At 38.3% G+C, this 288,358-nt stretch overlaps 2 protein-coding genes and 3 pseudogenes across 12 annotated transcripts; 3 read left to right on the top strand and 2 right to left on the bottom strand.

Annotated features, from left to right (window-relative positions):
* The window catches only part of LOC124082502 (dual specificity protein phosphatase 4-like), a 1,181-nt pseudogene extending 355 nt beyond the window's left edge, over positions 1-826 (top strand).
* Positions 827-36,027: 35,201 nt separating this feature from the next.
* LOC124082501 (egl nine homolog 1-like) lies at positions 36,028-74,560 on the top strand (annotated as a pseudogene).
* A 16,370-nt stretch (positions 74,561-90,930) lies between these two features.
* On the top strand, positions 90,931-91,902 carry LOC124082500 (methionine adenosyltransferase 2 subunit beta-like; annotated as a pseudogene).
* A 1,432-nt stretch (positions 91,903-93,334) lies between these two features.
* Hsd17b7 (hydroxysteroid 17-beta dehydrogenase 7) lies at positions 93,335-119,007 on the bottom strand. Of its 3 annotated transcripts, none has more exons than XM_046429033.2 (9): positions 118,896-119,007; positions 116,963-117,166; positions 113,225-113,317; positions 111,282-111,396; positions 109,272-109,466; positions 102,954-103,058; positions 102,103-102,159; positions 98,122-98,220; positions 93,335-93,994 (listed from the first exon to the last, which is right to left on the bottom strand). In XM_046429033.2, exons 1-9 carry the CDS (start codon positions 118,928-118,930, stop codon positions 93,890-93,892), a joined length of 1,008 nt encoding a protein of 335 aa, XP_046284989.1. In that variant the 5' UTR covers positions 118,931-119,007; the 3' UTR covers positions 93,335-93,889. The 3 variants fall into 3 exon arrangements, with proteins under 3 accessions (XP_046284989.1, XP_046284990.1, XP_058430090.1); XM_046429034.2 differs by having other exon boundaries at positions 116,963-117,094; positions 118,896-118,986; XM_058574107.1 differs by lacking the exon at positions 113,225-113,317.
* Positions 119,008-123,028: 4,021 nt separating this feature from the next.
* Positions 123,029-276,802, bottom strand: Ddr2 (discoidin domain receptor tyrosine kinase 2). Of its 9 annotated transcripts, none has more exons than XM_046428975.2 (19): positions 275,543-275,741; positions 250,776-250,893; positions 199,829-199,897; positions 175,593-175,695; positions 156,284-156,386; positions 154,580-154,811; positions 154,126-154,273; positions 153,647-153,752; positions 148,896-149,079; positions 144,658-144,901; positions 142,303-142,365; positions 141,317-141,447; positions 137,838-138,048; positions 135,987-136,210; positions 134,568-134,695; positions 132,455-132,646; positions 131,926-132,160; positions 129,916-130,065; positions 123,029-129,111 (listed from the first exon to the last, which is right to left on the bottom strand). In XM_046428975.2, the coding sequence occupies exons 4-19, from the start codon at positions 175,672-175,674 to the stop codon at positions 128,977-128,979; spliced, it is 2,568 nt and encodes an 855-aa protein (XP_046284931.1). In that variant the 5' UTR covers positions 175,675-175,695; positions 199,829-199,897; positions 250,776-250,893; positions 275,543-275,741; the 3' UTR covers positions 123,029-128,976. The 9 variants fall into 9 exon arrangements, with proteins under 9 accessions (XP_046284931.1, XP_046284932.1, XP_046284930.1 ...); XM_046428976.2 differs by lacking the exon at positions 199,829-199,897 and adding an exon at positions 181,374-181,432; XM_046428974.2 differs by lacking the exons at positions 199,829-199,897; positions 275,543-275,741 and adding an exon at positions 276,681-276,802.
* Positions 276,803-288,358: the final 11,556 nt, after the last annotated feature.

Here is a 288,358-nt window from a genome sequence, read left to right as displayed (position 1 = left end):
GCTGTCATCCTCTACTTTGAGTGGAGCCCAGGTGCCAGGGGCTCAGGGAGGACCTCACCTTGACTCTAGTAGTGCAGACACTCCATCCTAAGCCCCAGTGAAGCGACATCCGCTTGCTGAAACGTGGCTGTGAGAAGTTTTTCTTTGCTTACCCAGAATTCTGTTCCAAAACCAGTGCCCCGGCAGACTTCTCCCCAGTGCCATGGAGTCCTTTCACCTGCATTGCAGCTCCACTGGAGCCGCTCTGCACAGGCGGCGGGGTCCCTTGGAGATTCTTCAGTTCCTCTACTTCCATGGTGCCTTCCACGCTGCCTGGAGAGACATGCTGAACGCCCTAGGGATCACAGCCCTGTTGAATGTCTCCTCCAAATGCCCAAACCACATGGAAGGATGCTACCAGTACAAACACATCTGGTGGAAGACAACCACAATTCCGACATGGGCTCCTGGTTCATGGAAGCCATGGAGTAGGACTGTGCGGTGAAGGACTGCCGTGGTCCAGGGATGGCGCACTGCTAGGAGGGCATCGTGTGCTCTGCTACCATCTGCTTGGCTTAGCAGATGACAAAGGAGCAGCTGAGGCTGGAGAAGGCCTTGAGCTGCATGGAGCAGCTGTCCCAGGTGCTGGCCACATCCTGCCCCTCCAGGCCCACCAGCCCTTCAGGCCCCTTAGGGGAGCTGCAAGCCCACTCCCACCCTTACCTCACAATTTGTCTTCAGCTTCCCTATCTCCCTGGGTGTGCAATTAGCCCCCAGCAGACTGCAAGACCAGCACAACCCCAACCTTACCTCCCCCAGCACTCAGAGCCACTCACCTAACCCCTGAAACTAAGGTTGCTGCCATGGATGCCTCCGTGGGACTGAACAATATATAAATTTGTATCAAGAGTATATAATGAGTCTAATGTCTACTATGGTAGATGTCTTTTTCTCCATTTATCATACCTTCTACTACTGCATAGACTGATAATATATAAGTGCAGTTTCCCAGTCTCATCTGGAGTAAGGATTGCAGTTGGCATTGATTCTTCAATGAGATGAATTCATGTGAGACAAACCTACATGTGCATATGGACGATTCAGGGTAGGAGTGGCATGTAGGGAATTTATATTCTTGTGAAGACAGTGAGTATCCTGATCAAGCTCTGGAGTTGGGTTCCGGGCAGCAAGGTGTTAAGTGGCACAAGTTGGGGAGTAGTGTCCACTGGAATATTTCTGTGGTGTATTTGGACCTTTATTCTCACTCCATTTTTTTTTCTAGCTCTGCAGCATCCAAACAGAGGTCTCTATCCTTCCTAGAAATTTTATAAATTATGGAAATATCTTGAATATATCCCTTAATGTAATATAATTACATTAGATTATATAATTATATGTAATTAATTATGTAATATAATTACTAGAGTGAATTCTCCTCTCTACGTATAATACCTGACTGATGCCTTATTTGTGAAGATTGAGTTGATTGACCTAAAACACAACATTGCTATGTTAATGAGCTTTGATGAAAAATACCTGAAAGAATAACTTTCAGAGGAGAGATTTATTTTGGTTCACAATTTCAGAGTGTTCAGATCATCATTGGATGGCTCCAAGGCAGAAATATTATGGTGGAAGGATGTGATGGAGGAAAGCTGCTCAGCACATGGGAGCTGGGGAGCAGAGAGAGGGGAAGGGACCAGGACTTATAGAGCCCAAGGTCATGCTCCCTCTGACCTTCTTCCTCCCATCATGACTCACCTGCTTACAGTTACCAACCAATAGTTCATTCAAATTTTTAATTCATCAAATGGATCAATCCAGTTGTTGTAATCCAACTGTTTCACCTCTGAACATGGTTGCTTTGTTTAATACTTGAGTTCTTTAGGGGATACTTCTAGGTCCTTAATATAACAATTGACTTGCCCATGGTTAATATTCAGTATATTTTTTCTATTATTATCACTACTGCTACACATACAGCAACTACCACAAGATGTGAAGGAAGAAAGAATCCATTCGTAATAGCAACAACAAACCAAATACTTAGACAAAAAACATTAGAAAGCTGTGCAAGATCTATTGAAAGGATAATTTAAAATGCTGTTATGCACAAAAGAGACTTGAATTGATTTTTCTTAGAAAGACTCAGTATCATTCATTTTCGCTTCTGCCTACAAGATTCATAAGGGACTATAATTTCAACAGAAATAACATGATTTCTTCAATTGTAAAACAAGACAAGCTGATTTTAAAAAGTCAGATTGACAAAGATTTGAAGAAAAAGCAAATTTACTTACTAATGAAATTGTAAGACAAATTCATATTTAAAAGAATTGATACACAAAAGTGAATGAGAATGACAACCACACAATCAAGACCTTTGGTGGACTACCAATTTATAGGATGAAACCTAAAATACGGTTTCATCAAGGACAATTGTGTTTTTTTCCCTTTTTTAAACAGCTTTTTAGTAGTAGATGGACACAATACCTTTATTTTACTTATTTATTTTTATGTGTTGCTGAGGATCAAACCAGGGCCTCACACATGTCAGGCAAGCTCTCCACCACAGAGTCACAACACCAGCCCCAAAGGACAATTACTTTTAGTTTAGTCAGTATAGAGTGATATTCTTGATAGCGACTGTCACAATTGATTTATTTAGAACTATACATATATATATATATATGTGTGTGTGTGTGTGTGTGTGTGTGTGTGTTTAAAATTTTCTAAGTAGATTACACTATTCTTTCCCTAAAGAAAATAGTAGTCACTAATATTGTCAAGAGTAAAGCAAAGGTAACTATCCTAAAGACACACTGTTTAGAATAGAACCTGATGTTACAGAATACATAGGGGTAGCTTTTTTATTTTTACATCTCTTTGATTAGGTTTTACTTTCACCTTGGGTGTCTTTTTTACTTTCAGCATGGGGTGTCTTTTTTGGTTTTCTGATCTTTACATATTGAAGATATTTTTCTATCCTTACCCTGAAAAATACAAGGATTGCAGACAACAGCAAGAGAAAGAAACCAATAAAAGGATGGGCTGGGCACTGCTCTTTCTTGGACAGGTCCTCTCATCTCTCCTGCAGGTCCACTGTGGACACTTCCTGAAAATGCCTGCTTCCCACAGAAAGTAGGACCCAGTCAATAGAACAGTGGCAGTTTTTTCTTATTGCAAATGCCTTGGCAGTTGCCCTTCTCAGGCCGACTGTTAATTTACAGCTCTGACTTCAACTCATTCCCCAACACAGATCAAGTCTACTACAAGAAGCACCACTCCCCACATGCCCAAATCTGGAAATCCACAGGCTGTCAAGGACTCATAATACTCTGCCCCAGCACAGAACAGTTTTCTGCTTTCCAGTAACATGACCAGGCATGTCAGGATTGACCTAGACATTGACACACTACATACTTCCATCTAAAGTATTTTCAGTTTTACTCATAGGAATGCAATACCGCATGATTTCAATGAACATTCAGGTAGTGGAACATGGGGAGGTTCCTGGAGAGTGGCATTCCTGGAGAGGGCACGGAAGCTCTGCCCCTCTTCTCCCTTACCTGTGCTCTCTTTCATCTGGCTTCATGTCAATCTATTCTGTAATATCTTTTGTTGATAGACCAATAAATTTACAAACACAAGTGTATACCTGAGCTGCTCTAGAAAATTAAAGAAACCTAAGGAGGGGATTAGAAACCCCAATTTATAGCCTACCAGCTATATGTGTGTATAATAAAATATTGATTTATATTATATTATATATGTTTCTTTTATAAAATGTTTATTTATTTATTCATATAAATAAACATTTTATAAAATAAAATGTAAATATACATAAATACACACACACACACATACACACACCACATATATAGAAGCACAGGTCCTCTTTGGTGAACTATAAATTTATAGGAGTACCCCCTAAAATAAGGTTTTATGCTTGCATTTGGCATCCAAAGTGGACTTCAGCCTCATAAGATTCACCCTCAAACTGTGGAATCTAACCCTATTCTCTAGGAAGTGTCAGGATACCCCCAGAGGTATCTACTAGAGAACTGACTGACTGTTAGAGGATCAAATATCCACACACATTTTGGTAAAAAAAAATGTAATTCTGTGTTTACTATAAGAAAAGAGAAAATACACTTTTCTTCTATATTTTAGAGAAGTTGGTCTGTATACATAGAGCCTCTGCCTCTGCCATCTCAGATCTTAGGGACCAGCCATGAAAATAGTAACATAAATAAACAGCAACAGTGAAATGTGTAGTTGGTGATTTCTCAATTTGACACATGGGAAAAAGAACAGTTGGAGCCTTGGCCAGTTCATATTTCCCTTTTACATGGTTTGAAATGCTTTCTGGGGTAGTAAAAATTGCCTTGGGTAATACAGTTTTCCTACACAATAATTTGTTACTATTTTCTCCAATATCTTGCAATTTTGTCAGCATCAAGTGAAACTTTTTTAAGAGATTAGTAATAACATACATTATCTCATGCTTCTATTTTATGCACCTCTTTTAAAAATTGCTGTCAAATCCACAGTTATATTATTAGTAATTTTATAACATAATAAGATCTTACTTTGTATTTTTCATTATGTACTACTATTGTGAATTCCTCTGTAATTTTGTGCAGAATCTGCACTTTCTGTTTTTACTCTGGTTATGGAACACTTTAAATTTAAACACTTTAAATTTCCATTGGGGTATGCCTTAGTGTGTGTGTGTATGTGTGTGCATGTATGTGTGGTTAAACTTTAATGTATTGTATGTCTTTGGATCTGAAGACAAGCCAGGACATTTTTCTTATGTTTATGTTATTTTTTCATATCTGTGCTCCTCCAATGTGTTCTTTGTTTTTTGTTTGTTTGTTTTTGTTCTAGAAATCAGATTGGGACTCATTTACCTTAGCTTCTCTTTATACTTCTTTATCTTCTTGTTATAGATGCTGTTACCCCCTTGTTCTCTCTTTAGAGAAAGACTTCAGCTTGGTCTCTCAGTGTGCTAATTCATTGTTTCTGCATTAGAAATAAAAGCTGCTCTAACCTTGGAGAAGAAAACTAAGATGAAAAAATTTCTGGCCTTGAATTTTTATGTTGGCAGTGATTTCTTATATTTGAGACAAAGAGGACAAACTATTAATGTAAAAAAGAGATAAATTAAACATCCTTGGTATCTTAAACTTCTGCTGTTGAAAGATTCCATCAAGAAAAAGAAAATGAAAAGATAAGTCACATATAATATTTATAATATTAATAATAATAATATATTTTATAGATTAACAGTATTCAGGTATCTTACAAGATTTATGGTCATTGGAAATCTTCAAACTTGGGAATAGTCAGACAAACAACTTAAAGAAGGATCAAATATTTCACAAGATACTACACAAAGGAGAATGTAAACATCAATGAACAACTGAAAATTTGCTCAAGAGCACGAGTCATCAGGAAAACAAAAAGGAAGAGCAACTCACATCCATCATAATGTCTAAAATTCAAATGACAATGCCAAGTGTTGGCAAAGATTTAGAACAACTGCAGCTCCATCCTCTGTTGTTGGGAGGCATTCATGTTACAATCACTTTGAAAAACAGTTTGGTGGCTGCTTATGAAGATAAGAATACATTTATCATATGACCTGTCAATGCTGCCACCAGATATAAAAAAAAGCACAAAACTAGAAAAGTACATGTTCCCATGAACTTCAGAACTGCTATGCTCAGAGAAGTGCCCAAATGGAAGCAATCAAAATGTCCATGAACAAGTGCCTGGATAAAACAAGTTATCATAATCCTTGAAATGGAATAGTACTCAGCAATAAAAACATAAACTAGTGATACAAGTAACAGCATGAAACAATCTCAGAAGTATTATGCTGAGCAAAAGGAGTCATATAGCAAAGAATGTATGACAAACTATTCCATTTATATTTGGCTGCACAGGCACTTTCCTTCCTCTAAGGTGTTCTTGCTAAGTATTTTGGTCACAGTGACACAAAGCTGACTAAACAATTCTATTCCTTGAATTTGAAAAATATGGTGATATTGGCATATAAACAAATAACTAATGATATATCAAGTCATTGGAGAAAATGGTGACTTTAAAAAAAATAATCTCTTCTGGCCCAATTAGGTGTCCACCTAGAAAGAAATAATGCTGGAGCACTGACTCATCAGACAAAAAAAAAAAAAAAAAAAAAAAAAATTCTAAATGAATGTAAGCCCAAAATGTAAAATAATAATAATAATAATAATAACTTAAACACTAATTTCATGATAATTTTAAAAAGCATTTGTATAGCATTGGCATTGGAGAGAAGTTTTCAACTAACACTGGAAACTTAGCAGATGTAAAGAGAAGAATAACTTATTTGATAACATCAAAGTCTTCCGATTCTTCTCTGTGCAGGGTCTCTTCCTTTGTCAACACTTTTGTGTGTTTGTTCATTAACTTTTAATCCTATGACCCTGTCAATATCACAATATTGACCCTGTCAATAACAATTTGAAGCAGATTTTTTAGGTTTTTTTTTTCAAATGAAAGCAGTTTCTTATTTTCATTTCCACGCTTATTGCTCTCAGATTGTCCTTATTTTTCCTTATTTTGGGGACTAAGATGTCCAGCATTGGAGTAAGTGAACATGGAGAGAAATCCTCGCCTTGTTCCTGAAGTTAGGTGGGAAACATTCAGCATTTCACTACTAAATATATCAGTTGTTTGTTCTTCATAGACACATTGTGTCAGGTGAGAAAAATTTATTCTCATTCCTAGTTTACCAAAAAAAAATTAGGAATGAGTTTTGATTTTGTCAAATACTTTTTAAAAATTTATTGAAATTATTGTATATACTCCTTGTTCTGTTAGTGAAGTAAATTACATTCATTAATTTTCAAATGTTGAGCAAACTTTACATTCCCAAACTACACTTGGGATGTATTATTCCTTTACATATATCTGGATTTGGCTTGCTTTTGTAGAGGCTTTTTTTTGCACATATGTTTATTAGAAATAGTTGTGCATATTTTTTGTTGTTGTTATCAGATCTTTTGGTATCAGATATGTTCCATTTGGTTTTGGTATCAGGGTTATGTCTACCTAAGAAATGAGTTGGGAGATTTTTTTTTTCTCCTTTTATTTTCTAACTTGTGAATATTTGTATCACTTTTTCCTTAAATAAATGAAAGAATTCAATCTGTGAAATCTCTGAGAGTTAGAATTTTATTTGTGTCAAATTTTCAAATTATGGGTTGGGGTTGTGGCTCAGCGGGAGAGTACTCACCTATCACATGTGAGGTGCTAGGGACAATCCTCAGCACCACATAAAATAAACAAATAAAATAAAAGTACAACTAAAAAAACCAAAGTATTTAATTTTCTTTTCAAATTATAAATGCAATTTTTCATATAGGGATAATCTTGCTGTCTTCAGAAATCTATTTTTCAAGAGATTTGTCTACTTCACCTAAGTTATTGTATTTTTTGACATAATGTTGTTCACTATAGTCCATGATTATCTTACTTTTAATGTTTATAGAATCTATGGATATCACCTAAAGATAATCTGTATTTTCTGTCATTTTTTTCTCAATTACTCTTGCTTGGTATTTATCAGTTTTATTAATCTTTTCAAAATCTTGGTTTTTTTCTGTAGTTTATCTGTTTTCTAATGGATTGTTTTCTACTCTTTATGATTTCTTTGTCCTATTTGAATTTTATTTGCTTGTCTTTTTTTAGATTCTTAAGATAGAAATTAAGATCATTGGTTTTATACTGTCTTCTCTGACATTGACATGAAGTTTTATATTTTCCTGTCAGTACCACTTTGGGTGCAACTTTTAGCATACAATCCTTTCATTGTCATGAAGTCTGAAGAATTTCCACTTTCTTTTGTGATTTTTTTTCTTTGATTTGTATTATTTAAGAAGATATTATTTGTCTTTCTCTTATATGGGAATTTAATAGATATGTTATTAATTATAACTTAATTTTGTGGTCAGTAATCACAATTAGTGTTTCAAAAATTTGTTGAGTTTATTAGGGGATGGAAATGGTAACAGCCCTGATTTTGATCATTACACATTTTATAAATTATCATTTTGTGCCCCATGAATAACCATAAAATATTATGTTTAACTTAAAAAATGCAAAGTTGGTGAATCTTCCCTGCTTGTTTGGTTGGATTCTTAACCTTTCTCCCTGATTATACACCAAGGGGAGGAAATCTAGGTTCAAGTGTTATAACAATCTGACACTTGCAAGACAAAGGCTGTAGAACAGTGTATGACAGTTGTACCACATTCCATGAACAAAATGTGCATGTGCATATGCAGATTCAAGGCTATTTCTCAAAGCACCAGATGTGGGTTTTCTGGGCATATCCTTCTTTGTCCATCCTGGTAGTATTTCAGGGCCATTTGTTTCTTTTCCTCACAGCACAGATTATAAGAAATGAAAATTCAGGAAAAAAAGATGCTGGCTAACATAAGGAATAGGAAGATGAGGATTTTACTATTTGAATCAAAGAAAAAGTTGTTCATATTAAAATTTTAAATAGTTATTTGACCAGCATTGATTCACAAATTAATACTTCAGTTGGCAGGAGATCAGGGCTCAACGGGTGGCAGGGAAATAAATTTTAAGGTGCTACTGAAATAAGACAAAATATTTGATTGGTTCAACTGTAAAGCTCTTAGTTGTAAGTTAATTGTTGGTGTCTAGTGAGTAATCTTGAGTTTCCTTTTTCTGTTTTCATTGAGTTGTGGTTTGTTTTACTTCAATAGGATGCCACAGTACTGGAGGGGTTTCAGTCTAATAACCTCCAAATTTATTTTTTAAAACAGTTTGAAGCGTGAGTTTTTTTCCCCTAAGTTCAGAATTAGATTAGAAGACTTGTTGGTGAAGGAGCCAGTGATAGAGAAAAATGCAGAATTGTAATTTCAGGGCAGAGAGCATGGATGGTTGGACTTAGTTCTGGAAGGGCTGCCATTGTATTGAGTGGGGAGATGACTATATTTATTAGAATCATTGAGAAGTTTGGAAGGCAATAGAGCCCCTGGAAGATTTCCAAGGACACAGCACACTGTCCTTTCTTCATTCTTTATCTTTTTCTCTCCTTTCTCTTCCTTCTTTTTCTCTCTCCTTCTCCTCCTCCTTCTCCATGTTCTTCTACTTCACTATTAGAGTATTGTTTCATAACCTTAACCCTATGATGAATTCTCTGTAAATTCTGAAGGTCTTAGGTCAGCAGGTCAAGAGATACTATTATGCATTTTAAGTGCCACAATAGGTACCTGTCCTCTTTTCTTTTCTGTCTCCCTTTATGGACTTTCACTCTATTTTTCTCATAGGATTCTCCATGGATTTTATTTGAATTAGAAAAAATTGGAAGACAGTGGTAGTCATATATGACTGAGGTTTTCCCCTTTCCTTTCCTTTTTCTTTTTCCCTTTTAATTTCCTGGTGCTGGGGATTGAACCCAGGGCTTGTGTTTGCAAGGTAAGCACTCCATGAACTGAACTATATGAACTGCACCAACAGTTATTCTTACAGAATAAGAAACAGCTCTGTTTCTCCCACACACAGGGAAATAATATACTTATATAAAAAATTATATACTGGAGAATGTGCCTCAAGGATATTTTGCTGTCACCTTTTATTTAATTATTTCAGTTGTATATGGACTCAATGCCTTTGTTTTTATGTGGTACAAGGATCAATCCCAGTGCCTCACACTTGCAAGGCAAATGCTCTACCACTGAGCTACAACTCCAGCTTTTGCTGTCACCTTTTAAAAAAATTATTAATTCAAACAGATATTTTGAATTATTTCTATAATCATAAAAGGGGAAATATAATAGCTTTCAAAAGTTTTCTCCAAAAGTAGCTGGGGAAATATATCCACCAGTCTCAGACTTACAAGAGGTAATATGTTGTTCTCATCGTCAAGTTGCTTCCTAGGAAGCTGACTTACTAAGTAGAAATATTTGAATTGTCCTGTGACCATTGATTATTTTATCAAGGCTACCAGCCCTTGAAGATCAGAAGTAAAGGAAGAAAATTTTCAGGCTCCTGCAATAAACTCAGGGCCAGAAAAGAAGACATGTACCTATTGTAGCACTTAAAATACATAATAGTATCTCTTGACCAGCAAAATATGTCCTTTCCTGTGAAATTGTATAGGTACATCCATACCATTGGCTGCTGTATCTTTAGATTTAGTAATGGGTCTGTGGAGTTTCCAAACATTCAGCTAAATCTGCCAGCAGATTTCTCTGTATTTCAAAGCCAAAATCACTCATGCAAATACTTAAAACACTCAATTGTAAAGCACAGGTTGATTTCATCTCTCTCCAAGGGAGTGGCCATGTCTCTACTAAGGGAGGTCTATTGAAGGTATTTTGTTGTTGCTGCTGGTAATGGTGGTAGTTTTGTTGATAATGATTACAGTTTTTGTTCTGTCATTGTTTGTGTTCATTTTAACTATTTCTAGGAAATAACTGTAGACTAATAGCTTCATTTTAATTCTGCAAGGAGAAAGGACACAAGAATTTTCTGAAGGATTGTTTTAATACATTTTTATAAATTTATGAAATGATAATTATCAATTATGGTTCTTAAATAAATTCATTGTGACTCAATGACATGCACAATGTGTGTTAAACTGTAGTCTACAGCCCACCTGTATCAGAATCATCAATGTGTTAAACTATGTCTGCATCAGCATCACCTGGGATACTTACATATAGAGGCAGATCCTTGATTAGAGTCCCACACCCACTAGAGCGCTTGATATGGAGCCCAGGGAGTCGCTCCCACAGTCCCCATAGCTGAATGTGAAACAGACCCCCTTTGAAAGGAAAATCTTCAAATATGTTTTAATTTTGATCTTCTTTAAACTGATGATGGAGGCTGATGGACTGCTTGGCTCTGATGGGCACTGCAAAGGGAAACATGTACTGGGAAGGGTTCCTGATTAACACAGCCTAGCTAAATACACACTTGGGCATTTCTTGCCTTTCCCCCCACTGTGACCTGTTTTTATAAAAGCTTTCCATGCCTCACAGTCATCAAAGATGAAGACAGGTCAAAGAAAATGTTCTTCTCTATTTTGCTCAAACCCAGGATGGAAAGAAACCAATTCTCCATTGCCATCCTGACTCCTGAGTTTTAATGCTGCAGAACAAACAGCAAAATATATCCTTCCCTGTGAAATTGTAAAGGCACATCAGGTTTAAGAATCACTTGTCTTAGAGATTTTTGAAAAATGGCAAAGAGGAAAAATTCTCATTTTTTTAAACTTAAACCTCAGAATTAGCCAATAAATTTCTTCATGACAGTCTTGTTTTCTTTTCTTTTAAAAATTTTTATCTTGTTTTAATATTTTTAATTTTTAAATTTATTCTAATTACTTATACATGACAGTATCGTACACAATTGGAGCACTTGCTCTGGCTGAACGTGGTGCAGAGTCAACACCAGTAGTGTAGTCATAAATGTATATAGGGTATTAAAGTCCCTCTCATTCCACAATCCTTCATACCTCCACACCCCTCCCTTTACCTCCGTCCCCTCTGTCCAATCCAAAGTTCTTTCATTCCCCCCTCCACCTCACTTTATGGATCAGCATCTGCTTATCAAAGAAAACATTCAGTCTTTGGTTTTTTGGGTTTGGCTTATTTTATTTTCTATTTCTAACACTGTTTTAGTCTGGTGTAGAAATGGGAAACAAAGACAAAAAAAAGAAAGAAAAGAAACTATTTATACAAACTTTGCTTTAAAAAAAAATAAGCCACAGAAAGCCAGAAAGACATTACTATTTTACCCTGCCTGCAATGAGTGATGTTGGCCTTCAACATATGGCTACAGCAACATAAATGAACCTCTATCTTACATTTATACCCACCTACTCACATCCTAGGAGCACTCTAAAGACACATAGGAGGCTTCAGTACAATTGGGGCCTGGCCCACACCACTAAGAAACAAGTAGAGGCTGCCATATGCAAGACTTTGCATAGGCTTGGTGTGGACATCAGTCTCATATTCCCCCGAAGGATGTTAAGTTAGCAAAATGGCACAGCATACTTAATGGGGAGGAGGGGGCAGTAAAATTTGGAGAACATGTTAATAAAGGAAGCAGATTGTGCTAGGCTATGAATGAGAGGTCACCAATTTCCTTCCTCACATGGACTCAAAGAGGTCAGACCTCATGGTGCCGTGCAAAGTCCAGCCTGGCTTATCCCAGAGGAGCTACCTGGTCAGGTGTGGATCTGTGAAAGGTGCTAGCTGAGTTTCACTGACACTGTCCAGCAGTGCCTGCTTCTCACTAGGGTGCTTCTAGAACTGTCAACAAGCTCCACATTGGAACCACATGACCATGTGTAGAAGGCAACCATTTCCCCAGAGTTGATCATCAGAGGAGATCTGCTAAGGTGAGAACAGTGCTGAGCAGGTGCTGTGTCACTAAGGCTGTTCAGAAGGAGTGTCACAAGTTTACCATGCAATCTTAGGTGAACTCTGCCTAGTGGGGGGCCTGGTGGTATTTGACTACTGGTATTCCATCACTGCCAGGAAGTCATTCTGCCTTTCTGCCTACCCTAGTAGTAGACATTTCTGATCACCTCTTCAGACCTGCACCAGCTTTGAAGGAATAGGACTCAGATGCTCCTTAGCAGATAGGCAGTTGTTCAGATGTGGGGAGGGGGGTAGGCCTAGGCTTCTTCATGCATTAAGGACCGGTGGTTGCTTTGCTTCTTGTGTGGCTCCTGGAAGGCAAGGGTGTCAATGCTGGAGCACACAGCAGGGCCCTTACGGATGTCACCTGCAAGCAAACAAAAGAATCCTGTTCAGATGGAACTATTAGACACCATTTATGATGCCCAGAGCCTGGAATAAGGGCAAAGCATGCAGGAAGGCAGAAACATGGTGGGATTTGGTTAAAAGAATGAGACAAGGAGATGCACTGGGTCTGGAGGGTTCCAGTTTAGAGGATAAGCTTCCCTGTGCACCCAAATCCCTGGTGCCCCAGCCACAGCCCTACTGCATGCCATATGGCCAGATCCTACTACTTTCCTTTTATTACTTAGTTCATGCTACAAGTTATGTGGTCTGAAGGGAAATAAAGGCCTTTGACATATTCCGGGAACAGAAGGATGGAGCATGAAACATGCACATGTAAAAACAGCCTGTACTGAAGAGGACATGTTGGGGAAAGTTCCCCTGTTAAGTGTGTGTGTCTCATTTTTCTTAAGAAGAAGTCAAATTGACGGGAACCTCAGAGATTCTCTAAGTCTAGGTCCACCTTTAACAGATGAGGGGCAGTAGGTCACAGAGCCAAAGGCATACAACCAGTTAATATTAAGCCTGGAGTTAGAGACCAGAAATCAGGAACAAAAGAGGGTGGGCTGCACACTGGAGGGAGCCAGCAGGAACTGGAGGATGTGGGTTAACTTTCCAGGGATAGGAGGTGGCTGTTCAGAGGCAATCCTCTAAGTGTTGTGATAAGAGGCTCAGGAAAGAAAGCAATCCTCAGAGAAGATCCAAAGGGAATTAGAAAACAAGAGCTAGTTAAAACATGGCCCATCCTTGATCACACTATGGGTGTCAAGGCTCTCAGGGTGCAACTTAGGAACATTCCTAGAAGGCTCAACTGCTCTGATGTTTACCATATAAGTTTAAAGGTTTAAATTCTTATGTTTAAAACAATCAGTTACACATCAAGTTTCTCTTCATAGGATTTCTAGGGAATTATTAGCACAGCATTTAAGTAAATGTAGAGAATCTCTCTCTCTCTCTCTCTCTCTCTCTCTCTCTCTATATATATATATATATATATATATATATATATATTTTTTTTTTTTAAACTTGTCCCTTAAAGTTCAGTCTTTTTTATTATCAGTTTTTCTTTTATATCAAGGAGACTGAGTGGATCTTCCTTCATGTTTTTTAAAGAAAATGAGGTGCCAAAATAAAATTACTATCCTTAACTTACTTTTCTGCGCTTAAGCCAATTTATAAGATTATGCCTTATTTAGTTTTTCATTAAGTAGTTCAGGAAAGTCCAGAATGCACAAATGGCCTCAAGATCTCTTGGTAGACAACTAATTCACAGACAGAATTTGAAAGTTTCTTCCCTCAAGGACCAACTGAACTGCATTTCTCCTGGCTCCTTGCTTGACTGACATCAAGGGGAAAAAATTGGGGTAAAGAGGAGAGATGGTGACTAGGGGAGAGCAAGAACAGGGGAGGGAGCTGAGGGGGCAGGAGCGTGAAGAGAGGAGGCTCTCCAGGAGCTAAGACCTATATAGTGGGCCAGATACCTCCTAGAATTTAAAGGAGGTCAGGGTCACTCACAGATCTGATGACAGACAGTGATGTTTTTGAATTGGCTCTGTGACTGTGTAAGGTGCAACCGGTTCCTTAGCTCCAAGTTAGTCCTTGCCTTCTTCAAAACATCATGTGTCCTGGTCACTGAAAAAAGAAAAGAGTCCCACCAAAGAAGGAATTTATAGCTGGGCCCTACTTGCTGGGCATGCATTTCTAGACCACTTTCCTCTCACCCCTCAATCATGGCCTATTGCTGACCCCTTCCTCCCTTACCTCTGCATCCACACAATTCCTCATGGCACAGGAAGGTTGGGTCTAGTGCATCAGACTCTCCTTTCCCAACATTCCAGTGCCTCTGTGGTCACTGTTCTTCTGCAGCATAAGTGGGGAATCTACAAGACCACCCCTTTCCTCTGCTGCTCCACAACGCAGGGGCACCTAGGCTGGCTGACAATGAACTGCTCCATGTTCTCCTTCTGCTGCTTGGCAGTCTTCAGACGCTCAGCTGTGCTCTGAAGGAGCTTCTCCTGTTTGGATACTTGGGCTCGCAGATCCAGGAGCTCCCTTTCCATTGATTCATCCTGGGGAAGAAGAACAAGCTCTCAGACAACAGTTTGGAGACCGAATGTATCCAGTTCTTTGTGGTTCCTACCAATCAGAAGCAGAACTCTATAATCTTCTCAGCACTTGCAGACTGAGTTCCCTCCATTATAGCTTCTCAATCCCTCAGTTCAGAACAGTTGAGAAAAAGACCACAGGTAGGAATGTTGAGAACCTGAAAGCCCCCAATCAGACCAGCACAGGCCTACATTCCTTTGATCAAGGAGAACCTGACTCCAGACCCACAGCAACTCACAACTGTGAACAAGACCTCCAACTCAGTCCTTGAAGAAGTTTTGTCTCCCCCTTCTCCCATCCATGAAGGACTTGGAATTTCAGAGATACTATGTCTGGGACACAGGACTGCACTGATGACAGTGTTCACATTTCAAAATGTCTGTACAAAACTGAAGATAGTAAAGTACCCCATTGGAATTAGCATTTTTTGATCTGAAAACATACCAGTAACATTAATATGGAGCTAAAAACTAGGTGGGGGGGGGGGGGGTTCCAGAAACTAGTCCACCCAAAGCAGAACAATTCCTTAGGGACTCTACCTTTTCCCAAGAATGGAACAGAGATAAAAGGTGTGTTGGGATTCTAGGAGCATGACTGAAAGAAGCTGAAGGATCACAGTGACTTCCTTTGATCTTTTGACCAAGAAGCACTGAGGGGTGGAAAAGTTTCAAAGGCCCATGAATTTCAGCTCAAACTTCAGAATTATTGGAAGTAGATACTTATGGATTACCAGGATGTCTATGTCTGTGCTTCTCCATTTTATTTTCTTCTCTTTGAATTATTATCTTGGGGGTTGGGGTGTGAGGATGAAGTAAGGTAATCAGAACTTCAATGAAAGCACCCACCAAGGACCAGGAGTCTCCCTCCAGGATGCTGCACTAAAGTCCAGCACATTCTAACAACCTATGTAGCTCCTGACCATCAGAAAGTCCTGGAACTGAGAATACAGAATCTCATGGGGCAGAAGAGCAGGTCTTATACCAAAAGACAACACTGGCCTCTTACCACTTTGCCAGGCAGCCCAGGGCCATGGAAGCTTGGTAAAGCTGCTCGCCAGAACATGGTCAGGAGGGAGGCTGACTCCTCCAGGGTGTGCCTCAGGGAACAGGTGCTGCTCCTTAGCTCATGGAAACATTTGTTGCCTGGTGCCTGTTGAGAGGCGGGAGGTAGCCATGGATATCACTGAAGCTGAGACATCTCAGGGCTCAGGACATTGAAGGCTACATAAGACTAAAGCTTCCTTTATTGATGAGGCACAAAGCATGGGCTGCTTGAACCTGGAAAACCCTGGCTCATCCCTTTGAGGTCCCAGGACTGAAGTGTGGCTCCTTTTACCTTGAATGACTCCTCACCTGGACACCCTATATAAGGCTGTCAAAGCTCATTCCCATGTCATGTCCTCTACAGACATTTTACCTTCCTCGGATACAATAAAAGACCCCTCTGCACCAGTGAACTTGAGACACAAGGGGTGACTTCTCACATTAGGCCTGTGGCCCCTTAGTTGGTTTATAAATAGGGGTCTGTGTCTTGCCCTGAAGTGGGGGTTCCCTGGAGGAAAGGCTCTGTCTACACATCCATGGGTCTCTGGGGGGCTCAGACAGCACAGCCATTGGCCCTTGTTGTCTTTCAACAGAGAGGTACTCTGAGAGACATTGCAGATTGCCTCCCTCCTGTTGCTCCATGGGAAAAAAGAAATGCTGTGGTGGCCAGGTTCTTACTCTTCCCACACACAAGGCCTTTATGGATGCAAATCCCTCACTACCTGTCCATCTGATTGATTTTAATCTATCCACATGGGCCAGCATGACTGTAACAAATAATAAACTATCAGAGGGTGCCAATTCCAACATCGTATGGACATCATCTCATAACAAATGTTTTACTGAGGTTGGTGGCAATGCTGCACGGACTTCTCTGTGGCTCTGAGGGAGAATATCTGGTTGACCTTCTCTACTGCAGGGTAGAATTTAGAATTAATCAGGAGATAGGGAAGCAAGGGCCTGGCTAGAATAATTGGAAGATTCTTTCTCTGTCATTGGGAAATGCAGGCCACAAAAATAAATAGTGGAGAAGAAAGTAGATTTAAGGATAAAGGGCACAAAGAAAGGGTGAACCCAGGAGCTGCAGGTGTGACTACCTCTGAGCTCTGAGCTTCAAGGCCTGGGAAGTTGCATGTGGGCCTCAGGAGAGACTGGATCTTTTGAACCAGCTGTTTCCCCTCCCCAATCTGCTCTCTGAGAGCAGTATAGTCATCAATGTGACAGTATAGTATAGTCATCAATGGCCTATAATGTGACAGCCATGCTTGTTGGTGAAGGAGCCATCCAAAGTATCACTCTCTAGGGTCAGAGAGTTCTTCATTCCTGGAGCATCATCCGAATCTAGCACTGAAAAAAAAAACTCACAATAATAAAGGATCTGATAATATATTCATGATAATATCCTCAGTTTCCACCAGTGCAAAAAAGTGAAACAGCCTATGATCAAGAAAGGCAGCCTTCAAAAATGCAGGGTGGGTCAAGTCCATAGAGACTTTGGTTTCTTTATTTTTATAATCTTTCTTACATCATTACATAATGATAAACTTTCCAGAAGAAAAATGTTGTTTTCATTGACAAGTGGGCTATTCAGGACAAATAGCATAAACATGAAAGTTTTCTGGATAGAATAGGCACAGACAATTGAATAAGAACGTGTACAGGGCAATGACCCAAACAGAGCAATAGGACAACCTTGGCAAGAAGAATGAGAAGAAAGGCAGCCACAGAAGATTCAAGGAACAGCACTGAAGGCTTTGTTGCACACAGAAAATTTTCTAAATTCACATGACACACTTACAGAGGACCAACTGTTATTTGCATTAATAATTTTCCTTCATTGTGTCCAAGCCCTTTAGTTGTCATATTTATACCATTTGTCCTGATGACAATGACAGTATCTGAGCCAGGAGAAGAGACAGAAGAGCTGTGGAGGACCAGAGTTAGAAAATCTATGCCAACACCCCAAACTACAGAGGAAATAACTGAATCTAGGGAGTAAAAACAACCAGGATTTAGGTCACCACAAACACCCTGCACCCCAAATCATGCACACTCTAGCCTTCAGCACACAAAATCTTAGATCCAAGGTACCAGGACTTCTCTCTCATATCATTAGCATACATATGCCACATGGAAAATCAAAAGTCAACAGATTGATATGTTTCTATTATTTAGAACAAAAAATGTTTGATGGATGGGTATTCCAAATGAATGTAACATCCAGTAAAAACTTGTTAGGGACAATTTTATAAACCAACTTTGAGTATAATTTCCTGTGTGCTTTCTAGTACAATGCCTTGCAGCGAAACTTAAATTTGCACAAAATCACATACATATAAAAAATACACACACATATGCATATATGTGAAATATGTATATGTTAAAATATTTATCAAGGGCTGGGGTGCAGTTCAGTGGTAGAGTGTTTGCTTGGCACACAGAAGGACTTGGGTTCAAATACCCTGTATTACAAAGTTGATCAAAATGTAAACTATCAATAAAAGGAGTTCCTGGTAAGAGGAGAGTGGGTCAGAGCCAGGTTCCAGTTCAGGCCTCTGGGGGCTGGGAACAAGAGGAAGAGCAGGGACTGAGCCATGCTGCTGCATCTCAGCTGGCACATGGGAAAACAGTGACAGGGAAGCCCTGTTAGAAGGAAGTGAAGAGGAGACTCAATACCGCACCCACCATGGCAGCTCCAAAAGGGAAAGGCAGCAACCTAATGTATGCTGAGCAGTTCCTGCCAGCTGGGTACTGTGCTTAGCACTTCACAGATGGTTCTTACTTAAAGGCCACAATAAAAATTGAAAGAAATTGTCCATTTTTATTTGAAAATTGAGGTCATTATCTGAAAAATGAGTATTCAGTGCAACCAGGGATTAATGTGACCCAAGAATATCTGGCATGAGAATGTCAAGGCTCAGACTTAGAGAAACCTGAGCAGAAGTGATTGAGGATATGGCCATGCAGGTGATGGGAGAAGGTGAATTAATTGGTGCCCCAAAAAGGCAAAACAGAAGACACAGAGTGGAATGATATGTCAAGAGGCTGGGGAGTGGGGCCTCTGTTAACATTTAAATTAAAACTAGGGAGGCAAGATAGAGGCTGGATATTGAAGACAGCCAGAGAAATCTGGTGAACATGCTTATCTGAACAGGCAGGCAAGAGATTGGGGCACAAGTGGATGTCTACCACGTGGAATAAATGTGCCTGCCACCCAGCACTTTCCCACAGCCCTGGTTTCCTTAGGGACATGAGCATTTTGCCACATACTGAGTTCCCCCTAGGTGAAGGAAAGGAAGCCACTCTAGAGAGTGTGGAATTTCTGTGATACTGAGACAGAGCCTAATGAGGTGGAAGGAAGACCAACTAAAAAGCCAAGTACCTGATTAGGTGTCTAAGCCCTGTAAACCCAGCTTGTCTATTAATGTCTCAGTGTCCCCCTTTGTCAGTTGGATCATGTAAAATATAAAAATATAGTAAAACCTGTCCTACTATAAATGACATTGGAAAACACAGGCTCCAGGCCAGTATGTGTCTCCCACCTATAGCCAAACTTCCATAGAATTTTTGTTTTTGCCTTTTAGGTTTAATAATGTTTTTCTTACATATATTTATTTTTTAAAATTAGAAGTGTCTAGTTATACATAGTAGTGGGTTCATCTGGACAAAATCATACACACATGCAACTTGACTTCCATCCATGATTTGCCCCTTTCCTTCTCTCTTTTTCTTCCCATCCTGCCTAATGTCTCCCAAATCTCCTTCATCTACTCTACTAGACTTCCTTTTGATCATCTATTAATTTATATCAATTTATATTTGATTGCTTCTTTCTACCTATGCATAAAGGTGGAGTTCCCTGTGGTATATTTATATGTGCACATAACAACTTTTTAAGAATTCATTCTAGGGCTGGGGTTCTCTGGACACATCATTCCACTCTGTGTCTTCTGTTTTGCCTTTTGAGGCACCAATTAATTCACCCTCTCCAGTCACCTGCATGACCTCAATCACCTGCATGATCTCAATCACTTCTGCTCAGGTTTCTCTAAGTCTGAGCCGGTGGAGATCACTTGCCTCACACATCTGAGTCCCTGTGCTAAATCCTCAGCACCAGGTAAAAATAAATAAAAATAAAGATATTTCTGGAGTTGTACTAGGCTGCAGTCCCACTAACAATGTACAAGTGTTCCTTTTCCTCACAACCTTCCCCACATATTGTTTATGTGTATTCCTGAACATTGCAATTCTGGAGTGAGATGAAATTTTAGTGTTTTCATTTGCTTTTCCCTGATTGCTAGAGAGGTTGAACCTTTTCTCATCTATTTGGCTATTTGTGTTTTTTGTTGTTGTTGTTTATAAAGAAGTTTCTATTTAGTTTTTTCTATTAACTATTTAGTGATTGGGTTATTTGAGATATTTTTATATTTTATATTTATATATTTTATATTATGAGTTATTTATATATTCTGGGTATTAAATTCCTTATCAGATGAGTTCTGGCCAAATTTTTTTTCCCATTCTGTAGGCTCTCTCTTCACACTCTTCCTTATTTCCTTTGCTGGGAAGAAGTTTTGTAGTTTGATGGCATCCCACTTATTTATTCATAGTTTCAGTTTATGTACTTTTGAGTGTCCTGTTAAGGAAGCTGGTGCCAGCCATTTTATGATGGAGTGTTGGCCTTATGTTCTTTTCTAGCAGTTGTAAGATTTCTGCTTTAATTCCTAAGTGTTTGATCCATTTTCATTTGAGTTTTGTGCAGGGTGCAAAATAGGGTTTTAGTGTGATTTTTCTACATATACTTATCCAGTAGTCCCAGCACCATTTATTAAAAAGGCTCTTTCCTCTAGTGTATATTTTTTGCACCTTTGTTAAGTATCAGAGGGCTCTAAGTATGTGGATTTGTCTCTGTCTTCTCTTCTGTCCTATTGGACTTTGGGCATCTTTTGGTGCCAATATCATGCTGTTTTTGTTACTACAACTCTGCAGCATGACTTATAGTCTGGAGTTTTATATTTAACAATGGTACCAATAATAAAAAACCAACTGAAATAGAAAACTAGTTCAAGAATTAGATAGTAGGAGTCAAATATGTGGGCTAATATATGAACTTCCCAACTTGAAGTAGTGGGAATCAAATAAATAAATTAAATAAATAAATAAATAAATCACACACACAAATATATATATATATATATATATATATATATATATATATATATATATAGTATTTTTCTTTTGGTAGAGCTATTTTTGTTTAATACCTTTACTTAAATTCTCTTTTATGTGGTGCTGAGGATCCAACCCAGTGCCTCACACATGCTAGGAAAGTGCTCCACCAGTGAGCTACAACCTCAGATCTAGGAATACAATATTTTTTGCAACTTCTTTTAAAAAATATTATTATTTTGACATTATAGTATCTTTTGAAATATTATACATACATAGAATAATCTAACTTTTTGAAAATAGGTTCCCCCTATTATTGTAGTTTTACATGATGAGAAGCTACATTGGTCATGTATTTATAGATGAAGATAGGAAAGATGTGTCCTATTCATTCTCCTGTATTTCCTATTACCATGCTCCCTCCCTTCTCTTCATTCCCCTTTGTCTAGTCCACTGAACCTCTAATCTTTCACTCCCTTGTTGTGAGTTAGCATCCACATTCTGCCTTTGGATTTGGGGACTGGCTTATTTCACAAAGCATGATAGTCTCCACTGCCATCCATTTACTGGCAAATAATATAATTTCAGTCTTCTTTATGGCTGAGTAGTATTCCATTGTGTATGTATACCAAATTCTTTATCTATTCATCTGATGTATGGCACTTAGGTTGGCTCCATAGCTTGACTATTGTAAATTGAGCAGCTATTAAATATTGAAGTGGCTGTGTCACTGTAGTATGCTGATTATAAGTCATTTGGGAATAAAGTGAGGAGTGTGATGATGGGGTCCAATAGTGGTTCTATTCCAAGTTTTATGGGGAATCTCCCCACTGCTTTCTGGAGTGGTTTCACCAATTTGCAGTTCCTCCAGCAATGTATTAAGTGAATCTCTTTCCCCACATCCTTGCCATCATTCATTGTTGCTTTGATTTTTAATGTCTACCATTCTGAGTGGGGTGAGTGGTTTTCCAGCACCATTTGTTGAAGAGGCTATCCTCTGCACACTACAGTGACACAGTCACAACAATGTTTTTAGCAGAACAATTCACAATAGCTAAGCTGTGGAGTCAAATATATATATATATATATATATATATATATATATATATATATACATACATATATATACACATATATATATAAATATATATATATATATATACACATATATATGTATATATATATACATATATATACACACACACACACACTCAGCCATAAAGAATGATTTTACGACATTTGCCAGTAAATGGATAGATCTGGAGACTACCATGCTAAGTGAAATACGTCAATCCCCCAAAACACAAAGATCAAACCTTTTCCCTGACATTTCGAAGCTAACCTACACTAAGGAGGGAAGAGGGGAAGAATACAAATTCCAGGCATTAGACAAAGAGAAATGAAAGAAAAAGAGGAACTGGTAAGGAAAGGAAATGAATGGTAAGAAAAGGAATGAATGTGACATAATTTTGCTATGTACATATAGGAACACAACACAGAAAATGTCACCATTGAGTACATCCACAAACCTGGGGTCCTAATTAGAATAAGATATATTCCAAGCTTGTATATGATATCAAAATGGGCTCTACTCTCATGTATAACTAAAAAGAACTAATAAAATAAACATAATAAAAAATGACACTTTCATTTGCATGTCTAAGATAACAATCCAGGCTTGAGTTAGACTTGTTCCCCATGAAAACCCCCAGAAAAAAAAAAATCCATGTGCTAGTAACTTAGGAAGGCCATATTCCCAGCAGGAAGAGGTAATGCTGTCAAGGAAGTCAGGTACAGAAGGCAAAAAATTCTAGAAAGTATGGAATTTAAGGGAAGGTAGCATGTGTCTGAAAGATGCTCTTCATAGGGTTGAGACCCTAATCTGACTGGGGTTCCCTGTGGCAGTTATCAGGAATATCAGGAGAGCAGGTGTGAGAACAGAGCAGAGTTCAGAATGAAAACAGGAAATGTAGATGGAAGGGCAGGTCAGGGCTACAAGGCTGTGGAAAATACAGATAATACTAAACAGAGGCTCAGTCTACTGTTGGAGACAAGCACAGGTGAAGAGAAATCACTGCAGAAGTAGGAGCTACAATCTTCTACAGAGTTAAAAGGAGTCAAGTGCATCCCAGAGCCAACATACCTGAAGCCTGAAGGCCAGGGAATCTGCATGCTAGTTTCCTCTTGCTCATCAGAATTTTTCTTGTAATTATCTTCTGTTTGCAGACACCTGTGGCATCATTGAGGACATGCTCTGTAAGTATGTACAAGTAAGATAGCAATTGTAAAATCCAATAACTCCTAGATATATTTGACAAATACTAGGAAATCACAGTGGAGGTAGGTTGTGCTTTAGGGAAGGAAGAGATAATAAAAATCAAGCGAAATCAAAGGAGAAACAAACACATTATTAAGAAAAGGAAAACTTATCCTAAGGAATTAAAAAATATGAATAATAATGATATACTGCATGTATACCAATTATATATGATAAAGCACATATATAAACAATATGTAATACACACAAGAGGGGTCTCTATATTTATCTGATGGACAACTGCTCCTTGGGGCTCTTGACTCCACCTGTGCATGGGAAACTTGCATCTATGATATGTATGGGCTCATATGTCCACTCAAAGGCCCTTGAGCCTTCTCTGAGGAAGCTGAAAGGAGAAGAGGGTTCAGTAACAATCCCAGTTCTGCCTTTGCTAACCACTCCTGAAAAACCCATTTCTTATGTCCCTGCCGATTGACCCAACCTAGTGACCCAGGCACAGTGACAGAAATCATGTGTCTGATGGACATGTCATCTTTTGTACATGTGCCTAGGTATTCTTGGATGGGTGGTGCCCATACAAAAGACCCTAAAGTAAAGTCATCCAATTGATAAAGAGGACTTTGAAGTAAGAAGGATTTCATATTTATTACCACAATATGATTAATCTTAGTTACGTTTTCTGGAGAGAATATTCTACAAAGACACCATGTCATGAGACAAAAAAAGGGGATTTGTTTATCTTGATCCACAGGCAGAAAAGATCATGGATAGAAATTGTGGACATCATTTTTTTTTTAGGTGGGGGTAGGGGGATTGAACTCAGAGTCACTCAACCACTGAGCCACATCCCCAGCCCTATTTTGTGTTTCATTTACAAATTGGGTTTCACTGAGTTTCTCAGCACCCTGCTGTTGCTGAGACTGGCTTTGAATTCATGATTTTCCTGTCTCAGCCTCCTAAGCCACTCAGATTATAGGCCTGACCCACCATGCCCAGCACAGTGGACATACTTTAAAGACAGAATCAGTCAGAGTCTATGAAGTGCTCTTGATGCCCTCCCTCTTACTGCAACCTACATGCAAATATATGGCTGGGACAGCAAAGGCAACAATGAAATAAACCTGACCAGACCATAGGAAAATAGCAAAGCTGAAGATCCACCTGACCTCTGTACCTACTCTGAAACAAAATGAGTCTCCTGCCTCTGCATACATATATCTCAACCTAGACAGTGGAGTTGAGTGCAGAGAATTTGTGCTTTCCAGGGAGTCAAGTTGGATTCATCTGAAGTATGATAGGAGTACTCACTGGCTTCATCCGCAGCAGAGCTGACTGTAGGCTCATCAGATGGGAAGACAGAGCTTTTGACAAGTTCTTGTGAGTCAAATTTTGAGTCAGGACTTTTTGTCCAGCAGGAGGTCATTCTCTTTCTCCTCCTGCAGGTCACCATTGAGAGTGCTGAGACAAGGAAGAATAACAGATAAAATCAAGGTGGTTTAGAATCTACAGCCTCCCAGTTGGTCCTGATTCAGAGTTGAAGAGTGGAGTCCCCAAACAGGTGCCTCCCTTCAAAAATGATCCAGAAAACCATTTTCAACTCATGGTCATAGTTTAGGTGCCCTGGTATGAGAGAGAGAGGGAGAGTCACCATGTCCAGTGTACTGGCCAGATAACAAACTGATGAGAAAGGAGGCTTAACTCCTTCTATAAGGTACAGTCACAGAAAGGAGCACACAATGAGAAGCAAAGCTGTGCCTGAACCTAGAGCATGACTGACACTGACACTTATATAAAGATGGCCAGTAAATACAGCCTGGTACATGATAGAGTGCCAGAGAATATGTGCCTTCTAGAACTTTTTCTATCTATTTTTCTAACATATTTTTTGGGGGGGACTGTTGGGAGTCGCCCAGGCTCCAAAGACTAACTTCCCCATCCCCCAAGAAGAGCTGTCCAATGGTGAGCCCTGCTGGCTCACCTGATCCTACCCACCAATCAGACTAGTCCTGTTGGCTCACCTGATCCTTACCCTCTAATCAAAAAGCACCCCATGCCAACTGTCAAACCACCCCTGGCTCTATAAATATGCAGAGCTGTTCCTCAATAAACGGGCATTTGCTCCGATGACAAGCCTTGTTCATTCTTTCATTGGTGCCGAAACCTGGGATGGGGAATGCCTTGCTGCTCAAGGGCCCCCTCTCTCAAGGCTTGCCATCCTGGTCCACTCTTTCGAGTGCTGTTTACAACACCAGATCTTCAGTATTTGAGTTCCCCTATTGTGTATCCAACTTCAGATGGGCTACGCAGGGGCTTTGACCATGATCGTCTGGCAAACCTCTGATACCCAATCTGGAGAAGAGAACGCACCCCACCACGACCTTCATGGTCACGGTGGACTCTCTGGAAGCTGGTTCATGAGTTGGAGGTACTGAGGGGTGGAAGAACAGCCACTCCCCCTCTCCTGTTCTCTCAACCACCCTTGTCCCTCTCCTGACCTATGGGGGGGCCTCTTCTTCCCTCCCTGCAGACTCCCCCTTATTAAATTCTGCACACAAGATTGGCCTTACTATCAATTAGACAATCAAAGTCAATGGCCCCCAGGAGGATCCCTAGATCCTGCAGTTCTTAGAGATCTGTTTAACTCCTGCAAGCACTTGAAAAAGTGGAATGAGTTCCGCTATGTTGAGGCTTTTTCTCTTCTTCCTTCTCACCCCTACCTATCCAGCAGATGAAACCCCTCTCTACTGACCTCCCCCGTCCGCTCCGTCTAGCCCCTAAGGTGCTCCCCCTGACTCAGCCGACACTTTTAGTTCTCCCCAAACTAGGTCCCGCCCCCAGTCCCACAAACCATGGCCCCTTTAAGAGAGGTTGCTGGACCTGAGGGCATTATCCAGGTTCATGTCCCATTCTCTATGAATGACCTCATGCAACTCGAGAGAAGGTTGGGCTCATTCACCACAGAAGAGAGTTTCAGTGGGTCCTCCAGGCTTATAGCCTCACTTATATGTTATTGGCTAATACTCTCCTTCTTGAGGAATGTACCAGAGTCTGGGAACTTGCCAGAGCCCATGCGGATGAAACTCACTGAGTTAATCCCAATCACCCTCCAGGGCCACTTGCTGCCCTAAATCAAACTCCCAAAACCCCAGATGGCCGTCATGTCCTTATGACATATTTCCTCTCACAGAACTACCCCGACATCTGGGCCAAACTAAAAAAGCTCAAACAAGGCCCTGCCACCCCACAGACTGAGAAATTTCAGATGCTCACCCAGGTCCTGCAGGGTGCTTCCTTGGGTTGCCGCCCATCACCAAAAACCCCCCTGGGCGCCTGCTTCAAATGTGGCAAGAAGGGACATTGGGCCAGGGCATGTCCTGCACCATGCACTCCACGTACCCCATGCCCTAAATGTCAACAACAATGTCACTGGGGCTCTGACTGTCCTAGATCTTGTAGGAGGCCTATGGCCAGGGAACCCTCCGACCTTCTAGGCATGGCAATCAATTGACTGTGCCTTGGGTCCTTGTCCCTGGCTGTAATGATCAATAGACAGAAACCCAGGATGCAGATTCAGGTGGATAGGTGCAAGGTTGACTTTCTCCTTGACACCAGAGCTACCTTCTCAGTCCTGACCGAATTATGGGGGCAAACAGTGCCGTCCACCTCTCCTATTGTCAGGGTAGGAGGAAAGACCATCTATCCAAGAAAGACTCCCCTATTACTCTGTTCCATAGACAACTTCCCAACCTCTCAGATGTTCCTAGTTATGCCCCAAATGTAAAGTTCCTTTGCTCGGCTGAGATATTCTCTCTAAATTCAAATACAACAATCAACATACGGGCTACAGTCAGGCCCCAGAATTGGCCTGTTCATCTTTTTTGGCCCTTTTGGCAGAAAACTGGCCATTCTGCTCCACTTGTGAGGCTGACATGAAACACCACACTAACCTGGTTGACCCGATTTTATGGGATACCCACACCCCCTCCACCATTTCCTGATTATTCAGGACCTTCTTAGCAAGGGGTACGTCCATCCTGCTCATTCCTCTTACTCCCATACTATCAGTAAAAAAGCCCAATGGGTCCTACCTACAACTCATCAACACTTCCGTTAGGCCCATAAAGTTCTTCTGGGCCTACGACATACATCCTTTGGTTCCCAACCCATACACCCTGCTGTCTCAGATCCCCCACACTGCCACCCACTTATCAGTCATAGATTTAAAGGATATCTTTTTTCCTTTAACCTGGACTGTTTTTCCTCAGGGATTTCGAGATAGTCTACACCTCTTTGGACAAACCTTGGCCTCCGACCTCCAATCTTTTCACCCCCAGTGCCCCAAATCCACCCTCTTGCAATATATTGACTATCGTCTGGCAAATCTCTTTGCCCACCTGTGGGGAGGAAAGCACTCCACCACAGCCTTTAAGGCTACGGTGGCCCTCAGGGACTCCTTCCTTGTGCAGATTCAAAAGTCCTAGTCCTCTCACCTTAAGACTCGGCCGCTAGAGAGACATTTACCCTCCCCTTCCTCTCCCCTCTTTCTGGCCCTGGGAGTATCCAGCCTCTCCAGGAGGGGTCCCAAAAAGCCTTGGCCAAGGTCTCCCATGGCTCTGGCTCCGGCCAGGACGAGAGCTTCAACTGTCAGGATTCGGTGACGACCAATCTCTGCAGCTCGAACCTGCCACTAAGGCACTCCTGATTTTTGGCTCTAGCGGGGATGCCCTTTTGCCAATAAATCAGTTTCCTCCTTCTCTGCGTCCTCTTCCCTCCTCCTTACATGGGTAACGTGTCCTCTCTGTTGGTCAACTCTCCCCTACAATGCCTCTTGGATCAAATATAGCACCCAGGCCTGGCCCACTTATCCCTTAGACAACCAAAGCAGATGGCCCCTTTTTGGGTCCCTGGATCCCTCCATTCTAAGGGATCTCTTCCAGACTTTCTTCTTGCTCCGATCCAATCCTGCTCTCTGCACCCCTTGCAAACCTCTACAAACTCTTCTAGCCCATCCAAAGGGCACTCAACAGATGACACAGTTCTCCTATTTAATTTTTTGGCCTTAAAGGGATATGAGGAGAGCATACACCGAGCACGGAGCGGCCGAGTTCCGGCTCCCAGAACTGCTCTGGCCCAGGGCTAAGGAGCCCCCGGAAACTGCTTCTCGTACCGGGTCCTGCTGAGTACTGTGGAGGTAAATACCAACCGAGCCTTCGTGGGCAGTGGCAACAGGACTGAGACGGGGCCTGTGAGGGCCGGTCAGGACTCACCCGTTGCTTTGATCACCCGGCAAAGGGAACGAAATGCTGCCATTCACGTAGGATACCAACATGGCAGAGATCTGATGTCATCAGAAAGCGGCGGAGGAGAGAACTTCATCAATACCAGCGGCGACAGAAACAGTTGGTCTCCTGGTAGGGAGGGTGAGTCACAGACACCCGAGTCTCTCGCTTTGTCGTCAAGCCAGAAGGGAGGAGCCGGGCCGAGGCCCGCGCCCAGAGCAAGCCCAGCAGCTCGCTGGCGTGGTGGTCCCGTGACCCCAATTGGAGAGGGGGCGGAGCAGAGCCGCCACCCACGCCCGCAAGGTGGGCAGACCTGTGACCCAGTGGTACGCGGGTGTGGTAGGAGGGGCAGGGCAGAGCCGCCGCCCGCACCTGCAAGGTAAGCAGACTTGCGACACACTGGCAGGTCAGGCCCAGCGGCCTGCCAGAGTGGTACACACGTCACCCCAACTGGAGTAGGGGCAGAGCAGAGCCTTTGCCCGCGCCCGGATCAGGCCCCGCCGGTATGGTGATCACGTGACCCCAATTGGAGTGGGGGCAGAGCAGAACCACCACCCGTGCCTGCAGGGTGGGCAGACCTGTGACCAACCTGCAGTTCAGGCCCAGCGGTCCGCGGGCATGTTAGGAGGGGCAGGGCAGAGCCGCCACCCAGGCCTGCAAGGTAGGCAGACCTGCGACAGACCAGCGGATCAGGCCCAGCGGCCTGCCGGCATGGTACACACGTCACCCCAATTGGAGTAGGGGCAGAGCAGAGTCGCCGCCCGCACCAGGAACAGGCCCAGCGACCTGCCGGCATGGTAGTCACAACACCCCAATTGGAGTAGGGGCAGAGCAGAGCCGCCACCCGTGCCCGAAAGGTGGGCAGACCTGCGACAGACCAGCGGGACAGACCCAGTGGCCTGCCGGTGCGACAGACATGTAACCCCATTTGGAGTAGGGGCAGAGCAGAGCCACCGCCCATGCCCGCAAGGTAGGCAGACCTGCGACCGACCGGTGGAACAGGCCCAGTGGCCAGCTGGGGTGGTAGGCATGTCACCCCAATTGGAGTAGGAGAAGAGCAAAGCCTTCGCCTGCGCCCGGAACAGGCCCAGCGGACTGCGGGTGCGGTAGACAAGTCACACCAATTGGAGGGGGGACAGAGCAGAGCCGCCGCCCGCGCCTGCAGGGTAGGCAGACCTGCAACTGACCGGCGGATCAGGCCCGGTGGCCTGCCGGCGTGGTACACTCATCACCCCAATTGGAGTAGGGGCAGAGCAGAGCCGCATCCCGCACCCGGAATAAGCCCAGCGACCCGCCGGTGTGGTAGACACGTCACCCCAATTGGAGTAAGGGCAGAGCAGAGCCACCGCCCGCGCCTGCAAGGTAGGCAGACCTGCGACCGACCGGCAGTACAGGCCCAGGGGTCCGCGGGTGTGGTAGACACCTCACACTAATTGGAGGAGGGGCAGAGCAGAGCCACTGCCCACGCCTCCAACTTAGGCAGACCGCTGCCCGACCCTGCAAGGGAGACTTTTCAACTATACAAGAGCAATATAAATATATAGGGGAAAAAACATTTCAAAAACACAACAGTTTCACCAAGCAGAAAGAAACACAAGCAGTATGAAAAGACAAGGAAAGAAAGGACCACAAGCAATGCAGTTCAACTCAACTTTAGAAGAGGTAACAGCTGCAGCAGATGGAATGTCAGATAAAGAATTCAGGATATACATGCTTCAGATGATCTGGAGTATCAAGGAAGACATTAAACAGCAAAATCAGACAATGAAAGATCACCTCGACAATGAATTACGCAAACAAATCCAGGAAGCAAAGGATCAACTATACAGGGAGATAGAGGTTATAAAAAACAAACAAACAGAAATCCTAGAAATGCAGGAAGCAATAAACCAACTTAAAAACTCAATGGAGAATACTACCAGCAGAGTAGAACACTTAGAAGATAGAACATCAGACAATGAAGACAAAGTATTTCAACTGGAAAAGAACATAGACAGCTCAGCAAGACTGTTAAGAAACCATGAGCAGAACATCCAAGAAATATGGGATAACATTAAGAGACCAAACTTAAGAGTCATTGGGATACAGGAAGGTACAGAGGTCCAAACCAAAGGAATGAGAACTCTGTTCAATGAAATAATACGAGAAAACTTCCCAGACTTGAAGAATGAGACAGAATCCCAAATCCTAGAAGCCTACAGGATGCCGAATGTGCAAAATCATAAGAGATCCACACCTAGACACATTATAATGAAGATGCCCAACATACAGAATAAGGAGAGAATTTTAAAAGCTACAAGAGAAAGGAAGCAGATTACATTTAGGGGTAAGCCAATCAGGATAACAGCTGATCTTTCAACACAGACTCTGAAAGCTAGAAGATCCTGGAATAACATATTTCAAACACTGAAAGAAAATGGGTTCCAACCAAGAATTGTGTATCCAGCGAAATTAAGCTTCAGGATGGAAGATGAAATTAAAACCTTCCACGATAAACAAAAGTTTAAAGAATTCGCAGCTAGAAAACCATCTCTTCAAAACATCCTCGCCAAAGCATTACAGGAAGAGGAAATGGAAAATAACAATGAAAACCAACAGTGGGAGGTAGGACAGTAAAGGGGGGGAAATAATCAAAGAGGAAAACAAACCATGTTTAGTAACAGAAATAAACAAATATGGCTGGAAGAACAACCCATATCTCAATAATAACCCTAAATGTTAATGGCTTAAACTCACCAATTAATAGACACAGGCTAGTAGAATGGATCACAAAACAAGACCCAACAATATGCTGCCTACAGGAGACGCATTTGATAGGAAAAGATATACATAGGCTGAAGGTGAAAGGTTGGGAAAAATCATATCACTCATATGGACTTCGGAAACAAGCAGGAGTGTCCATACTCATATCAAATAAAATAGATTTCAAGCCCAAGTTAATCAAAAGGGATAAAGAGGGACACTACATACTGCTTAAGGGAACCATACACCATCAAGACATAACAATCATAAATATTTATGCCCCAAACAATGGTGCAGCTATGTTCATCAAACAAACTCTTCTCAAGTTCAAGAGTCTAATAGACCACCATACCATAATCATGGGAGACTTCAACACACCTCTCTCGCCACTGGACAGATCTTCCAAACAAAAGTTGAATAAGGAAACTATAGAACTCAATAACACTAATAATAACCTAGACCTAATTGACATATATAGAGTATACCACCCAACATCAAGCAGTTACACTTTTTTCTCAGCAGCACATGGATCCTTCTCAAAAATAGATCATATATTATGTCACAGGGCAACTCTTAGACAATATAAAGGAGTAGAGATAATACCATGCATCTTATCTGATCATAATGGAATGAAACTGAAAATCAACGATAAAAGAAGGAAGGAAAAGGCATACATCACTTGGAGAATGAACAATAGGTTACTGAATGATCAATGGGTTATAGAAGACATCAAGGAGGAAATTAAAAAATTCTTAGAGATAAATGAAAACACAGACACAACATATCGGAATCTATGGGACACATTGAAAGCAGTATTAAGAGGAAAATTCATTGCTTGGAGTTCATTCCTTAAAATAATAAAAAACCAACAAATAAATGATCTCATACTTCATCTCAAAATCCTTGAAAAAGAAGAGCAAAACAATAGCAAAAGAAGTAGAAGGCAAGAAATAATTAAAATCAGAGCTGAAATTAATGAAATCGAAACAAAAGAAACAATTGAAAAAATTGACAAAACTAAAAGTTGGTTCTTTGAAAAAATAAACAAAATTGACAGACCCTTAGCGATGCTTGCGAAGAGAAGAAGAGAGAGAACTCAAATTACTAGCATACGGGATGAAAAAGGCAATATCACAACAGACACTTCAGAAATACAGAAGATAATCAAAAACTATTTTGAATCCTTATACTCCAATAAATTAGAAGATAGTGAAGGCATCGATAAATTTCTTAAGTCATATGATCTGCCCAGATTGAGTCAGGAGGATATAGACAACCTAAACAGACCAATATCAATTGAGGAAATAGAAGAAACCATCAAAAGACTACCAACTAAGAAAAGCCCAGGACCGGATGGGTATACAGCAGAATTTTACAAAACCTTTAAAGAAGAACTAATACCAATACTTTTCAAGCTACTTCAGGAAATAGAAAAGGAGGGAGAACTTCCAAATTCATTCTATGAGGCCAACATCACCCTGATACCTAAACCAGACAAAGACACTTCAAAGAAAGAAAACTACAGACCAATATCTCTAATGAACCTAGATGCAAAAATCCTCAATAAAATTCTGGCGAATCGGATACAAAATCATATCAAAAAAATTGTACACCATGATCAAGTAGGATTCATCCCTGGGATGCAAGGCTGGTTCAATATACGGAAATCAATAAATGTTATTCACCACATCAATAGACTTAAAAATAAGAACCATATGATCATCTCGATAGATGCGGAAAAAGCATTCGACAAAGTACAGCATCCCTTTATGTTCAAAACTCTAGAAAAACTAGGGATAACAGGAACATACCTCAATATTGTAAAAGCAATCTATGCTAAGCCTCAGGCTAGCATCATTCTGAATGGAGAAAAACTGAAGGCATTCCCTCTAAAATCTGGAACAAGACAGGGATGCCCTCTCTCTCCACTTCTGTTCAACATAGTTCTCGAAACACTGGCCAGAGCAATTACACAGACGAAAGAAATTAAAGGCATAAAAATAGGAAAAGAAGGACTTAAATTATCACTATTTGCAGATGATATGATTCTATACCTAGCAGACCCAAAAGGCTCTACAAAGAAACTATTAGAGCTAATAAATGAATTCAGCAAAGTGGCAGGATATAAAATCAACACACATAAATCAAAGGCATTCCTGTATATCAGCGACAAATCCCCTGAAATGGAAGTGAGGACAACCACTCCATTCAAAATATCTTCAAAAAACAATAAAATACTTGGGAATCAACCTAACAAAAGAGGTGAAAGACTTATACAATGAAAACTACATAACCCTAAAGAGAGAAATAGAAGAAGATCTTAGAAGATGGAAAAATATACCCTGTTCATGGATAGGCAGAACTAACATCATCAAAATGGTGATATTACCAAAAGTTCTCTATAGGTTTAATGCAATGCCAATCAAAATCCCAACAGCATTTCTTGTAGAAATAGAGAAAGCAATCATGAAATTCATATGGAAAAATAAAAGACCCAGAATAGCAAAAACAATGCTAAGCAGGAAGTGTGAATCAGGCGGTATAGCGATACCAGACTTCAAACTATACTACAGAGCAATAGTAACAAAAACAGCATGGTACTGGTACCAAAACAGGCGGGTGGACCAATGGTACAGAATAGAGGACACAAAAACCAATCCACAAAACTACAACTATCTTATATTTGATAAAGGGGCTAAAAGCATGCAATGGAGGAAGGATAGCATCTTCAACAAATGGTGCTGGGAAAACTGGAAATCCATATGCAACAAAATGAAACTGAATCCCTTTCTCTCGCCATGCACAAAAGTTAACTCAAAATGGATCAAGGAGCTTGATATCAAATCAGAGACACGCCGTCTGATAGAAGAAAAAGTTGGCTACGATCTACAGTCGGTGGGGTCGGGCTCCAAATTCCTCAATAGGACACCCATAGCACAAAAGTTAATAACTAGAATCAACAAATTGGACTTACTCAAACTAAAAAGTTTTTTCTCAGCAAAAGAAACAATAAGAGAGGTAAATAGGGAGCCTACACCCTGGGAACAAATCTTTACTCCTCACACTTCAGATAGAGCCCTAATATCCAGAGTATACAAAGAACTCAAAAAATTAAACAACAAGAAAACAAATAACCCAATCAACAAATGGGCCAAAGACCTGAACAGACACTTCTCAGAGGAGGACATACAGTCAATCAACAAGTACATGAAAAAATGCTCACCATCTCTAGCTGTCAGAGAAATGCAAATCAAAACCACCCTAAGATACCATCTCACTCCAGTAAGATTGGCAGCCATTATGAAGTCAAACAACAACAAGTGCTGGCGAGGATGTGGGGAAAAGGGTACACTTGTTCATTGCTGGTGGGACTGCAAATTGGTGCAGCCAATTTGGAAAGCAGTATGGAGATTTCTTGGAAATCTGGGAATGGAGCCACCATTTGACCCAGCTATTCCCCTTCTCGGTCTATTCCCTAAAGACCTAAAAAGAGCATGCTACAGGGACACTGCTACATCGATATTCATAGCAGCACAGTTCACAATAGCAAGATTGTGGAACCAACCTAGATGCCCTTCAATAGACAAATGGATAAAAAAAAATGTGGCATTTATACACAATGGAGTATTACTCTGCATTAAAAAATGACAAAATCATAGAATTTGCAGGGAAATGGATGGCATTAGAGCAGATTATGCTAAGTGAAGCTAGCCAATCCCTAAAAAACAAATGCCAAATGTCTTCTTTGATATAAGGAGAGTAACCAAGAACAGAGTAGGGACGAAGAGCATGAGAAGAAGATTAACATTAAACTGGGATGAGAGGTGGGAGGGAAAGGGAGTGAGAAGGGAAATTGCATGGAAATGGAAGGAGACCCTCAGGGTTATACAAAAGTACATACAAGAGGAAGTGAGGGGAAAGGGAAAAATAATACAAGGGGGAGAAATGAATGACAGTAGAGGGGGTAGAGAGAGAGGAGGGGAGGGGAGGGGAGGGGAGGGGAGGGGAGGGGGGATAGTAGAGGATAGGAAAGGCAGCAGAACACAACAGACACTAGTATGGCAATATGTAAATCAGTGGATGTGTAACTGATGTGATTCTGCAATCTGTGTATGGGGTGAAGGTGGGAGTTCATAACCCACTTGAATCAAAGTGTGCAATATGATATGTCAAGAAATTTGTAATGTTTTGAACAACCCACAATAAAAAATTAAAAATAAAAAAAAAAAAAGAGACAGGGTCTCACTGAGTGGCTTATTGCCTCACCGTTGCTCAAGCTGACTTCTAACTCCATATCCTCCTGTCTCACTCTCCGAACCTCTGGGATTACAGGCATGTGCCACTGCAGCCAGCTCTTGGGTTCACTTGTTTTTAACCATAACATGTTTGGGTTTCTTCTTTGCAGGCCCCAGCTGTATGTGTACTGTACAAACACCACCATGGCAGTATCCTTCAGCCCTTCCCCTAATGGAGGGGCTGAAATGAACCTTGAAGAAATCATGTGGGGATTACAATCTGAATCATCAGAACACAAACAGAATTTCTGAGATCTGGAAAAAAAATTCATCTTATGTCAATCTACCATGTATGCCCTGGCCAACCAGTTCCAGAAATATCGTAAGTTGCAGATAGGTTTATGGTCACTAAATGGAAGTATGATCGTCTGTTTCCCCTCTGAGAAAAAGATTTTCTCCAAAATTTATTCTCCTCTTTTCTTTCATCAAAATGAAATCCATCATTAGCACCTTTCCAGAAGCAAAAATATTGATATTTTGCCATCAGTTTACTGACAAGGGGGAATAATGAAACACAAAGACTTCAGCAACTTCTAGTTTTCAGGGAAGTGTAGGGTGGGAATAGGGTTAATTCCCAGTTACTGATTTCTACTGTAGGCATGGAAATGCCTTTTCATCCTCAAGAATAGCTCAAATCTTTTTTATTAGGATCCAGTCTGTACCATGTCAGATCCAAAGACATATAACAGCCTTGTTGGTAAAGGTCTGGGACTAATGACTCTCCATTCAGTTCAGGCTTCCCCTGTGTTTGTAGTGAGTGATGTAGAAACTACTCATTGACTGACTGGACATTTCTGAATTTGATTTCATAGAGTAGTGCAGAGGAGGAGAGTGGAAAAGAACAGAAATTACTGGCTCCCAGGTATCAATGAGTGTTAAGAGCCTGGAAGAGGATGGGTTAAATATAAGGAGGGTTCCCAGATGAGCAAACCAAGAGGTACAGTGTCCACACAATTCACATGCAAAGGCAAACACAAGCTGGAAGAAGTCCATCTTTTCACAAAGTGTCTTTTTTCTCTGTGGTTCCTGTCTGTATCCAACTAGAAGTAATCAGACTAAAGTTTATTTTATTTTTTTTAACTCACAGAATCTACATCTCCTGTCTTGTATGGGTCCATTGAGTATGAGATATAAAACTGGTTTCTTTCTGGTTGATATGACTTTTTGGCAGGAATGTCATAGCCTTGGGTGGGGGGAATACACATACATACACATACACAAACACATGCACACACACAACACACATGTAAAATCCATTCTCTATGTATGCTGTGGGTCCTGGTTGTACCACACAGGGAGAGTGGTCTCTGTCCTCAGCTCTTTTCTAGTCAGTAGACTGAGCCTCTCCTCCTATCTCCTGTCATGAAGACATCTGCAACCTGCCTACATCCTAGGAGGATCATTTTCTTTCGCTTTCAAAGGAGTACCTACTAGCCCTTCTGTGACCATTCCCTTAGGCCTCTATTTAGACCACCCGGGACTCATATTTAATACTTCTGGTTTACTTGTACTCAGTATGAGACAAGCCACAGAGGAGAAGAAAGAAATCCTGCTGGACATATTGGATGAAGGCTGTAACACTTGCCCCAGTCACTCTGAATCATCAGATAGCCACCAGCCCCCCTGCTTCAGTGCTGATCTGTTGGGTGAGCATGAAGTCTCCCATTCTGTAGACTGCAGCTCATGACTACCCAGTTAAAGCACAAATGCACTCCTAGCAATCATACTTCTGAGGGTGCAGTGACAAATTCAGGATGGTAAACCTAGTACTAAAAAGAGTGGGGAAGTTGTAGAGATTATAACCTACTCACAGGCACCATTGATGTGTGTGCATATCAGGGCTCTGCATGACCTTATTCTTTCAACCTAGGACAACTGATCTCTCCTACAGGGTTCTTGCTCATGTTTGATCTTTGACTCTAGGCACAAGCCTATAATCCCAGATTCTCAGGAGGTTGAGGCAGGAGGATCTCGAGTTTAAAGCCAGCCTCAGGAAAAAGCAAAGCGCTAAACAACTCAGACCCTATCTCTAAATAAAATATAAAATTTTATGTTGGATAACATTGTGGGGCCAGGAATGAGGACTTTGAATGCCAGATGGGAGTTGGAATTATTCAGGGGGATGTAGGAATACAGTTTTCACAAGCAGAGTGGGAACATGTTAAGAGCAGGACATCGAGTGAGAAGGATAGTGAGGCTGGACTCAGCAGCACACACAAGTGGTCCCAGCATGAGGTTCTCTCATGGCCAGGAGTGTGAGGCCAGCGTGGGTAACACTGTGCAGCTATATCTTAACAAAAGTGAACCTGAGGAGACAGTTGATCTTTGGGGAACTTCACAACCAGAGAAAGTAATGAGGAGAGTAGATGAATCTATAGACACCAGTGATGAGAGTCTGATGTGGTGTGCTCTCAGGGAGATGGAGCCGGTCACATGGAAGAAATTTAGAGAAAACTGAAGCAGATCGTGGTGAGAATGAGAAGTTTTTATGGAGACCGTGTGGAGAACACAGCAGTGAGCAGCCGGCCATGTTGGTCTCATTCCTTTCTGAGCCTGATCTGAGTTGGCATGAGGCTGTTGGAAGACTTCAGTCAGCTCAGTTTCTGAGGGCATCTGTTCATTTCCCTAGGGACATAGAACTCTATCAGGATGAATGTCCAAGATGCCTCATTAGGATGTGGAAAATATAAGGATTTTGGACCCGGCATCTCTTCACAGTTCCATACAATTTATTTACAATAAGGAGCCAGCTCCTCTGCTGCATTGCTTACAGCTGCTAACAGCCTCCAGGTGGCAATAGACTGTATATATTTATGGACGGGTGGTACATAGGCCACAGGAGTCATAGGCATCCAAAATCCAGAGAGGGTCCCATAACTAGAAATGTTATGTAGCCACTCAACACCCCTTTCCATGGTATCCTAGATTCTTTCCATGATCTTTCCTCCCTGGGGAGAGAGATCAATAACTCTTTTTATTTCAGACATGTCCTTGGGTCTCAATAGAATGTCCTCTCTACAAAAAGTGACTGAGTTTAATAATACTGGGAAAATAGCCTTGAACTCATTTTTCCTTCAAAGCCATCTTAAGTGGATGATTTTTCTTTACTATTTTCTGGGCACCTGCCTTTGTTGTTGTTGTTCTTGTTTAGTAACATATGACAGTAGAATGTATTTTGCAAATTATACATTATTAGAGTATAACTTATTTATGGTCCCACTCTCTCTGTACACGATGTGAATTTATCCTGGTCATGTATTCAAATACAAGGCTAAGAATGTTAGGTGCAGTTAATTCTACTGTCTTTCCTAGTCCTCTCTCCCCTCCCATCCCTTTATTTTCCTTTGTCCAATCCAGTAGATTTCTATTATTCTCTTCCCCTACCTCCCTTGTTTCAGGTTAGCATCTACAAATCAGAACATATAGTCTTTGGTGTTTGGGATTGGCTTATTTCACTTAGCATGATATCTCCAGTTCCATCCATTTACTGGCAAATGCCATCATTTTATTTTTCTTTACGGCTGAGTAATATTCCATTCTCTACATACACTACATTTTCTTTATCCATTCATCTGTTGATGTCAAATGGTGGTTTCATTTCAGGCTTTCTAAGGAATCTCCATCCTGCTGTCCATAGTGGCTGCTCTAATTTTCAGTCCTACCCAAAATGTATGAGAGTACCTTTCTTGCTCCATCCCCACCAACATTTATTGTTACTTGTATTCTTTATAATTGCCATTCTGATTCAAGCAAGATGGAATCTCTGTGCAGTTTTAATTTGCAGTTCTCTAATTGCTAGGGACGTTAAAGAGTGGTGCATATATCTTTTGGCTACTCCGATTTTTTTCATCTGTGAAGTGTGTGTTCAATCCTTTGCCCATTTATTTATTGGGTTATTTGGGGTTTTTTTATTGTTTTGTTTTTGGTGTTGAGATTTTTGAGCTCTTAATATATCCTGGAGATTGAATGCTCTTGTCTGAGGTGCATGTGGTAAAAATCTTTTCCCATTCTGTAGGTTCTCTCTTCACATTATTGTTTCATTAACTGTGAAGAAGCTTTGCAGTTTGCCATCCCCATTTATTGATTCTGGCTTCTTAACATCCCAGACACAGAAACCAAAGGTGACAATATCCATCACACTCATGGTCTCTGTCACTGTACCTGAGTCACTAGATGATTTTTCCCACAGGCAGGGACATAAGAAATGGGCATTCTGGGGGTACTAAACAAAGAGAACTGGGATAGTTACTGAACCCTCTTCTCCTTTTAGGTGACACTGAGAAGGTCTGTTTCCAAGGGCCTTTGAGTGGACATGTGAGCGCCAGTGTGTCAGAGATGCAAGCTTCAGATGCACACCTGGATTTAAATGCCCAAATGAGAAGTTGTCAGGGGACAATGTTAGGACACTAGTTCAACTGTGGTGATGGTGGAGCCAGGCTGAGCCTTCCCTCTGCTATCAATAGCTGTGTAGCCAACACTGACCCTGGAAAACAGTGGATGCTCTTCCCAGGTCAAGAAGTAAAGGGAATTTGTAAGCTCTGATCCACGTGTTGGTTGTCAGAATGTTGTGGGTGGCAGAGATGATGGGCCTGTCTTTGTTCTCTCAGGGTCAGACTGAAAGCTGAGATTCTCTGACATGTTGATGTGAGCTGGAGCCTGGGGTCTAGGGTTAGATACACTCGTAGGTCCTGGACTGGCTTTGACCAAGTGGATATCTTAGGTGCTTTCATCTCTTTCATGGTTGTATTAGTTACAATAATTTCCGTAGTGCCAATTCAATAAAAAAAACTTTTTAATGCAAGCTTTGATTATGTAATCTCAAATCCTTAGATAACTTCTGGTGATTTGATAAATATGATTTCAAAAGATATTTTCATTTGATATAGAGCAATTTTTCAGTAATAGTATAAATCCTGGGCCCACAAGTCTGTGTCCTGACATCCAGCTCACTTTTCTCCTTTCCTCATCTCTTTGAATTAATGTGACACCTTCACACAGAAAGTGCACAAATTGTCTCCTTGATGATTCCACACTGAGTCCATCCTCTCCATTCATCTCTCTCCATAGCCATGTTGTCAGTGTCCTCACAAGGACTCAATTCTGCTCAGATGTGAAGACTGAGTTTCAGTCCCTCCTGTCCCCTTAATCTGGGTTGTGTTCATCTTGATTCTCTGTCTCCCTCAATATCAGCTTCTGGAACCTCTGGTTCTCATGTCAGGTGCCACACTCATCTGGCAGATGTGGGCAACCTTGCACTCATTATAAACATTTGAGGGTCATGCAAGAGAAGAAACACCTGTCCCTCATGTGGAGCACTCCCTGGCATGGGCTCACTGTGTGTCACTGGTGTGTAGTTCTTGAAGCACGTGTGAAAACTTGAGGAGGTTCATCATCTTTACTTCCTGCTGGACTCTACTGGATGCTCCCAGAATCCCAGTCAAGACTCAGCCTACAGGCTCAGTTGTGTGATTGTGTTCTGGTGTCTAACAGGGCATTTTTTAACATCTGCTTTTCAAACATCTGTTTTTTTTCTCATGTTTCTAAATTATTTCCAACTTCTTGTGGCCAGCATATCAATAATATACAATCCCTCATTTAAACATTCATAATTTTGTGTTCATCAGATGTATCCATCCTATGTTAGGTGTATACAGTAGTTCAATTAGTAATAATGCCTGTATATAAAATAAGTCAGTCGTAAGTAAGATTTAAAAATTTCCAGGGATGATTCTTCCCCACTTCTTGACTTTCACATAGTTTTTTCTTCTATTATGATTTTGCTTAACTTTGATAATCTCTTTCTGACTAAAAGCTCTGCCTATATCTCTAATGGTATTATTGCCTTATATACCAGTGAGCTATAGATGTCTATATCTTCCATATTACTTGAATATTTTCTAGAATTGGAAGCACACTTGCCTCCTGTCAAGTTTATCATTACTGGATATATCAGAAGCATCAACAAAAGTATCAGTCTCTATAAGCTGCACATCAATCCTTTCTTGTGCAAGGCTGCTTTCTTGATTTGGTGACCCTTTTGGATCAATAGGTGTGTCACAGGATAATAATTCCTGTTTTATTTTCAGATCTGAAGTTGGATACTTGCACTAAATTGAAGAACCCTCCCAAGCTTGAAGGTGACGCCCTTGGAGGCTCAGCTGTCAAAACACCTGGGTGTAAGCTGCATGTCCTCATTGACACCATGACACAGAAGATCATGAAAAGAAAACAGCTCTTCCGCAAGTGGAGAATGGCATGCAGATTCCCTGACCTTCTAGCTTCAGGTGGAGTGGGGATGGCTCCTGTGGCTCTGGGATGCACTTTCCCATTTTAGCTCTCTCTATGAGGATGTAGCTCCTTCTGCTGTGATTTCTCTTCACCATTGGTTCTTTCCAACAGCAGATGGAAACTTTCTGGTCTTATGTCTCTTTCTTATGGTCTCCCACCCTGACAGGCCCTTCCATCTCCACCTCCTTTTTGCGTTCTGAATTCTGTTCTGTTCCTATGTCTGCTGTACTGATATTCCCTGTAACTGCCACAGGAAAGCCCAGCCTGATTGGGGGTCCTAATCCCATGAAGAGCATCTTTCAGACACATGCCACCTTCCCTGGAATCATACGCTGTCTGGGCTTTTGATCTACACAGCTTCCTTGACTCTGCTGCCTCTTTATTCTGGGAACATGGCCTTCATAAGTCACTGGCACATGGCTCCTTCTTGGACCCTCCTTGGCAAACAGGACTAAGTCAACCATGGATTCTTATCTTGTACACACAAAGCAAAATTGTGAAAACTGATGAGAAAGATTATGACAACTAAACTTCATCTGGGCTGTAGGTGGCAGACCCAAACAGGTCTAGAGTCATTTTGTCTTCACCCCTTATCCCACTCCATTTTCCATGACTCCTTTTTCTGCTCATTCCTGACCTACATTGCAATAACTTTCAAGATTTCCTGCAGATTCTTATTCCTGTCTAGCCAAGGTGACTGAAGAATCCAAGTGGCCTCTATGTTAAAATGGGTGAAATAGCACTATTTAATGACTCCTGGATGTTTTTGAATTGTTTGCAGAAAACCATGAAAATGATGATGAAAAAGATCAAAATTCACTGAATTCCAGGTAACAACAAATAATCTGGGGATTGTAAGAAAGGGCAAAATAAGGAGTTAAGGATAACCTGAAGGAGTAGATCATGAGGTCAAAAGTAGACACATTTGATGACCAAATGTAAAGAACAGAGTAGGGATGAAGAGCAGGAGAAGAAGATTAACATTAAACAGGGATGAGAGGTGGGAGGGAAAGGGAGAGAGAAGGGAAATTGCATGGAAATTGAAGGAGACCCTTAGGGTTATACAAAAGTACATACAAGAGGAAGTGAGGGGAAAGGGAAAAATAATACAAGGGGGAGAAATGAATGACAGTAGAGGGGGTAGAGAGAGAAGTGGGGAGGGGAGGGGAGGGGAGGGGGGATAGTAGAGGATAGGAAAGGCAGCAGAATACAACAGACACTAGTATGGCAATATGTAAATCAATGGATGTGTAACTGATGTGATTCTGCAATCTGTATATGGGGTAAAAATGGGAGTTCATAACCCACTTGAATCAAAGTGTGAAATATGATATATCAAGAAATATGTAATGTTTTGAACAACCAACAATAAAAAATTTTTTAAAAAAGGGGTATGAGGCCTCTCCACAAAAGGCCCAAATAGCATGTATCTAGGGTTCTCTATCTCTCAAGGGAAAAAAGGCCATTACAGTAGACAGAAAACAGCGTATTGTGTCTATACCTACACCAAAGACCAAAGATAACTCTCCTTCTTGGATTTGGCTGGGTACCTCAGGGCCTGGATTACTTTTGAATTTCTCTCTCCTTGCCAGGCCGCTATATAATCTAGCCAAGGGCCCCCAAGATGAACCCCTACCCTCAGCGGTAGGGAAGCCCTTTAAAAAGGCCTTCCTCTGGGTACCCACCCTGCATCTCTCTGACCTCTCCCAACCCTTCACCCTCTATGTACATGAAAAACAGGGACAAAGTCTGGGCGTTCTGGGTCAGGAATATGGCCCCACATTTGCACTAGTGGCCTACCTATCCAAACAGTTTGACCCACCGTCAGGGGCTGGCCCCCATGCCTCAGAGCCCTAGCAGTGGCCCATGACCTCCAGAAAGAAGCACACAAGCTTATCTTTGGCTCCCTGAAAACCATCTCATCTCCTCACCATTAAAGGATTTTCTCACTTACAAGGGGGCTACAGTCACTTCCTCCTTCCAGGGTTCTATCCCTCCTTGTCTCTCCTTGAAAATCCCTCCATCTCTTTTCAGTCCTGCTCTCCATTAAACCCTGCCTCCCTCCTCCCATCTTCTCACTCACAAGATCCCATCCACAAATGCCTGGAGGTATTAGAGATGATTTTACCCTGCCCTACCACCATTTCTGAGGGACCCCTGCCCTCTTTGAACCTTGTCTGGTTCTCAGATGGTAGCTCCTTTATATACAAAGGGGTTAAAGTAGCGGGGTATGCTGTCATTTCCCTCTCATCCATCATCCTATATAATATGTCTTCCATATCCTGATCTCCCACACAGCCATTTGGAAAGAAAGGGGGTATTGACCACCAGAGGGATGGCAGTCATTAATTCCACACTTATTTCTGGCCTACTACAAGCCTCCAGGCTGCCTTCCTAACTGGGAATAATCCATTGCAAAGCCCACCAAACTGACTCCTCCCTTAATACTATGGGGAATTCCAAGGCCAATCAAGCAGCTCCATCAGCTGCCCTACAGAGCTTTACCTCCTCTCTGCTACTCTTCATTACCACTGGGGATCAGCCCAAAGATCCCCAACAACTCTTCCAGTTTCTTCACTCTCTATTCCATTCTAGTCCACAGAGTCTTACTACTTTCCTTCACTCCTTTTTCACCCTTTCCCACACGATAAGACCCTCCTACAACAGATCACTTATGCTTGTCAGATATGCCAGAAAACCAATACCAATACTCCACTAAAACATAAACCTTTCCCTTCTCATCAGGCCCGCGGTCATACCCCAGCTGCAGACTGGCAGATTGATTTCACCAACATGCCCCAAGTAAAAAACATAAAATATCTTCTTATATTGGTAGATACTTTTTCAGGATGGGTTGAAGCCTTTCCCACTTCCAATAAATGGGCCTGTACGGTAGTTGATCTATTGCTTACTCACTAATCCCCTGTTTTGGGATGCCCACTTCTATCCAATCAGATTATGGCCCAGAATTCACCTCGAAGATAACTCAGGGTTTGGCTCACATGCTATCACTCCCTTGGCATTTCCATTGCCCTTACCACCCCCAGGCTTCCAGAAAGGTTGAAAGGACCAATTGGTCCCTTAAAGAGACCCTCACCAAGCTCACCACGGAATTAAGCCTGGACTGAGTAAAGGTGCTCCCCTTGGCTTTATTGCGCATTAGGGCCCTGCCAATAAAGCCTTCTAATTTCTCACCTTTCGAAGTCATGTATGGCCATCCCCTCGTTCTTCCCAGACTGCCTACAGAACCCCTATCCATCTCCAAAACCTATGCCCTGCCCCTCCTCTTCCATCTATGTTCTGACCTCTGGCACTATCAAGCCTGGCTCCTTCCTGACCCCAGTCTCTCTCAAAACCCTACCTCCTTAACACCTGGTCAACTTGTTTACTGTTGCCCACCGGGGGAAAAGCCCCCTCTAAAACCAAACTGGGAGGGTCCTGCTCAGGTGATTATGTGCACTCCCTTGGCAGCCAAACTCAAACTACCTAATAATCAACTTACCCGTGGATTCATATTTCCAGGCTTAAGCCCGGCACTCCTACAGCTTCGTCAGAAGAGCCAATGATCGTCACCTGTCATTAAATACTCTTGTCAATGCTCCCCCTCATTCCTGGCCCCTCTTGGGTCCTCTCTTTGCCCTTTATTCAAGGCAGTTTACCCTAAGGGCCCCCTCCAGCCAGATCCCCTTCTCTTCCCTACAGACCCCCTACTTGCTTGGATCTGGCCGGTAGTGGGACCACTGACAAACCACTTAGGTGTCCAGAGCATGGTGACCCCTGAATAAGTGTGATCATAAGAGAGCACTTTACCAGTTGCCTTCTGGGCCTAAGGAGAAACATGTGTGTTTTGTTTACCCTTCCAGTTTCATTGAGGTGTAACTGGTGTGCAGGACCCTGCACATAGTTGGCACGTACAGTTTGGGCATGTGCACACACTGATGTTCCCATCACCACCCTCCAACAGTGTTCCCACACCTGGGTTCCTGGTGAAGTTGTTTCTTCCTGTTGCTTACATCTACCCCTACCTGAGTTACCTTCAGTGAGTCCATAACTGTCCTGGGAGGCAACCTGAGCTCTCCTTGGGTGAGGTGTTGGGTGTGCTCTGGTCCAGCCCACCTGCTCTATAGTCACTCTGTCTTCCCCTGTCTGAAGTGCTCTCTAAATCCTTCCTTTCCTCAACTTCTCCATCCTGTGTGGAGGTTGCCCTGTTATGGTGATCCACATGCCCTGCTTCTGAAAAATCAAGGTGCTTCTTTGGGTCCTGCCTGTTTGCCAATAGAAGAGTGAGAATCTTTGGTGTCATGAGCTAGTTACAGGCTTTGATAGAGTTTCTGCTTTTCCTATGTGTACGTGTGTGCATGTCTGAGTTCAGTTTTAAGTTCCCAGGGGAAGAAGTCACCATCTTCTGATGGCAGCTGGAGTGTACGTTAAGTACCACTGAGACTCACTGCTCAGACCAGTGGTTAGCTGGTGCATCTATGCCAAGTGTGATAGCATGCAATTAGTGTGTCCACCTTCAAGTTTACACAGGGCTCCAGAGGGCCTCCCAGTTTTGTAAGAATTCCAAGTATCAGTATTTAAAGTTGAGGTGTTTCACATAAAACCTGGAGAGATCTGACTACTCTCAAAGGGAAATATGGTAGCTGGTACACCCAGGTAGGAGAAAGTTTGAAGAGCAGCCTTAATAGAGATGAGAGGGAGCTAGATTGGACTAGGAATGAAGAGTGGAATTGAGGGTCTTAGGTGCAGGACAGGCTGGTCTGCAGGCCTGCAGGGCATGCCAAACAAAGTTAGCTGCAGGGTGACCTGGCCTCTCAAACCCTCTTTCTGGTTCTATATCACCTGTTTGCTTCAAGCCCAAATTCCCAAGCCCCCACTCAAGGCTAAACACTCAACCCCCCACTCAGGGTTGAACACTTAACCCCCCTTGGGCCAACAAGGCAGCTTGCAAACCCAGAGACCCTATTAGATTTGGGCTATAAAAACTCCCTGTGCCTATTCCTTCCCCCATCGTAAAGTTCATTCAAACTCAGGTAGGTAAAATTTCTGATCAAGCTTTTAACCAGCTTCTCCTCAGGAATTACCAACTCCTGGCTACTGATGATGCCTCCAGTGGAGACCTATACCGAAATGGACTGACATCATCATGGATCTGTGGTGGCAAGGAACCTTCATTGATACCGGTCTTCTCTGCCCTCCTGTGGGGGCTCCTTACTTCCCTCCTCTTTCTCCTTCACCGCCTCATTTCAGCAGGAAGCAGCCAGAATGAGTCGATGCCCATTCTCATTTAATAACAAAGAGGGGGGAATGTTGGGAGTCGCCCAGGCTCCAAAGACTAACTTCCCCATACCCCAAGAAGAGCTGTCCAATGGTGAGCCCTGCTGGCTCACATGATCCTTACCCACCAATCAGAGCCCTGCTGGCTCACATGATCCTTACCCACCAATCAGAGCCCTGCTGGCTCACCTGATCCTACCCACCAATCAGACTAGTCCTGTTGGCTTACCTGATCCTTACCCTCTAATCAAAAAGCACCCCATGCCAACTGTCAAACCACCCCTGGCTCTTTAAATATGCAGAGCTGTTCCTCAATAAATGGGCATTTGCTCCAATGAAAAGCCTTGTTCGTTCTTTCAGGGACAGAGCGTATTTCTGCTTTTCTTGCTATGGCACACCTGTCCACAATCTCAGACCATTAGTGTAGAAAGATGGTATGTCTCTAAACCTGATTTTGAAATTTACAAAGTTAACAAATGATTTCATTAAAAGCAAAATATGCCCAAGACTGACTGTGCAGTTCTTCATAGTCACACTCATTCTACCATCACCAGGAAGATAAAAGATAACCTTGCTAAAGGGCTCCATCACACTGGGCTTAGTCACCATCACCACTGCCAACAGTAGTCTTTCTTTACATTTGGTCATCAAATGTGTCTACTTTTGACCTCATGATCTACTCCTTCAGGTTATCCTTAACTCCTTATTTTGCCCTTTCTTACAATCCCCAGATTATTTGTTGTTACCTGGAATTCAGTGAATTTTGATCTTTTTCATCATCATTTTCATGGTTTTCTGCAAACAATTCAAAAACATCCAGGAGTCATTAAATAGTGCTATTTCACCCATTTTAACATAGAGGCCACTTGGATTCTTCAGTCACCTTGGCTAGACAGGAATAAGAATCTGCAGGAAATCTTGAAAGTTATTGCAATGTAGGTCAGGAATGAGCAGAAAAAGGAGTCATGGAAAATGGAGTGGGATAAGGGGTGAAGACAAAATGACTCTAGACCTGTTTGGGTCTGCCACCTACAGCCCAGATGAAGTTTAGTTGTCATAATCTTTCTCATCAGTTTTCACAATTTTGCTTTGTGTGTACAAGATAAGAATCCATGGTTGACTTAGTCCTGTTTGCCAAGGAGGGTCCAAGAAGGAGCCATGTGCCAGTGACTTATGAAGGCCATGTTCCCAGAATAAAGAGGCAGCAGAGTCAAGGAAGCTGTGTAGATCAAAAGCCCAGACAGCGTATGATTCCAGGGAAGGTGGCATGTGTCTGAAAGATGCTCTTCATGGGATTAGGACCCCCAATCAGGCTGGGCTTTCCTGTGGCAGTTACAGGGAATATCAGTACAGCAGACATAGGAACAGAACAGAATTCAGAACGCAAAAAGGAGGTGGAGATGGAAGGGCCTGTCAGGGTGGGAGACCATAAGAAAGAGACATAAGACCAGACAGTTTCCATCTGCTGTTGGAAAGAACCAATGGTGAAGAGAAATCACAGCAGAAGGAGCTACATCCTCATAGAGAGAGCTAAAATGGGAAAGTGCATCCCAGAGCCACAGGAGCCATCCCCACTCCACCTGAAGCTAGAAGGTCAGGGAATCTGCATGCCATTCTCCACTTGCGGAAGAGCTGTTTTCTTTTCATGATCTTCTGTGTCATGGTGTCAATGAGGACATGCAGCTTACACCCAGGTGTTTTGACAGCTGAGCCTCCAAGGGCGTCACCTTCAAGCTTGGGAGGGTTCTTCAATTTAGTGCAAGTATCCAACTTCAGATCTGAAAATAAAACAGGAATTATTATCCTGTGACACACCTATTGATCCAAAAGGGTCACCAAATCAAGAAAGCAGCCTTGCACAAGAAAGGATTGATGTGCAGCTTATAGAGACTGATACTTTTGTTGATGCTTCTGATATATCCAGTAATGATAAACTTGACAGGAGGCAAGTGTGCTTCCAATTCTAGAAAATATTCAAGTAATATGGAAGATATAGACATCTATAGCTCACTGGTATATAAGGCAATAATACCATTAGAGATATAGGCAGAGCTTTTAGTCAGAAAGAGATTATCAAAGTTAAGCAAAATCATAATAGAAGAAAAAACTATGTGAAAGTCAAGAAGTGGGGAAGAATCATCCCTGGAAATTTTTAAATCTTACTTACGACTGACTTATTTTATATACAGGCATTATTACTAATTGAACTACTGTATACACCTAACATAGGATGGATACATCTGATGAACACAAAATTATGAATGTTTAAATGAGGGATTGTATATTATTGATATGCTGGCCACAAGAAGTTGGAAATAATTTAGAAACATGAGAAAAAAAACAGATGTTTGAAAAGCAGATGTTAAAAAATGCCCTGTTAGACACCAGAACACAATCACACAACTGAGCCTGTAGGCTGAGTCTTGACTGGGATTCTGGGAGCATCCAGTAGAGTCCAGCAGGAAGTAAAGATGATGAACCTCCTCAAGTTTTCACACGTGCTTCAAGAACTACACACCAGTGACACACAGTGAGCCCATGCCAGGGAGTGCTCCACATGAGGGACAGGTGTTTCTTCTCTTGCATGACCCTCAAATGTTTATAATGAGTGCAAGGTTGCCCACATCTGCCAGATGAGTGTGGCACCTGACATGAGAACCAGAGGTTCCAGAAGCTGATATTGAGGGAGACAGAGAATCAAGATGAACACAACCCAGATTAAGGGGACAGGAGGGACTGAAACTCAGTCTTCACATCTGAGCAGAATTGAGTCCTTGTGAGGACACTGACAACATGGCTATGGAGAGAGATGAATGGAGAGGATGGACTCAGTGTGGAATCATCAAGGAGACAATTTGTGCACTTTCTGTGTGAAGGTGTCACATTAATTCAAAGAGATGAGGAAAGGAGAAAAGTGAGCTGGATGTCAGGACACAGACTTGTGGGCCCAGGATTTATACTATTACTGAAAAATTGCTCTATATCAAATGAAAATATCTTTTGAAATCATATTTATCAAATCACCAGAAGTTATCTAAGGATTTGAGATTACATAATCAAAGCTTGCATTAAAAAGTTTTTTTTATTGAATTGGCACTACGGAAATTATTGTAACTAATACAACCATGAAAGAGATGAAAGCACCTAAGATATCCACTTGGTCAAAGCCAGTCCAGGACCTACGAGTGTATCTAACCCTAGACCCCAGGCTCCAGCTCACATCAACATGTCAGAGAATCTCAGCTTTCAGTCTGACCCTGAGAGAACAAAGACAGGCCCATCATCTCTGCCACCCACAACATTCTGACAACCAACACGTGGATCAGAGCTTACAAATTCCCTTTACTTCTTGACCTGGGAAGAGCATCCACTGTTTTCCAGGGTCAGTGTTGGCTACACAGCTATTGATAGCAGAGGGAAGGCTCAGCCTGGCTCCACCATCACCACAGTTGAACTAGTGTCCTAACATTGTCCCCTGACAACTTCTCATTTGGGCATTTAAATCCAGGTGTGCATCTGAAGCTTGCATCTCTGACACACTGGCGCTCACATGTCCACTCAAAGGCCCTTGGAAACAGACCTTCTCAGTGTCACCTAAAAGGAGAAGAGGGTTCAGTAACTATCCCAGTTCTCTTTGTTTAGTACCCCCAGAATGCCCATTTCTTATGTCCCTGCCTGTGGGAAAAATCATCTAGTGACTCAGGTACAGTGACAGAGACCATGAGTGTGATGGATATTGTCACCTTTGGTTTCTGTGTCTGGGATGTTAAGAAGCCAGAATCAATAAATGGGGATGGCAAACTGCAAAGCTTCTTCACAGTTAATGAAACAATAATGTGAAGAGAGAACCTACAGAATGGGAAAAGATTTTTACCACATGCACCTCAGACAAGAGCATTCAATCTCCAGGATATATTAAGAGCTCAAAAATCTCAACACCAAAAACAAAACAATAAAAAAACCCCAAATAACCCAATAAATAAATGGGCAAAGGATTGAACACACACTTCACAGATGAAAAAAATCGGAGTAGCCAAAAGATATATGCACCACTCTTTAACGTCCCTAGCAATTAGAGAACTGCAAATTAAAACTGCACAGAGATTCCATCTTGCTTGAATCAGAATGGCAATTATAAAGAATACAAGTAACAATAAATGTTGGTGGGGATGGAGCAAGAAAGGTACTCTCATACATTTTGGGTAGGACTGAAAATTAGAGCAGCCACTATGGACAGCAGGATGGAGATTCCTTAGAAAGCCTGAAATGAAACCACCATTTGACATCAACAGATGAATGGATAAAGAAAATGTAGTGTATGTAGAGAATGGAATATTACTCAGCCGTAAAGAAAAATAAAATGATGGCATTTGCCAGTAAATGGATGGAACTGGAGATATCATGCTAAGTGAAATAAGCCAATCCCAAACACCAAAGACTATATGTTCTGATTTGTAGATGCTAACCTGAAACAAGGGAGGTAGGGGAAGAGAATAATAGAAATCTACTGGATTGGACAAAGGAAAATAAAGGGATGGGAGGGGAGAGAGGACTAGGAAAGACAGTAGAATTAACTGCACCTAACATTCTTAGCCTTGTATTTGAATACATGACCAGGATAAATTCACATCGTGTACAGAGAGAGTGGGACCATAAATAAGTTATACTCTAATAATGTATAATTTGCAAAATACATTCTACTGTCATATGTTACTAAACAAGAACAACAACAACAAAGGCAGGTGCCCAGAAAATAGTAAAGAAAAATCATCCACTTAAGATGGCTTTGAAGGAAAAATGAGTTCAAGGCTATTTTCCCAGTATTATTAAACTCAGTCACTTTTTGTAGAGAGGACATTCTATTGAGACCCAAGGACATGTCTGAAATAAAAAGAGTTATTGATCTCTCTCCCCAGGGAGGAAAGATCATGGAAAGAATCTAGGATACCATGGAAAGGGGTGTTGAGTGGCTACATAACATTTCTAGTTATGGGACCCTCTCTGGATTTTGGATGCCTATGACTCCTGTGGCCTATGTACCACCCGTCCATAAATATATACAGTCTATTGCCACCTGGAGGCTGTTAGCAGCTGTAAGCAATGCAGCAGAGGAGCTGGCTCCTTATTGTAAATAAATTGTATGGAACTGTGAAGAGATGCCGGGTCCAAAATCCTTATATTTTCCACATCCTAATGAGGCATCTTGGACATTCATCCTGATAGAGTTCTATGTCCCTAGGGAAATGAACAGATGCCCTCAGAAACTGAGCTGACTGAAGTCTTCCAACAGCCTCATGCCAACTCAGATCAGGCTCAGAAAGGAATGAGACCAACATGGCCGGCTGCTCACTGCTGTGTTCTCCACACGGTCTCCATAAAAACTTCTCATTCTCACCACGATCTGCTTCAGTTTTCTCTAAATTTCTTCCATGTGACCGGCTCCATCTCCCTGAGAGCACACCACATCAGACTCTCATCACTGGTGTCTATAGATTCATCTACTCTCCTCATTACTTTCTCTGGTTGTGAAGTTCCCCAAAGATCAACTGTCTCCTCAGGTTCACTTTTGTTAAGATATAGCTGCACAGTGTTACCCACGCTGGCCTCACACTCCTGGCCATGAGAGAACCTCATGCTGGGACCACTTGTGTGTGCTGCTGAGTCCAGCCTCACTATCCTTCTCACTCGATGTCCTGCTCTTAACATGTTCCCACTCTGCTTGTGAAAACTGTATTCCTACATCCCCCTGAATAATTCCAACTCCCATCTGGCATTCAAAGTCCTCATTCCTGGCCCCACAATGTTATCCAACATAAAATTTTATATTTTATTTAGAGATAGGGTCTGAGTTGTTTAGCGCTTTGCTTTTTCCTGAGGCTGGCTTTAAACTCGAGATCCTCCTGCCTCAACCTCCTGAGAATCTGGGATTATAGGCTTGTGCCTAGAGTCAAAGATCAAACATGAGCAAGAACCCTGTAGGAGAGATCAGTTGTCCTAGGTTGAAAGAATAAGGTCATGCAGAGCCCTGATATGCACACACATCAATGGTGCCTGTGAGTAGGTTATAATCTCTACAACTTCCCCACTCTTTTTAGTACTAGGTTTACCATCCTGAATTTGTCACTGCACCCTCAGAAGTATGATTGCTAGGAGTGCATTTGTGCTTTAACTGGGTAGTCATGAGCTGCAGTCTACAGAATGGGAGACTTCATGCTCACCCAACAGATCAGCACTGAAGCAGGGGGGCTGGTGGCTATCTGATGATTCAGAGTGACTGGGGCAAGTGTTACAGCCTTCATCCAATATGTCCAGCAGGATTTCTTTCTTCTCCTCTGTGGCTTGTCTCATACTGAGTACAAGTAAACCAGAAGTATTAAATATGAGTCCCGGGTGGTCTAAATAGAGGCCTAAGGGAATGGTCACAGAAGGGCTAGTAGGTACTCCTTTGAAAGCGAAAGAAAATGATCCTCCTAGGATGTAGGCAGGTTGCAGATGTCTTCATGACAGGAGATAGGAGGAGAGGCTCAGTCTACTGACTAGAAAAGAGCTGAGGACAGAGACCACTCTCCCTGTGTGGTACAACCAGGACCCACAGCATACATAGAGAATGGATTTTACATGTGTGTTGTGTGTGTGCATGTGTTTGTGTATGTGTATGTATGTGTATTCCCCCCACCCAAGGCTATGACATTCCTGCCAAAAAGTCATATCAACCAGAAAGAAACCAGTTTTATATCTCATACTCAATGGACCCATACAAGACAGGAGATGTAGATTCTGTGAGTTAAAAAAAATAAAATAAACTTTAGTCTGATTACTTCTAGTTGGATACAGACAGGAACCACAGAGAAAAAAGACACTTTGTGAAAAGATGGACTTCTTCCAGCTTGTGTTTGCCTTTGCATGTGAATTGTGTGGACACTGTACCTCTTGGTTTGCTCATCTGGGAACCCTCCTTATATTTAACCCATCCTCTTCCAGGCTCTTAACACTCATTGATACCTGGGAGCCAGTAATTTCTGTTCTTTTCCACTCTCCTCCTCTGCACTACTCTATGAAATCAAATTCAGAAATGTCCAGTCAGTCAATGAGTAGTTTCTACATCACTCACTACAAACACAGGGGAAGCCTGAACTGAATGGAGAGTCATTAGTCCCAGACCTTTACCAACAAGGCTGTTATATGTCTTTGGATCTGACATGGTACAGACTGGATCCTAATAAAAAAGATTTGAGCTATTCTTGAGGATGAAAAGGCATTTCCATGCCTACAGTAGAAATCAGTAACTGGGAATTAACCCTATTCCCACCCTACACTTCCCTGAAAACTAGAAGTTGCTGAAGTCTTTGTGTTTCATTATTCCCCCTTGTCAGTAAACTGATGGCAAAATATCAATATTTTTGCTTCTGGAAAGGTGCTAATGATGGATTTCATTTTGATGAAAGAAAAGAGGAGAATAAATTTTGGAGAAAATCTTTTTCTCAGAGGGGAAACAGACGATCATACTTCCATTTAGTGACCATAAACCTATCTGCAACTTACGATATTTCTGGAACTGGTTGGCCAGGGCATACATGGTAGATTGACATAAGATGAATTTTTTTTCCAGATCTCAGAAATTCTGTTTGTGTTCTGATGATTCAGATTGTAATCCCCACATGATTTCTTCAAGGTTCATTTCAGCCCCTCCATTAGGGGAAGGGCTGAAGGATACTGCCATGGTGGTGTTTGTACAGTACACATACAGCTGGGGCCTGCAAAGAAGAAACCCAAACATGTTATGGTTAAAAACAAGTGAACCCAAGAGCTGGCTGCAGTGGCACATGCCTGTAATCCCAGAGGTTCGGAGAGTGAGACAGGAGGATATGGAGTTAGAAGTCAGCTTGAGCAACGGTGAGGCAATAAGCCACTCAGTGAGACCCTGTCTCTTTTTTTTTTTTATTTTTAATTTTTTATTGTGGGTTGTTCAAAACATTACAAATTTCTTGACATATCATATTGCACACTTTGATTCAAGTGGGTTATGAACTCCCACCTTCACCCCATACACAGATTGCAGAATCACATCAGTTACACATCCACTGATTTACATATTGCCATACTAGTGTCTGTTGTGTTCTGCTGCCTTTCCTATCCTCTACTATCCCCCCTCCCCTCCCCTCCCCTCCCCTCCCCTCCTCTCTCTCTACCCCCTCTACTGTCATTCATTTCTCCCCCTTGTATTATTTTTCCCTTTCCCCTCACTTCCTCTTGTATGTACTTTTGTATAACCCTGAGGGTCTCCTTCCATTTCCATGCAATTTCCCTTCTCACTCCCTTTCCCTCCCACCTCTCATCCCAGTTTAATGTTAATCTTCTTCTCATGCTCTTCGTCCCTACTCTGTTCTTGGTTACTCTCCTTATATCAAAGAAGACATTTGGCATTTGTTTTTTAGGGATTGGCTAGCTTCACTTAGCATAATCTGCTCTAATGCCATCCATTTCCCTGCAAATTCTATGATTTTGTCATTTTTTAATGCAGAGTAATACTCCATTGTGTATAAATGCCACATTTTTTTTTATCCATTTGTCTATTGAAGGGCATCTAGGTTGGTTCCACAATCTTGCTATTGTGAACTGTGCTGCTATGAATATCGATGTAGCAGTGTCCCTGTAGCATGCTCTTTTTAGGTCTTTAGGGAATAGACCGAGAAGGGGAATAGCTGGGTCAAATGGTGGCTCCATTCCCAGATTTCCAAGAAATCTCCATACTGCTTTCCAAATTGGCTGCACCAATTTGCAGTCCCACCAGCAATGAACAAGTGTACCCTTTTCCCCACATCCTCGCCAGCACTTGTTGTTGTTTGACTTCATAATGGCTGCCAATCTTACTGGAGTGAGATGGTATCTTAGGGTGGTTTTGATTTGCATTTCTCTGACAGCTAGAGATGGTGAGCATTTTTTCATGTACTTGTTGATTGACTGTATGTCCTCCTCTGAGAAGTGTCTGTTCAGGTCTTTGGCCCATTTGTTGATTGGGTTATTTGTTTTCTTGTTGTTTAATTTTTTGAGTTCTTTGTATACTCTGGATATTAGGGCTCTATCTGAAGTGTGAGGAGTAAAGATTTGTTCCCAGGGTGTAGGCTCCCTATTTACCTCTCTTATTGTTTCTTTTGCTGAGAAAAAACTTTTTAGTTTGAGTAAGTCCAATTTGTTGATTCTAGTTATTAACTTTTGTGCTATGGGTGTCCTATTGAGGAATTTGGAGCCCGACCCCACCGACTGTAGATCGTAGCCAACTTTTTCTTCTATCAGACGGCGTGTCTCTGATTTGATATCAAGCTCCTTGATCCATTTTGAGTTAACTTTTGTGCATGGCGAGAGAAAGGGATTCAGTTTCATTTTGTTGCATATGGATTTCCAGTTTTCCCAGCACCATTTGTTGAAGATGCTATCCTTCCTCCATTGCATGCTTTTAGCCCCTTTATCAAATATAAGATAGTTGTAGTTTTGTGGATTGGTTTTTGTGTCCTCTATTCTGTACCATTGGTCCACCCGCCTGTTTTGGTACCAGTACCATGCTGTTTTTGTTACTATTGCTCTGTAGTATAGTTTGAAGTCTGGTATCGCTATACCGCCTGATTCACACTTCCTGCTTAGCATTGTTTTTGCTATTCTGGGTCTTTTATTTTTCCATATGAATTTCATGATTGCTTTCTCTATTTCTACAAGAAATGCTGTTGGGATTTTGATTGGCATTGCATTAAACCTATAGAGAACTTTTGGTAATATCACCATTTTGATGATGTTAGTTCTGCCTATCCATGAACAGGGTATATTTTTCCATCTTCTAAGATCTTCTTCTATTTCTCTCTTTAGGGTTATGTAGTTTTCATTGTATAAGTCTTTCACCTCTTTTGTTAGGTTGATTCCCAAGTATTTTATTGTTTTTTGAAGATATTTTGAATGGAGTGGTTGTCCTCACTTCCATTTCAGGGGATTTGTCGCTGATATACAGGAATGCCTTTGATTTATGTGTGTTGATTTTATATCCTGCCACTTTGCTGAATTCATTTATTAGCTCTAATAGTTTCTTTGTAGAGCCTTTTGGGTCTGCTAGGTATAGAATCATATCATCTGCAAATAGTGATAATTTAAGTTCTTCTTTTCCTATTTTTATGCCTTTAATTTCTTTCGTCTGTGTAATTGCTCTGGCCAGTGTTTCGAGAACTATGTTGAACAGAAGTGGAGAGAGAGGGCATCCCTGTCTTGTTCCAGATTTTAGAGGGAATGCCTTCAGTTTTTCTCCATTCAGAATGATGCTAGCCTGAGGCTTAGCATAGATTGCTTTTACAATATTGAGGTATGTTCCTGTTATCCCTAGTTTTTCTAGAGTTTTGAACATAAAGGGATGCTGTACTTTGTCGAATGCTTTTTCCGCATCTATCGAGATGATCATATGGTTCTTATTTTTAAGTCTATTGATGTGGTGAATAACATTTATTGATTTCCGTATATTGAACCAGCCTTGCATCCCAGGGATGAATCCTACTTGATCATGGTGTACAATTTTTTTGATATGATTTTGTATCCGATTCGCCAGAATTTTATTGAGGATTTTTGCATCTAGGTTCATTAGAGATATTGGTCTGTAGTTTTCTTTCTTTGAAGTGTCTTTGTCTGGTTTAGGTATCAGGGTGATGTTGGCCTCATAGAATGAATTTGGAAGTTCTCCCTCCTTTTCTATTTCCTGAAGTAGCTTGAAAAGTATTGGTATTAGTTCTTCTTTAAAGGTTTTGTAAAATTCTGCTGTATACCCATCCGGTCCTGGGCTTTTCTTAGTTGGTAGTCTTTTGATGGTTTCTTCTATTTCCTCAATTGATATTGGTCTGTTTAGGTTGTCTATATCCTCCTGACTCAATCTGGGCAGATCATATGACTTAAGAAATTTATCGATGCCTTCACTATCTTCTAATTTATTGGAGTATAAGGATTCAAAATAGTTTTTGATTATCTTCTGTATTTCTGAAGTGTCTGTTGTGATATTGCCTTTTTCATCCCGTATGCTAGTAATTTGAGTTCTCTCTCTTCTTCTCTTCGCAAGCATCGCTAAGGGTCTGTCAATTTTGTTTATTTTTTCAAAGAACCAACTTTTAGTTTTGTCAATTTTTTCAATTGTTTCTTTTGTTTCGATTTCATTAATTTCAGCTCTGATTTTAATTATTTCTTGCCTTCTACTTCTTTTGCTATTGTTTTGCTCTTCTTTTTCAAGGATTTTGAGATGAAGTATGAGATCATTTATTTGTTGGTTTTTTATTATTTTAAGGAATGAACTCCAAGCAATGAATTTTCCTCTTAATACTGCTTTCAATGTGTCCCATAGATTCCGATATGTTGTGTCTGTGTTTTCATTTATCTCTAAGAATTTTTTAATTTCCTCCTTGATGTCTTCTATAACCCATTGATCATTCAGTAACCTATTGTTCATTCTCCAAGTGATGTATGCCTTTTCCTTCCTTCTTTTATCGTTGATTTTCAGTTTCATTCCATTATGATCAGATAAGATGCATGGTATTATCTCTACTCCTTTATATTGTCTAAGAGTTGCCCTGTGACATAATATATGATCTATTTTTGAGAAGGATCCATGTGCTGCTGAGAAAAAAGTGTAACTGCTTGATGTTGGGTGGTATACTCTATATATGTCAATTAGGTCTAGGTTATTATTAGTGTTATTGAGTTCTATAGTTTCCTTATTCAACTTTTGTTTGGAAGATCTGTCCAGTGGCGAGAGAGGTGTGTTGAAGTCTCCCATGATTATGGTATGGTGGTCTATTAGACTCTTGAACTTGAGAAGAGTTTGTTTGATGAACATAGCTGCACCATTGTTTGGGGCATAAATATTTATGATTGTTATGTCTTGATGGTGTATGGTTCCCTTAAGCAGTATGTAGTGTCCCTCTTTATCCCTTTTGATTAACTTGGGCTTGAAATCTATTTTATTTGATATGAGTATGGACACTCCTGCTTGTTTCCGAAGTCCATATGAGTGATATGATTTTTCCCAACCTTTCACCTTCAGCCTATGTATATCTTTTCCTATCAAATGCGTCTCCTGTAGGCAGCATATTGTTGGGTCTTGTTTTGTGATCCATTCTACTAGCCTGTGTCTATTAATTGGTGAGTTTAAGCCATTAACATTTAGGGTTATTATTGAGATATGGGTTGTTCTTCCAGCCATATTTGTTTATTTCTGTTACTAAACATGGTTTGTTTTCCTCTTTGATTATTTCCCCCCCTTTACTGTCCTACCTCCCACTGTTGGTTTTCATTGTTATTTTCCATTTCCTCTTCCTGTAATGCTTTGGCGAGGATGTTTTGAAGAGATGGTTTTCTAGCTGCGAATTCTTTAAACTTTTGTTTATCGTGGAAGGTTTTAATTTCATCTTCCATCCTGAAGCTTAATTTCGCTGGATACACAATTCTTGGTTGGAACCCATTTTCTTTCAGTGTTTGAAATATGTTATTCCAGGATCTTCTAGCTTTCAGAGTCTGTGTTGAAAGATCAGCTGTTATCCTGATTGGCTTACCCCTAAATGTAATCTGCTTCCTTTCTCTTGTAGCTTTTAAAATTCTCTCCTTATTCTGTATGTTGGGCATCTTCATTATAATGTGTCTAGGTGTGGATCTCTTATGATTTTGCACATTCGGCATCCTGTAGGCTTCTAGGATTTGGGATTCTGTCTCATTCTTCAAGTCTGGGAAGTTTTCTTGTATTATTTCGTTGGACAGATTGCTCATTCCTTTGGTTTGGACCTCTATACCTTCCTGTATCCCAATGACTCTTAAGTTTGGTCTCTTTATGTTATCCCAAATTTCTTGGATGTTCTGCTCATGGTTTCTTAACAGTCTTGCTGAGCTGTCTATGTTCTTTTCAAGTTGAAATACTTTGTCTTCATTGTCTGATGTTCTATCTTCTAAGTATGAACCAACTTTTTGTTCTGTCAAATTTTTTATTTGTTTCTTTTGTTTCAATTTCATTGATTTCAGCTCTGATTTTAATTATTTCCAGTCTTCTACTGTTTTTGGTGTTGATTTGTTCTTCTTTTTCTAGAGCTTTGAGATATAATATTAAGTCATTTATTTGTTAACTTTTTCTTCTTTTAAGGAATGAACTCCATGCAATGAACTTTCCTCTTAGAACTGCTTTCATAGTGTCTCAGAGATTTTGATATGTTGTATCTTTGTTCTCATTCACCTCTAAAATTTTTTAATCTCCATCTCAATGTCTTCTGCAACCCATTATTCATTCAGTAGCATACTATTTAGTCTCCAGATGTTGGAGTGGATTTTATTACTTATTTTATCATTTATTTCTGATTTCATTCCATTATGATCTGATAGAATGCAAGGTAGTATCTCTACTTTTTTATATTTTCTACGAGTTGCTTTGTGGCATAGTAAATGATCTATTTTAGGGAAAAAAATCCATGTACTGCTGAGAAGAAAGTGAATTCTCTCATTGAAGGATGAAATATTCTATATATGTCAGTTAAGTCTAAGTTATTTATTGTATTATTGAGTTCTATAGTTACTTTTTTATCTTTTGTTTGGAAGATTTATCTAGTGATGAAAGAAGTGTGTTAAAGTCACCCAAAATTATTGTGTTGTGGTGTATTTGACTCTTGAACTTGAGAAGAGTTTGTTTGATGAATGTAGATGCTCCATTGTTTGGAACATATATATTTGTAATTGTTTTAAGTCTTGTTGGTGTATGGTTCCCTTGAGCAGTATGTAGTATCCTTCTTTATCCTTTTTGATTGATTTTAGTTTGAAGCCTACTTTATTTGATATGAGGATGGAAACCCCTGCTTGTTTCCACAGTCCATGTGAGTGGTATGATTTTTCCCAACCCTTCACCTTCAGTCTGTGGATGTCTAAATCTGCTAGTCTATTTCTTTTGATTAGTTAGTTTAGGCCACTAACATTCAGGGTTAGTATTGAGACGTGATTTGTATTTCCAGCCATTTTTGTTTATTTTTGGTATTTAATGTGACTTGGTTTCTCCTCTGATTAGATTTTCCTTTCATGTACTACCTCCCTCTGCTGATTTTCATCATTGTTTTTTTTTATTTCCTCTTCTTGAAATATTTTTCTGAGGATGTTCCATAGTGCTGACTTTCTAGTTACAAATTCTTTTAACTTTTGTTTATCATGGAAGGTTTTCATTTCATCATCAAATCTAAAGCTTAGTATTGCTAGGTATAAGATTCTTGGTTGGCATCCATTTTATTTCAGAGTTTGGTATATGTTGTCCCACAAACTCCTGGCTTTGAGGTTCTGGGTTGAAAAATCTGCTAAGATACAAATTGGCCTCCCCCTATACATGATCTGATTCCTCTCTCTTGTGACTTTTAAGATTCTATCCCTATTCTGTATGCTAGGAATTTTTATTATAATGTGCCTTGGTGTAGATTTGTTGTAATTTTGTAAGCTTTGTGTCTTGTAAGCCTCTTGTATTTGGTTTTCCAATTTGTTCTTCTTGCTTGGGAAATTTTCTGATATTATCTCACTGAAGAGATTCTGCATTTCTTTGGTTTGAATCTCTGTGTCTTCCTCTATCTCAAGAATCTTAGATTTGGCCTTTGAAGTTATTCCATAGTTCTTGGATGTTCTATTCATGGTTTCTTACTATCTTCACTATGTCATCAACTTTATTTTCCAGATTGTACACTTTGTATTCATTATCTGACATTCTTTCTTCCAAGTTATCCATCTAGTCTGCTGATTATGCTTTCTATTGAGTTTTTTATTTGAATTATTTTATCCTTCATTTCAAGGATTTCTGACTTTTTTTCTCAGAGTCTCTCTCTTGAAGTAATCTCTTGCTACCTGTATTTGCTCTCTAATTTTATTGTTGTAGTGATCAATTTTTGCCTGTATTTGCTAATTTACCTCATTCTTTAATTCACAGATTATTTTAATTATGAACCTTTTTAACTCCTTCTTTGATATTTCATCAACTTCACTGTCCATGGGTTCTGTTATTATAGTGTCCTGGTTTGGGGGGGTGGGCACTTTCTTCCCTTGTTTTTTATTCATGTTGTCTATGTGTCTTCCTTTCTTGCAGTGTGGATCTGAAATATTACAGTTTCTTCCCTATATTCATGTAGTACCTATGTAGATTGTCTGTACCTCACCTCGATGGTGGGCTTCAGTCCCTGCTGAAGTATCTCAATGTATGCTACTGCATCCTGGACCTGGGTCCTGAGCAAGTTGGTCCGGACAGATCTGGGTCAGTCCTGACTCCCACAGTAGTCTGCTGGTCAGAAGAGTTGGTATTATGCTGGAGGCTCTGCCCTGGCTGTTGCCTTCTGGTGGAGGGGTGGACCCAGGCCTACTGTGAGCCTGGGCACTGCACAGGCTGGTGTGGGTAGATCTGGGCCACTGGACTTGACCTCCCGAGTCAGAAGGGGTGGTCCTGCACCAGAGGTTAGGCTCTGTCAGGTGTCTGTTCCCCCCACCCTTGCCCCTGTGGAGGGGTGGAAAGGGCCTACTGTGAGCCTGGTTCCTGCACAGGCTAGTTGGGTGGATCTCTTCTTGTACTTTTATTTGGAGTATAGAAGTGAAACCAGGATTTGCCAGGAGTATGAAAAAGCTGCCTTCTGTGTCTAAGAGGAGATCAATTTCTTTTCTTTCAGTGGTCATCTTTACCTGAGACTCCTTTTCAGTGATAGTAGTCTGTGACATAGGAACCAGAAGGGAATCACCTAGGCTCCTTCAGCCCTGAGCTTGTACCATCAAAGAAGAACTTAGACCTGGCAGCCTTCACCTTCAGGGACAACTTATCCTCCAATAGTCTCCTTGATGCAAAGGATAGGGCCTTTGAAGCCTTTGGGGCTCTCAAGAGCACTCCTTTTGAACATGGCCTTTTTGTCCACAGCAGTAATATGTGGGAGGAGTTTACCTTCTCTGGAAGTCCTCAGGCTCATAATTGGCCTCCCTTAAAGCAGCTACAAGAGCCATTATTTTTCTCTAATTACAAACCTCTTTGTTTTTCTTTCCTCCTGGTTTCTGTCACAATAAACTTTAAAAATCTCTGTAAGAGATTTTATAGTGCATGGTCTGGATCCAGAGGTATTTTTGCAGTTTCTCACAGATGTCTGTTGCTGACTGGGTAATAAAATGATCCCTTAAAATCAATCATCTCTCATATAATTAAGCATACTTGGTAAACTTTATGAGGGACCCCTTTTTTGTTCTAGGAAGTTTGTGGGACTCTCAGTATGTCCCTGGCTAACCTAGGAAAGTTTGGTGTAGTTTAAAGGCTTAGTGCCGATATGATAAAACCCTTCAAGGATGCATTGTTGGAGATATTTATTTCTCCATTGTCCTATCTGATGGCTGGTGTCCCAGAATGTGTCATCTTGGTAAACTGCCTCTATCCCCAGGAGAAATGGATGTTCTATGACCTGACCATATATTAGGTCTCCCTTTCATAGATTACAATGTGCTCATCTCTGTAAATCTCAGCTGCCCTTTAGGTCTTTTCCTCAGACATCAGGATTTGGTTTAGAAGTACCATAATATCCCTCCAGGTTAGGTCAAAGGTGAGAAAAACTTTTTACATGCCTTCAATATATTTGTTAGAGTCTTCTGAGAACTTCTCCAGAGCTGATTTTATCTGTCCTGTATTCTGTAAGTTAAAAGCAGTATGCACTCTGATGGGCCTCCCAGAAATTCCTGTCACTTTTAATGGAAATAGGGGAGGATTGATCCAGAAAAGTGGCTTTAAGGTTTTGAGGAATGGAAACTTAGGAGTAATAAATTTTGGAGCACTTGAACCTGAGGCCCCAAAAGATCCTGGATAAGGTAGACAAGGAGTTGGAGGATCTTTCTTGATACCTGGTGCAGAGATGAGGGCTCTTATAAAGGCTGGGTCTAACTGGCACTGTGCATATAACTGAGGAATGTCTTTCAAAGCAAAGAAGCCTTGAAGTTAAGGGGCTTGAGATCATTTGCCTTCCTGTCTACAGGATAGATCTCATTGTAAGATGGCCTTATAGCTGATACTTCCCTCAAGGGGACATTTTTCTCCATCCTCCAGTTGATATGTTGGCCAGACTTGAGTTCAGAAAAACCTTCAATGTTTCTTCCTTAAGTTCCAGGGGTCAAGTATATCCCAGTGGTTTTTTTTTCTATGCATTCCAGAGGGGTGGAAACCTGGCTTCCCATCTGTGAGACAGAGTAAAGATACAGGAAATCCCCCAAAATTTATTGTCTCTTGTGAACCAGAACATCCTTTGGTTTTCCCTGCACACTAACAACACCTGTGCAGTGCTGTGCAGTGTCTGAATAGTAACCGCTTTTTGCCTGCATACTAATAACAACCATATTGACTGCTGCATACTGGCAACTTCACCTGTACTAACAACATCTACACAGTGCTGCATAGTGGCAGTTTTGCCCTCATGCTCAATCATGAGAGGAACCAACCTAGTGGACTAAGTCATGTTCTTACCACCAAGGCCTCATCTGACTCCCTCCTCTGATCTACTAAATGACCTCACTGATAGAATGACTTAAACTTATTTAATTCTGGGATGTCCTGAGCCCAAAACCAATTGTAATACTTTTGGGGTTATGGTATTGGAGCTCTCTGACAATATGATTCTACAATTTTTTCAAGCAGGTCAAGTGTAGGTCAGTTGCGTTTTATCCAGCTTTCATCTTCTAGAAGTCTTGGCAAGGTGGCCTTACGACCATAGAGGCCTTCAAAGTCATATGGGGATCCCTGAAAATCTGCATGACTGAATGAGACAGTCCTTATCATATGACCAGAGACAAAAATCCATTCTTAAGTATGGCCAAGAAATGAGTCCCAGAGGTTAGGACATCAAAATGGTATTTTAATGGAAGTTCCCTTGTAGTTGGACACTTGATTAAATGTATCTACAGGACAACTAGTGCATGAGAAGGATCTATGGAAGAGCTTTCCTCTGGATAATGCTGTAGAATCACATGAGGGTAGTGGGTCACAGGAATATGGACTGGAGCTTTAAAGGCACACCAAGAGCAGTTTTGGGGAAGACAACAAAGAATATGAGAAAAATATTTCCTTTTCTTTTACAGAGACCTTGAAGAATTAGGGGAATTAGGGACAGATTGGGTCAAGACAGAATTCCAGGCAAAAAGAAGGGATTTGAGATTCTTACTCTGGGGATTCCTGGGTTGCCATTAAATCTGATGTCACAGATCCCAGACCAAATGGGATCCAGGATCAACAGATGCAGACACTCAACACCATCAGATCTCAGTTTCCCAATAAAATGCAAAAGTGAAATATGAAAGTGCAAAATTCAGGCTTCTCACCCTGATGGGAGGTTGCAGTTTAGGGCCTTTGGATCACATGGGACAATAGCTCTTACCTGAGATCCTCAGTTGCCCATGAACCTATTTCTGCTCTCTTTCTGTGTACAAAAAAAAACTGAGAATAGAAATCATCTCTCCAGGACCAACATTCTTAATGAGCATCAGGGAATTGATTCCTAGGCAAGATGAGAAAACTATCACCTGAGTTTAAAACTGGCAGCTGTGTTAATCACATGTAACTCATCAACTGACAGGCCCTCATTCTTTTTCAGACAAATTGCTAACTAGGAAAAATCACAGAAAAGAGGGATAAGAGTTCCTTTGTTCATATTATTTGCCCTTTGTGGAGCCCAGACAAGCTACCAATATATAACACTGGATTTAGGCAGTTTTATTCTTTGCCTTATAAATTCAAGGAATGAGATCCATGCAAGTGGAGGATAAAGTAATATGTTTTATTTAAAGCAGAGAAAGACAAGACTCCCAAAGAATGGAAGGGGTCCCAAGAGAAGATACGGTTTGCTCCTCTTTGCTTGGGATATTAAGGGCTTATCTACTAGTTTGGGGAATGAGAGTCTGTGCTATTGGGAAATGCTGCTACAGACCAATCAAGCTAATGGATTTGGACTTAATAAGCCAATAAGGAGAGTATAATTTCAATCCCTCATTTACATAATTAAGAAAATTAATCTCACTTGGTGGGTTTTTTATTTTTAAATTTGTTCTAATTAGTTATACATGGCAGTCGAATGTATTTTGACACATTGTACTCAAATGGAATGCAACATCTCCTTCCTCTGGCTGAACATGGTGCTGAGTCACACTGGTAGTGTAATCATGCTTGTATATAGGATAATAATATTTGTCTCATTCCACTATACTTCCCATCCTCTAACCCCTTCCCCTCCCTTCATTCCCCTCTGCATAATCAAAAATCCTTTCATTATCCACCCCCATTATGGATCAACATCCCCTTATCAGAGAAAACATTTGACTTTTGGTTTTGGGGTTTTACTTATTTCACTTAGCATGATATTCTCCAGCCCCATCATTTACTGCTAAATTCCATAATTTCATCCATTTTTAAGGCTGAGTAATATATTTTTGTGTATGTGTACCACATTTTCTTTATCCATTCATCAGTTAAATGGCATCTACATTGGTTTCATAGTTTAGCTACTGTAAACATTGATGTGGCTATGTCACTGTAGTATACTGCCTTTAAGCCCTTTGAGTATAAACCAAGGAATGGGATGACTAGGTCAAATAGTAGTTCCATTCCAAGTTTTCTGAGGAATCTCCATACTGCTTTCCATAGTGGTTGCACCAATTTGCAGTCCCGCCAGAAATGTATGAATGTACCTTTTTCCCCATATCCTCACCAACATTCATTGTTGCTTGTATTCTTGATAATTGCCATTCTGACTGGAGTGAGAAAATCCTAGTGTAGTTTTGATTTGTATTTCTCTAATCAATAGAGATGATGAACAATTTTTCATGTTTTGATCTAATGTATTTCTTCTGTGAAGTGTCTGTTTAGTTACTTAGCCCATTTATTGATTAGGTTATTTAGTTTTTTGGTATTTTTTGAATTCTTTATGTATTCTGGAGATTAGTGCTCTATCTGATGTGCATATGGTAAAGATTTTCTCCCTTTCTGTAGGCCCTCTTCAAATTATTGTTTCCTTTGTTAAAAAGAAGCTTTTTAGTTTGATTTAATCCCATTTACTGATCATTGATTTTACTTTTTGTGCTTTAGGAGTCTGGTTAAGGAATCAAGTCCTAAACAGACATGGTGGAGATTTGGGTCTACATTTTCTTCTATTAGGCACAGGGTCTCAAATCTAGTGCCTAAGTCTTTGGTCCACTTTGAGTTGAGTTTTGTGCAGGATGAGAGATAGAGGCTTAATTTCATTTTGCTGCATATGGATTTCCAGTTTCCCAGCATCATTTGTTGAAGAGGCTATCTTTTCTCCAAAGTATGTTTTTGGTGCCTTTGTCTAGTATAACTATATTTATGTGGGTTTGTTTCTGTGTCTTCTATTTGGTACCATTGGTCTACATGTCTGTTTTGGATCCAATACCATTCCATTTTTGTTATATAGTATAGTTTAAGGTAGTATAGTTTAAAGTCTGGTATTGAGATGCCTCCTGATTCACTGTTTTTGCTAAGGATTTCTTTGGCTATCCTGGGTCTTTTATTTTTCCAGATGAATTTCATGATTACTGTTACTAGTTCTGTAAAGAATGTTGTTGAGATTTTAATCGGAATTGTATTAAATCTGTATGACACTTTTGATAGTATGGCTATTTTGACAATATTAATTCTGCCTAAGTAGGAGCATGAAAGGTCTTTCCATTTGCTAAGGTCTTCTTCAATTTCTTTTTTTAATATTTATTTATTTTTGCATTACAATTCTTAATACACCATTATATCATAATTTATCATATCTCTGATTATACATAGGGTATGTTGACACCAAATTCACATCTTCATACATGCATTTTGTATAGTGATGAGGGTCTCCTTTCACCATCTATGCTATTCTCCTTCTCCCTCCTTTTCCCTCCCACCCCTATTCCCTATCTAGAGGTAATCTTCCTTCCTTGCTCTCCCTCTCAACCCCATTTTGAGTCATCCCCCTTATATCAGAGAAGACATTCGGCATTTGTTTTTTGGGGGATTGGCTAACTTTTCAATTTATTTATTTAATGTTCTGTAATTCTTATTGTATAGGTCTTTCACCTTGTTTGTTGTTATTATTTTATTTTGTTTTATTTTATTGAAGTTTTTTAAGCTACTGTGAATGAGGTAGTTTTCCTAATTTCTCTTTCAGTAGATTCATCACTGACGTACAGGAATGCATTTGATTTATGGGTGTTAATTTTATATCTTGCTACTTTGCTGAATTTACTTATAAGTTTTTGAATATTTCTAGTGGAATTTTTGGCTCTTATAAATATAGAATTATGTAATTAGCAAATAGTGATTGTTTTTGAGTTCTTTTTTTCCTTTATATTTTTCTCCTGTCTAATTGCTCTGGCTAGAGTTTCAAGGATGATGTTGAATAGAAGTGATGAAAGAGGGCATCCTTATCTTGTTCCAGATTTTAGAGGGAATGCTTTCAATTTTTCTCCATTCAGAATTATATTGGCCTTGGGTTTAGCATATACAGCTTTTATGATGTTGAGGTATGTTCCTACTATCCCTAAGTTTTCTACTGTTTTCAACATGAAGGGGTGCTGTATTTTGCAAATGCTTTTTCTGCATATATTGAGATGATCAAATGATTCTTGTGTTTAAATCTATTGATGTAATGAATTACATTTATTGATTTTTGCATGCAGAACCAAAGTTGCTTCCCTGGGATAACCCCACTTGATCGTGTTTCATTATCATTTTAATAGGTTTTTATATTCAATTTGCCATAATTTTATTGATAATTTTTGCATCTATTTTCATCAGGGATATTGGTCTGAAGTTTGCTTTCCTTCATGTGTCTTTTTCTGCTTTTGGTATCAGAGTGATACTAACCTCATAGAATGAGTTTGGAAGGGTTCCCTTATTTTCTATTTATGGAATAATTTAAGAAGTATTGGTCTTAATTCTTCTTTGTAGGTCTTGTAGAACTTGGCTCAAAATTCTTATTGTCCTGGGCTTTTCTTGGTTGGTAGGCTTTTGATAGCATCTTCTATGTCATTGCTTGAAATTGATCTGTTTAAATTGTGTATGTCCTCTTGATTCAGTTTGGGTAGTTCATATGTTTCTAGAAATTTGTTGATCTGAGATTTTCTATTTTATTAAAGTATAAATTTTCAAACTATATTCTAATTATCTTCTGTATTTTAATAGTGTCTTTTATGATACAAATTTAGAAATTTTTGTTTTCTCTTTCTCTTCATTGATAAGCTAAGGGTTTATCAATTTTATTTATTTTGTCAAAGAACCAACTTTTTGTTTTGTCAATTTTTTAAATTTTTTGTTTGTTTGTTTCAATTTCATTGATTTCAACTCTGATATTAATTATTTCCTGTCTTATTTTGCTTTTAATGTTGATGTGTTCTTCTTTTTCTAGGGCTTTGAAATGTAATGTTAGGCCACTTCTTTGATGTTTTATTCTTTTAATGAATGAGCTCAATGCAATAAACTTTCCTCTTAGCACTGGCTTCATAGGGTTCCAGATATTTTGATATGTTGTATTGGTGTTCTCATTTACCTCTAAGTATTTTTTTTATTTGCCCCTGATTTCTAGTGCTATGCATTCATCATTCAGCAGCATGTTATTTAGCCTCCAGATGTTGGAGTAACTTCGGTGCTTTTTCTTTTTAATCATTGATTTCTAGTTTTAGTCCTATTATTCTGATAGAATTCAGGGTAGTATTTCTAACTTTTTGTATTTGGTAAGAGTTGATTTGTGACATAACATATAGTATATTTTAGAGAAGAATCCATGTGCGTCTGAGAAGAAAGTGTACTCACTCAATGATGAGAGACTTTTTGTTTGAAAGATCTTCCCAGTGGTGAAAGAGGTGTGTTAAAGTCATACAGTATTATTCTGTTGTGGTCTATTTGATTCTTGAAGTTAAGAAAGGTTTATTTGATGTATGTAGATGCTCCATTGTTTGGGGCATATATATTTATGATTGTTATGTATTATTGATGTATGATTCCCTTGGCAATAAGAAATGTTCTTATTTATCATTTCTGATTAACTTTGGCTTGAAGATTACCTAATATGAGGAAAAAAAACTCATTTGTTTAGGAAGTCCATGTGAATGACATTTTTCCCCCAACATTTCACCTTCAGTCTATGAATGTCTTTTCCTAGGAGGTGAGTCTCTTGAAGACAACATACTGTTGGGTCTTTATTTTTTTAATCCAATCTGCCAGTCTATGTCTTTTGATTGATGAGTTTAGACCATTAACATTCAGGGTTATTACTAAAATATAATTTTCATTCCTGGTCATTTGGTTTATTTTTGGTTTTTAACTTGACTTGGTTTCTCCTTCGATTGACCTTTCCTTTAGTGTAATTCCTTTCTTTGCTGTTTTTCATTTTTTTTATTTTCATTTCCTCTTCGTGAAATATTTTTTTCTGAGAATGTTCTATACTGTAGGCTTTCTAATTGTGAATTCTTTTAACTTTTGTTTATCATGGAATGCTTTTATTTCATCTTCAAATCTGAAGCTTTAGTTTCACTGGATTTAAAATTCTCAGTTGAGGTCCATTTTCTTTCTAGGTTTGATGTATGTAGTTCAGGACCTTCTGACATTGAGGGTCTGGATTGAAAAAGTCAGCTGAAATATGAATTGGCTTCCCCTACATGTAATTTGACTTTTTTTCTCTCACAGCCTTTAAAATTATATTCTTATTCTGTATGTTAGTCATTCTCATTATAGTGTGTCTTGGTGTGGGTCCATTGTAATTTTGTACATTTGTATTCCTGTAAACCTCTTCTAATTGATTTTCCATTTTATTCTTTAGATTTGGGAGATTTTCTGATATTATGTAATTGAAAAGATTGTGCAGACCTCTAGCTTGTATCTCCATGCCTTCATCTATTCTAATAAATCTTAAATTTAATTTTTCATGTTATTCCCATATTTCTTATAATTTCTGTTCCTGGTTTCTGTTCCTCTTCTCCATACAGCTGACTTTATTTTCAAGAGTATAAAGTTTGTTCTTCATTGCTTGAGATTCTGTCTTCCAATTAATCTAGTTTGTTGGTGATGCTTTCTATTGAATTTATAATTTGGTTTATTGATTCCTTCATTTTGAGAATTTTTGCTTGTTTTTTTTTTCACAGTCTAACTCTTTATTTTTTTAATATTTATTTTTTTACTTATAGGTGGACACAATATCTTTATTTTATTTTTATGTGGTGCTGAGAATCAAACCTAGTGCCTCACTCATGGAAGGCAAGTGCTCTTTGTATGAACCACAACCCCAGCCAACCTAACTCTTTATTGAAGTGATCTTTCACTTCTTGTATTTTCTCTTTGATTTTACTCCTCATACTATACTTTGCAGGTTAATTCAACTATGTACATTCTAAACTCCTTCTCTGGACTGGAATTTCTTCTACTGTGTCTACAGATTATATTACTGAAATATCTTGGTTTGTTTGAGGTGTTTTGTTCCCTTGTTTTTCAAGTTGTTTGTGTTCTTCCCATCTAGTGGCATGGATCTGAGGCAGTACAGTTTCCTATAATCTTATAATGTACCTGAAGGCTTCCAGTCCCTTACCTTTAAGGTGCAGACCAATGTTAATAACATCCAATGCAAACAATATACAACCTTAAACTGAATAGCTCCTATTAAGGCATCTACAGTTTTGTTGCAATAAATAGAAATGATGTGTTCACTTATTGTCTACAATATAAACAGTAAGTTTGCTAAAAATGTTTACCACTTCAAATGATAGACAAAGAGATACAGAAGTAGTGTAGGATGTGATGTTTATAAAGGAGAAGGAGAGAAGATAGAGGTAAAAAAAATTTAGGAAGAAAAAGGAAGGAATTAATAGAGGTTGGCTGTAAGCATGAGAAGTGAGGAAGAGAATCCAAGGAGACATATAAGTGAGAGAAAAAATAAATACAGATATTTTTACAAAGTTAAAATATAAGAATACACAACCAAAATGCAATATACTATTCAGACATCCCACTCTTTAATAAATTGATGCATAAAACATATTTGGATTTAAAGATAGTAGAGGTGTGAAAGAGATGGAAAAGAAAAAGGAACGTCTCTATGGAAAATTATCACTGCTTCTGTTTGCTTTCAATAATTTTCTCACCTTCCATTCTCTGCTTATAGGTGGGATTGTCTGAAGTTTAACTGTACCTCCAGTCTTGTGCATGCTGGACCAATTGACTGGGTGAGCCAAAACAGGATGCCCTTACACCTTCTTCCAGTTTTTCCTCCTGTAGCCAGCTCCTTTCTTCCCCACACACTTCAGGACTCACTGAGCTGGAGAGAGCCCAGGTTTCTCCAGTTTCTCCAACCTGTGCTACCCCTGGGAAACTGCCCCCAATCTTTGGCTTTCCACAGGCTTGTCAGGCCCAGACTGGCCCATGCAGATCCAGCTGCAATCTGACAGACCTGGGCTTCATATTCTGCAGGCTCTGCCTTACCACCATCCCACTATCTCAATGCCATTCCAACTTGCAGAGAGACCACCAGGGATGCATTCACACAAAGTAGAGATCCTGCAAAGAGGCCACCAGATGGAGGCCACTAGAACACTCAGCAGGAAGACCGTAAGGGCAACCAGACCTACAGGTACTCTGACAATATATTTCTAGTTCCTGGCCAGTGTCCCCTGACTGGGGGAGCCACACCTTGAGAAGGCAGAGGTGGCTGCAGATGAAAATCAGACAATATACTGGCCAAAGGCTGGTAATTGCAGTGGACAAACAGGGGAGGGGACAAAGAATAGAGGATCAATTGGCAGCGAGCACTGTCTTGCAGAGAAACAGTATTTTCTTTGCTTGAATCACGAATCACAAAGTGACAAGGAATGCAGCCTTCCTCTAGCTCATCATCTTGAATCCCTCACTTGGTGGTTTTTAACCTTCCTGTTAGAAAAAGGAAGCATATTGAGTAGGGGCCTGCTTGTAATCAGCCATTCTAGGGTAGGGCAAGGATAACATGGGAAAGGCTGCTGTAGTTGCAGCTGTGAAGAACAGAAACCGGCATTACTGGTCAGAAGAAGGCATTTTGATTAACATTGGCATAGAGCAGTGAGTCACAGATGTCTTTCAAACCATGCTGTCTCCTTTCATGATGGTATAATGTTCCCCTCCCATCCTATGCTCCTTGAGGGCTCTTATCCTATCTGCCTATGGGAGACCTACCTTCCGGCCTCAGATGTATCCCCTGTTCATGTCCGTGAGCATTTCCTCAACCAAGAAATTGACCTTACTGGGGGAACTTCTTTATACTCTTAACACCTAGACCAGCTCCTAAATTCCTTATTTAGCATCTTACCCTGACTGGCTATGCAGTTCTAAATCTCCCTCACTGGAGCAGCTTACATTCTACTGAAGTAGGCTCCTTGCCACAGTTCCTTCTACTGCTGCAAGGAGCACTAACTGTCTCCAGGACTGGAAGAAGCATAGCTCCTGTCAAAGGCTAATATACACCAACCTCACCATTGGCCCCTGTGCCCAGTCAGCCCATCCCAGGAGGAACTGGCAAGGAAGGCAGTGATGAGCATGGGCATCCCAGAACCAGGTCTACTGTATTGCATCTGAGCATGATCAGGAGAAGCCACCCACACAGTGTTCATGGTGCCTGCCTATGCCTGGAGGCAATTCACCCAGTGGCACAGAGCCTCCAACAGAAGCCAACATACTAGCAAACCAAGTTGCTTCCCATGCTAAAGCTGGCACTAGCATACATGATGAGATGCCTCACTAAGCAAAGTATCTAAGTGGTGAATGACTTCCTGGAAAAGAAGACCAGGCAGCAGATCAGCTCCACTGCTCTTGCCTTGTACAACTCCATCAAGTTAATGGCAGCTATTCAACTAGAAGAGTGACTCATCCAAGGACATCTGGGGTGACAATATCACCTTGACCAAGGGCTAGAAGGCCAGCTGTGAGACCATCAGGCTGCTCATGAACAGTAAGAATGACCTGATACTCCACTGCAACAGCAAGCTGGTCAACTACAAGATCAAGGGTCAGAGGAAAGCCATGGTTGCTGGTAACCCAAGCAGTGGGACAGATTTTCCAGTTGATAATCCAAATGGAAATAAAAGATGTGTGTGGTACATATATTATTTAAATAAAAACTGGGGTGCTAAGGTAAGTGGAAGTATACTTCAACTTTTCCAAGAAGGAAAAGCCCAGTTTGCTAACATTGAATCCAAATTTGATAGACTATTATTTTTCTGATTAGACTGGTGGCAATTCTTACATGCTACATGAGGTGGCAACCAGCATATGCTACAAGGTACACAATAACTTTTGTATTTGATATAGATGAGAAAGTATGAACTAAATTAAAATATCTAACAGGTATTAGAAATATCTAACAGGTGTTAGAAATACCAAGAAATCAGAATATGGGTGGGCAAGGCAAACTTTTACTCCTGCTAGAAGGGCTGCTACCAAATCTGTCTAGCAAGCCCCTTGGCAGAGAGTCTGCCTGTCTATTTACATACATATGACAGTAGACTGTATTTAGACATATTATGCTTACATAGAATATAACTTATTCTAATTAGTATCACATACTTGTGGCTGTACCTCTCTTCTCTGCTGCTTCTTTTTTTTCTTTCTCTTTTCCTCTTCTTATCCTTCTTCTCCTTTATCTTTATTTTCATGTCCTATACAGTTTAATATCAATTTAACTTTCTTGGAAAACAATCTTGTTTTTTATCCATTTCAGAACTACTGGAGTTGGAAAAAACATTAGTGTGTGGTTTGCTATCATGTATTTGCAGTTACAGGTGACCATCGTCTTCCCTCAAAAAGATGGAAGGGGTTGATTAAAGCACTGTGAATACAATGAGTAGATGCTTTGACTTAGAGGCATACCTCTGTCTGGGCACACATATTAAGGTAAAAGAAGTCTACTAACAATTTCTCTAAGAAATAGGCATGAGAGAGATCCATTCAAGGAAAAAAAAAATCTCAACATAAAAATACAGGTGACAAAGAAAGTAAGGAAACAATTAGGGAGAATTCTAAAAATCCCTATATGAGAATAGAGATACAACATACAAGAATCTCTGGTATTCTGTGTGAGCAGTTCTCAGAGTTTATAGCTGTGAGGGCCTGCACACAAAAAAATCAGAAAACTCTGAAATAAATAACATAATGATGTGTCTCAAGATCCTATAAAAATCAATAACACACCAATTCCAAAATAACTATAAGGAAGAAAATAAATAAGAGTTGGAATTCATGAGATAGAAAATTTAAAAATAATAAAAAGATTGATATAAAAATTGGTTCTTTAAAAAGTAAAACAAGATTGATAAGCCCTTAACTAAATAAACCAAAAGGAAGAAAAGATCAAAATTAAGAAAATTAGACATGAAATAATAAGGTAAAATCACAGACATCTCAGAAATCCAGAGAATAACTAAGGACTATATTCAAACATGTATTTTAATAAATTAGAAAATCAAGAAGAAATGGACAAATTTTTAGGCACAAGTGAATTACCAAAATTATCAAACTTGAGCACAGTAGATAAAGAAAACCTAAATATACTGATAATAAACAATGAAATTGAAGGAATAATAAGAATTCTTCCAACAAAGGAAAGTTCAGGACTAGATGGATTCTCAGCTAAATTCTTTCAAGGAATATTAAAAGAGATACAGTGGTGCAGAGGCAGGAAAAAAGGCTCCTTGACCAAGTGGCCACATTTATTTATATCATTATGTTTGGTTATGTTTGGTCATTAGTACCATAACTACAATATTGTTTAGTGTTTCTTTTTTCCCAGGAGCTGAGTGTCTGAGATCAAGGTCCATGCTGATAAGGCTCTAGCACAGAGCCTCTTCACGAAGAACATTACCATAGCAACTAGACATTGCATATATTAGTTATCTTACTAGCTTCTCAGAGAAACTGCAGAGCATTCTAAGCATGGGAAACAGTATGCCTTTTACCCCCGGGAGTTTACTCACCAGAGGAATGCTTTCCTGTATATTTCCATGATCAGAATCCCTATAAATTCTACCAGACTTTTAAAGAAGAGCTAATGTTCATGCTTTGTAAATTATTACATAAAATATAAGATGAGGAAATACTCCTAAATTTGTTCTAAAAAGTCAGTATCACCTGGATAACAAAAACAGATTAAGGACACATAAGGCATGAAAACTACAGACCAATTTCCATGATGAACAGAGATGTAAAAATGCTTAATTAAATATTAGCAATTTTTATTCAAAATTACATTAAGAATAATATACATCATGATCAAGTCAGCTGAATTTCAGGAATACAAGAATTGTTCAATATATGCACAGAATTAAAGACAAAAGTCACATGACCATATTAATAGATGCAGAAAAGGCCTTTGATAAATTTCAGCACTTTTTCATGTTAAAAACACTGAAGAAATTAGAGTTAAAAGGGAACTTACCTTAACATTATAAAGCCACAATCATGCTGACTGGGGGAAAACTGCAGGCATTTCCTCTTGAATCAGAAACAGCACAGAGATTTTCATCAACACCATTCTTATTAAATATAGTACTCCAAATTTTATCCAGATAAATTTAGCATGAGAAGATTATAAGGGATACAAATAGAAAAGAAAGAAGGCAAATTACCAATATCTGCAGATGATATGATCCTATACTTAAAATATACAAAAAACAACAAAAAAAAAGCCCACCAGAAGACTTCAAGAACTGAATAAATCAGCAAAGTTCTGGGATACAAAATCAACACACAAAAATTAGTATCTCTTAAATACACTAATAATGAAACTGCTGAGAATGAAATCCATTTATAAGAGGCTCAGAAAAACCCCACTGAGGAATAAATCTAACCAAGAAGAAAAAAAAATTTGTCTATAATAAAAATTATAAAACACCAAAAAAAATTTAAAAATACACTAAGAGATAAAAAGATCTCCCATGTTCTCGGGTAGGTAGAATTAATATTGTCAAAATAGCCATAATGTGAAAAGTATTCTACAGATTCAATTCAATGCCCATCAAAATACCAACGACATTCTTCACAAAACTAGGGAAAAAAGTTCTAAAATTAATTTGGAAGAATAAAATAATCACAATAGTCAAAGTAATTCTAAACCAAAAAAAAGCAATATTGGAGGCATAGCAATACAGTGCTATAGTAACAAAAACTGTATGGTATAGCATAAAAACATACATGTAAACCAATGGTACAGTATAGAAGACACAGAGAAAAATCCATACAGATAGAGTCATCTGATCCTTGACAATGGTTCCAAAGCCATAGGTTGGAGAAAAGATTATCTTTTAAACAAATGGTGCTAGAAAAAACTAAATATTCAAATTTAGAAGAATGGGCCCCTCACTATAATCACATCATGAGTTTAATTCAAGGAAAAAAAGGTAACCTGAAGAATTTCTATAAAAGGTATATGAAGTATTTGAATCTATCATTCTGTTTTTACAAATTCTGACAACTACTAATAGCATAAGCTTTCTTCAGAAATTTTTTAGTTTAGATATTTCCAGGTTCTTTCTTATGAAGAAAGCCAAGAGACTCTTCAGAAAATAATATCCTATTATTACCTTATTCCCCCTTTATGGAAAATGCTCTCAAGATTCCTTGTATTTGTATTTTAAGTAAAGTTTCAGGTCTTCTCAAGAACAGAGAACAAATAAAATACTGACCTCCCCCAGCTCCAACTCATTTTTAGCAAGATAAGCAAGAGTGTCTGTATTCAAAAAGAGCAAGAAAGATTAACTGAAATGACTCCCCACCACCACCCCACTTCCTGTAAAAGGTGACCTGTAAAGAAATAGAGAACCTATTACAACTATCATTTTCAGCTACCCCTTAAAGATTACAGAACACCTGTGTTAGAAAATTATAGATGATAGAGACAGATCTGAATGAGTGATTGATGTTAAATATGAAAGCATTGACATACCAACTTTAAGAATCTAATAACTAAAAATGGGGAGGTTAGTACAGCACATACTTTTAAAGAGTGTGCTTATCAAAGTACCAGGAAGGTGAGAAACACTAAACAATAGGCAAAGAAGCCAGCATAAGTTATTCAAAATTTTAACATGCAAACAAGAAAGAACAAAATCTGAGAAGTGCATACATAAGTATTGGTCTCCATTGGATCTGCTGAAGCCAGATTCTAGAAAAACAAATAGCAGTTAGTTTCAGTTCAAGTACAAGTTGACGGGTGACTCTCCAGCTGAAATAAATCTGTAGCAAAGGGAAGATTCTCCCTATCATAAAAATTTTTGTAGAATTAAATGTTTTTTCAGAACAAAATAGCCAAGGCCACAGTAGTATGAGATTAAAATACCTTGAACCTTGTTAGACAAAAACCAAAGAAAAATTCAAGAGAGTGAGACTTGGAAAAGGTGAGACTTGAAAAGCTATGTCTCAAATGTGCCTAAACCCAGTGTAGCAATGAGGTACTAGAGACAAAGAACTTAGTGGGGGGGTTGGGGGATGACAAAACTTTCAAATGGGCATAAAATGAAAGAAGGGAATTTCTTTTGCAAAGGCATGGCAATTGGTCACTATTGTAAACTTTATAAATTCACAAGAAATGCTGTTCTCTGACAGAAAATACTCTTAGGTGTATTTTCTTTCAAATATGGCAAAGGGGCCTTAATATACCTCATGATGAATGATTGCTTCCATGTGTGAAACTCTAGATAGAGTGCAGGAAGCCAAGCTTCCAAGTGAAGCTGGAAAACCACAAAGTTTTCTCCTTTCTTCATTTTTTCCACTGGCTACTCTCATTTCCCTGATTACTTCAAAGTCTTTGCTATGGTTTTGGGGTAAATAATAGCATTGTGGGTTCCAAAGTTTGCTTAAAAGGGTTGCCACAGGAATCCAGAGTTAGTGGTCTCTAAATGTTTAGAGTCTGAGGCTAGTACTATGAAAATCATGTGTCCCAGTCACACTCCAGAATTTTTTATGTTTTATTAGTGCATTATATTTACACATAAAATTGGGGTTCATTTTGACATAATCATGCATGGATAAATTATAGCATGCTCCAATTAAGTCCTCAGTACTTCCACATTCCCTTCCCTCCTCTCTCTCCCTACTCACCTCTCTCTAATTCACTGGTCTTTCTTCTATTTATTTGTAGACTTTTAATTTTTAATTAGTGCTTTATAGATATACATAAAGATAACACTCACTGTGGTATATTCATTTATGTACGTAGCATAATTTGGTCAATAACATTCTACAATTCCTCCCTTTTCCCTTCCCACTTCCATCCCACTCTGCTCCATGGGTATTCATTCATTTTTCATGGTATCTTATCCACACATGTGTGGTGGGGTGGGTCACTTAGAAAACTCACCAAGTCCCAAGTTTGCCCAAATTAAAGAGTCTTTATTCTGACTGGTTGGGTCTGCTTCTCACAGGACCAAGTTGTCTCCACAGAAAGCAGCCCCACCTTTAACACTTCGGGATATTTAAAGGCAGAAAAACACACACACACACACACACAAATGCAGTTATGTTGGCATAGCAACAAGCAAGCAAGCACACACGCATACAGAAGCTGAGTACAGCTGTTAGCAAAACAATGCAAGGTAATTAATCATATTTGTATTCTCATGGGATTTTCCATAACCATAATTAAAAGAAATAGATCAAAATGTTCCTAGTCAATACGAGTAAAGAATGGCTGTGCTTTGGTTTTGACTGCTTTTGCTAGGTGTTTAAGATCAAGATGCTCAAACTGACCTTGCTCCCATCTATTGTTAAGAGTCAGCTGAGTTCCCTTGGGGGACACTCTTGGGTAACTTGTGAGCAGCATTTTAGCTCTGCTAGTGCCATTTGCGTTAGGATGGGTCAAGATCTTGCTGACCATGTGGCTTTCCTTGGAATTATCAGGTGGGTCTCCTTTTTTCAATGACCCTCCTCTTTTGCAGCATGCCCACTGATTGGCTTTCCATTCTCCAGTGGTCTCATTAATCTCCCTTATTGAGAGATTAAGTGGCCCAGGGTTGCAAAGCTCTTCCCCTTTTCCCTAGGTTCAGGCTGACTCAGAGGTCAAGAGTCAAATATTGGTTTTCTTGGCCCCTTTTATTGTAAACTTCATCTTTAAACCTTGGCCTTAAACATTCAGCAAGTTAGTCTTATCAGTCTTAAACTAAGAGTACTTGAGTTTAATGTTAATGTTCATTACTTTACAGTTAATTTTACTTCTTTCAATTACTGTCTGTCTATAGATGATGGCTTAATATCTCAAATTAATTTAGGTTGTGTGTTCTTGAATTATTACCTCTGCAAAACATTAATAGGCATTAGTTATAAGAAAAATAGAAAGTGAAATTAACAAGAGTAAAAACATATTTAGCTTGTATATAATTTTGAACATTGGCTGAGTCATACATTATATCACCTGTTTGAGAACACAGTAATTCTTAAAATAAAATCAATCTTTGAATACAACTTTAAATGAACTGAAGTCTGACCTACTTTGGAGTCATTCTGACACACTATAAAGTGGAAGGCAGAGCCTTATCTCAGGTAAAGTGGGGCTCTTTACAAATCTTAGGTAAAATGTTCTAGTTCTGAAGTTGATCTCTCTTTTTTAGATATCATTTTATAAAATTTCCATATATTGTTTCCTGAGTCTGTATGGATGTTAGCTAACACAATATGGTATTACATCTAAAACATGAATCAAGGAAAGGCTGAGAGTTTTTAACTTTCCTTTTCTGTGGAAAAGTGGCAAAGTGTTTTATAATATTAACCTTTAAATGATCAGGCTGTCATTATCTTTTAAAATACTTTAAAATTTGTGTCCAGTGAGAAAGGTGAGTGACTCACCCGAGACAGAGAGTCAACAAAGAGATTTTATTGGGGGGCTGACAGAAGGGAAGGAGAGGCAGAGAGCGGAGAGAGGAGAAAAAGAAGAGAAGAAGAGGGCAAAGAGCATGTGCTTACAAGCTTCGGCTTAAGAAGGGTTAAGTAGTTGACACGGCAGGTGCTGATTGGCAGGGTGAATCAGGAACAGAGAATGGGCACTGTGTCCTGTGGGGATTGGTTGAGAAAACCTTTGAATTTGGTGCTCTTCAGCTTGGCTCCCTTCAGAGAGGAGGGGGAGGGTTAAGAGATTCAGTGATGTTCTCAAAAGACTGAAACTTAATACTCAAACACATTCTATAAAGCCAGTATAACTCTGAGACTAAAACCAGATAAAGATGAATCAAGGAAATAAATCTACAAACCAATATCCCTGATGAACACAGATGCAAAAATTCTTAATAAAATATTATCAAATTGTATTCAAAAACTGTTAGGAAAATATGACTTTCATCCCTGGGATGCAAGTCTGGTTCAACTTATGCAAATTAATAAATGTAATTCACCAGTGAAACAGAATTAAGGATGAGAATGACATGGTCATCTCAACAGGCAGAAAACACAGCAATTATTTGTGCTAAAAACACTGGATAAATTAGGGATAGAAGGAAATTACCTGAACATTATAAATTCTATATGAGACAAACCTATAGTCAACACCATACTGAATGGAGGAAAATTGAAAGCATTTTCTCTAAAATAAAGGAAAAGACAAAAGATATTCATTCTCTCCACTTATATTCAAAGTAGTTCTCAAAACCCTAGCCAGGGCAATCAGGCAAGAGAAAGAAATTAAAGAGATACAAATTGAAAAAGAGGAAGTCAAACTATCACTGTTTGCTGATAACATAATGCTATATCTAGAAAACAAAACAAAACAAAAATTCCCAGAAGACTTCTAGAGTTGATAAATAAATTTAGTAGAGTAACATAATACAAAATCAATACACACAAATTAATAGCTTTTCTATACTACAGTAGTGATTCAGTTGAGAAAGATATCAGGAAAACTACTCCATTAACACTAGCCTCAAAAAACTTAAATATGTGAGAATTAATCTAACCAGAAGGTGAAAAATCTCTACTATCGAATGCTGAAGAAATAAGTTGAACACAACGACAAAAGATGGAAAGACCTACCATTTTCTTGTGTAAACAGAATTAATATTGTCAAAACAGCCCTACTACCAAAATCAATATACAAATTCTATGCCATCTCCATCAAAATACCAATGTCATTCTTCATAAAACTAGAAAAAAATTCCTAAAATTAATTTGGAAGAATAAGAGACCCACAATATCCAAAACAATACTAATCAAGAAAGCCAAATCAGGAGGCATGACAACACCTTATCTGAAATTATACTACAGAGCTATAGCAACAAAAACAGCATGGTATTGCATCAAAATGGACATAAAGTCCAATGTAAGAAAACACAGAGACAAACCAAAATTACACAGCCATCAAATACTTGACAAAGGTGCCAAAAACATATGTTGGAGAAAAAATACACTTTATGACAAATGGTGTTATAAAAGTGGATATTCATATTAGAAGAGTGTATTTAGGTCATTATCTTTCACCCCGCACATAAGTCAAAACAAAATGAATCAAAGACCAGAAACCTTAAAACTGCAAGAAGAAAACATCCGATCAACACCCCATCATATAGGTTAAGGCATTGACTTCCTCAGCAAGACCCCTAAAGCTCAAGAAATGAAACCAAGAATCAATAGGTGGAACACATCAAATTAAATAATTTCTGCACAGTAAAGGAAATGATTAGGAGAATAAAGAGCGAGCCCACAGATTGGGAGAAAAATCTTTGCCAGATACTCCTCTAAGAGGAGATTAATATCCAGAATACATAAAGAACTAAAAAAAAAAAAAAAAGACTCAATGCCCCCCCCCCCCATATAGACCAATCTATAAATGGGCAAAAGAACTAAACAGAAAGTTCTCAAAAGAAGAAACACATAAGCCAGGCATAGTAACATGTGGTGGGAGCCTTAGGCAGGAGGATCTCAACTTCAAAGCCAGGCTCAGTAACTTAGTGAAGCCCTAAGCAACTTTGCAAGACTCTGTCTCAAGAAATAAATAAATTAATTAATTAATTAAAAGGACTGGGCATGTGGCTCATTTTGGAGGCATTTCCTCTGGTTTTATTTGCTACTACCTTAAACTGGGGAGAAATTGTGCTAATTTAATTTCTTCTAAGGAGGCTGGATAGCTGTGGACTCTACAAAAATCACTGCCCAGTTTTTAGTCCACATTTGATTTCAACTGCTTGATCTCTTTTACTGTCTTTGATGCTTCTGAATCATTTTAACTTGCTCTGTGTTCTTTCTAGCTGTTGTTTAAAAAGTAAGCTTATGGGCTTTCCTTCTCTTTCTTTCTCTCTGTTACCCCTTCCCCCTAACTCTACCCTAGTCAGAATTCTGGGTCAAGGAATTCTATCTTTATTTTATGCTCTAGTAACCACACTCCAAGTCCCTCCAAGTTTCAAACTGTGCAATGTTTAGCTTTATTTACTCTGTCTGTCACCTCTCTGGTCAGGTCTTCTTTTCTGGGCTGTGGAGAGGTAAAGAGTTAGTTGCTGCCTAGATCCCCTGGGCCATCTTCTGTCTCACACTACAGATTTATTACAGAGGAGGTCTTGAAAGAATTGGGGTTGGATTAATTCAACCAGAGTCTTAGAAATACTAGTTCTGCTATTCCAGTAAGAGACAGCCCAGGTCACAAATGCTATGGAGAGCCTTACTTGCCCTAAGAATTTGAATAAGATGGCTAAAGCAGACAAAGATAATGGAAAGGAAGATTGATGTAAGTAGAGCTTCTCTTCCAACTAATTCTCATTAACAAACTGAGTAAGAACGAGAAGAGTTTAAATGGATTGTATACTCCTTACATATGCCAGCACATGTCTGGGAGAGTCCTGCATTCTGGCTCTATCACAACAGATGATCACTTGGATCAGCATGAAAGCAAGACACATGTCCATGGAGACATATTTGACTTAATTGAGCATTCCCTGAGTTCCCCTAGGCTGGGAGAAATGGGCAAGGAGGTGAGCTGAGTGGCCTTGGTCCAGCAGAAGGCCACAATCACTGAGGTCCAGAGTCATGGATCCTCCAATCAGTTCAGTGTTTCTGTTAGGGATCACAGGAAGGTGCTCACCTACTCACCTGCTCACACCTGTAACTAGAACTACCTTCCTCATCACCAGTGCAATGGGTAACAAAATTCAACACTTGAGCAGCAAACACCACCGGCAGCAGTTTCCCAGACTGGATTTTTTATCTCCCTAGACTAATATAGAGGTCCAACCCACAGCTCAGTCATGCCCTGAAGCACCGGAGCCCATAGGGATCCTCCCCTCCCAACAGGGTTCCAGCTCTGAAAGCAAGCTTGGTCCAGTGGTGGCATGAGGGTGAATCTCTGAATCTCTGTTATGCAAGAGGCACTGCAGGTACAAAAAGAAAGAAAGAAAGGAAGGAAGGAAGGAAGGAAGGAAGGAAGGAAGGAAGGAAGGAAGGAAGGAAGGAAGGAAGGAAGGGGGAGGGAGGGAGGGGGGAGAGGGAGGGAGGGAGGAAGGAAAGAGAAAGAGAGAGAGAGAGAGAGAGGAAGAAAAACTGAGCTCAGTGTTACACACAATTTCCCCATCACTTCCACTCACATCTTCCACCCCAGCTGGAACTATTCCTGAGGTTTTTGCTAGGAAATAAAATTTTAATCATTATTCAGTTTGGTCTTGTACTTCATTTTAAATGTAAAAATGAAACCACTAGGTCATTCATTAGATCACATTCCAATCTCTCTTCTTTCCTTTGCCATTTCACTATGCAGTCAGCTATGAAAAAACAACAAAAACAAAAACACCCTCTTCGTTTCTCTTGGTGTCTTTAGTTACAGGCTGAAATGAAAAATAATCTGGAGTCTGATTCAAAATTATATGTATTTACACTGTATGTAATTTTATTTGTGTTAGCTTCTTTGTCACTGTAACCAAAAGACACGACAATAAAAATTTAGAGAAGGAAAAGTTATAGATGGCCAGCTCCATTGCTCTGGGCCAAAGGTAAGGCAGAACATTATGGCAGAAGAGAGTAGTGGAGGAAAGCAGCTCAGGATATGGTCAGAAGCAAGCAGAAAGAGATTTCTCTCACAGGAAAAAATATATACCCCAAAGTCATGCCTCAGTGACCCACCTGCCCCAGCCACACCCTACCTGCCTACAGTTAATACCCCTAATAGGGAATTAATGCAGCAATTAAGACTCTCATAGCCCAATTATTTCATCTCTAAACTTTCTTGCCTTTTCTCACACTTTGGGTTTTGGGGGAGATAGCTCCTATCTAAACCATAACATGATGTAAAAACGGGCCATCCACTTCAGCGGCTTATGCTTAAAAATTGAACCTTTATAAAAGATTTCTATTTATTTCCCTTTCTCTCTGCTTCTCAGGACCATCTTTTCAAAATCTTCCCTGGGGAAGGCGGCAACTCCAATGTTGGAGACTTGGAGAACTAAATCTGAACTATTTAAAATTCTACATATTTTTCATTTTGGAAAAAAAAAATGCTAGGACAATTAAATTACAATAAAACATACAAACTACAAATTTAGTAAAAGAATAATACAATGAAAAGCTCATTCATTGGTTAATTTATCTTCCCAGAGCAACAACTTTCACTGTCACAAAACCCTGGTTTCTTATAGGTTCTTCCAGAATCGACATATATGTAAGTATATGAGTGTGGGGTATGTATATGTGTGTGCTCATGTATGTGCAAGTGTGAGTGTGTGTGTGATACAAATGAAAACAAAAAGACACATTTCACAGTATCTGGGTTTTATTCACTCAATCCACAATCCACATATACCTATCGCAGCCTTTTCTCACCCTTTTTAATACTTTTATTACTTTTAATACATTTTGTGAATATGATTCCATTATTTATTCTGTACCTAGAGGCTGGGATAAAAAGTTTTAAGTTCTTTCTACTCATTTACTGTTACAGGAAAAACAAAAACAACAACAACATCAACAACAAAACTCTGCTTACAGTAGGTAATCTTGTTCAATTTTAACATCTTTTATCTGTGATTCCAAGGCCCAAACAACTTACAAAACTGAAAGTATTTTCATTTGGCATGCTCATTTGGCAGCTAAACTGTAGCTGAGCAGATGTTAGGCTATTTATAATATTTATTTATACTACTTAATGTGAATTTGTGTATTTTTTCACCAATATATAACTAAGTTTGATTATAGGCTGTTACCCCCAACTCCTACTAGAATTGTTACAAGATATACTCAGTTGTATGCATCAACATATCTTTCAAAAATACTAAGAGTTTTGGATAAGTGATAGTGGGTCTGTATAGATGTTTATATTTATGAGTTGTATCTTTGGGATAAATTTGAAAAAGTGGAGTTGCTACAGGTATGTGCATTTTAAATTTTGATAGGTATTATTAAATTGCTCTTCAAGGAGTAAATGATTTATATCACCAACAATATTAAATGAAGTACATAGTCCTTAATATTAAAAAATTATTTGATGTTTGTTAATATAAGTGAAAAGGTGATAACTTGCATAGTTTCAATTTCAGTCCCTTTTTTATTGGTGAGATTAAGACTATAAAACTTATGGTTGATTTTTGTGCAAATATTTAAATCTTTAAATATCAGATTAATGGGCTCTCATGTATTATGAATATTCACCCAGATTTTTTGTATTTTGACTTATATTTTATTTATTATAATTTGTTGAAGAAAGTTTTAATCTTCATATTCATATTCATCATCAATCCATATGGAATTTATTTTGGCATAATGGATTTTATTAGTCTTGAGTTGTTGCTATCAAAATTGTTGCTATCCCTGAGATCACCTCTTAGAACTGGTTTTAACCTTTAGCTGCAGCGACTGCGCTGCCACGTGTGTATATATATGACGTTGTACATTACACATACCCTTGGATCCCCACAGTTTGGTCCCTCTCCCAGCTACCCCTTTATAGTATGACGAGTTAACAAGTTGGTGACCTGCACAAATCGAGACACAGCTATTAAATCTCTTGCCAGACATCGCCCCTCTTGGTGTGATGCTGTACAGGTCTCTGTAAAAAGTCCTTGCTGTCTCAGCAGCCAATCAACTTATAGTTTATTTTTTTTCTGGGTTTTTGTTTTGTTTTGTTTTCTTTCTAATTGAGGTGTGAAAAAGTTCTAGGTTCAGTTGAAATTCCTGATGAAGAAACACAATTGAGATTTTTTCAGTGATAAAATCTGCATATTTGTATTTCAACAATGTAGCTAAAACTTGATGTAAATTCCTCCTTTTTTTCCTTTTTTTGGCTTAATGAATATCATTTATTCAGTATGAAATCTTTATACTATATATTCCACATGTTAAGAATAAATGTACATTAAATCTTGAAAAAAAATTGTTGCTATCAAAATTAGCAGCTTTAAACAATTCAAACTTATTATATCTCAGTTTTCTGAGTCAGAAGTCCAGGACAGCTTAACAGAACTCAGGGTTCAGTCTGGACTAAAATATTTGCTCAGGATTTCACTAATTTAAAATCAAGGGAACATCAAGGATGCATTTGGGAGAATCTATTTTCCAAGTTCACTCACAGTCTTGGAAGAATTCAGCTCTTTGCAAACCTCAGAGGTCCCCATTTCCTGTTTGTCAGGAGACGGGCTCTTCTCACCCTCATTCCCGGTCACATGGCCCTTTCCACATATGGTAGTTTCTCCTTCAACATCCACATTAGAGCATCTCCTGCAGCTTCTAAACTCTGAATTGACTTCTGCTACTACTCTTTTGTCTGAGGGTTTATGTGATTTCACTGAAACATACAAATAAGCCAGGATAATCTCTCCACTTGAGGTCAGTTTGGCCACATAAAACACATAACACAATCATAAGAGTAACACTGAACAAAGATCTTAAGGAACATTTCAAATTCTGCCTACTACAATAAAGAGGGGTCCACTTTTTTTTTCTTCCAGATTTCTAGCCAGTAGTCCCCAGATTACTTTTTAAATTTTTTACGTTTTAATTAGTTTTACATGACAGTAAAATGCATTTATGCACTTTGATATACATAGCTGGGATATAATTTCTCATTTTTCTGAGTGTATATGTTGAGAATCATTGGTCATGTAGTCACATATATAGAGAGAGTAATAATGTCTGTTTCATTCTACTATCTTTCCTATCCCCAACTCCCCCTCTCCCATCACTTCCCTCTTCCTAATCTAAGGTAACACTATTCTTCCCTAGTGCCCCCCACCTTATTGTGAATTAGCATTCTCATATTAGAGAAAATATTTGGCCTTTGGTTTTGTGGGACTGGCTTATTTCGCTAAGCATGATAATTCTCCAACTCCAACCATTTACTGGCAAATGCCATAATTTCACTCTTCTTTAAAGTTGAGTAATATTCCATTGAGTATATATACTACGTTTTCTTTATCCATTCATCTATTGAGGGACACCTAGGTCGGATCCTGAGAGACACCCAGATTATTTTGATTAAGTCACTAGTAACAATTTGGTTGGTTGCAGAGGCTGGCTTTGAACTTGCAATTCTGCTGCGTCAGCCTCCCATGTCACTGGGATTACAGGCATCTGCCACCATTCCTGGCTTTAGTAGTTCTTCTTATTAAAAGAGCTAAAACCCATTCTGGCAATTTGTCTTTTAATTTAATTAACTTTTTCATTCTATTTATATTCAAAATTTAGTTGTGGAGTTGTTTTTTGTTTTGCTGAGTATCTTCTCCTTCTTCTTCCTATCCATTCTTTTTGGAATACAAAGAAGAGAAAGAGGATACTTGGGTTTTTATTCCTTTTTAAACTTCTGCTGGTTTGGAAACTAATTTCATTTCTGTACCATAAGATTGACATTAACTATTTAATAAGTATATCAAATATGTTACAATCTCTAAGTTAATATATTTCTTCCTTCTGAATAATTAGAATTTCTTAATTTGAATAAACTTTTGCATATTTCTACATTGCTTTTTTCTCTTGAAACTAGTCATTTTAATTATTTTATGAACTAAGTATTTGAAACTTGGTTTTCAAATTTCTTCACTCATGCTTCCTTTTTGTATCTCACTTCTCCCTTGGAGCATTCAATTTCCTCAAGTACACCTCCTTAGAGGGAGATAAATAGAGGTAAACTCCTTCAGTAAGGGTTGAAGTAAAGGGTAGAGATAAAATCCAGTAACCTTCCAAAAGATTAAGAAGTGAAGACATTTAGTAAGGGAGAGATAAACTATCAACCTTTGAAAATTTTATTTCAACCTCCACTTAAATTACATTTTATAAGGGTTTACTTTCATTCAGTGCTTTCAAGTTTTCTTCTGAAAAGCAATACTAGGTAAAACTACTGTTAGCCTAATTTTCAGCTATTGTCTTTAATTGGTTTTGCAGGTTACTTTGTTTCCTAGCAGTCTCACTATATCTAGGCTTTTATTTACTTGTATGTATCTTAACTTGGGACTTTTCATTTTTCCAGAATCTGATGATCATGACTTTCATCAATTTTTTTTTTTGGTACTTTTAAACTTCCATCAATTCTTTAAAAAATGTTCAGCTTTTATCCCTTCATTAAGTGACTTATTCTCAATTCAGTCCTTCAGGAATACTTAGGAGATGCATTTTGAAATGTCTCATTCTATCATCCACATGTTAATATCCATATCCTAAGAATCCAACAGTATCCCACAGAGTCAGTGCTCAATAAATATTTGTGGAACAATTGAAATAATTATTTATACTGAACCCATCATGGAAATCAGAATAAATGCATCAGTCCAAGGCAGGAATTGGACATCTCCTAAAGCCCAACTTCCTAGTAGTTGAATCTTCAACCTGGTAGTCAAACTCAGACACAAAACAGCAAAATTGAAGATCATTTACTGACAGGAACCAACTGTTGCAGTATGCTACTTATAAGAGTCAGGATGGATACTATGATTTGTTCTCTATTTTGAGGAATTTGCATAAAGTGACAGAAAATATGTTGCCCATCAACATACTGAACATTAGAAATGATATGAAATCAGGATTTAGTATGTATTTGAAGTTTCCTTTTGGACACTTAATACAGATCAGAATTAAATAGTAGTTCTCTAATTATAAAAAATATCAACATTTTTTATAATTACATTGATGTAAAAACTGAAGTGACTTGCCCAAAGTCACCATTAGTTAATTGGCTAAAGCCAAATTTGATCCTGTGTCTGCCCCAGGGCCTGAATTCCTCCCTCACACCTTTCCCCTTTGACTAAATGTTGCCTTCTGGCAATGCTCAGGAAACAGAACCAACTCCCAATCAGACAGGCAGTGGTCACTCAGTACTTTACTCTGCAGCAACTGAGCCATGGCATTCCAACTTATTGATTGCTAATAAAAATCATCATTCTCAAAAAAAAAATACTTCATTCATTTACATATATTATTGCATTAACTCCTCCTCCTCTCACCATACCCATGAGCAGAAGCAGAGAGATATATACTCCACTTTACAGATTAAGAACTGGACATTTACAACAAATGAGGCGCTTCTTCCAAATTGACACTGTGAGCCAACAGAGAGTGGAAAACAGCTCTGATTTCAGCTTCACTTTCTCTCACAAAGACAGAGGGTGTCAGTGGGATACAGCGCGCTTGGGGAGGTGGCAGCTGCTCCATCGTTGTGCATGGTGGGTTGGGAGAAAGTAAACATCCCCAGAAGGCGGGCTCTAATTACTGATGCCATTGGACTCCTTGGCAGAGCTGTATACAAAGAATTTCAGCAGAATAACTAGCATGCTGTTGGTTGTAGTTTTAGAAGAGCAAGACCAAAATTTGAACAGGTTAATAATCTGTTGGATTCTAATGCAGTTCATCACATCATTCATGAATTTCAGCCTCATGTCATAGTACATTGTGCAGCAGAGAAGACCAGATATTGTAGAGAATCAGCCAGATGCTGCTTCTCAATTTAATGTGGATGCTTCTGGGAATTTAGCTAAGGAAGCAGCTGCAATTGGAGCATTTCTCATTTATATTAGCTCAGATTATCTATTTGATGGAAGGGATCCACCTTACAGTGAGGAAGACATACCAAGTCCCCTAAATTTGTAAGGTAAAACAAAATTAGAAGGAGAAAAGGCAGTCCTGGAGAATAACTTGGGAGCTGCTGTTTTGAGAATTCCTGTTCTGTATGGAGAAGTTGAAAAGCTTGAAGAAAGTGCTGTGACGGTCATGTATGACAAAGTGCAGTTCAGCAACAAGTCAGCAAACATGGACCATTGGCAGCAGAGGTTTCCCACACATGTCAAAGATGTGGCTACAGTGTGTTGGCAGCTGGCAGAGAAGAGAATGCTGTACCCATCAATTAAGGGAACCTTTCATTGGTCTAGTAATGAACAGATGACCAAGTATAAAATGGCATGTGCATTGAAGATGCCTTCAACCTCCCCAGCAGTCACTTAAGACCTATCACTGACAGCCCAGTCATAGGAGCACAACGTCCACATAATGCTCAGCTTGACTGCTCCAAATTGGAGACCTTGGGCATTGGCCAGCGAATACCATTTCGAATTGGAATCAAGGAATCACTCTGGCCTTTCCTCATTGACAAGAGATGGAGACAGTCTTTCACTAGTTTATGTTTGTTTGTTTGTTAATGAAAAGTATATAGTATGTTGCACTTTTTAAAGAAAAAAGGAAATAGTTTTGTATGGGTACTCTTTAATTGTGACTCAAATCTTACAGGTAAATGATGCTCTTACACTAGTAAAATTGTCTAAAGAAACTATAGGGCAATGGTGCTTTATTTAGTGATGATTTTTGTTTATCATATTTGTTCTGGCTTAATTTGTAGTTTGAAATACAATTATGATTCTTAAATATTTAGAGCCAGGATGAATCAGATCTGCTGCTTATTTTGTATGAAATGCATTGTTCATTTCTACAAGTTCTGTATTTTCAGGTTTGTTTTTTTTTTAAGCTGTTGACTTGTATGTTGATTGTATTAAAGTGTGAAGTCATGCAAAAATCATTGGTGTTCATTATGTGCTTTGCTTGAGCTCAGATCAAAATATTTGAAGAAAGAAACTTTATTTTTGCAATTTAAGTACAGTTTTTATGCATGAAATACTTCAACATGTTATGTATATGGGAACTTCTGCAGCTTGATGCCTCCTGCTTTCCTAGCAGTGATGGTGAGCATTTGAAAGAGTATGTTTGTGTATTTTTAAATATAAATATAGAACTGTTCTTTTCAGCCCAAGTTGCTAAGTAATATTTCATATGTGTGATTATAATAATAATAGATCTCATAATTCTTTTGACCACTCATGAATAATGAATATGTACTGCTCGCAAAAAAAAATTTAAAATTAAAATCTTTAACAGTCAGGCATGGTGGCTCACTCTTGTAATTCCAGTGATTTGGGAGGCAGGAAGATCATGAGTTCAAGGTCAGCCTGGGTAACTTAGAGAGACCTTGCCTCAAAGTAAAACATAAAAAGGGCTAGGGATGTAGCTCAATGGTAGAACACCTCTGTATTCAATTCCCAGCACAAAAATAAATAAATAAATAAACAAACAACAAACTTACAGGCATTGTAATCAAAAAATGTTTTCACACTTTGTGGGGAAATTATATTTGTGTATCATTTTTCACTTTATTTACTCAAAATTGTACTGACTTTGTTATATCCCCAGTGTTATGTTAGTTATATGTATAATAAAAACATCTAGGTATTTTAGCAATTTGTTTCATATCAAATGAGGACTCCAATCTGGCCTTTTTAAGATTAATAAAGAAAAAGTTTTGCTTAATTATGTGGCACATGTAAATTAAACACTTTCTTCCATTACTACAGTGGACCTCATACCAGTAGACATTCTATTAGCAACTTGTTTAATCAGAAAATGTTACTAAAATTTAACATGAGTAAAATTTTGGCAGTAAGTTTATATCTGCCAAAATATGATTATGAAAATGAGTTGGTCCCTAATAAACAAATCTACAAATGGGGTTAAGGATCAAGCCCACTTTTACTATGAACGAACCCAATATCATAAAAGACATTTTTAAAATAAAAGAAATAATTCAAGTGACCCAAACACATAAATATTTTTATTCCTGGGATTAACTACATGAACATCCATAGTAGGATTGTTTGGATTCTAATAATCTTAGGTTAGGATCATTAGAAGCAGTGTATGAAGGAAATAAAGCACCGGACCTTAGAAAAAATTGCTCATAATGAAAAGAATAAAGCTAAAACTGCCACTCAAGAGAGTGGACAGTGCCTCCTTTTGCTGGTAACAAGCCAAAAGCAAGTCCAAGATGTGCCTGTGTCAAAATTATTCAAGTCCATTCCTTATCACTCGTTTCCACTTGGAAGGATAATACAGATATTCTATTAGTGATTCTAGTAATTTTGATGTGGCATCATTCTAGAAAATATCTAATTGATATGTTTACCAATCTTATATACACACACATATGTACACAGAAACAGTCTTGGAGATAATTCTGAAAGGAAAGGAAAGAGATAATCAGAGTTCACAGTTCATACAAATGCATACCACCCAGCTCAATGGAAAGCCATGTGTCCCAGAATGCACAGAAGGTAGTCAATGTTCCAGAGAGTGTCACTGTCAGCTCTGGTGATCTGATTTTTGAGTGGTGTTGACCCTAACACGCTTTTCCAGTTCCAATAAGTTTTGGTAAAACCTTTCAGCAGTGTCTTCATCTATGTCCATCTGAAAAAGAAGCCAAAAAAAAAAAAAATGACAAGAAAGAAGAAAAAATAAAACAAATACATGTGTATAAAAGGATGACATTCTACATATGTAAGAGAACTAAAAACAAAGGAGTTAGAAGAAAAGGGCATGGTGGCTGCCATGTGAGGATTATTAGGAAACCGAGACTATAAAAATTCTCATTTGAACTTCAACACTCACCAAATCTACTGCTGCTCACCTTAAACAGTAAGACTGAAATATCTGAGTATTGCTATCTACCCTAACTCCCCTGTTTCAGTTACAGAAGATACCAATGATGAAAGAAAAGCACAAAAGAGGAAAATCGAGAGAATTCAGAATTTCCAACAGCAATTCCCGAGATCCATCTTCTTTTCTAAAGGAGCCCTTGTTTTTGCTGAGCTCACAGTTGTCCAGACGAAAGATTACCTATTTCCTACTTCCAAGGAAGCTATGGGTTCCATGTAACACTGTTCTGCCCAATGGGATGTATGTGCTCACTGAAGAGACCTAGAGTCTCTTCAAAAGAATAGGGCATCCCTTTTCTTCCTTCTTGCATACTGTTTATTTTAACCAGAAGGGTGAGGGCCATACACTAAGGACAGCAGATCAATAACAACAGGATGCCTGGATGCCTGACAATTTGTGGAGCTGCCTGACAACCTGAGGCTGCCTTTTTCCAAACTGCTTTTACCTGAAAGAAATCTAGGATTCTACCTTATTTAATTTACTGTAATTTTAAATTCTTGTGTTTAAATAGAAAATTCCATTTTTGCTATTTTTTGTTAGTGCATTATTGTTCCACAGAACAATGGGGTTCATGTTGACATAATCATATATGTATGGCATCTAATTTGTTCCACTCCAGTTGCCCAATACTTCCCCTTTGCCTTCCCTTCTCCTTCCCTCTGTTTCTTTTTCTCTATAGGTCTTACTTCTGTTTATCTATAGTTTTCTTAAAATTTTAATTAGTGTTTTATGAATATACATAAAGGTGAAATTCATTGTGGTATAGTCTTACATGTACACAGCATAATGTGGTCAGTGTCATTTGGCATTTCCTCTTTTTTTCACATTCTTCCTCTCCTTTATTCCCCCTCCTCTGCTACACTGATCTTCCTTCTATTTTCCTGGGATTCCCTCCCACACACACTTTCCTCTCCCTTCTCATTCCCCTTCCTTTGCTTTCACTGATCTCCCTTCTATTTTCTATTTTTCGGAACTTTATGTCATGCTACTGACATATGGACAAAGATCAATGCCAAGTATCTGACTTACTGAGATGACTTGTTTTATCTCTTTTATTATCACCCTTCCCCCACCCCTTAGTTAGGTCTAGTTTCTATATATAAGGAAAAACATCCAACCCTTGACTTTGAGTCTGACTTATTTCACTAAGCCTTATATTCTCTAGTTACATCCACTTACCAATAAATGTCAAATTTTCATTCTTCTTTATGGCCAAGTAAAACTCCATTGTGTATATGTACCAAATTTTCTTTATCCATTTATCACCTGGACTGATTCCCTAACTTGGCTACTGAGCTACTATAAACATGTATGTGCCTGTATCACTATAGTATGCTGATTTCAGTTCTTTTGAATAAACATAAAGGAGTGGGATAACTGGGTCATACAGTCATTCTATTCCTGGTCTTTTGAGGAATCGCCATACTTTGTCCTAGAATGGTTGTACTGATTTGCTGTCCCACCAACAATGTATGAGTTTACCTTTTCCCCCACATCCTCACCTGCATTTATTATTTGTATTCTTGATGATTGCTATTCTAATTAGAGTGATATGAAATCTCAATGTAGTTTTGATTTGCATTTCCCTGACTGACAAAGGTACCAAAAACATACACTGAAAAAAAGAAAGCCTTTTTAACAAAAGGTGCTGGGTATCCATATGTGGATGAAGGAAACTAGATCCCTACCTTTCACTCTGCACAAAAGTCAATTCAAAGCAGATCAAAGACCGGGAATTAGACAAGAAACTGAAACCGATAGAAGAAAATATAGGTTCAACATGCTGACATTGGCAAAGCCACTAAAACCAAGGATCAATAAGTGCAATGACATCAAATTAAAAGCTTTTGCACAGCAAAGAAAACAATTAAGAGTATGAAGAGAGAGCCTACAGAACAGGAAAAGATCTTTGTCACCTGCCCTTCCAACAAGGGATTAATATGCAGAATTAATTTATAAGAATTCAAAAAAACTTAATGCAAAAAACAACAACAAAAACCTAATTAATAAATGGGAAAAAGAACTAAACAGACACTTCTCTAAAGAAGAAATACAAATGGCCAACAAATACATTAAAACATATTCAGCATCCCTAGCAACCAGGGAAATATAATCAATAATATTATTCTAACTGACATAATGTATGTAAAACACTTTCAGCCTCTATAAAACAATGATAGTTCTTTTTTAAGGGAATGCAGAGCTTAAAATTTAAAAACAGGTTCTTTCTTCACACAATTGAAAAACTAACAATTAAAAAAACTATTTAACACTTTAGAAATGACATTTATATTCATTCAACCACATTACAATTTTTTCCATATTAGAACTGGAAGAGGCATTAGAGATCTCTTCTAGTCCAGCCTTAACTTAAAACAAAGACTAAAGCTGACATCCATGAATTAAAACATTTTCTTCCATTATTTCCATAAAATGCTAATGAATTACTTTAGTTTGCAGAATTAAATGCTTTCTCCCCTTGAGAAAAAAACTATTCCCTCTATATTACTATATACTATACTAAATTCAGATAATCTCTATAACCTTGAAAATAAACTAATTAACTTACAATAGAGTTCCCCCAAAATGTATTCTTTGGAATGTTGAGGGGAACATAAAATCTAAGGGAAAAAAATTCACATCGTCAAGAACAATTTGGAAAAACCAGGATTAAACATGTCACATACACATTTCTGAACTATTTGAACTTCTGAAAGCCTTTCATGGACTAATGTGCATTGTGGAAGTCTTAGAAAGGGAATAATATGAAGCATCACTCAAATTTACTTGTTCAAAGAAATGCTTTTTGCAAATGTTCTCAAGAAACTAATATCTCACAGAACATATTTTGAAAAACACATAAGATTTGTTTTTAGTAAGCAGATAGCATGGGAACCAGTGAACATGGATCTCCTCAGACCTCATACTACTGAGTTACAGACAAAGATCACTGCTACTTATCTGACTTGCCTAAGATGACTTATTTACCTCCCTCTAGTTTTATTTTATGCCAATGCCTCCTCACAATAAGACAGGCAGATGGGAGGCTGAAACAGACCTTACTCATGACAAAGTACAACAGTTCTTGCAGTTCAAAATAAATTCCCCATGCTTGATTTCTTTTAAGATTATACAGAGTCCAAAAAAGAAATACAATATTGATTTTTTTTTTCTGTATTCCATCCCCTTCTTTTCAAAACATTGATCTATTAAAGCTGATAATTGTTGTAAAAAGAACTGAATACTCAAATGGAAATTAACTACACATAGAGATTCCTATTTTAGGGCTGGGATGTAGCTCAGTGGCAAAGCGTCTGCCTTGCATTCGCGAAGCCCTAGGTTCGACCCCCAGTTCCAAAAAACACAAAAAAAAGAACCCCACCAAAAAAATAAATAAAAAAAATAAGATTAAAAAAAAAAGAGAGAGAATTCCTATTTTACCTGACTTGCAACATATTATCCAATACCTTCATGTGTAAGATAACATGCTAAAACTGGGGGCATAGTCCTTTTCAGAAAGCTTATATGATGATAGGATAACCCAAGGATGAATAGTGTTACATAAGGAAGTCTATAATTTAGGGACCTGACCTGGTCTAAAGGGTCACAGAAGGCTGGGAGGGAAAAACAGAAATCAATCAAATGAAAGAAGAAGTATAAAAACAGTTCAGATAGGAAGAACAGAATATGCAAAGCTCAGAGGAAGGAGAGAACACAAAGAAATGAAAACAAGCTACAGTGAAGCTACTGAATAGTGATGCCGTCTTCCCCTGAAGATGCAGGGAAGAGAGGCTGGGAAGGCCTAAGGCTGGAATGCAAGATCCAATCCCTCAGCCCAGCAGCTAGTATCTTCAGTGTGGCAATGTAAACAGATTTACCTTTTCCACTGTGACATAATTACTTCCAAAGCCTGTAGTAGCACTCAGATATTTGATCAGAGGATTGAGAGACTCTGGCTTTTGATAGAAAAGCCAAATCTGGAAAGGAAGAATATGACAATGATTTCTTTCTTTTGTGCAAGTGAGTGAGATTTACAATCAGCACCTTATAGAACTTCCCAAACAATTTCTAAAATCCTCTCAAATATCATCAGCTAATTGTTAAAATCTCATGAACCACTCATATATATATTTTTCCTTTCCTTTTTTGCAGTTTTGGAGATTGAACCCACAACTTGTGCTATTATAATTTGAAAAGAAAAAAAAAAAAGACCGCTTAATAGTATCCTTTGAAAACTTATTTACAGCAAAAGAATCATACTTGCTAAAGTATGTCTTTTCCCTTAGTCCTCAAGTAAATTTCCTGGTCTGTAGATCACAGTAAAATATAGGTCACTGATGTAATATTTTATTAATAGATAAGGATACACATGGACAACATTCAAAAGTTGTATATTGTAAAAAGTCTCCCTCCCTTTCTAATTTTCTAGCCAAAAAGCTCTCCTCTCTGGAAAGTATTTTTTGTTTTTAAACTCTTGTGTATTATTCCAAAGAAAATCTATTTACTGAAAAGCATTTATATCATTTTCTCTTACTCAATGGAAGGATAACATATAGATGTTTCATTTATAAAACATGGCTTGGAGATACTTTCAAATTATATATGTAGAGCCCCTTCATTCTGGTTTTAAAACAAACACAGTATCCCATTTTAGGAATATACTACAACTTATATAAGCAGTTCCAATTAAAGGATATATAAGTTGTTTCCAGACCCTGCTATTAGGAATTATATTGCAACGGATGGTGGAATATATCATTTCATACGTTTCAGTGTATCTGTAAGATAAATACCACAGATAAAACTGCTGGGTTGAGGGTAAATGCATTATTTAATATTTTGACTGTACTTGCCAGAGTCCTTACTAGCAGTTATATTAATTTACTCTCCCTTGACAATGTAGAAGAGTTCTCATTTCCATATACCTTTTTCAATATATATGTTATCAAACTTTCTGATCCTTGATAATCTGAGCTTTAAAAGTTTTCAATAAGTTTTAATTTGCATTTCTCTTAGTATGAGTGAGACTAAGCATCTTTTCACACAATAAAAACCATTAAACTTTCTATTCATGTAAAGGACATGAACAGAAAAAAAGGTTTATTGCTCCAACAGACTTCATTTCCTGATTTGCTGAAACTCTGTATTTACTAAGAGTGGCAGATATATATTTTTCTTCCAGTTTGAGGCTGAACTTTGGGCTTTATTAATAGTGAAGTTTCTGGCCATCCAATTTTTTTTTTTTTTTTTTTGTCAAAATTTTCAGTCTTTTCTTTTTGCTGTTTCTGCAATTAGATAAGGATTTACAATCTTGAAGCCATTCATAATTCCCCCATATTTTCTCCTAGTAATTTAATATTTTAACATTTTTTAACATTTAATCTCTTAGTTTATCTAGAATGTTATTTTGGTATGAGGTATGAAGAAAAAAATCCTATTCTACGTTTTTTGAAACATTTACTAAATAACCCACCTTTTCCCCACTAATTTTGGAAATGTCATATTTATTACATAATAAATTGCTACAGTTTATGGGCCTGTATCTCAACTTTCTACTCTGTTCCATTTAATCCATCTATTTGCATGTCAGAACTACACTTGGTTTTTTGTTGTTGTTTGTTTGTTTTTGCAAGTGCTAAAGATTGAACCCAGGGGCCTCACATACGCTATGCAAGTGCTCTATCTATCCCAGCCCATACTTTTTTCACTAAAATAATTTCCTTTAAATTCTTAAGTGCTGAAATATACTAAATCCTCTGCAATATACCTTCTCTTATTTACATCTAATTCCTATTTTATAGATAATAAAAGGCTTAGCATGGGTCGGGGATATAGCTCAGTTGATAGAGTGCTTGCCTCGAATGTACAAGGCCAGGGGTTCAATCCCCAGCCACACACACACACACACATACAAAGGCTCAGATGGGCTGGGGTCATAGCTCAGTTGGTAGAGTGCTTGCCTTGCACGCACAAGACCCTGGGTTCAATCTCCAACACCACAAAAAAAAAAAAAAAAAAACAAGTAAGTTAAAAAAAAAAAAAAAAACATGCCCGAGTATTCATAGCCAGGAACTGGAGAATTGGGATTTCGACAGAGTTAATAGTAATTCTAGTGCCCTCACTCTTCATCACTGTGCTTTAAGTCTCTCAAGCTCAAGTTCAAGCTCTCCTTTTAAGGAGACAAAACTCATCTAGAGATTGAAAGAGATTGATGCTTCTCCCCATGTGGTATGCTCACATTCTTATCCACATCCACCAGCAGCTACGACCATCACTGGGTGGTATTTAAGGTGATATTCTCCTACCTATCCATATTTTGGGAAATTTTAGAAAAGTTACAACAATATTTTTAATTGTGATACTTGGGTCATCCTATCCAAATCCTTCCTGACCCTCAGAGCCTAGATCAATTCAACTCAGTGAGCAAAGTCTGCTCCAACTACTCCAGTCCCCTCACTGGTCCTACTTTCTGATTATTCCTGGAGTAAGCATTATATGATGTCTTATTTCTTGTGTATTTTGTGGGTTTACTCTTTTTTCTAAACATAATTCTAAGCTACTTATTAATAAGAGATTTTTTTCATCGAACTATTCCCCATTACCTCTGACACCTATATGTTCTTGACCTCTAGACTTGATTTTCAGTACTATGGATGCACAGATGAGTAATTCCTAAGGACTACATTTTAATACTTATCCTCAACTGGCAGCTATATTAAGAATTAATTAAAACATAGTATAGGCCAGAAGCAGTAGTACACACATATAATCCCAGAGGCTCAGAGACCAGCCTCAGCAATTTAGCAAGGCCCTAAGCAACTTAGTGAGACCTTGTCTCAAAATAAAAAGCACTGGGGTGTAGCTCAGTGGGTAAATATCCCTGGGTTCAATCCCTGATATGAAAATATATATATATATGAAATCACTTGCTTCTACAATCAACTTGTGTGCCTGCAATAAAGGCATTTGATTCTGCAATGCTTACCAAAACAAGAGCATCAAGTCAATCTCCTTCATGTTTCCTTTTTTTAATATCAATTTGATCAAGATTTGAGAATCTACTAAAGGTAAACACTACAGTGCTAGGCCCCATATTCCTAGGATAAAGAGCAAAACTACTGAAGGAGTTCAATGGAGTTAGCACACAAACAACTGGCTCTACTACAGTGGGATTTCAACCAGATGGTGCAAAGAACAAGTAACAAGTTTTATATTGTATGACAATTCTGATCCATCATAGAGATTCCCTTTGGAACTTTGTGTTGAAAAATATTCAGAGACTTTATTTGTGTTCAACATAAAAGAGTACTATGATTCACTAGTAATCTGCCACTGATGAGGAAACACATGTAATTCATTTTCCAGGTGTGATTTAAGGAAATCTACTATTTTCCTAATAAGGTAATAACTTGATCCTCTAATACCAGTAGGGGAAAGAGAACCTTCATATAGGGAAATAAAGATGAATTTTGTTTCCCCTATTCTTATCTCACAACATAGTCTTCCCACATAGGAACTCACCCACCGATTGCCTAATTACTATTGTGCTTTGTTTATCCCCTTATTGTTTCACTGCTGTTTCTCCTCCAGTCACTACTTTATTTTGCTTTTAAAGAGCTGCTTCCCTAACAATCATAGCAACCATTGCCACGATGGATGCTACACTTTCAAACTCCAATCCTAATGTTCTGCATCTATCCTGATGGTTCACCCTAGTCCTAAACAGGACCTTGATTATTCAGTTTATTCTCTTACTATCTCTCATTATTTTTTCAGCTGAAACTGTTTCTTTTACAAGTGAACTCATAATTCACATCAGCTAAGTCCTTATACAAGCTATAAAAACTCGAGAAACATACCAATGCTTCTGTTCCATTATATGGTGTCAAAGTAAAAGAATTTGCAAAAAAGCGAAGCTGAGAAAAGAAAACAGTCATTTTGAGAGGGTTAGAATAGAGTCACAAAAGATTATTCATTTTAATATTAAGAAAGAAAACTTAAACTTTTGATTATGGAACATTTTTCAATATTGAAAAAAAATAAAGACATCAAAAAAGAAATATCAGTCTCCAACACTCTGAGTCAACTACTTTTAGCATGAGACATCTTCTGAACTTTTTTCTAAGCCTGCCCAATAAAGGGACATTTTTTTTCCTGACTCCTATCAGGAGGAACATTTCCTATCTGTACAATTTTTTAATGTGTACTAGAGGAACTGGTCTTACAAGATTCTCAAAATGCAAAATAAATGAAAACAGTTCTGGGTTATATAATATATAATCATTCCCTTATTGAGAAGCTTTTTATTATTATAATTTTTTTATTTTATTATTAATTATTATTCATCTCGTACAGTGCTTAACTGATAAATTAAACTTTATTCAAAGGTAAGTGTATAGATTCCCAGAAGAGGCAAGTCTTGAAAACTTTTAATGCTCATAAACACATTGAAAATGCAAAAACAGTCCAGCTTAACATTGCTTAACACAACACAGGTTTCCCAAAATTATCTGAATACAGAACTCTTGGGATCCATGGTGCATTATCAAAGAAAATGCTCAGATACTAGAGCAGTGGTAATGCCAGAGAGTTTGGAGCAGAGACTACATATAAGTAACATAAAAACCTTCCAGTTAAATAGAACTCTGACACATGCAGGTTCAATTTCTTATGTCTTTTACCAACTCTTAAATTAAGAAGTATTACTCACCAGCCAAATCACTGGCATCAGCAGTGTCCATAAAAATGGAGGTAGAATTCCATAGGTCAAATTGGTCAGTACTGTCCCTGGGCAAATTACACTCGAATACAGACCCTGGAAGCACAGAGAGGAGACACAATATGATTTTAATTCAACATACATTGACTCAGTCCAGCTATAGCTAGTGTATACACTAGGTAATAAAAGAGATACATATATAAGCCAGGAAGCCAGGATATAAAGAATTTATACTCCAAGTCATCTCTGAAGTTGGGACTATTTTACTTTAAGAATCAGGTACTGAGAACCCACTATGAGAGGCACTAAGGCTGCATAAACTAGTAAGATAAAGTCTCTATTTTCAAGAAACTCACAGCGTAATTCATCACATCAATAGACTTAAAGACAAGAATCATATAATTCCTTCAATAGATGCAGGAAAGCACTTGACAAAATATAGCACCCTTTCAATTAAAATCTCAATGACATTCCTCATAGAATTAGAAAGAGCAATCATGAAATTCATTTGGAAAAATAAGAGTCCCAGAATAGACAAAGCAATCCTTAGCAAGAAGAATGAAGCAGGAGGTATCACAATACCAGACCTTAAAGTATACTACAGAGCTATAATAACAAAAAATGACATGGTACTGCCACCAAAACAGACATGTAGACCAATGGTACCAAATAGAAGACACAGAGACAAACTCAAATAAATACTGTTATCTCATTCTAGACAAAGGTGCTAAAAACATACCTCGGAGAAAAGATAGCCTATTCAATAAATGATGCTGGGAAAATTGGAAACCACATGTAACAAAATAAAGTTAAACTTCTATCTCTCATAAACTCAAAGTAGATCAAAGACTTAGCCACTATATCAGAGACCCTGTGCCTAATAGAAGAAAATGTAGACCCTAATTTTCACCATTTCTGCTTAGGAACTGACTTCCTTGATAAGACTCCTCAAGTGGAAGAAGTAAAATCAAGAATCAATAAATGGGATGGATTCAAACTAAAATGCTTCTTCTCAGCAAAGGAAACAATAACGTGAAGAGAGGGCCTACAGATTGAGAGAAAATCTTTACCACATGCACCTCAGAGCATTAATCTCCAGAATACATAAATAACTCAAAAAACTTAACACCAAAAAAAACCAAATAACCCAATCATTAAATGGGCTAAGAAACTGGACAGACAATTCACAGAAGAAATATAACTGATCAACAAATATATGAAAAAAATGTTCAACATCTTTAACAATTAGAGAAATGCAATCAAAATAGTCAGAATGGCAATTATCAAGAATACAAACAACAATAAATGTTGGCGAGGATGTGGAGAAAAGGGTATATTCATACATTGCTGGTGGGAATGCAAATTGGTGCAATCATTATGGAATGTGGCATGGAGATTCCTCAGAAAACTTGGAATTAAACCACCATTTGATCCAGCTATCCCACTTCTCAGTTTATACTTAAAGGACTTAAAATCAGCATATTACTGTGATGCAGCCACATTGATGTTTTTATAGCAGCTCCACTTACAATATGGAACCAAACTAGGTGCCCTTCAACAGATGAATGGATTAAAAAAAAGTGTGGTATATATATGATGGAATATTGCCCAACCTTGAAGAATAATGAAATTATGGCATTTGCCAGTAAATGAATGGAGCTGGAGAATACCAGACTAAGTGAAATAAGTCAAACCCAAAAAACCAAAGGACAAATGTCTTCTCTAATATGCAGATGCTAATTCACAATGGAGGGAGGTGGGGCTAGGGAAGAATAGTTACTTTACATTAGGTAGAGAGGAGTGAAGAGAGAGGAGGGGGTATGGGAGTAGTAGAATAAATAGTAGGATAGTACAATGAATTAGACATCATTACCCTATGTACATATACAACTATATGACCAGTGGGATTCTACATCATGTATAGCCAGAAGAATGAGAAATTATATCCCATTGTATATGATGTACTCTACTGTCACAAATAACTAATTAAAACAAATTTAAAAAAGAAAGGTATATTGCTATCCATGCTAAGTGTAAGCAAAATTTTATTGATATACTGTTTGTTGAGATAAAATTTCTAAAATCAATAAAAAACAATTTTAAAAAGTACCACAAAAGAGAAAAAAAAGAAGAAAAATAACCAATCTTGAAGCTGGAGGAGAAAAGTAGAGCCTTATAAGGACTTGATTTTTCCATAGTACTGACTTAACTGAAGATCAATTTATCAATCTTAATAAGCACTTCAGATGTAAAGACTGACAGAGTTTAGTCCTTGCCTTCAAGAAGTTTCGGATGTAGTAAATACAGATAGCCAAACCTAAACTATGTATTGTTTCCCTGTAGGTCCCTAAGACCCTTACCTCTAGCTTGAGATGGGTGTTCCTGGCATGAGAGGAACAAAGAGCTGTTCTGGTGCCATGAAGGGCTCCAACTGAAGATGTCTAAATCAGATCCTTAGTCTGGGATTCATCAGTTTAGAAAATTCTGTCTTAGAAAGACAGCCTCAACTAACAGAGCTTATGTTAATAAGAAGGGCCCCATGCCATCTGTAGAAAGTTCTGTGGCACTGGGATTGGTTAAAACTATTTCATTTAGTTTAATTTTTACTACATTTTACCTTATTTTAATACTGAATATTTTAACTCATTTTTTTTTTTACATTTAATCTCATTTATTTCCTCTCAAATAAAAATTAGGGGGGCTGGGATTGTGGCTCAGCGGTAGAGCGCTCGCCTAGCATGTATGAGGCTCTGGGTTCAATCCTTAGCACCACATAAAAATAAAATAAAGCTACTGTGTCCAACTAAAACTAAAAACTAAATATTAAAAATAAATAAATAAAAATTAAGGACAGGCATCATGGCGTGCATCTATAATCCTAGCACTTTAGGAAGCTGAGGCAGGAGGATCCCAAGTTCAAGGCCAGCCTCAGCAACTTAGCAAGACTTTGTCTCAAAATAAAAATAAAAAGGGCAGGTGATGTGGCTCAGTGGTATAGCATGCCTGGGTTCAGTCCCAGAACCAAAAAAAAAAAAAAAACAAAAAGGCAGTGCCAGGGTAACACAGATCAATGGACAGATGGCACACTGACAAACAGAAGCTGGAAGCTTTTTATCATTTATTTGGTGCTGCAGAGGACTGGTAGTACCTGACATGGGTCATTCACTCCTCAGAGTTCCTTGGATTAACTAACAATTCTCTGAAAAAAATGTCAAGAGCTGGAACTCATCACCACTATACCCAAAAATTCTTCCCCAAAAAAGTATCTCATTTTGCCCCAAAGATCGCTAAGGAAAAGTTCTTATTCTAGAAATAGTTAGAAAACATTTAGTTCCAAATGAGAAATCTTCAAACAAAAATACAGGGTTTTCAACATGTAAAACTTTCTTTGATAAGCAAAAGAAATTAACAAGACACCTCTCCATGCTTAGTTACAGGGAAAAAATTGTGATGATCTTGAGAATTTCTATGTAGCTTATGTAAGGACAGCCTGCATTAATGAATCATTAAAATCTCTCAGGTAGCCAATACAGAACCTGACACTTAAAGTAATACAAAGCTTCAAAAGGAATTTCCTAATGTAGTTCTAAGTTTCTTCTCTCCTTATAAAAGCCAAGGAGGAAAAGCTTGAACCAAAAAGCTAAGAACCTTTTTTTTGTGTAATTGTTGATTGACTGTATATCCTCTTCTGAGAAGTGTCTGCTCAGGTCCTTGGCCCATTTGTTGATTGGGTTATTTATTGTTTTGTTGTTTAGCTTTTTTGAGTTCTTTGTATACTCTAGAGATTAGAGCTCTATCTGAAGTGTGAGGGGTAAAAATTTGTTCCCAGGAGGTAGGCTCCCTATTCACCTCACATATTATTTGTCTTGCTGAGAAAAAACTTTTTAGTTTGAATTTATCCCATTTGTTGATTCTTGGTTTTAATTCTTGTGCTATAGGCATCTTATTAAGGAAATGGGGGCCTAGCCCCACGTGATGGAGATTAGGGCCTACTTTTTCTTCTATTAGACGCAGAGTCCATGGTTTAATTCCTAGATCCTTGATCCATTTTGAGTTAACTTTTGAGCATGGTGAGAGATAGGGATTCAGTTTCATTTTGTTGCATATGGATTTCCAGTTCTCCCAAATAAGAGAGCTCATGTAAAAAAAAATAAATAAATAGATAGATAAAGTAAGCTAGGAACCAATTCCAACAAGTTTTAGGAGAGAGCAGTATTAGCTAAATCTCCTTTTACTGTAAAAGATGAAATCCCAATTTTTACTTAACAATTGAAATTTAAATAAAGTCCTGGAGATCTTTTTTTAATGTTTCTATTAGTGCATTATAATAATATGTAATAGTGGGATTCTTTGTGCATTCATATGGGCACATAATTTGCTCCAATCATTCCCCAGTAATTACCTTTTCCCTCCTCTCCTTCTTACTCCTGTTCCCCTTCTTCTACTATTCTGGTCTTCCTTCTTCTATTTATATATATATATATATATATGTATGTGTGTGTGTGTGTGTGTGTGTTTACGTTTATGTATATATATATCCTTTTTTCATTGATGCATGTATTATAATCATTCATAAAAGTAGGATTCATTGTACTATATTCATACATTTATATAGCATAATTTGGTCAGTTTTAGTCACCAGTTCTTTCTCTTTCCCTCCTTCCCAGAGCTTTCTATGAAAGGAGAAGCTAATATGACCTTGCCCTTTAAAAGGGAGTTTCCAGAGTACAAAGAAGCAATGTGACAAGTTTTTAAACATCTCAAGAAACATTAGAAAGAGGTGCCTAAGTGGACCAACACACTGAGCACAAGATGAAATAATAATAGTCAACACATGAACATACACAAGAAGATGCACAGAAACCTACACAAATACACACCCCACATATACACATACACATGAATACATACCCACAAAAATACACACACACACGTATCCCCATGTGTATGCATGCACACAAGCACACCTTATATTCACAAACACCCATAAATATATGGGTGTGTGAATGCATGCACACACATACACATATAAATATCCTCACACTCTGAGCACACAGCACTTCTGTGATGGCTTCATACTGATCCCCTCATTCCACTCTCCTAACAAATCCATGAGGCAGACATTTATTATCCCTATTTTTTCAGGAGGGAAAATTGAGGCATAAGGAGATAAAATAATTTGCCAAAAATTACAAGAAGCTAGTAACAAAGTCAAAATTCAAATCCAGTTTTACAGAAGATATTCTTATATTACCCCGGGTTAGTCAGTTTTTCAACACTGTAACCAAATATCTGATAAGAATAACTTAGAGGAGGAACATTGATTATGGTTCATGGTTTCAAAGGTTTAGTCCAAGGTTGGCCGACTCCACTGCTCTGGCCCAAGGTGACGATAGAACCTCAAGGTAGAAGGGCATGGCAGAAGAGCACTGCTCCACTCATGGCAACCGGAAAGCAGAAGGGGCCTCAAGGAAGATGAACTCTTCCAAGGCACATCACCAGTGAGTCACCCCCTCCAGTCAAGGCCTACCTGCTTCTAGTAACCACCCAGTTAGTCCATTCAAACTAGAATAGACTGATTAAGTCACAGCTCTCATAAATAAAATGTACATGAGAAAGATCAGAGACTTGCAGTTAATATTTTAGACATAGGCAATCAAGGCAAAGAAGCAGTAAGTTCCAAACCACAATGGGTACAAGGAGCCAACACGACTCACAAGGGTCAGCTTCTCCAAAGAAACACCCTCTAAACTCAGATCCCCACGGAAGAAGAACTCTGGAGTCTTATCTAAAATCACCATTACCCAAAGAGCATTATAACTATTGACTGGGAGGTAGTGCAGTTTAGTGGGAAAAGCCCAAACTGTGAAGGCAGCTGGCCTGGGCTCATCTCTGAGTGCTGCCATTTACAAGACACATGAGATTTTTGAGTAAATGATTCAAATTTTTTTGTTCTCATTTGAAAAATGGTAATAATCAGACCCACCTAACTGTACAGGGAAGACAATAAATAACAACCAAGATAAAAAGTAGAGCACCTGACAGTAAGTACTTAAACAGTGGCTATTGTTATTGTTAGTAGTGTCATTCTCTTAACAGGTTGGAGTTCCTGAATACTACATTATAATAAAGGAACCACATAAAAATAAAAGGTCAGGAACTAATCATCTCAGTTCCAGAGTTTTCATGTATACCAACTCTCACTCTAAACTACAATAGTAAGTGGGAAACCAGCCATATTACTAGGAAATAGATTGTAATTAAGAAACTACTATTCTGCCATTTCCATATCATTGAAACAGGCCTCACCTGCTGGTTGAAGTGCCTATTCAAAGCCACATTTAGAAGGTCAGTGGCATATTTGGAAGAGCTGTAGGGTTCCTGGCCTTTACTGTGCTGGATGTCTTCAAGACTGAAATTAGATTTCCTTGCATTACGAGATGATGTCCAGATGAGTTGAGATGGATTATAACTGTGACAAAGGAGAGGTTCTAGTTCCCGAATCTAAAAGGAAAAAAAAAAGAACAAAAAAGTATCAAAATCTGCTGAGGGGTGCAGGATAACAATTTTGAAAGTTATACTGGAATTTGAATTATTTTTGAAATTTATACTGGAATTGAATTATTACATACTTGGATTGAAAATGAAAAGAACCAAGTTTGTCACTGATGGAGTGAAAAAAATCACAAATCAGAAAGAGGAGGAGGCTAGAATGATCCATGAGGAATAAATTAGAGATGTCAGTATTAACTCATGTCCAGCCTTAGAGGAATACAGATTAGTTACATATAAAATAGATATGTATGCATCCATGAGTTCACATGCACGTACTTATCTCCTTAGCAGAGAGGCATGAAGCAATTGACATCTCAATAGCAAAAAGCACCCAGATCTTGTTTTCTAATAACAATTTTCCAATAATAGGAAGATCTCCTTAGAGAAACAGCTGTTCTAGGATCAAGGCAGAAAATACAAGAAGCACCCTACAGTGCCCAAAAGAAAGAAAGTGCTCTAAATGAAAGTTAGAACAAAACCAGGAAACTCAAACAATGGCGTAAAAGTACAAGAGATGGGGGAACCAACTGAAAGAACCAAATAGAAATTGTACATCCAGGAGTCCATATGGATATAAAAAGATGATCAAATAAAGAAAGATTTAGAAATGGAAAAGACATAAATCTCTATTGCCAGAAAAATTCCAAGTAATTTCTATAGATGATCCGCCCTTGTCCCTTCCTGGGACAAGAGCATAGAGCATGCTAGATAAGCTACACATCTCGTGTTTAAGTTTATATACATGTCTGAAATTATAACACCGAAGTGCTAATGCTGAAGAAGTCAGAAATCATGAAAATAAAAAATTAACTAAATATTACTGTTTAATAATGGTTTGTCTACCATCCCAAACTATTGGATGCCAAGCACACTTCCAAAGACTACTTAGAATTAAGAATGGGTAGCAGGGCATGGTGGCGCATGCCTTAATCCCAGTGGTTTGGAGGCTGAGGCAAGAGGATCTTGAGTTCAAAGCCAGCCTCAGCAACTTAGTGAGGCCCTAAGCAACTCAGTGAAATAAAATATAAAAAAGAGCTGAGGGGCTGGGGTTCTGGCTCAATGGTAGAGCACTTGCCTAGCATGCGTGAGGCACTGGGTTCCATCCCTGGCACCACATAAAAATAAGCAAATAAAGGTTAAAAAAAAAAAAAAAAGCTGGGGATGTGGCTCAAGTGGTTAAGTGCCCCTGAGTTCAATCCTCAGTACCAAAAAGAAAAAAAAAATGAAATAAAATAAAAACTGGTATGCTTTATCTCAGTTCTATACATTATTTATGAAGGTTACTGTACATTTTCCACTTTCTATCTCGATTCGCTACAGTCCTTGTTAAAAGAAAAATATATATATATATCAATAGGTTACTATAGGGAAACAATGTTTTCAAAAAGTCAAGTGAAATAAAGTGATCACCTTATTTATTGACTTGTTTATTTGTTTACTGGTACGGGGACTGAACCCAGAGGCACTTTACCACTGAGTTACATCCCCAGCCTTTTTACTTTTTATTTGTAGACAGGATTTCACTAAGTTGCTGCAGCTGACCTCAAACTTTCAATTCTACTGACTCAGACACCCCAAGCACTGGGATTACAGGCCTGTGTCACTGCCCAGCTGATCACCATATTTAAATACTCAAACATTTAATGCTAACCATAAACTAATGAGCTTAAAAACAAAAGAAAAAAAAAAAATCACTGTAATGTATCCATGCAAGCCCTTAGGATCATAGCACTAAATGTGGGTTTAGTTAAGTCTTTTTTTTACCAGGATAAAGTGTCCAAAGATATTGGTTGCAAACACCTCCTGAAGCCCATCAGCAGTGACCCTATCCTGTTGGGTCAGCAGTCCTTCAGCTGTGGAGAACATATGAATCGCTTTTCTGAAATAGCAAAAGACAGTGGTATGACTTTTTAAAGCTTCTTTAATTAAAGACACTCCCCATTTGCCCCACTCCCCCATCAACACATACACACAAGCTATAGCTTCCTTGAGTCTATCATGACAGAAATAGAAATATCAGTTTCTCAGACAGGGTTATTCTGAGTATTAAATGAGATAAAAATAAAAGCTTTCTTTCCCCAAATTCATGGAAATATTTACATACTTACCATTCACACTACCAAAAAGGAAGCCTGTCTCTCAAAACCTGCTTTTAGCAAACAATCTCTTCACCTCTTTCCAAATCAGGTTAAAGATAAACTGTTCTGAAGGAAAACAGCTATGCCAAGAGAGAAAAGTCTACCTGCACAGTTTGTTTAACTGCTTAAAAAAAAAAAAAAAAAATTAGGCAGGTTTGTTTTTTCACTAGGAATTTTTAGAGCATTGAACATACTAATATGCTGTTTTGCTATGCAATCAATTTAGCAGGTCAAGACCAGTGTTCTGGACACTGAGGAATAGCAGGAAGCAGGTTTATTGGCTGCAGGGTTCAGAGGTAGGTCTCGCCTAAGAATTCTTCCTCTGAACACTGAGTTTAGAAATATCTAGAATTTTATACCCAGTGTACAGGGGGAGGGGGAGCTCAGAGGTTCACAATCTGTAGAAGTCCACATAAAAGTAGTTTTGTTTGTTTTTTCTCTAATGTACTTGGCAGTTAACCCAACCTAGATACAAATAAATCAAGGACATTCTCTGTAAAAAGCAGTGCCTGGGATAGGGAGAGTTTTTCTCCCTTTTCCTTCAGCAGTTGGTTTTCAAGGATTTCTCCAGTGTTTGGGTTAGTCTTATCACACTCTGCTTCAGCAAACATATCTCCTGCCTAAAAACTTCTTTCAGAACTTTTTTCTGATAGTCTAAGAGCAATTATGGTAGGGTCTCTAGAGAAACTTACTTAAGATTTCCTGTGAAGAAGGGGGTGCCACTACAATGTGGGGTTTGTCTGTGTATGTTTTAATGCAAGAAAAGCAGTAATTAGCATGCAATAAAAATATGTACTTATAAGTAAGTGTACTGAGTCACAAAATAAGACATTTCTTACTCTTGTTTATGATTTTGTTTGTTTGTTGCAGTACTAGGGATTAAACCCTGGGTCTTGAGCATACTAAGAAAGCACTCTACCACAGAGCCATGCTCCCAACCCAGGTAAACAGGTTTTTCTTTTAACATTTTTCTTTTTTTTTTTAGTTGTAGATGAACACAATACTTTTATTTTATTTATTTATTTATTTTTATGTAGTCCTGAGGATCAAACCCAGTGCTTCATACATGCCAGACAAGTGCGCTACCACTGAGCCACAACTCCAGCCCCAGGTAAATATTTTTGAAAGCCAATACATCAATGTGTATCGAGAAACTCCCAAGTAAACACTAGTTCTTTGCGTTTCTCCCAGCTACCAGTCAGAGCACCTGACATACAGCTAAGGAACAGCTTCCAAAGCAGCCTTTGTGAGCCTGGAGTCTCCCTGAGAACTCTAACGTAGAAATGTTTCTGCAAATAGGCAGCACACTCAGGCAGACCAAAACCCGACATCCTGAAACATCCAACCACTTGGAATGTCCTAGAGACCTAGAATACCATAAGAAGGAATGTGCATGAAAAAAATGAATGCTTTTCTTTCATGACCTGGTTGTAACACCTGCTTTTTATGATTTCATCTTTCCCAACATTCCTTTGCCTTTCATTCCCCACAATTTAACACACCAAAGACAAAATTAGGAAAAAAAAAATACCTTTCTTTCAATCAATTCATCTACAAAATGGAGATTACCTTGAAAAGAGGCCAGAGAAAAATGCTTTAATATTTAGCTGTGGGTTAGGCATGATCCCAGCATTTAGATACACATAGTCTAATCTTTGAAACCTGCAAGTAAAACATTAAGACAAGATTGTTAGAATAATGAAGACAAAAGGTAGTGTATTCTATCTCTAGAGTATTGAAGGCCCGAGGACAGAAAAATTTTCTGGCTAATTAAGATGGCCACTTCAAGATAAATAAATAAGACAGGGTTATAGCATTTTTCTTTTTTCTTAGCCCCAGTAAATGTTTGAGTTTTTCTTCTTTCTTTTTTTTTTTTTTTATTTTATTATTATTTTTTTTTTTGGGGGGTTTTTGTTTGTCTCTTTGTTTCTCTGCTTTGACACTGGTTTCCGTGGGCTCGAAAGTCAAATCTTCTCTGATCAATAAACCCTTCCAGGTTCCGAATTAGGGAGTGCAGCAACCCTCTCTTAATCTGCTTTCCTGTTATTGCAAAGTTTTTTTTCCTTGCATTTAGTTAGTTGGCTAATTAATTAGCTTACCATCCCCCTAGTTGACAAATAAAATTTATATCACATATAATAGATCTGGCCTGACCTATCACTGCTGGAATCTGAAGGCCAAGATGTCTACTAAAATGGAGGATCCACACGGAAGCCATTCAGCATTCATGGACAAGAACTATTTACCATAAAATGATGAAAGTTCACTGTCATACGGTGACATTATAAGAGCTGAATGGGGGTAAGATATTCTTGGAAAGTTCGGTCCAGAATACTTGTGGAGGGAACTGTAAAATGCTGACTTGAGAAAACTTTTTCATTTTTAAACCTATATAAACCTAAATCTAAGTGTACCCCTTTTGAACTAGGCTCAAGATGAGTGGAGCCTCTTCTCATGATACTCAAAGGTACCATGCACATTAAAAATAATTCCTATAATTCTATGTACACACTGTGTCTTCTGTGTAGACAGAAGGACAGGGCCATAGCTATTAAAACTGGACCTTGAAATACATATATAGCTGCCAATACAGATCACACATAAGTATTTCTTATTCATCTTATAAATAATTAACACTCAAAAGACTCTAGTTACTAAGCTGTTTAAACACTGATCTTATTACCATCAGTTTATCACACAAGGGCCACAAAGATAATAAATAGTTCCAGCTATTGTTTGTGGTTCCATTATCTAATTTTCAAACTTCCATCAAAGAATATTAATCTATTTTGCTAGGAATGAAGACAAAATGCTTAGTGAAGAGTAAACATTGCACTGTTTACATCAAATTAAGCTCTGGCTTCAATAAAAGAACAAAATGTTTTCAAAGATGAAATGATTGACACAGTTGCTCTATTCTGGATAAATGAGAATCACTATTTCTTATGAGTTTTAAACTGCACATATCTAATAAAACAGAGTATTACAGATGGAAAGACCAGGTTTCAGGGATGGTGCTGCTGAAGGGATCCTTCTCAAGCTCTCGTCTCAAATTTACTTCAGGACCAGAACCAACAGTATAGTATGTAGGGTCTACATAGGCAAGAGATCTATCTATACACTTTCAAATATTCCCAAATTCATGAATATCACTATCACCACCATTTCCTAAAACCAGGCAATGCTGCCCATCCCAGAGAGAGAGATTTTGTGGATTAAACAAATACATCAAAGTTGCACTAAAAGTTGACGACAGACAACTGAGACAACTACCCTCTTCAATGTTCCCTTCTGTTACACAGCCTTAAATTTGTGCTAAATCACTAAATATCTCATTATATTACTAAATTTGCAATAGATTACCAAATATCTTGAGTCTTTGGAGGCAACTGAGAATAGTCCATACTACAAATATGAAAACTTAATATCTCAAAAGTCAATTATATTGACATGGGCCATTATTCACAAAGGATGAAGGTTCTTTTCCACCAAAAAAGGGAAAAAATAATTTATACAGGTAAGATAACTAGCTGGCTAGGAAGGTCTGGGGAAAGAAGGCCTGCAAATTTCTCTCCTGACTCAGGTTTTTGTTGTTGTTATTCTTTTTAGATATTCGTGACAGTAGAGTGTATTTTGACATATTATACATACATGGCGTATAGCTTATTCTAATTAGGATATCATTCTTGTGGATGTAAATGATGTTGAGTTTCACTAGTTGTGTATTCACATATAAACAGAAAAGTTATGTCTGATTCATTCTACTGTCTTTCCTATTCCCATTGCCCCCTTCCTTCATTACCCTTTGTCTAATCCAATGAACTTCTATTCTTCCCCACCCCACCACCAATTGTGTGTTAACATCCGTATATCAGAGAGAACATTTGGCCTTTGGTTTTGGGGTCTGAATTATTATTTCACTTAGCATGATAGTCTCCAGTTTCATCCATTTACCAGCAAATGCCATAATTTAATTCTTCTTTACGGCTGAGTAATATTTCATTGTGTATATATACCACATTTTCTTTACATTTCTCTGTTGAAGGGCACTTAGGTTGGTTCCATAGCTTTGCTATTGTGAACTGAGCTTCTGCAAACATTGATGTGGCTGAGCCACTTGTAGTATGCTGATTCTAAGTCCTGTTTGTAACTCTATAATGAATCTTCATGCAGTTTCAGAAGCTTGAAGACTCTCTAAGTTATGGAAGAATAAGGGGTATAAACATATCACAATTTATTGGAAAGTAGAACCTGTAAAATCTCCTTGTTTTTTTTTTTTTTTTTTTTTTTTTAGAAATATGATGTGACAGAAAACTCCAGGAGTTCAGAAAGAGAGAGAAACTAGATGCACAAAGGCCATAGAGAACAGGAGTGGGGTAAAAATACAGCTTTTGCTTCATAACTTGTGCATTTGTGACAGGGAAATGCAAATGACTATGAAATCACAAAAATAAAATGCAAAGTATTATTGTCCAGGAAATGTCTTTACCAAGAACACTTTCCTTGTATCTATCACATTTCCTCTACTGTGCAAGGAAATAAAATAGTTCCCTGTTTCATAAAGGCCTCAATTATTTAAAAAGAAATAAAAAAGCATGAAAATTAATCAATGTGGATAATACTATGGCTCACACGTATTTTTACTGTAGGATTTATAACCTTTGGGGATCATAAGTTCCTCTTAGAATTTAAAGAAAGGATCCTCTGAACTCAGAAAAAAATGTACTGTGCACCGAGGCACAATTCTATGTGCACTTCCAGGGAAATTAAACACCCAAGGACTCTATTCCTTCATATACCAAATACTCATCAAATGCCTATCACATGACAATTATTGTACAGATATGAAGAAATCTTTACTGCCTGGGGAAAAAGATTTCTGAGGAGCAAGGAAGAGAACTGAGCTTTAGAACAGCCCAACCAGATAAAGTCACATGATCCCATTAGGCATATCACTCCTATTTCTGTATTAGTTTCATCAAGTGTTAAATATCAATACTCTCCCTATCAATTAGTGAATTTGTTATGTGGAAGAAATATGTAAAAATAGGTTCAAATATCAAAGGAGTTACATTAATTTAAGCCATTACAACTGACCATATATCAGGGTATATTCACAAATTTATCTTCGTGACTGAGAATGAAAATGTCAAGCATTGAAATGAATCTGAGATGTATTGAGGATCACTCTACAGATTTCCTCAGCCTAACTTCTTACCTGTCCAAAGTTTTCCTATCCTTTGATATTTTATTAAATATTATGTTACACAATCACATGAGAGAGAAATGTGACAATAGGAGACATACCTTTGCTTAAGTTCTTTGCAAGCCTCGAACACTGACTGTAAGTTGCTGACATCCACCTGCACAGTGGTGACTTCAGCAGTGGGGTAACAGGCCAACAGAGTAGCACGGACAGCTTCTGCCTTGCCCGTGTTCCTGCACGCCAAACAAAGGTAAAGCTCATTGTCTTCTGCCAGAAGCCTCTTGCAAAGGGCTAGGCCGATGCCACTGAGAAAGCAATTCAGGTACAAGATATATGTAAATTCAGATGGTGCTAAATAAAGGCATTTCTTTCTGACTGTATCAACTTGAGCTCCAAGGAGGAGTAGAGACAGAAAAAAAAAATACTTCAGCATTATTTAAAGAAAAGAGGAATCTGCCACTCTAATAGTCATTTGTTCAGGATGATGTCTCGTTTGTTTCTCCCATTCCAAAAAATCTCAATGGCACAATAACTGGTTTTCATTATGTACTTACTGTGCTATTCATGAAAGTGATACATTACTAGCAAGTGTTGAAAAGAGCATTTTATTAGCCGTTTCTTGTGCTTATGGTTTATTTTGCTGTCTACATTCTTCAAGGTCCAGGGCTCCGCCACCTATTGGTATCATGGCCACTATAAGGAGCACCAGAAATCCCTGATAAGGGAATGAATGAGTTTTTCAGGAAGAGGCATCAGTGACAGGCAGGAGGTATAAGTCCCTCTCGATTACTGTGACTGAATAACCAATACAAAGAGAAAGAACTCAGTATGATTGAGTAGGAGGTAGCAATAAATGTTAGATGGGGACCAAGAAAGGGAGGCAGGGACAAGTATGCTTAGACTTCAAATAAACTACTTCAGAAAGAGCACTATAAAACTTCCCACTAGATGGCGAAAGCAGTCAGATCATCTGCTGGGACTAATGAAAACCGGGGCAATAAATTAACTATTAGAACTCCAAAAAGAGCCTGAAACCATCAGTAATATGTTGGCCCTACCAATACTGCATCAAGTATGTTATGTTTATTCATCTTCACTAAAGAATAACAGGACTTTAAATATAAAATTTCACATATCACAATATATGAAAAAGTCAATCCTGCTTTATTTATCCCCCGTTGGCAAAGTAGTAGAGGGCATACCGAAAAACTGTGCATGGCAGACACCTACATAACTGATTTAGTTAAATATGAATACGGTTAGATAACTGAAGCAGGGCAATCTTAAATGACATTTACCATATTTTCTGTCTTAATCTCTCAAAACGCCAAAAAGCAATTAGTAGAAAAATGGATTGATTGATTTCATCCTCCACACATTCTTTGTGAAAGTACAAATGAGAAGTAAAACAGTCAGTCAATAAAGGAGGCTGAGAGTCCAGGTGATCAATCTCGGAATAATTATGAGCTAATTACTCTGCACTAGACTATGCCTTAACAGGAATCATTTTTTCCTATGTTCCTATCATATACTCTATACAGAGTATGTGTTAGTGCTGTGTGAAATGAAATAAGACACCAGCTCCCCACCGCGCGCGCGGGCTCCTAATGCTCATGGATGTTGAAATTTTAAAACTAGGAGCTCAAGACATGGCCACGTGCTCAGCACCGAACTAAACTTCAGGAATTCACAGTGTATACCTCAGAGTGGGTCAAAGGCGTGTGCAGGGTCCGCGTAGGAATCTTCCTTTTCCCTTGATAATCACAAGCAACCCTGACGACTTACTGGTGGTGTAGTTCTCCCTTACACTGCCATGTTTTAATTCAAAGCACCAGTTTCTGAGTACCTCAAGGGGCCAGCATGCCCCATACCTTGGCGAAGGAACCAGAGAATAGTAGGACGGGGTCTCGGCCCAAGTCCCCAACGGAGCAAATTCAAAGACAGGCAACTGCCCGGGTTGTCAAAGGCAGGTCGCCGGCTTCTGCTCCCTCCGACCCCAGAACGCAGCCTCTGCAATCCCCAAAGAGCCCTCACCTGCTCGCCCCGGTGACCAAAACCACCTTTCGCATCTTCGCACACTGAAGAGCCGAGCAGTAAAGCAGATCCCCACCTCAGCGTTCGGAACCCCTGCTAATTCATACTAACTTTGGAACCTCCCCTCTCCCCCGCCCCGCCCCCAGAGAGGCTGCACCCAGGCGCACGCCCACCAATGGGGGACCGATCGGGACTCTTGCGTCATCGGCTCCACACCGTGCCTGCCAATCTCAGTCCGCCGTCGGCGCGCAACGCCTAGGCCGGGTGGAGTGAGATAGGCCGAGGGGCGGAGCCGCGTGACGCAGAGCGTCAAGCCAATCCAGGAAGTCCCCGCCTACTCCGGGCCGAAGGTGCCTCCCGCCCCGCAGCTCGGGGCTTGGGGCAGTTGCGTTTTTCCGGATGGTGGTGCTCTTTGAGCGGAGCATGGGTTGCCGTGGCTCCTACAGAGTCGATGTACTGGCGCCTCAGAATGGTTTTAGGATGGTTGCACCAGAGCTTGTATTAGAGAAAAGGGATAGATATAGGAGCTAAAGTTCAGGGATTATCTGCTTTTCCACTGTTTTTTTTTTTTATGTTTATCACATTTATTAGTAATGTGCAACAATGTTTAAGATGACAGCAAGTAAAAATAATGCATATTATACATAATTATGTGAAGCATATATTAACTTTTGAAAAATATTGCCTAAAATAGAAAATCTGAATATATGTGAATTTCTTATTTATGAATTGTGAAATTTGGAAGAAATATTTGTATGTTTTGTATTTTATCATTTTATCAAAAAAAAATCTCTCTTATATAACTACAAGTTAAGAAAAAGAATAAAAGGGATAAAGGGAAAGTGAGGAAATTAAGAAATAAAGATAAATGCTTGAAACTTTCTAACAAAATAAATTTAAAATGATCACTTACTTGTCTCATGTAAAATGAACATTGTATTAAAATGGATAGTATTGCGTTATTTAGAGTTCTTTGCATTTACCACATTTAAAAAGTCAACCTAACTTATGCAAGTAATAATGTGATTACAATTTGTAACTAATAAAAAAAAAAGTGTGTCACATTAGATTGGGTAGAGAGAAGTGATGGGAGGGGAGGAGAGGGGAAGGCAGGATAGGAAGGGCAGCAGAATAAAATAGACATTATTATTGCTGTATGTATCTAGGTGACTGTATGACCAATGTGATTCTGCAACCTGTACAATCAGAAAAATGAGAAATTTTCTACTGTTTTTTGAGTGTATAGATCCAGCTTAATCCTCTTTGGGAAAATGAACATTGACTTTATTAAGAATTTTATGTAGAAACATGCATGAAATACCAATCTTCAAAGTTTGGAATGTGGTATGGAATCAGATATTCTCAGAACTTCATACTCAGAATGATGTACTGAAAATATACTATAATCTACATCAATGCCTCTCAAACTCTTTCTGGCCAAGAACTAGTTTTTTGTTTCCAAGCCATTCCATATGCGTATTTTTGGAAAATACGAAAAACAAAAAGTTTCTGGAAAAATTAAAAACAAAATGCATACAAATTATGAGCCCTAGTTTTTTTATTAGAATCAACACATATAAAAGTACTCAACTAAACGGCTGTAAAAAAAATTTCTACTGTTTCCTCTAGGTTTCTATATTTCTAGTAGACTGAAGAACCATTACCATGCCCTGTTAACTGAATTAAACTGTGTATCATCATACATCGAACCTACTGAACGTGCTTTAATCCACTCCATGGCCACTTTCAAAATTTCAATTACTTATGAACAACTATGAACCCTAAGAAATTGGGATAATTGGTATTGGTTTTTTATCCTAGACGTTTTGATTAATAATACCACTGACAATAATCATTTATCTTATGCCAATAAAATTAGATTTTAAAAAGCCAATCTGATTATTTGAACATTGAAGATTCCTAGATAAAAATTCTTCATTATTGAGGTGGGACTCAACTTAAATTCTTATCCCACTTTCAATTGCTCTGAAGAGACCACAATTCAACGATATTTTCTGAATGTATTAGAGTAATATTAACTCTATCTTGAGAATATAAATCAAACACTTTTAAAATGTCCTGGAGCTCAGCAGGCACATGTGAAAGGGGTAAAAGAGGAAAGAGAGATGTGTGACCATCCCAAAGAAAATTTCTACACAGAAAGTAGAGGCTACAGACACCAGAGGTTCAGCTTCACTACAATCTTGTGATGATAGTGCAGGATGGAGTGTGAATTATGTGAAGGCCATTTGACTGCAGAGCAAGGGCATCGGGCTCTCATCCCTTATGACTTCCATTTAACTGAATGAAGTAACTTTGATCTCTTCTTCCTTTTTTTTTTTTTTTTAGAATAATCTGCTTTTTTCAGTGTGCTGTGAGCTTTGAAAGATGGGCTAACCTACTAGAATAAAACTGTTTTTAATATATGTCATTTAATTTTGTATTTTAAAAATGTTATAACATGGAAAACACAGCTCAATAAATATTGGAACATTTTTTTTACTAAGTAGGTGAGTTTGGGTAGGTATGTTTTTATAATCGCAAGATGAATAGGTTTGGGTTGTGCAGAGCTCATTCTGTTTTCCTGGAAACCAGGCACACAATGATTCCATCTATCACTGACAAATCTCGGTTCCTGTTATTTGAATAGTAAATGTAGCAACTGCTCTTTGACTATCTATTTAATATTTTCTATAATAAATCTTCCTGCACTCTAAGCCCTGAAACTGACCTCTGATTCCTTTTATGGAGACGAAGCAGTCCTTCAATGGACAAGGATGAGTAAATGTATCTTTTGCTTCTATAATAGAGCAGGTTTTGATTCTTACAAACTTCTCTAGAAATAACTTTCTTGTAATTTGCAAACAAGAGCAAAAGAACAGTTGCCAGTGGACACACACAGCTTCTTATGTTCATATTTTTCACCTCTCTGCCCTTGATATCACACATTTAGTCTGGCCTAAAACTACCTCAGGACTGAAATTTTATCAGGTTCATTGATGGTAAAAGGTTACATGTTGCCCACGCTTGAAAAATTTGTCTCATGGAGGACTCAACAACCACAGAGGACTACTTACAGATATGAGTATGTTCATTTCTTTTTCAAATATGAAGTGAATATAAATATAAAATTATAAGTGTAATGAATCAGTTTGCTAGTCTTCAACACTTAACAGAATAGAGTCCCTCAAGCTGCTACTTAAAAAATGAATAGGCATTATCTTTGTCCTCATTAACGACTTATATATCCAGATGCATGCATTGTGTGTGTGTTTGTGTATGTGTGTGTGTGTGTGTGTGTGTGTGTGAGAGAGAGAGAGAGAGAGAGAGAGAGAGAGAAACACATCTCTTATATCTACTTTTAAACCTTGGCAATAGGTGTTGATAATAGAATTGTACATCTCTGAACATCTCTGAAGCCCTTGTTTACTTTTCCTTCTTTGCCCCCAACCCACTACACTGCACAGCTATGGGAATCACTGTTGAGTCTGAGAATGAAACCAGATACACTGAAGAATCAGAATGTGTCTTTATGAGCCCTCTGATTATTCTTTGAGAATATATATATATATATTCCCTTGTCTACCATGACCGCTATTGAAAGAAATGTGTTCATGTTACTCAGATAATTGAAAATACAAATTTATTCTTCAGGCTAAAAATAATGTGTTATGTTGACTGATTTCACACTAATATCTATCATGAAAACTGAATCTATATTCTGATTGTGTATAATTTTGTTGGTTTGTGCATTGTGTACAATCTAAGATAGACCATATTTGAATTTAGCAAGGATTTGTATATATCAAACAAGACAACTCTGTAACAATAACAAGAAAGGTCCCCAATAAACTCTAGACTGGTTTCCTTAGAACTGGATAATTAATTTGAGGATATAAAATCACAGACTCTGGTATATTTGGATATGTCAGAGACTAGAATGTTTTTCTTCCAATAAACATTCAACTAAGGTGTTAGAAACCTATCTAAATAGCCCTGTCAGACAACCTCAGCAAGAGACAGCCATACTGTATAACTTCCCTATCTCTGTCCCCATGTCCCATTACTTCTCCAAAACTGATGTAAGAAATCTCAGAAATCTCAGGTGATGTTTACATAGAAATAAGGATTCATTAGTATCATAACTCTTTAATCATTGTTATTTACAATTTATCATCTGACAGACAGAGAATAAATAAAGAAAAGAAAATATACAATTGGTATCATGTTTCTTTTTCTAATACAGAGAATTTTTACTTATTCTATTTTGGAATGACTATAATAGTTTTAAGCAAAAATTAAGTCCATTTGCTGTTTACCCCTTGATGAGACACATTATCCTCCAAAGCCTGTGGAATAATGCCCAGATGTTTCCTCATCATTGCTGCAGAAACTCAGTCCTCCAAAAAAAGTTACCAGACAACAGGGGGAAAAAATAGGATATCATGAACAGTAAAGAACTGTTAGGCTAGTTTACAGATTCTTGGTGTGTCTGCAATAATTTTCCCAACTTTCAATTACTTCCAAACCTCTTCTTAAAAAAAAAAAAACAATTTTACAGTTCAAGTAATTACCTCATCCTAACATACTCTGCCTTAAGTTTTTGGTGCGTTTTTGTCATTGTTGTTATTTTCAAATTCTTCCTTAACATGCACAGGCTAGCTTGGGAGGCAGATCCCTTCACCTGTAAAGATGTTGACAAAGTGTCTACAGGAGAAACTAAATAGCTTGTTTCAGGAACTGGGTTTGGAGCTAGTGTTTGGTCCTTACTTTTAATCTGGTACAGTGTTGAGAACTACCTTGCACTGCTGTCTAATTACCTCAAAGAATGAAGCATTTCCATAGATCAATTTTGCTATTACCAAGTATGCAAATGGACAATGTATTTTACCTGGTACAAGTATGAGCACTATGTCCTCTTATTTGAAAATAAAATTTCTGTTACAACAAAGCAATCTCACTAAATTCACCCTAGTTATACTAGATGACAGGGTTTTTGTCTCCATCTTTTATTCATTCAAAAAACAACATTTGGAAAATGTTTATCAAGTCTTCACTTATGTGCTAGGAATTTTACAAGACACACACTGTTATAGTCTTGTGACCCTTCAATAGGGCAGCTTTAAAATGGCACTCACAAAACTCAAAGCTGTAATCCACATAAACAGCTTCAACTTCTCTAGGTTATTGTTCCCATCAAGAACAGATATTTAAGCAAATGAAGCTTCTCTGCTACTCCAAAAAAATAGTGTTTTATTACACATTCAGGGTCCACACTATTATATTGTATTCCTTCCACAAGCTATCCATGGTGTCATTAACTCTTGACCAAAATACTGATTTACCAGAAAAATTCTTCTTGTCTTTGGTAAAAACCCTACTCACCTGTAGAAACTGCAGGAACCATTTAGCACTTCCTTCCACAGCTGAGTCTCTATCCAACAATCTATAGATGGATCTTACTTTGGTATTATCTAATCCTAAGTCATCTTTGGATTGTAAAACTAATGGTAAAATTTAGAAGCAGGATAGGGACGATATTGCTTAACAATAAATGAACATATTAATTTGTTATATTCTCTTGAATTTTGCATAATTGTATCCAGATAGTGTCTGATACATCCAAGAAAGGACAGGTTACAAATTATCAAAGGTTAAAAGAATTCAGTACCTAAAGGAATATATGTATGAAAATGGTGAAATCCAAATAAAATCTGTAGTTTAGTTAGAGGTATTACACCAATGTCAATTTTCTGGTTTTGAAAATGGTTCAAAAGGGACTATGGTTTCTGTAGTTGAAAATGGGCTTATGTAAAATTTTATCATTTGGGGAAAACTAGATCTAGAGTAAGAACATTCTACACTTTTTTTTTTAAACTTCTTGAGAGTCTTTCAAAAAGGAGACAGCAACTAAACAATTACTCATTAGTCTTCTGCCACCACGCAATGTATCTAATTGGAGCAGATGAAGACATTTATCTGTTTCTATACAAATGTGAAATTTCAGTTCAGAAGTATTTCCCAGAGTAGATCAGGATCTGCATCTTCCAGAAATATTAGTGACCTACCACATACACTAACAAAGAACAAAAATATGACGAGAAGAGAAGACTAACATGGTAAGATCCGGGTTTATGAATTCATAATAGCTATACATTGTAATCCTTTTCATTTTTTTTAGTTTTGAGAACAGATGCTGTTGTTTTAGTATATTCCTTTGCAACATCTTCCTTTTCCCTCCTTTAGACACTCCTATTCTACTTTACTCAAAACACATGGCCTAGCCCCACATCATGGCTTTCTTGTGGGAAGACTGGATGGAACTAGAAACATGCATGTTTCTGACGTGGCACATAACTCATTGTGTGGACACCAGATGAGATTTAGTTTTACCTAACTTATGCCTATTTTTTCCAGTTGTCTGTTGCCATTCTGGGCACAGCAATGATGGACATCCTTGAAAATGGATTTCATTAACAAAGGCAAGAGGAGGGAGTGCAAAGTTTCAGGAACTACCATTAGCTCCCCGTATCTAGGTCTTCATGTCTAAAATAGCCCTTGGAAAGTCAAATCCAGTTCAGGCAGAGAGTTGACCTCTCACCAGCCCTTAAAGTAATCTAGAACACATAGGGGCTTAAACTGCCTCCCTCACCCCCTGACTCTGAAATTAGAGGATCACTCCCTGATAGTTATGTGTTTTTAGATCTATGGAGGACATCCCTACATACCTTTAAACAATAAAAACAACAATCCTGTTTCCATTACTGCACCTGTCTTTTCATTTTTAATAAATATTTTATAATCTCTATCACCCAGTATTTCCTCTTCACCATCCCTACTTCAAGTCACATTTTCTATCCTTTCTCAGGTCTCTTTCTAAATCTTTGCTTCCTTGCTTCAGAGCGCATTCCATCAGCTCCCGTTACCCCTGTTTCTACCTTGTTTGACTAGCCCCTATCCATGGCTCCCATGCACTCTCATTGCCTCTTTTTATTGCCTCTCTACTGTTGCCACTCTCTTTCCTAACCCCTCCTCAGCCTCCCTGCCCAGTCATATGCACATTCATGTATTCATTTTTTGTCCCACTTGCATACCTCCCTCTTGGCTATATATTCTTGAACACTTACAAGTGATCTTTCCACAGCTTACTCTTCCTGGATACTTCTTTTCACTCCGGTAAACACTTGTGAACTAATCATATATGTGTCGACTGGACAGCACATCAAGATTTTGACTTAGCTATCAACACATTACTCAGCACAAGTATAAATTAAAATCTTGACTATCTAAAAACACAACCTTGACATAAAATAGCTTACATGCATCATGAAGAGGATAACTTATAGCAAAGAGAAGAAGGTCCTATACTTTCTTATCATTTTCCCTATTTCTTTTCCTAGCTTCATTCCTCTAATTTAGATTTGAACACCTTTTTAATATAACATACTAAGTCTACATACTAAGTCTTTGCCATTTACTCTGTTGGGTCACTTCAGATTTGTGCTGCTAAACTCTACAGGTACGAGTTAGGTTAGAAGTTAAACCTATGTCTATAGTGCAATTTCTCAGTGCCAAAAGATGGAGAATTCTTCATCCAGAAAAGGATATTTATACATGATAATACATATTTGGCTGCCACCTAAAACTGATTACTTCCATGACTCAAGGTCAGGAAAATTCATATACTTTAATAACTTTTTAAATATTTTTAAGTGTGGGGTCATGAAATACAGTGAATTGAGGCAGAATCCTAAAAAGTCATAAGCAGAAAGATGTTAGGCTATGGAAGGGGAAACGGTCTGGAGGTAGTCCTACCAGAGGCATATGGATAAGTAGACTGTAGGTTCTGATGTCACATCCTTTTATTTCTAAGGAAGTTAATACTTTCCTTGAGATCAGAGGGTGGCAGATCTCATAGGAAAACATGTCTGGCCCTGTACATACAAAATGAAATAAATATTATAGAAATGGTAATGCTAAGGCACTATACAGTGGCAGGTGCCATTGTTACTACTATTACAGTAACTTCTCCCAAGATCCCTTCTACCAACCACATTTTCCAGAACAAGAGATGACCAGATTACTGAATCCACATCAGTTATAGAAACAGTTATCCAATAAGCACTTCAATGCCATCTAATTCAATTTACTCACTTTACAGATAAGAAAACAACATTCAGAGAAACACGATGGCACACTTGGCTTGAAGCAAAAGATGGTCAAACATTCTCCCAACTCTTAAACCAAAGTTAGTCATGGAAGAGACTGAAGCCCAGGCTTAGAACAACCAGGGGGAAAAGGTATTTGCTATAGTCAGAAGATGACCTGCAAAATGAATGTGGGGACTTAGATTTATGTTCATGCAGGGCCTGGAACAATTTTGAAAGCTAAATGGAGAAACATTGAAGTTTCTAAGAGACTATGAGACGTCAGACCATGGAAGCAAGAGAAGCAGATCCAAGGGATCAAGACTATTTCTTGCCACCTTAGGAAGCTAGTTTTGTAATCTTCTCTTATTTTTTTCTCAGTGGGAATTAAGGGTCCCCTTTTCTAGTTTTCCCACTGAATCTGGAAATTTATCATGTGTCAAAGGCTCAGAATCTTCTCTAAGGAGATTCCTACTCAACAGGTATCCACTTCCATGAATTCTGAGAATCAGAGCCTCATATTTTTCTGCTGACCATACTATCTTGTTAACAAGAAGATGAACACTAAGCAGTAGCACTGAATGGCCGTCCTAGGCCTCTCTGGAATCAATGATTCTTGGGGTTAGAAAAATCATTAAATATTGTCTAATATAGCTATCTTTCCTCTATTTGAAAGCCTTCATCTTCTTGCATAGTTCTTTAGCCTATATATGATCCTCTGAAAAAGACAAAGGACTCTCCATCTCTGGAGGCAGCCCATTGATTCTTATATGTCCTGACTGGATGTATTTTCCCTAAAAAGAATAGATTTCAGTTTCCCTTTAATGTCTCCTCATTGGTTCTGGGTCAACCTTTTGGGGACACTCAGAACAGATCTACTCTCTGTTATACATGTCCTTTAGGTATTTATGCCTGAGAAATTCAGTCTCCAGTTCACACATCCAGTGATGTCAACCATTAATAGAAACTTGTACAAGGTGAACCAAAGGGTCTATCATCAAGCTATTAAGACACCAGCCTTTAATAATTAAAAAATCAGATGCCCACTAAAACACACACATAAAAATTTCTTAACAAGACAAAGAAGAGGACCCTCACAAGTGAATATTGAATAGGATACTTGTTATCTGTCCTTCATAGAACTCCTTTCTTACATCTGTTATCCATTCAAGAATCCTTCCATGCAGGATATACTTTTTTAAAAAAATAACTGTTCTCTTACATTTAGCCTTGCAGCAGACATTCTTTCCTATCCATATCCCCTATTACTTTATAAATGCATTTCAACCATGACCCCTGCCCACAAATGAAGAAAATACCCATTCCAAAAAACTAGGACTTTTCCAGAATACATTATTCACTTTGATAGGCGAGGGAAATCAGAGAATGGTATATGTTCAGAAGCCAAATCAGAAAACCATCTGTGGTAAGTTGTTAAATATCAAGTCTTCAGATTCTCCATGGCTACTCCATGCTTTCCCTAAGTCTAATCTCATGTTTCCCAAGACCTTAGTATTCTTCAATTTTTTTTTTCTCTTTCTGAAGATACTTTATAAAAGGTGACATGGAAAAATATTATAGAATCTGCACATTTATAAACATAAGCATATTTAACCTTTATAAATTATCTAAATTTTGTAGCTTTTGTTATCTAACCCTTTGGTATATCAAGATTTCTTTTACTAGATTTTATCTGCCCTAGGTTTTTTTTTTTCTTTTGTAGTGCTTTAATATAAAAAAAAAAGTATATATCAGACAGTGGTAGGGAGTGAAGGAGTGGCATGGGGGAGGTGAGGGACAGAGAGAGAACAAAGCAAAAGGCCTGTGTCTCTCAGTTCCGTAAAATGTCCAGATGGAGTGGCTTAGGTATGGTTGAGTGGTAGGTCTTGTGGGAAGAACCTGGGCCATTGGAATGCTGTCACGCATTGACGGCATCACTCATCCCCTTGTTGAAGGAGCAAAAGGTGGATTTCTTGAAATGATGGACGGTGCTTTGTATCTCTTCTCCAACAGCTGAGCATCAGCTTATACACAGAGTCAGGGCAAATGGCTGGTTGAGGGAGGTAAATCTTTGGAAACAAAAATTTAAAGAAGAAAGAGAAAAAGAAATATTAAGATCAGGAAACAAAATGAAGACTGGTTGCATCATAGTTTAGTCATCCCCCTTGCCCACTTTCTTGAACTTGATAACTGAAATGGGTGTCCCTACACTCTATCAAACTTTTAAACTCTACATCATGTACAACCACAAGAATGATATCCTAATTAAAATAAGTTATATTCCATGTATGTATAATATGTCAAAATACACTGTCCTGTCATGTCAAATAAAAAAATGTTTTTAAACTTTTAAAATTTAAATACTGAAATTTAAATAAGAAATTCAATAGTAATTAAATAGTAAAATGTAATAAAATAAAAATCAAATAAATTATGTTTAATCCATTAATTTAGAAAATTTTCATCAAAAAATTTACATTTGGATGTTTGTAGATGAGTTTACTCAGCTTGTAATGATGCTATTTGGCTTTGGCCTGGCTTTAGTCAAATATGGACTTTTAGTCCATAAGCATTGATAGTCAAAAATGTATATTTTGTGCACCACTAGCACTGATGAAGGTAAAAATAGTGGACTTTTTTTTAAAGGTCCACTATATTTTTATTTATAAAAAATAAATAAAATAAAATCTATAGGAGAAATGTCTCATAACCAAGATAATTTAGACCCCCCCCCCCTAAAAAAATATCTAAAGGATATCTAGCTACTAGGAAGCTTTAAATATCCACTCATAGGAATATCAAAAAACTGAACCAACCAAAAAAAAAAAAAAAAGCACCCAAGTCTTCATCTGTTCATCCTGAAATACTCTTACCTGCCTCCCCTGGTCTCGGAAGAACTCTCCAGTATTTTCAATAACCTGTTCATCTGACAGCTGAGAATAGGGCTGCTCTTGGCAAAAGGTGAATGTCTCCCACAGAGTCACCCCAAATGCCCACACATCACTTGCTGTAGTGAATTTGCCCTATTGAAGTCAAAAAAAGGAAAAATCAGGATAACCCATGCAAAATAAGAGCAGGTTATATTTTCATAATCTGGAGTTAATTTCCTTTCCTCAACCCAGGGCAAGGAATACTGAAACTGCCAAGATCTCACAGAGGTTCTAGAAATGACAATGTGAAGTTGTCAAAAGGCAAGCCATTCTCTCATCTTCATGATCTCAACTTAGTTCTGCTTTTCTTACAGATGAGAACCAGGAGCTGAAAGGAACACAGCCACAAAGCATTCATCATTAACTGAATGTCAGAGATTCAACTTTTAGGCTCTAGGGTAGCTTGGAAAAAGGTCCCTGGGAAAGTCAAAATAAGAATGGAAAGTCAACTGTTTGTATGTTAGAGATAGAGGAATCTGGTTGAAGTGTCTGGAGTTAAGTCCCTGAGTGAATCCAGCACTCTTTCTTCCCACTTCAGTGATAGTCATAGTCTTAAAAAAGAGACTATCAAGTGATGGCACTAAGATTCAGATGTAATTAATTAGCATGTAGTAAATACTCGGACCCTTTTTATCCAATAAATACAACCACACAGCAAAGTAGATGATATATTTAGACCAGAAAAATGACAGGAGAGGGTTTGCCAAGTTACCATGGTTAATAAGAACATAAAGTATTGGAGAAATTGAAATTTGAGCCAGGGTCTCTCTATCTCAGTCTTAAATATTTTTTAACAACATAGATACAGCAATTACTACTTACCTTAGAATTAGGTAAAATATAAAGATTCACATATAGAGATGAAAAAATTATAAAGATTTTTGAAAAGTTGTATATATTACAGCATCATTATTAATAGCAAGAAGTTGAAAAGATATTATTAAAATCAAATTATAAAGATATTATTAAATCACAGAACATATCCCTACAATAGAAATGATTCAGTCACTAAAACCATGCTTTAAACAATATGTAATGATATTAGACATTAAAAATATATAGAATTGTATGAGTTGGCATCATTTCAATTACATAATATACATTTTGTACAGAAATACACATAAAGAAATTAATGCATATGAAAAAATTCTCAAAGGAAATATACTAAAGTATTAATTGATAAGGGGAAGGAGATAATTTTATATATATTCTCATTTCAAAATTAATTTTTGAATCCTGTAAAAGGATGAGCTGTAAATAATCAAATTAGCTAAAAATAAAACCAAAGTGACTTTTCTCTGCAGTACTACAAAAGACAAAATTACATGTACACAGTATTGTAGGAAGTAAAAGTACATAGTCTATTAATCCTTTTAATCAGCTAAATGTTTATAAAACCAGCAATGGAAACTCTTAGGTATGCATGGTCATATAACATCTCCAAGAAAGACATTAGAAAAAGTCATTCATTCATGATAGAGAATACCAGGAATTAAGTAAAAGGTAGAAAACAAATAATGATAAACTTAACGAGTAAATGGTAAAGACCATAAAAATATAGTAATTAGACAGGATTGTTGGCACTGACATCTAGGGCAAAATCTACTGAGCAACATGATTATGAAGTTAACATAGAAGAAAAATTCTTTATGTGATTAACATTTCTTTACATAATAAGATTTTTAAAACCCTAAGACCGATGAGGATGTGGAAAGGGTTGAAAAAATATGATACTGAATCCCACATCATACTGTTTAACATTCTTTCCTAAAGTATATTACTTTTTTTCAATTAATAGGCAAGTATTGAATAATAATAATAATAATAATAATAATTGGTACACAAGAAAGATCATCTCCAATCAGAGAAAATATGAAGGTCTGTGGAGCTTGGCTCCTGCTGTCTTTGATTTGTCCCCACCTAGGGTAGGGCTTACAAATGCCAGGAACTCACCAGCAAGATGCTCTCCCAAGACATCCAGCGTATAGGGAGCACTGCGCGACCCTGGATCCGGTAGTAGTCACCACTGTATAAGTTTCTGCTCATTCCAAAGTCAGCTATCTTGATGGTGTAGTTCTTACCCACTAAACAGTTTCGTGTAGCCAGATCTCGGTGGACAAAATTCAGAGAGGAAAGGTACTTCATGCCAGAGGCAATCTGGGTAGCCATAAACTTCAGGTTGACGTAACTGAGGAAAATACAAGAGAAGAGAAAGTAGCCTGTGGATACAGGAAGTCAGGAAAGGTACTCATTCTAAAGGTGATATCAACACACCAAGCATTTAAACCTTAACATTCTTTCTCTATTCTTAAAGAATCCCTTTTGCATTCTTCCGAAGGGTCAGCTGCTTTTTTATTCCCTACAGAATAGTCACTCACCATGCCAGAAAAATGATAAACTTTAAGGCTCATTGCTCTCTGTTTTAAAACTCCAAGTGACTCTCATGACCACAGGGAAGAGATAGAAGACCTGGCTTATTTACCTGACAGTGGGTACATTGCTGGAGCAAGAATTGGCAGGCTCATGGCGGGAAAGAAACTGATTGAGGTCTCCATTCTCCATGTATTCCGTGATCATGCAAAGAGGGTCATCAGTGATACACACAGCTAAGAGACGGATGATGTTTGCATCCTTGAGCCGGGACATGATCTTTATCTCCTTAAGAAAATCATTCCTTTGGAGGATACAGACACAGATAAACTCAGAGATTGCCGGGATCAGAATGAAGAGGGGAAGTATGCACATCAAAGTCTATTTCTATCCATTACACCAAGGCTCATTTGTCTTTGGAAAATCTTTGAAAGGACAGAGAAATTGGCACCATGAACTTTTCATTCTCCATATCTCCTGGAACATCACTATTCAATTATAATGGTTTTAAGAATAAGATTTATGATTTATTCACATATAAATCGCATTCCTAGTATTTAACAAAATGCCTGTCATGCAGAAAGTGGTCAATATTTACTAAATCAAATATATGCTGCATAAAACTACTCTGAAAAATAAAACTTTTCACTGGAAATCATTTGCCTTTTCAAAAAGCCACAGATTCACACTATTAATAAAGTCAAGAAAGTTTTTATAAAGTGGATAACCACCTTCTGGTTTATCTCATAATTTTTTATTTTCTCTTACTGATTTTTCTTAATGTAGTCTATTCCCACAGTCAGTCACAACACACATTGGTAGCATGTTCTTTAAAGACTATGGTGGTAAAGTGGGGTCATGTCAAAAGAAGTACTCACCTAGTCAAGACTAATAATTCTCTGAGTACATAGTGACAGTCATTCTTGAGTTATAAAGTAGCAACATTTGCTTTGGTGAAGCTACAGCCCACATTCTTAAAAGTATTGGAGTCTCCTATATGTTGCATAGGAATTTTCTTCTGAAAGCCATACTATGTCAGTATTAACCCTTGGAAACAATATAGTCCTAATTCGAGATCTTCCTTCTTCATTTTTCCCTTTATTTAATCTTAAATCAGAGGTTTCCATGGCCTGGAAGGGCCCAGAGTCTAGACCATTCAGCACTGGTCAGTACGCTGGGCACAGTGCAGCATGGCAAACCTCACCAAATAAAACAATGACAAGGACTTTATCATATTCTATGTTTTTGTTTCTCTCCTTGCCATTTTTTCCACTCATGTGCTAAGATTAATATGAAAAATACTCCATCTCTCCATGGGAACCAGAGAACGTCACTTTTCATTCACGCTAATATCCGTAAGACTGAAATTCTCAGTTAAAAGTACTCTGTTCCATCTCTCGCCTTTCTCTCTTTTTGATTCCACACCCTGTTAATTTCAAGACTTAGTGAAATAGGAATAACAAACTTTATCTCCCTATGAATATCAGTGATAAGAATCAAGGTAACCCAAATGCATATGTTAACCAGATGTGCAGATTTTTCTGGAACACACAAACAAGCTTTCAATCAGCATGCCTCTCTGTGTGAGAATTAACTCACCATTACTGTAATGGAAAGGCTCTCAGACAATGGAGTATGACTGGAAACAGCAATTTATGAAGTAAAGGATCCAAGAGATTATTAGCAGTTTGAAAAACTGCTAAAGGATTGTGGATCCTTTTGCTTTAAGGTCCATGGATACTTTTCCAACTAGAGGCAACTTCTCATGTGTGGGGTTGCTGGACGTAGAGGAAAAGGAGCATAAAAGAGAAAGAAAGGATGATAAAGTAAATAGAGATGTAAAAAGAGGAGAATGTAAAAAGCTTAGCAAGAAAGATGTGTTTGATTGTGAAGTGTGGTAGGATGTAATGAATTCAGAAGTCTGTGTAATGACTAAAGAAGTACAGCACTAGACTTTTGTGTATTGGGAAGTATGGTGCTGTACAAAGGGAGTTAAGAAGTAAATGTGACGAATATAATGGAAATGTACATTTATGTTTGAGAAAGATGGAGAAGATGAGGACTTTGTATTAGAAAAATAAGGCATAATAATGGAAACAAGGGTATTTACCAAACTTTCCATCTCAAATGAAAAAAAAGAAAAAAGATTCTCAGATATTTCCAGAAATATTCCTGGTCTGAAAGATGAAATAAATAAAGGAAAATTCAAAATGCAGACCACAGACCTGGCATTCTTGTTGGCATCTGCTCGGAGCATTTTCACAGCCACCAGGACAGGCTGGTTGGCACTGACATCTAGGGCAAAATCTTTGTCTTTGAATTTTTCCATTCCCTCCACTTCACAAAGATGAACCTAGACAAAAGTCATCTAGTCTCAGCATCATCATTTCTCCTGAAGATGTCTCAGTACTCTTGTTGGGCATTTCCTGGAGATAAACTAACTCTTACAACTCAGGCAAAGTAATCAAAAGAATGATAAGAAGGTATATATAACATATCTTTGATTCAAATGATAAAAGTAAAAATAATGGTAAAGTACCCAGCTAATATGATATGTTACTGTCTTCTAAAACAAATATACATTCAGTAAGGGAATACATGAATCTATAACATAGAATTTCATTATAACATAGCTCCACTATAAAATGTATAATATGTCAAAATACATTCTTCTGCCATGTATAACTAAAAAGAACAAATTTAAAAAAAAAAGAATTAAAAAATGTTTCTATATAAATGCTTGAACTTGGATTTGAGAAAGTTTACTTACTGGAACCTACAAAATATAAGTCAATTTTTTAAAATAATACCTTAGTATGGGATTTAGCACTGCAAATTATTCCTGAGTTTTAATAACATTATAATGAGTGTGGTTTTTCAACTCAGGAGACAGAATGAGTACATATAAACACCATAAGCAGATAAAATGGGCTCCTCTACTTCCCCCAACACCAGACCTAATCAAGGGGGAAACATCTGACCCAAACTGAAAACCAATAACATATTACTATAAAACCAGGTATTCGGGGTTTTATTACAAATTAAACATTTCTTTGAGTTCTCAGAAGGTTTATGTGACTGATGCAAGAGTAAAATATTTAATATTACACACATCATTCTAGGACTGTTGAGAAGAAAACTCCTCCTTATCTTAGTTGGTGAGTCATTCCCTAGTAGCTAATTCTGGGACCCACAGCAGGGGTGAGGTTGTTTTTCACCACTTTATATGTAACTCCCATCTTAAAAGGAAAAAAACAAAGTGAAATAAACACCCAGCAGCAGGGTGTTCCTGGATGGTTTATAAAAGATGATCACATCTCATGAGCCCCACCCTCTGTAACCTATTATAAACACTTTTTGAAAGCATTAAATGTTTTTCAGGATATCTGAAGTCTAATGACGTATTTGCCTTACAAACCCCTGTATAGGAATCAGAGTTGCTAGGAACTCCTCAGCTATATGACAAAGATGAAGTTGACCTAATTACTAGTCATCCAGAGGACAATTCAAAGAAAGCTAAGTAGAGAAAACTTTCAGTTGTGCATTCACTTCTGGAAGGGACACTTTGTTCTACTGACCATTGTTATGCACTTACTTCCTTTAACCACCAAGGACTAGAGGCCTCACACAAAGGATCAACTCACCTCTCCAAACTGGCCTTCTCCTAGCTTCTCCTTGAAAGTTAAGAGTTTCCGGGGAAACTCTTCCACAGCCACATCTTTTCCTGAGAGAAGGTCCATGGTGACAGCAGGAACTGAGTAGGTGTTGCCTCCAGTCACTCCCTGGAGGTTCACTATGTCAGCTTCTGCATAGTGGGGCACTCCCTCAGGTCCGTTTTGTTGGGCTGGCTTCACAATGCCACTGCAGCCTGGTAAGACAAAGACAATGAGTCTCATTCCAAGAGACATCTTTGGAGATCTCTTCAAGAAAAAAAAAAAACAAGAGGAGATCTAGAACATGCCTCCATGACAGTCTAACCTTCTTTATAACATTCTTACTTGGAGAACACTTTTGCTTCCTCTAGATACTCTTTCTTGTGATTTTCAGAATGTAGGTAGCCACCATTTTGTTTCTCATTCTCCCCATAATACATGATCATTAACAATTTCTTGGGTCAATCTTGTAACCAAGAAAAGCTACAACAAATTTCCTGCTATATCAGGATGGGAGTATTAAACATTGAAGGTTTAATAGCAAATTTCCTTAATTTTAAAACATTTTAATTGGTGTAAGAGCCTATTTTAGGGATTAAGAATATGATCAAGTTCATAAAATCTTGTTTAAGATACATGTTAACATCTTTAAAAAACTAAAATATGAGGTGGGAAATGTTTAAGACTCGAGAGAATAGGTAAATAACTTCAGCTTAGCCTAGAAAATAAATCCATTTACATTCCTTAGTCTTGCTGTCTCTGCAAAATTACATAAATTCAATATGCTTTTTCAATGTCTTCTATCCACTAAATGATAAAAATAGGTGTTAGTTTCCTTTCTTCTTTCCACAGGATCCCTTCAGGTTTGTTCCCTAAAATGCCTATGCTCTCCAATTTAGTCCTGTCAGCTTCCACAACTGGCTCAGGCTAAGTGATGCTCTACTGAACACCACAAGTCCTCTTCTGCAGAATGGGGTCACTCTTAAGTTGATGAACTATGGAAAAGCAGCTCTGAGTTTCAGAGATGACCCTAGCATCCCTGGTAAAGTCAGACACTGTGCAGTACTTTTTAAAAAGGCACTGGGAATTTAATCAACTAGCATTACTATTACTTTATTCAATGTTTTTTTTTATTGATAAAAAGCAAGACATATTTACTCTCATAATAAAAATCTTGTATTATTTAATAAATGTTGACCAAAGACAAATCAAGAAAAATAAGATAATTAATTATGTAGATAACTATAAAACTGGGAAATTCAGGAATTCTTTTTTTCTTTTTCTTTTTTTTTTTTCTTATACTGGGGATTGAACCCAGAGGCACTTAACCATTGATCCACATTCCCAACCCTTTTATATTTTATTTTAAGACAGGGTCTCACCAAGTTGCTTAGGACCTTGCTAAGTTGCTAAATGAGGCTGGTTTTGAACTTGTGATTCTGTCTCAGCCTCCTGAGTCACTGGGATTACAGGTATATGCCAACATACCAGGCTGAAATTCAGAATTTCTTTAGCTTCACTTAAAATATATATAGTTTTTTTCCAGGTGAAATTACAATCCTGAATTTATCCTTAATGAAGTTTTATGTTACATGAATGCGCCCTATCTGGCCCTTCTCACATTCTTCATAAAATGAGCAAGTTAAACTGACCAGTTTCTTTTGGTGTTACCACCTTAGTAACATCTTTTATTTTAATCAAATCTAGAAAGAGAATGTGGATTTCTCAGGAAGCTAGCACAGACCAAAAATAGATCCAGTTATCTAGGAGCAACACTGTTATACCTATGTAACACGTGTCAAGGCTTCTTCCTCAGTCCCCTGCTCACTCTTTCATCCTCACCTGACTCTTCCTCCCCTGGAGCAAATTCTGGGAGCTTTCGTATCAGTCTGGATGGCTCCTGGTAGTCAGGGCGAAGAGGAAATATGCGATCATAAGTCGAGTTGGACTCCTGTTCACTTGGTGATGAGGAGCGGTTATTGTTGAACATACTGGACTCGCTTGGTAGGGAGAGGCTGACCGTCATTTCATCATCCAGCATCCTCCGGGAAGCCTGAAGGAAAAGAGCAGAGAAGATCATCTGGCACAAGGGTATTATCACTTCCTTTACTTTTAAAACCTAGCTCTTCCATTCAGTTTATTCCTGCTAAACCTAGAAACATTATAAGTGACAAGGATGCAGTCTAGTTCCACAAATTTCTGTGTCAAAGAAACTTTGAAAAATCCTTCATTTCTTCAAGCTAGAACTCCTCCTGTCCTGTTAACATTCATTAACTTTCACTGAAGCACTTCTAAGCATTATTTACACAATGAAATAAGAACCTATAAGTAACCAAAGATCTTCTAATTTTTATTTTTTATTGATTTTTTAATAAATGACAGCAGAATGCATTGCAATTCATATTACACATATAGAGCACAATTTTTCATATCTCCAGTTGTATATAAAGTATATTCACACCAATTCATGTCTTCATACATGTACTTTGGATAATGATGTCCATCACATTCCACCATCATTGCTAACCCCTTGCCCCCTTCCTTCCCCTCCCACCCCTCTTCCCTATCTAGAGTTCATCTATTCCTCCCATGCTCCCCCTCCCTATCCCACTATGAATCAGTCTCCTTGTATCAGAGAAAACATTCAGCATTTGTTTTCTTGCGATTGGCTAACTTCACTTAGCAGCAGCAACATTCACAATAGCTAAAGTGTGGAAACAACCTAGATGCTCTTCAGTAGATAAATGGATAAAAAAAATGTGGCATATATACACCATGGAATATTACTCATGTTTAAAGAGATTTTTAGGTTCTTTTAAATAATGAGTTTTCCTGGATTACCTTATAACTACTTTGATTCTGGGTAAACATAAGTTAAAATGTTCATTAACTCATTAGAAGAGCTGTAACCTGATGTTAATAGTTCACCTCATCACCTAGCAGTGTGGGTTAAGATAACACTCCCCATCCCCTTATATTTACTAACAAAAAATAAAATGGCTACAAAATGGGATAGGAAGGTCCTAGGTGTCTGAGGATCCAAGACTAATTATATATAATACAGAAAGAAAAAAGAACCAAATAACTAATTGTTGTGGCATATCATTTAAGGTAATCTGCCCATTCCATCAAAAGGAAAATGCATCTGAATTGATATAACTATTTAGAGTTAAATGTGTAAAATGCTCCACTCCAACAACATTGAGCACTTGGGTGCTCAATGGAGAAACTTAAATCAAGGTGTCATTCTAGAGCACCTTGAATTATCTTACACTGAGTGTATTAAGATAGAAAGAATTTCTTGAAGGACCAACTTAAATATTCAAGGACAAAATATTTGCTCTCCCCTTTATCTGGAGAGTCTTCAATCCAACATTCCTTTCTCAGCTCATGAAGACATTCCAATAGGCCTCAGAAGAAAGGCCTAGAGAAGGATAGTATATTCTGGCATTAATAAAGAGAAAACAAAAAGATATTACAGAATAGAGAATAAAATGCAGTGTTAACAGACCATTCAGTAAGAATCAAAGTTGCCAAATGAGCCTTTAGTCTCTCATCTTTTATCACTACCACCCTTTGCTACCCTTCATGCTAGAATTCCTTATTTAGATACCTCATGTATTCCAGCATTCTAAACAAGCAAAGATTTTTTTTTCCAACTTTGTTTATTTAGTTTTTGGGTTTTTTTTTTTTTAACATGGTGCTGGGGATTGAACCCAGTGCCTCACACGTGCTAGGCAAGTGCCCTACCACTGAACCCCAACCCCAACCCAGAGCAAAGATCTTGATATCATCTCATAGATGCCTTAAAACATAGTCACACAAATTGGTGAGCTCTCTGTGGATTCTTTCAGTGTTCAAATCTTCTTTATATCAGGCTTTAATTTAGCTAAAGTGTTTATTTAGGTAAAGTGTTTTCAGATTAATGGTAGAGATCCTTGTTGGAAGCAAAGAGACTTCAATTCCATGAATATTCTTGCCAAAATCTTAAATTAAACCTCAACCATCTCAAGAATCCGAATGTAAAACAGGTCAGAATGATTTGCAGGTCAACCATCTGGGTTGCTCTTCTTCTTTTCTTCTGTCTACATTCAAAGAGTTTTAGAGATTCAAGCCCATTCTATGTGAGCTTATCCTCCTCTAGAATATACTTCTACATGAACACAGAAATCAATCAGACAATACCTTCCTTCCTGTCCCCTTCTTTTGATAGGCAGTTCAAAACCTCACAGCCCAGAGTTTCTATGACCATGTCAGTCCCTGTCCATTAAAAACTCATTCCCCAAGGGTGGTGTTTATGCCTAAGGACATTGGCAGCAGGCCCAAGAGAATCAGACACTTAGAAGCAGTGTCAATTGAGTTAATACCATCTATGATAAAATGTAACTTTGGAAGAAAGATGGCAACATATTTCAATATTTGCAATTGAAAAGAGCATAAAAGACACTATACTAGCTGCATGACCTTAAATTCAGCCAATTTTCTCATAAAAAAAATTTTTTAATATAACCACTATGCCTATCTCACCATTACTCAGAGGTTCATATAAAACAATACATAAAATATTATACTTATATACTATAAAACAATAGATAAATGTAATGAAAAATTATTTAGATCATTTGACCTAGATAGAAAGAGGAAGGACTCAGAAAGACACATAATCATAATGTTTAAATACACAAAGAAATAAGGATAGAATTGTAAGAAACTTTATTTGTATATTAACGAGGCTGAATGCTTTTCTACTCACTTTCTCTCACTCTCCCACTCTCTCCAAAAACAAACAAAAAGAGAAGAGACGGAATTTCAATAGCACTATCAGAAATTTTAGCTAAGCATTAGAAGAATGATTCTTAATCTTGTATATGCATCAAAATTACTTTTTAAATGAAAAAAATAAGAAATAGATATATGATAGATACCTAGATAGATACATAGATAGAAATAAGAAATAGATAGATGATAGATAAGATACATAGATAGATGCATAAATGCCTGTACTCCACCCCAAGCCAAGTGAATCGGAATTTTCATGAGAATTGTCCAAGTAGAAATTTTAATGTATTAGGAAGCATTTTCTGAGATTTCTAGGGAGGTTCCAAAATCTTCATTCTAAAAATAAGGAAATTAAGTTAGCTAATTCTTTTTCTGGTTCCTTTCAGCAACTAACTTCTCAATTTCTATAGTTCTTTGTAGCCTCTGATGACTCCTTTGCCATTTGTAAACTCTTGTAATCTGCCTTTTTACTCCTCGGGCAATAACAGCTTAATAAAGAGAGGCACAACCTCCTGTCCCATGCCTGTTATGCACTTCCTCACCTTCTCCAGCATTTTCTGCCAGAACTGTCTCCACAAGATAATGACAATGATGGCCAGGAGGATGAAGATGATGGCCACCAAGCAGCCAATCAGGATCCGTGTGTTGCTATCATCGACTTTAAGCATTGGATCTGTAGCCAGGAAGAAAAGGCAGAGAATATAATCATTTTGTGGGGAAAATAAAAGCATCAGGGACTGATCTGGAGGGGGGGGGGGGGAAGGAGGTGAACTCTGTTCTTTCAGGATAATTCCAAAGAATCTACCTTAACATTTCTACTTATTCTTGATTTTGCTACTGTTTTATTACTTTGCTTCTATCTCTTACAGTACCCCTTCATGAGACAGTAGCCTCCCTTTCCCCATGTCTCAAGACTGGGTAATGAAGAGCTTTCCCATTCTTCCCCAAATTTATTCCTATATTACCATGGCATAGACCTAATCACAGACCATGAAATACAAGTGAGGAACTGGTTTCACTCTCCTCATTCTTTGCAATAGGCAAAGATTGCTGAGAATCCTCTTTGGAAACATTAAATCAAACATATTTCCCAGATTGCTGGCTGGTACAGTCAATAACCGCCTGAAGCAAAGAATATACTTTTGTATATTTATCTTCAATTAACGAGACCACTATTTAGTTTCATAGACTTCTTCCTATTTATTGAGATCCTACCATGGGGTCTCACTTAGGAATATCTCTTTCTCTATTCCTGCCTCAGGGTTCTCAGACTTTCATGGAGCAGTTGGAACACTCTAAATTCTGTCTCCCCAAGCTAAAGAATCACATGAATGAGCAGTGAAGAGAGTAGGTTTGAACTCTCGGCTTTGAAGGTGGACTGTCCTACCTTTCAAGGGCTACTCTTCATCCAAAGCCACCTGGTATCAAGCCTCCCACACAGACAGTCAGGCCTTTGCAAATCTCCACCCTTCTTCATCCTCCAGGAGGTGACTTCAATTTAATTTTTATAATTAGGAATCACACATACCATAGGTTGTCGGTGCCATAGGAGAGGTGGGCAGGGCTCCAGAGTTGTTGTACATTGCCGCATCTGTTACAAAATAAGAGGGAGTCAGAGCTGGGGAGAAGATAGTCAGGTAGTGGCTTATCTGAGGGCTGTGACTAGCACAGTGTGAAATCACTTTAGTGAAAATACCTTCATTTGATTATTACACAATGAGTGCACTATCAAAACACCACACTGTACTCAATAAATACGTACAACTTTTATATGACAATTAAAAACAAAATAAAATGAAATCATGAACACATTGAATAAAATTATAACCACAGTAAGGGCGACCTTTCTTTTGCAAAATTTTAGTTTCAACTATTACATCATGGGTGTTCAAGAACAAAAAGTTAAGAGGTTTAGAGAGCTATGACCACACATTATCATAAAATATGCACAGAAGGCAGGACACAAATTTAGCAAAATGTAGACAGAATACAGTGGGTAAGTGGACGTGGGATAGACATAATGCAAAGAAGTTCTTTCCTTCATGAAAATGAAATGTTTCCATAAAAGTTTTTCCACTATGCTTTATTTCCCAAAGTCATTATCTTATAAATTAAGACTTCATCCATCCTTAGAGAAAGAATATTCATATCAGAGATATTGATATTTGCTATGATGCTGCAGCTTTTGAGACTTGGCCCCAAGAGTGTATTTGTCAGGTAGATGTTGACAACTAATTTATTCCCTCTGATTTGTCTAAACAAAGGGGTCAAAAATTAGAATATACATTCTCACCTAAGAGACATTCCTTTCAAAAATTTTATTTTTTCTTCTTCTTAACCTTACTATAGAAATTAAGGTGTCTGGCATCAACATGTACTTTCTGAACTGAGTCCTTAGTCTCCAGTGAAAACTAATGGCATTGAATTTAAAGATCAAGAGGCCCCAGGAGCCAAAATCCATAGTCCATTGCTACAATTAGTCAAAATAAGGTAAGTGTACCAATTACTGTGCCAAGGGTATCCCCAAGGATAGATAGGAATCTATTTGTCCCCCAGTTAACAGAGTATTAAGTGGCACTATTTTTGACCATCTTGGTTTCTGCTCTTAACTGATACTCATGTAACATAATCAGTCTGTTTACTCTTAATAAAACCACTAGCCAGAAGGCATTTAGGTATCAAATTTGTTTTTCTAAATACAATCTATATTTCATTATCAGTACATCTTAATAAGCAAACTCTTGGAATTTTCTTAATTTAAAAATTAAATCAGATGGTGGGCACAGTGGTAATCACCTGTAATCCCAGTGATTCAGGAGGTCAAAACCTAAGTAAAGGTTCAGAGGGAACTTTCCCATGAAGAGAAAATGATCTGAGACCAGAAATCACTTTTAGTTGTCTGAAAGTGATGGAATCCAGTATTACATACCAATGATGAGGTTCAACACAAAATACACAATAAGTATCAAACTTGAATCAAATTAGCCTATAGATGTACAGGCTTCCAATTTACAGACATGACAGAGACTAGAGGTTCTTGTAAAATAATACCACAGAAAGCAACCAATCAAACCAAAATGAATTTCTTAGGTAAAGGGAGTACTCTCTTAGATTCAAGAAGATATTTAGAAGATATAACCAAGATGACCTTATTTGATCCTGAATCAAACAAGACAACTATATTAACACATTATTAGATAATCAGAGATACTTGAATATGGATAGGATATTAGGTGATATTAAGGAATCATTTACTAATAAATGTTTATGGATACTATATTAGGTGATATTTAGGATTTGTTTATTAATAAATGTTTGAGTTTTTATAAGGATATTATGCCTATGAAGATATTGTTATTTTCTTAGATTCATTCCAGAATTGTTAATAGTAAAATCAAATAATGTTTCAGATTTGCTTTAAAATACTACGGGGCGGGGGGGGGGAGAGGACTAGACTGAACAAGAATAGCAAATAGTGACAGTTAGTAAAGTTAAGTGATAGATGGGGTTCCTTGTTCTATTTACTTTCATGTATAATAGAGATTTTCATTTGAATAGCAATACTTAGGTGTGATTCACCTTAATAGTCTTAGTTTGTATAATTTTTGGCAGATTGCGCCATCATTTTTAAGTTCTTTACCACATATCTCTTCTAGATAAATGTGTAAGGAAGAAGAGTCAAGTAAATATTCTGTTCACTTCCATTTTCATCCCTACCCCTCCATGATTAAACCTAGTCACACAAAGCATTCCCTCTGTCCATCAGTGAGAAACCACCGATACAACCCTGATATTCTCAGAGATGTGCCAGTGGAAGCCTAGATGTGTGCCTTCATCCTTAATCACCCTGCTCTGACTTCCCTATGGGCCTCAAGCTTCTTACCTGATTGGAAAGTGATCTCACTGAACATCATCCAGGTGTCAGCAAAATGGTATTGGCATTTGATGGCACTGGCCATTCGGTGGTGGAGAGGCACTGTGACAAAGCGAGCACTGGGGTTGACATCATCCAGGACAAGAGGGAAGGAAACCGCATTAGGTTCCCACTCATTGGCTTCAGAACGGAAGTAGCACTGTACCTCCTTGAAGATCTTCACACCTTTAGCAAACATGTTATTGCAGTGGACCTGGCAGAGGAAAAAAGCACGTGAGTGACAGGTTGGGCCAGCTAAGTCACATAGGAACATGGTGCAAGCAAACCCAGAAAAATCCTAGACCTGCCTGTTTCTTTGAGCACCACCCTTGGTGAATAGCTGATGATCCGAAGACTTCTGCATTTTTCTCTCTAGGGACTTCATAGTGACAATGATACAATGATCAGTTCTTATAAAACCTGGGCTGCAACCCCAGTTACCTTGATGCAGCTGCATGCCTCCTCAATTCATGTTGCTGGGCTCCAATATCCTCATTTGTTAAATGAGGGATGAACCACCATCCTCTCAGGCTCTTACTTGCCCTGAATATTAAATCTAAGATCCTCTCAACCACAGTTGCTATTTACTCCTATTTGAGCTATTCTGAACTAGGCTTGAGATAAATTGCCATCCTACTTCCTTCCAAAGCCAGACTACTCCTTTTCAACAAGGGAAGGTAAGAAATTTGAAAGATGAGAATATATAAACCAACACAATTTCATATTTTTGGATATCTTATTTCAAATATCAGAATTTTTCAGCCAGAGACACAGAGTTAATCATCTCTTTTAATTAAATTCAGTTTAAGTTATTCTGATGCAGTCATCAAATATTTCTCATAAGTAACTGTTGAGATGAAAAAAAAGGACTATGGGAAATTTATTGGCATGCTTTTGCCTGATGTCATGATTGCACCAGTTATTAATATGGTGGTTAAGGCCATCAGGAGCAGAAATTCCACAACAGTCTCTCTGTAGCACATTGCTGTATTTTATAACCCGCAAAAATGAAGTGTATATATTTGTAACTGACTCAAGCCTCTGTGGTAGTTCAGTAACATTTCCTCTGACTCAGTCTTATGTGGAAATGGATCTTTGCTGGCCACTATCCATTGAATTTAAGGATTTCTTGGGTTGAAAAGATAGAATTGTCATTCACAAAATATGCTTTCTGTTTCTGTTTTAATATGTTACATAGGCCCTGAGTTATAACCCTTTAATTTTAATACAATCAATATAGGACTATACTATAAAATTTATTTTTAGTTGAAAGATCAGCAATAATAGAAATTCAATAACTGAAGACCACACCAGAGTTCTCTAAGAATAGAATGTTAGAGCTACTAGAGATTGTAAAAATCATCTAGTCTAACTCTTTTACTTACCAGTGACACACTGGTATCAGAGAAGTTTGACTTGCCTATGAGCTAGTGCTCTTTCCACTTATTATGCCACACAGAAATGTGGCAAATCTTCTTAACTTTTCCCTTTGGATTTTTCTCATTTCAAATGTTTTACTGATGAAAATGTGTTAATACCTTCCTTGGGGTGAGTTAACCATTCTAGTTTTTTGAACATAGGCCAATGGAATAAGGCTAAGGAAAAAAAAAATCAAAGAAACAGCATCCATAGCTTCAACAGGTTTTCATGTTTTGAAATCTGCAAAGTGTTGGACAAGTGTCCTGTGGGAAAGGTGATAATCTCTTCTACAGATATTTTGGGAATTCTCCTGGAATGCATAGAATTTCATTCCCATGTAGTTTTACATATTTGTTTAATAAACAATGCATTTAAATGCATTAATATATCTTAATGGTATAGTTTAACCATACTTCAAAGTTGAGAAATGTGTAGTAATTTGTCTAGGAAGCAAAAACTAGTCTCTAGAAACTCCCTGAAAGTCATCTTTTACTTTTTATTTACCTCAGAAAAGTCAAAATATGCTAGAGATCTGTTTGGTTTTCAGGAGACTTCCCTGAATCAGCTCCATAGATACTTCTGACACTTTCTTATTGTTGTTTAAGCTCTTGGGTATTTTTGACCTGGGATAATTTATTGAACAGAATCCTGGAGATTCTAGAAGATCAGTGTCTATTGACTAAACAGTATAACTTTATGGAGATTGTAAAAATAATTTCATCATTTATTATACTAGGTAATCTCTCAATTGTATCTATGTGTGAATTTACATACATGTCCATAGGTACATATGGATATAGACATTGTTTAGGACAAAAAATAAGTTTTCTTTTAAAGTATTTTTGTCACTATCCATATTTCCTTCTTCCTTTCTTTTCCCTCAAAAAAAAAAAAAAAACACCTGTGAAGAATAATGGGTTACAGACAGCCACACACACTTATGTTGTACAACTGCCAAAGAGCTATTCTTGAATAATAAAATAGCAGATTGAGCATATGTTGATTCTTCTGTTATCATCGTTAATGTTTGTTAATTTAACGAATACCTGTTCATCTAATTGGGAGATATCATCATACTAACATCTGGGTGCAATGTAAAAGACATGCATTTTTCTTTTGGAAACCAAGTTTGTTCAAGGAATCGCAAGTTTTGCATTACTAGAAACCCTTAATGACAACGCACATTTCCTTCTTCTGAGTCCTATGTCAGCCCATAATATCTGCTTCTGCAAATAAACATTGCCTCTTCAACTGAACTGCATTGTGTTCCAAAATACAGACTATTTATTATTCAACTATTTACATTCAGAGCTGAGTAGTACCATATATGCTTCAAACAGAGTTGATAATAACAAACAGAAGAATGGATGAATTTAGAAAATAAATATTAAAGCTGAAGACTGAGTACAAATAGAAGCAATAATAGACCTGCACTAATTTTTGTTTACTAATAACCTGCACCGAACTATTAATAGGGATAAAAAATAGATAATAGGAATCTATGTGTGATTTTCCCACTTTTTTTCCTCAAGGCTTATTTTGAGGACCCCCTCATACTCCTTCATAAATCATGTTCTTGCATGACATCCTGCAACTTCTTTATTAATCCATCAAGACAGCTTTCCTTCACACTCCTGAGTCCTCATTTACCTCAAGCTTAGAATTCAGGTTTAACAACCAATCTGGTCACTTTTTCGCATGAAAACATGTTAATACCTTCCTTGGGGTGAGTTAACCATTCTAGTTTTTGAACATAGGTGAATGGAATAAGGCTAAGAAAAAAAATCAAAGAAATAGCATCCATAGCTTCAACAGATTTTTCATGTTTTGAAATCTGCAAAGTGTTGGACAAGTGTCCTGTGGAGAAACTAATAATCTCTTCTACAGATATCTTGGAAATTCTCCTGGAATGCAAGTAAATAACATAGGATTTCACTCCCACATAGTTTTATATATTTGTTCTTGCCTTCCATTCCTTTCTTTCTGAAACAGACTTGTGATTGAGTAAGAGAAAAGGAAAATAATTATTTGAGCTAAGTACCAGGAAACACATAATTTTATTAACAGAAATCTCCTCAACTCTAACACCAAGGTTGGGCTCTCTGGTGAGGTCCTGCTTCAGAGAATGGAACTTGGGTCTTCTCCCCCAGCTCTTCTCAAGTGTCTGAATTAACATGCCCAGTCTTTAGATCTTTTCCAAACCTTTAGCCTCTATCCAATTACATAATAAAATTCACCTATTCTCTCTTTTTTATAAGCTTTTAATTTTTATTTTTTATTGGTTATTTTCAGTTATACATGACAATAAGAGCCCATTTTGATAAAATCATACAAGCACTGAATATATCTTATTCTAATTAGGACCCCAGTCTTGTGGATGTACATTATGATGAGATCTATTCTCTCTTAACTGCTCTCTCAACTGCAGTAGTCAATGTCAACAACAGTAATAGGATGACAAAATAGCTGCTGTGCCTAATGAAATGTACACATTGGTTCCAATGTTGCTAGAAGGAAGGAAGGAAGGAAGGAAGGAAGGAAGAAAAGAAAGAGATAGGAAGGCATTGAGAACTATTGTCCTAGCCCAATCCTTATAATATTTACAAATTAATAAATAGGCCTTAGAGATAAACTAACTTTGAAATGCATATAACTAGTTACTAATGGAATGTGTATTTGAATTCAGCTTTGCTGGCACCCATTAAGGGTTCCTCCTGGCATACCTTTTCTCTTCCACACTGTGAGTTTACCCTCCTAGAATAAGTTCCACCATACCTAACTCCACTGACCTTCATGGTAGTGAAATTCCTGATGCGGTCAAATTCAAACATGATCTCAATGTAGCCATTAGTGGCACTCTCATTCCGCCAGCCCACGTAGTCATAGCCCGGCCACACGTGGTATTCATGGGTCTGGGTGAAATCATCCAGGCCAGACACCCCATCTGTCAGTTGGCCCAGTCCTTCAGTCATGCTGCTCAGATTAAGATAGGTAAAGGAAAGAAGTTAATTACACATTCATGGAAGAGCATTCACCCAACTGCTTCACTCTGAGTTTTTTAAGAGCTGATAATCTTAGATGTTCACTGAAGGATTATAAAAACTCAGTTTTATTTATGGTAGTGATTCATTTATCTCAGCATCAATGGAAAATTAAGAGTTTATATAAATGAATTTTACAAAATTCAATGCTTACCACTTTAATAGCAAAAGTTTTAAATAATAATTTATATGAAAAGTTTTCTATAATCTCTTCTCATATATTGAATATAATGTCTTAATATGTAATGACTCAGTATTATCAAATCCACTTGAAGAATTAATTCATTAATAAGTGAATGAATGAATGAATGCCATACATAGTAGCACTTGTCCCATCACTAAATAAATATACCCAGAGCTTGTTAGAAATTTTTCTGACTGTCCTTTGACTGTGTGTTGTCATTATTCAGTGAATCAATTTCAGAGAAGCCAATCATGTCCTCGTATACCTCACATCTCCAACAACTTAATTTAACTAGGGGAAAAATTATCCTTACAAAATTTAAATATTAATTTTTATTTAATTTTAAGTAAATATGTAGAATACTAGACCCATGGAGCAAAACACACGGATTTCATGAGAGTCTCGGGTAATTTTGTTTCTGAGCTTAATAGCCTTTTCTACTTTTGAGTATGAGGTTCTGTTTTGACTTGCTGAGTTTGTTTGACTGCTGTATGGGACATAAGTAAGTATATTTATATAATTTGACTATATGTAGGACATAAAAAGGTCTTCTTCCTTCCTTCTATGGTGGGAAAGAGCAGGAACTCATCATGTGAAATGTGTCTTTCCTCAAGCTCTGAAAGATATGTCAGGAGTTTCTTAAAAGAAGAGACTGCAATAGTCATTCTCAAGCATTATTGGATGTGACCTTAAAGTTTCTAGCCAGAACCAATAGTATGTAAAATTTGTAAGGAAAAAAAAAGATTAAGATGGATTGTGCCAGCTTTGTGTATACACTTTAAACTATATTTATTCAATAAAAATGTTTGGCAAATTATAAAATTTGACTGGCCTTATCCACAGTGACCTGGATCTCCCTTCCAAGGTTTTGCCATCTTCTTCTCTCTACAGATCAGAAGGCTAGGAGAACATAAGTTTACTTGTGATAAATGTAGTTCCCATTGTCCCCAGAAAAATAAATCTCATGAAAGTTTTAAGAGAAGCAACACAAATTAAGAGGAATGATTATTCAGTTTCTCCAAAATAAAAATTAAGTGGAGAATACAGAAAAAAACTTTCCAAGATAACTTTATATTGTATTAAAATTTACTACAATGAGCATATATCACTCATAATATTTTAAATTAAAAGTTATTTTATAACTTTTTAAAAATTAAAAATTATTATGATTTCATATTAGATATAATATCTGTCTTTAAGTCAGTTCCAATCACTAACTGAATTACACAATTATTTTAAAATGATCTCAGCCAATTGTCCACGGTTATCACTGTTTCATAACCATTTGATTTTAATTCTCCATCAAATTGTGTGTAGTTTTTTCTTTTAACATAGTCCTTAAATTTAGAACATTAGTACTATAAAAACTTTCCAAAAAGTAATCCATTCAATTTGGTATAACACAAACAAGACTAAAGAAAAATTTTTTAAAAATTACACACACACACACACACACACACATTTGTGGAGAGGAGTTCATACTGCTCCTGTATTAAAGTGGGCTGCATGGTGGTAGGCAGGTCATGCTCTCCATCAATCTAGGTAAAGACATCATTTTTTAATATCTACTACAACTGTATCTGGACAAATATATATGATACAAAATGTGGTAACCAGAGACAATGTAGGATTAGATGGACAGGGTCAAATGGAGTTTGTCAAAAAATGAATTGAACCCCATAATTCTAAACTCTTTATGATGGCAGATCCAGAATTCAAAATAAAGTTATTTTATCCAACAGTTCAGCTTACAAGCTAATGAAACATTAACAGAATGATGAAGTTCAAAAATGCCCCTGGATTGTCTATAAATCTTTCAATAGATGTTATGTAATTTTCTGTCTTTTATCCATAACAACTCTTTTTCCTGAGACCCTTATCTAAGTACCTTGGATCTCCTCAGCCACATCCCAATCAGAAATGTGATTATCTCAGTTATTAGTGTTTACATTTCTATAATTATCTGATCTTTCCTTTGGGGTCTATAGCTATATTTTCAGCTAACTTTCTTTTTTCTCCATTTGAATGTTTTGAATATCCCTTTGACTTATATCCCAAATGAAATCTATCTTCATCTCCTATTAAACTAAATATTTTGTCCAGGTTTTCCATTTCTGCCAGCTGTACTTCTCTTTCACAGTCACCGAGAGTGCATCCACATTAAACCCTCAAAATGTGTTTGCTGGGCAAATAATGTCAGCTCCATTGTTTCAGTCACTTAGACTGTCATACCTCATCTCTTTATTTCATCATACTATCTTATCCCTTACATCCATCCAATCAGGTGGCTGATGTCCTGTAAAAGAATTTCTGACCCTCAGTTCCATTCCCAAGGTCATGATTCTGGCCTTGGTCATTAATTATTTTTCCTGACAAAACTGGAATTTAGGAATATCCCTAATTTTTTATTCTATTCAAATATAATCTTTGGTTAACCTCTCTAAAGCACAGTGATCATGTTCCCCCACTTTAAAAATGTTTAATTGCTCATCATATTGATAATGATGATAATAATAAGCAGAACAACTCTTCCTCATCATTCTCTTTCTTCCTTTCCTCTTTCTTCTCCTTTTCTTGTTCCTCCTGGCCCTGACCTTCAAATTCCTCCAAATATGGCATAATCCTTGTTCTACTTCTCATCTACTACTTTGCTATATAAATTTGGCTGATGGTTAACTAAACTGTTCAATTTCATTTTACATATATTCTTCTGAAATTTACAACCACTGTTCATTTTTCCCCATGTTATTCTCTCAATCTAAATGCCATTTCAAGATTCTCTACCTATAGAAGTTCTATCCATATCCATCCTTTGGAACGCATTTCAGATCTTATTGATTCCATTTATCTTTATTCGTCCTCCAATAAGATAATAACTTACACATGTATAGCACTGTACTTTTACAAAATGCTTTTCTTATGTATTTTAATTTACTTAACCTTAAAAGAAAACAAATAATTCAGAACATGGGGAATCCCACCATTTTTCACTCCCAATATTATATGGCTTACTCTTTCCTTAGAACCTCAAAGTGTTAATAAAATAATCTCTCATTCATATGCTTGCATCATAGTAATTTGGCCTTGGTCATTAATTATTTTACCTGACAAAACTGGAATTTAGGTACTGTGAATACCTTAAAGGTAAGATCAATCAACAACTTATTTATCTTTATAATGCCTAACCAAATTCCTTACATATAGTAACAGTGAATTGGCAAAGGTTGATTAAACTAAACTGAGTTCAGTTGATCTCTGGTTTCCTTTATGACATGAGTATTTGCTGTCTGGGTTGTGCTGAGTGAAATGATGCCAAGACAGTTTAAGTAAATTGGAAAGACCGGTGACTGAGAAGGTGAAAAGGAAGTGACTAAGAATAGAAGACTGGATAAATCAGGATTTCACCCAAAGGATGACAGCTGGGGGCAATCATTTATTCTCTACACCTAAGCTAATGGAAGTGCTGTAATTCCACATCCCCTTTCCTGAGACTCACTAATATTTCCCTCTCTCAACCCCTGTAAATCCCCATGATCTCTCCCAGGCTCCATCTTTGCAGATAAAGACAAAGATAAGAGAGAAGAGTATTGGGATAGGCTAGAAGAATGGTAAAGGTCAGACTGGAGTGGGATACATCTCTTATCTACTTCTAAATCCTTACTTATTTAATGATATTTCTCTGCTATGGCTCTCTGTTAATCCACTTCAGGTGGCTCTCTTGGTCTTTTGCAGCATCCAACTTCTGCCATAATCAGACCATTCTTGTCCTCAGCCCTGTTTCCTCTGCTCTCCTTCCCTCTACCTTACCCTGCTTCAATTCTCATCTCATCCTAGAAATTTTCCTTGCCTATTGTCTTACTAATTTCCACAATTTCTAAAAGATTTATATTTATGAATTCCATTCTTTGTGAAGTTCTTGACTTCCCCCAATTTATTATGCTTATTATTTCAATTCTTCTGGCCCTTCATCTTCACAGCGAGGCCAATATTTGTGTCAGAAGAGATGCCCTGTTTTCTGGGTCAAAAATATGGCTACCGTACATTAAAATCATACCAAAAAGTTTAGCTTTGATTTGTGTAATTTATTGTTGCTTTCTATGTTGTTACCTTGTCTTCCCAAGGTAGACTTTAAGTTCATTGGAAATAAAAACCACACAGTTGGCTTCATCTAAATTACCTTACCATGTCTAGTCTAGGAACTAAATAAATACTTGGTTGGGTTGATTGGTTTCTGATGTAAAGCCATGATAAAATATTATTCTTAACTCCTGGTGGTCATTTTCCCATTCTGATGATCAAGCTTCCCCAAATTTACCTGTACCCAACGGCTCCATCATAGACAGAATCATTCAGATAAATGATAGAGCCTCCAGGGAGTACAAACTGCTGCCCAGCTGGAGCATTGTAAGACACCAAGCCATCTGCCAAAGAAACAGAGTTGTCAGTGTCTTTGGGAAGATGTGCTTACTCCTCAGACCAACTACCTCAGGGAACTACATGAGTTTCAAGGGTGCAATTCTGTGCAATGTGTCCCATCAGGCTCTATTTGGGTAAACAGGGAGCGCTACTGAAAAGCATTCCTTGGTGATAGTCAGCAAAGTAACTTTGAATATGTTATTTCAGGTGTGGTGCACCAAGCCATAGGTGGATGAACAATGCATCTTTCTCTAATCAAGAGGACAGCACATCCTTCTGGGAGTAACTAATCCAATCCCTTTCTGGTTTGGTTGACTTTATTTCCCAGGGAGTGGGGTTTTGCTTAAAGTCTATAAAATCCCTGTGCTAGAGACCTACCTAGCCAGACACAGCCATAAAGTTCCACCCTCATGCAAACATTCATGGAGTGGTCAGTGACTGGAATGAAGCGAACAAATCTAGCTACAATGGGTGGCTCCAAGTCCTTTAGGAAAATGTCATACGGGTTACTATTTCCATCTAGCACCTGAAGAGAGAGAAGAGAAAAAGTGAAGAGATGGTATAAAATCATGTTCACTTTTCTTCAACCCTATCACCCATGTTATATGGAAGCTCTCATTTAATTCAAAGAACAGAATATATTCATTCAGCTTTCTCAGCAGGCTTGATGATCCTCCCTGTGAAACCTCCTTCTCCCTAGGTCCCATTAAAAAGGTCATGCCAGGTCTGTAAGCACTCATATCTGCACAGATAATCTGTGCTGTTCTCCTTCTCACCTAAATCAAAATATTGTCTGCAGACACACCAGGGTGTGGACATCTCTTCTTCCTACCTGTTTCCCATGCCGGTTCCGCCAAGAAATCCAGCGAGTGCCATCCCGACTATAATTGATCTTGTACATGGGTGCAAACTCGATGCCATGACCCCCTGCATGGCGCCCCTGGGTCCCCACAAGAGTGATAAAGTGTAGGGTGTGCAAATCAATCTGCAGAAATTCCTTCAGGTCATCAGGTTCCACTGGAATCTCAGGGCACCAGGCTCCATCTCCTTCTTCTGAGTCCAGCCTTGGAAGGCAAGAGTTGGGGAAAGAGAGAGCAACGATGAAACCAAATTGTTTACCAATTCACACACACACACACACACACACACAAAAAAAAACAGCTTTCCTGTCCCGAGGGGAGAGAGCAGCCTGGAAGTCCAGTCCAGACTCACACCTGGGTTCTGCCCACCAGTCTGATTGCCCCCAACCATTCTTATTTAGGCTCAGTATTCTTTCTTTGAAGCATCATGGAACCCAGGAGAGTCACCATCAGGGAGTTTAAGGCCTTCAGAGTACATGTAACCTTCACGTTCCCTCTCAACTTAGAAGCTCCAAGGAAAATGAAACAATTTCTATCCTCTGTCACCCTATGGAATCATTTCACCATCCCCTTCTCCTATTTTTTTTTAGACTCAGCCTAATAAAATTAGCCACTCCTGGCTTGGATATCAAATTATGGGAGTGGAGTGGGAGGGACAGTAAAATCTCCAGGGTGGGCTATGCAGTGCAGTGGAATTTTAACCAGCAGGATGGGCATGGCCACCCAGCAAAAACCATGGAAATCCACAGCAAGGGTGAGGAATAAGAGCACGTCAAGGGAGTTGTAAATAATCTGGTTTCATTTTATTATCTCCAGGCTGAGTTACCACTAAGCAAAATTGTGAAATCAGTATAAAGTTTACATTGGGAACCTTTTACCATTTTCTCTCTTTCCTGGAATGCTCCCTTTTCTCACAGATGTTATCCGCTCAATTCTTGTCCCTACTAATCTCACTCTCATCTTTCACCCACCAAGATAAATATGATGGGGGAGGTTTACCTTTCCTTTTGGGCAATTCCATTTTAATAAAATCAATACCTTACCCCCAAGAATTAGATTCCAAGAGGGGGAGTAGGTCCTGACCCAAAGAGAACTTTTTGATTTGGGAGTTTATTGATTTATAGGACTCCTAAAACTTTGCCAGGAGAAAACTACAACACCCTGTTTATGAATGAAGATGGCCCTTCTGTGTGGGATTTCCTTGATAGAAGAAAAGGACTTGTTGGAGGCAACAAAGTCTGATTAAGTCCTTGATTGTTTATTGAGTAATTGGTATTTCACAGACACGATCTGAGAACGGATGCCTCTTCACTCTCAGTGTCCTATATAATCTGCATTTTCCCACATCTGCTACTTTGGCCTCTCCCCTGCAGCAGCTCTCAGCGAGAAGGCCAGATAAGCAAACTGAACACATATCAATCAACCCATCCACCGTACGTGGTGTGGCTCTGGAGCCTGTGTGGTTGGAATGAGGTCACCAGACCAGCACATTAGCCAAGTCCTGAATTCTGTCCTTAAAAACATGCAGAGTAGGACAGACCCACTTGGTGCCTTTCTTCTATTCTCACCGGCTCTCCCCAGCATCACCAATCTTCCCCAGCTGTTTGAGTCAGGACTGTGTGTCCAGGAAATTTGAACTACCCAGAATTCAATCTTCTCGATACAGCCATCCTCACCTTCCATATTTGGCAGCTGTGGACTCTGACCACTGACTGGAAGCTGTGATGTCCTCATCAGGAATGTGGCCTCCTGACATGCCCAGAGGATACCTGCATATAGCTGGACCAAGAGAAACCAAAGAAAAGTTGAGAGGACATGTTTTTATTTTTATTTCAAAAGCCTCTTAGACTGCAACTGATTATTAACAGGGAATTAAAAGAAACTGAAGTCTCCTAAATTCCTCTATGACCCCAGTTTGACCACCCTGACTCTACCAGAATTTTTTTCATAGCCCTGAATCTAAATGCCACTTTTGTTTCCGACATTTGATCCTTAGTCAAACTTATCTTTTAGTTCAAACTCTGTTAAGTAATGTAATATGATATAATGCATTGATTTATCCCTTTATTTAGTAATAGATGTGCACTTCTAATCAATTTCCCAATTGTAGTGCTCTTTCACTACTTATGAAATCATCAGGTACCCTGCAATCCACAACATTCTTTTTTGTGCAGGTAGCCAATTGCATGAAACATGAAGCAAACCTACAAACTCTCCTAAAAAGGGATTGAATGTGTATTTTTGGCCCACATTAGCATCATGTCTGTCCCCTGGCTAAAACCAATAACCTCTGGGAATGGACATGTACTTTAACCCAAGCTAGAGTAACAGACATCAGATTTACTCTCCTGTATGAAAGTAACAGAATGGGCCAACTATATGGGAAACTGGCCTTCAGATCATGAACATCAGGTAACAATGAATAGCAATCTCAGAGATATGGGAAACAAAGGTAAGCCCTGGAACTGAGCCAACTTACTGCCCCGACAGCATCCAGCTACAATATAATGAGTGCAAAGTCAGAAAGAGCCTACAGAATTCATTAATTCATTCAATAATTTGTCAAACACTGTGGTGATACAGCAGTGAACAAAACAAAGTGTGTTTTGTCATAAAGTATACATCCTAGTGTAGAAAGACATACAATAAGCAAATAAATGTCTGAGCGAATATAGCAAGGGCAATGGAAAGGGAACAGATGCTCATTCCGCAAAGAGTCAAGGAAGTCCTCCTGGACCTGATGACTTTGAGCAGAGCTTGGAGTGAAGGAAAACAGATGAGCTCAGTGACTCTCAGAGTTGGGGATGTTTAATGCAAAGGGGACAAAAAGTACCAAGGTATGGTTGAGGAAAAATCATGCTGGTTAAGGTGGTTTAAGGTACAGCAAGGAGGCCATTTCACCCTAAGTTGATATGCTACCTAACATTATTATACTACCATTCTCCTTTTGCAATGTAATGAACTAAAGCAAACATATTTAAAGAAGGATAATAATGATTCCAATACATGTCTCCTTCCTCTATTTTCTGGCATTTTTTGATCTCTGATATAACATTAGATATACCCTGCTTCATAACTTAATTATTTGTATGAAAGTCCTTTCCTCCTGTAGATGGCAAATTTTTTCTTGGTGGGAGGACTACATCATACTTATTTTTTTTCCTCAGTGCACACATAGGGAGAAAATATATATTTAAATATATTTATTGAAAAATAGGTAAGCCTTAGAAATAGAGATTGGAAAGGAATAAGAATAAAATTGAGCAAAATACAGACTTCTTCAAACCTCACCCCCAGGTTCTTCCCTTTCATCCAAACTCATTATTCCAATGACTCGAGCCAAAACTCTTAATCCATCCTTGACATTTTTCATATTCCATACCTAGTCCATCAACTAGATGGACAAAAAGTTCTGATGACTACATTAGAAATATTTCCATATCCCATCTACTCCTTCCCACATTTATTTTACTGACCCAATTCACAATTCACTCTAAGCCAATTCACAATCTTCTATCACCAGGAATAGTATAATTATCTCATGACCAGTTTCCCTTTGTCCACTTCTCTTCATGTATCTTAAAATGTAAGTCAGACCATGAAACTCTTCTGTCCAAAGTCCTCTAGTAACTGCATATCTCACTCATAATAAAATTCAAATTCTTTGTATGGTTTCCAGGGCCTTGTATAAACTGTCCCCTTGGCTGTCTTTGACCTTGTCCCCACCCCACTCATACCATGTTCCCCATAGTTACACTGGCCTTGATATTCCTCAATCACAATAGTATGTTTCTTCTTTGGAAATCTGCATTTACTGTTTAAAGTATTTAATTCAGGGACACGCAACTCTTCATGGGGGTCAAGGAAGAGAAGTAGAATACCATATTTCCTGTTTTTACACATGTTAACATCTGGTTACTTACAAGCAAATAGAAGAGAGACAGAGATCCCACAGATACTCTACTATTTGGTGTCAGAGGAGTGTCAATTCCCTTTCTGAAGATTCCCTGCTCTCCGTATCATGAATGCATTTCACTTATTAGAATTGTGATACTTAATTATGCCTCTTAATTTAATTGCTAGTTATTTTTTTTTCTTTTTAGAGGAATAATATAGTAATAATATATCTTAGTAGCTTATTGAATTTGATGAAATACAATAAAAGCAGCATCCATTTAGAAGCATTTAAAAATGTGAGAAATTATAAGCATTTTCTCATTCAATATTTTATGTTTCTCATGAATTCTACATTCTACAGGCAAAAGGCTAACTAAACAAGACTATTCATTGAGTAAATACTAAGCCATCTTGGAATCTGCCTCTAAGGCCTGTGATCTACTAAGCTATGCAATCTCTGAAAATCACAACTTCAAATCCATTTCTGGCTCTACCACTTAACCAGAGGGGACTTGGACCTAGGCAAGTTACATGCCCTCTTTGTGTCTCAAGTGGAAAGCAAAGGGGCTGGATTAGACTTGCTGTAAGGCAGTGGTACCTGAAAACCAGTCCAGGGAACAATTGCTTTAGCATTGCCTAGAGAGGTTTCAGAACACACATTTGTGAATCCCTCTTAGAGACTTAGCTTTGGAATATCTAAAGCTGAGTCTAGAAACCTGCATGTTTATAAAACTATCCAGTTATTCTGCTGTATTCTCAGGTTTGGGAACCACTGCTCCCAGGTTCTATCCTGTCTGGATACATAATGATTCTCTGGAGCCAGATAATCTAACCTTCACAGTTCCCTTGGGTTTCCATTCCTGGCCATCATGAACCCTTAGACTCTGAGCCTCTACTTCTAATGACATATGAAGTAAACCAGAAATGTGGAAGAAAGCTTGCACAGGCTGAGTTATGATATTATTGCAAATAACTCTATCAAGGCACTGCTCACACTTTGGAATAGCAACCCAGAAGTTTAAACAGAGCAACTGCTGCTGCAGCTGCCTCTGTGACATATTTCAGTTGGATTCTATTTCCTAAGATCCTTTCCTCATTAAACCCATCCAGGAAATGTCCATTTAATAGATGAAGAAAATGAAGTAAGAGATATTTGAAATATGTGTAATCGAGAGAAAGAACGAAAAATAGTAGAGAGACAGAGTGATACTACATAGGATACTCTGCTACTGGTGTCAGAGGAGTGCCAATTCTCTCCCTGAAAGCTATCTGACCTCCTTATCAATGCTTTCATTATCTTATGGTTTGAGCTGTGATTCTCAAAGGGCAGCATCAGCATCCCCTGGGAACTTACTAGATATGCAAATTATCAGTCCTCAGCCTAATTTATTGAGTCAGAAACTTAAACTCAGGTGAACCAACAACTGTGTTTAAACCACACCTACAGGTGACTCTAATGCACACTGGATTTTAAGACTTAAGCCAGAGAATGAGCCAAACACGTTGGTGCACACCTGTAATCTTAGCAACTAAGGTAGCTAAGGTAGAAGAATCACAAGCTCAATGCCAGCCTCAGCAACTTAATGAGATCCTGTCTCAAAATTAAAAAAAAGAAAGAAAGAGAGAGAGAGAGAGAGAGAGAGAGAGAGAGAGAGAGAGAGAGAGAGAGAGAGAAAGGATTGGGGTTGTAGCTCAAATGGTAAAGGTAAAGTACCCCTGGGTTCAATCCCCAGTACAAGGGGTGGGGGTGGGGGGAGCAGGGAATGAAATGAGGCTTCAGTTCTCCACATAAAGAAATATTAAGTGCATCAGTGTCCGCCCCCCTTACTCATTCCCTCATGGAAGAGTTTAAATCAACTGTGCATAAATAGCAGAATGATAGTGACATTGATAAAGGACTCTTCCAGAGATAGCACAGATGGCCCCAAACCTCTGCTTGAAGACCAATATAGAACATGCAGAAAAATCATTCAGGAATGATAGGTCATACCAGGAGGCAATCAAAGGATGAGAAGTTGCTATGATTTGGTCTTCCTAAACTTGTGTGTGTTGGAAACTTAATTCCCAAATTCATTCGTTAGTGGTATTTGAAGGTGAGGCCTTTGGGAAATGGTTAAGATTTTATAGGTCGTGAGGGTGGGATCCCCATGATGACATTAGTGGCTTTAATAAGAGGAGGAAGAGAGACCTGAGTGTGCTTGCCCTGTCTCACCATATGATGCCCTCTGCCATGTCATGATGTAACAAGAAGGCCCTCCCCAGATGCCAATTCCATGTTCTTAGACCTTCCAGCCTTTAGAGCTGTAAGAAACAAATTTCTTTTCTTATAAATTACCACTCTATGGTGTTCAGAGATAGCAACAGAAAACAGAGTAAATCAGAATAAACAGGTGGTTTGAGAATCATTCAGACCATCAAGAGGTACAGAAAATTCTACTTTCTGCAAATTTCTTGAGACCAGCTACATCTTGCCTTCTCTTCCAACAACTCACAGCTGGACTACCTAGCTCTTTATCCTGCTTTTGTTCTCTTGTCCCTTCTCATATCACCCAAGTGAATTTCCTAAACTTTACTTTGACATCTTAACAATTCTCCACAATTCTTGAGAAAATATGGCCCATGAGATCTGCAGAGTCAGGACCCAGTCTACTCTGTGGCCTCACCTTGAACGTTTCCCCTCTACATACCAGTACACTGGCCTTATTTCAATTCTTTAAATGCATAAAATACTTAAAGCCTCAGGGTCTCTTTATGTATGATAGTCCCTTTAGTAGGGACATTCTTCCTTTCTACTCTACCTGCTTACTCCAACACATCCTCCAGCTCTCTGCCTATCACTCCCTCAGGGAATTCCCCCCAAATGTCCAGCTAACTTAGGAACCTCTAGTACATGCTCTTGTACACACTGTTTTCCCTTGATACCTATTTTCACACTCCTCATATAAATAGTTATTTTATTTAATTTTGGTCTTTTAACTAAATAGTATGCATTAGGAGGACAGGAATATCTACTGCATTCCCATTATCTCTTAAGGTGTCTGAAATTAATTAGTGTTCAATAAATATCTGTTGAAAATGAATGAGTTTTCCGTTGTTCATTTTTATAGGGATTAAAAACAAAGTCCTATAAATTTAGTCAAGGTTACCCCTAATTAATGATGTTTAACCAGACAGCAAATGTATGAGTCTTCCTTATAAGTCTGAGTCACCAGAAAACTTATTGCATAAGAAAACTTTATGTTGGTGTATCTAGTTAACAAATGTATTTATTTAATGATTGTTCACATATTTATTTAGTCAGTAAGCTTTTATTATATATTAGGTACTACTCAAAATATAAAATAGTGAACAAGAAACATGAAATGACTGATCTATTCTGGTATAGGAGATAAAAAAAATAGATTTTTCAATAATCGAGGAGACACACACCTCAACTGTCTATTTGACATAGCTATTACTAGCAATTAGAGCTGAGAAACAAATTTCTTTTCTTATAAATTACCAATCTATGGTGTTCAGAGATAGCAACAGAAAACAGACTAAATCAGAAATAAACTGATCCTTTGAGAATCATCCATTGGCAATTCTGAGTCTTCACTAATGCCTGTACTCTCCTCCACAGAGTTTACCCAAAATAGACATTTTCAATGGGGAAACCACACTGGTACTGCTGAGACATGCCACGTTGGTTGTCTGAAGGAGTGATAGGCAGAGAGCTGGAGGATGTATTGGACCAGTACTATATTTCAGGTAGTCTGACAAAGTTACTAAAACATGGTGTCAGGATAAAAGTGATGGGAGGGCCTTTTAAGAAATCCCCTTCATCATCGATTTTCTTGTTTTACTTTTGCTTAAGTAGCTCCTTACTGGAATTATAAGCAATGTTGAGCACAGTAACTGTGTCAGATTATTCCATTTCCCCCTGAGCACTTCCCAACACACAGTACTAATTAGAAGCTCAACATACATTTTGCAAATAGGTAACTGAGAAAGAGAGAGAGAGAGAGAGAGAGAGAGAGAGAGAGAGAGAGAGAGAGAGAGAGAGAGATGGGTAGATGAATGGAAAGATGAATGAATGGAGAATCCAACTCTAATGGCAGATGCTATAACTGATTCATTTCTCTGCCCAGAATCTCCCCAGAACATAGTCATCTGAAGTGTTCAGCACATGTTAAGAAGCAGCCTATTCAGCTGCATTTCAACAGGCAGCACTCTCCCAAATCAGAGTCAAAGTAAATCACAGGGGCACTGTCTTTTTCCAATTCACAACCACCTCCAGTGAGTAATGAGCAGCAGGGCTTTCTTTCAGGAGCTTTGGGGGCATTTGCATGGGAGCAAAAGAGCTCTGACAAAAAAAAAAAGTTATTCAGTGGTTACTGAATAACTATCCATCAAGGTGAACTGAGGAGGCATCCCCAGGCTTTGGTTAGAAGAGACACAGATGACTGGAGAAATGGAGACTGGCAGGAATCTTGCTGCATGCTTTAATGAGGATTCCCAGCTCAATGCTCAGAGTAAGCCTCTGGGCCACAAGTGCTATAGCTGTCTTCCTTTATTGGCAGGGTATATGTTCTAAGATCCCCAGTGGACATCTGAAACCACAGGTAGTAGCAAACCCTACACATAGTTTTCTTTTTTTCTATACATACATACCTATGGTAAGGTTTAATTTATAAATTAGGCACAGTAAGTAATAAAAAGCAACAATTAATATTAAAATGAAATAATTATAACAATATTCTCTAATAAAAGTTCTGTGAATGTGGTCTCTTTCCCTATTTCTCTCTCTCTCTCTCTCTCTCTCTCTCTCTCAATATCTTACTGTATTAAACTTATCCTTCCTGTGTGATATGAGATGACACCATTGCATACATAATGAGATGAAGTGAGGCCAATTACACAGGCACTAGGAGGGGCAGAGTGGCAGGGCATGAGATTTCATGACGCTAATCACAATTTTAAACTTATGAATTGTTTATACCTGAAATTTTCCATTTAATATTTTCAGCCTGCAGTTGACCACAAGTAACTGAAACCACTGAAAGCAAAACCCCAGAGAAGGGGGACTGCTGCATATACCATTTGGACAGTGGGAGTTAGGCTGGAGGTCTAAAAGTTGGGATCAAGGAATGTACAGACGAAGACAGGGAATTCAGAAATAAGAACCAGCGAAGCAGCAATAGTCATATTAGAAAACAGGCAGAGTTCCTTGATGAATCAGTATTCCCAGGGGCCTCCCAGAAAGGGCACAGGAAAATGGACGAGCTGATCTTGGATGGCCTTTATCATCCTACTGAGTCTTTGGAACCGGGCGAAACCTTTTCCCAGGACAACCAACGTGGCATGTCTCAGCAGTACCAGTGTGGTTTTCCCATTGAAAATGTCTATTTTGGGTAAACTCTGTGGAAGAGAGTCCAGACACTAGTGAAGACTCAGAATTGCCAAGCTGGCCCGAGTCCTCAATGTCAGGTCCCCTCTCTTTCACCTGAACCCCCATCTTGTTCATCAGATCCCATCAATCTCTCCTCTCTATATTATGAAATGTAAAAGAAGCATGAAAAATGGGAATTGTAGCAAAAAAAATAAAGTACCTCCTGATTTTGCCTGCTGAGTTGTCTTAGTGGTTTTCTGATGCTTCTGCTACCCACCAATCTCCTGACAGAGAAGCCAATTGACTTTTCCAGTTTCTCAGAGTGGAAAAGTACCAGCACCAGCTGCAGCAGGCCTGGCTTCATCCATCCCAAGCTCCGGTAGGGCCTGGCCAGCAGTCTAAGGAGAAGCAGCTGCCACCAGTCCTCAGCTTCCCAAGAATTATTTTTCATACTATCCTGCCAAGGTTGAAAGGCTGAAAGGGCTTCTTGTTCCATGATGTTTACCATCTCACTACTAGCTGCAGGCCACAGGCTCCCTGTCAATGCATGTCCTATATACAGCTTCCAGGAAAACACAGCCTAAACATAGAGATCTGGTCCCTAGCCTTCTCTGGGCACACATAGCTGACTGCGGGGCAGGTACTGAGGTCATCTGGGGGCCCAAGCAAGTTGATGGCTTAATTTGCAATCACAAAGCTTTAGGGGTTTTTTGTTTGTTTGCTTATTTGTTTGTGTTTTTTTGGACTGGAGATTGAACTCAGGGACGCTCAACCACTGAGCCACATCCCCAGCACTATTTTGGACTTTATTTAGGGACAGGGTCTCACTGAGTTGCTCAGTGTCTCGCTTTTGCTGAGGCTGGCTTTGAACTAGCTGTCCTCCTGCTTCAGCCTCCCAAGGTGCTGGGATTACAGGAAAGTGCCACCATGCCCTGCCTGGAATCACAATACTTTAGATCCAGGAAGGAAAATTAAGATTCCAACCTCTCCAATGGCTCTATACTAAATATCAGAATTTCTGAGACCCAGAAACATGAACTTACTTGCTCAAGGACACACAGATGACCCGTGTAACCAGCATTGAAATACAGATCTCCTGATGCCTGGTTCTTTCTCCTTCTTCAACCCCAGACTACCAAGATCAACTTCTTCTAATTCCAGGAAGGAACCAAGTAGTCACCCAGTAGAAGCTGTCTGCTGGGACCCTGCTCCCTGCAAACTCCACATAACCAACGACTTCAAACTGATTCAGTGGGTAGATAAATTCCTAATGGGATCCTGCAAGAGTCCAGTAAAGATTTTTTTAGGCTCCATTCTTCAATCTACAAGCCATACAGTGGGTCTATTTCACCCATTTCCAAGTTGAAATTCCCATTAGAAATAGTTCTTTAGAATTTCAATATTCCTTTAAGCCCAAAATACCTTCAGAAACAAATACTATAGCGCTCCAGGAGTAAAGGCCTCAAACTGCAGTGGACTTCAAGGTACTGAGGTAGAGATCAGAGAAGACATTTTTCTTCCTGGTTAAGTGGGTTAGTGAAAACTTCACAGTAAAATAGTATGACCTTTTGCCCAACAAGGAGATAAGTCAAAGAGAAAATGGGTAATCATGAAGGCTATGAATTGAGAGGAAAAGTAGGCATGGTTTAGAATCATGACAGGTCTATGCTTAAAACTTGATTCAGCTACTTCCAAATTCTGGGACCCTGAAATTAGTTACTAAACCTCTGGGAACGTCAATATCCTCTTCAATAATCCTGATAAGTAGAGTTGTTATAGAGCTTTTATATCATATACACAAAAAACAACACATTAAAAAATAGAACTTAACACATTTTATGGGATGTAATAGAACTTAATAGATAATACCTAGAAGGAGCAAGAAAGGGGATTATTTATGTTAAATATTACATTCATTCTTTCTTCAGCAATTCAGAAGTTTTCTAACCTTGGAAAAGTTACTTAAGCTTGTGCTTTCAGTCAAATCATGATAATAGTACTTGTTCATAGAACTGCTGTAAGAAATATATGAGCTAATATGTGTCAAGAAATTAGAGCAGTATAATATTTAACAAAGCCTAGTTATTATTAATTTTTAATTTATTCTTAATCTGATTCATGCAGATAAAAGATTTGAGCCAGCTTCCTAAGTTGCATAAGGTAAAATGATATGAATAAATAAATGAAGAATATGGGTTAAGAGGAAAAAGAATAGGAAAAGTAAAATAATCTAGAGCTAGGTTAGTATTCAGAATATATTACATTTAGGCCTGCATTCTTGGCTGTTTAAATTTGGCTCTGAGCTTCCTAGAAGTCAATTTAAAAAGCGAAACACAATTAATTAACATAAATCACAATGAAAACAAAGTGAAAGTTAACTTTTTATTTCTGTTTTTAGGTGGGTTAGAGTAGGTTGCCATGCTCTCCCAAGAGTAACTGAAAAAAAAATAGATAAAATTCATAGATGATCTACACTGTTGAAGCAATAGGAATGGAGAGACTAAGATTTCAGAGAAGGGAAAATGTCCGAAAGGTGAGAGAATTTCCGCAGCTACTTGCAGCCATTTGCCAATTTGGGATAGAAGCAAGAGATTGATTCTGGGCATGGCACTTACTAATAAAGAGTTGCTACAGGAAAGAATTAGCAGAGGAGAGCTGGGATTCATCAAGCATGCAACACTTTTCTCACTCAGCACATGTGCCAAATGTTTGGGCGGTGGGGATCAGGAGTAAAACCCTAAGGAGAAACCCCTCTGAAAAATCAAGCTGAGTTTTTAGTCTGACATAATAAAGATATCTTAAAAACTTGCCAGGAAGAGAAAACACAGAATTTTTTGAAAAGCTCAGAATGACCAAGAATTCAGGCTTACCAACTACCCAGAGCAAAGATGTTTTGCTCTGCCAAGAATGGGCAGATCCAGTTGTTGGCCAATGTAGTTGGGTTCATATCCTCTTTAAAAAGCCAAAAATCCAAGTACACTCTCCCAGAAAAGACCACCCCAGCTTCACAGGGAAGAGGGCCAAGCAAGTTTTTCACCTACAGGCTGGGTGCTTTAGTAGCTATAAATAAAGAATAAAGTATATAAATATGCCCAAATATATATGAATTTAAGGAATTCTCTTGGCATTTCAAGGGGGAAAATCAGATTCAATCTTTTGGGTGCACAGTCCATATTCAAGAGGTAAGAACTAACAATGAAGTATACCTTCTATGTACAAGCATTGTTAACTGAAGAAATGTTTCATCCTCGTGAAAGAAATTAAGAATTCATTTTATGGAATCAATAAACATACCAATAACCAAAGATATGTCATTATATCATTATTAATTTTTTGGTACACTTATCTAGCAATAATAGATTTTCTTATCTTTCTTATTGAGCAAGTTCTTTAATAAGAAAATCTATTAATGAGACAGGGACAAAGGACAGGTAGTCAACCTAGATAGTAAATGATCAAATGACTGGGTCAGAAAGATGAGGACTGATTTTCAAAGAAAAGGAAATGGGTGGCTCACACCTCCATCTCTTCCAGGCTCAACTGGTTGTTAAAACTTGGCTGGTGGGGTGGGGAGTCACACTTTCCCACACAGTAGCCCTGGGGCTGCTCTTTCCTAACTCTGGAAACTTAGACAGGATATAAGGAGGAGGTAGGAAGGGGGAGAGAGGAAATCTGAGATCTATAAAAGGGCAAGACACACCCTCTCCTGTGGGCACCCAGCTCTGGGCCCTGACTTCTCTCTGGAGAAGTCTGCTATCTCGGCTCTGTCTCTTTCTTAAATAAAACTTGCTTTCTATGTTTGCCTCAGCATTTCTCAGGTGTTTAATCTTCAATACCAGAGGAACGAGGACCCGATCCTGATTTCCAAGACCGGTATCATTATCAAATAGGTATGGTGTTGCACCCCCACCAGCACCACCAATCCCAGCAACTTGGAGGTAGAGCACTCTGAGTTCAATTCCCAGTACCACAAAAAAAAAAAAAAACTTAAAGTCTAACCTATTAAAATCCAACAAATAAATTTAAAGTATAGTTTTCCCGCTGCTCTCCACAGCCAGCGCTTCTCCCATGACAGAATGAATAATTTCTCAAGTTAGCAATGCTAAGTTAACATAGACAGTATGCTTCATTATTACTATCCTCACTGAAAGTTACAACATTTGGAAGATGATATCTGAATTCCTATCTTCACATGCCAAGAGTAAGAGACCTACACAAAATATAAGCACATTTTCCTTTATGTATAACCATCAAAATCTATTGTCTATAGTCTAAAGCAGGGAGAACTTAGGTATTTAGGAATAGGCACAGAGACTTCACCCTCCCCTGCAGCCAGAGTTGCTCTTCACCTACAAGGAGATGGGCTCTCCCAGGCCTCAGACATCACAAGAGTGGACCTTGGTGCTGCACATTGATAGTTAGAGCTCAGGACCTCAAGCTCATCACTCTCCTGATTTACTGACTTCACTTAGTATCCCTATAAGGGATGTCATTCCTAAGACTTCTTTTTCAGCTTCCCAAGATCAAGTCTCACATAGCATGATTTTCTTCCTCTTCCTCCTCCTCCTCTTCTTTCTCCTTTCTTCTTCTTTTTGCAGAAAAAAAAGAGTTCCTAGACTTCTTTGCTTCTCTCCCTCTCCTCATTCTCAAAAATTTACTAATTGCCTCTAAAAACCAGGCACTATCATAGGTAGCACCGTGATAGGTAGTGGTCATGGGTGCACAACAGATCATCACTACAGCAAAAAGATAAAAGCCAAGGTCATAAACATCTCTGAATCAGGGATGAAGAAAAGTTGCATATTTTTAACAACTCATCACCTCACACTTAAGCATTAAAAAAAAAAAAACCTCAAAAAAGATTTTGACTATCTTAACTTTTGTTTTACTTTACTATATATGTATCCAAACCACCAAAACTTCTGGGAGACCTCTCTTGCTACATGCATGGTCTTCTGAGACTTGCTAGCTAAAACCAAGAGTTAAGTCAACAATCACACTATGGTCCCAACGGGTTAGGGGAACCACTGTAATGGATATTCTCAGCCTGAACTCAGGGCCCTACATCCCCTTGGAGTTAGGATAGCCAGAGTCCAAGGCTGTTAGAAATCTTCATTCCCCATAGGCACCTGTAATCTCTTTTGTAGACCACAGGGGACCATAATGATTACCAGTAACTCTTTCTCTTTCCTCCCCCCTGCTATCATCTGTTTGGAAGGAACTGTTGTTTTGTGGTGTTTAGGTTATTTTAATTTCTCTCTTTTCCCAAAGTAACAAAATACAACTCAATATATGCATATAACTTTCCAAAACCCTTTCACATCCATTTTTCACATTCACTATTATCTCATTCACATCCTCCCCCATCCCATAATCCTACAAAGTACAGAAAGCAGAGCTATTATTTCCATTTTGTAAGTGAGTACTATGGTTTAGATTTGGTTTATCCCTGTGGGGATCCATGTGTTGGGAGTTCAATGTGTGAATAGGGAAACTGATGGAATCTTTAAGAGGTGGGGCCAAGCAGGAGGACCCTAGGTCTTTGAGAACCCTGCCCTGAGAAAGAAGTCAAGTAATTTTCTCATAAACCCAATCATAGCTGGTTGTTATAAAAGCCTGAACCTAGCCCCACCTGCTCTCTGGTTTCCTGGTCAATTGCTCCTTCACATGCCATCCAACATGATGTGACGCAATGGAGAGGCCACTCACTAGAACTGAACCAAGGCAGGCTCCGCGCCCTTGAACCTCCAAGACTGTAAGTAAAACAAACTTGTTTTCTTTATAAAGTTAGCCTATCTCAGGTATTTCATTATAGCAGCAAATAGCTGATAAATACAGTAAGGTACGGGGATTTACCTAAAATCATAAAGCTAGGTAGTGACAGAGCTGAAACTAGCATCTAGACCTCTTGATTTCTATCATCATGGTCTAATCACCATACCATGTGGTCATGACACCCTACTGACAGCACACACTCTCCACATTGTCCACAGTGTGACTCCAATGGTTGAAGAACCTTGAAGTGAGAAAACAATATGGATGGAGGGCCCATGGAAACTTCCTGCCTATCTAAACCTAGTTCTGCTTCCAGGATGTATTGAAATATAATAGCAAAAGATATCTGCATCCTGGGGAGGAGGACAGGACATAGTATTTTGTTAGCACTGAGACAAGGCCTTTGATCATAAAGTATTTGGCACACACTGAGAATTCCAAAATTAGGTGTCTCCTATTTTTGATGCCACCCCAAATCCACCTTTACTCTCATGATTCCTCATTGACAATCATTCCTATCTTTTTTGTTTTCCTTTTGTGCCCATGAGCCTTTTCTTAAACTTAAATGCTTTCCCTTACTCTTTTCACCTGCCCTGACAAATTTCTTCAACTCTAACTCACTGTCATAACTTAGTATTTCAACTACCAGAAAATTCGGCCTATTTGGATAGCACATGAACATAAATATATTGTATATCTTGATGCTATAGTATTCAGAGCCCTAGAGTTCTTCCAGCTATTAGAAAAGTTATTGGGCCAGAGTCATGGCACATACCTGTAATCCCAGCAGCTCAGGAGGCTGAAAAAGGAGGATTACGAGTTCAAAGCCAGCCTCAGCAATGGCGAGGTACAAAGCAACTTAGTGAGACCCTGGCTCTAAACAAAATACAAAATAGGACTGTTTGGATATGGCTCAGTGGTTGAGTGCCCCTGAGTTCAATCCTCGATACTCATCTCCCAACCCCACCGCCAAAAACAAAAAAAGAAAAGTTATTGGTAAGCAGGAATGTGAAAAAGCAGTGATATGGGCCCTGATTGCTCCAGGGCTTGGTCTCCAGGGTAAACCAAAGACACTGGCTCTTATCTGTTTCTGCCAACATTGTTGGTCCTCTTGTAGACTATTAACCTTTCCACATCAAAGCCTTGAGAAAACATGAACTCAGAAGATTATAGTGAAAACCAAGAGGTCCATTAGGGGCTTCAGTTGGTATGAATAGTGTGGTAATCTTCCAGCAATCTCACAATCAGGCTTCTGGCCCCTGCCCCTAACGACTACAGAAAAGTGGAGCTCTGTCCTTTCTTTCATTAATTGCAACTTACTGTCTACCTTTTATAAGCCAGGAATCTAGGCCTCAGAGTATTAAATGGCAGGGCACAAGCAAAGTTTTAAAGTATAAACAGGGAATTCAGCTGACTACTTTGGATGAAAAGATGTGTTTATTCACAAATGCACTTCAATACTTTCATCCTAAAGCGGTGAGACACAAGTATGAAATATCTGCTCTAGAGGATAAGAATGGAGATTTAAAGTATAGTGTAAATAATTAATTTGGAATATAGAAGACTTTAGAATAGTGGAAAGACTATTGAAATCCACTATCTTCAAAACACAATATAGAATTAAGGAAAAGGACAGAAGAATCAGTGTTTATTAATCACACTCACGTGTGATTTAATGCTACAATAGGTACTTTATATATACTCTTTTAGTCTTCATAACAGCTTTAAGGTGACTAGGGATAGATGATAGTGATAGAGTGAGGTTCAGGAAAACTAAAAATTTGTACAAGCTTACCCATTTAGCAGGTAGCAGAGTCGAGATCCAAAGTTAGGTCTGATAATATTTCCAAACATGCTTCTTCCCTTCACTTTATCTCTATGAATCTCACTTTCCTCATTTGTATAAGATTAGATTAAATCAAATCTGATCATTCTAAGCTTTTTCTGGGACTGATCACAGAATCCTTTGGATATTCAATAATACTTAGAGATTTCTTTAGAAAATTGACTTTTGCCTCCAAATGTTACATTTAGGATACAAGTTCACAGGCCCAATACCCATACACAGCTGATTCAGGATTTTGAGTATCCTCTACACTGACATTCTGTGAGACTCAACATCCACAGGAGCCAATACAGTACAGAGGTCAAGATCTGGATGAATCCAAATTCTGTCTCTTTGCTTCCTCTTTAAACTTGAGCAAGTTACCTAATGTTCATGGAACTCAATTTCTCCTCTGTAAAACTGGAATAATAATATTACCTACTCACAGGATTATTATTAAGATTAAATTTATTTACATCCTTTACAATGGCGCCAGGAATATATTAAAGATTCATTGATGCTTTCCTTTGAATTTTGCATTCTTTTTTTCCCCATTTGGCATAAGGGATCTCAAGGAGGCAGCTGAGTTTCTGTTTCCCCAGAGTAAGATCCTTTTACTGGCAGGAAGAACACCAGAGGCCACCATCAGGCCAAACACCACAAACAAACATGCAAACAAGAAAGAGCCCATCTGAGCAGCGCCTAGCATTGCTCACTTAAAAGAAATTGAAGCAACGGATAATTAAACATTGCCTTCTTATTTCCCTACCAGGCCCCTGCTCAAACCATCACACACAAACACACACACCCCTCAGGCCTGAAACCAGTTCCACATTCTTATTAACAAATGAAACCATTTAAGTCCTCAGCACATCTCCAGGGACATAAATGATGAGAACTGAGAGAAACAAGAATGATTTTCCAATTTGGAAATGTGTGAAGATTACATAATATGTACCAGCACTGATGGAAGACAGGGGTTAGGGATAAAGAGTCAACTTGGTGCAAAAGGGTACATGAGTATCCCTAGTGCTTTGGTTTCTTTGCAAGGCTGAGTTGTTCCTGAAGGATTTCTAGCTCCAATGTTCCTGAGCACAATAATAAGACTTAAGTTTCTGATATGAACTCTATATTCTTCAGTTAGACTTACTCTATTATTTTTTTTATCTCAGATTGTCCCTCAATCTTAATTACCTATCACTTCCTAAATGTACATTGAAAATTGCAGAAAGGAAACCATGAGGTTGCAGTAATGTATAGGATTTTCAGAGAAAAAAATAGTCTATTTGTTCAAATCACTCCCTTAGGGGCCTGGTAATGTGATGAAATGAACCTGGAACTGGAAGATAGGTGGCCTGGATCCTTGCCCCCACATTACCATTAGATAATTGTGCAATCATGAACAAATCACTCATCTGCTTTGACTCCCATTTTCCCCATCTGTAAGATGAGAAAGAGAAACTTAGATATCTCTCAGGTTCACTACGATATGAGTGGTCTAGGGTTCTAGTTGCCCATATGCTAAAAACTCACTGGAGTGTGGAACTGAGACTAGAACGAACAGCACAGTGGTGAACATGCTTGATGTGGAATTTGCAGCCAGAAGAACAGCTCTGCCTCTTCAGTTCTCAAACTCTGACTATCTTTACCACTCTTTTCAATTTAGAAACATTTTGGACACAGGATATGTGGGATGGGGAACACGACTCCCACCCCAATCTCTGAACTGGTAGCAAGTTGCCTGTTTTGGGGGGGTGGGCAAGGAGTGTGGTGTGAAATCGGCGTCCCAGCACTACCCTACTCTGGCTCTGGCTCTGGCTCTGTGCCCTGGGTCCTAAATGTGAACGTCTGGCTTCCCTATTGGGGAGAAAGGGTGTTTCTTCCTTTCCCAAGCACAAGCAGGTGTCACAGGCCAAGTTGGGAGATGGAGGCCAGCTGTCTCTGTGCTCTTTACACAAAGCAGCTCTCTACTTGGCTGGCTGGGTCCCTGTAACTTCAGAGCCCTGGGCTTGATTTTTAGGATAATCAAATACTTCACCTCATTCTCCTGCCTGGAAGAACATAAGGACCAGGAGGTCCCTTTAGCCATTGACACCCCCTGGAGGGAGGAAGTCCTTGTTAGCTAGACAAATAACTTCTAATGGCCCAGTATATTCTTGTATCTAGTTGTGGAGACTGAAGGTTTTCCTTTCCTGTAGATGTTCCCTTAGTTCATGATCCCAGCATCCCAGGCCCAAGTTGGAAATGAAGGGAAAGTTGACCCAAGGATGATGCAATTACTTAAGAAAGCAGCCCCTCTGGGTCTTTCACTCATCATCCTCCACCAGGCAGCACCCCCTATACCTCTCACACACATAGAATTTCCACATGAGGAGAGGAAAGCAAGCATTTTCACTTATGCTATGCAAGGGACAAAATGAAAGTGCCCTCAAGAATTTAACACAGCTACACAGAACATACGAGTTCTATATACTATGTGGGATGGTAAATTGGTTAAACCACTTTGGAAAGCTCTTTGGCATTATGCAAGGTCATTATGCAAGATCACATGCTACATACGACTCAGAAATTCTACTTCTAGATAGAAACCCAAGAAAACTGAGTGTATATCTCTACCACAAATTCTATATAAAAATCATGTTAGGAGCTTTATTCATAATGAGCCTAAATTATAAATATCCAAATTCCCATCCACAATACACTGGCTAAATGAATTATTCAAAGAAATATTATACAACAATGAGAATGAGCAGTCTTACAATAGCATGCAAAAATAGGATGAATATCGTGAACAAATGTTGAGTGAAAGAAGCCAGACATAGTGTATTTATGCATCATATGATTCCATTTATCTAAAGCGCAAAACTGGTAAAACTAATCTATGTTACTAGAAAGCAGGATAAGGTTAACCTTTGAGTCAAAATTGAGGGAAGAAAAGACTAGAAAAGAGTTTGAAGAAGGTCTTGAAGCTGCTGATAAAGTTCTGTTTCTTGATCTGGGTACTATTTAGTGGAGTGTATTTGGCATGTGAAATGTACCCAATTGAACACTTAAGATACATATACCTTTCTGTTTATGTTTGTGGAAGAATGAAAATAAATGACTCCAATTCTTCACCTACCCCAGAGATCAGTTCTTCACCCAGGACATATTTTGTGCTTTCCTACTCTGACTCTAGGCATGACCATGTGACTTATTTTGGCCAATGAGGTCTCAACAAAAGTGTTTTAAGCAGTGGTTTGAAAAACTTCTTGCACATTCCTGCTTGTTATTTTTGTTGTGCAATTTCCACGAAAAGATCGAGGCTAGTATTCTGCAAGATGAAGCAGATCCCAGACAAGTTGCTCCTACTCATTAGTGCCAAAGCCATCCTAAATGAGCTTAAACCAGCCAGATGACTTCTAGATGTGCATATGAACCATGAAAGAGTAAGAAAAGAGTATTCCAACCAAGCCCAGCATAAACCATCAAACTATAAGTTCATGAGCAAAATAAGTGCTTATTTTAAGACACTGAACTATAGATGGGTTGTTAAGAAGCACTATTGTATAATAGACATATGATACAAATGAATACTTCAGGTCAAAGTTTAAAAATATGTGTAATACATAATACAGACACACAAATGAATTTTATCTTAAAAGATTCCTCATACATATCTATTGGAGGATGATCACACCCTGTAAAAAAGAGACCCTTCCTGAGATCCTGCAGGTCCAATGTTCCAAAAGCATAGAAGGACACCTAAGTAAAATCTAAGCCAGAGACAAACAGAAACAACAAATAAACCAACCTGCACAAGTTCCCCAGGGTATCTAAAAATTATCTTCTTCTGTTTTTTCTAGAAGATGCAGAAGCAAAATGTTTGCCTTTTCCACCTCCCATTTTTCAGAAATGCACGTGCTACACCCTACTCTATATGTCAAAACTGTTTCATAGCATTCAACATGTGATATTATGGTAAGAGAAAGAGTATTATATTCTGTTTCTTATTGGTCCATGTTTCACCATACAGTCGCTTTTTGACTCCCTTGGCAGGACTTTCCCAAGATGAACATTAATGGACTTGACCATTCAACTGGTATTCTAGCATATAGCTGGGCAGTGATTGTGTTACCTGGATTAACCTGAGCTTTTGCAGAACTCAAGATAGGCAGCAGCAGGAGCAGCACCAAAGGCATTCTGGGAACCAAGATCATCTCAGAAGGTGGTGTTGGGTTCTGCAGTAAAGAAACAGAAAAAGGAGAAAAAAATTAGTGAACATAATTATCATAGCTAATTTTGTGTTCTTGCAGTGTCTATTTCTATATTTAGAACTTCAAATTACAGACTTATGAGTTGAATCCAACTAATCATCCAGTAATCACCTAATATAAAAATTTTCAAATTCCAAATGATCATACACTTACAGAATTAAAATTGGCAAAACTATGGTCAGGTGATAACATTTTACTAAGATAAGTGCAAATAATAAAATAAAACATATTTCTGGGGTTGTCAACTGATGTTTTCATAATTTCAATGTTGATTCCAATATTAAACAAGGAGAAACATTCAATAATTTTCATGTGTTTGCCTTTCAAAATGTGTAAGTTCCTGATTCATTAGCTCAGAAGTGTTAACTGGGATTGTATTTTTCTAGTTTCCTCAGAATGACCATGTGATAATGGATTAGATATGGAGATACCAGTACAAACTCAGGTTTAAAGAGATACAGATAGTTACATATGGAAATATTTATAGGTATTTGTGTATACACAAGTTAATTTACTGAATTGTAGAGAATTGTAGGACTCTTCTGCAAATAGATATATTTGAACAAATATATATATACATACACACATACATACATACATACATATACACTGCCTGCTCTATTAGCTGAGAGGAACTAAAGTAAACTACATCCTAGTAATGAGTATCCAGGAAACAACAAGCAAATCTAGTGCTTAAATCTTTGTTTCTGATACCATTATCCAATAAAAGGAATCAGTGTTCCTTAGAAAAATGGCTGATCCTAGAACTAGGACAGGAATTAGTCAAGATAACCTGGAGTATCTCTTATCTCTTAGTGCTAGAAATTGAGAAAGTACACACCAAAAAAAATGATTAAAGTATATCAAAGAGTCAGAAGCCAAATGAAAGATTTCCCAATAGTCCAGTTGGAATAAAAATAAATATCTATGAGTTAATGGTGATGTAAATAAATGATTAAATAAGCAAATGTGGGAGAATTTGCATTTCCCATGAAAAAGAATTCCAAACAATTTATATAGTTAATCTACATTTAAAGAGTGGAGCATAGCTACGTCCTCTCCTTTGAATGTAAGCTGCAGATGGATACTTTCTTCCAAAGGGCGCAGGGTGGAAAAAAGAATAACTTTTCAGTGTATAAATCTAACAAACATTACTTCAAGCCAGGTGTTCAGAGTCAATATCAACAATGGTGAGTCATATTGGTAGTATGTGTTCTTGACATGATATGACAAGAATGGCACTTTACTCTGTGTTCTTCCTCCCTAGAGACCATTACCACAGTCTATGCATGAGAAAAACATTAGACAAATCCCAAATGAGGGATATTCTACAAAATTCCTGATGAGTAATCCTCAAAACTGTCAAGGTCATCAAAAGCAAGAAAGTCTGAGAAACTTTTACAGCTAAGGGAGGCTGAGGAGACGAGATTAAATGTAATGTAATGCAATATGTGATATCCTGGATGGAATCCCAGAACAGAGAAAAGACATTAGGAAAAACTGAGGAATTGGAATAAGTTATGGACATTAGTTAACAATAAAGTATCCACATCAAATCACTCATTTTTGACAAATATATTATACTAATATAAGATGTTAATGATGGAGAAAGCTGGATGTGGGGTATACAGGAATTCTGTGTACTATCTTTACAGTGATAAATATATAACTGCTCTCAAATAAAAGGCTTATTTTTTTAAAAATTATCCCCTAAGTAACACTGATATTCAACCATACATTGGATTCACTGTTAGAAATAGAAGGCACAACAAAATTGTAAAGGTTTCAGAAATCCCTTTGAACTGAACTGATTAGGGAAGATTTCATGGAGAAATCAGTAACTGAAGGACAGGTTGGATTATAATGGGGATTAAGTAAAAAAGAAAATGGAATAGATAAGGACAAGTTATGTTTTCAGCCTACAGAATTTTTCTATGATGATTTCTAGACAATAGAATTTGATGACCCACCCAAAGTAGTAAATTAAAAACAAATTTAAAAAGTCAGATATTCAAATGATTTTGTCTGAAAACAATGGTGCCAAAGCAAATGGAACTCAGAAGATGAATGTGGCCCTGGTATGGGGCAGGGAATAAGTGGTCCACAGACCATAAAGACTAATAAACAGGGTTTCATTTCATTGATTTGGATGTAATAAATAGGTGATTCAGTGTGCCTTGCCACTTCCAACAACAGGAATGCTATTTCCATAAATGTGTCCCCAAATATGCCCAGAAAAGAAAATACATAGGCAGGTCTAGTAGACATTGATCTGGGCTATAATCTAGCACTAGCTCAGGACCATGATATAGGATGTTCTTCCATAAAGTCCCAAGCTCATGTAAGTAGTCTTTCAGTTAGTGCTGAGTCTCAGAACTGCCTTGTCTAACCATATTCTTTTGCAGAAGAGTCCTACAATTCTCTACAATTCAGTAAATTAAAACATTAAAAAAGGTATCAGGGAAGAATGGAGAGAGATTGATCAATGGGTACTAAGTTACAGGAAGATAGAAGCAAGAAGCTCTAGTGTGCTATTGCATATTGGCTGATAGGCTACAATAATGTACTGTACATTTCAATAAGCTAGAAAAAAAGAATTTTGAAGTTTTTCCCCATAAAGAAATGGCAAATGTTTGAGGACATAGAAAAGTTGTCCTATTAATATGTACAATTTTCATGATTTTTTTCTGTGTCAGTTTAATATAAATGAAACAAAAATGAAAAAAATATTTTAAAATGTGAAAAAAGAAAGGTATATATGTAGCAAAGAAAAGAAAATTGAGAAATGTGATAGAGTGAATGAGAGCTGTTCCAAGGTGGCCAGCAAAGTTCTCTCTGGGTATGTGACTGACTCAGAAGTAGTTGAGCAGAACAAAGAAGAGAATAGGAAACCCAGAAAAACTTCATGAATAAATGAGAATTTATTATAGAATAAAAGGGATAATTAAAATCAGTGAAATTTTAGAGGATTTATTAGGCTTTTTAAAAGCAAATAAAGGTACATCAGCCCACACACAAAAACAGAGTCCAAAATGTAAAAATAGTACTACAAAAGTATTTCAATAAAACATGGTAGAATTTGCAATAAACTAAAAATTTTAAAAAGACCTGCATGAATAAGACATTGAATGCAAACTTCATAAATGAAAAGAAGAATAATTTTTCCATCAAAATTTGAAACTTCATTGAGACAAAAAGACATCATAATTTATCATACAAGCAACAAACAACATTAAATATTTGAAATTGTATAACAAAATAGCTTCTTACATAAATGACCTCTATAAATAATTTTAAGAGCCACCAGAAAATGAGCCAAATAAACAAAAAACATTTTTACCAAAGGAGACAATATAATGCAGTAAATACCTAAAAGTGTTCAATCTCCCTAGCAGTCAGAAAAACAACCATTAAAGCATGAATTAAATACCAGTCTTGACCATCAGATTGGCAGTTTCAAGTATAATATCTCACATTATTGAAAATTGTCAATAATGTGGGGAAGTGCATACTTCTATGTTCTGCCACTGGGTATATAGACAATAATTTAAATAAAATGCATAAACATATCATCTATATACACTATTTATTATTGCTTAACCTAGAGAAAGACTCTGTGTACACAATGAGGCATGTACAAAGAAGTGTTTTGTCACTTTTTTAAATAACATAAATGGGGAAAATGCCTATTAATAATAGAATGCTATAAACTACGATATATTCCCACTGTTAAATACTATGGAATAATGAAAAAGAATGGATTAGAGCTGTATGTGGTTTCATGGTTTGACATCCATGACATATTTTAGGTGAACAAGCAGAATGCAAGTTTTATGTAAAATACTTTTTTATGTATTTTTATGAATACACACACACAATTATATGTACTTAGAAGATATGAAAATTAAACACCATGCTGAAAGCAATGGTTCCCTCAGAAATGTAGTTGTGAAATGAACTGCAGCATTTGGCACCGGAGATGGTGAATGGTAATCAGAAGAGATCAGTCTTATTTGTAATGTTTTGATTTTTAACAAGGAAAATGCAATTCTTGTTTAGTATCATTTATATCAGTTTTTCTGACAAAAATAAGAAAGAATTATTCCTGGGAGCAGGCTATCATAATCTCAAGAGTGCTTTCCAAACAACTCTGTATATTGCAGAGTTGAAGGAGGTATTGTGGTGGGGGAACATATACCTTAAGTCATTTGTAGTATGGAGAGGTGGGTATTAATTAATACATCTAGCATGTGGATAGACTGAAAGCATAAAACAGTTGAGATGACTGATTATGTCTTTCTATTTTAGAATGCTTTGCACTTATTAGGTAAATTAAACTGCATTATGTCATTGAGCCTCACAACTGGTAGAGAGGAATTACTATCCCCCTTTTACAAAGTAGGAAAGTAAAATCACTTCATGGCCAAGTGAGGCAGTTTTGCTTGGTCTGGCTGCTGTTTCCTATTCATTGTGCTGACTATAGTTAGCTTCTTCACTATAGAAAAGCCAGACTATGAGTTATTTAAAATCAGGGATCTAGCTTATCTCTATATCAAAATGAGATTAATTTTTATTTGCCCGGGGTCATAAAGCTAGAAAGAGGCCTGGTTAGCATTGATTCCAGTTCCTCTGGCCCTAAGGTCAGTTTTTCTACTTCCACAAAATTTCCAAGGTGGCTCAGAGAGAATATGTACTTTGTAGTAAAGAACTCCCTTTCCTCTTCCATCAAAACCCTCTTCCTTTGCCAAGCTGGATGAACATTCTAAATTGACTCCAAAGGAAGCCATGGCCCAGGACCTCCCATAAACTTTACAAGATCTGATGGAAGATGGTTGACTCTTCACGTTGGGACTGCCCACGCCAGAATCTGGACAGACCATGGGTCAAAGCTGTCAGAACACAAGGAAGTAAAATGGAAGATCAGGCAAAAAAAGTGTGGCAGCCATACCTGGAATTTAGCAGCTCTCCAGGAATGAAAGAAACAACCAAACAAAATGCCTGCAAGATTCAGCTTCTCACAAATTATCTCTGAACTTGGAAGAACTTCCAAAAGCCTCTCTTGGAAATATAATCAGCAAAATGGCAGAATAGAGAAGATCACTTTCCTGGTTGTTCTTTGGAATGAAACTAAGAAAGCAGTCAGGTAGCTTCTCAGCAAGGTGAGAGGGAGAAATTTATTGGGAATAAATTCTGGACACTTAAAGCAGATCTGGGACTCAGGAAGTTGCATACAGCCAAAAGAAGAAGGAAGAGGAGGAGGAGGAGGAGGAGGAGAGGAAGAGGAAGAAGAAGAAGAAGAAGAAGAAGAAGAAGAAGAAGAAGAAGAGGAGGAGGAGGAGGAGGAGGAGGAGGAGGAGGAGGAGGAGAGGAAGAGGAGAGGAAGAGGAAGAAGAAGAAGAGGAGGAGGAGGAGGAGGAGGAGGAGGAGGAGAGGAAGAGGAAGAAGAAGAGGAGGAGGAGGAGGAGGAGGAGAAATCCTTAGTTACACTGCTACTGGTGGCAGCATCTGCTAGTGCAATCCTCCCTGACACACACAAGAAAATAGTGGAGAGATAAGTCAATTAAAGAAAATAAGATTTTTTGGAGACCTAAAACATGTCTGGGTACAGAGAGATCAGAGATCAAATACTCTGCCCAACTAACCTGAAAGGTGTGCTGCACAATATCCTTGTGCGGGAAAGCAGCCACATCTTTCCTGGCTCCTAGGGAGAACAGAGGAAGGAACCATTTGCAGGTGCAGTGCAGAAACCAACAGTTGGGGGGACCCATTCTTGGCAATTGAGCTTGGCCTGAAAATCAGGCCTGGCAAACCCACACCTTACAACATAGAGGTTGCTTAAGTGACCAGGAGAAAATCCAGTATGGAGAGGGTTTTACCCAGGGCAATGCAGGTAGGGAAACCTACCATGCTTCTCCCCAACCCCTCCAGCCCATCCATTTGAAAGATCAGCTGGGACAGATGTGCCTGGCTGGGAATTCTAAAGGAGAGTAGGGATTGATTGAGTTTATAGACGGAACGCCAGAGACCAGAAAACGCAGGGTCCATGAGTGACTGAGGAGTGCAAGGATTGGCACCTCCACCACGTAGTGAAACCCAGGGGAGCTTTCCAGGGGTCAGTCTCCCAGCACCGACCAGAAAATGCTGGGCCTGGGAGGTGTGATGATTTAAAAGGTTCAGACCAATTGCCATTCAACAGAGAACCGGGAACCTACCTATGCTAAAACCCTGCCTCCAGAAGCCCTGACTACAGGATTTCCTCTCACACTCCAGCAACCCCACCTTACACAGCTGAGAAGGGAAGCCAAGAATCTTTTGATATCCAACACAAACAATTCTTGAAGTTTTCACTAAGATCACTTTTTTTTTCTTTTTACTTTTCTCTGTTCAACTGTGACCTAAAAGACACATGGACACTTATAAATAGTCATGCTTCCTTTTACCCATTTCTAGCATTTCCTGAAGACATTTTTTTTTCTTGGATCATTATTTTAAGGACTAGGATGTTTGATTATTATAGTTCAGGTTTTGTTCATGTATTCTTTGATTTATATTTATATTTTTTAATTTTTATTTTATACATATTTTATCTCAGTTATCAGTTTCCCTTGATTCTCTTTTTTTATTAATTTATTTTTATGTGGTGCTGAGGATCAAACCCCATGCCTCACACATGCTAGACAAGCACTCTACCATTGAGCTACACACAGACCATCTTCCTTTAATTTTTTTTAAAGAGAGAGAGAATTTTTTTAATATTCATTTTTTAATTTTTTGGCGGACACATCTTTGTTTGTATGTTGTGCTGAGGATCAATTGAACCCGGGCCACATGCATGCCAGGCGAGCGCGCTACCGCTTGAGCCACATCCCCAGCCCTGTTTCTTTAATTTTAAGACTTTTATTTTCTGTCCTCCTCCCTCATAATCATCACATTCTACATCTCTTCTGTTCTCTCATTGTTCATTACTTAAAATTGTAAACCCTTTTGTAAACTTACTGTTCTTACCATGAGCTATAAGTAATGGTATCATTTCTGTTTATTGTGACAATTAACAATGTAAATGCCATAGCAGGAATTATTTGGTTTAATGCTGTAAATTGTTTGCATTGATTATTATTATTACCTGTTTTCCCCCAAAAGGTGAGGTACTAAACACCTTCAGGGAAATTATAAGTCCACAGGGTAGAAATTCTACTGCTTCAAAACCATACTGTTAGATGGGTAGTCACACCAACAACATAAAAAAGAAAGGAGAAAAAAACACCCCAAACAAACCAACATACTTCAATAACAGAATCCATTGACACTACAGTGGAAGAAATGTCAGAGGAGTTTAGAATGTTCATAGTTAAATTAATCTACAATGTAAAGGATGATGTAAAGGAGTGATATTGGGAGGAAATGCAGGGAGTGAAAGATCACTTCAACAAAGAGCTAGAAATTCTGAAAAAAATCAAACAGAAATCCTTGAAATGAAGAAATCAATAAACCAAATTAAAAATTCATTGGAAAGCATCACTAGCAGACTAGACCACTTAGAAGACAAAGTTTCAGGCAATGAAGACAAAACATATAATCTTGAAAATAAAGTTGACCATGGAGAAGAGATGTTAAGAGACCATGAACAGAACTTCCAAGAAATACAGGATAACATAAAAAGACCAAACTTAAGATTTATCAGGATAGATGGAAGCTCAGAGATACAAACCAAAGGAATGCACAATCATTTCAATGAAATAATATCAGAAAATTTCCTGAACCTAAAAATGAAATGGAAAATCAAAATAGGAGGCATATTGAATCCCAAATATACAAAATTACAATAGACCACACAAAGGCACACTATTATGAAAATGCCTAACATACAGAATAAGAATAGAATTTTAAAAGCTACCAGGAAAAAAAAAATGACAGGTCACATTTAGAGGAAAATGAATCCAGATCTCAGATGATTTCTTAACTCAGACCCTCAAAGCTAGGAGGTCTTGGAATAATATATATCAAGCTCTGAAAGAAAATGGATGCCAACCCAGCAAAATTAAGCTTCAGAACTGAAGATAATATAAAAACCTCTATGATAAAAAAAAGTTAAAAGAATTCACAACTAGAAAGCTGGCACTACAAAACATACTCAATAAAATGTTTCATGAACAAAAAATAAAAAGTAAAAATGAAAAGAAGCAAAGGAAGAAACTACAGTAGAAGAACAGTGAATCAAATGAGAAACTAATTTAATTTTTAAATAAATAAATCAAAATGACAGGAAATGAAAATAATTTCTCAAATAGCATTGAGTGTAGATGATCTAAACTCAAAAACCAAAGAGACAGACTAGCAGATTAGATTAAAAAACAAGACTCCACAATATGCTGTCTCCAACAGACTCACATAATAGGCAAAGACATCCACAGACTGAAGATAAAAGGATGGGGAAACGCATATCATTTACATGGATCTCGTAAAGAAGCAGGGGTTTCTATCCTCAAATGAGATAAATGGACTTCAAGATCAGAAGAGACAAAGAAGGTCATTTCATACTACTTAATGAAATTATACATCAACAAAACATAACATCCTAAATATCTATGCCACAAACAATAGAGCATCTACATACATCAAACAAACCCTTTTCGATTTCAAGAACCAAATAGAACACAACACAATAATTCTGGGTGACTTTACCATGACTCTCTCATCACTGAATAAACCATTCCAAACAAAAACTAAATAAAGAAGCTATAAAACTAAAAACACAATTAATAATTTAGACTAGACAGACATATATAGAAATTTTCACTCACCAATAACTGAATAAACATTTTCTCAGCAACACATGGGTCCTTTTCTAAAATAGATCATATCTTAGGCCACAAAGCAACTCTTAACAAGTACAAAAAAAATAGAGATAATACCTTGCATTCTATCAGAATCATAATGGAATGAAAGTAGAAATTAACAATAAAATAAAAAATAGAAGTGGCTTTAACACCTGAAGACTAAATAATACACTATTAAATAACCAATGGATAGCAGAAGAAATCAGGGATGAAATTTAAAAAATAATACTTAGAGGTAAATAAGAATACCTGCCGGATTTCTGTTCGCGACTAAAAGGCTCAGGGGTCACTCCAGTTAAACTGGGCTAACTGGGCTGCACAAAATAACCACACAAGAGACACAAATACCTTTTTCTTTGGGGTCACTGTGATGGCTCCTCTGACCTTAAGGGTCCGCAGGAAGAGAGAGAGAGAGCACGCGATGACCCCTTTTACTGAGGAGAAGCTATTCAAATGAGGCAAGGGGTCAGGTTTCAGGGGGCTGAGTCTATCTTCATGATGTCCACTGACAGCATGTTGACTGACACCTGGGTAGGCCACACCCAAGGGCACAGTAAGAGAAGGGGACACACACAAGGCACTTCCATGGAAGATTCTATCCTAAACAGGGCAAGGGGTTATATTACAAAGGAACAGGTGACCGTAGCTTCAGCCATGGGGCTGTAGAAGGACACACCCATGCACGAGACACCAACCCTCGAACCCAAGAAGGTTGGGGAAAGCTCTGCCACATTTCTGCGACTGAGCACCTCAGCACTCAGCCGGGGAATGTGACTCAGTCAAGTGCAAGGTTGGTCTCCCACAAATACCATCACAACATATCAAAATCTCTGGGACACCATGAAGGCAGTTCAAAGAGGAAAGTAAACTGCACTGAGCTCATTCATTAAAAGAATAGGAAAGTCACCAAATAATAAATTAACATTACATCTCAAAGCCCTAGAAGAAGAACAAATCAACAAGAAAGCTACAGAATACACGAAACAAATGAAATCAGAGCCAAAATCAATGAAATTGAAACACACAAAAAATAATTTAAAAAAAATAATAATAAACAAAATGAAAACTTGGTTCTTTGAAAAAATAAATAAAATCAATAAACCCTTAACCAAGCTAATAAGAGGAAAGAGAGGAAAAACTCAAATTACTAAAATTTGTGATAAAAAATAAACATCACCACAGGCACTACTAAAATATAGACAATAATCAAAAACTATTTTAAAAATCTATACTCCGAGAAAATAGAAAATATTGAAGACATCAACAAATTTCTAGACTTATGACCTATTTAAATTGAATCAGAAAGACATATAAAATTTAAACAGATCAATTTTAAGCAATGAAATTGAAGATGCCATCAAAAGCCTATGAAGAAAGAACTAGATGGATTTTCAGCCAAGTTCTACCAGATCTTCAAAGAACTAACACTGATTCTCCTCAAATTATTTCATTAAATGGAAAAGGAGGAAAACCTTCCAAACTCATTCTATGAAGCTAGTATCACCCTGATACCAAAAACAGACAAAGACAACTCAAGGAAAGAAAACCTCAAACCAATATTCTCTATGAACATAGATGCAGAAATTCTTAGTAAAACGCTGGCAAATTGCATACAAAAACATATTAATAAGATATTGCACTATGATCAAGTGGGATTCAACGTATGGGATCAAGGCTGGTTCAACATACAGAAATCAATAAACGTAATTGACCATGTTAATAGACTTACAGACAAGAAGCATTCCCTCTAAAAACAGGAACAAGACAGAGATTTCCTCTTTCACCACTTCTAATCAACATAGTACTTGAAACTCTAGCCAGAGCAATTAGACAGAAGACAGAAATTAAAGGGATATGAATGGAAAGAGAAGAACTCAAACTATTCCTATTTGCCAACGACATGATTCTATATTTAGAAGAACCAAAAACCTCCACCAGAAAACTTGTAGAACTCATAAACAAATTCAGCAAAGTAGCAGAATATAAAATTAACATTCATAAATCAATTGCATTCCTATGCACCAATGATGAATCTGCTGAAAGAGAAATTAGAAAAACTATACCATTCATAATAGCCTCAAAAAACAATAAAATAAAGTACCTGGGAACCAATCTAACAAAAAAGGTGAAAGACCTCTACAATGAAAACTATAGAATACTAAAGGTAGAAATTGAAGAAGACCTTAGAAGATGAAAAGATCTCCCGTGTTCCCTGATAGAATTAATATTGTCAAAATGTTCATACTACCAAAGGACTATACAGATTTAATGTAATTCCTATTAAAATTCCAATGACTTTCTTCATAGAAATAGAAAAAGCCGTCGTGAAATTCATTTGAAAAAATAAGAGGCCCAGAATAGCCAAAGCAATCCTTTGTGAGAAAAGTAAAGCTGGAGGCATCACAATACCAGACCTTAAACTATACTACAGAGATACAGTAACAAAAACAGCATGGTATTGGCACTAAAACAGATCTGAAGACCAATGGAAAAGAATAGAATACACACAGAGACAAACTCACATAAATACAGTTATCTCCTACTAGACAAAGGCACCACAAATGTACATTGGTCAAAAGATAGCCTCTTCAACAAATGGTGCTGAGAAAACTGGAAATCCATATGTAGTAGAATGAAGTTGAACCCTAATCTCTTATGCTGCAAAAAAAACTCAAATCAATCAAAGACCTAGGTATTAAACCAGAGACCCAGCACCAACTAGAGGGCCTAACTCTCCATTATGTCAGCTTAGAAACTGACTTCCTCAACAAAACTCCTAAAGCATAAAAGTAAAATCAAGAATCAAGAAGTGAGATGGTAACGATGTAAAGCTTCTTTACAACAAAGCAACAATCAAGAACAAGAAGAGAGAGCCTACCAAATGGGAGAGAATCATTGCCACATGCACCTCAGATAATTAATCTCCAGGATATACCAAGAACTTAAAAATCTTAACACACACACACACACACCCCAAAACATAACCTAATCAGCAAAGGAACTAAACAGGTACTTCTCAGAAGAAGAAATATGATCAGATAACAAATATATCTAGCAATTATAGATATGCAAGTTAAAACTACACTAAGATTCCATCTCACTTCAGTCAGAATGGCAATTATCAAGACTACAAGTAACACCCAGTATGGTGGTGCACACCTGTAATTACAGCATCTCAGGAGGCTAAGGCAGGAGGATTGCGAGTTTTAAGCCAGCCTCCACAACTTACTGAGGCCCTAAGTAAGTCAGCAAGAACCTATCTCTAAAGATATAAAAACATGTGACTCAGTAGCTAAGTGCCCCTCATTCAATATCCAGTACCAAAATAAATAAATAAAAGTAACTATAAATGTTGGTAAGGATGTAGGGAAAAAAAGTACACTCATACATTGCTGGTGGGACTGCAAATTGGTACAACCACTCTGAAAAGCAGTATAGAGATTCCTCAGAAAAGTTGGAATTGAACCACCATTTGACCCCATTTTCCCACTCCCCAGTTTAGACCCAAAGGACTTAAAATCAGCATACTACAGTGACACATCCACATCAATGGTTATAGTACCTCAATTCACAATAGTTAAGCTATAGAACCAACCTAGGTGCACTTCAACAGATGAACAGATAAAAAAAAAAAACATGGTGTATATACACAGTGGAATATTACTCAGTCATAAAGAAGAATGAAATTATGGCATTTTTCTGGTAAATGGATGGAACTGGAGAGTATCATGCTAAGTGAAATAAGTAAATAACCCCAAAAATCAAAGGCTGAATGTTCTCTCTGAATGTTCATGCTAACATACAATAAGGTGGGTAGAATAGAAGTTCATTGGATTAGGCAAGGGGGAATGAAGGGAAGGCAGGGGTGATGGGAATAGGAAAGGCAGTAGAATGAATTGGACAGAACTCTCCTGTGTTCATATATGAATACAACCAGTGAAACTCCACATCATGTACAACTGCAAGAATGCAATCCTAGTTAGAATAAGTCATACTCCATGTGCTTGACATATTATACATACATGGAGTATAACATAAAAAAAAATTAAGTATAACTTATAAAATTTTTTTTAAAAGAAATACAATCAGGGCCACACCATGGTGAAAGTTTGTGTCACCAGCATATCTGCCTAACCCTGTATTGTTCCATGGGGGGCTCTCACTGAAAGGCTCACTCCTGGTCATTCCCAAATATCCTGCAGCTCTAGGTTATATACCTCTGAGATCATGCTCCTCTTTACCAACTGCCTTTAGTAGGTAGAGCAAGGAATCTGGAAGGACAGTGTGGAAATTATTTTTTGAGCCATATGGAGACAGGGTGAGCAGAAAGTTAGGATCTCTTTCATACCTGGTTCACATGTTCAGGAATCTTAGAGTAAGGTCCAGTTCTCTGCACTGGTGATAAAAGCAGCCCTTTAGTAGTCCAAGATATAAGACCTACTGCAATGTCTATTTTTCACTATAGAACTGATAATAAAACATCATTATGACAGATTTGTAAACTTAACTGTGATAGTTAACATTTGGAAAAATAGCTTCATCATTCCTACCCCTGTGACAATATGGAACCCATGGCATCTTTTGTTCTAACAAAATGGAAAGTTTGAGTAGCTCTGTTCTTCCCAAGCCCCCTTAGAATAACCATAACTCACAGATAGCACAGCGCTTTTTCCCCCACGTCTGAATATCAGCAAAACTCTCTTTTGCTCTGAAGCAGAACCAGAGGCATATCCCACTTTAAGAAAAATCTGCATTTACCAAACTCATAAATCATGAAATGTTTACCCACATGACAGAATAGTTCTTTGCAAAAAACGTTCAGTGTTGAACCGGTGATTCTGAATAAGAAATCCCACAGAGTACATGTAAAATAACACTTGGTATGAAAAAATGTTCCATCTACTTACCAAACTCATAAATCATTAAGTGTGTAGCCACATTACAAAATAATTCTCCACTTTACAAAAGGATCCAGTGCTGTGGGTCTTCCAATAGCAAATCCTTTCAATACATCCAAAACGTGATTCATTGCATCAAAATCTAGTTTATACCCAAATTTTCAGGAATATGGCTGCTGTACAAAGCAGGGAACATCTGATTTGGCAGGTGGCCATTCTTCCCAGACAGTCTGTCTTCCCAGATCCTAAAGCAAGGGACAATCTGAGGTGACCCTGACTTTGCAAAAGAATAAAAATTCACAGATTTCCTTCAGGGATGTTGATATTAACAACGACCAGAAAATAAATGCTGGCCCTCCTGGAAAATTGGCTATGGGCTAAAATCCAGGACCCTCCACTGAAACATAGATAAAACTTCCCTGCAAGAAAGGATGGTGCCCTGGAAAGGCTGGAGTGAGAGTGGAGGTAAGAAAAAGGGACTAGGGTCAAGTTGGAGCAAGCACACAATGTATGTGTGTGTGTCGTGACTCTATCTATGGCACTTATATGTATGTGGAACATTAGTGTTTGGTAAAGACAATGAATCTCACACACTTTAGGGTCATATATTTAATCCAAAGCCCATTCGGGGCATTCAAAACTTATTTTTCTCTCTGCTGAGTCATTTTCATTTCAAATTCAACAAACAAAGAGCAATCTTTGGAGTGTTTCATATTCAGAGAACAAATATGCAGAAATGACCTTGGTTTTGGCAAGAGATGGGCCCCCAAACACACATACACACACAAAGAGCGCCATCCCAAACATTCTCATGTTTTATCTTGATTCCTAGGGATTTGCTAAAGTTTTCCTCACTCTCAAATTTCCTCTGGGAGTCCCCAACCTCGTGCTTCTCAATCTGCTAACTCCTCAGCACTGAGCCAAGGCCCTAGAATGGCCCAGTCAGTCAGTGTTTAAGGACACAGCATGTATACTCAGTGACCTGGGGTGACCCACTCTGCCTAGAGTGGAATGGAACAGCCATCTCTGCTTCTGCCTTTGTTAGGACGGTACACTGTTTCTTTCTGCCTGGGTCTTTTCATCTGTAAAATGGAGACAACTAGAGTTTGTAAAAGAATGAGGGAGAGAAAGAGCCAATAGCCTCCTCCTTCCATTGCTTTTCTTCTAGAAAGAGGAGCAGATGCTGAGCACAATCAATGTCAGAGGAGACACCCTTGTTCAGAGGGAAGAAAGGAGCCACGGGACAGTGTGAAATTGCTTTCTTTCCTTTACATATTCTACTCAGAGTTTCCAATCTAATGTATTCATGGCACTACAAGGAGAAAGAAGGAGTGTAAATTCAAGGTGAAGGCAGTGCATTTTCCCAAACATAAAACTGGATGCTAAAAATTCTACAATCCAGTATCCCTCCGCCTGCCAAGATCTTGGGCAAGACCTTGGTAAACTCTATCAGTCCCTGGCTCTTTGAACTGTTCCCTCCCCTTTCTAATTTCCAAACAGCTGAAAATTATCTTGCTGATAGATAATCCTGCTTAACCATTTTTTTTTCCCATCTCAACTTCATCCCAGGCTCCTCAGTCCTCTGAAGCATGGGCGGGTGAGCAGAAGCTGTCTGTCTACATTATGGGGCACAGGAAGGTCAGCAGGATGAACTATGGTCAGAGGGCCTAGAAAGTTATCAAAGAAGCATGCTAATCCTCAAAATCAAAGAACCACAACATTGAAAGCTCAAAGGGTCCTGAGATCTCTTCTTTCCCAACCCCTCTTGAGTTGGAGGCAAACAAAGGGAGGCAGCCCCCAGATCACAGGACTTCTCTAGGAGCAATCGCTGGTCAGAAGCAGAGACAGGCCTCTGATCGTCTAGTCTAGCAAACATTCTCTTATCATGCTTCCTCTTCTGGCCCAACCGCCTGTTTTTCTTTCCTAAAATTCAGAGCTACACATACTTTCTTTAGGTCCTGACTGCTTCAGATAACTGTTTTCCTTAAGCCAGAGGGAAGTTACTAGGAAAATTTCTATGGTCGTTTTAAAATGTGTCAACAAATTTTTTGACTCTCTCCCACTGAGACCTTGGGTCTAATTTCCCTTTCCTTGGATATAGGCTGAACTAACTCACCTCTAATAAAATGAATAGTGTGAAAGGGACCACATGAAAACTCAGAGGTTAGGTCCTAAAAGATGCTCCACTTCCACCTGACTCTCTGTCCTAGGATTGTTGTCCTGGAAACCCACCTACCCCGCCATGAGAACACTCAGGCCACAAGGGAAAGCCTCACGTAGATGTTTTGGCTAATAAGCAGACAGTGGAATCTCCTTTCACATTTGTGAGTGAGAAAGAATTTGAGACGGTAGCTCCTCTCTGCCTGCAACCGCACGACAGACCCTGTGTAAGAACAGCCTAGCAGAGCCCAATCACTTCAAAGTATGAGAGATAATAATAACTGATCATGGTTGTTTTAAGTCACTAATTTACAACAGATGATTTATTATACAGCAAGATTTAACTGGAACAAGTTCCTTGAGTAAGAAATAGCCTACCTAAGTATTGATTTGTGAATGTCGTCTAGTGTTTTAATTCATCACCAATCTGGCTGCTGCCTTCCAGCCTGGAATGAGGACTTAGGCCATATGGTAAATGCAAAATGGGAAATAATGTCCATCAAAGGATGCTGCTTTCTCCTTAATCTTGAGAGTGATCTTAAAGACAAATGATATCTAAGTATGTCTTTCCCTTGAGAGCTCACTGGTGAATCCCGAAGCCACATCTGACTCGATTTTCAACACTTCCTTTGGCCCCTGGCTCCCCTCATTCAATGTTCTGCCTCCTACTTGCTGTACTCTCTTTCTGAATCACCTTTTCTGAAACCAAAACTGGTTTTGAGTTCTGCTCTCATCTCTCAATAGCTGTAGGGACTAGGCACACACCTGAACCTTGACACCTCTGTTTCCTCATCTGTAAAAATGAGGGTAATTATGGAACTTGCTCCACAGGAATGTTAAGGATAACACATAAAAGTGTTTAGAACAAGCTTATGGTGACATATACCTGTAATCTCAATGATTTGAGAGGCTGAGGCAGGAGGACTGCAAGTTCAAGACCAGCCTCAGCAACTTAGTGAGGTCCTAAACAACTTAGCAAGACCCTGTCTCAAAATTTTTAAAAAAGATTGATAAAGGCCTGCGGATGTGGCTAAGTGTTTAAGTGCCCCCTGGGTTCAATACCCAATACCAAAAAAAGATAAAAGGCTTAGGACACTGTCTAACTCATAAATATTAGCATTTATTTGTCTTTTTATTTTACTTTTCTGTGCCTGGCATTGTTTCCTCAACAAATTTGCAAGCTAGGGGCAAAAAAGCATGCTTCCCCCAGCCATATATTTATTTTTATGTCAATTAATACCTATATAGTAGATGCTCAGAGAATACCTGGAGGTTGACAGGTCATTTAAATTGTGATTAAAAAAAAAAAACTACAATACAAACTCCTTGTCTTTGACCAGCACACTAAATTTTGCTGGATGCAGCCTATGAGTGATACATTTCTGAGGAAAGACTTTTGGGCTTCAGCAATCATGAACGATTCATGAGCTTAACTCTGAACCAGAATAGCAGAAGTCAGCCTGGGGCTGAGAAAAACTGGATGGTGACCACATCTGTGGGAATAGCACTGTGATCATGCTTCATGACCCAGTGCTGTTCTATCCCTGCATGTAAGGGTACATACACCTCAAAAGCCTGTCAACCCAGCTTCCCAAAGTCACAAGGGCCAAGAGCTTATTTTGATGATGCCATTCCACTAGGACTACCCTACTCTTGGGGTATCTACAGCTGTACTGCCTCTTAAGAAGACATGGCTCCGTGTTACGCTGCTTATTTTGTGTTCAGGTCAAATCAACAAGGGCTGGAAGCATCTCTGAAACATAAATTCTGTCTCATTCAGCTACAGGAAACACTGAAGTGATTTTATGTGATGGCAATGAACCTTACTTCCTGATCCCTGTGGGAGGCCCTCTAGTAAGAGACACTTAAACCCACCTTCTCAGACACCAGCCAGGATATGTCCTTTTGGCAGAGCCATGTCTGTCCCTTAATATGTTCAAGACCCAGGTAATCAGGGCTTATCCTGTGATTTGCCACAAAGAGACAGGAGAATCCCCACCTTCTCTGAGACTATTAGCTAAAGAAGAAAGAGAGGATTTCTCCTCTTGGTCCTTTGTAACCATATTCTGTAGTGATAACTTCAGTAACATTACAGGTCAGGCACTTCTAAAACAGAAACTAATTAGTCTCTGGGTGGAGGTACATGTTTCTATAGATCCGGGAAGTATAAGAAAGATAGAAGTATAAAATGGTATCATTCTTAAGATGAAATGGGATACAAAGGACAGATAGCAGAGTGCCTGGAAGACAGTAAGCTCTATTAACATTATTTTATTCGTAGTATTATTATTAATAGGACAATGTAGAGGAAGAGAAGAAGATCAATAATCAGGTGGCATTTATGTACTGGACATGGACTGTGAGCCCAGCACAGGTCAAGTCATTTAAGAGCAATACAACCACAAAAAAAAAAAATTAGTTCTTTGTTTGGTTGTTTGTTTTGTTGACCAGGAGGAGATTTAAACGACTGGTACTATGAATATTTGGAATAACAAGCAAGACAATCAGGTGGGCAATCAATTTTATGTCAGGTCATGGCCCAGGGATGGTGCAATAGAGCATGAAATCTATATGTGGACTTGAATGAACCACAGACTTTAGGAAACATCAAGAGGAAAAACTATGAAACAGGGAATCTTTAAAAATTGCAACGTTTCAACATCCTAGCCAAGGAAAAAAGCTTGAAGGAAGTCCTTCAACGTTGAGACAGAAAAAAATTGAATTCTAATTGGCCGGCTTGCTCCCCGTCCCTACTGAGTTGACACACCTGTAGATCCTCTCATAGACACAAGGCTCCAAAGTCTTAGCAAAAACAGTTCTAAACCTAACCTTCCCATTTCCCTCTGGCTTTAAGGGATGCTAACGCAAAGTGGAAGAGGAGGCACAAGATATCTATTGGCCTGGGAATAAATATACACTAAGAAAAAGACTCTAGACCCTCAGGATCAGATACTTGGCCTAACCCCAGTGTCTGAAAACCTCATTCTTCAGCTGGGTTAGGCCCAAGTGTCTGAGATTCCTTTCCTGGTCCGTACCTCTTCTTCCAAGCAAGTCGCTCCCTCAGCACTTGCAGCTCCTGCAATCCTTGCCAAAATAATAATATCATTTATCAAAAGAAGTTCAGCCTCTAACCCTTTCCATTTCATGCATCCTTCACAAAGCTGGCGGGACATTCTCTTCTATTTTACTTTAACCAGCAGCCTCTGAATGAAGCAGTGAAGACAATATAAGTTGATTTAAGGTGATTAAACATCTACACCTCCATCTCCATTCAGGAAGTCTCCCCTGAGTCACCAGTGCTTGGCACTTAACTCTTGATGTGTAAGAGTCCTCTGTCCTACCAGCCCTACTCTCCCCACTTCCTAGCCCAGCTAACAGTCACCACATTGTCAAGGTCAGTGTGAGACCAAGGGCCTATCCAATGCTGGCTACAGAGACTTCTCAATCCAGCCTCTTGGTTAATCTCCCACCAACTTCACCTCTTCTGTAGAAAGACTCATACTTTCCAGCTGTCTTGGACAAGAGCTCATGGATTTGCATTGCTCCTTTTCAGCTGGTAAATCTTTCCTTCAGACTTTTGTTCTGAGCTCTTATCTGACTTTTTGTTGTTGTTGTTATTGCTGGTTGGTTCGTTCAGATGATTGCTTTGGGAATGTACACATATTTGAACGTAGCATCTGTTGGAGGTAATATCTTTACATACACCCACCTTCCGGCCCAGGCTGTGAGCTCCTAACAGGAGAGACCTCATTATGGACTCCTTTAGATTCCCTGTGCAAAGAACCAAGTTTAGTAATAATCAGTGAATGTGTTGGGAAGAGAAAGGATGACCAGAAGATTCTTTGGAGTCTACACTAGCTATTGACCTGTTAACCTCACTGCCAAGAATTGAAAAGACGAGTGCACAGGCTTTTTCCATTAGGCTGGTACCTCCTCCATGGCACTTCTTCCAGGTCATAATAATGTGTCTCCTCTTTTGCTGGACTCATTGGATCTATACCTCATAACTTAAAAGATAACCACATTGTGACCTATATTGCTCTCTCTAGTTGTGCTTATGCATATATGTGAAAATCTTGCCTCCTCAATAAGACCTCAGGATGCCTGAAGACAAAAAATATTTTTCATGTCTCAGGGCTTCTGAGAATAATGATAAATATTTAATGGAGCACTTATAAACCAGGCAGGATGCTAAGTTTTGCACAAATTTTCCTCATTGTGTTCAGAGCCTCTGAAGGATCTTAAGCAAGTAAAGAGGATAGAAACAGAAACTGCACCAGCTGACATGACTCTCATCTCTGGATCTGAGTTTTAATCCAGCTTTGCCACAGATCCTGCTACAGCCTTCACAGCCTTCACCTGAATGGTCTCGGCTTCCTCCTCTTTCAAAGGAGGGGTTGGGATGGAAGAGAATGGAGTGGTTGAAGGTCTTTCTCATCCTGACACTCTAAATTCTGTCAATTATGGTTCCAAACACTCCCCAGGGCTCACCACAACATAGCAGAACTGCCTCTTGATCCAGGAGGGATTCTGCTCCCCATTTCAGCCCAGGCACATACTGTATTACAGTAATGAGAGCTTTGGCTGCTTTAAATATCACAGAACAAGGGGCTGTCTGAATTCAACGTTGTTCCTCATCCAGACCACAGAGGAGAGCATCGCCAGACCCAGACCAGAGGGAGATGGCAAGAGAAGTCCACACACACACACACACACACACACACACTCCCTTTCAGGAACCCATTGGCTCCTATCTGGAATGAAAACCACCAATCGCAGAGACTGTTAAGAGCCAGTCAGCAGGACAGTCCACGAGGTCACTCTGGGACAAAGAGGTCCTGGATAGGGTCATATTGGAGATCTGGTCCTTGACCCACCAGAGAAAAAACAGTGCCAAGCCTGAGTTTGCAGGAACTGCAGTCTCTCACCCCTGGGATAGCCAGGAGAGTCCAGCCAAAGTTTTCCACAGAAAAGAGGCTAACATCTCCCTCTGGGTCCTGGGAGGCATCTTCAAAGCAGAATGACAAGCATTAATCAGAAGATAAGTAGCGGGTAAGCCTGTGGACAGGACTGGAGCCAAAGACTTCCTCTCTTAGTGTTTGCCCAGAAAACAAAGGGCAAATCTGCAGGGGAATCTAGCAGACATGGAGATCTGCTTGAAGCAAGACCTATGTTTTAGTCAGCTTTATTGCCACTGTGACCATAAGACCTGAGGAGATCAATTTTAAAGAGGAAAAAGTTCATTTTGAGACTCATGGTTTTAGAGGTCCATAGATGGCCAACTGCATTCTCTGAGACCTGAGGTGAAGCAGACATCATGATGGAAGGGTGTAGCAGAGGAAACCAGCTGGGAACATGGCACCAGGAAGCAGAGAGACTCTCCTCACCACTACAAAATATAAACCCCAAAGGCACGTCCCCAATGACCCACCCCCTCCAGCTACACACTCCCTGCCTACAATTTCCACCCATTAATCCATATCAGTGTATTAATGCTCTGATTAGGACAAGGTTCTCATAACTCAATCACTTCACCTTTCAACCCTCTTACATTGTCTCACACTTGCACTTTTGGGGGACAACTTACATTTAAACCATAACAGATGGTCCATTCACCATAGCAAGTCCTTAGTAAACTCATTCTGTAAAATGGTCCATGACTGTTCGATTCCTTTATTGGATAATGTTATACACTGACTATGCTCATATGCATACTCACCCTGCAAATATACCTCCTCTCCCTCTTATCACTTCATCCACTTGATTCCATTATTCTGAAACATTCCCTGGTGATGAGGGACTGCAACACATTATCTCAGGACAGGAAAGGATCAGGGGCAGGGAGATAGTCTTTCTATAACATATCTGCCCAATACGCATCCTGCTCAAATTCATCTGTTGAAATCCTAAACCACATTGTGATGGTATTAGGAGTTAGGGATGGTATTAGGAGGAACCTTCTTTTTGCACCTTAATTAAGAAGGGTACTCTTTTAATTCCCTTAAAGAAAAACTCTGGAGAGATCCCTGGCCTGTTATACCATGTAAGGACACAGCAAGAAAGTGCCATCTATAAACCAGAAAGCAAACCCTCACCAGACACCCAAGGTGCCAGCATCTCAGCCTTCAGAACTGTAAGAAATAAATTTCTGTTTGTTGTATACAACCTAGTTTATAATATTTTTATGGCAATCCAAAGAACTAAGACAGAAAGTGATCTGATACTTATATGGGTCAAATCAGGTCAAAGAGTATATACACTAAGCAATTCTCCATACAGATAATGAGTATGGCTCATATGCACATTCACCCTGCAAACATGATTCCTCTCCCCCTTATCACTCTCAGACATTTTGATTCCATTGTTCTAAGACATTCCCTGGTAATTAGGGAATGCAACAGACATTATCTCAGGACAAGAATAGATTAGGGGCATGTGACACTCTCTCTACAACTTGTTTGTCCTGTACCCTGAACCCTATAATATGTGGTTGCTCCACCAGAATAAGAAATTGATAGATTTATCAAGAATTTTGGTTTGACAGCAAGATACATGGAAAACTCTTCCTTAAACTTATGCATGATAAGTCTTTTCAAAAACCATGCTGGTCAGAGTTTGAAAAGGGAGATTAAAAGTCTATAGTAAAATGAGGGTTTGAGCTCCTTTGGCCAGGATTAACCAGAGAAATGTGCATAGAGCAACAGGATCCAAAAGTGTATGATGTCACCAATCCCCCAGGGATTCCTTCATACTCACAAGTACAAAACTAGGTTTGGGGAAAACAGACTCAGAAAAAAAGTTGAGGTTAGGTGGAAGGAGAGAAGCTATTGCAAAATTTTTTATAAAGAGAAAACAGAACCTATAATACCTATATGTAAGAGGAAATTACATGACTTTACACATCCTTGCTGAAATGGTTTGGTAGACTCCTAGCACAGTGTCTGGCCTGCACTTGAATTTATAGTTTGTGAATTTAGAGATATTAGTTCTTTTAATCACCAATGAATCCCTAATACCCAATATAAATGCCTGCCGCAGTTCAGGTGATCAGGAAATATTTGTTGAATCAATGTAGGTAAGTACACAATAAACTTTTGCATCCCTTTTTACATTCTTAATCTCTTCTGTCTCAGAAACTTAAGCTGAGTGTAGGCTTTGGGGCTTCTTGCCACAAGTGACTTGTACTAAATGGACAATAATGCTCTGAAGTACATACACTTCTCATTTTCCCTCTAGTCTCCCTTTCTCCCTCATAGTCACCCCTCATCCAATGAGAATGACAACCTAATAACAGGCTCTCCATTACCTCCTCTTCCTGGAGCTCTTTATTGTTGTTGATATTCTATGGGACTAAAAGTTAGTCTTTACCACATGATTTAGTCTTGTCTCTATTTTTATCTCATTTATATTGTGCCAACTATAATTACCTCGTTATAAATTCACTGAGATCGGGGACTAGGTTATACATCCTTCATAGGCACCATAATATCCAGCATGATGCTTTAGATATTTCTGAATGAGCATCATAGAACAAGCATAACTCTCTCTTGAGTTATGAATTCCCTAGTTTTACTTATGTTTCATTGCAAACTAGTCTTTTCTCTTTAGTCATTTTCCCCACCTTCCAATGGAAAAAAACTTAAATATTCATTAATGAGCATATATCGAGAACTTATTACATAGCAGACAATGTACTGGTTGATAAAGAAGAAAAATGCACGCACAAGAACACATACACACACACATAAGATCAGAAATAAAACAATTTAAGTCTCCTTCTCTAAGAAAACCAAGGGAGTGAGCTAGCTAAGTGATTTAGAGAAAACAGCATCTGGCCAGCTGTTCCACTAATGATGTAAACTTGGATGAGCCAGATATTTTCCCTGTAAAATATTCTCCCTGTTTCTTCATCTGTAAAACAAAGGGGAAGACTGCCCAGGACACCCTCTCTCACAAACATTTTGTTCCTTCTGAACAATAAGCATTACCAAAGCTCATGTGATTAAGTCTTATAGTAGAGAACAAGAATAATATAGCCAAGAAAAGAAGAATAAATCTATGAAGCAGATATATAATTAGCAGGTAACAATTAAACTGCATGTAGAAGCAATTTTTCTTGAGCTCACATTCAACAGAATACATACTCAGAGTCTGCAGTAGTTACAGACCTTCAATTAATGGCACAGACATTTATTAAAATACCTTGGATGTTTCAGTTAGTAAAAAGATGACTGCACTGGGAATTGCTCTTCAAATATGTGATGCATCATCCTGAAATAGAGGAATTCAGATCATACAACAGATATCCAAGGTCTTAATTAAAAATCGTAGAAAGACAGATTTCAATCAAAATTATAAGAAAATATCCTAAAAATTAAAGAGTCATATATATGGATCTAATTGGGAAGATAATACCCGCACAAAAGAAGACCAAACAATGTAAGAAATTACACTGTTCTTGGTTTTTCTGAGCTCACGGATGCCATCAATCATAAGTACAAGCTGCTTGCATTTTAAGTATAAGCTGGAAGACAATTTAAAAGACTCTAAAGGGTATCTCTTTTCTCTAGCTAGTTAGGGAAATTTAAAATTCTTGTAAGAAGAATGGAAAAATAATCCAAGAAGGGAAGCACAATGACAATAAATGTGAAAAGCAAAGACAAGGAATGAGAGTCAGTACTTTTATGTTAATGCTGTGTAATGAGAATACTTTGAAGAAAAATAAGACAAAGGAAAAAGAGAAGAAACCAAAACTGTACATCTAGGACTCATAAAAAGGATATGACTCTTCTCAAAGACAGTGAATGTGACTTCATGACAAAGTAGCTATACTGCAGGATCTAAAAGTTTATGGAACTTAATATAGCCCGAGTGGGAAGAGAAAAGTAGTGATGTGTAGTAACTCCCCACCAGAAAAAGAAAAAGAATCCCTGGAAGACCCTGGGATGCTTCAGACAGGACAAAAAAAAAAAAAAAGATTGTATTAGAACTTGATCTCCAAGTAGGTGATGGACCTTCCTGAAGTAGAGAGATTCTGATCATGCAATAGAAATCCAAAATCATAACTAAGGAAGATTCAGAGAGTCAGGTTTCAACCAAAAATAAAAGAGAACATCCAAAAAATTCAAGACATTGACAAATGAAGGTGCTTTTCTGTGAGGGTAAAAGCTCCCCATTCCTAGAAGTATTCAATTAGAGGTTGGACAAGCATCTTATTTGAGAGGGTTTAGTAGGGAGGTTTCTATTCAGGACACTGGACAAATAATCTCTAAAATCAGCTCATCAGGTACAGAATCATGGTAACTTGACATTAGCCTGACACAGGACAGATACAATAGAATTGAGAGAGCTAACTTATTTATATTGATACCAACTTGAAGCCTCACACAAAAATAGCTTATGGCCCAGCTTATGGTCACATGGTTTGTAGATAGGAACACTTTCACACACATATGCAGATACCAGGGTTGTGATAACTTTCGTTTTGTGCAACATGCTATGTGGCCTAGATTCTATGGCAAAACTGGGATATCAGGCAGTGCTCCACCTATTTAAATTAACTTTAACATTCAGTCAGAATTGAGAACTAGAGGGAAAAAATAAACACTTCTCTGAGAAAATATGGTCAACCTAATTAATACAACTTAGTTGCAAAAAATAATTAGATTGACTCTGAGCTATAAAACTCCTAGTTGCTCAAGTGTTTTAATCTACAAACACACATTCATAAATTACCTTTTTTATAGTTCCTCTTCCCATGCCCCTCCCAAAATCCTAAATTATTTACAAGGGTCTTGAATAGCACTGAAATAGAAACCAACATTGTTCAGTGTTTTTCCTATTTCATTTCACTACAGCACATGTAAAAGACAGAATATGGAAAAGAAAACATGGGTTCAATTACAAAGTCATAGCTTCCTTTCATCTCTACCATGAGCACAAGCGGTCTGAGGGCATAAACTATATGCTATTCCCCATAGTGCCTTAGAAGTACACACTTCATGCTTCATCTTCTCAGTATCATCTTCTCCAATGTCTTGCCATGGCCTTCAATGCTTATGGTTGGGTCCTAGAGAAGAATGCCCCAACCCCAGCATATTCATGCTTCTTGCAAACATTTCCCATTGTATGGAAGTTTGCACGTACACTAGGAATCCAAAGCTGAAATCACCTGATAAAAATTCAGCACTTTCCTAGAATGCCAGCACCTCAGGCATCTTAAGAACAACATATTCCTCTAGGCCTGAACCATCAATATAGTGCTTAACTGAGTTGCAGGATTTCCTTGACCTAACTTCCTGAAAAAAGAATGTGGTATATGGAAGTGAATGGCTAGGTCACAGTCATGGGGTTCACAATACACCAATAGGCACAGTAGTCATGAGGTCCAGAGCCTGGCGATTCAGTGATGACAAGAAGGAATTAATTTACCCAAAGTGACAAGATTGGGTTAACAGTAGAAACCAGAATATTGTTGCTCAACCTCAAGTGAGGGGTGGGCTAAGGCTGAAAACAGGACAGCAAACCATATGATTAGAATCTTGCCACATTGGCAACAAGAAACTTGGTAAGCAATAGCTCAGGGTAAAGTCATGGTCAATTGCCAATGAGGTAGACATCCACCTCTGTGTGGTTTAAAGCTCTCTCATGAATAACAATGTTTGAAAATACAGTTGCAGATGTTTATGATTATAGTTACGACATACAAACGATATCACTTTCCAACTAACTGAGGCACGTCCCAACTAATATAATATAACAAGGTAAGAATAGAATCTAATTAGAAAGAAGAGTTCTTTCTGAGGGTTATCTAAACTATTTATCTGCAAATCTAAAAATCTTGGCATTTATATCTAAAGAATTTCACCATACAAGTCTGGCTCTGATTTTTATCTATAGATTATGAAACTAAAACTGAGTTTGATTTTTATCTATAGATTATGAAACTAAAACTGAATTTAGGCTAAGATAAAATTGTTGACACTTGTAGAAATAATAAGTGATTCTTATAGAAAGAAAATCAAAATGAACTTAAGAGAACTTGAATACTTTGGAAATACTCTACATTTTTGCTTTTATTTCCTCATAACCTTGAGTGGCTCAAACAAGAAATAGAGAATAGCATTAACAATATTCAAACACCAGATGGATGGTTTGTGAATCAGATTACATAAGCCTCAAGCCATTCTCCAACAAGACCTCATACTCTTCAAAACCAATGTTCATAAACCATTCGTGAGGGCACACTCCTATAATCCCAGCAACTCAGAAGCCTAAGACAGGAGGATTGTAAATTTTAGGCCAGTCTTGACAATTTAGTGAGATCCTGTCTCAAAACAAAAGTCAAAAAGATCTGGGGGAGTAATTCAGTGGTAGAGCACCCCTGGTTTCAATCTCTAATTACCAAAAAATAAAATAAAACCAATGTTCATGAAAGTAAGTAATCGCAGGTTAGAATTAAGTAAAGTCAGAATTAACTAAAGCAGATATTTTTCATAGAAATCTAGGTTCACAGTGCACGATCAGGTAATCACTATCCTATAAACAAGTGATACTGGGGAACAGAAGTATTCAGAGATGATGCAGAACTGAATGGACACAGGTGCTTGAACAGACTCAAGCATGTACACAGCAAGAAGCTAACTCACTCAAGTAAACAGAGCATCTACCTAGACATCTTCTGAGAATTAAATCCCTTGACTGTTCCGATTGGACACAATATCCCATTAAGCTTTATCATTTGATCTTTCTCCCTTATCAATTATTCTCCCTTCTCAGTTCTCCTCTAGTCAGCTCCAGTGTCATATTTCACCCAGCAAAGTGTTCTAAGAAGATAGTTCTAATGCTGATAAATAAGCAGATAAATTGCAAACATTAGTAACCAGCAAAATAGCAGATTTTTAAAAAAATATTGTTTAATTGTCAATGGATCTTTATTTTATTTATTTATATGTGGTGCTGAGAATAGAACCCAGTGCCTCACACATGCTAGGCAAGCGCTCTACCACTGAGCCACAACCCCAGCCCAAATATAGCAGATTTTATTCAGAGTCTCTTTCAGAATTTCTTTCAATGGCAGTTGCTCTATTATTAATGACTATAAATCTTAGGGTTAGAATTAATAACACCAGCCCATCTAATCCTACACAGTCTCTCCTTTTAATAACACTATCGAGCTTTATAGCTCAGTGGCTGAGACACAGGCTATGGAACCAGAGTGCCTGGCTTTCAATTTCAACTCTAACCTTTACATAGCTGAGTGATTTTAAACAAGTTAGGTAATACCCAGCCCTTAGCTTTCTCCTCTAAAAATGGGATGCTAATAGCAGTGCTGCTTGAGAAGACTAGCTTGAGTAATAAATGAGTTAATACTGAGATCAGATCTTGGCATCAAGTCTTAACGTACTATTATTACAACTGGAGCTGTTTAAACAACTGGAACTAGTCTCATTGCATAGTAAATACATTTGACTCTCCTTAGTCCATGGCTAGGCTCATACATATCAAATAATCATAAAATTACAATATATTGGCAAGCAAAAACAAACAAAAAGCCCCCACCTCCTTTGTTATAATAAGAAGCAGTCCAGGTTAGCATGAAAAGTTGTCAGGTTCAATCTTCTTACTAGAACTTATTTCTCCAAGTATATCTAATTCTACAAATTTCTTATAAACTTGTTGGGATACTTCAGTTTTCAGCAGAAGACTTTGTGAGACTCTGCAGTTTTAATTTTTCCTGCCAGGAGGGTCTTATGACTGGATTTTATGACGTACCCAGGAGACCCAACTTTGGTTCCAATAGTTGGGCTGCTCCGTGTACTCCTGGGGACGGACAGTCCTTAGTTCCTTTTTAAAAATTTCTGTAGTTCCATCTCTTCTAAGAAATACATACTCTAGCCGGTAATTCTTACCCATGAAGCTCAACAAACAAATTTCAAGGAGAAATGTGTTATTACTTTTCTGCTGAGCTCTCCTCCATAAGATCATGATTGGATTCATGGGGGATTGAGTGAAAGGAGTGTAGAGCCTATTGTACCACAGAAATCTCAGCCAAGAAGTGGAGATTCTAGTCCCAGAAATAAGGAAGTAAATCCAGGAATCTCGAACAGAAGAAATGCATAGTCAGACAACTAGGGGCTTTCAGTCACATAGAAGACTGGGGTAAGGAGCAGGGACAAGGAAGAAGGCTGGGGGGGACATGACTCCCCTCTGATTTCAGCATTGAGCTTGGCAAGCATTGAGGGTGTGGGTGGGGAGGAGGGGAGAAGAAGCCTGTCTTAATAAGGTAGTGGTCTGGGCCCCAACCAGGAGGGTGTAGCTGTCAGTTTCATTTGGGCCTGGGGATTGGTGAGGGGGCTTGTCCAGCCATCACTGCCACCAAATGTGCATCCAATCAGTGTCATTTTTCAAACCCTCACCTAGCTCAGGCCAAGGAAGCAGAGATGAAAGCCAGAGGCTCTGGCTGAAACAGGCAGGAGCAGCCTCAGCCCCAGAGCTCATGAAATACGACACCCGGAGAGAGAAACTGAAGGAAGAGTCACAGCCAAACAAATCCGCCCTGGGCAGAGCGCTGAGCCCAGAGGCCCAGAGGAGGCCCCCAGCCCTTGAAGGGAAAGATGGCCAGCTGTTCCCGCTCTCTTCCTCTCTAGGGTCACAATTTCTACAGAGTACAGACTCTTTTTGCTCAGAATAAAGTCAGCTGCCCCACACACAATTTAGAGATCTTCTTTTGAGAAATCTTGCTTGGTGACACTTATTTTAGTATTATTTGGTATAAAGAATATTCTTTCAATCCTTCTTTGGTACAAATAAAATTTGCTATCACTTCTCTTCTACCCTTTAAGCACATGAATGCATTATATCATGGATAATCCCACAGCAGTAACCTAAAGTAAAATGCATTTAGCTCTAGAATGTGTTAGTTGAGATATATATATATATATATATATATATATATATATATATATATATATATATATTTTTTTTTTTAATATGGGAGGTTGAGGAGCCTAGTGATGATTAGTAGCTGGCTACATTTCAAGTTATCCTACCACTGATATGCTGTGTGACCTAGAACAAATCACTCAACCTTTCCTATGTAAAATGGGATAATGGTCGTGATCCCAAATGGCTGTTATTAAAATTCAATAAAATAATCTACTTAAAGCAGTTATTAAAGTGTCCTACATATAGTGATTATTCAATAAATGATGGATATAAGTGTATCTGATGTTCAAACATTTATATTCTCCAAATAATCCTTAAAACAATGTTCAAAACACCTTGGCACAGTGCTGCATATCCCCATTTTAAGCCCTTTCCAGCTTTCCTACAGTCAAACCTCACAGGAATCAATAACGTCGTTTCTCATATAGACGCAAAGCATGTGCTTAAGATCTTTCTTGTCTTTCCCACCCTTTCATCATGTAAAAAGTTTTCATTTCCATATGAAGGGTCTGTGACAAATTGGAAAGAATGTTCACCTTAGTATGCCAAAAACTTGACAGAACTCATAAAGTTTCAGAATTTTTTTTTCTAGAAATAAAAACTCAGTTCTGGAACTCAGTCACAATAATGATATAGTCCTGCAATCAGAGCAAGATATTTGAATCTCTACATTGGAATGTTTTCACAGATACATTCAAAGTTTTTTGAACTGGAATTTTACATGTGATTGAATAAAATGCAGTAATGTTAAAATTTGAAAGATAGGGCTGGGGATGTGGCTCAAGCGGTAGCGCGCTCGCCTGGCATGCGTGAGGCCCGGGTTCGATCCTCAGCACCACATACAAACAAAGATGTTGTGTCTGCCGAGAACTGAAAAATAAATATTAAAAAATTCTCTCTCTCTCTCTCTCTCTCTCTCAAAAAAAAAATTGAAAGATAATGGTTATGAATAATAGAACACAAAATGACCAAGGATAAAAACTTAAACACAAAGCTGGTCTGGATTTTGTGAGTTGACAAATATTTTTCTGGCTGTAAGATGTTTCTATCAGTTACTTATAAAAGTATTTCTAGACTCTTGTCATATGATAAAGATCTAGCTCAACATGCATTCATTTATTTAATATTTATTAAACAATTTCTGAATGTCAGGAACTAGGCTAAAGAATGAGGATTCAAACATACAGAGTTATTTCCCACCTGTTGTGTTAGAGTTCAGTGGGAGATTCAAAAGAATAAGTCAATTACAAATTAATATAAGATGATATGATCAATCAGGAAAGCACAGGATGCTATAAGAGCCGGTGAAACAACACCTGGTCTCGGTTAAGGGACTGGAAGTCTTCCAGACAAAACACCTCAGCTGAGACCTAAGGGTTGCACAATACATGAAATGAGTAGGTGGAGGAAAGAGTGCTGCAAGAAGAAGCACCCTTATGTAGACAGACGGGCCCCAAAACTAGGGAGCTCAAATGGATTGGGGAAATGGAATCTTTTTAACATGACTTGAGCATGGAATAGACAACCCAGCCAGCAAGAAGTTGAGACCAGACAGGGAAGCAGAAACCTCATAGGAAATTTCTCTGAGCACAAAAGAGAACCACTGGAGGACTTTAGGAAGAAGAAGAGTGTCATAATCAGATAAGTCACTTAAAATCAGAGGAGAAAAAATTGGGAAATGAGAAGGCCATATTAAGAAACCACTGCCCAAATAGACAATAATGGTAGGAATGGAGAAAGAGTGGACGGATTAAGAAGAATTTAGGTATGGAAGCAAATAGTCATGATTTGATTTGAATAAAAAGGTGAAGAAGAGAGAAGTCCAGAATGAGGCTTGACTTTCTTGCTTCAAGGCTGGCCTCCTCTTAAACCAGAATTTTGCACTTAAAATTCTGTCTGCCAGGAATGCTCTTTCCTCACATACCTCCCAGGCTTCCACTGAATTCAGGTTTCTAAACAAATACTGCCTTACCAGAAGTCTTCTTCAACCCTCCGACATAAAATAAAGCCTTCTAAGTGCCCAAATCCTCAGCTCATCTCCATTATTCTCTATCTTCCTACCCCAATATTACTTCGGGAGCATTTATTGCCAACTGATATTTTGTGTATTTGTTCAATTGCCTTTCCATTCCCATGAGAATGTAAGTTCTATGAGAATAGTAACTTCCCTGTTTTGTTAATCCTCAAAATCCAAAGAATCCTCCTGGCATGTATAGTCATTCAATATATATCTGTTTAATGAATAAATTGATAAAGACAGAGACGTCAAAAGAAAAAATACAAACATGATCCAGAAAAACATTCGTGGCTATTTCTAACACTTTCATTCAGAAACCCCATTTTTTTTAAGTTAATGACAATATAAGACACACAAAAATGTATACAAATGCTATTGATTTGAATACAAAGGTGAATTACAGGTTGTTCTCTTATCTGAAATGTTTGGGGAAAGAAGTGTTTCAGATTGCAGTTTTTTAGGTTTTGAAATGTTTTCATTGACTTTACTAGTTAAGAATTCCTTGGGGCTGGGGATGTGGCTCAAGCGGTAGCGTGCTTGCCTGGCATGCGCAGGGTGTTGTGTTTTATCCTCAGCACCACATAAAAACAAAATAAATATGTTATGTCCACCGAAAACTAAAAAATAAATATTAAAAAATTATCTCTCTCTCTCTCTCTCTCTTTCTCTGTTTTAAAAAAAAAAAGAATTCCTAACCCAAAAATCCAACATCCAAAATGTTATAAAATCTAAAAATTTTTCATCATCCTACTGGAGCTCAGAAAGTTTCAGCTTTCAGATTTGGGGCTTAGGGATGTTCAATCCGTAGAGCAAAATGAACACACCCATGTATCACCACTTGGGGCAAGAAATATAACATCCTCAGTAACTCAGAAGCCCTCAACAGGACTATCCCAATCACTACCTTCTTTGGTCCTTTCCAAAGGAAGCCATTAAGCTGACCTCTAACTCCATAAATTTTTTTATTTGTTTTTGAACATTATATACATATATTCCATTTATTATTTGGAGTATGACACCTTTCACTCAAATTTGTGAGACTCATCCATCTTGTGATTATGCCTTTTCTTTTTTTTTTTCTTCTTTTTTTTGTGCTCTATATGTGTAATAAGAATTGTAATACATTCCGCTGCCGTGTATTTAAAAAAAATAAAATCAATAAAAAAAGAAAAATATTTATTTTTTAGTTGTAGTTGGACACAATACCTTTATTTTATTTATTTATTTTTATGTGGTGCTGAGGATCAAACCCAGGGCCTCACACATGGTAGGTGAGTGCTCTACCACTGAGCCACAACCCCAGCCCCATACTTTATGACTTTTCACAGCTGTATAGGATTCTACTTTATAAATAATCCATAATTTATTTTATTTAGTATTAATGAATATCTGGATGTTTCCAATTTAGAACCATTACTTAATGATACTAAATGAACATTCCAATAACATACCTTCAGGTTAACATATGTATATACATTTTTAATGTTTTTTTTTAGTGCATTTAGTTACACATAATAGTGGGGTTGGTTTTGACATTCATACATGCATATAACCTAATTTGATTCATTTCAATCCCCAGTATTTCAGCACTTTCTTCTCTCTCCTCCTTTCTTCCCTGAACTTCTTTTTCTACTCTACTGGTCTTCCTTCTATTTACTTGTAATTGTGTTTTTAATTGTTATATTATAGCTATACATAAAAGTGGAATTCATTGTGATAGATTCACATATGCACATAGCACTCTGTGGTTCCTCCCCTTTTACACCCTTCCTGACCCTTGATACCATCCTTCACTCTACTGTTCTTCTTTGTACATATACATATTATTAAGCTATTTATCTAGAAGAGTAACTACTGAATCTTAGAGAATGCATTTGTGCAACTATAATAGAGACTGTAAAATATTTTTCAAAGGGGTTGTTCCGATTTCAACTCTAGATTTGCTATTTTTCCATTGCTCCAAATCCTCAATAATACTATTACAGCTCTATTGAGTTGTAGCCACTTTGGGGGGCAGGTGTGTCGTGATATTCATTTCCTTAATGACTAAAGTGGAGATGCAGTAGGTTGGCCTACTTTTGTATATGTTATTTGGATAGCCACTCTTATGAAGTTTACATCCAATTCTATTTCCCCTCTTTTTGCCTATTGCTGATTGATTTGTGAGGGTTCTTTATATGTTCTGAATACAAGCCCTTTCTTGGGTATAAGTATTTCAATATTTTCTCTGACTCTATTGTTTGCCTTTCCTTTTCTTAACAGTGACTTTGATGAACATAAATTCTTAACTTTAACGTAATCTATTTTGTCAGTCTTTCCCCTTATGGCAGTGTATTCTGTGATTTGGGCCTTGACCTATGATAGAGATCTAGCTCAACATGCATTCATTTATTTAATGAATAATTAAATAAATGAATGCCTATTATTGAATGAATAATTAAATAAATTTTATGCTGCTCATAAAAGAGGGTGAGTAAAGGCGGGAAAAGGAGATGAAAAGAAATCACTTCCAAAATGGAGAGAGTGGGATAAGCCACAGCAGGGATTTGTTCCCAAGACTGTGAAAACTCTGGGCTGAATTGGCCAGAGTAGGTTTGTGTCAGGAAATGTGGAAGGAAAGTTTAGTGAGGTGAAGTGAGGCTAGTCTGACAGGGACCTTCAAGACAAGCCAAGGCATTTCTGCTGGGCTTGAAGGCAGTGAGGATGCTCAGAAGGCCCCTGTCTCCTACCTTCCTAGAATTCTTCCTTACCCTACAGTTTACCATGTGGATATGGCCACTACAGAACTGAATCAAGGTGTCCCTGGGACACCTTGTAACTTGTGCATACTTCTAACACTGCTTTATCACACTGCACTGCAATTTATATAGATTCCAGTCTAAACTGACAATTTTTAAAGCAGACATTGACAGTAGAGTACAGGACCAGCTTGTACAGCCTCATGAGAAGTGATTATTAGATGCTCAGGAATTCTGAGAGCCAGTTGACATCACCCTGCTAGCTCAGAATCAACCATGGGAAGAATATTTACACAATGGAAACTGGAAAAGGCCTAAACACCTCTTATAGAGAGCCAGTTGTAAAGTATTTGCCAGCACATCACTACACACTGCTTTTATTCATCATTATATGCCTGTCACTGTGTATAGAGTCTGCATTGATGTTAGTTTAATTAAACTGCATTTTTTACCGTGTCTATTATTTCTTTTAGAATCCTAAGTAAATATATTCTTTTAATAATAATTATGAGAGTCCTGCTCTCCACTTCTTCAGTACAACAAGCATGTATGTCATGTTTATTAATAATACACCATGACACCATCACTGAGAGTTTAAAAGGAATCCAGAAAGCATTTAGAGAACAACATGGGGTAAAGCACAATCAAATGGAAGGCGGTAGGTTAGAGAAGTCAATCATTCCAGTGCCCAGTCTTCAGGAGATACTTACAAGGCAACTCGTGTTCCTAGGAGGTCTGTGAAGTGTCCTTTCCCATGAAAATCTCAGAGTAAAAACAGTCCAGGCATTTCTTAGAGCCAAATATCATCTACTCACAAAGCCCTGGAGGAGGAGCCTGCTGTGTCAGACACATGGGCATGTCGCTTGCTGTTCCCTCCAAAAACAGGATGGGGAAATGTCAAATGGCAGGAAAGCACATGAGTCACACCAACAATGCCCCGTGGGGGAAAGGGGTTTTCAGTAAAAAGAATGAGTAAAGTTTTATTTGCCACAAAATCCCAAGAGCTCAAAACTGGGTGAAAGAATGAAAGATATAACCCCAACATTTCAAAAGCAATTAGCAACTTTAACTTCTCTTTGTTTTTAGAGCAAAGATACAATTCTTAATCAAAATAATACCCAGGACCGGCAGGAGGGGTCAGCATATAAGAATCTCAGGAATAGGGATGAGGGCCTGTGTGATTCATACAAAAATCAGTCAGCGTTATAATTGTTTTAATGTATTTTTAGTCACGGTAAGTCACTGACTTGGAAATTTTAGAGAACATTAAAGAAAGCACAACAATGCCTATAAAACATTGCTTTTTAAAAAGCACTTTCAAGAAGATGGGAAATATTTGACTATTTTTATTCTCATCTATTATAGATGAGGAAACTGAAAATTCAACTGTAAACTCTAGAAAAGCCTAGACCAAGTCTTGCTAGTTTGTGTCCAGCACTAACAATGCCCAGCACACAGTAGGTCTCCTAGAAATAGCTGTTGAATGAACAAATGAGGAAGAACAAGAGAGAAGGCATGACTCAGCCACGTCCCATTTTGGCAGAGTTGGCGTGAGTGTCCTAAGCCAAGCCCGGTGGTCTTTCCACCCTAGAGTGGTGGTTAATGAAGAACATGGAATTATCTGGAGCCAGACTGCCTGGACTCCTACGCAGTTCTATGGCTTACAAGCTGACTGACTGAGAATGGGTTTTATAATATCCCTGAACTTCAATTTCCTCTTCCATAAAATGGGGATAATCATGGTTGAGCTCTCAGGGAGCAGTCACAAGCATAGAGTGAGGAAACACCCATAAAGTAATTTAGATAGTCCCCAGCTTCTGTGCTCAATACCTAATGCCCTTTATTATATCATACTAGATAATGAGATGGGAATAAATAAACTTAGTCCCTAATGACTCAGCATCTGTCTTCTGAGTTCTTGGTAAGTTCTTTGAAAAAGTAGCCTGAAATAAAACCTTAAAGTAGTTGGGCATAGTGGTGCGCACCTGTCATCTCAGAAGGTTGAGGCAGGAGGATCACAAGGTCAAGGCCAACATGGGCAACTTAGTGAGACCCTGACTCAAAATAAAAGGACTGGAAATGTAGCTTAGTGGTCTGGGTTCAATCTCAAGTACTTAAACAAACAACAAACAAAACCCACAAAGAATTATTCATAAATGACCCCCTTGTATTTTTTTTCCAGAAGTTCATCAACTTAAAGTAAACCCAGGAACACCAAAAACGTAAATAACTGAAACCAACAAGTCAGTCTTTGCAGGAATTGTCCATGTTACCCAGGACTTCCCCCTATAAGGGCTGGCAGAGGTCAAGTGAGCTAGCCTTGTGGTCAAGAGCACAAACGTTAGGCTTTAACTGCCTGGGCTTAAATTAAAACTGCCTGAAATTAAATCCTAATTCCTCTACTTATTTACTGTATAACCTAGGGCAAGTTATTTTCCCTCTCTTTGCTTACACTTCTTCAATTGCAAAATGAGTTTAATAACTTCTCTCACCATGTAGGGTTGCCGAGAGCACTAAACAGTACCTAGTATCTTTCTGGAAATACAAGAATTAGCCATCACCACACATAGTAGACATCCATGTGAGTTTCCATAAATGTTCTACGTGACAGAATGTTGTTGCCCTGTCCTTGGTTATCCTTGCAGAATACATTGCAACTGGCACCAGAGCCATAGTCCAAATCTACAGCACTGACTCTAGCCTGAAGAGATGCACAAATAATATACAAAGCCAACACAGATTACTGGAATGAAGCCTCATGACAATCAGTCTGAATGATGGAACTTTGGTCACACAACAAGAGTGTGAGCAATTTTCTGGCAGAACACTGTAAGGGCAACCCAGGGACCTGGGTCTTCATCATCAGCAGAAATAAGTTCCAATGGACTAACACATTAACAAAAATCTGGGGAGACCAGCATCATAGCCCGGACTAGTCAACCTATGATTTGCAGGTGCCGACGGACACACCGGTAGCTAAAAACTCTTAGATTACCCTTTGCCTCTTGGTACTTTCTCTGGGCTGTCTCTCCAGCCAGAGTTCTGGCAGAAGCACGATTCAGTTCAACCCAGGACAGCGCTGGGAGTCTCACGTCCACTGACGCACCCTGGATGCCCCTCCTCTCTGAGTCATGACAAAGTCTTCCTAAGGGTGGATTCAAAACCCAAACCAAGCTTTTGTTTTTTTAATACAGATAGTATATAAATGTTCCTCAACTAACAGAGCTTACAATTAGTAGATTTTACAGAGCCAGTTGTACTGTTGTGGTTAGGAGCTTAGACTGTAGAGCCACTTGCTGCCCAAGTTCAAATCCTGGCTGAACCACTTATTTATCTTGCGTGAGATACCTACCTCTTCATGCCTCCGTTGCCATATCAGTAAGATTTAACAAATCTATTTACCACTTATGGTGTTCATAGGATTAAATGAATTAACATGTACTAAATATTTAGGAGTGCCCAGAAAATAGAGTGTACCCTACACAGGCTAGCATACCACTTGGACTGGTGGTAAATGTGCCTGAGCGAATGAAGAGAAAAGAGACAGAGAAGTCTCACACCAATCAGAACCAAAGGTTGTATCCATTTGTGTGTGCTGGTTCTTGGAGTGGAGACATATTCAGTCTTACTTGTCCCATTCTTAATGTACGCTCAAGTATTCCCTTTAGTAAAAGTCACTTAGAACCAGTCCAAAGCAAAGGCTCTTTCAACTATTCCCACCCTTTCACTTGCATAACACCAAAGTGGCTGAACCAATCTCATTCAAAGTTTCCAAAACAATCACCTTTGGACTGAGTTGACCTGGAAACTTTTAGTAGACTGAGATGCAGTTGCAAAAGTTTGAGGGTGAAAATACCAGACATTCATCTACATCATGTCTTGCTTTTCTGATTGCACCAACATATAAAAATGAACCCACAAGAATGATCTACCCCACTACTCCATTATTACTTGGTGTGTATACCCTGAATACTCAGATTCTTCCAGTGCTTGAGGTTATTAAAAGCTGTGCTTCAAATTATTTTAAAAAAATGAATAATGCCAATGAAATGCCTATCAAAGCAGAGATAAACAAAGTGTAGATACTATACCAAATGTAGCTCAATTCTGAAAAGCTTTAATTAAATTTAGCTGTATGGTTTTTGTTGCTGTTCCTTTTAGATACACATGACAGTGGAGTGTATTTTGACATATTATACATACATTGAGTATAGCTTATTCTAATTAGGATATCATCCTTATGGTTGTACCTGATGTCAAGTTTCACTATTTGTGTATTCACATATGAACATAGGAGAGTTATGTCCAATTCATTTTACTCTCTTTGCTATTCCCATTCTCCCTCCCTTCCTTCCATTCCCCTTAGTCTAATCCAATGAACTTCTATTCTTCCCTCCCCTCAGCATATTGTATGTTAGCATCCACATATCAGAGAGAACATTTAGCCTTTGATTTTTTGGAACTGGCTTATTTCACTTAGCATTATAGCCTCCAGCAAATGCCATAATTTAATTCTTCTTTAAGGCTGAGTAATATCCCATTGGGTATATATACCACATTCCATAGCTTAGCTATTGTGAATTGAGCTACTACAAACATTGGTGTGGATGTGTCACTGTAGTATGCTGATTTTAAGTCCTTAGGGTATATGCCAAGGAGTGGGATAACGGGATCAAATGGTGGTTCCATTCCAAGTTTTCTGAGGAATCTCCATTCTGCTTTTCAGAGTGATTGCACCAATTTTCAGTCCCACCAGCAATATATGAGTGTACCTTTCCCCCCACATCCTCACCAACACTTATTTTAACTTGTACCCTTAAAAATTGCTGTTCTGACTGAAGTGAAATGGAATCTCAGTGTAGTTTTAATTTGCATTTCTCTGTTAGAATGTTGAACATTTTTTTCACATACTTGTTGACCTTCATATTTCTTCTTCTGTGAAGTGCCTGTTCAGTGTCATTATTCATTTTGAGATCAGATATATAACTGCTTTAAGACCATAACATAATCCCTTCAGTCCTAAGAGAATACATGTCACACCACCCTCATGGTATCACAGGAAGTTACAATGAAAACTGGGACTAGAATATCCAGAGTTATTGGCTCCCAGAAGACAGCTGGGAAAGCACCGGAAAAGATCAAATCCTCTCAAAAATTTATATGTTGGTCAACTTCTCAATGCTGGGACCAAAATACCTAATCAGAACAACTTGATGGAATTGGTTTTGGGTTCATAGTTTCAGAAGGTTCAGTCCACAGTGGACCATCAATTCCACTCTGGACTTGAGGTGAGGCAGAACATCATGGTGGAAGAGCATGGCAGAGAAAAGGTGCTCAGCTCATGGAAACTAGGAAGCAGAGATAGGGCAGGAGGTGCCTGCAAGAAAGATGAACCTTCCAAGGAATGTCCCCAGTGACAGGCTTCCTCCAGCCACACCCCACCTGACCACAGTTACCACCCAGTCAGTCCGTTCAAACTAGGATGATCTGATTAGGTTACAGCTCTCATACTGTAAACATTTTATCTCCTGTGTTACCATAGGTGCTTTGGAGGGAAATTGTGATTTAAACCCAGGCAGTCTGTTCCTTGAATTTGCACTTCTAACCAATCATCTATACTGCATCATGAGCTTAAGAGGGAATATTTTTATGACCCAGTTCAAGTTTGAGTGTTAATACTTATACAGATTTAAAATTTTCTTGCTTGGTTTTAATCATGGGTATTTATTGTAGTATTCACATAGATGACTTTGGTGCTAAGGGTGCTGTATGTGTTTTTTTGCATGCACATGTGTTTTCTGTATTCCACTTATGTGTGTGTGTTTCAGAGTTCTCAAGGACCCATACTGCATGAATTTACATGTAATATTACATAGAATAATGTTGTCTATATCCACAAAAAATTACTAAGATTTTCGTGAGAATTATGTTAAACTTATATATATTGATTTGGGGAGAATTATATTCATCTTTACCATATCTTCACTATGTTGAGTAATTCCCAGAACACAGTATGTATCTCCACTTACTGAGATCTTCTTTTCATTTGTTCTATTGGATTTTTAAAATTTTCAGTGTATAAGTTCTGAACATGCTTTGGTACATTTACATTTAAGCATTTTAAAATGATTTTATCAGTGCACTATACTTATACATAGCAGTGGGGTTCATTATGACATAGTCATAAATGCATATAACACAATTTGATCTCCTTCCATACCCAGTACTTCTTTCCCTCTCTTCACTCTCCCTGATCCCCTTTCACTACTCTATTGGCCTTCCTTTTATTTACTTATTGTGCTTTTTAAAGTGGTGCGTTATAATTATACATAAAAGTGAAATTTACTGTAATATAATCATATATACACACAGAGCCTAATTTGGTCAATTTAATTCCATAGTTCCTCTCCTTTCCCAAGCTTCCTCCTTCCACCTTGATCCCCTTCTTCTTCTTCTCTACAATTCTCCCTTCTATTTTCCTGAGATGCCCATTTTAAAAATTGCTTATTTCTATCTAGCTCCTGTGTATGAGACAAAACATTTAATCCCTGACTTTCTGAGTCTGGTTTATTTCACTTAGCACTTTGTTCTTCAAGAATCAATAGTTTTCCTATACTCCAATAATGAATCTGCTGAAAAAGACATCAGAAAAACATCTCCATTCAAAATAGCCTCAAAAACAAACAAACAAAAACTACTTGGCAATAAATCTAACCAAGGAGGTGAAAGACTTCCATAATGAAAATTATACAACACTGAAGAAAGAAACTGAAGAAGACCTCAGAAGATGGAAAGGCCTCCCATATGCTTGGATAGGCACAATCAATATTGTCAAAATAGACATTTTACCAAAAGCCATCTACAGATCCAATGTGAGCCCCATCAAAATACCAATAACATTCTTCACAGAAATAGAAAAACAATACTAAAATTCATATAGAAGAACAAATGACCAAGAATAGCAAAAGCAACACTGAGCAATAAGAGTGATGCTGGAGAAAGGGGGTATCAAATATGATAAATATATGTGGAAGATCAATGGAGTTGAAAATGAGAGAGGGGGAATAAAATTGTGGAAGGAGAGGAAATAGGGAATGAATTTAACAAAATCATTTTATATGCATATATAAATATATCAAAGGGAATTTTACATATATATGTATGTGCGTGTGTATACACACACACACACACACACACACCCCAATCAAAAGAAAATAAATAAAGAAGTGATAGGAAGATCATTGGAGTAGAAGAAAGAGAAAAGGTGATGGGAGGAAGAGAGAAACATGAGGGTGAAATAAAAATTGAAATCAAATTCCTTGCATGTATTGTTTTTATTTGTTCTTTTTAGATATACATGACAGTATAGCATATTTTGATATATTTATGTAAATATGGAGTATATCTTATTTTAATTGGGATTCCAGGATTATGGTTGTACATGATGGGAGAATCTGATTTTAAATTACAGTATAGAGTAACAGTAATGAAACCAACTTGCTATTGGCATAAAAGCAGACATGAAGATCAACGGAATAGAAGACAGAGAGAAACCCTCACAGATACAATCAGTTGATCTTTGACAAAGGTACCAAAACTTCACATTGAAAAGCCTGTATTTTAAACAAATAGTGTTTGGAAAACTGGGTATCCATAAGTAGAAGAATAAGACTAGATCCTTATCTCTCAGTCTGCAAACACACACACACACACACACACACACACAAATCAAAAATGAATCAAAGACCTAGGAATTCGATCATAAACATTGCAACTGCTAGGAGAATACAAAGGGTCAACACTTCAACATAATCTAAAGCTAAAGAAATAAAGCCAAGAATTATAAGTGGGTTGGCATCAAATTAAAAAGCTTCTGCACAGCAAAGGAAACAATTAAAAGCATGAAAAGAAAGCCTACATAATGGGAAAAAAATCTTTTGCCACTACTCTTCTGATAGGAGATTAATATCCAGAATATATAAAGAACTCAAACAATTTAACACCAAAAAAATAATAATCAATAAATGGGCAAATGAACTAAACAGATATTTCCCAAAAGAAAAAATGCAAATGGCCAAAAAGTATATGAAAAAAAATGTACAACATCCTTAGGAATCAGGGAAATATAAATCAAACCACCCTGAAATTTCATCTCATGGTAGATAGCAATCACTAAGAATACAAATAATAATAAATGTTGGTGAGGATATGGGGGAAAAGGTACACTCATGTTTTCTTGGTGGCTGCCAGCTAGTGCCATCACTTTAGAAAGCAGAATGGAGATTCCTTAGAAAACTAGGAATGGAACCATCATATGACCCAGCTATCTCACTCCTTGATATTTATTCAAAAGAACTAAAATCCGCACACTATAGTGACACATGCATACCAAAATTATAGTAGCACAATTAACAATAGCCAAGTTATGGGGTCAGCTTAGATGTCCCCCAATAGACAAATAGATTTTTAATTTAATGCGGTATACACAGAATGGAGTTTTACTCAACTATAAAGAAGAATGAAATTGTGTCACTTACTGGAAAATGGATGGAACTGGAGAACATTTAAATATTTTTGAGGGATTATAAATAGTATTGTATTTTTAATTTTGACATCCATATATTAATTACTGAAGTATAGAAATATAATTTATTTTTATATCCTGTGAGCTTGCTGAACCCATTAATTAGATACAGGAGGATTTTTTAGACATTTCTTGAGATTTTCTATGTAGGTGATCATGTCAACTTCAAATATAAATTTACTTCCTACTTTCCAATCTGTATGCCTTTGATTTTTTTTCCCCATGACTAGAATTTCCAGCACTATATTGAATATGAGTGACAGAAGCAGGCATCCTTGCCTCCATCCCAGGCTTAGGGAGAGAGCATTTCATCATTAAGTATACTGTTAACTATAGACTCCTTAAAGAGGCTTTTTATGTAAAGTTTTTATTTACATATGACAGCAGAATGCATTGCGATTCTTATTACATATATAGAGAGCACAATTTTTCATATCTCTGGTTGTATACGTAGTATATTCACACCCTTCCACGTCTTCATACCTGTACTTCGGATAATAATGATCATCACATTCCATCATCATTAATTACCCCATGCCCCCTCCCTTCCCCTCCAACCCCTCTGCCCTATCTAGAGTTCATCTATTCCTCCCATGCTCCCTCTCCCTATCTCACTATGAATCAGTCTCCTTATATCAAAGAAAACATTCAGCATTTGGTTTGGGGGGATTGGCTAACTTCACTTAGCATTCTCTTCTCTAACTCCATCCATTTACCTGCAAATGCCATGATTTTTTTAAAAGTGGCTTTTTATCAAATTGATGCTATTCCCGTCTATTTCTAACTGCCGAGAGATTTTATCATGAATGGATGTTGAATGTTGTCAAATTATATTTTTTGAGACAATTAATATGATCATGTTACTTTTTATATTGAACCAGTATTGCATAACTGGAGAAAACCTCACTTGTATGTAATTATTTGTATACATGGTTCCATTCAATTTGCTAATATTTTGTTGAGATATTCCACACCCATTAGTATAGCTACTCTTGATTTCTTCTGTTTAAAATTTGTATCATACAGCTTTTTTTCATCACTTTTCTGTTGACATACCCGTGTCCTTTTATTTAAAGGGAGTTCTTTACAGACAGCATGTAGATGGATCATGTTTTTAAAGAATTCTGTTGTCTCTGTCATTTTTATAGGTACAAAAAATATAGTAATTATACATGTTTCAGCCTAACATATGAGTTTATTTAATCCTCAAAACAATTTTCTCAAAATCCTCAAAATATGCCCATTCCCTAATGAAGGAAATTGAAACAGAGGGAGGTAAAAGTAGGAGCTCCAGTGGCATAACTGGTTAGAACACAGTACTGATAAGACAAAGAGGTAAAAGTATCTGCTGAAGTTAACATATCCAGGAAGCAGTGGAATTGGAATTTGAGTCCAGTTGCACCCGGCATCCATCACCAGCCTGAGCCAGCCAGCAAGCAAGGCTATTTCATTATCAATCCTAGAGCTGAGTTTGGCAAAGACTGCACTAATTCTAGCATGTACACCTGCTCAGTGAGCTCCAGCCCCACTTGGGAGAGAAGTGAGGTTCCAATTTACTGTGTAGGACTTTGACTTGATAATATTTACAACCATACACACCAGTCATGGCTGACTGCTGATACTGCTAGGATCAAGCAGGCAGGGTATGTCAGTGCTCTCCGCAGGATCCCAGAAAGCCTAGGGCGGTGGGCGGGGGACAAAATCACTGTCAGGCCACATGGCCAGAAAAGAGTCCCTGGCCAATTAAAAAAGGAGGGCCAGATCTCAGCCTGAGCAAACAGAGAAGCAGTGTCCAACTCAAGGGAGGCCCACCAAGATAAACACTGACCTCCCACCTCCACCCTCACTGTGGATTTCTTCAGGAAAGAAGAGGGAGTGGGCTGGATAGGGACATAGGGCAACACCTTGGGTCTGGTCCAAAGTAGACTTACAGGCATGACCAGGCATCTCATGTGATTATAGCTCAAGTCTATTCTTTTGGCAGAAGTCACCTAACTGCTTCAAAGAGGGCCCAAAATTAACCTTCCTCCCTCGAAATGAAGGAGCTTATAAGATGACTCAGAGTAGAGGACTGGAGGTGTCTACACACAACTCGCGGCTCACTTCAGCTGGGAGCATTCCGTGCTATGAAAAGACAGAATGTTCATGCTCCCTGCTAGAATCAGTGTTTACATTCTGCCCAAATTCCTATGTTGGAACCTAAACCCCAATGTGACAGTTCTTGGAGTTGGGGCATTTGGGAGGTGATTGACCTCAAGGGATTATGAAGGGACCCAGAGGAGCTGGGGATGTGGCTCAAGTGGTAGCAGGCTTGCCTAGTGTGCTTGAGGCACTGGGTTCGATTCTCGGCACCACATAAAAATAAAATAAAAAAGAAGGGACCCAGAGAGCTCCCTTTTACCTTCTACCATGTAAGAACATAGTAAGAAATCTGTCTATAAACCAGAAAGCAGTCCTTACCAGGCACCAGATCTACTGACATTCAATCTAGGACTTCCAGCCTCCAGAACTTTGAGAAATCAATGTCTGTTTCTTTTAAGTCATCCGTTCTATATAGCTTGTTTTAATAAACTGAACAGACTTGGACACTGTACTGCCACCCACATCATCCATGCATTGTTTCTTGGAATTTGAATGAGGCTGATGGCCTAATTCATGAAAGAGAGAAGGAAAAAATGATCTGATAAATTATCTCTGTCACTACAGAGAGGAGTGGACCAAGGGACAATCATGAAAAAACACAGGCAACCAAAGAAGTTCAGTCAATTCACAATTTTAAGTTGTATAAATCAATCAATCAAACTTCAAGGAAAGACCATGTAGACAATATCTGAACGCTGAATTTGTAGAAACCTTTTGCCTGTGTGCCAAGGCTGAGCACAGCACACTTTAAACAAATTGACATGCAGCAATCTATTTTATAAAAGCTAAAAGCTAGATCCAGGAAGGTGAAGACCCTTTTCTCAAGGTTATCCAGCAAAACGGGAAGTAGAGCCCAGGCATAAGGTCTGGTTTCAATCTCAATCTTTTGGCCCAGACAGTGTGCTCTTCATTCTACCTCACTCCATCACGAAAACAAGCAGATGTGGATGCTCACATTGGTAAGGTCATGGTACTCCTCCCAAGAAAAAAAGCCAGACTGCCTTCCCTGGGGATAATCAACAAGTCCCTGACTGAACTTGCGTTTTCTTAGAAATGTCTTGGCTCTATAATTTCAATTTTATAAAAAAAAAATGTGTGCTTGCATAAAATGATTTGAATGTGTTCAGTTGATAGGACTATGAGTCAATCCTCTCCTCGTTCACCCCACCAAAACAAAACAAAAAACCTCTAAGGCTGGGTTGTATTATGTTTACACTTTTTTAAATATTATTTTTACACTTTTGTAAAGGAGTCCATTCTCCTAAATACCATTCTAAATATCTCTAAGGCCATTGAACTAAATGAAGCTTTTGACAAGAAAGAAATGAGCTAGCGAGTATCATTCTTACTAAGAATAGGTCTTAGCACTTTAGGAACCATCCTGACAAAAATAAACCCAAGTTCTCGACTTAAAAATAAGATGTTGATCAGGATCTCTGAGAATTTGCATGTTTCTCTCTTCAGATCAAATTCCTTCAACACCTCTCAGGATATTTGCCTTGATCCACTGGTCTCCAGGACTCTCAGACTTCACTGAGTTCACCTCACGAGCCCAAAGTGATCAGAGACAGACCAGGTTTTCTACCTCTCTGCTGCTCTTTGAACACAACCTACTCTGTCATCTGAGGAACTTCTCTAAAACTTTATAACAGTTTGAGGTCTTTATGGGGAGATACAAGGTCACCTCTAAAAAGTTACTTCCCCTCTCCTTCAGTCCTTCTGGGTAAAAGAAATGTGCTCCAGACAACAGACTTCAGACTGCTTCCTAATTCCCCAATGACTTGTGTTTCTTCATTCAGAAAAGAGGGGTTTGGATTAGATGATCTCTAAGGTTCCTCCCAGCTCTACCTGCAAGCCTAAATTTCTAGTATTAAATCCCAGAGGGTTCACTTGACAGAAGTCGATATTTGAGGGAAGACAGAACTTTAGCAAGCAAATAATAATAACCATTTTAATCAGTGTTTACTATCTGTCATATACTATTCTTGGCACTCTATATACATTGCCTCATTTAATACAGCAACCCTATGAAATAGGAATTGTAATTATTATAATTTACATGTAGGTAAACTAAGGTTCAACTAAGTTACTTAACCTTACCATGATCACGCAATTAGTAGAAAAAAGAACTCAGCTACTTTGGTGCCAGAGCCATGTTCTTAGCTGCTATTACATGTGGAAAGATCTGTCTAGGAAGCTGAGCTCAGTGTCTACCCAGCAAACGATCTTTACTGACTTTAAATTTTAACACATTTACTTTCCCAATTCCCTACAAGTTGACAAACTTTACCATGATTTTCCCTCTATAAAATTAAAAAAAAAAAAGTTTTAGAGAACAAATAAATTTGCTCAAGCCCCAACATATTCAGTAGAAATAATATAACATGAAAGAGGCAACAAAGAGCTGTATTTTTGAGTAGATATGAAAGCCAAAAGTTGAGAGAATGAAAGTCATATACAGTGGACGGGGAGGAATTTTAGACACAAGACACCTTTGTGAAGCCCTGAAATCACTAAAGGCCCCAAATTTCACACCTCCCTATTTTGCTTGCTTCTAAAGGATCCCCAAGGTTAAACGCTGCTTGAGTGTTGTTCTTCAGTTCCAAGATACTAAATAAAAAGGACATGTTCATGAATCATCTAGAGCTAGAATACCTCTCTAGAATGTCCCCATTTGTTCAAGTAAGAAAAGGTCTCTGTTCTAGGATTACCAAAATAATGAAAAACTCATTTGGAAAAGAAATAAAGAAAAAAAAAGACATAAAGAGTCTGGAACAATCACCTGATGCTTATCTATGAACAGAGCTTTACAAAGAAATTAGTCAATTAAGACATATCAAGAAATAAAATTTTGCTGGGCGCAGTGGCACACGCCTGTAACCCCAATGGTTCAGGAGGTGGAGGCAGGTGGATTGCGAGTTCAAAGCCAGCCTCAGCCACTTAGTGAGGCACTAAGCAACTCTATGAAACCCTGTCTCTCATAAAATACAAAAAGGCTGGGGATATGGCTCAGTGGTTAAGTGCCCCTGTGTTTAATCCCCAGTACCAAAAAAATGATAATAATAAAATATTCATTGAATGCCTTACTTTTACTTAAAGCCCATGAAAGTCACAACACAGAATTTGGAAAGAGCAAACCCTTCATATATTTGAAAATTTCCACTCAGTAATAGAGCAGCATTTGGAAGTGGTTCCCCATGGGATAGATAGCATCCTACAAATCCTTGGGAAAGAAAAGAAAAAGCCAATATTTTGAGGGAAGGGGAATTTCTATCCTTGACCCACTGTGGGCCTGGATCTCAAGTGGAACTATTGTCATTTCTTGTACACTCCTGGGATCCAGTTCACAGCATCAGAGCTTGAGCAAATCCAAACTGGCCACATCTCTCAGATAATACTGGTTTGAATTAACAGCCTATGATTGGTCAGACCCCCTTGAGCACAAAGGAAACACTGGTTCCTTTTAACCAGATTATACCCTTTTATGTCCCAAAGGGAGAGCAATGACTTTTCCATTAGTGCAAGAAACAGAAAGCTGGTCACAGGGTATCATAGGGAATGAAAGGTTCCAGAGCATAAATGTTAAAAGCATACGCTTTTGAGATCTGATTTTTGCTCTCAACCTTCTAGCTGTGCAACTTGGCAAATGACTTAACCATAGTGAACCATGCTGCTGTCATTTGTAGAAGGCAGTTGATAACATTTATTGCCTAGGTTTGGGGCTTTTTTTTTAAGATTGCATATAATGTACTTGGCACTGTGCCCAGCACACAATAGATTCTTAATAAATAGCAATTGTTATTGCTATTGTTTCCAAAAGATGCAGGAGGCAATAATGAGATTTTACTTTTGAAGGCTTTATGTTAAATGTGTGGTTTTTTCTTTAGTTTATTTAATACACATTGGCTGAGAATCTATTATGTGCCTAAATAAGTTAGATTTGGGTAGAACAATACATGGCACACTTTGTCAACTTAAAGAATTCACAGGCTAACAAGGGGGAGTATCATATAAACTAATAACAACAGTGGTCTTACAAGTATATGGAGAAAGGTACCGTGTGAATATAAGGAAGAAGCAATTAACAGCTGAGTCAGTCAGGAAGGATTTACTCTGTCCATTTCTGCACGTGATCAGGAGTTAGGCATAAGAAGTACGGCATGAAACTTTAGGCCAAATAAAAAAAGTATTAGATGGTTTTTAACTGCTCACTTGCACTCATGGACACACACTTATTCCAAAACACTAGCCACACTGCATTCCAAGACACACACACATATACATCCCAACTCAAGTGCACACACACACACACACACACACTACATATTTTTCAACTCACTTGCCTACACACAGATGCACACATTCCAACTAGTGTACATTCACACAAAACCCAGCTTACTCCCTCGAATGCCTGCATGCACATACACTTACACACACACATGCAACTTAACCAAGCTAACTTGAACATTCCAATCAGTCACCACAGTGTGACTGCACCTCTATGTCTCTGCTTCTCTGCCCTGACAGACCAGGCCTAGGACTTCTCCCTGAGTTACTATAGCAATCTGAATACCCTTTCTGTCTACATTTTCTGTTCCTTCCTCATGCTGTTACCTTTCCTGTCTGTGCTCATGGCTACAGTCTTGTTCTTGACAATTCATCCAGTATTCTGTAGAAGAAGGGATTTTTTCTAAAATTCAAACTGATCAAGTCATTTCCCTGCTTAAAGAAAACTCCACTGACCATTTATCTGTCTACTCCCTCTTACCTATTCCAACATGACAAAAAAGACCCCCATGATGTGATGTTGTCTCTCCCAATATCTCAAGCTCCTTCCTGCCTCAGAGCTATCCATTAAACAAACATTAGCCAAGTACCTACAATGTTAAAGTTTTTGGATTTGAGTTCCAACTTTAGGTCTCAACTACCTAACTAGGCAATTTAGCAAGATGCTTAACAATAGAAGCTTTGCTTCTGATATTTCTTTGAAACACATACTTCAGCAGGCCTGAAAAAGGGTGGTTCCTTAAAAGCTTCAGGCCCGTTTGCAAGCCCCAAGCCCTTGCTTATTAATTCCTTTGATTGTTAAAACTCACCTTGGACTCTGATATACTCACCACCCTTTCCTTTCCACCACCCACCATAGAATGGATACTGGTCCCACTCAGCTTTTGGTGAATGCTGTACCATCACTCACATCCCTTCTTCTACTCTCTCGTTTATATGCCCAACCCCAGCACCCTGTGATCTCCATATTATTCCACATCCCCAGCACCTGACCATGAGAATATTTCAGAAAGCCCTTGCTATGCAAGCATCGTTCCTTCTCTGATTGCAGTCATTAAAATGTGGTGTGTGCTCTATTCCTCACAGTTCCACAGAGTGGAAGCTCAAGATGAGGTTTTCCAACATTAATGGTAACTTTATCAAAATAATCACAAAGTAATTATCAAGTAGTAAATATTCTTCATACAATGCTCTGTCATACTAGTAAGTAACAAAAGTAGGACTTTAATTCAAACTTCTGATTGAATTATCATGCTCAAAAGAACTGGAAAAACCAGGCACAGTGGCACACATCTGTAATCCCAACTACTCGGGCAGAGAGAAGAGGATAACAAGTTTGAAGTCATCCTGGGAAATTTTGTGAGACCCTGTTTCAAAATAAAATATAAGGAAAGGGTTGGGTATATAGTTCAATAGTAGAGTGGCCCCTGGATTCAGTCCTCAGCAATACACACACACACACACACACACACACACACACACACACACTAAATCAAGGAAAATACTATTTAAGTTCTTTAGAAAACTAAATATAGGACTACCAGTATGCCACTCCTGGGTATGCACCCAAAGGAAAGAAAATCAGCATGCTAATGAGACATCTGGACTCTCACATTCACTGCTGCACTATTCACAATAGCTAAGAAAGGAAAATAACTTAAGTGTTATAACTTAAGAAGGATGACTGGATGAAGAAAATGACACACACACAAACACACCCCCCCCAAAAAAAAACACACACACTATTATTCAGTCATAAAAAGGAACAAAATCCTGTCATTTGCAACAACATGGATAAAATTAGAAGACATTGTGTTAAGTGAAATAAATTAGGCACAGAAAGACAAATACTGCATGATCTCACTCATATGTGGAAGCTTACAGTTGAATTCGAAGATGTTGAGCTGGAATAGTGGTCAGGAATGGGAGTAAATGGAGGAAGACTAGACAATGGGTATCAAAATACAGATAGGAAAATTAGTTCTAGAATTCTCTAGCACAGTTGGGTGATGATAGTTTACAACAGTTTATTTTATATTTTATAAAGAACTAGAAGAGAGGAGTTTGAAGGTTTCCAACACAAGAAATGATAAATGTCTGAGAAGATGGAAATGCTAATTACCCTGGTTTGATTATTATGCATTGTATATATGTATTAAATTGTCACACTAAACCCTGTGAATGCCTACATAATTATATGTTAATTTAAAAAAATTAAGATTTTTGAAAATTTGTAAAAAATAAAATAAGAGATTTTTTTGGTGAAAGAGTAAAGTAAAATGAGTGGTCTATTCTCCCCAGAAGAAAAGTGTCACACTTTATCCTGTTCGTTGGTTACCTATTGTGTTAGTCCACTTTCCATCATTGTGACCAAAATACACAACAAGACAACGTAAAGGATAAAATGTTTATTTTGGCTCACAGTTTCATAGGTTCAGTCCAAAGTAGGCTGCCTGCCCTGTTGTGCGCCCCCGGTGAATAAAACATCATGGCAGAAGAGCAGGGTGAAGAAAATCTGCTCAGCTCATGACAGCCAGGAAGCAGAGAGAGCAAGCAAGGTGCCAAGGACAAAAAACGAACACTCAAGGCAAACCCCCAGTGACCTCCTTCCTCTAGTCACCCCCTACCTGCCTACAGTTATCACCCAGTACAGCAGATCCCTCAAAATATTGTCCATCCAACAAATTAATCCATTGATTAGGTAGGTCATAGCTCTCATAATCTAATAATTTTGCCTCCGAGCATTCCTGCATTGTCTAACATGAGCTTTTGGGGAAGACACCTCATCTCCAAGCCATGACACCCATGAAAGCAGGCTAATCCCACTCTGTATTACTAACTCCCGAGAAGCAGAATTTCTGTCTTTCATTCATTAATTCCTCAATTTATAGTATTCAGTACACATTTCAGGTTCTGTGTTAAGTGCTGTATGATCCATTGTGCATAAAGAGGATGCAAATTGCTGTCCTAGTGGAACATACAACACGCTGGGGAAGTAGATGAACAAGCAAATTACAAGGCATGCTGAGTTCCGTCAAAGGAATAAGAGGACATAGTGACCAAGAAGGATTAGGAAATCTGAGGATAGGAACGCTTTCCCTGACAAGGTGAAAAGACCTAAAGATGAGAGGTCATCAAGGAAAAGATCAAGAGCAAGGGAGAATGTAGAGATAGATGGTTGTTTCAGACAAATAAAAAAGCTTGCATTCAGGCTTTGAAGCTGAGAAGAGGTTAGCCTATTCAAGGAACCAGGAGGCCAGAGTGACTTAATTGGAGATAACTTGACAGAGTAGAGATCACAACACTTAAAGAAAGTACCCCAAATTCTTAGGTTGAAGTACCAACTCCCACTATCACGACATTTGGAGATAGGGACTATAAGGAAGTAATTAAGATTAAATGAGCACAAAGATGGTGTTATGGTTTAGACACGTGGTATCCCCCCAAAAGCCCACGTGTGAGACAATGAAAGAAAAGTTTACAGGTAAATGATTGGATTATGAGAACCTTAACATAAAAAGGTTATGAGAACCTTATCAGTGCTTTAATCCCCGGATAGGGATAGGGATGAACTGGATGGTAACTGTACACAGATAGGGTGTGACTGGAGGAGATGGGTCACTGAGGATGTGCCTTTGGGGTTTATATTATGATAAGAAGAGCCCCCCTTCCCCGCGTCCAGGTGAGATGTCCTAACATGCTTTCCTCCACCACATTCTTCCACCATGATGTTATACGTCCACTCCAGCCCAGAGTCACAGAGTCAGCCATCTGTGAACTGAGGTCTCTGAAACTGTAGGCCCCAAAATAAACTATTCTTCCTTTAATTGTTCTTTTCAGGTCTTTTGGTCACAGCAGCAAAAACTTTAACTAAAATAGATTGGGCCCTACTGCCATCATAGGATTAGTGTCCTTATAACCAGAGATTCTGAGAACTTGCTTTTTTTTTTCTCCTCCCCCTAACCCTCCCACCTACCCACTCTGCCACATGAGAACACAATGAGAAGGTAGCTATCTACAAGCCAGGAAGGGAGTCCCCACCAGACACCAAATTCTTTCAGAGCTTGATCTTGGATTTTATGTCCTTTAGAACTGTAAGAAATAAATTTCTGTTTTTTAAGCTACCCACTCTGTGGTATTTTGTTATAGCAGCCTTAGCAAATATATCATGGTAAGAAGCTTGAGTTTTATTCAATGAAAATATTTAAGAAAGAGGGTGTTCTGAACTAATTTATCTTTTATAATAATTGTTCTTGGTGGAAAAGCAATAAATTAAAAAAATTGAGGGAAAAGATGAAGAGAGGCAAACACTGGAGCTGAAAAAGCAAGAATCAGTTAGCATGGTGAGCAACTGAACTGAGATATGGCAGTCTGAACTGAGCCACTAGCACTAGAGAAAAAGGGAATCAGACAGATTTACAGTATGTTCTGGGGATATGTTCTGGCCATATAAGCCTTGGTGATGCCTCACAAATACAGAGAAGTATGGTCAATGATGATGTTGTTTAAATGCCTGAATATGTCTGATAAAACGGACATAGCATAATTCATGGGGATACTCTGGCATTAGTCTGGTTTTGGTGGGGTGTTTTTGTTTTTGTTTTTGTTTTAAGTAGAGTGCCATAGAGAGGGGGGAAATGCAGAAAGAGATGATTTATTGAGAGTTCTTATAACAGATTCTAATTTAATCAAGGTCTGCACTGTTAAAATATAAAGCAATTTCTCTCTCTCTCTCTCTCTCTCTCTCTCTCTCTCTCTCTCCCTCTCCCTCTCTACTTCTTTCCCTCCCTCCATCCCCCCCACCTCTTCCTCCCCTCTCTCTCATGCACAGATAACGATAGAAGAAAAAATAGACAGATGATAAACAAATGCCCATACAAAATTAAAAATACAAACCTCATGAATCCAAAATGTCTCATCTGCTCATCTTTTAGTAAGTCACAAGAAAAACAAAAAGCCAGGATTGCCCGAACATTAGTTCTTTCCTCTCTCATGACTCATTAAGCATTAATGTCACCTTAACATTTTTCAGTTAAGAGAATAAGGTTCTATATGAATTAAGGGAGTTCTTCCCTGTCCTTTATAGCCCCACTGACATAAAGCTGACATAAAGCAGCTCAGTCTGCGGGGAACATATAAAGAGTGATGTTCTCATGTCCTTCCTGAATCAGGGTCTGTCCTGTGAAAACACTCACTGGCTCCCCAAGCTGCCCTTTGAGAAAGTCTTTTCATACGTAAATTTGTTAATGATGTATTAATTTTCCTTGAAAGGTAGAGTATGGAATCATTATTAGGCATCAATAAAAATACCTTTAAAATTTAAAAAAAGTAGCTTATGGGAAAGAATATGAGAGTACATTTGAGTTGATATATCTCCAAATTTAATGTCTTTATATCTAATTGCAGAACTGAAATGGGCTATTGGAGCCCATAATTAAAGAATGCACGTAATGGTGAAATTATAGTGGGCTTTGATTTAGGAACAATCCTAATTATACTCTGTGAACCTGAAGTGCCTGGAACTATCCCATATTGCTATTTTCATCACAGAAATCAATTGCATGAGCTCATCTCAGTGGTTTCCCATGTCTCTGAGAGGGATCACTTCATGGGGATAGAGAGGCCCTAAGAACATGCCCACTAGTAACTTTTACTAAAACCAGTCAACCCAGCCCACCCTTATGAGAATGACTGGTACACTGGAGGAAAACAAATCAAAATCATCTCTGATGATTAGAGAGACAGAATGCTATTCTCTGTATAGTTTTCAAAAATTAATCTTTCATCACACAATAAGCAGAGATCTGCCTAAATCTTTTCATTTAGAAGCATCATCAAAACATTCAATTAATTAATAAACAAAAGAGTATTCATAAATCTACATGTATATATGAGTCTATGTATGCATATATATTAGTTTAGCATGTATATGCATGTGTATGTCTTATATATATTGTTTTAGAGGAATATGAAGAAAGACAAGTATATCACAAGTAATGTAGTTCATGCAGATCCAGCCCTAGTTTGTGGACCACTTTGCAAACAATAGAAATATCAGAAATAGAATGAGAACTATAAAAGAAAAAAGGCAAGGTATGAAACAAAACATGTGGAGAGACAAGGAACTTGATACATCTACTAGATGGACTACTGATAGGATATTCAACACTTTTATAAGCACTGCACATGAACTTATTTAATTCCCATCACACTCAGAGATGGAACAAATACTTTACAGATGAAATACCCCAATACAGGGTTGTCAATGGCTTGCCCAAGGTTACCCAGGTATGAAGTGACAGAGTCAGGTTAAGAACCCAGGCATCTGGCTATGGATCTTAGTAGTGAACCCTGAAGGCTTGTGAGTGACAGAGTAACAAGTTCTATAAAGAATATGTGCTCTGAAGGCTCTAAAGAGGATGGACTAAAGTGGAGAGAAAACTGTAAGCAGGTGGGGTGAACAGCTTCCCAGAAAATGGTCCATGATGGTTCAAGTAGGCATTGCAGGTGATGGGAGAGATAGGAGATATCATAGAGGTAAGGCTATGTGACTTGTGGGTATGAAAGAAAGTTGATAAAGTTTTTGACCTGAAAGAAAAGAAGGATGACAAAATTATTAGATGCAGAAAAGGGAAGAAAGAATATAATGGAAGAATTGAGTTCTTCACTGATGGTATGTCGTGAGCCCATGAGGGCTTCCATGAGGAGGTGTCCATCGGGCAACCAGAGGTTCAAGACATGAGCTTGAGTGAAACATTAGGCTAAAGAAGGTCTGTGAAGACAGGAGACTGAAGCAAGGTGCAGCCTGAGATAGCCAAGGGAATGAATATGGATGAAAAGAGGATCACAGAAAGGATGTGACTCCAAAGTAGGAAAGGTATCAATAATGAGTCACTTCTCAAGGGGTTTCCTTGACTCTGACCTAATGTCATTATTTGAATATGAAGTATCCTCCAAAAAGTTTATATGTTGAAAGCATGGCCCCCAAAGCAAGGTTCAGAGATGGGGCTTTAAAGATTGAATGATGAAAGCTGTAACCTCATCAGTGGCTTAGTCCATTTGGTGGATTAATAACGGGAATGGATTACTGAATGGTAACTATAGGCAGGTGGGGTGTAGCTAGAAGAAGCAGGCCACTGGGACCATGGCCCTAGACTATATCTGTCTCTGCCCCCCACCCACCGCCTTTCCTTCCTGCTTGCCACATAAGCAGGCAAGCATCTTTCCTCCACCATGCCTTTCCACCATGATATTTTGGCCCACGTCAGACCCAGAGCAATGGTCAACTGAACACGGACTGAACCTCTGAAATCATAAGCCAGAAATAAACTTTTCCTATTCTACATTGTTCTTGTCAGATAGTGTTGTCATAGTGATAAAAAGCTGACTACCATACCTAGACTAATCCCCCATTTCCTCTATCATAAACCACATGCTTGGGAAATAGTAGCCCTCAATAAATACTTCCAGCGTGATTACTGCTGAAAGGACAGGGCTCACATCTGTCTTGCTCACTCCTGAATTCTAAATGCCTTGTGCCTGGCCTGACACTAAATAAATATGTCCGGAGTAGCGAAGAAATGAGCAGATTACAGAAACTGAACCAATGAGAAATTGGGACTAGGAACTCATTCTACGTCCAGTGCTTTTTCCACCATGCGTCACTCCCTCCCCCCCCACCTTAGACCTCTGCCCACTGTTTCACAGGGAGTAGGAGTCAGAACTCAAGAATGAGCCCCCACACGATGCATTTCGTGTTATAGACCATGTGTGTGCCCTGATGATGCACAGAAGCCAAGCCACAGCCACTTTTCCCTAACAGACCACACCTCTCATTCACTGAGAACCTCCTGGCACACAAATAAAAGATCAAATCCAGTATTTAAACCACCATAACAAGTATAAAATGTTTACAGGGGCCAAAGGGGAAAAAAAATCCCACCCTCTGACTCCACAGAACTTGTACCAGAGTCAAAGCACTGAAATTAGTGTTCTGGCTCCCTCACTGACATAACCACTTTCTTCTGGCAAGTCAGAGTGAAGCCTCTTACCCATCAGATAACATGAGCCTTTGGGTACCAATGGACAACTGAAGTAGCCAGGGTTTTGCACTTGGTTAAAGCAACTGGACATCAGCAAAGTGGAATTCAGTCCTTATCTTACAGTTTATATCAGCTAGATTGTTGACACCAAAGAGGAAACTAGAGGGCAACAAAGCATCAGTGTCACAGTTTGTCGAGGTGTCAACTTGACTGGGCAATAGTCCCTATCCTTCAGATCCTAATGTAGGTGTCCATGTAACGGTACTTTGTAGATCTGAATGAAATCCATAATCGATGACTTTAAGTGAGAGAGATTATCAAAGATAACCTGGATTAGCCCGATTTAATCAAGTGCAAAGCCTTAAAAAGCAGAGGTGAGGCTTCCCTGAAGAAGAAATTTCATCCATGGTCAACAGTATTAGCCCAAGCCAAGAGTTCCAGTGCGCTCTTCCAGAGAGCTTACAGATAGTGAACACGCTCACCAGCCTCCACAAATGCCTAACCCAAGTGCTTGCAGCAAATCTCTTACCATACATCAGCTATTGGTTCTATGGTTGAACCCAATCAGGGATAGACTCTCAGCAGGTACATCCATTCTGTAAACAATTATTGATATTTTGATGTATGCATACACTGTATTATGATCAAATTTGGATAAACAACATATCCCTTTATTAAATATCATTTCTTTCTACCCTTAACACTTATAATTCTCTCTTCAAGCTATTTTGAAATTTTGTGTCACTTTTCATTATAGTCTCCCTACTGTGGAATGAAACACTGGAGCTTATTTCTCTTATCTGACATTGTACCAGTTGACTCACCTCTCACCACCCACCTCCCCCTATAGTTTCCCATAAATATGTGCAATTATTATGTGTCAATCAAAAGTGAAATTAAAAATATAAACCAGTACTAATTAATGAGTTTCTTACTAGGTACAAGGTACTGTTCTAGATGTCAGAGATACAAAAGGGGGCAGCTACCCATGCCTCGTGACGAATGAGTGTCAGATTGCCTGCCTCCCCTGGGGCGCCTTCTACCACAGCCTGAAATCACAAACCTTCTTAAGTGCGTGTACAGTGCCTGAATTACACTTCCCCAGTTATCCTATAGGGTTAACTCGGAAGGTAATAAGGAAAGAGGATTCATTTGACAGAAGTTAAATTTCAGCTTTTTTATAAGATGGGGGAGAGCCTACAAAAACAAGAAGTCTCTAAGCAGGGAAATGAGGAATGGGGGCAGAAAGCAGCCCTCAGGGACAGGGATCAGGAAAGTAGGTCACAAAATTCTATGGAGGTACCCAAAGGGAAAATGGAGACACCTAACACATTTCCTCCCTTATACTGCCAGGTCGAGGTCAGACCTGTGAAACCTTGACTCCAGTCAAGCACCAACCCCTCATGCATTCTTTCCACCTGCTCTACTTAGCTAGAGTAAGGGAAATATGTAGTAAAGGTGGATATTTTTTATCCCCAAGGAAAGCAGATAGAGGTTATGAGTTTGAGGGTCTCACTAAGCTCCTAACCATTTAAAACTTGGGAAAATTAAAAACAACTATTCTGATATGTGTCCAGTAATTGTGGCTCTCACAATGATTTTCCAGGTGAGCCAGAGGTCCAGCTGTGAGTCCACACTGCAGGCATGCAGGAAGAACCCAACTTGAGTTCACAGTGAGATTCAGACATGTTCTAGCACATATGGAAGGCTTTTGAGATAGAATTTTCTAGACGTCTATTTGATGAAGGACTGAGAAGCCTCCAGGTGAAAATCACGTGTTCTAAGAAAGAGAATTGAGACCACAGGTTTGGTCAATTAACTCATCACAGTGTTGGTGGCAAGGGTGACAGCAAGTTCATCTCAGTCCTCTCACTCATGCCAGCCCTAGCCAACACTCCTCAGGAGAGGGATCCTGAAGTCAGACAGGAAATATCTGTATATACGATATATATGCATTCTCTGAGAGGCTTTGAAAACATCAGACAGAACTGGATTGCAGCAGGAAAGTGAATCAAAATGATGCTTCCTTTTTACTGAAAAGCCCAGACAGAGGCATTAAGAGGATGAGGATTTCACATAAATAAAGTTATCTCATACTAGACAAAGGCGTCAAAAACATTCAATGGAGAATGTTCTGGAAATCTATATCCAGTAAAATGAAATTAAATCCCTATCTCTCACCATGCACAAAACTCATCTCAAAGTGGATCAAAGACCTAGGAATAAGATCAGAGACCCTGCGCCTAATAGAAAAAAAAAAATAGACCCAAATCTTCATCAGTTAGCTTAGGACCTGACTTCCTTAACCAGACTCCTAAAGCACAAGAAATAAAACCAAGAATCAATAAACGAGATGGTTCAAACTAAAAAGCTTCTTCTCAGCAGAAGAAACAATCAATAATGTGAAGAGAGAGCCTACAGAAAGGGAGAAAATCTTTATCTCCTGCACATCAGAGCACTGATCTCCAGGATATACAAAGAACTTAAAAAACTTAACACACACACACACAAAAAAAAAAACAAATAATCCAATTAATAAATGAGCTAAGGAATTGAAAAGATACTTCACAGAAGAAGATGTACAATCAATCAATAAATGTATGAAAAATATGTTCAACATATCTAATGATCAGAGAAATCCGTATCAAAACTACTCTAAGATTTCATCTTACTCCAGTCAGAATGGCAATTATCAAGAATACAAGCAACAATAAATGTTGATGAGGATGTGGAGTAAAAGGTACACTCACACATTGCTGGTAGGACTGCAAATTGATGCAACCACTGTAAAAGTAGTGTGAAGATTCCTTAGAAACCTTGAAATGGAACAACCATTTGACTCAGCTATCCCACACCTCAGTCTATACCCAAAGGACTTAAAATCAGCATATTACAATGACACGGCCACATCAATGTTTATAGCAGCTCAATTCACAACAGCTAAACTGTAGAACCAACCTAGATGCCCTTCAATAGATGAATGGTAAAGAAATTGTGGTTTATATACACAATGGAATATTACTTAGCCTTAAAGAAGAATGAAATTATAGCATTTGCTGTTAAATGGATGGAGTTGGAGAATATCATGCTAAGTGAAATAACCCCATCCCCAAAACCAAAGGCCAAATGTTTTCTCTGATAAGTGGATGATGATCTACAGTGGTGGTGGGGGGGGGGGGGGGGGGCAAGGGAAGAATGGAGGAACATTGCATTGGGCAGAGAGGAGTGAGGGAAGAAGAGGGGGTTTGGGGGTAGGAAGGGTGGTGTAATGAGATGGACATTATTACCCTATGTGATTGCACAAATGGTGTGACTGTGTAGTATACAACCAGAGAAATGAAGACTGGTGCTCCATTTGTGTACAATGAGTCAAAATGCATTCTGCTGTCATGTATAACTAATTAGAACAAATAATTTTAAAAGAAGAAGAAGAAGAAGACAACAACAAGGGTTTGACCAGACTTGGCAGTTCAGGCACTTCAGAGCTGTCCCTGTACAGTTCTGATGTAGCCAACTGTGATAGTTGTTCCTGGGTAATGCCCTTGGCTGGATGGAGCAGGAGGTGTGGTTGCCATGGAGACAGTGGTAGTAGTGGCTCTGACCTTAAGAGCAGACAGCCCCACAGAATCCAGAACTGGAGTCAGGAAAGAAAAAGAAGGAAAAAAAAAAAACAGCTTCTTCTTCAAGGTAGGTGAGAAGCCAGTGATTCTGAACTACAGGGCTGACATCTCAGAAGAGTCCCTGGAGCAATTGAAAGAAACTTGAATACTATGGAAGAGAAAGAGATGGGCTTTCTCTAATTGGGGATTCAGACAAAGAGAAAAATTCTTTTTTGCTGTTGTAGTAACACACTGTTTAAATGGGCTACTGATTCCAACCAAAAGCTGAAAACAATGTAGGGCATTTCAAACCCAAGTAAGCAGAATTTTATTTCTAAGAAAAAAATTGCTTCATATAAAGAGATTAATACCTCTCCCTTGTGCACAATGAGCACTCAATATAAGTATTAGATAATATTGTTGAATTATTTACTTTATAATGGCATATTCACTGATCATACAGTAATTTTGGATTAGTGATATACAATTAAAATATTGTTGTTATTGCTGATTCAATTAACTGAAACTACACAAGCATGTTTGCTAAAAGGCTAACATTCCAGTTTTAGAATTTGGCTGTTTTGTGTTTGAAAAATGGGAGAAAATATATTTGCTTCCCATTTACAACTCAACTTATTTGAAATACTAATGGTGTTCAATAGTCTCTGTTTCCCAGGCTTTTGACAACCTCACAAGTTCAATCAATAGTCATGTCGCATGAAGTAAAAAATCAGACCCAGGATACTAGGTCTGACAAAGGACACTTTCACCTAGTTGGTGAATTTATATGAAAAATCTCTAAAAGTTATCATAATTATATTAGTAATGATGTAGTAAATTGCTTATATTGAGAATAGAATATCAATAAAAGGAAAATATAATTTAGCAAAAATATGTTTCAGTCATTGTCTTTTAAATACTTGAAATCAGGACTACCCTTTAAAACCCCCGCACTTATTTTTCATCATGTCTGTGAACAGACACTGTAAGATATGCATCCCAATGGACCTAAACTGCATTTCTTTACGTATTTAAATCAGATCAGAAGCCTACACTCCCAATTCACTGCCAGATTCCTGCAAACAGGTGATATGTTTCCACTGCCTCTAAGTTAAACCCCCACTATTTAATAGTGTGGTGGGTTGAACTGTACCCCCATTCCAGAAAGATAAGCAGAAGCCCTAGCCTCCTGTACCTGTAAATGGGAACTTCTTTAGAAATGGGGTCTTTTTATATGTTATCAAGTTTAAGATGAGGAATCTGGATTGAGGTTTCATCCAATGGGATCTTTATGAGAAAGAGGTGGACATAGAGTCAGAGAAGGACCTAGGGAAGATGGCTATGTAACTACAGAGGCCAAGACTGGAATGGTTGCAGGCACCAGCATAAGGGACAAGAGTCAAAGCAGGATGCCTCCCAAGCACAGAGAGGCAACAATTTTTGAATCTGAATTTTGAATTTTTCATTTCAGGAATTGTGAGACAACAAATTTCTGTTGTCTTAAGCACCCATTTTTTGGCAATGAATAGAAATGGTCAAATCCAGCATCCTTTCCATTTGTATATTATTTTATTTATTTACTGTCTCTTGGAATATGTTTGGTTTGTATATTTTAAACAGAGAGTTAGAAATGACTTGATAAATAATATCCATCAAAATAGCTTACAAACCACTTAAGCTGCTGGTCGTTATACGAAGTCAAGACAGCTTGTCCATCCACGTGGCTCTGAGTACTTCTGCTTAAAGTGCAGAGAAGGAAATGCATAAGGAGAGCAGCAAGCCAAAGAAGCAGAAAGGGTTAAGTTGGAAATATGCCTCTCAGTTACTTAGTTCCTTTCAAAACACATACCTCCACCAGAAAAGTGTCCTATTTGATAATAATGGTTGTAAACATTCGGCCTAAAGTTAAAGCACCATAGAAGAGCTCCATTGGCTAACTGTGAATTCAGTCTCAAATAACAAATTATTCTTTTTCTACAGAAATATTTTTCCTTAAAGCACAGGCTAGTCACATGTGTGTAACCATCAAATGATTAACCAGGATTTTCACGGGTCAAAGAATGTGCTCAGTTCTCCTTATTGGTATAACTTCACTTTCTGTGGCTTTACTGTAAAGTTTTATTTATGAATAGGTTTTTTGGCTCACAGACTGTACTTTGCTGATTGATATATTAAGTACCGCATTAAAAGATAATTTTTCTCTCTTGAGTTGGGCTGTGGCTCAGTGGTACAGCGCTTGCCTAGCATGTGTGAGGCACTGGATTCGATTTTCAGCACCACATATAAATAAATAAAGTCCATTGGCAACCAAAAAATGTATAATAAAAAAAAGATAATTTCTCTTGATCCTTAAATTTTTTGGAGCCCTCTTATAGCTTGTACCCAAGACAAGTGCCTCACTTTCTTCCCCTAGGCTCAGCCATGTCTCCCTAAGATTTTCTCCCTACTATGTTCATTAGTTTGCATTGTTTTAGTTGGTCAAAATTATTTAAAAACAACAACAACACTTTAATATTGATAAAATGTTCACATTAACAAGTTTGCACTTGTGGATTGAGGTGACATTGTATTTAGAGTCATTTTATATTTTTAAGTAATTATAACTGTATGGCAATCTATAATAGTATTATATTCCATCTCTTTCGCACATTTTTCTTGCTTCTAGTCAGATGTTAAGTACTTTGGAGGCAATTAAATCAGGCCAATAAAGAAAGTCTTGAAAAGAAAAAATATAAAAGTAAACTCAGAAGAAATTAATATTAAAAATTCCCATCACTTTAGTTTTCTTTCTTTTTTTTTGGCTAGCTCTTGTTCCTGCCAGCCTCTCTCCCATGCTCTTGACCACTGAGAAATGCTTGGTCTCCAGTAACTCTGACAATTGATTGCATCTGTGAATTTTAATAAAATAGCTTTTATTTCCTGTAGATAATTAAGTAAGGTGGCAATTGAGGCCAATCCTAACCACATGCATATGGGCCCTCCCTAGACACTTCTCTTGGGAGAGGGGGACAGTGACATTGGTAGGATTGTTGGAAAGTCCTTTGTAAATCCCCTGACACATTTATGCAACCCGTACCAGCCTCACCACTTGTACATCATACTGAGAACATTGCAAAAGAGATGATGGCTCATTAAAGAACAACTCATCTTATGCTGGCTCCTCACTCACCACTGGTATATTTCTTCCAACAATCTTTTAAATGTGTTTGGCCTTGAGTTTGAGTGTGTGTGAGTGTGTATGTGTGTTTTTGTGTGTGGTGTTTGTTGATGTTGTTTTTGTTGCTGTTTGGGGTTTTTTTGTTTGTTTGCTTTATATAATTCAAAGTGCTTGCCTGCTCACTGATCCACCCTTCTCTGCCTGGTTGTGGATATTACCTCTCAACTCATGCTTTATTGCAGTGGGATAAAAGGAGCTGTGGACTGGAATTCAAGGCCCTAGGGAATCTGAACTCTGCTACAATCTTGCTGTATGTGTCTGTGTGTGTTCCTGACAGTTCACTTGCTCCCTTCACCCTCTTTTTTCTTTATCTGTTTCACAGAGCAACAATTTCTACTCTGCTACTCATGGTGGTTATGAGTCAAGGGAACGATACATGTTAATGTGCCTTAATACTTAAGTAACTGCAACAACGAAGCATATAAATATAAATGCATAAGAATGTTCATTGCAATAATGTTTGTAATCACAAAATACTGGAAGTGGGGACTAGAAGTAATTTATAGTTTATTAAAACAATGAATATTTCTGTCTTTGTTCCAAAAGTAAGCGACTTAGAAATCATAGGTAGTTACATACATAGATATGAAATAGTTCCATTTTAAGCAACTTTGGGAAGATGATGGGAAGGGTAAGCCTCAAACCTGAATGTCAAGAAATGTAGTCAACTCTGAGGAATTAGAAGAGATGGCTAGGAAGGAAAAATTTACTTCTCATTTTATATAATTCGTAAACGATATGTTTAAACGTTCTTATTATTTAGTGATTTTCAGAGTTTTTAATTTAAAAAAAAATAAGGAGCCATTTGGGAGGCTAAGGCAGGAGTATTTTAAGTTTGCAGCCAGCCTAAGCAACTGAGGGAGACCTTGCTTCAAAATAAAAAGGGCTGGAGTTGCAGCTCAGAATTAGAACCCCCCTGGGTTCAATCCCTAGTACCAACAAAAAGGAGGAAGGAGACCTACATAAAGTCCAGGCCTTCAGTTGCAATCATACCAGATGATTTTACATACATTTCTTTCTAAGGTACTCATGTTTAATCACTACCACTCCCAACCCCAACACACACACACACACACACACACACACACACACACTCACTTTTCAACAGCAGGGGGAGTCCATCAGTGATGCAGGGACTTATTCAAGGTTACAGTACTAGTAAGTCAGAGCAATCATCCATCACCCATTCTGACTACGACCCGATACTCTTCCCATAGTTCACATTACCCCTATTGCCATCAAAGTTGTCTGTCCTTCCTTTATTCATTCATTCACTCCACAAATACTTACTGAATGCCTACCTTGTGTTTAGCACCATACTTGGTTCCAAAAAGAGTTGCAAAACTGAATATGGCAAGATTTCTACACTAAGCTGTTTTAAAAAAAAAAGTCTCTTGTGCTATTAATAAGAAACAGAAAGAATGCTTCATGGGGTTGAGAGAAAGAGTAAACAGTTGGGAAGTGTCCATCTGCCCTGGCTACTCTTGTGAAGGGTGAGTCAGAAGATGGCTCTGATCACCTCCTTCTAACCATGCCCCTTGTGCGGGAACATGGCAAAGATGCTCTTGGTGTTTTGGGATACACTCAGTTTCCTCAACTCGTCATTGTTTCTGTCCAACATGGATATGAGTGGTGAAGATAAAGGAAAGGACCAAAGTATTTGCAGAAATTTGAAGGGGCAAGAAGTCTTTAGTCATGTTAGGGATTATACAAGAAATATAGGGTTAAACTAATGGTAGAAGGGGAATCTATTCCCTGGTAGGTCCTATAAAGTTCATATTTGTATGCTCGCTATGAAAGAAAAAAAAAAAACATCCTCTGACTCAAAATAAAGAAACACAGACTTATGGGTCTGTGTGTGGTTTTTCTTAAGAATATTGGAATAAATAGTCTATATATTCCTTTGCTCTTAGCAACTGGGACATAGATTGGGCTCTATTGGACCATAAAGCAAAGATTTAAGGAAATATGCATTTTCATACCAAATCTCACTCAACTAGGTTCCCCCACCACCATGGAATTGAATTATCCAAATGATATTATCTATTGAATCCCGGGCATATGCCATGGTTTTGACCAAAGGCAGTATGAGTGAGGGGACAATGGAATCACACATATAGTCTCTGTTAATTAGAACTATAGACAACAGGGTCAAGAAGAAAATAAAAGATTAGCCAAGGAGTGCAGGATTTGACAGTTGGAGAGGAAGGGAAGGGCCACTTAAGGCAGCAGTCACGACCTGAAATGAGGTACAGACAGATGAATGAGCAAACCTAGGACAGTAGGGGACAAAGCTCACCAAGCTTTAGAACTTTAAGGAACCTTGACAACTACCTGTTACACTCCCTTGTTTTACAAGTGCACTGTCTAAAATCCAGAGTCTAAACTGACTTGCCAGGACCACACACCATATCACCATGGTCTTGCTGAAAGAGACTACTACCTACAGACTTTAACACATGCTCTGTGAAAATGTCCCCAGGAACAAATGGGTAGAAATGGGTAGTTGGGACATATACAAGAAATAGTGAGTATGAAGGTTTTTTTAATTTGAATAAAAAATACATATAAGGAACTAAAGGAACTGAAATGGAAAGAGCCATTGGAAATTGACTCTGAAAGACCTTAGATATCAGTCCAAGGGATTTGGACCTTGTTTTCCATGTAGGCTATAAAAAAAATATTTTATATGTTTGAACAGAGTTCAAAAATAGCAAACCTGCAATTATTTGCCCTCAGGAACAAACTGATAAATGAAAATAATTTAAGTAGAAACAACAAAATTCCTAAATCAAATAGTATTGACATTTTTAAATCTCATTCATATATCTTATCTATTTGACTTCCATCTTTGATTATTTAATAAGTAAAAAAAATGTATGTATACAATTCTGGGGTTGGAGAGAATAAGAGTTTTTATTTAATGAAAGTAACTTCAACTGTTCTAACAGCTTTTTGTTAATTAATAAATATTTTGTATATGGAGCAAAGTCTCTAGAAAATTAGTTTGTAGAGGGAAAAAATATCTACATTAAAGTTGTCTACTCAACCCTTGACCATTTTTTCCATGTTTGCTTTCTCTTATCTTCTCATCAGTACTTCATTCCTCTCTCTTTCCTCAGAAACTGCCCCACCCCTTTGCCCTCCCAGTTTCTCGGATTCTTGGATATTATCAGGTCTGTGATTTATTAAGGGGGATTCCATTTTGCATTTCCTAGTACAGGGCACAAGTCCTCATGCTGAGACTTCTGCAGCCTTGCCCAGGGCTTTGGAAAGTGAAGTTTTGCAACAAAAAGATTAATGGTGCTTTCCTGATCCCCACGGCCTGTGTGTTTCTCATTATCTCCCCTTGGATGCAATCATTGCCTTTTGTTCTGAAGCCAGAGGAGGCTGGTCTTTGCTCCTCTCAGAACCAGGCAATTTCTCTAGGGTTGATAATAGTGAGGAGGAAGGTGAATCTCCAGTCTCTTGTGTAGTCCCCCTCCTCCCTATTCTACCTGTCACAGGTCTGTTTCAGGCTCCTTAACTGCCCACTTGCTCTTTTGCTGAACCTCCTAAGGAATGTCCCAACCCCCAACTCCTTTCCCTCCAATCTTCCTTACCTTCAACAGCAAGATTAAGTCTTCCTGGAGCAAAATTCATATTATCTTACAACCCTGCTCAAATATCTGTGGTAGTTCTTAGTTACCTACATGGACTGGGGGATCCAAAATTTCACAGTGAATCAATAAATATTTATCATGTGCTTTTAAACAAACAAGCCACAGCATTAAGCACTATGGAATCTGTATACGTTCCATGTCATGCTTGATGGACAGCTTTCACACTCGAATTCAACTCTTCTTTCCAAATCTGTTTTTTCAGTCTAATAGTTATGCCATTCACCTTCTCAAGATAGGACATTTACAAGTTACAGATATGGAAAGATTTGAGGTACAGAAGATTTTAGCTTTGCAAAGCCCATCAAAAAAAAAACAATTATTATTAACAATCAATAATGAGAAGAGAGAACCTACATAATGGGAGAAAATCTTTACCACATGCACCTCGGATAGAGCATTAATCTCCAGAGTATATAAAGAACTCAAAAAACTTAACACCAAAAAGACAACCCAATTAACAAATGGGCTAAGCAACTGAAAAGACACTTCACAGAAGAAATATGATCCATTAACAAATATATGAAAAAGTGTTCAAAACTAGAGAAATCAAAACTCACTGAAATTCCATCTTTTCCAATCAGAAATGGCAATTATCAATAATACAAGCAACAATCAATGTTGGCGAGGATGTGAAAAAAAGGTACACTCATACATTGCTGGTGGGACTGCAATTTGGTGCAACCACTGTGGAAAGCAGTGTGGAGATTCCTCAGAAAACTTGGAATGGAACCACCATTTGACCCAGTTGACACAGCCACATCAATGTTTATAGCAGCTTAATTCACAATAACTAAATTATGGAACCAACCTGGGTGCCCTTCAACAGATGAATGGATTAAAAAATGTGGTATATATGTGTAATGAAATATTACTCAGCCTTAAAAAATAAAATTATGATATTTGCTAGTAAATGGATGGAACTAGAGAATATCATGCTAAGCGAAATAAGCTCATCCCAAAGAACTAAAGGTCGAATGTTTTCTCTGATATGCAGATGCTAATTCACAGTAAGAGGGAATGGGCTAGGGAAGAATAAAGGTACTTTGGAGTAGACAGAGGGGAGTGAGGGAAGGGGAGGCAGTGTGGGGGTAGGGATGAGAATGGAATGAATCAGACATTATTAACCTATATGCTTACATGATTACACTACTGGTGTAACTCTACATCATGTACAACTAGAAGAATGAGAAGTTATACTCCATTTATGTAGGATGTGTCAAAATGCATTCTACTGTCATGTGTATCTAAGGAGGACAAATTTTAAAAAAAACAATTATTACATATTGGCTTTCTTTTTTAAAAAAAAATATTTATTTTTTAGTTGTAGTTGGACACAGTATCTTTATTTTATTTATTTTTATGTGGTGCTGAGGATGGAACCCAGGGCCTCGCATGTGCTAGGCGAGCACTCTACTGCTGAGCCACAATCCCAGCCCAAATGTTGGCATTCTTAAGTGTGCCTAGGAGAGTAAAGAAGTTCAGAAATTAATATGATATGTTTCTACTGTTATAAGCATATAATCTCCTGGCAGAGACATAAAAGCCCTGTCCAGTGTCAACTCATTCACTGAAATTGTGTCTTACAAGTCTCCAGATCCTCCCCCATCAATCATTCAGTTTAGAAAAAGTGGTCTAGGACATCTCTGCATGCTTTCCACATGTTCTTGTTGTCTTCTACTACATTAAAATCAATCCAGGAGTACCTCATATTTACAGAACATTCTTCTGAACACTACATAATTTTATCCTCACAACAAAGTCACAAAGTATATCTTTATCACCATCATTTTACATAAGAGAAAGCCATGTTTTAGGAAAGTAAAGTTATATAATGAGTACCTTTCAGTATAATAAACACATGTTTAATTGCTAATATGTGTCAGGCAGTAGGGGTAAAAATATATGAATAAAACTCTCTTCCATCAATAACATTATAATCTGGGGAGAAAGGCAAACACTTAATGATTTTCATATAATATGTATGATGAATATTCATTCATCATATGCAAAGTTTGATGCAAAAGCAGAGAGAAGGAAACATTCAATCACCCCAGTGCACAGATTCAGGGAAAGTGGAATGGGGAGAGAAAAATCATGGTGAACTGAATTAGAATTTGAATGAGGAGTTAGTTAGTTCATGAATGGAGAAACTAGAATCTAAACTCAAGCATCTCTGATTCTTCAGCCTATGTTTTTCCCACCCTCCCCTTACATGGAATATTTTTAGATGGATAATTGTGGAATTTATTAGTTAAGTAATTAATGTGTTATACATCTTCTAATAGAGGAAATAGCTGAAATATCAGCCCAAACAATAACTTGGGCTTTAAACCCCCATATTCTGACCAGCTGAGATATTGAGCTAAATGTGCCTGAGAGGATTTGATAGAGAGTTCCCAGCAACAGGGCGGGTAGTTCTTAGTGTAAGGGGTCCTAATTCACTCTTACAATCTCTGAGTTAATTGGGGGTGACATACACTCTAGAATTGAGGCAAAGACTTATGTCTACACCATCTTCTCAAAATACCCTGTTAGCGTCCTGTGTTATGCAGACAAAGAGGGGAAGGGAACTAAAACTAAATCTCCTGCAGCTACAGCCAAGTTTCCCACAGAATTCCACGCTGAACATCTTTGGCTTCAGATAACTCTGGAGGAGGAAAAGGATCTCAATTCTTTCACACCCACCTCTACTGAAATTTGGTTCCAGAAGCATAGCCAGGATCTCCAACACTTGCAGATCAGAGCAGAGTGCCCACATCCTTGAATGATTGCATGGGGCCCGCCTCTCTCCTCCCACAGCCTCCGGCTGCACTGTTTGTAGAGCAGATCCTCCATCCCAGCCCCTCTTCTGTATTTCCTGCTTCTTGGCCCAGGCCTTCCATCTCTGTATGCTTGGCGTACACATGCAGCTATTCTTGGAGCCTGTGTCTGCCATTATTTCACAATTCACAAAACCCTAAATAAGAGACAGGTGGTGGGATTCTCCAGGGGAATTAAGAGAACTCCAAGCCCACACCCTCTGAATCTAGCTGCGCAATGAAGAGTCCAGAAATGAGCTGAGACCAACAATACCTTTTCAGGCTTAAAAATGCAGATTATATCCAACCCATGCAAGAATTTATTTTTTCTTTTGGTCCCAAACATATGTCTACTCAGAATTTCCTCTTCTACTCTTTCCAATTCTTGGGAAAGTCAAATTTACCTTAAACAACTAAGGGAATCAATTTGTGGAAGAAGGATACATCTCAATAAAATCGTAATTATTCTAAGAGGGAGAGATTAAATGGGACTTGGAAAGTCATAGATTCTCTGGTACCATTATTTGGATCAACTGGACTCAAGATTTTTCATTGTCTACTTGGGAATTATGATTTACGATTCAGCTTCTCCTAGAATAGAGACAAATTAAGATGGGCTTACAATTTTTGCCACAGGGCAAAAGATCATAGCTACTTCCTTAACTTTAAAAAAATGTTAGGGTCCATCTTAGAGGTCAAAGTCTGTAAACTTTGTTCTGTAAAGGTATAATTTCTGTCATAATTATTCATCTCAGCCTATGTAGCACAAAAGAAGCCATACATAATCTATAGATAAATAAACATAGCTATGTTCTAATAAAACTCTATTTACCCAAACAGGTTGGTGGACTGGATTCAGCCCAAAGTCCCTAGGTACCCATCCTATCATAAACCTGTTGTATGTAGAGGAGTGTCACAATAAGGGGGAAATATTGTTCAAGGACACCCTAAGGAAGGAAATAACTACTTTGGCAGTATAAAATTTTAAGGCCTAGCTATTCTATCATTACCTAAGAACTATGAATATGTTAGATCCTGTACTTAGCATGATCCCTAGGTGACTTGTGTAAGAAAGCAAAAAGTCTCAAATGCCAAGCAAAATATGTATTCTAATTTATTCTGAGGCCTGAATTATGAACTTTTAACAAGCTCTTAAGTTATATTGATACCATCAATAGGAAATATTTCAAATAGCAAAGATCTACTGAAAACAATTCTCTAGAAAGAAAAGAAGAAAGAAAGAAAGGCAATAGTGGAGAGAAACATGGAAACAGGTGGGCTCCGGCAGCTTACCATAAGCTACCCAGTTCCTTTACCCACAAAGAAAATACTACACGGGTAATACTATGCTAACTGCTGTGCAAAAGCAAAAATCACAGTCCTCTGAGGGAAAGAAAACTCATATATAATAAGAATTAATTAATATATGAGACTATGAATTTATCTTGTAAAACAAGTAGACACCAGTGAGAAATTCTTAAAATTGCTTTTGAGTGTTGAGAAAGGAGACTCTAAATTCCTCTCATCACACTAAAAGAAGAAACAAGGAAGCAGGAACTTTTGAGTAAATTTAAGCTTAGGAGGCAATTCAGTATACATTGCCAACCCGGAAGACTTGACAACATTATTACTATAACTTACATTTGGGGCTAAAATATCTAGTGAAATATGAAAAGTTATAATGAAACAAAAATTGAAACAATGAAAATAAAAATTTGGGGAGCAACTCAGGATCTGCTCTGAGAATAGTTTGTGATGAATCCTTAAATCTGCTCTTTATAAACTCTGTAAAGATCAAAGCAAAAATAAACGATCAAGACTTTAGAAAACATTGGCTTAAAAATCTCATGCACATATATTTTTAGGCTCTCAGGTATTTCCCCCTGGAGATTTACTTTTTTTTGACACCTTAAGTCTGGTTCAGAACTGTACCCACACTCATCAAAAAGGACCTCAGAAATGAACATCTTCAAAAGTAAAGTCATCTTTCCCTCCCGAGAATGTACAATTCAGGTGTGAATCCCTAAAATGGTGTCCAGATGTTTCAGCCCGGCCAACAGTCAGGACTTCCCAGTCTGGCAGCTACTCTCCTTTCCATCTTTATCAACCCACACTCTGCTCTAAGTAGACTTCTATGTTTTCCCTCTTGTTCACCCCACATGCCCAACACAGATCTCTCTGGGTCCTTGTTGCCTATATCAGCTGTAATGACTGACCCACATCTTTCCTGTAGGTATTGAATTCCTTCCCAGAACCAGTTTCCAATCCCAAACTCTGCACCCTCTTTATTTAGGACATTTGTTCTTTGACCAACCAGGAATCAAGTGTTCCCTCTTTCCTTAGACTGTTACTCTTTTGACCCATGATCACCTCTTTTGAGTATAGTTCTCTTTTTTATTCCTTTTCTCTTCTTTTAGCTCCTGCCAAACATAGGTTGAGATTATCTCTTATTTATATATTTATATTTGTGCCCCTCAAACCTTCTCCTGGTTCCTTACACAAATGTTCAAAAACTATTGTTCTAACCAAAATATTTGAGAGGGTTCCAAGTGTAATATTATGAAAGTGGAGGTGCTGGATGGCACCCAAATCAGGTTTCACAGGAGAGGCTATATATAGTACATGCCTTGGATATTGAAACAATGGCTTTTGGAAATAGTTATTTAAGATCAGTGACAGAGAAAGAAAAGACCACAATGATAGTTTCTGAAAGGTAAAGCAGAATGATTCATAGATAAATAATGTCTGGGAATCTAATGTAACAGAGAGATCCTGCAATAACTTCTGATTAGTGGTCAGGCATAGCTATGAGTTAATCATTCTGAAATGTATACCATAAAGGCTTTAGTTAAAACTTCTTAGCTCTCCTGTATCAAGAGTCTGTCATAGCAAGGAAGGAGGTGGGGAGGGAAGAAAAAGCAAGTTTCTGGGAAATCTGTGGAAAACAGAGAACTTATAATATTAAACTATGAATTATCACCACAAGGCAGCTAAGGAGTAATGAAGAGTTCTCCAGATAACAAATGGAAAGCAGTGTATAATCCAAGGAGCATTGTGACAGTGAGAAGAAACCTGGAGAATGTGAAAAATATATATATACTACGTTAGCCCCCGCTCATAGCCAATCATCACTTATCAATCACATATACTCATTATCTACTCAATCATTCATTCATTCAACAAGCATTCTGAAGCTCTGAGGAAAACCGTAAAGTCTAGGTCAAGTAGGCGGGTTCTCACTGAGCATCTTCCACGTGTCAGATTCTGTGCTAGGGTTGCAGAGGGAGGCAGGAAGAAGATATGGTTTCTAATTTCAATGAGCTTAAGTTTAGTAAGGTCTCTGATTCAAAAAATTGCTTCAGGTCTAGATTCGTAGGTAAAATTTGAGCCTACCAAAGGTTGAACAAAGAAGTTCCATTCAGAAAAAGATTCACCTATGGCAAACCACCTTGATATGTGGGAATGCTTTCTGGTGTCCTAATAAAAGTTCTGCAATGAACCATGCCTCTGTTTTTTTGTCATGAATCCCAGTTTAGTGTTGTATTGATCTGCAGTAAGTATCTCTGGGCTAGAAATTCTTATACATTCACTGTATTATATATCGACTCTTGTCCTGTTTTCCTGATTTTGATGTTTCTATTAAGCATTGTTTTACTGTAAGTCACTTCAAATTATTGCTAGAAAAAAGTAACTTGCAAAAAAAAAAAAAACTTTAATGAGATTTTTAATATTAGAAAATACACAGCAATCCAGGAACCCTAGAGTCTAGTGGAACCAGTAAGGACGGAGAAATCCCAGCCTGAGGCCAGATACCCCACTCAGAGTTGGGGAAGACATCCTTAGCCAGTACACCCCAAGATTGGCCTCTAACATGGGTCTCATCACAACCAGATTTGTAGAAGTGGAAAGTGTTAATGAAATTCAACATCAGGTTTCTTATATAATCAAATGCATTGTCTCCTCATTTGATGTTAGCTATAGGCACAAAACCCAAGCACTAAACTCCCCCTGTGACACCAGCCTGGATAAATGAGGGCTTCAAGGGGAGTCACATGGCTCCTGTCTCTGTCTTCAATCACACGTGTTGACACAGCTTCAGCAACTGGCCGTACTTACATCAATGGGTGCAGAACATTCTCTGTGGAGCAGGATCCTCGGAACAACTGGCCTCTGCTTCTCTTCAATTATTTTGGAACTTGTTAGAGCATTGAACCCCAGAGCACCTGCAGATCTCCTTTATGGAAGTGAAAAAAGAAAAAGCACTATTTTTTTGCAAATTTTTACTTCATTCACATTTCTTTCCTTCTTGGCATCCCCCTTCACCACTACACAATAAAGCTTCCAAGCACATGAGGCACTGAGGGAAACAGACATGGCCCAGAGAAGCTCAAAGAGATTGTGTTTATGTCTCCTAGAATTTACTGTCTTACAAATTAAAACTTTTACAAATTAAAATGTTTACAAATTAAAACAAAATAAGAATTTTGAATTTATTAATATTAATTTCTTAAATAATAATAATTTTAGCACAAGTAGTAATTTTGAGGTAAAAAAAACTTCTCTTCAGAGAAAACTTAGTGAGAAGAGTGACATTGTTTTGTTTTTGAAAATCTCTTAAATGTCTGGCTTCATCAACACAGTTGGATTAGCATATCTGCTTCTGGATTCAATTTGTTGTAATATCACATGTCATTTGACCTCTGGAAAGCTCTACCTTCTACTCATGGGAGAATGAGAGTAAAAAAAGAAAAAACATCCTAGTGTTATTATGAAAATAATTTTGGTCTTTTGTACCTCTCAAAAAAAAAGCTCAAGAATTTCCAGAGATCCCACACAACATCCCATATAATTGAAAAGTAAATCCCACATCCACCTCAGAATATCATCTCTTGCTTAAGAAGCAACTAGTTATCTGTTACCTGAATAGTTTTCTAGAGATAGTCTACATGTATATAAAAACTAAGAATTGTAGATTTTTACTCTCAAAAAATCAAGTATTAACACATGCATTTCACCTTGTTTTTTCTGTTATTCATGTTAGGAATAGTTCTGTTCCAGTCTATTTAATTATCTTATTGCTTTCCTCTGTTCTATTGTATTCCACTGAATAGACATAGCTGTTTAACTATATGTGGTGCCATGGTGTTCAGTAGTGTTGCTAAATGGCGCTCCAAGTTGCCACTTTCTAATGAGAATGAAATGTCCTCACAAAGCCAGAATAGGAGCCATAGATCTTCAGACAGCTTTCCCCTGGCTTTTTGTTTCCTAATCAAAAGTGTAGTTGATGGCTTCCATATTTGAGAAAACAGCCAAATTGCTACTATATAACTGAACCTTTATAGTTGGGACTTACCTCACTACTTCAGAAAAAAATGAACATTAACAATGTCTGAGCCTGTGGGTATAGGAATGTTTACAAACATCAAACTCTCTTGAAATATGCTCTCGCATCCATGTTACATCATCACGAGGGAAAAAAGCAGGGTCTAAGGGTTCTCAAACAGTTTTTCTTGGTTTTTTGGTATTTTTCCTTACTAAATAATTTTTTATTCAAATGTTGGTGCTTTTATTTTATTTTATTGGTGCACTTTAAAAATATAGTTGTAGATGGACAGCATGTCTTTATTTTATTTATTTTTGTAGGTGGTACTAAGGATCGAATCCAGTGCCTCCCACATACTAGGCAAGTGCTCTGCCACTGAGCCCCAGCCCCAGCACTATTGGCGTATTTTAATTATACATAACAGTGAGATTTACTCCTTTCCCAGTCCCTTCCCCTTCTTTTCCCTCTTCCCTCCTCCTGATCCACTTGCTCTACTCTACTGATCTTCCTTCTATTATTATTATTATTATTAGTGCATTATTATTTTATATATAAGAATTCATTGAGATATATTTGTATATGAATATAATATGTACTTTGTATATGAATATAATATGTACATATTATATTCATATACAAATATATGAATATATATCCCTCCCTCTCAACGCCCTTCCTCTTATCTATTAACCTCCTATCTTCCTAAGATACCTCCTTTTTCAATTCCTTTTTTCTCTCTCCCTACTTCCACTTATGAAAGACATTTGACCTATGATTTATCTTAGCATAATATTATGAAAGCTATTTTCCTACACTATTAAGGGGTAAAAGGCTAATCCTGTTGGTTTAAAAGTTTACTAACATAGAAACAGTAAAAGAAAACCCCACCAATACAGCTAATTTGGTTCAATCACATCAAAAATCTCAAATGTTAATAACCAGATAGACTATCTGGGTTCAATTCCTCACTCTGAAATATACTAGTTGTACAGTCTCCAGAGGTGAATGTGCTTCTATTTATTTATACAAAAGAGATAATTATACCTATTTTATAAAGTTATTAAGAATAATAATTATAATTATGTATAAAACCTTCCCACCATGTAAGTAGACTCTCAGTGCTCAGTAGTTGTTAGCCCCCTCCCTTAATTGTTCTGTAAACCGAAATGAGTTGTGGGACTGATCTGATGGCCCAAACTAAGCTGGCTTTTCGGGAGACCTCTATGGTAAAGTTTAGAGACATAGGAAACTAGGAAAAATGAATGTGGCTGAAGAAATTCCAATCAATAAGGAATTTCTTAAAGTGTTTATCATCTGTCTGATTCAAAATGAGATGCACAAGTCTGCTTTCCTCTTTTCTGCCTAACCAGACCAGGAAAATGGGCACAACAGTCCCTGTATTTCTGTTTTAACTTTCTAGTATGCCTCTGAAATTACATAGCCTCGTATGGTTTGTTGCCGCAGTCTGGCTGGGCACACAATCACGAGCCACCACACAGCTTGTAGATTCAAACAGCAACTCTTTATTCCCGAACTCATACCAGCTGTCTACAATCACGTTCTGGGGAAATCCACGTTCTCTGCCCAAATCCACCTCCACTGGGCTTCTGTCTCCCAAAAAATACTGTCTGAATCCCGTGAGAACTCAAGGGGAACTCAGGCAGCAGGATACGCCCTATTCCCAGCAGGAATAATCTTAAACCTGGAACGCCCTAAACCCGATTATCCTAAACTGGGAACACCCTAATCCGCCCTGGTCCTTGAGCAAGGTCACCTACATGCAATGTCACTGCAAAATGTCCTATTTCCACGAGTCCTTCCACTAAGCAACATGGGGTACGCTGGCAAGGAAATTGTCATACCTACTTGGCTAATGGCTCCCAGCAGTTTGTACTTATAAGTCCATAGAACCAAGAGAAATCCAACCTGATTTGGGTGAGACTATTATGAAGGATGATTCACTTTTGAACCATCTCAGGAGTAGAACCAGCACTTGCAATAATTGCAGGACAGATATGCTGGGAGCCATTAGCCAAGTAGGTATGACAATTTCCTTGCCAGCGTACCCCATGTTGCTGACATGTTGCAGTGACATTGAATGTAGGTGACCTTGCTCAAGGACCAAGGCAGATTAGGGTGTTCCCGGTTTTAAGATAATCGTGTTTAGGGCGTTCCCAGTTTAGGTTCCAGGTTTAAGGTTTAAGATTATTCCTTCTGGGAATAGGGCGTATCCTGCTGCCTGAGTTCCCCTTGAGTTCTCACGGGATTCAGACAGTATATTTTGGAGATAGAAGCCCAGTGGAGGTGGATTTGGGCAGAGAACGTGGATTTCCCCAGAACGTGACTGTAGATGGCTGGTGTGAGTTCGGGAATAAAGAGTTGCTGTTTGAATCTACAAGCTGTGTGGTGGCTCGTGATTGTGTGCCCAGCCAGACTGTGGCACAGATATATTATTGCTTTCATTTAAAAATGAAAAAAGGAAAGTTCAGAGATACTAATTAAATCCCCCAACACAGCATAGCTAACAAAGGCAGTCAGAATGCCAAACCAAGTCTAACAATAAAATCCATGTTTTCAGCCATCCAGGATCTGATTTTCTAGCTAGAAAGAATATCACCCTCCTATGACAGAGGCCAGCAAGCTTCAGAGAGATGAAAAGAGTTCACAGGAGACACAAAGTATCCTTAGCTGTTTTTAACTGATGAATTTACTAACTCAATATTATACACTTGTTTAGATTAATAGCTTAATAACTTAATATTGATTCATCCAAGAAAGTTTCTGAGCTCCTAATATATAATATGTATTATAGGTAACATAAAGATGAAGAAATCAATGTTCTCTGGCCTCAGAGAAGATATAATTGACACCTGCTGTAGCTTGTGGCCACTACCTAGGTCCTCAGTCTCTCTCCAACACTTCTTTAAGCTTCATTTGCCTCGTGTCTTATTTGCATACTGTGTATCAGTCCTGTGTCTTATTTGCATACTGTGTATCAGTCCTTACTATGGTTGCATCTGTACAGAACATGCACAGACTTTTTTCCTGTCATTGTTGCCTAAATAATGTAACAACTTTTTACATAGAATTCACATTTTATTAGGTCTTACAAGTAGTCTAGAGATGTCTTGAAGTATATGAGAGGATGTACCCAAGATTGTATGCAAATACTATGTCATTTGAATATCTGCAGATTTGACTCCTGGGACCAGTCCCATGGCACCAAGGGATTACTGTATACAGTCAATTTCTAAGCAGCAACACCAGGACTAGATAGATTAAGTGACCCCTGAGAATTAGCAACTGGAATAGTTCCCCATGTGCCACATGACATGATTAGATTCAGAGAAGCCTGAGAACAAACTACAAACTTCATTTATCTCTGTTACATCAGTCCAGCAGAGCAACTGTGCCCAACCATATAATCACCTAAGGGGTTCAAACCACATCTTACTCATGTTCTTGTTATTTTCCCCTGAGCCTCTTCCTGCTTCCACCACCAGTTATTATAGAATAGAAAAATCACAGATCATTTTCTTCTTTTGAACATACACATGATCTCAGACTTTCATGGTTGAAAGAAACTTGAGAATTCATCTAGTATTAGTTAAAACTTCTGAGGAAACTGAGGCTGAGAGGGTTCATTGACTTGCACTAGGTCTCCAGTTGGTAGTAGATCCCAGACCTAAATCCCAGACTCCTGTTTCTTCCCATTATACTGCCAATTTTAGTATAAGGGACTTTTTTAAAGACAAACTCTCCAGAACCTAATATCTCTGAATATATGCTATGCATCCCTCCTCCCAGGTACTTCTCCTTAAAAAAAAAAAAACATGGTCTGATACATTTGTGAAGTGCTGCAAGCTAACCTCTCTTAGACAGTCAACATGTTTATTACCATATGAAACACTCTGGGAAGTCCTGCAGCAAAGAAATCTGTTTCATTCTCTAATAATATTTTCCAAATTAACTTGACCACAGAATTCTGTCCCTTACCCAACCCCTGTTATCTATCCAAAACCCACAAGTTTCCAAGGATTGGCTCATTAGCAAGATGCCCTTCACAGGTCCCAAGCAAAAGTGCCCCTACTGAGTAGTCCTTACTATGGGGACCACATGGGAGAGCCGCAAGAGATGAAGAAGAAAAGAGAAACAAAAAATTGTCCTCATTTGCTCCAGAGTCATTTATTTGCTCTACCAGCAACAGAAGGTAAGATAGCCACAAGACACTTAGACATGGGATCCTAATCATAATCTTATAGCACTCATCTTTGACCAAGGGTTCTTGTGGGAAAATGAGTTTTGGGGTTCTCATATACTGCACATCGACTAATGTATGAGTTTCCCAGTGCTTCTGCCCAACATTGGCATTGATGCTGTCTTGTCAGTGTCCTTCCACGTCTCCTCTAGTTTTTCCTTTTATACTTCACCATCCTAGTCTAAAACCTATCATTCCATGTCTGGACCTCAGAAAACAGCTTTCTAATGAGTTTCTCAATTCAATTCCTTTTCCCTGGCAATTTATCTGACATGCTGCTGTCACATTAATCTTAGAACAACACTGCATCTGCTTTCAGATGAAGGAAATGGTCAAAATTCTACAACATCCAAAGCTCTCATGGATGTCATAAAACACATCTGTACAGAGCAATGCTCTCCATGCTCCCTGGGGCACGTTTCCCACTACTCTGGGCTCATCTTCCACTATTAATTGAGCCAGTCATAGCAGTCTGGCTGCCAAGACTCTGCTGTACTTCTCTTTGTTTCCTGCCTACCCAATTCTTTCCAGTTCTTACCTTCCAGCATCCACTGCTAGCCCCCTGATCATAGAAACACTTCCATGCACTTGCAAAAACAGAGCAGTTATCTCCACCATCACATGTTCTGCTCTTTTACTGTTTCCTAAATTTTCTATCTTATAAGAAACTCAAGAAGGGAAAAGACTATGCCTTATTAAGTGCAAGGGTACTTGGTAAGTACTCTAAAAAATTATGTCAAATAAAAGAATCCACATTAACCTCAAACCTACAAGTTATGCAGAAAACTGCAAGTCTACAGAACTTCAAGTCAAAAACTAGGGAAACTAACATCTTTCTGGGCCTCAAAGGCACTTAAATCTTTCTAGTTCAATTAACTTAGTTTTAGAAAAGGGAAAGATTTTTTTCTATTGCATCCTGGAAGACCCAGGAAATTTTCACTTTTTTCTTACAGACAGTCATACTTTTTGTCCCCTTCTCATAGGCTCCTTGCCCAACCTGGCCTCTGAGAGTCTAGACCCAGTGTATTAAGTGATATTTAAACATGTATCTCTAAACTTTCCAAGGGACTAGCCAAAAATATATTCTTCCAAGAATACATGCTCTCTTGACAATTTCTTTCTTTCATTCTTTCGTTCAATTATTCAACAAAGATTTACTGAGCAGTCTTTAAGATACAAAGATAGATTTTTAAAAATCATATGGCCAGAGGGAGACCTGCAACAGAATCACCTGAGAAAGGTTGCTAAAACAAGCAGGTCTCCTGGATGCTGCATGTAAAATTTCTTATTCAGTAAATCTGGAGAGAAGCATGGAGTCTGCCTTTCTTGGAAAAAAAAAAAATATATATATATATATATATATATATATATATATATATATATATATATTCCAGATGATTCTGAAGCATACTAAAGTTTAAGTTCCACTGGCTCAGTGGAAAAGACAAACATATAAGGGGACAATTATAGAACAGTTGAGCTTATTAGCAGTAAAGGAGAGATTCACAACATAGAGTGGAGGAGGCACATGGAGAGTAACAAAGAAGTGGATAAAAATTCACCTGTTGCAATGAAAAAGATATAGGTTAAAATTCTGACACTGTCACTTGTCATATGATTAGCCATTTCTTAGGGTCACTTGTCCTCCTATTCAAAACAGGAAAACTATCCACTTCATGCAATTATTACAAGGCTTCAGTGAGATTTCATATATGAAGTGATTAATTTAATTTTGGTGCATAATAAAAATTACTCTGAGGCCATCACAGTTTTCATTAATTAAATCCAAAGGAAAAGAACAGATCAGAAGTTTTTTCTGAAACGAGCCCAAATTTAACCTTTGTATGGTGTGTTTCAAAGTATAAATGCAATCTTACAGCCCACAAAATTTCAAGTAGGAATGGAACCACCATATGACCCAGCTATCTCATTCCTTGGTATATATCCAAAAGATCAAAAATCAGCATACTATAGGGATGCACCTACATCAATGTTTAGACCAGTGCAATTCATAACAGCCAAGTTGTGGAACCAACACAGACACCTGTTAAAGAAGAAAATGTGATATATATATGATGGAGTTTTGATCAGCCATAAAGAAGAATTATGGCATGTGCTAGTAAATGGATGGTACTGGAGAACATCATGTTAAGTGAAATAAGCCAGACCTAGAAAGTCAAGAATGGAACGTCTTCTTATATGCACAAGATAGCCCAAAATAATGGAGGGATGGAATCCCAGGAAAAAAAAAATAGAGTTTTCTGGAATTTTTAAAATTTGTATCTTCTACAATTTGACATTTTAATACAAGTGGTAACCAAATACCAACATAGAGTTTCAAGGTCTGACTTTTCATTTGTGTTTATAATTGTACAAATGCCAAATGAAAGATCAAGACAAGAACCAATCTAGAAATAGAAGAAGAGGTGGGAAAACTGAGTCATAGCGTGGCGTGGGGCAGTTTAATCTGTTCAGTCATGGCAATCAATGCCATTTTCATGCTGTGAGCAGATGTGTGATTTGGAATTGAACTTTTCACATACCAACAAGTTCCAATTTATAAACAGAAATTCTTAAGCATAAATACACAAAGTAGAATGGTTCTGTTCCTTTTTTTATTTGTAAGGAGATTAGATAACTACATAATACTAATGTTATTATCTCCACAATGCTGACTTTATCTTCAAGTAAATTCATAAAATTATCAAATGATACCTCTTTAACACTGACATTTGATGACTGCCTATTATTGAGTTGTGTTTGAAAGCTGGTTTTCCTGAATTAACAAACCCTTGAGACTATTAAAAATAACTTGTTCAACATACTTACATCAACAAGCATTCTCTGAATGAGTATTAATACATTTAAATAACAGACCCAAATTAAACAGTACTGGACCCTGAGTATACATATTCCACTCTAACTTCCACACTAGTGCTTAATTTCAACAAAACCACATCACCTGTCACATTAAAATAGTATTTCTAATTTAAACATGATTAGGCTTATAGTTATGTTTGACTTCATTCATAAGTTTGCTTTGGATTTATAGTTGCATAAGAATATGAGCATAAGAAGTAAATATAATGTCCAGTTTTTGCACACACAAGTGTGTGTGTGTGTGTGTTACTGGGGATCAAACCCATGGCCTTATGCATACTAGGCAACTATTCTACTACTGAGCTATACACCAAACCCCAAGTTTGTATATATATTTAATAACATGCTAATAATTGATCATTTGAAGAACTGAAAAAAATTTTCTCTATAAAATAGGTCCACATATTATTCAGGTGTGTAATACCAGATTTGACAATCCCAAAGAAAGATTCCTTGGAAGCTTTGTCTATTCTACCATCAATAACTCTGTCCCGGTCCCGGAACCGCCCTGGCTCAGGGCTGCGGAGCCCGCGGAGGCTGCTTCTTGGACCCTGCTACTATCAGAGCATACACCAAACACTAAGCGGCCGAATTCCGGCTCCCGGAACTGAGCCCGCGGGGGCTGCTTCTTGGAGCCTACACTTATAGGAGCTTACACCGAGCACGGAGCGGCCGAGTTCCGGCTCCCGGAACTTCCCTGGACCGGGGCTAGGAGCCCGCGGAAACTGTGTCTCGGTCCGGGTCCTGCTGAGGGCAGGTCAGGACTCACCCATTGCTTGGGTTGCCTGGCAAGGGGAACGAAATGCTGCCATTCGCATAGGATACCAACATGGCAGAGATCTGATGTCAGCAGAAAGCGGTGGAGGAGAGATCTTCATCAATACCAGCGGTGACATAAGCAGTTGGTCTTCTGGTAAGGGGGGTGAGGCTCAGTCACCCGAGTCTCCTCAATTTGTCCTCGAGCCGGAGGGAAGGAGCCGGGCCGCCGCCAGCCCCCGGAGCAGGCCCAGCGGCTCGCCAGCGTGGTGACCGCGTGACCCCAATTGGAGAGGGGGCGGAGCGGAGCCGCCACCCACACCCGCCAGGTGGGCAGACCCACGACCCAGTAGTACATGGGCGTGGTAGGAGGGGCAGGGCAGAGCCGCCCTTCGCGCTTGCAAGGTAAACAGACCTGTGACAGCCTGGCGGGTCAGGCCCAGTGGCCTGCCAGTGTGGTACACACGTCACCCCAACTCGAGTAGGGGCAGAGCAGATCCTTATCCCACGCCCGGATCAGGCCCTGCCGGTGTGGTGGTCACGTGACCCCAATTGGAGTGGGGGTGGAGCGGAACCGCCACCCGTGCCCGCAGGGTGAGCAGACCAGTGATCAACCTGCAGATCAGGCCCAGGGGTCCGCAGGCGTGGTAGGAGGGGCAGGGCAGATCCGCCGCCAGCGCCTTCAAGGTAGGCAGACCTACAACAGACCGGCGGATCAGGCCCAGGAGCCTGCCGGCGGGGTACAAACACCACCCTAATTGGAGTAGGGACAGAGCAGAGTCGCCTCCCTTGCCAGGAACAGACCCAGCATCCTGCAGGCGGGGTAGTCACGACACCCCAATTGGAGTAGGGGCAAAGCAGAGCCTCCACTCGTGCCCGAAAGGTGGGCAGATCTGCGACCGACCAGCAGGACAGGCCCAGTGGCCTGCTGGTACGACAGACACGACACCCCAATTGGAGTAGGGGCAGAACAGAGCCGCCACCAGCTCCCAGAACAGGCCCAGTGACCTGCCGGCGTGGTAGCCACGACACCCCAATTGGAATAAGGAGAGAGCAGAGCCGCCGCCCGCACCTGCAGGAAAGATACGCAAGCAGTATGAAAAGACAAGGAAAGAAAGGACCACAAGCAATGCAGGTCAACGCAACTTTAGAAGAGGTAACAGCTGCAGCAGATGGAATGTCAGATAAAGAATTCAGGATATACATGCTTCAGATGATCTGGAGTATCAAGGAAGACATTAAACAGCAAAATCAGACAATGAAAGATCACTTCGACAACGAATTACGCAAACAAATCCAGGAAGCAAAGGATCAACTATACAGGGAGATAGAGGTTATAAAAAACAAGCAATCAGAAATCCTAGAAATGCAGGAAGCAATAAACCAACTTAAAAACTCAATGGAGAATACTACCAACAGAGTAGAACACTTAGAAGATAGAACATCAGACAATGAAGACAAAGTATTTCAACTGGAAAAGAACATAGACAGCTCAGCAAGACTGTTAAGAAACCATGAGCAGAACATCCAAGAAATATGGGATAACATTAAGAGACCAAACTTAAGAGTCATTGGGATACAGGAAGGTACAGAGCTCCAAACCAAAGGAATGAGCAGTCTATTCCATGAAATAATACAAGAAAACTTCCCAGACTTGAAGAATGAGACAGAATCCCAAATCCTAGAAGCCTACAGGACGCCGAATGTGCAAAATCATAAGAGATCCACACCTAGACACATTATAATGAAGATGCCCAACATACAGAATAAGGAGAGAATTTTAAAAGCTACAAGAGAAAGGAAGCAGATTACATTTAGGGGCAAGCCAATCAGGATAACAGCTGATCTTTCAACACAGACTCTGAAAGCTAGAAGATCCTGGAATAACATATTTCAAACACTGAAAGATAATGGGTTCCAACCAAGAATTGTGTATCCAGCGAAATTAAGCTTCAGGATGGAGAATGAAATTAAAACCTTCCACGATAAACAAAAGTTTAAAGAATTCGCAGCTAGAAAACCATCTCTTCAAAACATCCTAGCCAAAGTATTACAGGAAGAGGAAATGGAAAATAACAATGAAAACCAACAGTGGGAGGTAGGACAGTAAAGGGGGGGGGAACAATCAAAGAGGAAAACAAACAATGTTTACTAACAGAAATAAACAAATATGGCTGGAAGAACAACCCATATCTCAATAATAACCCTAAATGTTAATGGCTTAAACTCACCAATTAAGAGACACAGGCTAGTAGAATGGATCACAAAACAAGACCCAACAATATGCTGCCTACAGGAGACGCATTTGATAGGAAAAGACATACATAGGCTGAAGGTGAAAGGTTGGGAAAAATCATATCACTCATATGGACTTCGGAAACAAGCAGGCGTGTCCATACTCATATCAAATAAAATAGATTTCAAGCCAAAGTTAATCAAAAGAGATAAAGAGGGACACTACATACTGCTTAAGGGAACCATACACCAACAAGACATAACAATCATAAATATTTATGCCCCAAACAATGGTGCAGCTATGTTCGTCAAACAAACTCTTCTCAAGTTCAAGAGTCTAATAGACCACCACACCATAATCATGGGAGACTTCAACACACCTCTCTCGCCACTGGACAGATCTTCCAAACAAAAGTTGAATAAGGAAACTATAGAACTCAATAACACTATTAATAACCTAGACCTAATTGACATATATAGAGTATACCACCCAACATCAAGCAGTTACACTTTTTTCTCAGCAGCACATGGATCCTTCTCAAAAATAGATCATATATTATGTCACAGGGCAACTCTTAGACAATATAAAGGAGTAGAGATATTACCATGCATCTTATCTGATCATAATGGAATGAAACTGAAAATCAACGATAAAAGAAGGAAGGAAAAAGCATACATCAATTGGAGAATGAACAATAGGTTACTGAATGATCAATGGGTTATAGAAGACATCAAGGAGGAAATTAAAAAATTCTTAGAGATAAATGAAAACACAGACACAACATATCGGAATCTATGGGACACATTGAAAGCAGTTCTAAGAGGAAAATTCATTGCTTGGAGTTCATTCCTTAAAAAAAGAAAAACCAACAAATAAATGATCTCATACTTCATCTCAAAATCCTTGAAAAAGAAGAGCAAAACAACAGCAAAAGAAGTAGAAGGCAAGAAATAATTAAAATCAGAGCTGAAATTAATGAAATCGAAACAAAAGAAACAATTGAAAAAATTGACAAAACTAAAAGTTGGTTCTTTGAAAAAATAAACAAAATCGACAGACCCTTAGCGATGCTAGTGAAGAGAAGAAGAGAGAGAACTCAAATTACTAGCATACGGGATGAAAAAGGCAATATCACAACAGACACTTCAGAAATACAGAAGATAATCAAAAACTATTTTGAATCCTTATACTCCAATAAATTAGAAGATAGTGAAGGTATAGATAAATTTCTTAAGTCATATGATCTGCCCAGATTGAGTCAGGAGGATATAGAAAACCTAAACAGACCAATATCAATTGAGGAGATAGAAGAAACCATCAAAAGACTACCAACTAAGAAAAGCCCAGGTCCCGATGGGTATACAGCAGAATTTTACAAAACCTTTAAAGAAGAACTAATACCAATACTTTTCAAGCTACTTCAGGAAATAGAAAAGGAGGGAGAACTTCCAAATTCATTCTATGAGGCCAACATCACCCTGATACCTAAACCAGACAAAGACACTTCAAAGAAAGAAAACTACAGACCAATATCTCTAATGAACCTAGATGCAAAAATCCTCAATAAAATTCTGGCGAATCGGATACAAAAACATATCAAAAAAATTGTACACCATGATCAAGTAGGATTCATCCCTGGGATGCAAGGCTGGTTCAATATACGGAAATCAATAAATGTTATTCACCACATCAATAGACTTAAAAATAAGAACCATATGATCATCTCGATAGATGCGGAAAAAGCATTTGACAAAGTACAGCATCCCTTTATGTTCAAAACTCTAGAAAAACTAGGGATAACAGGAACATACCTCAATATTGTAAAAGCAATCTATGCTAAGCCTCAGGCTAGCATTATTCTGAATGGAGAAAAACTGAAGGCATTCCCTCTAAAATCTGGAACAAGACAGGGATGCCCTCTCTCTCCACTTCTCTTCAACATAGTTCTCGAAACACTGGCCAGAGCAATTAGACAGACGAAAGAAATTAAAGGCATAAAAATAGGAAAAGAAGAAATTAAATTATCACTATTTGCAGATGATATGATTCTATATCTAGCAGACCCAAAAGGCTCTACAAAGAAACTATTAGAGCTAATAAATGAATTCAGCAAAGTGGCAGGATTTAAAATCAACACGCATAAATCAAAGGCATTCCTGTATATCAGCGACAAATCCTCTGAAATGGAAATGAGGACAACCACTCCATTCAAAATATCTTCAAAAAAAATAAAATACTTGGGAATCAACCTAACAAAAGAGGTGAAAGACTTATACAATGAAAACTACAGAACCCTAAAGAGAGAAATAGAAGAAGATCTTAGAAGATGGAAAAATATACCCTGTTCATGGATAGGCAGAACTAACATCATCAAAATGGCGATATTACCAAAAGTTCTCTATAGGTTTAATGCAATGCCAATCAAAATCCCAATGGCATTTCTTGTAGAAATAGAGAAAGCAATCATGAAATTCATATGGAAAAATAAAAGACCCAGAATAGCAAAAACAATGCTAAGCAAGAAGTGTGAATCAGGCGGTATAGCGATACCAGACTTCAAACTATACTACAGAGCAATAGTAACAAAAACAGCATGGTACTGGTACCAAAACAGGCGTGTGGACCAATGGTACAGAATAGAGGACACAGAAACCAATCCACAAAACTACAACTATCTTATATTTGATAAAGGGGCTAAAAGCATGCAATGGAGGAAGGATAGCATCTTCAACAAATGGTGCTGGGAAAACTGGAAATCCATATGCAACAAAATGAAACTGAATCCCTTTCTCTCGCCATGCACAAAAGTGAATTCAAAATGGATCAAGGAACTTGATATCAAATCAGAGACGCGCCGTCTGATAGAAGAAAAAGTTGGCTACGATCTACAGTCAGTGGGGTCGGGCTCCAAATTCCTCAATAGGACACCCATAGCACAAAAGTTAATAACTAGAATCAACAAATGGGACTTACTCAAACTAAGAAGTTTTTTCTCAGCAAAAGAAACAATAAGAGAGGTAAATAGGGAGCCTACATCCTGGGAACAAATCTTTACTCCTCACACTTCAGATAGAGCCCTAATATCCAGAGTATACAAAGAACTCAAAAAATTAGACAATAAGAGAACAAACAACCCAATCAACAAATGGGCCAAGGACCTGAACAGACACTTCACAGAGGAGGACATACAGTCAATCAACAAGTACATGAAAAAATGCTCAACATCTCTAGCTGTCAGAGAAATGCAAATCAAAACCACCCTAAGATACCATCTCACTCCAGTAAGATTGGCAGCCATTAGGAAGTCAAACAACAACAAGTGCTGGCGAGGATGTGGGGAAAAGGGTACACTTGTACATTGCTGGTGGGACTGCAAATTGGTGCAGCCAATTTGGAAAGCAGTATGGAGATTTCTTGGAAAGCTGGGAATGGAGCCACCATTTGACCCAGCTATTCCCCTTCTTGGTCTATTCCCTAAAGACCTAAAAAGAGCATGCTACAGGGACACTGCTACATCGATGTTCATAGCAGCACAGTTCACAATAGCAAGACTGTGGAACCAACCTAGATGCCCTTCAATAGACGAATGGATAAAAAAAATGTGGCATTTATACACAATGGAGTATTACTCTGCATTAAAAAATGACAAAATCATAGAATTTACAGGGAAATGGATGGCATTAGAGCAGATTATGCTAAGTGAAGCTAGCCAATCCCTAAAAAACAAATGCCAAATGTCTTCTTTGATATAAGGAAAGTAACTAAGAACAGAGTAGGGACGAAGAACAGGAGAAGAAGATTAACATTTAACAGGGATGAGAGGTGGGAGGGAAAGGGAGAGAGAAGGTAAATTGCACGGTAATGGAAGGAGACCCTCAGGGTTATACAGTGGAGGGGGTAGAGAGAGAGGAGGGGAGGGGAGGGGAGAGGTGGGGAGGGGGGAGGGTGGATGATGGGAAAGGCAGCGGAGCACAACAGACACTAGTATGGCAATTTGTAAATCAATGGATGTGTAACTGATGTGAATCTGCAATCTGTGTATGGGGTGAAGGTGGGAGTTCATAACCCACTAGAATCAAAGTGTGGAATATGATATGTCAAGAAATTTGTAATGTTTTGAACAACCCACAATAAAAAATTAAAAAAAAAAAAATAAAAAATAAAATTCTTAAAAGGATGAAAAAAAAAAAAAAAAAAAAAGAAAATGTCACCATTGGCAATGACAATTGCAATGAAATCCTCACTGAAGATGGACTTCATACTCAGGAGAGAACTCTACACCTCATTTCTGTGGCTTCTGGTGCCCTGTATGTTCAGAGAAACATCTCTAATAATAAATCATAGAAATGGTCCCTGCCAGTAAAAAAAAAAAAAAAAAAAAAAAAAAAAAAAAACTCTGTCCCTTAAAAAGATCTGTGTCTTGTCTATTCAATAGAGTGTAAGTGGCAAAAAATGTGCTACATCAGCAACTTGTGACCAAAAGTGCCCCGGTACACATCAGGTCCACATAGACTCTAGTCATTGCTTGGAGATTTTTCTTTTCCAACGCATCCTACATCACCACTGGCAAAGCCATTATTCTGGTTATCTTAACATCTTAACATCTAAGCTCAATATTGCTTCAGTAATGAATGACTGAAAAAAGTCTTAGAAATAACTGTTTACCTCTAAACATGATATTAAGCAGCAGTTAATTTGCTTAATGTGATACAATATTTTTTAATTCAGAATTTTTTGTGAGGCGCTTTTTGTTTTAATGAAAGAGGTATGGAGAAAGAGAACAAGAATACTCCATAGTGACGGGAGGAGGTAATAGGCAAATACTTCCATCATCAGAACCCTGAGCACACCATGAGGAAAGGGCATGATCCAAAGAAAGACTCCAGCACTGCCCATGGTCAAAACAAGAGAAGCCAAATCTGGGAGTGTATTCTGAAACCTAAAATGACTATTCATCACCCTCTTAGACTAACCATCCTCTGTTTATTGTTAAAATAAAATTTAAAAATTAGCACTACGTATTCAATAATGTATTGAATACACTATATACTATATAGTTTATGGTATATACTATCTACCCAAGGCACAGTAAGCATTCATTTGTAATCGCATCTGTTCCTCCACATTTATATTGTGAAGACACTGGTATCTTTCCTCGACTTCCATAACCAACAAGAATCAGGATCTGAACCCAGTACTTTTGATAGCAAGCCCAGTGCTTGGAGCATTTCTCTATGACCTGGTTCTCTTGAGACTCTGACCCTACAAAATAACAAATTAATGGAAATTAACTGAACTCTTTTATATCCTCAAAGTTTATAGATTATGAGGTTTTAATTACTCCCTACTAAGAATTTTTCCCACCAATAAATAAGCACTATGTTAGGCATATTTAAGTCCTTAATGCATCTTGAGAGCTCGGTAATTACTCACTTGGAGTTATGCTATAAAGTCAGTTATAGAGACCACCTAAGACATAGTCCTTGCTAAACTAGGTGGTCCTGACCAAAAGAACTGGGGATTCAAATAACAACAAATGTTGGCAAAGATATGGAAAAAAAGGTACACTCGTCATAGCTAGTAGGACTGCAAATTGGTGCAACCACTGTGGAAAGCAGTATAGAGATTCCTCAGAAAACTTGGAATGGAACCACCATTTGACCCAATTATACCACCCCTCAGTGTATAAACAAAGGACTTAAAATCAGCATACTACAGTGATGCAGCCAAATCATTGTTTATAGCAGCTCAATTCACAATAGTTACACTATGGAACCCACCAATATGCCCTTCAACAGATGAATGGATAAAGAAAATGTGGTATATATATATACAGTGAAATATTAATCAGCCATAAAGAAGAATGAATTTTGGCATTGGCTGGTAAATAGATGGAACTGGAGACTATTATGATAAGTGAAATAAGCCAATCCCAAAAGAACAAAGACTGAATGTTCTCCCTGATATGTGGATGCTAACACAATAAGGGGTTGGGAGAGAATAGAAGTTCATTGGATTAGATAAAGGAGAATAAAGGGAAAGGAGAGAAGATGCCACTAGGGAAGACAGTAGAATGAACTGGACATAACTTTCCTATGTTCATGTATGAATACATGACCAATGAAACTCCACATCATGTACAACCACAAGAATGGAATCCTAATTTGAATAACTCATACTCCATGTATGTATAATATGTCAAAATATACTCTATTATCATGTATATCTAAAAAGACCAAATATTCAATTACCAAAAAAAAGAACTGAGGATTCCTATAAGTGATATCTTGAATATATGGAAAAACTGAAACTTTGCCTATTCTTTAACCAATTGTCTTTTTTACTATTGAGTTTTAAGAGTTCTTTATATTTTAGTTACTAGTCATTTATCAGGTTTGTCTTTGCAAACATGTTTTTCCTATCTGTGGTTTATATTTTCATTCTCTTGACATTGTCTTTTATGAAGAAGAAGTTTTTAATTTTAGTGAAATTATAAATTATTCTTTCATGGATGGTGCCCTGAGTATGGTACTTTAATCACCATGTTCAGGATGACCTAGCTTTTCTCCGATGTTGTCTTCTGAGTGTTACAGTTTTGCATTTACATTCAGGTCTGTGATACATTTTGAACTAACTCTTGTAAAGGATGTCAGGTCTGTGTCTGGATTCATTATATCTGCGGGCAGAGATCAGTAGTTCCAGCCCCATTTGTTAAAAAGACCATCTTTTCTTCATCGTATTCCTTTTACTCCTTTGGTAAAAACCAGTTAACTATATTTTTATGGGCCTATTTCTGGGCTTTCCATTCTGTTCCATTGATCTATTTGTTTATTCTTTTGCCAACACCACTCTTCCTTGATTTTTATGGATTTATAGCAAGACTTGAAGTGTAGTAGTGCCAGTTCTCCAACTGCTTTCTTCTTTCAATACTGAATTGGCTATTCTGGGAGACTTTTGACTCTCCTTATAAATGTTAGAATCGGTCTGTCAATGTCTAGAAAAATACCTTCCTAGCGTTTTGATTGGAATTTTCATTTGTTTTTAATTTCCTTTTTATGTTATGTAAGCATTATCTCAATTTAAAAATCTACATAATGTACACGTTCTAAAAGTAGAATTCCATCTAAGGAAGAGTTAACTTGAGTTATTCCTGAGTGGACTTAACTCCCATTCTCTCTCTCTCTTTCTTTCTCCCTCTCTCATTCTGCCCACCCACTACCTTTCCACCTTAGATCAATTTGTTTCCCTAAATCGCAAGGAGGTACATCCTGAAGGACAAGTGCCAACAGCCTTTGTAACTTTTACCGGTTCTCTAAGTTTTATGTGCTTTCAGGAAGTTACAGTACTGCAAGGCATTTTGTTATAGCTCTCATGGGCTGCTGAAGGGTGATCTCCCTATACAAAGCCCAACTTTTAATTCATTTTACATTTGGTGAGCAATGCGAGTGGCATGTATTGATGTGGTGGTGCTTTAAAAGTGCCCAAATCATAAGAACCCAAAATTACACAAATGCCCAAATCACACACATGTATACGCACATGCACACACGCCTGCACTTTAAACTTAGCATGGGGATGTGGGAAGGATTTTTAATTCTTGAGTTTAAACAGAATGATAATCATAATTATGATGATAATGATGAATAGTTTAGCAACAAAGACAATAATGATGATAAAAAAATACAGTCCCAATAAAGAAGATAGGACTGGGTAATGACTTTATATTTTGTTTGCCTATACAGATATCTTCTTTATTAATTCAATAATATTTTATATGCTTTTGAAGTTTTCTCTAGTCACTGCTATTGTTTCCCAAGTTCCTAAAGCCAGAGATTATGTCTTTTACGTCTAGATCTTTCATTTCTGCTTTTTAATATATTTAGTAGGTATTTGTTGACTCTCTACTATGATTGTGGTAAGCCCTGGCCCTGAACTAGGCAGGCATTAAGTGTCCAGAAAATTTTTTTACTAAAGTAGAGGCTTCAAACTATACATATAGGAATTATAAATATTTTGAGAAGCAGAAATATGATGTATTCTTTTCTACTTCTATAATAGCTAGTTGAGAACATGCTTAACAAAAATTATTGATAAAAATATATATAATACTACAATAAAAAGATTATTATTAGAAAAATGGTACAAAGGGTAAAAGGAATATAATAGAATTCTCATTCTGTTCTCAATTTTTCTATAGTGCTAAAGGTACTCAGAAATCTAAAGTATATTAATTCATTTTTTAAAAAATTTTTTGTACCAGAGATTGAACTCAGGGCTCTTAAATACTGAGCCACATCCCCAGCCCTTTTTATTTTTTACTTTGAGAAAGGGTCTTGCTAAGTTGTTCAAGGTCTCACTAAATTGCTGAGGTTGGCTTTGAACTCATGATCCTCCTGCCTCAGCCTCTGGAGCCACAGGGATTATAGTCATGCACCACCATGCCTGGCTTTTTTAAAAATATTTTTAATGAACCAACTTTATTTTATCTCTGGGGCTTTATTCTAATCCTACTTAAGTTTCCTAAGTCTATTAATTTTAAAGAGAAATTATGAAAATTAAAATACAAAATTTGGGATCTTATTTTTTTGAACCATACCTGGCTCCATTGACAATCATGACCATGCAAGAACTAGTTCCAAAATATTTTAAAATCACAGCTCAGCAAATTTTAAAAAGCAAAATGTTATTAAGCCAACCCTGAATACTAATTTTTCCCAACGGACTTTTCTCCAAATTCTTGTTCTACCCCCACAGAACTAAAGTAATGAGACTTTGAAGAAATAAATAGTCTTATTGATAACTAAAACCAAGAACAATGCCTGGCAGAGAGTACCCAATAATTATTTGCTGAAGAATGAATAGATTAATATAGCAAAGACAAAATTATGACAGTGTTTCAGGATGCTGTGGAATTCATAACAGTAAAGAACATACCTTGAATAACATCTCAAAATAAACTCTACTGTCATGTTTCTCTAAAAATAACAAATAAATTAAAAAAAAAACATGAAAAAAAAGAACACACACACCTTGTGACATTTTTAAAAACCAACACCACTTGGAGAAAAAAAATTAATGAGAAGCTATTTATCTTAGACTTGAGAGTTTACTGCAGTTTTTATTATTTTATGTTTTCCAAATTCATAGTATCCAAAGTTTAAAAAGAAAAAAATTTCCAAAAGTACTACATTACTCTAATTTTTAATCCACCTCCCATCTCAATTTATTGTGGGCTTGAGCCACTCAGATCCTAAGCACAATCTTGCATTATAGTAAAGCTTGCTGTATTAGCTTCCTGTGAAATGCGTCCAAAGGGCATCCCATCTATCATTTTTTTTTTTTTGGTACAATGCTTTCCATTTCATATATATTATCTGATCTGAATCTAAGGGAGGCAGATGAGGAAACTGTGGCCCGGTGAGGATAAAAAATTCCTCAGGTACAAAAATCTAGAAAATGATGGTACTGGGACCAAAGTCTCACTGTGTTCTTTGCACTATATTACACCCATGAAATTTTATTTATCCCATGCCCTCTCCCTCTCCCACACATGGCAAAGCAGCAGTAACCTCTGAGAAATACCTCCAAAGGACTTCTCAAAGATTTTTTGGGGTGCTGAGCATGGTGGTACATACCTGTAATCCCAGTACCTCATGAGGCTAAGTAAGTAGGATTTCAAGTTCAAAGCCAGTCTCAGAAAATTAGTGAGACCCTATCTCAAAATAAAAAATAAAAAAGTCTAGGGATACAGCTCAGTGTTAAAGCAGCCCTGGGTTCAATCTCCAGTACAAATTTATATATTTCTCTCTGAGGTCTCTCTAGGTACAAAACACAAAGCCACAGGACAACTGAGTGTGTGAATCCATTACATACAGTGCCCAGCAGAATCCAGGTGTTTCAGAGTAAGTCTAAACCTGTGTTCAGGAATTTATTTGTCTCTGAAATGCTCTTCCAATCCAGTGATACTTCATTTAGCCCAAAGCTGACCTTCCTCCATGCTTAGAGGCCAAAATGAGATTCCAGCTAATATGTACAAATGCTCATTGAAGAAAATTAAATTAGATAGAACAGAATTGAACGGCCAAAGGTAACGCACTTAAAGATTCATCAGCAGAGGTACTTAACCCTCCTTGTTCACTTTATAATCTGAAAAACACTTTGGAGTACCAACTCCCTTTCCTCATCCTTAAATATTTTAATTTAATGTGTCTGAAAATCTTCAGGATCAATCTGGTGTTCCAAATACACTGGTGAACAGTCTTCATTAAGAATAGTTGCTGAATTCACCAGGCACTGTGGCACACACCTGTAATCCTAGCGGCTTGGGAGGCTGAGGTAGGAGGATCACAAATTCAAAGCCAGCCTCAGCAAAAGCAAGGCACTGAGCAACTTAGAGACCTTGTCTCTAAATAAAGTACAAAATAGAGCTGGGGATGTTGCTCAGGGGTTAAGTGCCCCTGAGTTCAATCCCTGGTACCCACCCACCAAAAGAAAAGAATGGTTGCTGAATTCAATGAAGCTCTGCCCAGAGATGCTGGACACATGTCTGGACTGAGTATTCATTGTTGAGAATGAGATGATTGATTCATATATTGCAGTTTCAAAAATGGTAGGAGGTATAAAGACTCCAGTGTGCCTGTGTTGTGGACAGGTAACGCTTTATGTGAGCTGGCACAAGACATTAGCATATCAGTGGAGGTCCGTGTTTAGATGAAAGTTTGCTTTCTGGATGCCTGTGAGACATGTGTTTGGGTTGTATATTTGAGGTGTAGGTGATATAAAGTCCCTGAAAGTTGATCTTATAAAGAAATTTGGGAAAAAAATGTCTGAGAGTTTAGGCTAATTTAAAATGATGTGACATTAATATGTGGGGACAGATTAATTTTATTAGATCATCTATTAAAAATGCAATCACATGGTAAAGTTGAACCAAATTTGAATTAAACTTCTTACATGTGATATAAAATTGGCATGGCCTCAACAGAGAGGTTGAGATAAGAGATAGGTGATGAGACTCCATTGTATTGATGCTTCCACTACTTGGACATGAAGACTGTTAAGGATTCTAAGTAAAATCCAAAATGAGATTCCAGCTAATATGTACAAAGCTTCTTCCCCATTTCCCTTACCTTTGAGGTTTTAAAGCAGATTTTAACCAGAAACTGAGGTAGGGCCTCTGCTGCATGCTAACCCTCCACCACCAGGGGATGAAGGTAAAGGATGAGGAGAGATGCCGTCTACCAGTAACAAGAAGGACCTAGGTCTAGCATCTCAGCTAGACATGAAGGTTCTCAAATGTCTTTCTCCCTGGAGGAGAAAGTGAAAGACTGGTCCTGGCCAAACCTTTCTTGTTCAGAGTTACAACAGATCCAAGGGATGCTTAGAGAAGCCCAGTGTGCTTCATCCTCCACTACTTTGGAGAGAAATCATAGACAAACCCTGCCACCCAAAGAAAGTTTCAGAGATAAAACCTAGAAATATTTCCAGTGATGAGTGATTGTTTCCATTCAAAGAAGATGGGCACCCATTTCAGAGTTTCACGCATGGCCAAATTCACCTCTCCTCCTCCCCCTGCCTGCCACTGGCATCACTACCAACTCCTTCACATTACATTCTGGTGTTCAAGTAATTACAGTCACGAAAGCCATTATAGCCCTCAATACATTCATGTCCGATGTCTCTTAAAATAATAATATTGCAAGGTATTATTGTTCCCAGGTAATAAATAGAGAAGCCAGAGTACAGAAAGGTCAAACAACTTTGCCAAGTAGTAAAAGGTAGAGCCAGAACTTAACCTAAATCTTCTGACTCTAAATCCCAGGCTCTTTACATGACAAAGGTTAAGTATATACCAACTGCCTAGAAATTAACCCACATCTGACATGCAGATAAATTTGCATCCAAGTGCAAAAGTCACCTCCAAGAGGGGATTCAAATCATTCCCCTAGCCTGACAAATTTACCTCCTGGTCACTGAATGAAACAGGGAATTTGACTCCAAAAATAACCAACCCCTAGTGTGGAGGAGGGTGAGGCAGTTATCAGTTGAACAGTGATTCAGAGCACAGGATTTAGAGTTAGACATACTTGAGTTTCAAACACATCAGTTGCATTTCCTCTAAGCAACTCATTTCACTTCCCTTAGCATAAATATACGTATCTATAAGATAGAAATAATGCCTTACATAACTATGAAGATTCAAATAATGTACATTAAGCTCTGAGTATGGGGACTGGTACATACACAATAGTACTCAAATGTTAGCTTTCTTTTATTTTCCACACACAACCACAAATAACCACAGATACCATTAACATCCTCTGTATTGCTTATAACCATCCTTGTGATAACTTGTTCATGAAACTGCCTCTAATATCTCAGCCAGAATAAATCTTAAAGACGAACATGGAAGTTGAGGTATAGAATGGAACAAGTATGTATTAGTAATAGTGAGAACCTCAATCTAATTTTTAGCTCCACTATAAAATGTGCTGTGAGATCCAGAACAGGTCAGTCCCCCTTCCACTCATTTTTGACCTCTGGGAAATGAAGGGACCGAATGAGATTGCGAAGGCCTTTTTCAAGCCTCTTGTTCCTGCAAGGAAAGGAAAGGATCCGAAGGCAAACAGTCCGCAAAATGGTGCTGAACCCCCTACTGGCTCGAGCAGTGTGAATTCTCGCCTCAAATGGCTGGCCTGAGAGTTTGAGCCACACGGAAAATCTCTCTTTCCCTTTGGATGGGACTCTGAAACCTCGGCCAGGACTCAGAGGTCCCAACTGAAAACAGCTTCAAGTCATTGGATAACAAAGGGAAAAGCACCCAGAGCCAACAACAAGAGTCTGGGAAGCTGTATTTCAGTCAACCAACTGAAAATTCCACCAAACAGCCGGCCTCCAGCCCAGCCACCCCAAGTCTCAAGGTGAAGCCAGCCCTCATCCAAAGCTGCCTTTCTCACAATCAAATCAGCAACTGCCTTGTAACACAGAAAGTGCTTGGTTATGTCTCTCCAAAACTCAGGACCCTCAAACAGCCCTCTAAATGCCTAGAAACCTAGCTCCTCTGCTTTGCTTTCTCTTTCCTGAACCTAGCTCTGCAATCGGCCTGTCTAGCCTGCCAACAATTTCAACTCTGCTAACACTGTTTATTGTATCTTGCAGCTGCCATGGATTCATTTACTTTGCTTCGACCTTCTTTGGTTATTAACACTCTTTAATCTTCCCTGCACAACACAAATCCAGACCCCCCACCCAAAAACATGGGATCTGACATTCTGAGGCTGTGTGCTGCCACACTCCCCACACTTTCTTGCCTCACTTGAGACTCCCCCTGAATCTTTTAAAACTTTTTCCTGACACATCAACAGAAGTATATTAGGAGCTTTCGTTTTCAAAAAAGAAGGGAAAAAAAAAATGAACAAAACACAACTTACTTTCATCCGGAGGCGCACAGTTTTGGAAAGAAGAAAACAGAGGTATAATCCACTGCGATTCCCCAACCCCAAAAGAAGAATTTGTTGTAAAGTGCTTCTTTTTCAACTTTGCCCGTGAAGGAGCCCAGTGGTAGGCATACATCCACAGGCTGATGCAAGATGCCTTTGAGAGAAACCTCACATTCTGAGGATTCCTGGGAAAGCGCCAGGGATCCCAGCATCCAATATATTGCACATTTGGTTTCAATTAGAAAGGGGGTTGGGGAGGGAAGAAGGAAAGTCACCAATCAGAGCTGTTTTCTGTTTAGAGACTATTTCTTTTGACCCAAGGGACCACAGCAAAGCTATAATTTACAGCAAAACCCATTCATAGAAGAAAAAATATGTAGAACCATAGGACAGACTTAAAGATGTAGCTCCTTTCCGCCTTATCCCCACCGGCATCCATCACCAAGCTCTCCACCTCCATCTAAGACTTGGTCCTCATATCCTGTGACCCCCACACACCTCATTTTTCTTACTCGAGTTGAAGCTGTAAGCAGAACTTAAAAGTTTGGAGTCTCTTCCAATTGAAGCTTCCAGGACAGTTGGGTCACATACATGGAGCTGCTCCTTCGTGTTTTGACCATAAGAGATCAGAGCTGAGCCCTCCTTAAAAAGATTAGATTTAATTCCTTCCCCCCGCTGCCTCCTTTACCAAAAAATTTGGACGGTTCCAGCGTCCATGATTCCTATTTTTTTTTTCCACTCAATTCCCAGTTGGCTGCTGCTGCCAAGGGTCTGTTGCTGTCCTGGATTCTTGCTGCTAAATGAAAACACAAGCGTTTACAAGGAATTTCTAAATTATTTTGTAAACTTTTTTTTTTTCTTTTCTGTGGTCAGGGCCAGAGATCATGTGAAAGTGGCATGTAAGGCAATAGGGGAGGAATCCTTGCTCGGCTCTCCATATGATAGCTGATAATCCTCTCCATCCACCCAGACTCCAGCCTTAACCTTTCAAAGCCTGAATCACTTCTGAGCAAGCACAGAACCTGGAGGTCCTGATTCTCTGTGAGTGTAGGGAGTACAGGCACCTGAGGGAAGGGAATCCATAGAGGAAGGTAGATGGCAAAAGAGAGGTTAAGAAGGCCTCACCTACCTCTAAGAACCACCTCCCGGTAAAGGGACCTCCTTCTTTGGGGCTCTTGAGCTATCACCAACTCTTCTCTGCTTATACTTGACATGTGATTGCACAGCCTCAGAGACTAGCAGGAAGAGAGGTGGGGCCACCAAGACAAAGAAGGAGGGGCATCCGCATAGTAAATTTAGAGCATGAAATGCTTCATAAAGGGAAATTCCAAGCAAAGAAACCTCCAATTGAGAATGAAATTGGTAAAATTATTTTGTCTGGTTGTGTACATGTACAAATATGTAACAACAAATCTCACTATTATGTATAAACATAATGCACCAATTCTAAAAAAATGCCAATTGAGGTGGCCATAAAATTAAAATCCAAACTGTCAATGTTAAGCCTCGAAAAGGTTCAGCCCAGCACTAATCTGAGAGTCAGAATGCAGCTGTAATATCTGTGTTTCATAGTTGAAAGACGATACAGAGAATGGAGAGGCTGTTCAGATGACAGCCACAGAGACAAAAGTAGAAAACAAGACTTAAGAGGAAAAAAAAATAGACCTAGAGTTATTTTACAAACAGAAAGGTCAATACAAAGAAAAAGTATTAAGACTCTTCAAACAACTCACAGCATCTGATATCAGGTCTGCCGTTACTGAGGCCAAGATGTTCGGCTCAATTCAATATATATTGAATTCAATGTATATTGAGCATTTATCAGGAATTTTAATGGGTGCCTGCCAAAAACATCTACAAACATCTGGTTATAGAAATAGTCCGAGAGTTCTCAGACATTCAAGCCAGGAGGGGTTTACTTCTTTGGCATTACTATAAATAATGCACTGTTAGTATAAACCATGATTTCAGATTTGGTGAGGTTACAGGTCAAATGTGGAAAAGATAATATCTTCATGAAGTCAGTACCTAATAAAGGACAGGTACCTGAGTGCCCTCAGACACCAGTATCTAAGATGGCTCTACTCCAGAGGCAACACTGTTTGTATATGTGTGTAACTCAGATTCCATCGTGAGCCAGAAATATTGATTTCAAAAATCCAGCCCTCCTGGGCTTGTCTGAGTAAGGATAGGCAGTCCATTAGGAATTTACATACAGAGCAAGGAGGCTTCTGGGGAAGAACTCACTAAATGAAGAGAAAACTAAAAGGTAAAATATGATCCAAGTGCAACAGAGCTTCGTCAAGGGTAAGGAGAAGCTCAAAGAAAAACACTAAGTCACAAAACATAGTGGCATTCATCTATAATCCTAGGGACTCAGGAGGCTGAGACAGGAGGGATGTAAGTTTGAGGCCAGTCTCAGCAAACTAGGGAGAGCTTGTCTCAAAATAAAAGAGCACTGAGGATGTGGTAGTTCAGTGTTAGAACAACCCTGGGTCAACTGAAAGAAAGAAAGGGGGAAAGAAGTAGGAAGAAAGAGAAGGAGGGAGAGTAAGGGAAAGAGAGAGAGAAAGGAGGGAAGGAGGCAGGAAGTAAGAAAAGAGAAGGGAGAAAGGGAGAGAGGGAACCATATCTATCACTCAAAATTATGCCTGTCACTCAAAATACCATCTCTATTATTCAGGCTATCCAGAGCCAAGTTCAAGGTCTAATCCTGAACTTTAAGAGCAAGGAAAAACTGAAAGTAATATTTCACTGAAATGTTTGAGAGACATTTAAAGTATCAGGAGGAATCGCAGGACTTGAGCCTCAGTTTTCAGAGACGACTCTGGTTGGGCAGGGAGGGGTACACTTATTCAGCCTTGACGAGTCATTGCTTTAGGAAACCAGACTTAAGAAGAAAGAAAATGGCAAATGCTGCTTCAAAGTTGAAAGAACCAATTCACGGAACACAAAGAAGAAATTTCCTGAGGATTCTCAAAACTATTTGATGGAGTTTTGAGTAAGGCTGGAATTCCTAATATTGTGGGAACAGATGTGGAGAAATACTATTTTATTACTCTTTTGTGAACGGATTTTACCCCCTGGTTGGCTCGGCTTGGGAAACATGAGTCATTGCAATCAAAATTATTTATGTTCCATAGAAGGCAATACATCCTAGTTGTGAGGACATTTTTACTCTGAAAATGAATAACTGAGAAGCAAAACAGAATTCCAGTACTAGGATTTTACTAAAAATGGCATCAAAATATCTGAAATGTTCAAGATGCAGTGTTAATTAGAAGTAAGGAAACGTGCAAGATGACTTTTCAAGATCTTTTCTAGTCTTCCACCCATGATTCAAGTAAATACAAGTTTTGAGAACTGAAATTAATATTTCTATATCTAAATGGCTCCTGCCTTTGTGATGCTTTAGGAAATAAAAAGAATAATGGGAATAGAAAGAACTTAATTGATTTAGTTTAAGAAACACACACATACCTTAAAATGACACGAGTGTTCATAGAAACCAAATCTACATGGTACTTTTAAGTTGCAACAGGAATTAGCAACCAGTAATCTAGTTTTATCTCCTCCCTCTTCTTCCTTCCTCTTCTCTCTCATCCTATTTTTTCCTCCATGTCTTTCCTCGTGCATTCATTTTTCCTGACACTCTCTGTCTCTTTCTCTTTTCTGCATATTCCTGCACATCTTGCTTTAACCTATTTCTTTTCACCAAACCAGCTCTTTCAATTTCTTTTCACACATTCCTAAACGTTAGCCTAAAATTGCACCTTAGCTCTAAATTTTTTATTTTTTAAAAGAGAGAGAAAGAGAGAAGAGAGGGAATTTTTTAATATTTAATTTTCAGTTTTGGTGGACACAACATCTTTTTATTTTATTTTTATGTGGTGCTGAGGATCGAACCCAGCGCCCCACGCATGCTAAGCCAGCGCATTACCGCTTGAGCCACATCCCCAGCCCTCTAAAATTTATCTCCTTGCTCCAAGTGAGCATTAGAGAATGACTAGTTTTGTTGAGGCCCAATTCCTAAATTTTGGTTGAAAGAATTTTATTAATTGATCAAGTGTGCCTTATTTATTTCTCCTCTGCCTCTAAACAGTGGAGGCAATGGGTCAGATAACATGAATATGTCCCCAAGGGTCCACACTCATAGATGTCATTTCTAGAAGATATGTGTCATGTATTAGAAGAGCCCCACAATAGTAACAAATAATTATGGCAAATAATTAGCAAAGCCTGACAGTCCCTGGATTTTAAAGATATTATGCCTCACTGACCCAAATCCAGAGAATATTATATACAGTAAAGTCATATTGTACATACATTTAATATAAGTGCCAATCTTATAACCCAATTCTTAAAATGAGACTGCTTGTTATTGTATAATACATCCACAATAGACAAATCCATTGATATATATATATATGCAAAAAATCTTAATATTTTAAAAAATTCAGTTGGAGGACATTTATAGACAATAGAAATACTGGTTTTCTTAAAAGTAGAATAATCTGAATGTCCAGACAGCTGCATATAGACTTCCTTTGGTTCTTCCTGAGTTTAGCTTATGATTCTTGATCTTAGTGTGCTTAGGATTTATGTGGCAGTCAGGTGAGATGATACATGCCTGTAATCCCAGCAACGTGGGAGGCTAAGGCAGGAAGATTGGGGCCAACCTTGACAACTTAGACCCTATCTCAAATTTTTAAAAAATATAAATATAAAAAGAGTTGGGGATGTACCTCTGTGGTAGAGCACCTCTAGATTCAATACCTAGTGTGTGCGTGTGTGTGTGTGTGTGTATAAATTTATATATAAATTTCCTCCATACTGAGTTTTTTTAAAATATTAAGATTTTATGCCTTTATATATATCAGTGGATTTGTCTATTGTGGATGTATTATCCATTAATAGGTAGTCTCATTTTAAGAACTGGGTTATAAAATTAGTACTTATATTAAATGTATGCACAATATGACTTCACTGTATACAGTGTATATATTTATAAAAATAAATACCCATATTTATTTTTATAAATATATAAAATACCCATACATATATCCTACTAACTTGTATCCACCAAAGCATCAGTAGTCTTTGAGTGACTTAAAGGGGTTTTTTTGGTTTTGTGGGGGAACCAGGCATTGAACTCAGGGGCACTCGGCACTGAGTCACATCCTCAAGCCCTATTTTGTATTTTATTTAGAGACAGAGTCTCACCGAGTTTCTTAGTGCCTTGCTGTTGCGATCCTCCTGTCTCAACCTCCTGAACCGTTGGGATTACAGGCATGTGCCACCACACCCAGCAGACTTAAAAGGTTTTTAAAAGACAGTTTTAACCCTAAGAGATTATTATTTCCTTTATGATCTGGGGCGTAACCCTGCATGCTACCAGATGTTTTCCTGTGACAGAGTTTAGTGAAAGATGATTGAAGTTCCAAACTCTACTGAGGAGAGTCACTTTGAATGAGCCATTCTAACAGTAAAATGAGAGGGAAATATGAACTGAACTCACAGGGTTGTGAGGGCTTAATAAGGTTTAGAAGAGATCATTTAATGAGTGCTTACCATGTGTCAGGCATTCTTCTAAAAATTTTACATGTATTACCTTATCTAATGCCGATAAGAATTTTCTGGGGTAGGTACTATTATCTCCTGGTGTCCGGATGAGGAAACTAATGCACAGAGAAGTGAACTTGTACCTGTTGGAGCTAGAATACATATGTGTTCACACATGTGCTTTGCTGACAATAAAGTTGTGTGTTTATGTGGTGGAGAGGAGATATTTCAGATCAAGTAGGACATCATTAATTCTTAATTTTCCTGGGAATTGACGTCTTCTTATCCATACAGAAAATCATCTGTGTCATTTCCATTCCTATCCTTTTTGCACCAGAAGCCCATCATTAACTCTGTCATTGCTCCTGAGCACTTCCACCGGAACAAAAAAAATGTGAGATAAAAAAAAATTCAAAACAGTCCCCCTGGTGAATCTCCCCTGGATGAGCTAGAAAAGTCAAATAAAGAGGAAGTGGAGGTTAATATTTGGCAGTAGGATTCCTATTTGTCTTTGTTTTTAACAATGCCACGTACAGTATTTCACAGCTTCGGGAACGCTTTCACAGACATGACTTCATCTGACACTCAGACAGCCCCGATATGCACTCAGCGTGGATATTAATATCCTCATTTTACAAATAAGGAAAAGGAAGCTCAGGGAAGTCGGAGCTTACCAACTTTACTTTCTGGTAAATGGCTGAATCTGAGTTTGAGTCCAGTTCTTGTGATTCTCAGTGATCCTTTTGCCCATTTGGCATCAACAACAAAACCTCAGAGCCTCTAGACTTTGTCACCCAGCTCCAGTGAACGAGGGTATCTGGTCTCCGTGCCTGCTCTGAGGTTCTTTTCTTCCTTTTTCATTTCATAATTCCTTGCAGAGGGAGAAATTCTGAGAAGCAGGATGAAAAAAAAAAAAGCCCCCAAATCTGAGAATTGTAACTGGGGATCCCCAAGAGTGAGAGATGCAAAAAGTGTTATTGAGGTGGGAGGATCTTATTTCACACCATTGTTCCAGGGATGTAACCCTTCTCTGGGCTACAAAGTGAAAACCTGCACTATCCTTAGATTTTTAAAAAGCAACTTTTAAATGTCTCCAGGGTGCAGCATCTCTCAACAGCCGGATAAACACTCAGCATCAAAAGTTCTGCTTTATATTTATCTTCAGTCTCCCCTGCTGCCACTGGTATCTGGTCTCAAGCAAAAACAACTCCTGTTAGTTAAACTACCTTTCAGTTTCTCATACACCCATATGTCAGATCAGAATGGATTTGTTGCAATAGCATTATTTTCCATACTCAGGCCTAGACTGGAGCAATCATCTTATACATAATGATAACCCTCCCTATGAAATTTCTGGGCTGTGATTTTTCCAGAATCTGTGGAGGGGGAAAATGCATACTTCCCATTAACTGTCTTATTAGGGATTCAAGAACTTCAGAGGATCAATAACTTATTTGAACCTTATTTTAGGAATTCACCCTATTTTTCTCATCTATGTGAGAGGGAGCTAGGATGATTGAGAGGATAATATCTGTAAGTGTTTATTGTTATTTTTATTTTTATTGTTTATTGTTATTTTTTAAAATATTTATTTATTTTAGTTGTAGTTGCACACAATACCTTTATTTTATTTATTTTTATGTGGTCCTGAGGATCAAACCCAGGGCCTTGCACATGCTAGGCGAGCACTCTGCCGCTGAGCCACAATCCCAGCCCCTGGGACTAATCTTATAAATAAATATTCAAAATCATTTTGTCCTCAAAAACAACCACTTTATAGAGACTTTACACAATGACCTATCATTCTGCCCTTAATGTGAAACTCCATCCCATTGCCCTAAGTTACACCGTAAACACCACCTCTCTGTTTCTAATACACAACATATTTCACAGCAGAAAGGAATTTATAGCACCAATGTTATTTTTCCACATACAAGTCCAATGTGGACTGTCCAGCAGCGCTCAAATTGCCTTTCAAGATAGAGGCCAGATTCTGATTCTGGACTTCTGGGAAGGCTCAGATGTTAGTCTTATGGTTAGAATCTGTGTTCTCCAAGGTCCTTAGTCCCAGAGAGAAACCCAGTTGCACAAAATCCTTTCATTTGAACACTTAAGAAAGTTGAGGATGGGGCTGGGGATGTGGCTCAAGCGGTAGCGCGCTCGCCTGGCATGCGTGCGGCCCGGGTTCGATCCTCAGCACCACATACAAAGATATTGTGTCCGCCAAAAACTAAAAAGTAAATATTTAAAAATTCTCTCTCACTCTCTCTTTAAAAAAAAAAAAAAAGTTGTGTCCGCCAAGAACTAAAAAATAAATATTAAAAACTTCTCTCTCTCTCTCTCTCTCTCTCTCTCTCTCTCTCTCTTTAAAAAAAAAGAAAGAAAGAAAGTTGAGGCTAATAAAATAAATAGGAAAATAAATAAGCAAAGCATTCTAGACAAATGGAGGTTTAGGGGAGTGGCAGGAGGAAAACGGAGTCTGAGGAAGATCCTCCCATGAGCTGTCAGCAGTCTTGGAGAGCACAGATCAAGGTCCACAAGTTCCATTCTTTGCTTATCCCATGGATAGCCTGTTTCTTCAATGGAATGATAAGTAGAGATACAGCTAAATTTTTTTTTTCATGAGAAATCTCGAATATAGCTGAGAGATCTGGCAAAGGTCAATGACGAGATGCATCTTGGGTCCACATCCCTCCCACATCTGAAGCTGGGGCTCCTGAATTCTCACTTGCAGACTCAGTCTCAGCTTCCTCCCTGCCTTCTTAGGAGCAATCCACACCTGAGGTGGTGATGGCTAGTTAGGGTTAGGGTTAGGGTTAGGGTTAGGGTTAGGGTTAGGGTTGGCTAGTCTGTCTGGGATTAAAGACTTTTATCTGATCTTGGCCCCAATTCCAAGTTTCAACCGCATTACTAAAGTCAAGTTTGGAGATGCATGTACATCTTCTCAGTCCACAACAAACTTGCTAATGCTCCCACCCCTACAGGAGTGGACTACAAGAATCCAGGCTTATATTAGGTAACATCTTCTTTCTTGACCATAATTGAAGGAATCAGGAATAACACACCTAACCTAAGTTGTTCTTTCGATTCTATATCATAAAATTTGAAAATGGAGAAAGAAAATGCAAGTCCCATCTAACTAGTTGATTGGAAAGAGAAGGTCTTAACCCTGAAACCATAGGTGGTAATATTTTCTGCAACACATGGACTATGGAAGCCAAGAAATTTGGCCCCCAGGTAAAAGAAATGAGGTCAACATACAGAAAAATGTAAATCCAAGTGAGTTTCCTGACATTTTTCTAGTTCCTAGTCCTGAGCTCTTTCCACTTTTGGATCCAAGCAACACTCTACTTCCTTATAATATATTCCCATTTGTTGCTTAAACTGTGTCAAATGGGCTTCTGTAACTTGAAATCAACATCTTTCAAGTCTGTGCAGGTGTTTCTTCTAGTAAATGAACTAACACGTCCATAGTAATAGAAAGTAGGTATTATTATTCCAATTATGACAGACAAAGAAACCAGCTAAGGGATTTGTATTGGCATTCCCAGCAACTGTGGCCACCAGTTCACCAACTACTTACTTGCCTGGAGCAATATTTTCCTCTTGGGATTGATGCTCTGAGCTCTATTTCTATATTAGTAAAACATACACCACATCAGAAAAAACACACCACACTAGGTATTTTGACAGGATTTTGTATAAAGAATTGGTCACAAAGCTGTTGGAGGGCTGACTGAGCACAAACAGTAACTGCAGAAAGTAGTTGCCATCCTAAGATTGAGGGAATAAAAGTGGAAGAATTGAACTTAAGAGCTACAAGAAAGAGACACCATGAAACTGAAGCTGAGATCTTTGAGGTGGTTCATGACATGGTTTCTTCTGGTACTACTGAGGAGAAAGGTTGACAATGGTTCTGGAAAGTGAAAAAGCTGGAAGCCATAACAGACTGCCATGATAATATGAATTTCCACCACAGGGCAAGGTCATTTCTGGAACAATAACACTGAGGTCAAGAAACAGAAAATGACCCCCTCTTCCCTTCCTCCAGCCTTTCAATCTCTATCTCCTGCCTTCTACTGGCAAAACCTAAAAGAAAGCCTGCTAGTAAATGAATCTGTGAATGTAGTTTGCAAAGTCCCAGCTTTGACATGACAACTCAGAGCAGAGAAGAATGGATTTAGAGCTGAGAAGCAGCTCTTAGAAAGATAGTACTCTTTCTATCCACTTGTTGAACACACTTTCTACACTCATTACCAACCCTTTTCCTAAATTTCCACCTACATGCATCCTCCTTCCACCACAGTATATAGTTTATTTCTGTGACCCTTCTAGGATGTAAGCATTATTTATTTTGCTTACTTACCCCAATTTGCTATAACTATTCTCAGGGACTCATAAAATACTTGTTGAATGTGGAAGGAAGAAAGGAAAATAGGAAGGACATAGGATGGTAGGAAGGTAGGGAGATAGTGAGAAAGGGAAGGGAAGGAAGGAGGGAAGGCCAGCCCAAGGTAAGATCTGAGAACTGGAAATACCTGTGCCCTAAACAAAGAAGCCAGGAGAACAGAGAGAACACTTCTTGCCTGGTCTGAAAATCATCTCTGAGATTCAGGTGAAGGGAGATGAACATAAAAAGTTCCAGAGTACTTAAGACCATTCTGAAATGAGAAATAAAATGACAAGGGGTAAGCGGAATGCAAGAGGTCAAGGGTATCCAGGTCTTTCAGCACTTTTGATTCTAGCCAATAAGCTGAAGGAGCTGTAGCTAGTACCGCATGAGGTGTCTATTTCTCATAATAGAAAACATAGTTGCAAGATGATGCTTAGGCATGTAGGTGGTAGTGTGGGAACAGCGGGGTGTCACAGTGTGGATAGTATGGAATTGTGGAACTTGGCAGGGACCAAGTCATTCATCCCTCAGAAAAGCCTAGTCTAGATTCAGATAATTGGTCCTTATCTTCAAAACAAAGGCATACTTCCATAGGTAGAAAAAATATGATTTTTACATTCTTCTCATCACTATGACTAAAATACCTGACAAGAACAACTTAAAAGAAGAAAGATTTATTTTTTCTCAGAGTTTGCCTTGGAGTAGAGGTACCATTTGGAATTTCAGGCAGAAAGAACCAAGCCAACCAGGATATCAAGGCAGAAAGTGAAAACCACATTTTAGAGGCAAAATATGGATACCAAACAGTGGGCAAATCATGGGTCGAGTCAAAACAAATGATGATGAAGCCCCCAAACACTAGTACCCTGTGTGTGACTGAAGCAGAGAATAGAGAGAGGCATTTAGAGCGAGAAAGAAGAGCAAAGAAGGAACCAGGTATCTGCCTGTAGTCAAAGAAGATAACAAAAGGCTGTGGAAGAGAGATTCTGAGCTAAATGGTAGAGTCCCATTAAAGACAACAGGAAGGAGGAGCCAGCTTGCTAGCTCTTGAGGAATGAGTATGAAGAGGAAAGCAGGAACAGTGAAAAAGGAACTATTTTGTACAATTTTACGGTGGAAGGCAATCAATAAAAAGATAGTAGCTTGAAATTCTATTAAGGTGAAACAAAGGACTCTTACATGCAAATTGGCATAGCACAGCGGTTAAAAACATGATTCTAGAACCTGGTCACTTGATTTTGAATCCTAGTTCACCCTGCTTGCCATCAGGGTGATTGCAAGCAAGTTATTTAACCTCTCTTTGCCTCATTTCACTGATATAAACCCTGGGTGATTGTTGTATGGATTAAATGTGATTTTCAATTTAAAGAAGTTAAAATAATATCTGCTTCATATGAAGCACCCCATAAATGTTAATTAGAACATAGAACATAGAAGACAGAATATATATATACACATATATGTGTATAGACATATTTAATGTATGTTAAATATATATAGAAATACATAGAAAGAACATAATGTTAGGAAATTAGGAAAAGTCAAATACACCGGATAATTAAGGTTTATATTTCATAATCAGAAAGATTTCTGCTTGAGTCACAGGAAAATATAAATTAAGAGCCTGACAAGGTCTTGAAGCTCATTGAGCCCAACCACTCCCCTGCTCCAATATCCATACTCTCTGTTTCATACTACAGAAAAGGAAATTGAAGCTAGAAAAAAATAAGTAGCTAGGCTGGGGATGTGGCTCAAGCGGTAGCGCGCTCGCCTGGCATGCGTTCGGCCCAGGTTCCATCCTCAGCACCACATACAAAGAAAGATGTTGTGTCTGCCGAAAACTAAAAAATAAATATTAAAAATTCTCTCTCTCTCTCTCTCTCTCTCTCTCTCTCTCTCTCTCTCTCTCTCTCTTTAAAAAAAATAAGTAGCATTGGGTTTCTCTGGCTAATAACTAGGCAAGAATCCAATCATCTCTCTCTCTCTTTCCTTCTTTTTCCCTCCCTAGGAAATCAAACTCAGGGCCTTGCACGCAAACACTCTAATGCAAAGCGACACCCCCCAGCCCACAAAACCCAGGCATCTTGATTCCCAGTCCAGTGTACAACAATCAACTCATAGAAAATGCTATAAAGAAGATCTGCCCAGTTGATCCAAATTGAAACGATTTACCAATAGTTTAAAAAAAAAAAAAAAATGAGAGGGAGACCTGGAGAAGTTAAGGGGCAAAGATTGCTGAGGAGCAACTGCACTGAACTAGGTGCCAATGTCTGAGTCTTGATTCTCCAGCATTTTTATTCCTACTCTGGAATTAGTTTAAAAAACCATTTCACCAGAAACAACCCACAAGCATTCAACTCTGAAATACAATATTATATGATCATAACCATCTCCAAAATGTACATTTGAGAATAGTGAAGAATTCTGTGCTTCAAAGAAAAATTTAAAAGTAGAAAAAGTAAACCACACCAAAAACCTTCTGTGGAATGATAAAAATAAAACCAAAATATTGGGTAAGCTTTTTTTTCAAGTTTTATCAAATGGTATAATTTTGGTGCATCTTATTTTGTACTAAACAGTCTCTATTGTATATGGGAAGCCAGAAGAGAATGTTGTGGTCAGATATGGGCATATATTAGTCTCAGATACACTAGACAAAATTTGGTTACTCAATAGGTCAGATTATGTTTCTGATTAAACAATGTAATGGTTAAATATAGTACTTAAACCAGCAACAGATTACCAGTGGTTTGCTATTGTTCGGTTCTTCACAAAGGAGCAATTATTTGAGAAACCAGGAATGGAGGAAAGAAAGGAAGCCTGTTTTTGGAATAATATGAAAGAACTTAATT

Source organism: Marmota monax, unplaced genomic scaffold, assembly GCF_021218885.2.
Source record: "Marmota monax isolate L192 unplaced genomic scaffold, Marmota_monax_Labrador192_F-V1.1 WCK01_AAM20220418_F8-fsc00145, whole genome shotgun sequence".
Classification (NCBI taxonomy): domain Eukaryota; kingdom Metazoa; phylum Chordata; class Mammalia; order Rodentia; family Sciuridae; genus Marmota; species Marmota monax.
Note: the sequence above shows the minus strand (reverse complement) of the source record. Positions and strands in the feature narration are given on the sequence as shown.

What these genes read in the sequence shown, in the direction of transcription:
- Hsd17b7 (XM_046429033.2), bottom strand. Translation starts at nt 118,930, where the DNA reads ATGCGAAAGGTGGTTTTGGTCACCGGGGCGAGCAG. An exon ending in ATAATGGAACAGAAGCATTG is followed by an intron (nt 98,221 to 102,102) that starts GTATGTTTCTCG and finishes CTTCCTTTCCAG; the next exon opens with ATTTGGCTTTTCTATCAAAA. An exon ending in ATTATGTCACAGTGGAAAAG is followed by an intron (nt 93,995 to 98,121) that starts GTAAATCTGTTT and finishes CTTCTTTTTCAG; the next exon opens with ATGGACATAGATGAAGACAC.
- Ddr2 (XM_058574139.1), bottom strand. An exon ending in TCCAGGGGAGGAAGAGTCAG is followed by an intron (nt 136,211 to 137,837) that starts GTGAGGATGAAA and finishes TTGTCTTACCAG; the next exon opens with GCTGCAGTGGCATTGTGAAG. An exon ending in CTTGGGAGAGCATCTTGCTG is followed by an intron (nt 130,066 to 131,925) that starts GTGAGTTCCTGG and finishes TGACTTCAATAG; the next exon opens with GGCAAATTCACTACAGCAAG.